Below are 238,163 nucleotides of genomic sequence, written 5' to 3'. Positions count from 1 at the left end.
GTCAGAATTTCCGTTTTTATTTTATCCTTTTTCCCTTCATGCTCCGAAAATGTCAAACTCAGTAGTTTTATCTCGAGAGCAACCAGCAGAAATAGTCACTAGTCGATATTTCCTTTGTTGTTACCCAGGTCAATTTTCCATTGAAAGCCAAGATTGCCCGACCAGCGATTTGGTAGCCCAAATCCCCAATTGGCTGTTCTGGTGAATAAGGTGAATTTTAAAAATTTGCTCCCGTGATAGCCTGAATTTCAATTTATATGGATTCCATGATTATAAAAACCATTTTGTCTGTCTGTTTGTTTGTTTACCTAGGTTAGTCCGTATTAAGAGACGCACGCTTGAGGTCCATGGGGAAATTCACGGTCCAAACCTAGCGTGTTATTATAGGGATTTTAATCTTCTGTCCCTCCTGGTGAATTTTGTATGACCCACCGCCTCCCCCGCGGGTTGGCATTTTCATTACACTTATTTCATTACACTTTAAAAATATGTCATTAGATTTATAAAATTTACTTCGAGGACTGTTATATATCAAAAATGTGAAAAATATCAAATTTTTTGAATTTGTCATAAAATTTGTATTATATCGTGAATTTCAACAAATGAAAATTATTGATATCAGAAAAACATTCTTTGTATTCGGAATGCAATTCGATATGTCTGATGTGCTCTCATGTCCCACAATTAATATTGTTGAAACGCTCATTCCAGATCCCTTAATAGGGGAATGCATGTGGAATATCCGCAATCTTGGGCTACCCTCCTCCTCCCCACCCCCAACAAATACAGAGGAATATATCAGTTGCACCACAACCCGCAAAGAACTACACGTAGTTCTACTTTTCCGTGCAAAACCAAGTAATTTTACCTGATGATCGCCACGTAATGTGTGCATGATAAGCTATGATACCACAATGGGGCAAAATTAATAAACTTTATATGGGAAATAATCTTTATTTATGCTTGTGTAAATTCAAATATAAGAATTTATAGGAACCACTTGATCCTTTTCTACGGTGTCTGATCTCCGCCAAACTCCCCCTTTTATAATTCATCTCCCCAAATGTTCAGTTTTCCCCCTTTTTGCGAAATGCTTTCCCCCTTTTTCAAATATTTCCCCCTTTTAACTTTCCCCCTTTTCAAATAGTCCCCCCTTTTCGACTTTCCCCCCTTTTCAAATAGTTCCCCCTTTTCGAATTTCCCCCTTTTCATATAGTTCCCCATTTTCGAATTTCCCCTTTTCATCATAGTTTCCCCTTTTCGAATTTCCCCCTTTCACATAGTTCCCCTTTTCGAATTTCCCCTTTTCATATAGTTTCCCCTTTTCGAATTTCCCCTTTCATATAGTATCCCCCTTTTCGAATTTCCCCTTTTCATATATAGTTCCCCCTTTTCATATAGTTTCCCCTTTTCGAATTTTCTTTTCACCTTTTACATAATACCATTTTACAGATTTTTCCCCCATTAAAATAGTTTCTCCATTATTTTTTTTTCCCTTTTTTTTTACTCCCTTTTTTTTGTATTCCCCTTTTCACGATGCGTAGGCTTTACCATAGGCACGGACCATCTATAGTACCGTGCATTCACGTCCCATGTACTTCGATATTGAAATAGGTCCGGCCTACACGTTGAAAGCACGTGATTGTCTGATACAAATTCTTGAGCTAAATAAAATGAATAAAATGATACTTATTATGTAATTTATGAATTCTATAGGATATATTTCTACATTTAAGAAAAATCATAATCTGAATTAGGCCTATATCATGCAACTAAATAAAGACCCAGGAAAAGGCCAGGAGATTGGAATTCGAATCAATTAGATTGGCTTATTAATCGTTATTATTTTGGACTTGTCTCGACTTTTAAAAAGACTAGAAGCTTAAGGGGTACTACACCCCTGTCCAATTTTGCGCCTATTTTTGCAATTTTCTCAAAATTATAGCACATTGGTGACAAGTAAGATATGTATATTATAGGGGCAAGGACTACAACTACTGTTTTGAAAATACAGCAACACAAAGCAAGTAGTTATTGATTTATTGATCAAATATTGGTTTTCCCTCATTTTTGACTGTAACTCCACAACTGTTGGCTGTGCTGAAATAAAATTTCCAGTGCAGTAGTTGTAGTCCTTGCCCCTATAATATACATATCTTACTTGTCCCCAATGCGCCATAATTTTTGAGAAAATGCAAAAATAGGCAAACAATTGGCAGGTGTAGTACCTCTTAATTGCTACTTAATTCTTCATCTAACATATAGGGCCTACTAATTCTTTTTGGATTTTTGAGGCGTGCACCACTGACCGAAGTCCCTGGTTCATTTGTCTGGTCAATGATACGCCATAGAGCCTTTGATTAGAAAGCACATTTTTATTGTTAACGGGATTGTTGACAAACAAAGAATAGAGAAAATTACTCGGAACTGGCTTAAAAATAAAGTTGCATAAAATCACACAGCCACACTTGTCATAAATATGCAATGCCCATTTTGTCCAGGCCCGTTTTATAAATGTATGCTTTTATTGTCATTTCACTGTTAAGACCGCTTGTTTTAAACTTTGGTGCTAACTTTAAAAAAACCCTTTTGAATAATTATATAGCACAAACAATTCTTATTATCTAGGCTTCTGTAACAATGGCATGGCAGCCAGTTGTTTGTTGTCTCTGACATATCCCTGTTTATAGACAAGTTCTTCACAGACTTTCAAACATTATTGCTATGAATTTGACCAGCATAAATATTTATGCATGCCATTTCACCCGTTTAACATTCTGAACATCATTTGGTTTATCAATCATATCGGATTTGCTCTTTGTACAGCCCCTCTAAAAACGTGCATAAAAGTTGACGGATCCCTAACCCATTGAATTTAGCGGCGCTTGGACAACAGGCTATAAATCTACCTACGTTGGTATCCAAATTCATGTAGAACGCCTTTCCAATAATGGATGTAGCGAAATGAGCTCTAGTGAGTGCACGGTACTCTCCAGGGTCCAGGCTTACTGGTAAAGCCTACGCACGGAAAACGGGGAGTACCCAAACAAAAAGGGAGTATTAAAAACAAAAAGGAGTATTATTTAAAAGGAGAAACTATTTAAAATGGGAACCTATTTGTGAAAAGCGGGAGGAAAGTTAAAGGGATTATTTGTAAAAAGGGGAACTATTAATTTTACAAAATGGGTGAAAATAAAAAGGGTATTATTTGTAAAGGGGGTAATTTGAAAACGGGGAAACTATTTGAAAAGGGAAATTAAAAAAGGGGGAAACTATTTGAAAAGGGGGATTCGAAAAGGGGAAACTATATGAAAAGGGGAAAGTCGAAAAGGGGAAACTATTTGAAAAGGGGTAAGTCGAAAAGGGGGAAACTATTTGAAAAGGGGAAAAGGGCAAGTCGAAAAGGGGAAAGTCGAAAAGGGGAAACTATTTGAAAAGGGGTAAGTCGAAAAGGGGAAAGTCGAAAAGGGGAAACTAGGCCTATTTGAAAACGGGGAAAGTTAAAAAGGGGAAATATTTGAAAAGGGGGAAAGCATTTCGCAAAAGGGGGAAAACTAAAATTTGGGGATATGAATTATAAAAGGGGGAGTTTGGCGGAGATCAGACACCGTACTTTTCTCCTCATTTAGCATTCATTTTTATTTCAGTTCAGCCTTTTTATTTTTTTTTTAACATTCATTGATCTGTCTAATCTCATTTGCTGCCCCTTTGTCTATGCTCCGTCAGAGAAAATTTAATGATGTAATTACATCTTCTCTTACATCGTCAGCCAGCCTGCTACGATAATTGCTTAAGTAAGTTTTGTATGTTTGTGTGATGTCTTTTCACCCTGCCTTTTTGAAAGCTCAAGCCAACCAAATTTGAATGTAAGAATTTAGGCCCAGGAGTATTGTTATTTCACTCCAGAAAATTGATTTCAATTCTATTCAAATTCAATTCTTTCTACACCTGGAGTCTTGCTATTCAATTCCAATTCAATCCACCTTGCGTTAGAATTAATTCAATTCGATTCCAATTCAATTTTTCAATTTCAAAATCATTTCATTTCAATTCCAATCCAATGCAGTGAAATTCACAGCTAATCAATTTCAATTCGATTCTGAGCATTCATTTCAATTCCAATTCAATTCCAATTCCAATACAGTTGCAGTTTGACCAAAGGCAAACTGCAAAAACTGTGTCTGGAAACATAATGTCAAACTTCAAAACATCAAGTGTTTAATATCTAAACACAAGGCATCAAATTACTAAACATGTTTAGCATTTAGACATGTTTACAAATCGAGGACAAGATGGTGTCTAGAATGGTGTTTAATATCTAGGCACTGTTTTTGCGGTGCATGTTTTAAATTTTACTACCAATTTTATAACACTTGAGTCAGTAACACAAAGTCAAAATCAAGTACACTACTTGTCACAAAAGCATAAAACTCACTTTTCACATTCAAACAATGTGAGTGATCCTTGACCTCTGGGTCCTATTTTATGAAACTTTGGAACTTCTTAGTTCTTTTTAGGTGAGTGACTTCCTAATTGTTGTCTTAACTTCTTGTCCACCATGCACATTATATTCTAAACTTAAGGTGTGTGGTACGATCGATAATGGGACCCTGTCCCCACACTGACCTCACATATGTCAAAAATCAAGATTTTGATACTATTAGATAGCCCCTACTTGTCTCCTGCTCCTCCTAAGATTTTACACCCAAAATCCTTGTACTTTTGAAAAAGTGTGAAAAAAGCTGTCAAAGATGTAAACATTTTCTTTAATGGTTTTCTCACAATTTGAGATCTGTGGCAAGTTGGGGGGGGGGGTCTCATACTCACATTATCGATCATATCAAGCAATTTAAAACATTGGAAATGCTAAGAATCAATTTGCATCATATTAGAAGATATTAGTGTCTTTATGAACGTAGAACCTATAATTTTTCCACATGACAAGAGAGACAGTAGATATTCTTCTAAAGAAAGATTAAGAAGACCTCCAAAAAGTCTCAACAAGTTTTAACTATACCTGTGTATGAGAAATGATATCATACGTCTAATTTTCTTCATTATATGTGTATTTTATACCATCAATTTTAAATGAAAGCTTTCCAGAATACTTAGTTGCAATAAGTTTTGTAACACTACAGGGTTAGAATTCTCGTAAAACAGATTTGTGTGAATCAAAGTTGATTATCGCAAACTTTTGTAGTTTACATTTAGTTGATTTGCGAGAATCAAATGATTACCGCAAATTTATTCTGCAAGAATCAAGATTGATTCTTGCACTGTGAAACGAAATTCTGACCCTGACATGATTGATGCTAAATATTTAATGTGTGTCTCTTGTGTGAATAGACCTGGAAGTGTATCAGAATTCAGAATGGGGGAAGGGCACTTTTTACAGGTGTAATGATCTGGAATCACAGACATCTGCTTGTGAATTGAAATGCTGAATTGAAATCAAAGCTGACTTTCATTTCAATTCCATTTCATCCTTCATCACTCAACATGATTTCAATTCCAATCCAATTCAATTCTTCATTGCTCACGATGATTTCAATTCCAATCCAATTCAATTCATCCCAAAGCCCACTCATTTCGATTCCAATTCAATTCCAATGCATTGAAATGAAAATCGCCCAAAATTCATTTCAATTCAATTCGATTTCAATGCATTGAATTAACATTACCCAGGAGTAACAAAACGTAGGTTTAATCCTTACAGTTTGTAAACTTTTTTTTCAAATGTAAAATCAAAGGAATGAAGTTAGAATAAACATAATATTAATCCTTATGCATGCTTTTATTTTTCAAATGTAAGAATTTCATTCTTGCAATACTCTTACACAGTGAAGGAAAAACAAGAATCGCTAAGAATTTCATTCTTACAATAACTCCCACAAGGGACAGGAGTAACAAGAAAAAAAACACCCCAAAACATCACAATTCTTACTTTTACTCTTCCAAAAAACAGAATAGTAATCGTAAAACGTAACAATTAAAACTACATGTATACGTTTTTGTTACTGTACTTTTGTAAGAGTAACTGTCAGAATGAAATTCTTACATTTGGTAAAATAAAAGCATGCATAAGGATTAATATTGTGTTTCTTCACTATTCCTTTAATTAGTAAGAATAACTGTAATAACAAAGAAATTTTATTTATTACGCTTACTTTTATTTTCTTAAGTGTAAAAATTTCATTCTTACATTTATTTTTACAAGGAAAAGCACAAACAAAGTTAGAATAAAAACTCGTAGTCATGTATACTTTTATATTTTCAAATGCAAGAATTTCATTCTAAAAGTTACTCTTGGAATGTAAAGGAATAACAAAACAAGAGCCCCAATGGTGCTGTAGTTCATTTGTTATGGTCAGGAATTGAAATTCATTGTGTTGGTGGTTGTGTGCAGGTTTTATTTGTTATGTTGTTTGTAAGTGCAGTTGTTAATTTTTATTAGTTTGTTGACAGGGCTGTGATAAAGAGTGTATATAAATGTCAAAATGCGGTGCAAAAGGGCAACCCGCCAAACAGGCACACAGGCCCACTAGATGGGGTCCCTTAAACACACACCAAATAAAAGAACTGAAATTACACAGTAAATAATTGTAAGTTTTACACATTTAAAAAAACCGTGTGCGGTGTCTATTGCATCGAGATCACTGGCTTGCACGATGCAATGTTGCGCAATTTGTATTGGAAGTGATTGGTGGCTTGAGTGACCGTTTACCAGAATATGATTGACGAAGAAACATTATTTACTACGAGGCGGTCAACCGTATTTGGCGGTTCTCGGCTGTCACAATTACCTGGCTAATGGTAACTTCACCCACCAAGCTTCATGCTGATGTATTTTTGCGGCTGACAAAAAAGAGAAGAAGAATTGTCAGCAGCAATTTCCTTTGACCAATAAATAAACAAATTTTATTTGGGCGCTTCGATGATACCCAATCATATTGGAACTATCCCCACTTTTATTATCCCCACAAGTTATTGAAAGCAACAATGTGTATATAATAGGCCTATGCAGCGCTGCTCTTTACTTCCGGAAGTTACTCCTAAGTATTCTATTACTTGCAAAGTTGCGAGGGTCATGTTAAATTTAGCTGCGAGGCCATGGCAAATTAGTCAGAGTAGGAGCTAGTAGGGGTGTGTGTGTGTGAAGTTGGGTATATTCTGGTGTAAATTTACGCCAACTAGTACCCACGTAAGCGTCTGAACATGCCTTTTTACATGTTTACCTAAAATACAATTATGTTCATCAACTGCAACCATTTCCAATTAAGGTGGTACAGGTGTTTAATAGAAACCCAGAAATCCATCATTATAGGCCTATCAAAATTTGTTTTTTTTATTAGTAGTACATACATGTACTTTAGATAATACATTTAAGAAATTACAAATTATGTTTATGCAAATTGGATTTTAAAAAAGCTCTGAAATCAATGTGTTTTTATTATTTTCTTTGTTTTTCTTTATTTTCAAACACATTTTTTAGACTATTTCCTAGAGCTTGGACCTACAGTCAAATTGAACTGGGACATTGATCATGTTTATAGAAATATTTAGTCAAATTAATTTACACAATTTGGTACATAATTACAAAAACACAAAACCCTGATGTAGCAGAGGTCCATGTATATCTTCGCAAGTTCTTTAATTTGACACCTCGTGTATCTTGATAGGACATTATAAAGTGGAGCTACATTCTTTTAGTTTGCAGAATTTTCCCTAATTAAATATGCAAATTAGCTAATTAATATGCTTAACATTTGAGTTAAAGTATTTTTTGTTTATATCAGTTACTTTGTATGTACCAAGTTTTGAATTTCTATGATCTTCACACAAAAACAAATTACACCTGTCTCACCTTAATATAAAGCAGGGCCAAATTTTTACGAGCTGCATAGTCAATAAGATAACAATAATGTTAATTGGACCATTAAGTACTTATCTTGGAGACAAACATCTGAGTGAGAAGGAAAACTAGAAACAATTATATTGAGGGTTTAGGACCATACACTGCAAACCCAAAGTGCCTATATTTCAGCAAAACGTCTAGAATTGGTTTGACAGTAACAATGAGTGATTAATTACTAAATATAGGCACCTCGGATAGGCACAAATTTAGACCACTATTTGGGGAGTATACTTCGAATCCAGAGAAGATCAGACCTCAAATGTAGTCTGATAAATACACTCAAAATTAGACACTATCAGCCCAAAACAGCATAGGGTGCATTTTACACATGGGTGGTTCTAGAATAAGAAGCAATTAATAAACATGGATTTCAATGGTGATGTTATTAAAAGTATTATTTGAACAGTAATTTTACATATAGTTGTACAACAATCAACATTGAATAATAGTTAGTGATCTTTAGAAAAAGTGTAAAACAAAACATTTGGGCTGGAGCTAGCAGACCATGAATGTGTCTATAATTGTTTCCATAGGTAATTTTGTCCAGTATCAGTTTAACAAAGGCTAATAGTCTATTCATAAATCTCCAATACTAGAAGTTTTGCTGAATTGACACGTTCTGGGTTTGCAGTGATAGCTGCTCCATAGACAGTTGGGTAATTTCTGCATTCTATATTGTACACACTTTACACCTATTGCAATTTGCAGATATGGTTTTCTTGCCCTAAACCCCTAATGTGTACTTTATCTCTTATACACAAAATTGTAAAAACACATATGGTTTATGCAATAGCTGTCAGGTGCTCTATTTTTAAGATTATGTACAATATAGAATGCAGAAATGGTCAAAATGTCTATAGGGTAGCTATTGCTGCCAGATAAGACCTTCTCCATATCATTAAAACTTTCCCAACATGTTTGCCTCGCCTAATTAAGTGTATTTAATTAGCTCTCAGTTTATTTACTCAGTATTTTATGACTGCTAAGCCTTTATAGTTGTTTACTGGTCCCTCCCAAATCCTCCCAATTGGAAATATTACACATATTAGCACATAGTAGAACCATTGAGTTATTAGTTGGCCTTGGTGCGATATCTATGGACTTGCGAATGTACGGCAAAGCAACCCTGAAAAGCAAACATTGAAGCAATTAAATGCAGCATCTCTTTTACAAAATGCAACAGCATCGCCAAATCAAGGAGTTTGTACAGTGTTTGTAATATGATCAGCACGACAAACATTCTGCAAAGGAGACTATTCTCTGAAATTTTATACAAATTTTCATCACAAAATGCTCCAAAAATCACACTTCCGGTCCGAATTTTTCTAGCTAAATAAGTAACAATCATGAACAATCATGCAAAGATCGCCCCCTCAAATTACCAGCTCCATTACTCAAACGATGTAGCAAGAGAAAGTAAAAAACATAGTGAAATCTAGACCATGACAATAGTCTCATTTGCGTTGCAAATGAACTAAAAAATCATAACAGTTTCAATCCTTACGTTTACTTTTTTAATGTAAGAATTCTATTTTTACAATCAAAGTAAAGGAATAACAAAGAAACATGAAAACTTATATCTAAAAACTTGATTCTTACAATGACTTTAACACAATAAGACAACAAGCAACACATAATATTAATTCTGATGCATGTTTTTATTTTGTCAAATGTAAGGATTTCATCAGATTACAATAAGTCTTTCAGAGTACATGTGTAACAAAATGCAGTGTTTTAATCCTTACACACACTTTTATGTTTTTTCAAATGTAAGAATTTTATTCTTACAAATTACTTTTACAAACAGATATAAGTTTGGGCCTCAGTTGCCTTACGACACCCCTCTGGAAAGGTCCTGACTATGCTACTGCTTACAAAAAGAATGACAAAATAGCACAGAAAGGAGACCCAGCATACACTGGGGTATGGAGATTGGTGGTTACGGAAGAGATTTGGCAAGAATGAAACTGCAAGTTTGTCCTAAATAATGCCACACATTTAGAGACCTATTCTAGTTAAATTCATACACCCTTTATGTAAGGCATGACCTTAATCTTCCACACAGCCATTGAATGGCTTTAGAGTGTGATACAAGAACATTTTTCAATTGAATGCAATATATTCTTAAATCTGTAAATAGATTCATTAGGTTTGCAGAAAATCAGATTACAATGTTCATTTTTCAAAACCAAAGTATACTGCACACAGAAAGTATCCAAACATTATTTTGTAAAAAAAAATCACAATTTCAGTGAATCAATTTTTTAAATCTCATCTTGTACCGAATCCAATGTGACCTCAAGAAGCAGAGTTACAAGCATTAGAATTGATGAAGGTCCCATTTTAAAAGTGACACTTTGGCCTACCAGGAGAAAAGATTCTAATCAAGATCATGCCATGACTTTGCACAGCTGTTGTAGACAATAACAGTGGTCACACAAAATATTGATGGAAGCAAAAGAACTGAAAGAAAACTAGCAAATAAAATAAAGCTGTGAACAGTACAGAGAAGAAAAAAAGTGAAAGAAAAACTAACTGCTTCAAATAAAACTTGATTGAAGAGAAAATGTGTTGTCTCTTTGTAGCACTTAAAAATACAAATTCTCCAATAAACTGGCTAGGATCACACTTGGTGCAGATATTTTAACACCCATTGATGACATGTTAAATGATCTAAACTGGTCTCAACTTAACAAAAGATGAGAAATTTCATTGCATTGTTCTATTTTCAAATGTCTCAACAATCTGGCACCAAGTTATCTCAATTCAAATTTCATTTATACATCATCCATTCACTCGTATCCTGCAAGACATCAATGTAGTGCAACTCTTGTTATTCCTAAATTTCAGTCATCTTCGGGTTTATGAACATTTCATTACCGTTCTGTTCAGCTGTGGAATAGACTCCCAGCCGATATTAGATTAAATGCAATGTCAATGTAGGTTACACACCTATTGTGCAATACTATTCCTACTGGAGATGCCTAGTTGAACGTTTTCCATAACGCGTCATGTACACATCATAAACACGAACGATAGAATGCTTCTGTAAAGTCTTATTTTGACATTCAATAAAGTTGTACATTTATTGTAACCTTTCCTTACAACATCTTGGTCTTCTTTCTGTGATCATTGATGATCTAAGTTATGTTCTAGATGAGTACAAATACGATATTTGACGGTAGAAAACCGTATCATCACTGCATCTCCGTTACGACTTAGCTTAGCTTACATGGGCGCAGCCATTTTGCTTTCTCCCAGAAACCATAGCGGCAGTGCAGATGCTGTGACAAACAAGTAGTCTATAAAAAAGGGAATTCTGACGGTAACAGTCAATGAGTGTTTTCAAACATAATATTAAGCTTATTGCCTAATATTTCACTTCCATGTATTAAGTTTGGTAGGTTTAAAATGTACATTTTAATTAATATAATTGCATTACACATGTTGTGTAGTAAAAGCATTAGATTCTTTGTAACTAGAACAGGGCCCTCAGGGAGAGCAGCACTAAGTGCTGATGAGGCTACCCTGTATAAACAAAATGACAAACAAACAAACAAACAAACAAACAAACAAATAAATAAATAAACAAATAAATAAATAAATAAATAAATAAATAAATAAATAAATATGGTTTAGTTTTTGGATACTCTCTGTACGAAGTATAATCAAATTTAACTAACCTGATAGTTTCAAACATCTTGGCCAACATTCTTCATGAGAAGGAAGAATGTTGGCCAATACATTCAAAACTGTCTGGTTAAGTAAGTTAAGCTACTTTGGTTTTGAAAAAATAAACATTGTAATCTGCAATATCATCAGCCTGCTACACTAATTGCCTAAGTCATTTTTTGTAATTTTGAGAATAAAGAACAAAATGTGGTTCAAGCATGCATCAGTTATGTAATCACCCTAATTATTTCTGATTATTCACTTTTATTTGTATCATTATCATTTGTTCTTGTGCAAAGATTGGTGAATAAATATGTTTAAATATATGCTGAAACCATGTTTTGTACTTTGTTCTCAAAATTACAAAAAATGACTTAGGCAAAAAGCGTAGCAGGCTGATGATATATTCTTGTATCACACAAAAGCAAGCCATTCAATATTATTATCATTATTTACATCCGTGTCTTGGATACTTCTAGAAAATGGGTTTGTCATTGCTGCTGAACTTCCAAAAAGCTTTCAGTTCTCTTCTGTGAAGTTTTCTCTTGTACTGTTACAACTGCATAACTGTTTCAACACTTTGAAACCTATTTGGCAGTGAACCGTGAGTGATAAATGTGACATGATCAAGAAGAATGAGTCGGATGTTGCTAATATTGTTTTTGAGATATTGACAAAAACAGTGTTCAAATTCTTTTGTTTTATATTGTTTTCAGCCATTGATAAATTGCTCATAACTTTGATGGGGGTTTGCATCAAAATGTAGCATTCACAAACTGCCAGAGATTGGTGTAAAAATCTTTTAATTGAAAATTGCCAACATGTGACTCATTCCCCTTGATCATGTCACAAATATGCATTTAGGTTTATCTGCCTTCAAATCACATGCCATTTGACCTGACCCATGATGCATGACACACCTCCGAACTCAACCACTTGCGATACATCTATGCTGCGAAGATGGCCAGCCACATTCGCTTATATCAAAAGATATTGCGTTATCGGGTTCACCAACGCACGGACGCCAAGCATTTCTATTGCCCTCTTCGCTAATTCTTCGCGTCACCCAATTCTTTAAGGGAACTAATAAAGGAAGTTCTGTCTTATTTTGCTCAGGATTTGCCTATACAACATAGATATGTCACCAAGTAAATAATCATAAGCATGGCAATAACTTCTTTGGCAATGGATGTGATGATGTATTTATTTGCTTGGAGGACTGGTCGTAGATTGTTGTAATGATGCCAGAGAAAAAGACAAGGCTGCCACTGCAAATATACAAAACAATCAAAACATTACATTAAACCAGTTGATTAGTAAACTATAGAGTGCTTTTAATATATGACACACCAAATTTCACAAACAATGAAACACCACAGAAGAATATAGAATATGTAGAAATGGAAATGATATGATTGAAATAATGAAGGTACCTGGATACTGAACATGACATATAGAGACAAAAAGGACCTACAACCATCTCAACCTTCAATAAACTAAACTGCATCTTCAACAATAAGAAACTCTCAGTAACAAAGAACTTTCAACACATACGGATCATCTCTTTATATAACAGTGAGTGAACTTTGGACACTGAATGGACACAACAGGTTTATCACTTATCTGATCAGAACTGAAATAATTTGGGGAAAACTGAGACATATCGCACACTGATTCATTCACTTCTTTCATATTCCATCAAACCACCCACTTAGGGATGACTTCAAAATCCAACCACCAGTTCACCGCCAGTGCCCTGGTAGAACCACATGCACCGGTGGTCAACTGGTGGTTAGGTTTTGAAGCCTTCCCTTGCCAAACGACTCATTCACCTTCCCTCCAACCACACCCATTCACTTGTTCATCCATACACACTCTTTCACTTGATCACAATCATTTGGTCATGATCGCTCAAGATCACTCGCCAACTAATTGAGCTAGAGATTTCACACCACCAAATAGAATTATATCGTTGTGCGCCCTTAATTTCACTTCTTAGAAAAACCCATGTATTCTCAATTTAAGCATTAAAATGAGCAGAAATTTGCATAATTTTAGCCAAATTTGGATTGGTCATGATTAGTAATATTATTTCCTGCAAGTGTACCACAGATGGGCGAGATCAAATAACTTTTAATGATTTTAAGCAGCCTTTTCTTTACAGAAACACTGGCATGGTTTTGCCTGTAAAATAGGCAATTCCCAGACATCGTGAGACTTCGAGGGCCAGTCGTAAAAAATAATGACGGTCAACCTATATTTTTTCCCAGCCAGAGGGATCAGGCAAGGGCTGATTTCAACCATCATAGCTGTCGCTTAAAACTGAGTCGCTCCTGTGAAGAAAAAATGATGTTTTCTTAAGGCAAATTTAGCACATATCTCTATGGGACTTTGATTTGGTGGTGTGAGATCTGAATGGAGCTGTGTGTGTGAGTCTCAACTTTTGATTGAGCAAGTTAGCCCTGTTCCAAATTTGCGTTTGCATCCACCGAAGAAGTGCATTGACTGAATTTATGTAATTAAAGGCTAAAATTGAAGAGAACTGCAACATTTGCTACAAATATACCAGTGCTAAGGTGAGTTTTGACCCGAAATGTGTGTTTGAGTGAAAGATTCCATTTCAGTAGAGTGACTTTGGCCCATGCAATGTTTACAATCATAATATTTGGTAAGCTTAAATCATCAATGGCATGTAATGACACAGTGGCAGATAGAGAAGACATCAGTATGGTGCTAGGGTACTGGTCGGAACTCATGAAATAGGCGCCTGGATCAGGTAAGCTTACGGTTTGTGTGTGTCTGTTGGGGGGTAGGCTAAGCTTATGATTCCACTACTGGTAACCCATGTAATGTTTACAATCATGATGGTATGCAGTGACTCAGTACCAGATGGAGAAGACATCAGTATATGGTGGCACGTGGGCTAGGGCACTGATTGGAGCTCATAAAATGTGCCCATGGATCAGGTAAGCTTATGGGGGGGGGGGTGTAGACTTAAGATTTCACTAATAGGTCATATAATTCAACACTTATAATTCAGGCATTGTGGACATGTTCTTCTTTGTTTCTGTGTGTCTGCCTGGCTTCTTGTCCCTCTTGACTGTAAATTTCTGAAAGCCTAAGTCTTGGTGAACTTTTAACTTGGTAATCACAATGCTATCTTCAGTAGATAGCACATGTCAGAGACACAATGATTCTGCTTGAAATTTTTTTTAACCAGCTTCTTGCTCAAATTATGCTAAAAATAAGTTAATTAGATTAAAATAGTCTGAAATTAAGGACAATCAGAAACATGTTGGATCATTCAGATTTCACACCACCAAATAGAATTATATCGTTGTGCGCCCTTAATTTAAGCATTAAAATGAGCAGAAATTTGCATAATTTTAGCCAAATTTGGATTGGTCATGATTAGTAATATTATTTCCTGCAAGTGTACCACAGATGGGCGAGATCAAATAACTTTTAATGATTTTAAGCAGCCTTTTCTTTACAGAAACACTGGCATGGTTTTGCCTGTAAAATAGGCAATTCCCAGACATCGTGAGACTTCGAGGGCCAGTCGTAAAAAATAATGACGGTCAACCTATATTTTTTCCCAGCCAGAGGGATCAGGCAAGGGCTGATTTCAACCATCATAGCTGTCGCTTAAAACTGAGTCGCTCCTGTGAAGAAAAAATGACGTTTTCTTAAGGCAAATTTAGCACATATCTCTATGGGACTCTGATTTGGTGGTGTGAGATCTAGAGTAAATTTCTCACCCATTCAAAGTCATTGGTTTTAATTGTGCAAGGGGCAGCCCACTAGGCAAAAAAAAGTTGTTTGTTTGTCCTCCACCGCCCGCTCCTCAGATTAAGGCCTGACCAATATTTTTTTTTTCATTTTTTTTAAAATAAAAATAAGTACAATTTTTTTTCAAATTTGGAGTATCTCTGGACCTAGCTAGAGCTAAATACTAAGATCTTTCATGGTTGAAAGTAAAAAAGCCCCCCCCCCCCAAAAAAAAAAATTTTGTTTCTTCAATATGCAAAGTTATAACTTGTATTCATGTCATAGTCTATTATTTTTAGTGACTTCAAAATACATTGGATTTGAAATCATTAAAAGACTATGACATGAACACAAATTATAACTTTAACTGCATATTAAAGAAACAAAATGTTGGTTTTTTTAAGTCACCATGAATGATTGTAGCATTTAGCTCTAGCTAGGTCCAGGAATACGCCAAAAAAAAAAAAAAAAAAAAATCCGCCTGCCCGCATGTCCTCTTTCAAAGCTGTGGAGGACAAACAAACAATTTTTATTTGTTGGCCCTATACCATGTAGTGAAGGGGCAGTCTACAAGTGGAATTCAAACCTAATAGTTTGTTTGATAGAACTGTAGAAGTCTGAACTAATCCCGAGGAGAGCTTGAGTCTTATACATTTGTACTTAATATTATTATAAAAGCATTTTATTCTGTGCTTTACTGCTGTTTACGGATGTCAGAATCAGTTCCTCTAGGACGACAACTTTACAGCGCATCAGTACTTAGATTGTACACAAGTATGGATCTTCTATACACGAGACTGACAGCTTAACATCCCCTTTAAAGGATGGAGTACTCTCATGGATCATTTACCCAATTCTAAATGTTACAAAGGGGGAGAGCAGAAATCTGTTTATGAAGCAAATACTACCAGGACCTCATGCTCCAAAAGGCCCGTACCCTAACCACTATGCCACATTCCTACAAAATACAGTCTGGAACTGGGACGTGTATGAGACAGATCAACTTACGATGTGGAAAAGCTCCTCTCTTTGTCATGTTGATAAGCATTGTGGACAGGAAGATGGAACAATTGTTGAATTCACTTTCCATTTTAGTGATACTGTCATCACTGAAACAATTAAAACGATACATAAAACAAGCAGATTAGTAATTATGTGATGCGTAGTAAGGCTGTGAGTAATACAAAAAACAGCTGCTCGATACCCACAGGGCGCAGGATATTATTTAATATATTTACTTGCCATGACCCAGATTGCGTGAAGAGTTTACATGCAAAGTTCAATGGCATCATGGTGAGTTCATAATCTTGGTCCCTGTGGTCCTAGTAGCCACAAAATGCAATTACAAGAGGTCAGAGTTTATTGTCAAACAAAGCTGTTGTTTAACTTGTTTACATTAAATATTTTGCTGGTATAGATGAGTTGACTTCTGACGTTATTGCCTGGCAGTATGTGCACGCATCATCATAATTTCCATTGTTTTTTGCCTGGCAGTATGTGTGTGCATTATATTTTATTCAGGGCCTGTGCTTTTAAACTCCCGCCACATCGCAATAAGTCTATTGAACAGTTTAGTGATTGTATACAGTTCGCTCAAGCATATCAATATACCAGTCCCTTGCCTATGTTGATAAACATTGAGGTCAACTCCTCTATATATTACAGCTAAGAAGCGCTTACTCCATACATACCACAATAAACCATAGCAGGCAGGACTGGCTCCCCAAGTTCATATACAGGTAACCAAGACATTCAGTAGTTAGTTCCTTGCTCAATAATTTCACGAGAGCAAACACGGGCTCAAACTCACAACATCAAACACCAATGCACCAAGCCTTACCGATTGAGCTACCATGACTGCTTGGTGTTTCATGTTTGTTTGGAAAACCAGGTTATAATCCCATCCCCGTATTGCCTCATAACATTGAATTCCATCTACAAGCATATGTGACCCGTTCCGACAAAACCAGGAACAAGTTACATTTTTGACATTTAATGATTTGAATAAAAATGTAAGCACGGGACAATAAGCTTCCAAATGAAACTAAAATTGTATACATAGCATCAATACATTTCAAGATATGGATAATTTTGTATATGTGACCATCCACCACAAAGTGGTAGTAAAGTCGGCTCTGGATCATTTTCTGTTTATTGCAGATTTTGAAAGAATGCACTTAAAGCCTTAAAATGACACCTCAACCAGCTTCATCGGACATCTAGAAGTGAAGTTATGGTTCATCAAAGGTCTAACTTCTAATATATTTTACATAGGAATCCAATACTGTTTTGATTGTATCTCAAAATGGAAAATGCCGACTTTACGACCAGTTTGTGGTGGATGGGCACATATGATACCTTGATATTTTTGCAAAATTGCTAGTGTGAGTAATGTGCTAATTAGTTTCCTGCCTTACACAGGACTGAATAGGGATTATCATAGTTCAACTGTCAATTATTGATTAAATAAACCTCTTTTTAATAAGTACAATCAAGGATTTGAAAGTCCAGTCAGTACCAAGGTCAAATACTATGAAATTAAGAATTCCAAATTTTGATTTTTTTTTATGGAATGTCATCTTTAAAAGGCCTATAACCCAAAAACATGCCTGGTGACTTGTTCCAGGTTTTGTTGGAGCTGGTCACATATGTCTCTAAATGAGTGGATTTTTTTAACGGAAGAAATAAAAGGCAGGCACCCTTCACAAAACATTATTTGGAGTTATAGAGCAACTATATAACTGATACATTCAGCTGTAGAAATGTACATATTATTGCAAGACCAATCTATTGCAATGTTTTTGTTGAGGGTGTCTGCCTTTTGTCGCTTACACAAAAAACCCAACACATTTAGAGGCATACATGTATATGCATGTAGTGGAACATCGACCAGCCATGACTCTGCCTGTATTCATCAAAGCACCACACATACCTGAATGTATGTATTCCTGCATCCCATTTTCTCTGGAACACCAGTGCGATGTTAAGCACCTTGACAACTGCTTCTCTGACCAAACTAACTTTGTCATGGAGCAAGCATCTTTGTAATACTTTGGTTAAGTAGTTCTCATGTGCTGAGAGGACTCCATCAAGATCTGTTGCTCTGTTGAAGTCATCTTGGAACTCTAGACTGGTGGTGTGAAGTATCTACACGCAACAAGACAACATTGGGCTATTTATTCCATTCAAAATTCACACTCCCCCTGTGGATGATTGAGCTAAAGTGTTCCACAGAGGCAGTATAGCTTTTAAAGTGAACAGACAATTGGGTAACTTCTGTTTGAAATATAAGATATTGGTAAAGCCATATCCAGGGGGATGATAGAGTTCAAATTAATTAATCCTAGCCATTCCATTTGAAAAAATACTCCCTCTGTGGAAGACTTTCCTTAAATTTTCCACAGAGGTAGGACATACATCAAATGGGATAGCCCATTTTCACTACTTATTCATCTCCATTGACAATAGATTTCTCTGATTATAGTCAAGCAGCAAACTAAATTCCGTGGCCTTTTTTTGAAGACAATGTACCACCTATCCTAACATGTTGTTTGGGTCCCAAGTAACATATTTATACATGTTTACAAAAATCCAGATGCAGCAGATGGCGGCCATCTTGTTTTTCAAAATAGCGGCCATTTTTTCAATAATTTTCCAATATATTTCAAACTGACCCTTCCCATTGTGAATTTATTAATACAATAGCAATTGTTTTAGGCCTAGGATATTATTTAAGACATGTATGCACTAATATTGACGATTTTGATATTCAAATTGGCCGCCAAAATTCAAAATGGCCGCCAAATTTAACTTATTTCCTCTATACATACAATGAGCATTATAAAATATAAGTTTAAGCAAGTAAGATGTTAATTAATATACAAACAGATACACAAACTCCATACTACACTGCAAATACACACCACACCACCCCACACACCCACCCCTACATTCCAATGCTTACCTATAATTCACTCTCTATGATAACATTTTATCTTAAAATAGTTCCTGAATTTAAAATCTGTAACTTCCACCTTAAATGTCTTCATGCCTCCTCATCTGGATATGATAATAATACTTATGTTCCCTCTAAGTTTGATGTACCGGGACCAGCCCATACTCATACCCGAACCCGTATCGTAATCCTAATCTTTACCCCGATCACCCCTAACTTGGTACGTAACTCATAACCCTGTATAGGCCTACCCTGCTAAACGTACATCGTACTCTGATATCTATACCCAATAACATGTATATATCCCGTACTAGTACCGAATGTCCTACCCTTATACCCTCCTCGGTTCACATAACCCTGTATTCTTGGTACCCATAACCCCATCCCTGGCCAGTAGCACTACCCATCCCTAGGGCCCCTAGACCCATCCAAGGGACCCCTTAACACAACACCGGAACCCATAATCCACTGCCCAGTGGCCATAACCTGATATGTTCTGGCTAAATTTGATGTACTTGGACCAGCCCATAACACACCCTTGGCACCCTAACCATATCCTTAGTACCATAAGTCTCTTACTCCAGTACCCTTACACAGTCCTCGGTACCCCTAACGCCATCCCTGGGACTCCTAACGCCATCCCTGGGACTCCTAACGCCAAACCTGGAAACCCGGAACTCCATCCCCAGTACCCCTAACCCTATTCCCGGGACACCTAACACCAACTATGGGACCTTTAACTCCATTCCTAGAACCTCTAGTCTAATCCCATCTTTGGTACCGGTAACCCCACACCCGGTACCCCTTACCTAATGCCCGGTACCCTTAACCCTTTCCTGGCCCCATTACCGCAACGCTGGGACCCCTAACTCCATCTCCATTACCCCTTACCTTATTCCCTGGGACCTCTAACACCAACTTTGGGACTTTTAAACTCCGTTCCTGGAACCTGGAACTCTCGCAAGACCCATACAGACCTGCCAACTGTCCCTCATTTTGAGGGACTGTCCCTCATTTGGGGTTTTCCAAAGTGAAAAAGAGGGACAGTCCTGCTTTTTGAAAATTTCAGTGATGGCAAATTTAAATGTAAGAACAGCAGAAAATGATGCAAATTTCACTTTAAAATTTTGCTATAGCATTCTCTTTAGTCTATTGTGATAAATTTAGACCTGCAAAACCTTCCCTGAATTCTGAAAGTATTGCACGCCTCAAGTCTTTGAATTTGTCGGTACCTGGTTTGTGTACATGTACAAAGTTTTGGCCTCAATGTCTCTCTTTCTTACTGCGCTAGGTTGGCAGGTCTGCCCATAACCCGTCCCTGGGATCCTAATCCCACCTTTTGGTACATGCAACCCAACAACCTGTTTACCCTTAACCACCAATGCCCGGCACCCCTAACTCTGTTCTTGGTACCCATTTAATGGGCTACCCCAACCCTGGGACCCCTGATTCTATCACTATTACCCCTTACCCTATTCAATGGAACCTCTAACACCAACTATGGGACTTTTAACTCTATTCCTGGAACCCGTAACTCCGTCCCCGAGACCCATCCCTGGGACCCTAATCCCATCTTTGGCTCCTGTAACCCCACATTTGGTTCCCCATGATATTCAATGCCTTACACCCCTTACCCTGTTCCCGGGGACCTCTGACACAAACTATGTGACCTTTAACTCAATTCATGGAACACCAAACTCCGTCCCTGAGACCCGGCCATGAAACATCCCTGGGACCCTAATACCATCTTCGGAACCTGTTAGCCCACATCTGGTTCACCATACCCAATGCCCAGTACCCTTACTCAGTTCCTGGTACCCATTTCTCCAACCCTGGTACCCCGAACTCAATCCCCAGTCACCCATATCCTATCCCTTGGACCTCAAACACGCGTCACGATCATGCGACCTCTATCCCCATTCCTGGACCCATGACCGGTCATTTCTGAAACCCCTAGCCTCTTCACCGGGACCCATAACCAGGGACAGGCGATTTTCGCGGTGCGAAATCGCGCGACGCGCCGCGAAATTTTCCTTTCTCCGCGCAATTTCATTTTCTCCGCGAAATTCATGTTTTTCCGTGCAATTCACTATGAAATGTGAACAAAATTGGTGTTTTGTTTGTCTGTATTGAAATATCAGCCTTGTTTGAAGAGTACGCGTCATGTAACGATAGATTAACAAAAACATGAATGTAACCATTTACTAATTTGTCTCGTACCAGTGTTGCTTACTTTTCGCGTATGGGGTACTTCTCTAATTCTGTGGGATGTACATTATATTAGTAGGGGTAAAAATAATGATTCCGTGACCAAATCACGGGAAATATGATTTGAAAGTGTGTTTTTTTTTCTTTCTGTTTTTTCTTTTTTACTTTGAAGCATGTAAAACATATGAAATGGTCAAATGGTGTGAAAAACTCCAGATAGAGGGCGCTTTTCAAAATGTTTTTATTTTGCTTAATTTGGTCAAAAATTGCTACAAATTTTGTGATTTAGATATCATAATGTTAAACATACATAATACTCTGCATGACACGGTATATAATTTCATATTTTGATATGTTTTTTTTTTCTTCCTGTGTTTTATATGTATGTTTTATGTATAAAAGTTCAGCGCAATCTCCGCGCTAATTAGCTGATTTTTTCCGCGCATTTCCGCGAAATTTGCTATATTTTTCCGCGCAATTTGCTATTTTTTTCCGCGCAAATCGCCTGTCCCTGCCCATAACCCCTTACCCTGTCCTCAGTACCCTTAGCCCTTCCTCAGTGCACCTAACGCTGACCCATTATCCAAACCCTGGGACCCTTTACTCCATCTCAGTACCCCTCACCCTATCCAATATTTTTCAAATTGACCCTTCCCATTGTGAATTTATTGGTACAGTAGGCATTGTTTTAGGTGCCCTAACACCGACCATGGGACTCTCCCCATTCCTGGAACCCCTAACCTCATCCCCCGAACCCCTAACCCTGCCCTTGGTACCCCAAACCCCATTGCTGACACCCCTAATGTCACCCCTGGAACCTAGCACCTTCACCTGGATCCATAAACTGTTGTCCCTGGGAACTTCGGTACCCTTTACTAGTACTCTTTTATACCCCATCGCTGTTATCCCTAACTCCATCCCTAGAAACCATTAAAAATTCCATCCCCCGGGACCCATAAACCATTTCTGGGACCACTCGGTACCTTTTACCCTGTTCTCAATACCCCTCAATACCTCTCAATGTCTGGCCAATGCCATGTCCTGGGGGTCTTCCTGTTTGAAGGTGTACAGGAAGGTGCCACGGTTTTGGGGTACCTTTTTCAGCGATTTTGGTATATCGATGGGTGGCTTTTCAGTGGAGAGCAGTGCAACCAACTGGGCACATTTGGGCAAAATTGTCCTTAAATGGTTCAATTTTTTTTTGACGAATCACGTACCCTCTGTTGCCATGTGCTTATGGATGTAGTAATACAGCCTGTAGCTTAAACTAGCACCACCAACTGTTCTTGTATAAAGGATACCCGTATGAGCCAAGAAATCGGTTTTGATACATTTTCTGTGGCACTTTAAAATAATATACGAAATATACGGGGGGGGGGGTAAGGGTGTGGGGTGTGCATTAAGTATGAGATTTGTGTGTGTTATTATTTTAATATTGATGTCACATGTCCAATCTCATATGTTACCAGATTGATGTAGGCTTATTGTATGTTTGAAGGAAATAAATTGATTTCGGTGGCCATTTTGAATTTTTGGCGGCCATTTTGAATTTGTAAATCATTAATATTGGTGCTACTGCATGCCAACATGACAAAACTACTATAACAAGCCTAAAACAATCACTACTGTGCCAATAAAATCACAATGGGAAGGGACAGTTTGACAAATATTGGAAATATTTTGCCAAAATGGGCCCTATTTTGAAAAACAAGATGGCCGCCTTCTGCTGCATCTGGATTTTTGTAAGCATGTATAAATATGTTATTTGGGACCCAAACAACATGCTAGGATAGGTGGCACATTGTCTTCATCAAAAGGCCACGGACCTTAAAAACTGGGTAGTTTGCTGCCCGACTATTATACATATATCTCTTGTCAATAAAAATTGAAAATGAAACTAGGGTTATAATGGCTAGGTATGATATATTTGTAGTTCAAGAGACAAAAATATCAATGCATGAGCCTTTTTATTTTTACTAGAATATACATGATCCTGAAGGGCAGTGCATAGCAATAAATTGATAGTTGTCAATTGAACTAACATTGGCTTTTTCTTAAGCTTTTCTAAGAAATATCCTAAACTCAACAACCAAAGTATTTAATGGTCAAAAACTGTCACTTGCAGTGAAAGTAATGTAAATATTATTGGGTTCTTTGCGTAAACCTGCAAGCAAAGAACCCAGCACATTAAATCTTACACTGAAGGATTATACAGCTTTATATCACTTCAATGAATTTTTACACTAGTCCAATGCATGAATATCTAACACCAAGAACACACCCATCAATATGTAGGTATTGACAAATACATGCCTGTAAAAGTTCAATAGAAGTGGTGTACTACGAAATGGAACAAAATTTGATAAAAGAATCATTAACAAAGATTTCAATTAGTGATATGAATCATAAAAAAATCACCTCCAACAATGCATTTGGTTTGCTTACACCTATGGGTTACCTGGATGGGTGACTCAAATTGTTATTTCAAATCAAACTACCTGTGTGGGAGATTAAGGTCATGTCTTTCATAGGGGGTGTATGGATTTGAACTGGAGTAGCCTAATGCTGACTTGTTAATGCATTAAGGCATTATACTGTTGGTTTATCAACTATGGGCCTGACCAGCTAAAATTGGCTGCCAAAGGGATAACTACCAATAATAAGCCAAATCGGCATTGAAATTTGCAATGCATTGTGGGACAGTTTTTACAGTTTTGAGACACTTTGCCTTGTAACCTATTGGGAAAATTGTTTTTTGTGTGAACAAAATCTTTTTTAAATGTTTTACTAGAATAAAAATTGTTTAAAAAATATAAATATTTCATAAATTAATTAAGGGATCTGGAATGAGCGTTTTGAGAGTATTTTTTTGTGGGACATGAGAGCACATCAGACATATCGAATTGCATTCTGAATCGAAGAATGTCTTTCTGATATCAAATAATTTTCATTTTTGAAATTCACGATATAATACAAATTTTATGACAAATGTTTAAAATTTGACATTTTTCACATTTTTGATATATAACAGTCCTTGAGGTAAATTTTATAAATCTAATGATATATTCTTAAAGTGTATGTAGCTGGGATGAAAAGCAGACGATCAATTGAAAATTTTGACCTTTCGTATTGAAGATATGGATTTTTTTCCCCAAAAGACCTAACTTTTTTTGGTGTTTTGGGAAAAAAATCCATATCTTCAATATGAAAGGTCAAAATTTTCAATTGATCGTCGGCTTTTCATCCCAACTACATACACTTTAAGTATAAATGATCAGATTTATAAAATTTACTTCGAGTACTGTTAAATATCAAAAATATCAATTTTTAATCATTTGCCATAAAATGTGTATTACATTGCGAATTTCAAATTATTTCAAAAATTATTTGATATCAGAAGGACATTCTTCGTATTCAGAATGCAATTCGATATGTCTGATGTGCTCTAATATTCCACAATAAATACTGTCCAAACGTTCATACCCCATCCCTTAATGATAACATTATTAGAATAATAAATGAATATACTAATTACAGCAGTTTCCCTGATATGTCAGAGGTCAAAGTGTCCCAAAACTGCTCTCAAAAACCGGAAGATACAATGCCGATTGGGCTTATTGGGCATGGTATTAAAATCCATCTATACTTACTCTAGTCATGAGGTAATTGTGAATACTGTTAACAAAGTGCATGAGTTTAAATCGTAGAAGATATAACTGATGCTTGATGACGGCATCATCTATTCTTGTGCCAACAACAGGTGGGGAGTGTGTCACAGGCTTTCCTTTTTCATCTTCATGGGTTTCCTTCTTCAAATCTGAGATGACAAAATAAAAATATAGGAGTGAAATTATTATAAAAGATTTCATTGGAACAAAATCAAAATGAACTCACTATTGATGGTTTCGCCTATCATGGTCGGTAGGCATCATCACAATGATGGTTGTAGATCTTTACTTCCGGTTGGATGTATCCCGACTGAAGAGGGTGTTTTATCACATGTTTTAGTCACATGTATGATTCTCTCCTGGCTGATAAAACACCCTCTTCAGTCGGGATAAGTCAAACCGGAAGTAAGGATCTACAACCATCATTCTGATGATGCCTACCGACCATGATAGACAAAACTGTCAATAGTGAGTTCAATTTTGGTTTCGTTCCAATGAAATCTTTTATGTTTATCAACAAACCTGATGAATTTATTTTGTGATATAGGAGTGAAAGTTAACTTTGCACAAAAAGTATTTTTTGCACTTGGGGATGGAAGAGCCCATAATTTTACTAAATAATTGTGTTAATGTGACACGATCTGCTCTACGGGGGCCAAAGGAGGCATTTTTGAAAACTGATTTACTATAATTATTACCTTATACAAACATCAGTCTATCATTACTGAAATCACCAAAGGTCTACTGTAGCATACTTGGTTCTTAAGTTCTGAAGTCTATTTTCTTATGTATTTTATTGCTTTTTTTACTCCACATTTCTGCCTTTTATCTAAATTTCAAATTTGCCACCGTTGGCCCCATGGACCAGATCATGTCACAAATGTTTGCAATAGGTCAATCCTGCACATTGTGACACCTTTTTGAATCTGCTGTGACCTCTCCTAGCAAGATTACAAGCATTTGAATGGGCAAAAGCTGCATTAAAAAAAATAACAAACTGGCCTACACAAAGAGAGCAGCCCAAAAACAGAAACAGAGACAACACATTTCTTTAATCAATATTTACTGAATCAGTATGCTAGTTTAAATTTGTCCTGTTGATCCAATACCGATATTGAAAATAGCGGGCAGATACGATATCTGATCCGATAATCGGTTGAGCCCTAATTATGATTCAGCACTGGTATAAATCTGCATCCTGAATGATGTCAAATGGTTTACACTGTGTGTCTTGGGCCACAGAGGTCAGCGAATATACCTGTTAAGTGTGTGGAGACTTGTGGGTTTATGCCTGCTCATAGTGCACTATAAATCACTGTGTTTTCCTTTCTTTAATTTGTACATCAGGCTATTCCAGTTGAAATCCACACACCTGCCTATGGAAGACATGATCTTAATCTTCAACACAGGGAGTGTGAACTTCAAATGGAGTCACTTATTCAGGTAACTCCATTTGAAAATCACACTCCCTGTGTGGAAGATTAAGGTCATGTCTTCCATAGGGTGTATGGACTCCTACTGGAATAGTCCATTTATATGACTGAACTCACCTGCCAAAACCTGATCCAAGGAATGCTTAGCTCTCTTCACTTGTAATAGAAACCTGAAGACTCGATTGTATACATCAAGGCTCTGTGAGTTGATGATGATGTTTAAGGGATGGTCCACCTGTTCAGTAGAAAACACTTGTAAGCAACATCTGACGTCATCACAACATCTTCAAACAGATGCCTGACGAAGTTCGATCCTTTCGGACGCAACGTAGCAAAGTGAGTTGCAAATTTTAGTTCCAGTATTTGATTTAATTCACAAAATAATACTTGTAAGCAATATATGTTGAGAAAATGCAAAACACACCTAGGGAATGCAATGAAAAATGTGAGTAACATCACAATAACATCCCAAATTGAATTCCATTCTCCATTTTTTTTAAATAGGTTCATCAGGTTAGTAATTATGAATTAAAAGAATTTTTAATTTGTCAAAACCAATGAAAGCAACTGCTATGAACAGAGACGAGGGGATCTACAATCAAAGTCATGTTTATGATTCACTGTTAGAGACTACTTGCAAGACTAACATCAGAAGTGACATAACTTGCCGCCATTTGTACATTGCAATGACCTTCTTCAATTGCTCTACACTGGGTTAAAAAGATGTAACAACTGGTCAAATTTGTAGCTTTTAGATGATCACCATAAAAGCCATCATTTGATGTGATTTTGAGTTACTGTACCACAAATTGGTCCAGGGATATGATATCTACCCACAGAATATCTAAATTATCAAAAAAATGTGATGATATATGAACATAGTGGTCATAGATAAACTACAAAAATATTGGTTTCTTGCAACCAATTATATTTAAGGACGTGAGTATGGAATATCCTGGAAGCACCTCTTCAGCCAACTTCAAAACCTGCCTGATTGCATGTGGGGTTGCAATTTGGAGTCAAATTTGCTTGGCAAGTGTTACCATGATTATAGGTTAATAACTGCGCATTAGTTATTTGGAGGGCATTGTGAAAAATCTAAACATTTTGTCTTTGGAACCGAGGAATATCCCGAAGGGCGCCCCGAGGGATATTCCGAGGTCCAATGCAAAATGTTTAGATTTTTCACAATGCCCGACATATAACTGATGCAAAGTTATTACCCGAATCATAACCGTCATTTTTAACTCATCACACAACCAAATCTCAAGACTTTATTCTCTGAAATTTGTTGTAATAAACAATTTTTATCACAACTTATATTTCGCCCTTCAAAAAGTCGAACAGGCTAAAACGGACTTACCAATTACAGCACTGGGCAATCACGTCATGTTCAAATATGGTAGTTGCGTGCGAGTGAGGTGCGCACACACGGAAGTCATTGTACCGCATAAGCACACACGGAGATCATTGATGGATATCAATATCCTCCGTGCTCGTGTGCGTATATCATCTAACGAGCAATTTGATTGGGACGCACATAATAGTGTGATACGCGTAGGTTATGAATTGACTGCAAAGTATATAGCTGGGCCTTGCTACTAGCCTGGCAGATATACACTCTACTAAAATGTTGAACTACAAACCTACCTGATGTAAGGCTATTCTAGTTGAAATCCACACATCCCCTATGGAAGACATGACCTTATAATCTCCCACACACAGGGTTAAGATATTAAATGGAGTCGCCCATTCAGGTAACTTCTATTGAAATTAACACTCCTTGTGTTGGTAGGTTGTGTGTTCCATAGGGGTGTATGGATATGGATTTCAACTGGAATAGCCCAATCATAGTCCATTCAATTGCAGGGCACATGCACATATACACACTCTGTAAGAGATGAACTACACGCTTACCTGATAGTGTAATGTGAGTCCATCTAATGCATGTATTGGCCTTGCTGCTAGCCTGGCAGATATACACTAGAGTTGAACTGCAAGCTTACCTGATAGTGTAATGTGAGTCCATCTAATGCATGTATTGGCCTTGCTGCTAGCCTGGCAGATATACACTAGAGTTGAACTGCAAGCTTACCTGATAGTGTAATGTGAGTCCATCTAATGCATGTATTGGCCTTGCTGCTAGCCTGGCAGATATACACTAGAGTTGAACTGCAAGCTTACCTGATAGTGTAATGTGAGTCCATCTAATGCATGTATTGGCCTTGCTGCTAGCCTGGCAGATATACACTAGAGTTGAACTGCAAGCTTACCTGATAGTGTAATGTGAGTCCATCTAATGCATGTATTGGCCTTGCTGCTAGCCTGGCAGATATACACTAGAGTTGAACTGCAAGCTTACCTGATAGTGTAATGCGAGTCCATCTAATGCATGTATTGGCCTTGCTGCTAGCCTGGCAGATAAACACTAGAGTTGAACTGCAAGCTTACCTGATAGTGTAATGTGAGTCCATCTAATGTATGTATTGGCCTTGCTGCTAGCCTGGCAGATATACACTAGAGTTGAACTGCAAGCTTACCTGATAGTGTAATGTGAGTCCATCTAATGCATGTATTGGCCTTGCTGCTAGCCTGGCAGATATACACTCGAGTTGAACTGCAAGCTTACCTGATAGTGTAATGTGAGTCCATCTAATGCATGTATTGGCCTTGCTGCTAGCCTGGCAGATATACACTCGAGTTGAACTGCAAGCTTACCTGATAGTGTAATGTGAGTCCATCTAATGCATGTATTGGCCTTGCTGCTAGCCTGGCAGATATACACTAGAGTTGAACTGCAAGCTTACCTGATAGTGTAATGTGAGTCCATCTAATGCATGTATTGGCCTTGCTGCTAGCCTGGCAGATATACACTAGAGTTGAACTGCAAGCTTACCTGATAGTGTAATGTGAGTCCATCCAATGCATGTATTGGCCTTGCTGCTAGCCTGGCAGATATACACTAGAGTTGAACTGCAAGCTTACCTGATAGTGTAATGTGAGTCCATCTAATGCATGTATTGGCCTTGCTGCTAGCCTGGCAGACATACACTCTACTAGAGTTGAACTGCAAGCTTACCTGATAGTGTAATGTGAGTCCATCCAATGCATGTATTGGCCTTGCTGCTAGCCTGGCAGATATACACTCGAGTTGAACTGCAAGCTTACCTGATAGTGTAATGTGAGTCCATCCAATGCATGTATTGGCCTTGCTGCTAGCCTGGCAGATATACACTCGAGTTGAACTGCAAGCTTACCTGATAGTGTAATGTGAGTCCATCCAATGCATGTATTGGCCTTGCTGCTAGCCTGGCAGATATACACTAGAGTTGAACTGCAAGCTTACCTGATAGTGTAATGTGAGTCCATCTAATGCATGTATTGGCCTTGCTGCTAGCCTGGCAGATATACACTAGAGTTGAACTGCAAGCTTACCTGATAGTGTAATGTGAGTCCATCCAATGCATGTATTGGCCTTGCTGCTAGCCTGGCAGATATACACTAGAGTTGAACTGTAAGCTTACCTGATAGTGTAATGTGAGTCCATCTAATGCATGTATTGGCCTTGCTGCTAGCCTGGCAGATATACACTAGAGTTGAACTGTAAGCTTACCTGATAGTGTAATGTGAGTCCATCTAATGCATGTATTGGCCTTGCTGCTAGCCTGGCAGATATACACTCGAGTTGAACTGCAAGCTTACCTGATAGTGTAATGTGAGTCCATCTAATGCATGTATTGGCCTTGCTGCTAGCCTGGCAGATATCTCGTCAGAGCTTACACTCACTGAAACTCTATTGGAATATTAAAACAACAGACATGGTGGGTCTTAAAAACAATACTTTTATTCTCTAATTACAAATCTTAATATCATTATTGCTCAGATTGAAAGCTAAACCTTTTCAAGTTCCAGGTTCCTTAAAGGTCATATATATTACTCGGACAACATCATATCATTGGCAAGCTAATATTATGGGGACAATGAAAATGAGACGTTTAATATTGATATTCCGCAAAACCAACTTAAGTGATGAGTTCCTTCGAACGAGACAGATTTGACCTAGAAAAAAGGGACTATAAACATTCTTAATGCACAGAACTTATACTGTTGTTGTTCACAGAAAAAAACTCTGAATTAAGTATTACAAATTTAATGGTTTATAAACATATGGATAAAATCAGCCGCTTCTTTTTTTTTATATATTAGTAAATTGTGATATTACAATTCATATGTATATCAATATCATGAGAAATATTTGGGCTAAAAAAAAAAAAAAATAATTTGAGCTTAGAATTTCAGTGTGATCAATCTGAGACTAGCATATAAACCGTGTTAAGTCCACAAACTCATCTATCTGATTTCCTTGTGCGATATTGCAATGCTATAGTTATTATAGTTTCAGTTAGATGAAATATTACAAAGCAAACCCATAGTAACAATACTGTGTGAGGCTTTGTTTCCCAAATGAGAACAACAGTCTGCATATTGTTATGGTAAATAATAGTACAGAAAATGCCGTACGGCGCAGGTCGGCAACCAATCATGGCACGCATTTGCCCTGATGTCAGACATGATTTAGTCTTTTTATCTTTGTCTTTCAATATATCATTTCCTTTCCAAAATGCATCAATGGTGAACAATAAACCTAAATATAGTGATCATATTGATCATAATTTCACCTAAGCTAATCTTTTCTGTGCACAAATGAATCGGACAGAATCGTCAATCTTCAAATCGATACACTGAGTTGGCTGGATGCACTCATCCGGACAAAAGAAATTGAGCGAGGTGAGCACACTGACATGCTCTGCACAGTATGAATGTCAAAACAACCAATACACTCTAAATACAAATCAGTTTTATTCAGTAATCCATCAGAGAATGACCCTTGGAGATATTCCAATGAACAAGAATCTCCTGTAGAATATCTGCCGCTACTCCATATTGGACAATTCTGAGTTGAAATCCATACATTGTGTACACTCCCGTGGAAGATATGACCTTATCTTCCACACAGGGAGTGTGAATTTGAAATGGGGGTTACCTGAATGAGTGATTCCATTTGAAATCTACACCCCTCTGTGGGAGATTAAGGTCATGTCTTTCATAGGGGGTATATGGATTTCTGGAATAGCCCCATGTAACATAAATAATCATGCAACTATATTATCTTAGAATACTTTTTTGTGCATTATAGGAGTGCATACCTTTCAATTTCCTCAGGGTATCTACGTCCAAATGCTTCTTGTAGATGGCCATGAAGGTACAGATAATCACTCCATGATTCCTGCCGCCGCAACTTCTCAAAAATGTCAACATAAAAATCACACATTACATCACCATCTTCCAAAAGGTAGAATTTCTGTTGGTAAGTAAAATGTTTGAGATTACATTTTTTTCAAAAAATCTTCTCTGTGCTAGGCATGATGGAAAATGCTGTATGATGCAAACATGCTGTAACAAAGGTTGTTAGTTTGATATTATTTTCGGCTGTCTTGTGGGTAAATAAATAAAATTACCTTCAAGTAATCATGTGATGAGTACACAGACCCATGACAATAAAGGGAAATCCAACTGTATTTGTTAACCAGCTTTACTCATAAGATGGCGAAAGGCTGATGACCTCTATTGGGAAAATTGTGATTTAAATGTGCACGAGGATGTACAGTTAGTGAGTTTGCATGCTTAACCCTTTCTCCTTGTAAAATGTCCCATAATTACATATTTGCTTAAATCAACATTCCGTCTTACCCTCAGAATAGCCAAATTGGCCATCAGATCAAACTTTGCTTTCAGTGTGTTCACAAGCTGCTGACAGATCACATTACAACGGGATAATATGGATGGGTAGAGAGAGCGTTTGATCACCAACGACAATGGCATGTTATTCACATCAGGTAGTATGCTAGCATCAGATTGGATGTATCTGAAAGAGATAGTTACAAGACTAAGAATTAAAATCCTATTACACTATTGGTAGATTTTTTGTTTTGCAGGCCCAATAATTGACTACTTTTTTGGAAGTTTCATCTTTCAATCATGATAACACACTGTGTTCTGGGCGTTTTGAATTTCAATCAGGAAATTGAAGCGGAAGGCCAACTTCATATATGAACCAGAAGTGGGGATGAAGATCACATTTTTGGGGCTATTTCTCATCTTATCATGGTTTTTACATTATTTGAAAACACTGGTGCATATTTTGCTAACATAAATTGCGCAAAAAGTCCAACACTTAAGTTTTACTTCATATTCAAAATTCAGTTTTTTTCTGGGTTGTGGTCACGATTCTACGGAATGGCCCTGAGCATACCTTTCTTCTGCTTTCTCATCAGAGTCCAGCAGTGTTCCCAACACTTCATCAAAGTTTTTAGCTAAGAGAGGATCAGTTGTCCCAGGCAATTGCAGCTGCTGCACAACTAGTGTCCTTGTGGTTGACTCATCTTGTTCCTCCTCTGTTGCCATGGCAATGGATGATGATGAACAAATATCATCCATATCTTTTGTTGATGTAATCAGGTTGCTGTACATTGAAGTAGACTCTGAAAACAACAATAAGTACAAACTTTAACATAGCTGCCACAGTGTTGTTGATAGAAAATAGTTGGAAAGATTATACAACAGAGAGATTGATCACAAGTGTCACCTACCGTATTGTTTGTAAAAAACACCCCGGGCCCCGGGGGCATTGCATTTTTCAAAAAGGGGGACGTTTATTGAAGGTGAATTGTCAGTGAAAAAACTTTAAAATCAGGTTAAATTTCCCGATTGTGCTCCTGTAGAAAGGAGGGATTTACGGCTATACTAATATAGTATTATGGCGCGCCCATGGAAAATGTCATTTTGTGGTAAATACATCAAAATTACACCCGTAAGTGCATCATCAAGCAAGAATCTGGTGAAATTCTACCATAATTAGGCAATGGAATGGGTAGAAGTGTGAGTCATAATAGGTTTTGTCCATGCGACTTAGCGATCGTCCCTGACAAGACTGACTAACTGATGTCAGTTAATGACATAATAAAATCCACGCAGAACCCACAACTGTGAACCATAAACAACCAAATGGAACTCTGACAAACTTGCACCTTAGTATCACTCTACCACAGTTGCATCAAAATCCAAATGTTGCATTCTGTGGAAATGTGAGCCAACACCACCTACTAGTTTGCACCCTACCCCGGACTCAAACAAACCAACTTGTTAGATTCCTTTATTTCCTTCTAAAGGTTATCCCAAAGTACATTAAAAATGTTCCCTAACTTAAAAAGTGGCCCTAGGTAGGGAAAGGTAAATACATGGTCAAATTTGAAAATTAAAAACCACCTACCTGGGTGAATTAGAACATATATTCATGAGAAAAAATACAAAAATATTTTCTGTCATAAATTTTTAACCAATTTGTTGTGTGAGTGCCAGAAAGTTGTATGCACAATGGCTGCTTCATTTGGTGGGGCGGTCTTAGAGGTGCCTGGCACCTGTTCGCTCCAGCCATTCACTGGACTTTTAAAACAAATTTTGTTCCTTTCATAATATTGTGTAATTTTTGATGTAACTTATGTGCAATATTATATATTTTTGTGTAATTCTGTGCCAGTGATAAAGTGTAATAAATAAAATAAAATAAAATAAATAAATAATTGTAAAATTACATTTGCAGAGGAACCCCCAAACTTGGCAAATGTTCATCTCATGAGGCATATAGTGTGTGGGGGTGTGTGGGGGAAGGGTGTTATGGGTGTGGAGGGGTGTGTACTGTAGATAAATGAGTGTTGTACATTTACCTAAGTTTGCTTCAGTTCTAATAGTTCCCAGTTGACCCACGCTACCAAGAACTTCCATACACTTTCCAGCCAGAATAATATGTCTAAGCACTGGTTGTAAAAATGGTGGCACAGCAATCTGCCCTCTATGTGTTGATTCATCTGTTTGGAAGCGATCGAGCGTGAAACCTTCTTGCCAGAAATGAGGAGATTTCACTTCCACTGCCGAATTTCTAGTAAATCGGATACAGTTATAGAGAAGTCAACATTGTAAATGATAGCAGGAACAATGAATTAAGTGAAGCCATATTGTAAACTTTCTATAGAAAAACAGATTTTTATTCTGTTTTAATTTCGAGCCAAACAAATTAAAACAAAGAAAATTGCTATTTCATTCCAGTACCTATATCATCAATGAACATCATCTTGTGATTTTATTCAAAATCTCAGATCCAGCACCTTTATTTTGCCAGGGTATGTTAGTTCATTAAAGTACATTACTGTCATGTACATATCAGAATTTTGAAGAAACCACATGTAAATGGTTGCAGTATTGAATCACATGCGCCAACTTAATCCCACTTGCAGACATACATGCACAAGGGTTTGTTGACACGCTTGCAGCAAACCGTATTAAAGCACTGGCGTCACTATCAAACTCAAGGTGAATCGAAGTGCACTGGACAGGCCATCATCAGTCTCAAGTGGCTCAATGGGCTATTCCAGTTAAAATTATACACCCCCTATGGAAGACATGACCTTAATCACCCATACAGGGAGTGTGAATTTCAAATGGGGTTACCTAAATGGATGACTCCAGTTGAAATATACACCCCCTGTGTGGAAGATTAAGGTCATGTCTTCCACAGAGGGTGCATGGATTTCAATTGGAAAAGCCTGATGTACCAGGACATTCCAAGGCAGAGCTTGCATGGTTTATTGTTTACTAGGCTCATTATACAACAAACTTTGACTTGTTTGGGTAACAAATAACATGTTTTATACTCATACTAATCTGCATTTCTGAAATATTCACTTTTTGATGAGTGATCATGCAGAACAACTTCACAATTTAGCATTGCTGACTTGTCTTCTTATAATCAGATATAAGAGACAGTGTGTATATCATATGGGCAGAGTGCAAGACCATCGTAAGTGCAGTAGAATGTAATAGCTGCCTTATGTAAAGCACCTATTGTTTGCAGCACAACCTCCTCATTGTGAATTGTTGATGTTCTGTATTGCTTTCTTGATGGCCACGTTGAGCTAACCCAAGATATCTCCTTAAAATAAAATTGGGGTTCTCCATGTGTTATTGATCAAAAGTCAGTTGTACATGGCAGCTATTACATTCTTCTGCACTTACGAGGGTCTTACACTCTACCATTATTTACCATCATACCTTTGTATAACAAATTCATGTGCAGGATCAAAGAGATGGCCCAGAGTAAGCCACCTATCTATGAAGTCTACATAGGGACGTATACTCTGTAGCCAGATACGTACTAATAGATTCACCTGAAATGGAACAAATCAAATGCAGATGGTTTATGTTACAAAGGTACACACATATGATATCCGTTGCTGGTACAATGCACTCATCAAGTTTCTGCTGGTAAAATGGACATTTACTCATTCATTCATTTCATTCGGCTGCGAAGCAGGCGACAACAAAGTTTCTCCATGTACTACGATTTGAAGCCAAAGTGGTAATGGCATCTGGCAGTAAAAAGTTGTTGAAATATCACCCAGGACTCACAGCTATAGAGCAATACTGTAATACAAGTGGTGTGAAAAAGCTTGACTTGCAACAGTAATTGTTGGACTTCCATACAGATGGAGCATCTGTGGAGCATCTGTGGAGCATCTGTAGACATTTATTATATATTTAATATTGACTGTGTTTCACCATTTTTCTAGTTTTACTCACAATTTCTTTGGAAGAATCACCCATGCTATAATGCTCCATGATAGAATTGTGCAGCATGTCCAGTAGGTACCACACCCTGTACACATGTTTCTGTTGAGGGCAATCAACTACAGCTTTGTTATGCACATAGGCTAATAGTTTCACTTTTGGCATCCAAGGACTCAGCTGATCCATAACATTTGCTAGTGTCATTTGTTGTTCTGAAAACACAATCATAAAATCTAAATGAAATAACAAAAAATCACCAGGCTGTGGGATCTAAGCATGAGTTAGTTGTATAGCTGTATGGAGACAGTTGGGGAAACCTAGATACAAACAGTAACAATAACCTCCTTAGTAGCTATAGAGAGGGGATAAAAACAGATCTGTACTCCCGATTCCAGAAAAATATGACACTAAATTTTTTGGGATAGCCCAATCCTTTATACTTGGAATTAACTGGCCATAAAAGTCAAATTTCAATATTTTGCCTATTTTATAAGGGCCTTTGTTTTCATACAATTAATCAAAAAATTCAAAGACTTGACATAAATCTAAGCAATCTGAATATTGAGTATAGGCTAAGATATTACTCTTAATCGTATAAAAGAGAAAATGTGTTTGATAAAAGCAGAGTGCATAGACCGAAGTTAGACTCTTTACAAGTCTTTTGGCTTTATTATAACAGCATACAAAAATGTCATAAAAATGCAGTTGGCCCTTTTTACCAAAATTGGCCAAATATGAAAATTACACTGTTATTGTTTTTTGTAACTTCCAACTAAAGGATTAGGATTACGCTTTGTTTTATTTGATAATAATAAAGTTAGTGCAGTATTTTTCTTGAATGTGTGTTTCACTAACATTTACGACATGCCACAAGTCTCAAAATCGATTGTTTATGATGTATCGTAGCATCCAGTTCACTAAAGAGATTGACGACTAATACACATCGTAAGTATTAGGGATTTGTGACAGGAACACATAGCAAAGTTACGACACGTAGAGCATCATCATATCGGGTGCATTACATAGTGACAGATCTACACTTTAAGGTAAAATCCATAGTTGCACAAGACATAGTGACAGATAACTTTGGCAATCTTTTACATGTGGGAGATGTACGATTTTACTACATTTTAAGGTTTTGAAAATATCTTTCAAGGGTCTACTTTTAATAGACACATGAATTGCTGAACATTAATGGCAAGTTTATAATCTATGCCCAATACAATTTACCTGCTCAACGTTTTCCCGAAGCCCATATTTTGATAAATTTGCAATCAACATCCGTCACTATGTAATGCACCCTGGGTTTGACATCCGTCACAATAATGCACCCGACGATATATAAACCATGTTCTTACGCTACGATGTGCTCAAGGTTTGGTGAAACACATCCCAGGAGTACATTGAACAAATTTTGTGGGAACCTGCTAATAACACTCACCTTGGACAAGGACAGTCTTTTCTATTTGCACCAAGGCATCCCTAAATGAATGCAAGAATCCGGCCAATGCTTCAGCATAGGCTTCATATGTTTGACACCTGGATGATTCCTGGCTTGAGAGGGCGCTGTCATCTCTATTACAATACGCAGAAGGGCAGCTACGCATTTTGTTGACAAAGCTTTGAAGTTGGAGAATGCAGGAGCCATCATTGGCAAGAGACTGCAGCATGGTGTTTAAAGATGACTGTAAAATAATAATAATAATCATTATTAATTGACTACAATTCACTGTATTTACAATCTTGGAAAAAAGTACTTCGAACACTTGGCAAACTTTATCAAAATGACATGGAAATGATATATATTGTGTTTTGGAACAAACATGGCATCTGCAACAATAATTTACTCTTTCCCTCTCCCAATCAATCAGTATTGGAACACATTGGAAAACTGCTTAAACCATTGGCATTTCTCAACATTGCAGGAAAGAGGTGAAGAGCATAGTTTCCATACTTTACACAATAGTGTTCCAAGACTTCTTTCCCAAGATTGTAGCTATAGGGTATGTATGATATCTGTTGCTTGGAGTATCATGGTGGAATTTCAAAAGCTTAACATTTTCGATGCATGACTTGTCCGACTGCCCTGCCGGCAACAGAATTTATACATGGACTGTTTTGCTATGTTGTGATGATTTAGGCTTCACAAGTTATAAGACAAACTGATTTGTTTTCCAGCTAGCTATATTTCTAATGTTGGACTGCAGAAAGGATCAGTATAAATACACTTACTGGAGTTAGATGATTTACTCTGATGTTTTCTCTCACTTCAAAATGGTTGCCATGGCGCTGAAACACAAAGGATTCTTCAGCTCCCATCAGTATCCTACATAAAAGAATAGAAGTATCACCATCAAAAAAGTTTTGCATTTGTCAACGTACATGATATGATAATAAAAGAGGAGCCGTTACTAACAGTCGAGGTCAAAAGTAGTTGGAACACTAAAACTTGGGACTAATTTTAAACCATACACAATGGTGAAATTTCAAAGTTCAATAGTCAAATCTGGTTAAAACCCATATCACTGCATTCCTCTCATCACAAGGATTCAGGCAAAAGGATTTTTTAGTAAAACTTTACTTTGCATAATTTATGCATCTATATAATTAGAAAACTACCACTGGACTTGTCAAAACTAAATAAAATAAAAAGAAAGTTGTTGCCAACTTCTTGGTTTCGTACCATTTTGACAGGCCATATCTTGAGAACTGAATGTCTGATTTAAACAAAACTTTCTGTTATGTAATCTACAGGGCATATAGAGCTTTCACATTTAAATCTAAAGACAATCAAATTTTTTGCCTTAACCAAAGGGCTACCGTATAACACAAGTGTCACATACACCCTTCTGAAGTGGTAGAGCAACATACATACAGTAGACAGCTTACACCTTGCAAGACATACAGATGGAATTGATGATTTTTATCCCATCATACGACCTAATAGAAAATCTGTAGTTTCAAACCATTACAAAGACTTACCACAATGTCTCTCTAATAATGTGTGTTTCTGTTAAGTCATGCATATAGTTCACGATTGGAAAAATACTTTGCTCCTTCTCATGAGACTCCCTGGAGAAAAATAAAATAAAATAATTGCTTCTTTAATATTGCATGATTTATCAAAATTTATCCTTCTAAAATTAAACCCATTTTACATTCCTCCATATGGCAGCGTACAAGCTACATTCATTAAATGCTTACACTACGTATGGTTGCATTTAGTCGTTTATAGTTGTGACTACTAGTACATTGTAGCATTAGCCGTGACTTTCGCCTATCACCTGGGTACCGGCAATTGTCAAATATTATATTGTAAACAAAAAAAAAAGCATAAAACACTTCAGAAGTGCCAGTTGGCCACTAACATAGAGTTTTGCTTTTAAAATCCAAATTAGCTCAAATCTTGGAATAAGATGTTTGGGCGTCAATGTGAAGTAGAAAACATAATGTGTTACAATCCGTTACGCACCTTGAACTTCAATCTGTGTAATAAAATGTGGGTTAGGAAACACAATGTGTTATAATCCGACCACAATCTGGTCACACACCTTTAACTGTGTAAGTGTAAACTTGGAATAAGAATGCTTGGGTGATGTGCCTCAATGTGAAGTAGAAAACACAGTGTGTTATAAATTTGGCCATGCACCTTTAAAACTAAGACCTCCATGCATGGTGAAGATTGAGACAAACCTGCAAATTTTTAGTTTCCCTATCAGAAATCAGTTTGACCAAAATTATCCTTGTCATTATATTATGTATCCTGGAACAACCCGTAGTGTACGTCGCACGGGAACACATACTGTACCCTCGCACGGGAACACATACTGTAACCTCTGCAGGTTGTGTGTGTGTGGTGCTTAAGGATGCGCTGTTAGCATATTATATTGTGGGAAGGAATTTTGGTCAAACTGCCTTCCGGTAGAGAAACCCAGTATCCACGTACACTGTAAGATAACATTATTGGACTAATGCACCTACCATTGTCTAGCTATCTGTGAATACTTGTGAGTGGCCTCCATTGTCATGTCCACTTCACCTTGCCAGTACTGCACTACCACATTCCTAGATAGCCATGACCTATCAGCATCTCCTCCACCTGTTACTGTACTACCAGTCACATGTGATAAAATGGCAAGCTGTGATTGGCTAGTATTGTCAGTAGCATGCCGTGATTGGTCTGTTATGACACCGGAGTCATTCAAAGGTTCTTCGGGGATGCTTACTTCTTCCTCATCTTCCCATTCCTGTAAATCGGTTTCAAAGCATTCAAAATAAAATCAATTCCGCAGCTCTAAAGATTCCAACCTCATTCTCAATCAAGGCAATTTTAATAAGCTAGTGCCCCATGTCATTACTCCTCCTATTTTCAGTCACCACCAAACAAGCAATCAGAAAAACGGGTACCTTAAAAGGAAAATGATCGCTGCGGATTTTCGCACTACGTATGCCAAAGCTCACTTTACCAAGGGCGAATTGTCAATTAAAAATGGTGACAGGAATTGCCACTCTTTTGACCGAACACACAGCTTATTTAGCCCAAGTAAAAGCATTAAAAATGAAAATGTGCAGTAATCGTTTACAAAGGATGGATAAGCTAGTAAAATCATCATTAAATATTTTTTTATATGTATTTTTCCCCAAAAAACAAAGAACACAACAGTGTTGATAAATATGGAGCTCCATTCAAATGCGTGACACTTTATACCCTTATTAGGTTGTTTTAAGTCTGATCACTTGCAGTTACTCTCTTTACAACAATGCAAAAAACATGATTTTGTGAATAACACGATAGTGCCATTTAATAATAACACTCCTACTTACATCTGATGATGGTTCATTAAAATCCTTGATTGGGGGTAAATCTTCAAGGAGGTATTTAGGCCAATCAAAATCGGGTTCCTCATCTGAAAACAAAATCAAGAAATAATTGTAAGTAAAGAACAAAACAGATTCCCCCCCAAAAATTGCAAATCTTAAGTGCTTTTTGACCCCTAGATCATGGTTATAATTAGACATGTACGATAAGATGCGAGTCTGTTTTTGCATTTCCAAGCTACGTATAATTATACAGTGTATATTAGCCTGAGTCCCTGGCCTCTCACTCGCAAAATGGCGGACAAACATGGCGGCGGCTCGTTCGAGGCCTGAGAACGATCCGTGCATTTTTTATGGAGGACTTTTTCATGCGCGACCCTGTATATACAGGGTCGCGCAAAATGCAACTCTAATTGGTACGTTGAAATCTCAGCGCGCCTATTATCCGCATGCATTCTTTTATGGGGGTCATAAAAAAATTTGCCCGCAATAGGGGGGTCATAAAAAATTTACATATTCATGACCCCCCTGCGAAGAAAATGACATCCCCTTATTATGTTTAGCTATCACTGCTATTAAGACAAACAGCAGGGCGTGTCTGGCATTTTGATAGGTTAAATTTAAATTTTGATAGGGCCCTATTAAATTTCCATAAATAGTTGACTTTCTTTCCATGAAAATAATGGGGAAAATGTCATGGATGCAGCTCATGCTAGCATACTAACGCTTCGGGGGGTGAATATGCTAGGACTTTTAGTATACTACAGTCATGACTTGCTAGCTAATTATAGTCCAAACCTCATACGGGAGAGGAGAGGACATCATGAATATAGCCAGAGATCACTCAAATCAGCGCCATTTCGTCGGAATTTTAAACACCGATGCCGAAATTCAACCACGGCGCCGTGTGGAAGACACATTTTCCCCACATTTTTGGACAGTATATACCGATTTGTGGAATAATAAACAAGGTATAATGAACGGCAAGTGTTCAAACATCGCTTGGACTAAACTGGAAGTGAAGAAAGAGTTGTACATAATCTGATTTGGAAGAATCTGTGTGGATAGTATTGCCGGGTGTGCTGCTGTGTCATGTGTGTGCTACCGCAATGTTCATGTGTGTACACTATGCTTATGCTATACTTTTACATGTTTTATTACATGTCATGGTGATGATGTTGTTTTTACGTACTGTCTGAGCCCAGCTGAGTGCGACAATTTTAATCAACTCTATTCTAGTATAAAACAAGTTCATTCTTGCGGCAGTGACTGTGTCTTTCTGTCTGCATCTCAAGTTGCCGTGCACAAGCGGACAATTCAATGCACCATGACCATGTGCATACATGCAAACCGTGTTACTTCTGACCAACTAGGCCATGAAGCCTATGTCATGGCATACATGGCATCACATTGAATGATTGATTGTACTTGTAGACAGGCCTAGCATCTGACTTGGTAAGAGAATAGAATACTGCTACTTGAAAATATCGTGTCACTGCAATCATGTAATGATCAAAACTCTAAGACTTCCATGCAAGACTCTCCATCATTCATGCAGAATGTTGTACCAACATAACATTTAGCGGATAGCCGTAGCACAGCGAGGCCTAGGCCCGAGGCTAACCTGGAGAAATCAGTTGATTTGCTTTTATAATTTATCTGTTAGACTGTGCCTAATGTCATGATTTTTGCCCGGGATTGTTGCATGCTGGTTCCAACTTCCAACATGTCCAAAATCATGAGGTATACTCATGGACATGGTACTGGAACTAACTGAAGTTTTACGCTGATGTTGACAGTGTTACCATGGCCATGTCATCATTATTATTGACTGTGACTGTGTATTCTGACTGTGACATGGACATGGACATGAGTACTATTTGCCGAGATCTGACTGAACAAGCACCAAATGCAGCCAATGGCATGTACCGCATGAGTATACAATGTGTCATCATGTCAGAAGCTGCAGGCCTACAAAAGAAAAACGGTAAGCAAAAACATGACAACAATTCAATTGTGGCCTATAGTTGAACATGATGTCCTCTCCTCTCCCGTATGAGGTTTGGACTATAATTAGGCCCTGTCCTACGTTAGCCCCTGTTGGCCTAAAATATACTAGCAAGTCATGACTGTAGTATACTAAAAGTCCTAGCATATTCACCCCCCCCGAGCGTTAGTATGCTAGCATGAGCTGCATCCATGACATTTTCCCCATTATTTTCATGGAAAGAAAGTCAACTATTTATGGAAATTTAATAGGGCCCTATCAAAATTTAAATTTAACCTATCAAAATGCCAGACATGCCCTGCTGTTTGTCTTAATAGCAGTGATAGCTAAACATAATAAGGGGGATGTAATTTTCTTCGGCAGGAGGGGGGTCATGAATATGTAAATTTTTATGACCCCCTATTGCGGGCACATTTTTTATGACCCCCATAAAAGAATGCATGCGGAATGAACGAACATTTTAGTCACCAACCTTCAATAATTCTATAACCCCCTATTTTGGGTGTTAACAAATTATAACCCCTATTTGGTCTAAAATTGTATGACCCCCCTTCCAGTATATTCATGACCCCCCTTAGGGGGCTGTCATTTTCTACGGAAGGTGGGTGGGTCATGACTCAAGAATTATGTCGGTGACCGGAGTAAATTTTTTCATGACCCCCCTATCGCGGGCTGAATTTTTACAACCCCCTATCTCAGGTCGAAAATATTTATGCCCGCCCCCCCTCCCCTTCCGCCTACACAGACTGACTACAAATTATTCATCACTGGAACTAAGGGGCTGTCATTTTCTTCAGAAGGGGGGTCATGAATATACTGGGGGGGGGGTCATAGAATTTTGAGACCAAAATAGTTTTAACAACCAAAATAGTGGGGTTATAGAATTATTAAGGGCTGGTGACTCAACATTTTTGCGCGCTGCGTGCGCATTCCTTAGCTTCAAAACCAAAATGTGTCTGCAATCTTTTGTTATACAATGCAAGATTTTTTGCGCGCTCCGCATTCCTTCTTTACACTTACGATCAAAATTGTTAACGTGTTTCGCGCACTCCGCTCTAAAATTTGGGTACTCTCCGCCTCCGCGCCTTACTTCCGCCATGAATAATTTGTCTTCAGTCTGTATAGGCGGAAGGGGGTCATAAAAATTTTGACCAGCGATAGGGGGTTGTAAAAATTTAGCTTCGCGATAGGGGAAGTCATAAAAAAAATTGACTCCGGTCACCGACATATTCATGACCCCACATCCTGCCGAAGAAAATGACATCCCCCCACAAGGCACGAAGCGCGCAAAAACTTAAATGTGAAGAAAGTGTGTGGAGCGTGTTAAAATTTTTATCGTAAGTGTAAAAGGTGCGCGGAGATTGTGCATACATTTTGATCGTAAGTTAAAAGATTGCCCGCGCATCGCGCGAAAATTTTGGGTCACCAGTCCTTAATAATTCTATAACCCGATTAACCCCCTAATTTTGGTGTAAAAAATTATAACCCCCTATTTTTGGTCAAAAATGCTATGACACCCTCCAGTATATTTATTCATGACCCACCCCCTTTCAAAGAAAATGACAGCCCCCTAAATAACCCGAATTACCCGATAAATAACGACCATGTACAAATGATGTACATGTACCTGGGAATACAAATATTTTTAATTTCTTTTCATTTAAAATAAAAACAAACTCAAATGATGTTTTTTTTCAAACTCTAAAATCTACTGTTAGAGAAGGCTAAGCATTTTTCTGATTTTGACATGGTCTTGACAGGTACCGGTATTAAATTTGTATACATGAATGAAATACAATAAAATATTAGATCAAGTCGCTTCATCACGCAACAAAAATTATGCGACCAGAGTTTAAAACATTTGATTTGACTTTCTATTTTACTGTGGGTGCACCGTAAAACTCGGCTGTACATTCTCGACGGCGCGGCATATATAAGTGTGGACTGCTGTGTTATAAATATTGTTCACTGTAACTGCAAATATAAGAAACAAGCCTACCATCCATTTTGAAGTAATTAAAAAACAACAAGTTCACAACAACAACAAAAACACAAAAAACAATGGAGCCTTCGGGCGACACACAAGCACTTTATTTGTTTGGGCCTAAGTTTAAAGAAAACAAAGCAAAAATATCCCCAATTAAAACCGGACCGACGCGACATAATGGCCGAGTGGAAATTGAAGAAGTCAGAGTATTAAACAGAATCAGAATGGTGAAAGGAAAATATAACAATAACTGAAGCAATAGGCTTATTTAAAACTAAACAGTATTTATACTATTATATAATACTGATAGGCCTAGGGAATATAAATCACAGGAAAGAAAGCAATGATCAGACAAAAAGAAAAAGGTTAAAATTCATTAAAATTCCTTTAAAAACAGTTGTTTTATTCACGGGTAGTCGGAAGATAATTTACCCGCTGGAATTTCCTTAAATGGCAATGCGCCATGCGACGCAAAGCGCGCGAAGTCGCACGCGTTTTATTAATGAGCTCAAAAGTCCTCCACGCTCAGAACACGTTTGGTGTTCAGTCCTCGTATACAGCACAGTGTAGCGGCCGTGTGTATATTCGAGACTGGAGGATTTAGTCTACAGTGTATATTACAACACTTCATAGGTCACTCTGTTGGGAGAATCTCTTTGGCAAACGATCAAGTCTGCAAGCAATGTTATATGTCCATACATTAAGTAGTCCAAGGTTTCTTTTGATGGTGCATAAATATCTTAAATTTTTGAAAGTAAGTGGGGGGGGGGGTGAGGTTGTGGATCACAAAATGCCCCTTGAAATAATATTTACCACATTCATTTACTCACATCAAATCATTCAAATACACTATAAATAGGTATTGGTAAATCGGTATGCTGCCTGACAAATATCTAAAACAAAAATCTAAATGAGGTTTGTTTTTTGAAGAAAGGCAGACAGCCTCCACAAAACATTACAATAGATTGGTCTTACAATAATACATGTTTGTACAGCCACCTCCATCAGTAATAGAGTTGCTGAAACTCCAAATAATGTTTTTGTGGAGGGTGTCTGCCTGTCGTCTCTCATTTAGAGGCATATATGTTTGTAAGCGGAATTCTACGGTATAAGATAACAAGTTATTAATGCCTTACTCTGTCTTTCATGCTCTGTTTTCTCCTCATAATCTTGAGATGTTGGTGTACCAGCAAGCAGTAACAACACAGAGAGCACCGAATAGTGTGCGTCAGACTGAAAGAAACATATACAATGCAGATTAAACGCACACTGGAAAACCATTTACAGTGTTATTCTGGGCATTTTTTAGTTTATTTTTCAGTGTGGACCCCAATGCTTGAAAAAAAAGTGGCTATTGTCTGCTCATAATGAACAATGGTCCAGGGGATTAATTTCCTGAACAATAACATGACCCAATACATTTCAGTCCATGATTAGCACTATTTCCCTGGGATTAGTGAATGGCCACTCATTTCAAGAAATGTTTCAGTTCATCTTTCAGTGTGGTTGGAAAAAGACCTGAGTAACAAAATAACTCTTTTCAGTGGTAGTATCAAGACTGTATACTTTTCAGCTTTAATCGGTAGTTTCAGTGTGATTTTCAGTCTCAATTAGTATGATATGGGAGTCTTGGATTTAATTAAGTGTAGGGCTCTGCTGACAATGCTCATGGGGTAAAAGATAATGACTACCGTAACCGTAAACTGGGCAGTACACTGTTACCAAAGAACCTAACTGGTACATGTACATAATACCTACACAGTGCACAGTACAAGCTATACATGTACAGGACCAACTGGCAGTTGTACTGCACTGGTGTTACCCAAGTACTGCACACTATTAGCCAAGTACATGTGCAGGTGACCACAATAGGAATATGTTATAGTATAATTACTTGACCTACATCAAAAATGATGGTACATTTCCACCCACCGATGGGCATTTTTTTTATTATAGCTAAACATGATGGTATGTTCTGATGGGATACGGTATACACGATCTCTTGTTCAAAATAATCAGCTTTTTATAAATGATTTTACCAAGTGATCCAATAGATTCAATATTTTTCCTTCATGAGCCAAATCTACAATGACACATGGATCTGAACATACCTTAGGATGAGATGCCTTTGGAGACACAAGAGGTCCCTCTAGGAATTTGTCCACTACGGCCTGCAATGCCTCAGCTTTGTCGGCTTTAGAATGCACTTGTAATTTCTCCAAAACTCTGTTGAAGCAAGAAAAAAAAGAATTTATACGGTTATACAATGTAGGTAGGGGTTGCAAAATCAAATTCAGTGGTGGTAAAGATTTTGAGAAAATATGCATCAGTTGGTCATTAAAGCACTGACTTCAGCCCTATTTGGCATAAAAAAACAAACCACGACGACCGATCTGGGAATCTTGTTCGCACTGCCCTCTATACACGTTATTGAATATTTTTTCACTATGGATCCATCATCAACTGTACCGTTAGTTATTGATTATTCCCCAATTATGACCCATCTATTGTTAACCAGACCATCCGTTATTTGTTTAACAATGAACTTTATTAAAAATCGATACAGCAAACAGTGCATAGGCATACACGCATCGTGGTATTTTAATATCGAGACATTATAGCGTGATCATTTCTTGCATGATTTCTATATTATATTAATTTTGTTCACTTTAAAAAGTATCAAATCACGGAATATAATTTTTGCTTCTTTTACTATATCAAACATACACGCAGTAGACCTTTATAGCGCTGAGACCCACTCATTTTTTAATGTTTTAAATTTTTTTTAAATGTTTTAATGCCAATTCTGTGCATAATACGGCCCACAAATATCGCTCAAATTCACTACTTTCATTTCATTTCCGACCAAATGTGTTTCTAGTTTTGATGAGCACGACAGTCAATGTTTATGGTATTGAATAGAGTTGGGCGAATAAGTCGCCAATAGAGTCGCGACTATTACTGATAGTCACGACTACGACTATTGAAAACCAAAAGTCGACTAATGCAAGTATATTTTTGTGTTAAAAAATTACTTTAAAAGTGCCAGTTATTCGCACCAAAACCAACCAAATACTAACATATAAACTGCGAAAAATGTGAAAAAATGTTAGTCATTGTCTTACCAATAGTAACACTAACCAACAAGTAAATCATAATGTCCATAAATCATCATTAAATTGGTGTTATTGACTTGTTGTTGAACTACTTTCCCACAAGATAAAAGCCGTTAAAAAACTCAAATTACTTAGAACTGTCGAACATCTCATTATGATTACAATTTATGCAGCGATAACAGGTGTAGCAGCGTCATAGCGTGCATGTACAGACCCAGGTTGGGTGTTTGTACCAACTACTGAAGGTATGAGATTATTTCAACTTTGGAAAGAAACAGCGAGAACTTCCGAGAAGTGTTTTCCAAAAAGGAAAATTTAGGAAAATATTATTAGATTAGAAGTACTTTTCACGTTATTTCAAAAAGCTATGCTTATTGTGGTAACAGAATATTTAGAAAGCAACAGGAAAATAAACAAATTAGCTGACAAACAGTCGTAATGTTGCAATGCCACCCCTGTAGCGACAAATGCAGTAGTCTAGATGAGGTCAGGTGACGTAGGTCGGAGGTGAAAGTTAATCGTACATGCACGATGCAACACGTTCATGAGCATACCATGGAAAATATGCACTGCCGCATCGGCATGTTTACATATTTTCATGCACAGCAAAACATGGAAACGAAGCGAAGATCGCTATTGGAATATTGAAGGTTTGAGAAATTATATGAAGTTTCTTGTGCTGTTGCTGGAAAGTGGCAAGTGAATTTAATTGAACAGAAAAGTTAGGCCTATATTACAGCATTTTACAGTCAAATATTTGCATCGCAAACGTGCGATACAGTGTAGCAATTTGTATCGCAAAAGTGCTGGTTTGTGTAGCAAACTCTGATGCGATGCCGGCAATCACAGGTCCTGTAATCATGCATTATAAATACTAATTGCCACCAATCTTTCACCCGATTTTTCAGTCCAATTTTAACCACAGATAGTCGCGACTATAGTCGTAGTCGCGACTATTTGCTGCCGACTAGTCGACTAGGAAAAAAGTGATAGTCGCCCAACTCTAGTATTGAAATAAAAAGTTTGGATTATTAATGGTATAAATCTAAATTTCTTGTTTCAAAACAGTCAAAATATCAATTTTTTTTGTAAAAAGAATATATAAAACATCGTATCTCGCTTATTTTTAGGTCGATTTTACTCGGGTTTTTTGCAATTAATTTATTTGACTGTAAAATAAAATTTAGAAACACAAACTGGCCTGGTAGTCTCATACCTAGACAGAACAACCTGTATTTTGTATCAATCCCAAGCGGGATGCGTCACCACGAGGAACTAAATGGACGCGACTATTCGGCGAACTAGCGTTGCATGATGGGTAATTTCTGGTTCGGTGAACAGGAACAAGACTGCACAGTGTCAACGGCGATCGGCCCTCGTGAAACAGAAACAAAGTACTAAGTAACTATGAATTAATATGAATATCAGTTAGTGCATTGGTATGCCTATGTAGGGGTGTAGGCCTAGATGCAATTTGCTTCAAATTCGTAGTTTGCATACATTGATTATGAGCTATCATCACATTGATTACAGTCATGTGCCCCAAATGAGACACATTTTAGGCTTTATATTAAACAGGCCTTATAGCCTTGCCAATTTTAAGCAAATTAGAAATGAGGAAGTCAAACTCGCTATTAATAATTGAGTATCAATTTGGCTATAACACTTTATGCGAGTCAAGAACACAGACTAGGGATTCATATGTGGTGGACTGGACTACAACGCTTATCAAATCTCATGCTATTGTATAGACTGATGAGTGCATGTTATATTACCAAGAGTTTATCCACTGAAAGTACATGTAGTAAATTCATCTGGGGGGATCACTCATGTATAAGTTGTAAGCATCTGCGTGAATTGACTTTCAAAAATAACCCTAAGCTAGGATGTCGAAAATTTGTCAAACTAACCCTAAACAAGGGTTTTACTCAAATAAGAACACCCTAAGCAAGGAATTGGTTTTGGAATTTACCCCTAATAGACATTGCGTGTGAGTAAGCTTAAAATTGGCGCTGTCAAAGTTGGCTCCGATTTTTAAAAAATCTGGTTGGTAGAATTACTCAGAAACCACTCTTTTGTGCCAAATAATTTGATGCCACCACTAATGTCTGTTAATTGGGTGATTTTAAAAACTACCCTAAGAGAGGATTGTCCTTAAAAAACACTTGTTCTTTTAGTCAAATGAGTGTTTTGAGACCCTAATCGCGGATCTGCACGGAATCTGCGGATCCTTGCGGAATCCGTGGATCCTCATTTTGCTTTTCAAAACCACCCTAAATCCACATTTTCTTTCACGCGGATGCTTACAAGTTTCATATGTGAGTGCCCCCCCTGGGTGAATTCATCATTAATCAATTTAATTCAATTTAATCACGACCTGATACAGTCACTCACTCGCTGATGAAAGATGGAGTACCATCTGAAAATTCCGAGGTAGGAATTAATTCCTTGTGTTTGGATCAAAAGTTTAAATCAAAATCACCAATTTAATTCTTGATTCAAATTAAACTGATATTTATATTATCCATGAAGGCTTACTTTCAATACAACCGATGCTTAATAAAAACATCCATTCACAATATATTTCACATCTTGGTATGGTATTGTGATTCTTTTGGCATGAATATAAGGTCCATCATTAATTGGTCTAGTGCTGATAGCCAATACTAATGTAGCAATATGCTAGCACATATTTTCTAAAAAACTTCCTTTTATTTCATCTAAGTTGTAAATGGAGGGGAGGGGAGGTGCACTAATTATTAGGTCATATTCATGGTGCTTTTAATTAGCTAATTACAAAACATGGCCATATGTATATATGTGACCAGCTCCAACAAACCCCGGAACAAGTTACCAGATATGTTTTTGAGTTATAGGCCTTTAAAGATGACATTCCCATAAAAATATCATTTTGGAATTCTTAATTTCATGGTATTTAACTGTGGGACTGAGTGGACTTTCAAATCCTTGAAAGAGGTAAATATTAAATCAATAAATAACAGTTGAACTATGATAACTTCCTATTCAATCTTGTGTAAAGGTCCGTTCATACTACCACCGCATTTGCGATGCGGTGCTTTGCGATGCGTTGCGTTGCCGCATTGCATCGTACTGCAAACTACCGCATTGCGATATCGCAATGAAGTTAAATACAGGGTGTCCCAAAAGTGCCTTAACATCGTGAATTTGCCATAACTTGCGTTGGGTTAATAGTGTTGTTACAAAAATTGCACAGTATGTAGATAATTCTTTTAGAAATGTTATGATACCAAACATGCCTATGTGGTCTTGACACTTTGGCATGAAATTAATGGATATCTACCGTACCGTAAAACCCACTTTTATAAACGCAAAATAAGTCTCGTCAATTGAGACGTGAACACGATATAACTTGTTATCATTTTAAAATCTGTTTTGTTTAATTTGGCTGTGTTTGTTTGATTGTTTGTTTGTTTGTTTTCAATGCGTAATCTTCATTTTCTGTTTTATCTGGGTTTTATATGGAAACTACTTAAGATCTTTTCTGAGGATTCGATGAACAGTTGTACGCAGTACGTTGTTCTCCATTGAAAGTCGACGTACTGATCGCCTTGGGCTTTTCGCCACCGCTCTTCGTATGACATCAATGTTTGTAGCCGATCTTCCTGTTCTTCCACGTCCTGCCCGAAGTAGATCATGAACAGATCCAGTTGATAGGAATTTCAGCACTAGTTGCTGGATTGTATTTCGCTGGGTAGTGCATAATTTACATTAAACTGTTCCTTAAACATTGCTTCAGTGAGTTTGTCCGACTTTGTCTCGCAAAGAACCATACGACCTGAATCCGTTGATCTATAGAAAATTCATCTTCACTTCATCAACTGTTTTAAAGTAAAGTTTAATATTGTCAATATATCCTAATTATAATCTAAAACAGCAGTCACGCTTACGCTAAGCCATGTAATCCATGAATGTTCATACCTAAATGCAGCGCATGCAGTGAGTGAACCAACTCTATTGTTCAGGGAAGCACATCATTCATGTGCTTGAACAAAGAACACATGAGCTTGCTTTTGTGGGTTTGATACACACATATGTACAGTCGCACAGTAAGGTCAAAGGGTCATCAATAATGCTGTTTTTTGGTATCAGACTAATTCTAAAAGATCAATCTATATGAATGTGTTCTCCATTTTGGTATGAAGTAGGAAATATTTGAGATATGGCCAATTCACAATGTTAAGTTACTTTTGGGACACGCTGTACATTTTAACTTGGAAATGCGTTGAGTTGCGGCAAAAAGTAATTGATATATCGGCATCGCAAAGCAACGCATCGCAAATGCGGTGGTAGTATGAACGGACCTTAAGGCAGGAAGCTAGTCGGCCCATTACTCAGAATAGCAATTTGGCAAAAATATCAAGTTATCATTTACAAAATTATCCATATCTTGAAAAGTATTGATGCTATAATTATATAAATGTGGTATCATTTTAAAGCTTATTGGCTAGTGCTTACATTTTTATTAAAATCATGAAATGTCAAAAATCCGACTTGTTCCTGGTTTTGTCAGAGCAGGTCACATATTTAACAACAGTACTGTTTTTTCCCCTGACAAGCTTGAAGGTATAAATTGCAACATAAGTTGAGCCTACCCTTTGATTTCCTTATTGACTGTGTGACTGTTAACATCTAGATAGCGGTGATATTTGATGTTAGACAGCACATACTGCATGGTACGCTTGAAATTCTCACCCCCATTCTGTAAGTGTAAATACATAACAATGTCAGTTTACAAAATGTGTCATGAAATGGGTTCTTTTCAAAATGTGATTTCAAAAAGTGCTGGACGCTAATCTACAACTTTAATTCCCATAGCCTAACAGAATAAATAGCATCTGTTGCAAAAAATGTCAACTCCAACTGACTAAAAAACGATAGTAAACATACTCTAGAATCAAATGCGTAACTATCGTGTGCAAATTCGAAGCTAGAGTTCTTGAGTAATGTTATATTATAATACATAGTTTGTCAACACTCAACACATGATCAATAGATACCGGTACACCACACTTAGAATTTCAATACAGTCTGACATAGCGTGACGATTTTTTGCATGTACTTGTACACTGTGACATGCACACCCTTGGTGTGCGACTGTGTCATGACTCATCAAGGTGTGTGCTATAAACGCAAAGAGAAGTGAATGAATTCAACCATCATGACCATGAATGATGTAATTGTGTGATTGGTAAAAATTTTAATTATGGTATTGTATTGTCACAAACCGCTCATGGAAGTATCCTGCGCCTTCTCGAACCACTTCCGGTCCTCAAACCCACGACCCTGGGATTAAAAGGCAAGCGCGCTAGGGTACAGACCAAAAGAGGACTTCCCCGTCAGGTCTATAACACTAACACACTTATACCTCCGTGAAAATGCTCACCCTCCTCGTGACATTCCAAGGCCAGTCATTTCATTTCATTGAGTCGGCAGCTTCAACTGTCCAGTTGTACCATCACTATTCGCTAACTTATCCTGAAACCTAGGATTGAGTGACTATTGAGAGCAGATATCAGAACCAGGGATGGCCCCCCTTCTCTTTTCAAATAGCTCTGATACTTTAACATGCATGGTGCACAGGAATGAATCCTCCTGAACACGGGATATCTGACCAATGCCAACGGCTTTATGCGACTTCCGAATCACGGACATCGCCCATACACTACCTATTTCTGCACGTGCTAAGCAGTGTATGGCGGCGAGAAGAAATTCTACAATTAAATTCTGTGATGTATAAACTGGACTTAATTGAAGGATTTGATTCCCGACTGTAAATACTTTAAAATAGGAAAACATTTTCAGTCGTGCGAACACATTGTAATTTGTAGCTTGAAATACGCGATAAATGATCGCGGTTGGATTGAGTACAACTGTTGAAAGCAACAGCTATGTTCATTCAGTCTAAATTTATAGTAGCTGTAAAGCTGAATTTGTACTCAATCGCCAAGCAATTGCGATTAAACGCTTTTGAAAAGCAATGGGCAATCACCGAATTTTGTGATGCATCGCTCATCGCTTTTGCATTTATAGTTATCACGGCGGTAGCGATTGCAGACAACAATTAAAATATTCTAAATGCCACAAAATACATTTTAAAAACATCAGTTGCTGTCAATAATTATTGCTTTGAATTAATTGAATTCATCACCAAAAATTAATAATCGAGAAAGGTAAATTAATTAGCAAAATAATAGATCCAGATGGTTGTATATGATTGGTTGATGCATTCACGTGTCAAGCAATATCGCAGGGAAGTTGAGATTTCTTCAACTTGCAAAAGCGACGTCGTTTTTGCCTCCGCGATTTGAATCGATTGATCGGCTTGACGCTCTGGAAATGTAAGTAAACATATTGGGCATGCGTGAAAATCGCTTTCCTGCAAAAGCGATTGAGTATAAATTCAGCTTATAATCAAATGCAGCAAAACTTTGACGAGCGTGACTACCGTGATGTTGTAAATTCGGAGCTAACAGCGCGTACGCGGCGCAGCCACAGTTCATTCATAAATTTCCACTCGGCAACAGCAGATTGCCTCAGCAGCCAATTAGAAGCAAGTGCGTCCAACTCAGTAAATACGTGATGTATACTTAAAATACGTGCTCGTCAAAGGTTTACTGAATTTGATTATAAGTCATTGTTTGTTTGTGTTTGTAATTTCCAAACGTACTCAATCCCCATGGATCACAAAGAAGATCCGTCGCTTGCATAAACGCAAGCAGAGGGCTTTTAATGCCCTGAAAAAGGAGAACACCCAACCAAATTTTGAAAGATTTACAAATGAGCGTAAAAATACGCACAAGGTCACAAGAAATGCATACAGGAGCTACATATCATCTGTTTGTTCTGATTTACCAAAAAAGTTTTGGTCATTTATCAAGAGTCTGAAAGTTGACTCAACAGGTATTCCAACCTTGAAAAGGGATGGCAAACTTGAATCGGAAAACAGATTCAAGGCCGAGATCTTAAATGATCAGTTTAAATCAGTTTTCACTGATGAAAACCCAAATCTTCCCCAGGAATCAAGTTCGCATGTTCCCAGCATGCCAGAGATCTTCATCTCTACTGAGGGTATTGCCAAGTTGCTTAACGATTTGGATCCAAGTAAAGCAACAGGTCCTGACGGGATATCCTCCCGGCTGCTCAAGCTGGCTGCTGCAGTGCTGATGAACTAGCACCGGCACTCAGTGTCATTTTTCAGAGATCCCTTGACACCAGTGAGCTCCCCGAGTCTTGGTTACAAGCAAATATTTCCCCAATTTTTAAGAAAGGGGACAGGACCCTGGCATCTAATTATCGCCCCGTGTCGTTAACCAGCATATGCTGCCAAGTCCTTGAGCATATAATTCATTCAAATATCATGCATCACTTTGATTTCCATTCAATTCTCAGAGACAAACAGCATGGTTTTAGAAGTAAACATTCCACAGAATCCCAACTCATTCTCACCATTCAAGACCTGGCCCTTTCACTCAACAACAAAACACAAATTGATATGGTAATAATGGACTTCTCAAAGGCATTTGATGTCGTCCCTCACAATCGCCTTTTACAGAAACTCAAACGCTACGGCATTCATAACAAAACACATGCCTGGATCACTAGCTTCCTCAGGCATCGTGTCCAGAGGTCGTCGTCGGTGGCGAGCATTCGACATGGACCGACGTTGTTTCGGGCGTCCCTCAGGGCATGGTGCTTGGGCCGCTACTGTTCCTGGCATACATCAATGATTTACCCAACAACATTAATTCCAGTGTTCGCTCTTTTCAAGAGACGACTCACGATCATGCTTGTATACAGAGAAATCCAAAATGAGTTTGATTCCAAATGCCTCCAGGAGGACTTAAACACACTTGTCTCTTGGGAAAAAGATTGGCAGATGCACTTTAATCCCCAAAAATGCTTTGTGATGAGACTCACACACGCAAGATCTGTTAAGCATTTTCAATATAATCTAGGGGAGTCAATCCTGCAGCAGACTGACAGTCACCCATACCTTGGAGTTTTGATAACCAGCAACCTCACTTGGAATAAGCATATTGACAACGTAACTGCAACAGCAAATAGGACCCTTGGCTTCATTTCAAGAAATCTGTACCAATGCCCTCAACATATTAAAGAGACAGCATTTAAAACCTTGGTTCGACCACTCACCGAATATTCGTCAAGTGTGTGGGATCCATACACCCAAGTTCTCACAAACAAGTTGGAGGGCGTACAAAGGAGAGGTGCTCAGTTCTGCCTAAAGGACTACAAAAGCAGGTCAAAAGGCTGTGTTACAGCAATGTTGGAGAAATTGAAATGGGAATCATTAGCGTCAAGAAGACAATCAAGGCGTCTCACCATTCTCCACAAGGCAATCAACGGTCACCTATCCTTACCAGTTGGAACCCTCCTTCAGCCTACCCAACGATCCTCACGGCACTTCAATTAGGGGTTCATTCATAGGATTGAGGGCATGATCGCTGTTTATGCCCGAAATCCTATGAATGAACCCCGTTCATACATACCCAACATTCTTAGCAATTCAATACAGATGAAAATAATAAGGGTTTACAAGTTTAAATAACATTTCCATACCGTTTTCCTTCATAAATTGGAAGAAAATGAGTAGGCCTACTTGCAGGAAGCAGCTCGGCTCATGAGGTCAACGGCCGGGAGTCAACGTGTGATACGCGTTATCTTTTGCGCTCCGCGTGAGATGGGCGCGGTGACATGCGCGTGTACGCAACACTAGCAAATCGTGGATTGTGTTAATTGGGTTCCAACGCTGCGTGACGCAGCTTATTTATGCCCTGCGTACTGGTCATAAACGGTATTTATGACCAGCAAAAAAAGGCGCAAATCCAATCAGAAACGTCGTTATATCGTGAGTATGTACGAACTCCAGATCATATACACCACTGTCAGCATCAAAGGACTGTTACAAGCATTCCTTCTTTCCCAGAACTATAAAAGACTGGAACTCATTACCTGAACTGAAGCACTTGTCGCAATAACAGACCCCAACCAATTTTAAAACGCAGTTGAACAATACCAAAGCAAAGCAACCAACCAGAACAACTAAATCACCATCTGCATGCGCAACACCCTGACCGCTTGATTCCGCAAAGGGATGTTGGCCAGTATCTAACAAGAAGAAGAAGAAGAAGCTTAAATGCCATGCAACGGGTGCAGAATTTTGACACTGGTGATTATTGGTGGTAAATTAAGTTAATTTACGCTAATCTATTGACTTAATGTTTTACGAAACCATCAACAACAATAAAGGAAATGGTCTTAAGATAATGATGAACATTTCAACATGGGAATTTAACCTTGAAACCTGTTAATTTTTCCACCAGTTCTTCCGCAACTCCTTCTGTTTTCGAAACATCCGCCATCTTTGGGAATGAAGTTTTGATGAGAGAAAAAAAAGCCAAATTAAAATCTGAATAATTCAGTTAAAAGGGTGTATTAAAGGAATATTCACTTTTTAAATTTCATTAAATATATTTACATCGCATTTTGTATTCAGACAGGAAAGTGTATTTCTTAATTTTCAAGTTAAATCAGTGAGTGATATCAAGTGAATTATAGAAACACTGCTCTAATTTGTAAACAACATCGAAGTGTGATTACGTAATCATCATAGGAAATGACAGATAGCATTGTGTCATGCATGGTCACTGATTGCAACACGAAATGAAAGATTGTTTGACTACCTCAGAATGTGTGTACAAAATAACTAATATACATCACATGTAAGTTGTATGGACAACACTGACTACACCTGATGATAGAAAATCTAATCACGATATTTCTGGATCTCATTCTCTTCAATCAAATTAAAATAGCAAAATAGGTAAGCTTTAATAGTATACAAATATTAACTGTCTATGAGTGTGATGGTCGAAATATAATCGCGAGGTGAAAGATGGATTGTTCCATTCCACGAGCCGGAACGGCGAGTGGAAAAAATATCATCTATTAACGTCATAAACGTCATAAATCTATTACGGATATCGTTATATAAGGAACATTTCATAATGAAATGAAATTCGTCCTCAATTTCATTGAGATTACAATATTTACAAATTCTCCGTTCTGGAGGCAATTTAGGTGAAACATATCTATCCATTTCAATCCTTAATTTATGACAACTAATAGAAATTTAAAAGAACAGTTAGGTCAAGGAAACCTAATGAGACTAAGATCTAGAAACACCCCCGAAATGCCGTTTTGGGGAATTTTGCCAGCAGAATCTTTTTGATGAAAGTCAATCTTTGATAAGCTGTAACTTTGCTACAGAAAGTGCTATGACAAAAAGGTTCTCAGTTTTGTCTTTCTTTACTCAAGGGCTTTAATTTGATATATAAAATGATGCAGTTTTATGGCAAATTTGAATTCACCTGACATACATGGACAATTGGACAAGCCTTACTTTTGTTGGAAATACATGTATGTCGATTTGAAACATAAAATTTCAGGATGGTAACTGAGAGAAACACGATATTACAATGATACCATCATACCAAAATCTCATCAAATTGGAAGACGACTCGAGACGAGGCTGTCAAATGGGTCAAGGACTTTTAAAAGTAATAGCTTGGCGCACAAGAAGTATTAATAATAATACATGTATTTTGTGTTTCCATTGGGCAAGTGCTGTGAGGTGGTATCATACAGGCTACTGCCACTACTCATGTGCAAAGTTATTTCCATTTTTGATATATTGGGAAGATATCCAAGCCTTAAAGCAGACTGGAATCAGGAACATATTGCTCCTGGTTCACTGGGATTTAACAGGAACCAGGAGCAATTTCTGAAGAAACAAGAGTAATTTTCACATACTGTAGTAAATCTTTTTCTGCATACAGTACCGCACACCAGCACTACTGAATCAAGTCCAAACTGAAACCAGGAGCAATTTGTTTTAGAAAATTGCTCTTGGTTTATGTGAAAGAACCAGGAGCAAATGATTGCTCTGCGAGGGTAAATTTGCTCCCAGTGCCCCTTTTATTTCAAGGCTTGAAAACATCTCACATTTCATCAATACCAATAGTCCACAATCTTTTGATTTCATGATTTACAGGACAATGTCATCTTCAGGTTCAATGCAACTCATATCCGTATCAGCTCTCACCATTTCCTTGACGGCAGCATTGTATTTGTATCAGAAAACATTCAGGAGAGCTGTCCCTGATAACAGGAAAAGAAAAGGATTGTGGGATGGCCACGCCATATGGAGACAAATGCGTCAGGTCTTAGTGGTGAGAAATGCTGAGGAATGTGTAAATGCTACAGCAAAATTGAGACAAGCTACTGAGAAAGTAAAAGTGAGTCAACCACAGTGAAAATTCTGAAAGTTTTATCATTAATTTTGACAATTTTATCATTAATTTTGTGATGTGATCAAACAAAATGAGTTGGATTTTGGGGATATTGATTTTGTGATATACATGTAGCCAATTCAACTACTTTTGCATTTTATTGTTCTGAGCAACACTGAAATGGCCATATCGAGGGCTTAGAGCAAGAACTAGCTACGTCCATTTGTTTTCTCAATTACATGTTACTCATTTCGGCAACAAATGTATAGTTAATTATGCCCTCAATAATAAATGCAAGTGACTTTGGGGTATATGCCTGGTCACCTGAAGTTCAGTGGTTCAGAAATTTGTATGTTTTGGGTCAGGAAGCCAGAATCAATCACATATTTTCGTGCCAGCACCCGGAAACAATTTTGTGTTGGGAGGTTCATCTACACAGGAAACAATTTTATGTCCAGCCTAAACAAGCATCCCCTCTGGGAAAGACACCCCTTAAGTATTTTGCTGTTTTTCTATAAAGAAAGTAGATCTGCACAATTTTTTTTAAATTGTCTTTTATCCCTTTTTTCCACCATCACTGTGCAATGTAGGTACTTGGATTGGACTGTGAGTGGTGCTCCAAGTCTGGTAAAGCCAACAGTGTGGCTCTCCTACAACTGGCTGCAGCAAATGGCTTATGTGTGCTAATACAGCTTTGTCACATGCAACAAATACCACAATGTCTTAAGGATCTTCTAGCAGACAAAAGGTAAAATGGGCTATTCCAGTTGAAAGGAAGACATAACCTTAATCTCCCACACAGGAGGTGTAAATGGAGTCAACCATTCTAGTAACCCCATTTGAAATTCACACTGACTGTCTGGAGGATGAAAGATATGTCTTTAAGAGGGACCCCACCTAACTATCATACATGGTTGGCCAAGGTCAAAATTTTTTTATGGTGTTGGTCGAAAGGGCTTTGGGTGTAGATTGTAAAAATCCACTTTGCTCGCTCATATGTTACCCGTTGCCATGGTAACGACCGAATGTATTTTAGGTGATTTTAGCTCATTTCAGGCTGAAAATGCTGAAATTTGCCTAATAAAGAACGGGCCATAGCTCCATTATTTGAGAAGATAGAAGAAATTTGATTCGATGCTTACAATGGACCATCTATCTACTTTCCAACTGTCCCCCCGCTTGCTACGTCCCTGGTACAAAGCATGTCAAGTACACTTTTATATATGGATAATTGTAAGAATTACAGAGAATTCTTTTTTCATTTTAAAATTACACCATTTTTATTCCATTTTTATTACTTCAAAGATACGCTACATTTAAGAAATGCATTAACCGCATAGCTTCTTCCATTCTCCGACTAATTAGGAGTATTAAGTGACTGATACAATTAATTTAAGGGGGTACTACACCCCTGTCCAATTTTGCGCCTATTTTTGCAATTTTCTCAAAAATTATAGCACATTGGTGACAAGTAAGATATGTATATTATAGGGGCAAGGACTACAACTACTGTACTGAAAATACAGCAACACAAAGCAAGTAGTTATTGATTTATTGATCAAATATTGGTTTTCCCTCATTTTTGACTGTAACTCCACAACTGTTGGCTGTGCTGAAATAAAATTTCCAGTGCAGTAGTTGTAGTCCTTGCCCCTATAATATACATATCTTCTTGTCCCTAATGCCATAATTTTGATAAAAATGCAAAAATAGGCACAAAATTGGGCAGGGGTGTAGTACCCCCTTAAGTCCCTGATTAATGTAAACGGTTGTGATTCTTTTGAAGAAATTAATATTCTTTTCCCCATATGCTCCCCCCAAATATGCTCCCCCCTCCCTCTGAACATATCCTGGTTACGCTACTGTATCGGCTGGACAAAGGTGGGATAGAGGGCAATGATACATTGATAATCGTGTTACTCTTATGTTTATGATATTCGCAATTTAATTCCATTTTTTTCTTCTTTGTTGCATGATTTTGCCAGTTTTTCAATAGGCCTATATTTCAAGGGTTCAATTTAGCATTAATTTTAGGCTGCAGTATCTTGCTTATTTTCTCTTCAATATTTTCTCAATATATTCGCATGCCAGCGCCATCTGCACTACGGTGTTTTGATGTTTTCAGATTATTGGTTTATTCCTTGTAATATATATGTTTTCCTAATGTTCATTTGAACTTGTTTTTATTCAAAGTTGGAATGTTTCTACTGTTCCTTATATCGTTTTTTATTCATTTAAAAGTAAAGAAGTGTTTAAAAGAAGTGTTTAAAATTTACTGGGAAATGTCTATATACTCATTATTTAGACATAAATATATAGAGAGCCAATAAAATACAACGTAAAGCCGAATGATGCAAATCCGCGATTGGGCAACTTTTGATGCTTTTCACCTTTGGACAATTCTTTGTTCAATAGAGGCATCAAAAATAAAACTATTATGCACCGACTAAAAAACGGGGTCAACATTTTGTTCTGTTTGTAGTAGCGTAGCTGGGATGGGGACAGGGAGAAGAGTGCCCCCCTGACAAAAATTAAAGAAAAAAAATTAAAGAGAAGTGAGAGAGCAAGAAAGAGAAGAAAAAGAAAAGAACAGAAAAGAAACGGCGCAAGGAGCATGTTTTCCCGGGTGTTTTCCACCAAAATTCACCCCGATCATGAGAATGTTAAATAACTCTTGTTAGGAGAAATAGGACAGACAAATTCATATTTTTTGTAATGTTTGCAATGCAGAAGTGTGTCTTTTTTCTGTTAACACAGGTCGTGTATATAGTACATTAAAACATAATACACTTTGTTTAGAATTGAATTCTCAAATTCCCAAAAATCAAGGCATAACAAAGTAGTCTGTAGAAAGAAAGTACTAAATTTGCTTATTTCATGGCAACACTGCAGTTGCCATAGCTTATTGTTGAATGAGTTGAAAGGCCTGCTACATCAATATTCAGAAGTATAATCCAAGTGATTATACTTTTATCATTTGGTTTTAGACTTTTAAATATGTGCCAATTGACTAAAATACCTTAAAATGCAGTTTATGAATACTGGCAACACTTTAAATATCAAAATAGAAATTGAGTTTGTTTAATATTTAATATCTAGATCAAAAACATTCAACTGTGAGATAACATGATGCACATGCATAAAAAATATGTTTAGTATTACGTAAATACAGGGGAAAAACACTCAATGTCAAATATAGCCTTTTTCAATAAATGTGTTATTTTCTGGCAACACTCCGCTTTACTAATATAATCCCCCAAGCCATTTATATCAATTTTGAATGGGGCATGGTCTGCTTTGTTCACAACCACAATTACAATATTCTGGGAGTCATGGCCAATAGTTTGTTTGCACCTCAAAAATAGGTCAAAATTGCCACTTTTTCAAAATGGCAAAACTATAAGTGTTGCCAGGTCAAAAAGAGATACAATTGAACACCTCATGAATAATTTTTATTTTTTGTTGGAAAGTAGATAGATGGTCCGTTATAAGCATCGAATCAAATTTCTTCTATCTTCTCAAATAATGGAGCTATGGCCCGTTCTTTATTAGGCAAATTTCAGCATTTTCAGCCTGAAATGAGCTAAAATCACCTAAAATACATTCCGGGTCGTTACCATGGCAACGGGTAACATATGAGCGAGCAAAGTGGATTTTTACAATCAACACCCAAAGCCCTTTCGACCAACACCATAAAAAAAATTTGACCTTGGCCAACCATGTATGATAGTTAGGTGGGGTCCCTCTTAATTCATTTGGCCTACTGCTGTTTCAAATAAAAAGAGAAGAAATAACAACATCAGCAGCTAATGGCTCATGATGAAACACTTGGCCTTTTCTGTGTGAAAAACATCATTGTGATTGATCCTTTGTTCTGGTTAGACAAAATTAGGCAAATTTACAACTATGTTTGAAATTATACTGAAATATACCACATTTCCCTAAATGTAAACAACAAATCTTTGTTTAAAGCACATGTTTAGATAGTTCTTTGGGGGTCTGTTTTATTTTTGGACACCCTGTAGAAAATTATTATAAAAGTGATTATCACACATCCATTAGTTTTACAAATGTATGGGGTGTAACATACAACATGGAAAAATGGATAGCACTTGGTGTTTTAAGGACAAAAGTTGCTGAGATAAACCTTTTTTTTGCTTTATAATAAAAAAAGATATTCTGTACTAATTTAGCTCAAGTGTTATAGTCCTGCCCTTGATAAATTGAAATATGATGACATAAATTCATCATTATCAATCACCTAAGGTAGTATCTTAATATTTGTCTCTAAGATTGCAACTTCCACTTAGCTTTGACATTTAGATTTTAGAATTTTTCCCAAAATAGGTGGGACTATAACAGGGCATGGAACTCATCCCAGATAAAATGTAATGTGTTATGCTCATAATTTATCTTTTCAGTATTTTGAAAGTTGGTGTTGCAACACTAGATGATGCAGTAAAGCTCCAAAGAGACTACAACATCACAACCTTTGGATGTGTTGACCTTCGCTACATGGTAGTACGTCACATCAGACGTGACCTCCGACCTCATTGCCATGGAGCTGGTCTAAGTAGACTAGCCCAAATCCTTCTGAATGTAACTCTAAATAAATCATATCGCATACGATGCAGTAACTGGGAAGCATTTCATTTGTCATGGCAACAAATGGAGTATGCTATCCATGATGCTTTTGTAGCTGTAGCTATCTTCTTTGAAGTTATCAATCAGAAAATCAAATATAATGGACATGAATTGGATTCAATTATCTGGTCCAGTGTCGTGCCACTCTGTCAAGGTATTGTGGATGTCAAATACAAGTTCAACCCAAAGAGTAAACCCAACAGTGAAACAAGTCCCATAATTCGTGGTGGTGGCAGTGGCAATCGAGGCAGTGCAACAAAAGCGTACAAAGCAAGGCAGTCAATCATGTATCACAACTGTAAACTCCTAGCCCCAGATGGAACTTTGCTATGCACATGTGACAGGAAGAAAGCTGAATGGTATATATACAAAGATATTGGTGTTGCGGAGTGCCAGGAACCGTTTACTGTTCGCCTAAAATTTGAACCTAAAGGCACGCCGGGACCTGATCGGGGATATTATCTATCGGAGAAAGAGAACAGATGTGTTGTTTGTGGAAGAGAAGACACTTACATCAGGAAAAATATAGTGCCACATGAATACAAGAAGTAAGAACATGATAATACAGGGGGTCTCTGAAAGAACTGTACCATCAGAAAATTTATTATATTGAGAATTTTATTGAGCAATGGAACAGAGTGTAATTTAAGTAATGAACTATGGTCCGTATGCCTTCCTCAAAAATCAAATTTTGTGATTTTCTCAAAAACTGCTCATTTTTGCAAGAATCTAATTTGTTGGATCCTTTGTGTCATTTCATTTCTGAATATGTATACTTTTATGATTATTATAAAGTTTAGAGATACGATGAAAAGCAACATATAAATTACTGCCTTGTTGTTGAATTCTAACAATTGACCTTTTCAGTAAATCCCATAATTTCTTGCTGTTAGACCCGAGTTGTCATCATTTGATGTCACGCCAGATGTGCATATAGTTAACATTGTTACTACGCATTACAAGTCAGCGTGGCGTCAAATGAAGACATCTTAGGTCTAACCGCAAAGAATTATGGGATTTAACAAAAAGGTCAGTTCGAAAATTGCCCTCATTTCCAATCCATTGCACAAGTCAAAAATAATGTGCATTGAATCATATATGGTAATACATAGTGTTTGATACTTCAGCTACAGAGCTCTGATTGCTGTATTAATGTGCTCTTCAATTTAAAATCCATACACCCTCTATATGGAAGACATGACCTTAGTGTCCCACACAGGAGGTGTTGATTTCAAATGGAGTCATCCATGCAGGTAACCCCATTTGAAATTCTCACCCCTGTGTGGGAGATTAAGGTAATGTCTTCCATATAGGGGGTGTATAGGTTTCAACTGGAACAGTCCAATCTGTGGAAAGGATTCAATGAAGAAACAGCATAAAAGTCTTGTATTTCAAGGACGAATTTTAAAAGCATTAAATTTTTAAAAAGTACATGAAAGCTGCCTTACTATAAAGTTGCTTAGGTTTTATATTTGTCAGAATTAAAATACTCAAAAGTACAATTTTTGATGGTACAGTTCTTTCAGAGACACAAGTCTGTCAAATTCAACCCTGGTCAATATAGTTAGGATTATTTGGGTGGAGGACCTGATATTACATGTAGAGAGTAAAAAAAGTGGACTTTGCTGAAAGAAAGGACTATTTAAACCTTTTTTTTTTCACCTCAACCCAAACTTTATGAACAATAGTGGTATCATGTTGAACCCAAAGATCAAAAATGGATAATTTTTTGGATTCTTTTAATGAATTATGGTTTGATGCCACCAATTCCACCCCAGCTATATGCCCATGTTTCAGGTCTGTTACTCTCAAAGATGCTGATTGAACAAACTTATGAAAAGCACCAGAGAAAGCAATGTTTGTAAACTTTTTTAAAAGAAATCTTATTTTGCTAAATTCAAGTGCTACAATACATGTATCCAAATGCTACATGTTCAATGAATAGTTAACACAATTGGATATATAGCTCAAAATATGTATTAATATAAACAGTAATGTAATACCTTATTTTCTTTGCAATTTCTCTCATTGCAGATTTTTCCCAGAGTACCTTAAGAACCACGCTTCCCACGATGTCCTACTGCTTTGTCTCCCATGCCATCAAAACAGCTGGCTGTATGACAGCACACTACGACAAACGCTAGTGCAAGAATACAATGCCCCCATCTCTTCCATCAACTCCCCCATGGTAGCAGATGAAGCAAAATCCAGAGTCCGTTCACACGCCAAAGGGTTGCTGCGCCATGTGAAGACCAAGTCTCTTCCAGAAGACAGGGTTAAAGAACTTGAGAAAACAATTAGAAGTTATTATCAGGTGGAAGAGGTTACCAAGGAGCTTCTGGAAGAAGCCGCTCAAATACAAACACGGAAACCAAACAAGGAATACACTGGTTCACATGGCGAGAAAGTGGTCACTGCAATAATGGAAAAAGAAGGGTGCACTGGGCTTGTCAAATTTGAGAGAAGATGGCGCCAACACTTTGTAGACTTAATGCAACCTCAATTTTTGCCAGAACTGTGGTCTATTGATCATGTTCATGAGAGGGTAGTAGGAAGACTGAAAGATGCACAGAAAGGGCTTGTGTTTGATAAGACACAGTCAAATTTTCACAGTTGACGAAAATGAACTGTGATAATATGATGATGAAGTCGACTCCTCAGTGCCAGAAGTGGGTAAGTGGAATAGCTGCCATGTGTAGATGAGTACAATATACTGTGTGTAAATTACTTCTGGCACTGAGCAGTCGATGTGTGAGATTTTCTTTGGTAGAAAGGTGGTTATGGAGATATGCAGAAGATTTTAGTGTATTGGGGTATTCTATGTGAAATCCATACACCCCCTATAGAAGACATGACTTCTTCTTTTCTCTTCTTTTTGAGCAACCGGCCCTCACACAGGGAGTGTGAATTTCAAATAGGGTTACCTGAATGGGTGACTCCTTCTGTTTGTGAGATTAAGGTCAAATCTTCCTAATCTTAGCCCTGTTTGGGAGATTAAGGTCAAATCTTCCATAGGGGGTGTATGGCTTTCAACTGGAATAGCCTATGTTTGGGAGATTAAGGTCAAATCTTCCATAGGGGGTGTATGGCTTTCAACTGGAATAGCCCAGTTTCAGACTTCTGGGTATACCTTTGGGTTGCAATGTTTAGATACCTGGTTAATAAATTATGTGATTTTTTTCACAATTTTCTCCACAAACCTGTAAAAAGTGAAGATTTGTCATTGCTTTTTACAAGATTTCAAAATTTAGTTCATTTTGAGGTCTCTTTTTTGTCAAATACTTTTTATTTGCGGGGTATGTTTTCCCAGTCATACATCCCCACTTAATCCAAAATCCATCTTGTACTAAACACATCATAAAAAGTAACTAACAGTAGCACAAAATGTGTCAATCAACTGTCCAAGGTGTGCATTTCTTAAAAGTATAAAAATTCGAGAGAGATCCACTGGTTTAAACCTTTTGCACTTTTCACAAATTCCAAGTTCCCCTATGATTTATAATAAATCAATATAAATGATAAAAAAAGTTATTGGTAATTGTGTTTATTTGTTGTAACACTTTGGGTTTGTAAACTGTTCTTTCTAATAATTATATTCAGTTTCCTCTTGTAGTATAGCAAGTATATCGCGCATCCCGCGTGCATGCCCCATTGTATTTATTTGTTCTTATGCAGGATGCATTGCCCCATTACCTACTGGTCATACGGTTGATCTTGGATGAGGTGTTCACAACAATATAATATTTATTCATTACAATGAATGGTTTGGTGCAACTTTAAATTCTGGTATGCCACCCTGTCATACGCCCTCTGATAATTATGAGAATGACACCTATACTTGCAGTATGATTAAGGTGCAGCTTGTAAATGGCATAGTACATAATGTGCAATTTACAAATGTCATTTTCAGTCCTTGTGGGATAGGCTTTTACAACAGGAGTTCATAACAATTGGTAAATTTTTAGCGGGTTCATTGTATAAAAATGCTCGCGAAACGCGCAAAAATAAATGTATGTACCCAAAAGCTAAAAAATACACTTATAGAGCTTCATGATGCGCCTTTGATCATTATGATCCATGTTGCAAGTTTTATTTAGCGTTATCCGCTATGAATGGAATTTGAAAAAAATAGATCCTCAGAAAACAGAAGATATATGTTTCTTTTAAAAAATTCATTTAAAAATCATTAAAATATAATTTTGAGGCCAAACGTGTTGCAGAGCCTTTTCCCAAAACGTTGTTCAACACTTTAATAACTTAAGGTCTATATTATAATGTCGACTTTAAGATTTAAGATTTTTAAATAATTATTATCAAAAATGCTATAAAAATGCTAAATAAAATTGTTAAATATTTTTGGCAAATGCTATTAAATAAATGTTTTGCCAACTTTATAACAACATGTATATAACAAAACCATATTGTAAAAATATAAGAAAACGTTTCATAACCTTTCCTATCGTCTAGAGTATATTTAAACATTGTTTGGTAACCTTTGAGTCCTTTGAAATGTTATGAAGAAAACCAAGAAGGGTTTCTGTATTTGCTTGGAATAACTAATGTTCCTACTTTTTGAATGATGTACGTATAATTTTCGTATATATGATTCAATTTGGGCAAATGCAAACAAATATAACGTGTTGCTTGATGAGATTTTAAGGGAGCTGTAAAAGTAAATATAATCTCGGATTCTGGAGATTGAGATAGAGTTGATAAAGAATTTATATGGTATTTTGTACAATTAATAATTGGGTGTAATTATAAATAATTGAGCAGAAATTGAGGTAAAGAATGAGAATGTTAATTGGAGATTTAGTTAATCTTTAATGATTCAATATATGAAAACTGCTTAAGCAGAATTAAGGACTGCCAAATGACCAGAATGGTGCTATTTTACTGGTCTCGAAGCCGGTCTCGGACTGAGACCTCGAGACCAGGAGGGCCGAGACCGAGACCAAGACCGAGACCAGCAGGTCCCGAGACCAAGATCGAGACCAAGACCAGGCTTAGCTGGTCTCGAGACCCGGTCTCGAGACCGAGGCCGGTCTCGAGACCTACAACACTGTACCTAGCCGCTCGGTCCCGTCACAAGTGGTGGCAGCGGTGGGATTTGTGTTGAGATTAGGAGGAGTTGTGAGTTTAGATGGACCCAGAAACTGCGGTGATGTGAACGGAGATTAACAAGTCGAGAAGTTGAGCAAGTAGTAAACCCGAAGTCGTGGAAGACTGTGAATTTAAAGAGAGTCGAAAGAGCAAGGTGAAGTAATAATAGAGGATCAGTGAGAGTATTGAGCAATGTCGGGGAGTGATATAGAAAAAGATGGAGGTAGCCCTGGATGGAAAGAGAAGTGGAAAAGGGCTCGGCCTGGTGATAATAGTGCATTGGAGTTAAAGCCAATAGAGGGAAATGTTGAAACAGAGCGAAAGGAAGAGGTAGGCAGTAGTGAAAGTGATTTTGAGAGTGAGTCCGGAAGTAGTTCAGACACTGGTAGTGAAACTGTTGGTAGAGGGCGGAAGGCTGCAGATTTCAAGTGTATGGCTCAGAAACTTGGGAAAAGTTTTTCCAATGAAGACAGACAGGCTAAGATTATAAAAGGGAAGGAACTGATGCAGAAAAAGAAGTTGACAACCTGTAATACATATAGTGACTCCGTGATGCGATACCCCTCATTGGTAGAGGCAGAGGAGAACAAACGTGATGAGGTGATCAGAATGTATGAGAAACAAGATATATTGCTTCAGGATTTGGAAGAAAAGCTTCAAGAGATGGCCAAGATAAGCGATGAGGAGGAACTTCCAGAGGTGATCAGCAACTTAAAGTACATTGAGGAGGAGAAATGTAAATTGCACAAACGCATGGAAGAAATGAAAGACGAGAAGAGAGAATTTTTACATAACAAACGCATTAGAGAAGTACAGATGCGAGAATGGAGAGAGAAACAATCAAAGAAAATTACAGCACGGAATGAAATTGGGACACAGACAGATGACAGATGGGAGTCAGATGACGAGATGGAAGGTTATAGAGTTGCACAGGTTAGCACGGAGCCAGCACGAGTTCACAGTAATTATAATACACCCAATACGGATCTAGTCTTGGGAGGGGGCGAGACAGGCGATGGTGATGAAAGATTTACACACAATGCAAGAGAGGATAGAAGAATGGGAGAAGTCATAATTGGACATGTAACTGAAGCAGTTGATAGATATAGTCATGAATTTAGAAAATACCCCAAATTTGCGAAATTCAACTCTGAGCTCAGCAGAGATGATTGCCATGGCTTAGACTCTCTTAGTCTAGACTCGGGTTTTGATGATGCAAACAGTGTAGTGTGTCAGGATGATGATGATAACGAGAGTATGTCAGAACGTTCCTATGATATGGTGATGATAGCGACTTTGACGACACTTATGATGTTCCAAGGCTGAGTGGGTCAATGCACGAGGAGGTGATATCATTTCATAATGTGAATGAGTGGAGTAAGGAATACGAGCGTGCAGGTACTAGAATCAAGGCAAATCAAGCCAACTGTAAGAATGAACAGTTGAACTTGGAGAAGTGGAGGCATTATGAACAGCTGCAAAGAGAGTCTTACAGACAAGAAGCTGCCCAGTTGGAGGAGCAGAAGCTAAGACAAAAGGAAGAAGCAACCAAGTTGAAGGATTGTTGTGGAAAGCTTGTTCGAGATATAAAAGATTGGGAAGAGAGAAACGCAGGGACATGAATATGCTAGACCGTCAGAGAGTAGATAATGAGCGTCAGAGTGAAGTATTAAAGATGATGAAGATAAAGCTAGATGATAGAGAAACGAAATTGTCACGCCGACGTGCAAAGTTTAAAGCTGAGCGTGAACTATGTGAGAATACTTTGAGGGACAGACTGGCTAAGTTGAACAAAGAAGAGCTGGAGTTGCACAAAAGAGAAGAAGAAATGACAAAAGCCCGTGATACAGAGTTGGGGACGCGAGAGGTGTTAAGTCCGATTCAGTTTGATGGAGTGGGGCCATGGAAGGACTTTCACATGCATTTCGAAGCATGTAGGAAGTTCAATGAATGGAAGGATGATGAAGCAATGTTGCGGTTGATAGGAAGCTGTACAGGAAAGGCTCTGTCAGCATTGAGTGTTCATGAAATTGATCTTGAGGAGATGACGTATAATGAGCTTGTTAGCTTGATGAGTCGAGAATTTAGACCGAAAGAGTGTAGGGAGTACTACCATGAACAATTAGTAAGAAGAGAACAGGTAGTAGGAGAAGACCTACGTGACCTGGGGCATGATATTAAGAATTTGGTAGCGTTGTCATTTCCAGAAATGAGTAGGCAAGAGCGGGATCATGTTGCAACCCAGTATTTCGCCGAAGCCGTTGCAGACTCGGAACTCCGGGAAGAATTGTTTAGAAGTATTTTAGAGTGGATCCAGAGACCTTGCAAGAGGCAATTGAGATAGTTGAGGCACTAGAGTCATTTAATCGTGCTCAAGAGTTGCGTGCCCGTGGTAGTATTAGTGAGACAGTAGCAGCGGACAATTGGTCTAGCTCAGAGCCTATCAGGTTAGAAGAGAGTCTAAGACATGTATGTCGGGAGTTGAACAGAGTAGACAAGAGATGAAGGTGGAGATACCCAATGAGAGTAGATGGGGTAAGGGAACTCCACAAAGTGAAATGTTGTTTGAGCGGTATGTAGAGAGGAGAATGCCAGAACAGAGGCATCTCAGTAAAGGTGAAGGTGAGAGTCAGCAGATGGAAGACTATTACCAAGATTGTGAGGGTAATGCGCATCCTGCTAGTGTCACAGACTTAACACAGAAGTTGATGGTGGAAGATGACTATTGTGAATGTGACTGTGTAGTAGATAAAGGACACTATAGGCATAGGTGAAGTAGGAGATAATGTCAAGAAGAAAAAGAGGATAGGAATTGACAGTGAATGTAATCCTCAAGTTGCCAGGAGATCACCTCAAGTGGAGAGTGATGGAGCACAGGAGTTTATGAGAGGATTGAAGATTCAATATGATAAAGAGGTACCAGAGATAAGGGCGGACAGTGATAGTGTGGTGGATATGCGAGTACAGGAAGTTGATAGGAAAGCATGTCAGAAAGGAGCGAGTACAGAGGATTTTGACAAGAGTCAGAGTCAGAAGAGTGAGAGGAAAGTAGGAAGCAAGCAAGCAGAGCAAAGAGGAAGAATTCTGACACTCGTGTAACAGATACCGTCTATAGGGCAGGTGATCTTGTATACATTCGCGATGATGCTAGACAAAAGAGTGGTACAGACCAAGAAATATGCTGGCAAGGGCCATATCAGGTGATAGTTCAGTTGCCTAATGGTGCTGTCTGTATTGAAACAGAAAAAGGAAGCAGCGTAATTCGTAGATCGAGAGTGAAGCCAAGTGTAACAAGAGAAGTGGGCCATCTGTATAAGAGAGTAATGCAGGCTGCAGAGGCACGGACAGAAGTGTGCAGTGCAGAGTGCCTGTAGTTCTATTAAGTCCCAGAGTAGTGAAATGCATCAGTTGCAGTTGTAAATACGTTTATGGGTTAATAGTTGTGTTACCAAAGTTGAGTTGTTGATCTTATGCTAAGGATGATGTTGAACATAGTCCTCATGTGTTGACTACACTGTTGTGTTTAGCCTGTGTTGTGGAAGGAATGGATTTCCAGAAATTTGAGACCCGATGTTAAAGTTGGACTATGGTCAGGAAGTTACAGCAAGTGAACGTGACGCTGGTTATGCAGGACTGATGCTGATTATGTGTTTCAGTGGTGCCCTGCAGAAGAAGAGAAATTGGATAATTTAACCATTATTCCCAGAAGTCGAGTGGACAGTTTTTGCGAGAGTTGCTATGCCATCAGAGCATGGTGTTTACAGTGCCTGTGTAAGTGGTAGTAATGGTCTTGCAATGACATACGATGTCAGGTTGTGTCGTAGAACCAATCGATCGTAGCACATGTTGGACGAATGGGAGATACTGGTTTCAAGACATTGGTAGATGCTTGTCATGTAGAGTTGCAGAAGGGTCATTGGCATGGCAACTATAGAGAAGCTCAAGGTGAGCTTAAGAGTATTGTAATGAGGAGTATAAGAGATTCAGAGTGTGACCGAAATTGATTTGACCCACTTAGGAGAGAGTGGAGGTGCAACAGATAGTGACAAGGTAGTGGAACTTGAGAAATTGAGCGTCAAGTAGAGGAAGAATGGATGAACAAGGAGGAAACAGAAAGAACAACTTTGGCCTCGGGCATGCCAGATGATCAAGCTGACTACCATTGCCAGGATATTTTTGGCCTCGGGCATGCCAGATGTGTGCAGATCTACCATTGCCATTCCATGACTGAGCCGGAAAGAGCATAGCTAGGACAATATACCTTTTTAAATGTTGTAGAGTAAGGTGTTATATAAAAAACTGTATATAGAGGTGTAGTGTAAGGCAATTTCGAACCCCGTTAGTGTTTCAAAGATCACATTTTGACGGAGCGTCAATAATGTTGGGAGGGGGCTGTGTGACGGGATTCGAAATATTGTTAAATAGTATCCTTTAATTTTACTATCCAAATCACGTAGTATAGTGCGCCTTTAAATTCGATTCTGCATTACGTCATTATCAATATCAATTAAGTGGTAATGGGCCGCCCTGATTGGCGCGCTTCCTAATTGCATGAGAAATTACGTAATCCGGAAAAAGCAGAGATTGGCGATTTCATGAAATTGTGTGTAAACACCCGGAAACGAGTGATATTTATCACTAAAACAGTGCTGGGGATTCAGCCTGCTGTTCTGGGGGTCTGTTAGCCTGTTTCATTCCCGTGTACTATTGCTGACGCAGTAGCTCGTGTTCACTTGTTGTACTGCTGCCTTCCTTGACAGATCTTAACAGCCTGTTGTTGATTAGCACGTGTGATGGCTATTGGTTTCTGAAGATAGTAGTAGACTGAGAACCAGTAGAATGTTATAGTATAGTAGTGCTAAGAATAAATAAGTACCAGTTGAAAGTGAAAAAGCTTGAAAACAAGGTATCACCGTAGATTTCTTTGTGGTCCATCACAGACTCCTCCAGTGCGTAGCCGGATTCCAGCTCCGGCAAACCCACCAATTAAACACTTGTTACCTAAGTACCTAGCCGCTCGGTCCCGTCACACAAGCATGAGTAAATTGGAAATGTAATTCAAGTCAATAAAACAAGCGACGAAGCACAGCCAACTTGAAATACTTTTGAGTTTTCTACTTCAAAGCATAGCAATCGCTTTGACTTGTTGCGTCAATCAAAATTTTGGGCCGGTATTATTCGCCGCCGTAGTGCATGTTAGTAACCACTGGTTACTGGTTCAAGCCTGGGCTCATTCACCTGTTCCAAATTATGATATACCATAGGCTTTGTGTAGTGATCATTTCGATCAGTGGTTCGTAACTAAGAAAGCGTGAGCCAGTTGACCTAGTAATGGTCATATTCTAACCTGCACTACACCAGCGAATTTGTGGCATTATTTCATCATAAGTACCTGTACCTCCTTCCCGGGGGGGGCACATCAAAAAATTTGGTGGGTAAGTTCCCCGGAGTTTTGAGGTGGAAGGTAAAAGGGGATCTTTTGGAGCTGCGAACAAGTAAAATGGGGGGCTTTTGGAGCTGCAAACAGTCAAAATCAAGGGTCTTTCTTGGCTTATTGGTTGAAAATCGCCTAAAAAAACCCAGAAATATGAGGAATGAGCAATTTTGGGGTCTTTTAGAGCTGAAATTATCAAAATCAAGGATCTTTCGGAGCTCTATTTTATCTACAGAAAACTTAAGCATTGTAATACTTCATCAATACACAGATCTACAGAAGATGTAAGCAATGTACTACTTCATCTACACACAGATCTACTGAAGGTACTACTTCATCAATACACAGATACACAGATCTGCCAAAGATGTTAGCAATGTACTACGCCGAAAAATAGACCCAAGTTAAGAGTGATATTAGTTGACCTGCCTGGTCTATATTTTGTGTGTAAAAAAAGTAGACAAAGTATAAGACTTGGACTAATAATTTGGGATGCTTCTGATGAGATGTCACAAGACAATTTTCAAAATAAAATATTTTTATATTAATCCGCGATGTTAAAAGCCCGCCGATTACGAGCTGATCAAAGTATAGTACGTATGTTGTGAACTTGACATTCACAGGGGTACATAGATTATGCCATGAAAAGAATATTTATATTTATCAACATTAACTTAGATTATTTTCAAAAATACATGTAACCTTTTTTGGGACACCCGGTAGATGTTATCTACTGCTGATATTGATGAAGTAGCCATCTGCTGCTGATAAGGGCATTGATGATTTATTACATGTATCTACTTCATGTAGCTATCTACTACTGATATTGTATTGATGAAGCAGCTATCTACTGCTGATAAGGGTATTGAAAAAGTACGTATCTATACTGCTGATAATGGTATTGATGAAGTAACTATCTACTGCTGATAAGGGTATTGATAAAGTAGTTATATCTACTGCTGATAAGTGTACTGATAAAGATGTTATCTACTGCTGTTATTGGTATTGATGAAATAGCTATCTACTGCTGATATTGGTATTGCTGAAATAGCTATCTACTGCTGATAAGGGCATTGATGAAGTATCTATATCTACTGCCGATATTGGTATTGATGAAGTAGCTATCTACTACTGATACGGGTATTGATGAAGTATGTTAGAAGTATAGGGCATTTCCTAGTTAAGTAGGTCGTTGCTAGGATTCTTTGCGTGTCAATGATAATAACAACTGAATGAATAATTAGTTCTGTTCATCAAACATATGAATAATTATTGTTGTGCTGATTTATGTGAATACTTGCTCAAAAAACAAGCATATACACTGTTTGTAGAGGTCACACGTCAATAATGAGAGCACTGTATATTATAGGCCTACATAGGAAAATGAACAGTAACTGCATTTGCTTCGTCCTCAGTGAAACCATAATTTCTAGGGTCTATGGTGAAACGATTTTGTAGGACAATGCTTAATATCTGTCTAAGTGATGGGTTTGCAGGCTAAAAAGTAGCCTCACTCCCCCATGACATAATTCTTTTAGCTATATTGACTTGACCATCCTTTATGTTCCCTCATAAAGCAGTGTTCAGTAGTTATTGTTTTCAATGCGGTTCACAGTATATAACATCTGAAACTTGCTTTTTACCAAATGCCAATAATTATTATATTATCTTTGGACATCGCATGACAGTATAAGTGAGTGTAATAGTGTAAGGCCGGGCTAGGCCTACTGCAAAAGTGAGTTCCTGTAGTGTACCGTAAAATGGGGTAACTTTGGGCACCGTCAGAGTTTTTAAACCACTACTTCCAAACAAAACCAGTTCTATTTCTAATTATATCTTTTTTATGACATTAGGGTTCCCTTCTACACCCTGAATTTGAAAATGATTTGAAAATAATTTTGTAAGGGTGTCCTAGGGGTTAAAAATAGCCTGATCAACGTTACCCCGCATTTGGGGAAACTTTGGTACGTGGTCAGAGTATTACATCCCATGAAGAAAAAAAATCAAAAAATTGATCTTCGCTGTATATGGGCAAGTTGTTATTTTTTGTGACATTTGACCCCTTGAAAAATTAATCAAGTACACATCCATGCTCATAAATATCGATTTTTATTTTTCTAAAAAAAATGTAAAAAAAATGTTGGTCAAAAATCCCGTCAAAAGTCAAAAAACAATATTGCTGTATGAAAATATGACAAGTTAAAAAATATATTTGACCGACCAAAGTTACCCGGCCCGCTGACCGAAGTTACCCCATTTTACGGTAGTATCTTCTTTGTACTTATTTTTTGATTTTTTTTTGATATTCAAAGCCCAGCTTTTCCTTTTAAAGGAAATTTTATTGTCCCATCACAGATAAAGTTTAATTTGTGGAGTCCAGTGACAAACAGGCCGTTTCATGCAGTTCAGTCTGGGTACACCTGTCTGGTAGTCAGTGGATAACCCCCTCTTTCGTTTGACGTACATTGAAAAGAAGTTACACATTTGTCGCCCAAATAGGTGCATGATGCTGATATCGTGACTCTTGCCGTATGCAAGCTACTCGAGTTGAGTCAGAACTTGGAATATTCTGTTTTAACAAATGAAATAGGCTAAAATCTTTATCTTTTATAGCTCAAACTGGCAATAAAAATCATATTTGAATTGTTGGTCAATTTCTTGGAAACCAGGGCTTAAAACCTGCGTATATAAGTTTTCAAAGGTTACGGTCTTTTGCTTTGACAACCAAGCCCAATCCCGGGAGCCCAATGTGACTTCACTCTAATTTCACACTATTCATTTTTCTGAGTGAAAATCCCTACTCATTTATTTTTGTTCCCTAACTATTAGTTTTGAGGATATATTGTTCATTTTGATGAGGTATGGTATATTTCCAGTTTAAACCGACAACCTCATCAAAAAGAATTGTTTCCGTAATTCCGTTGTATTTTAACAGGTAGGCCTAACTATTGAAAAGAGGCTCCATGAACGCATTATTCAAGATCATCAATTTGAATATAGGTTCTGTTAGGGACCGTTCACAATGATCCCGGTTCACAAACACTTGTAACAGAGGGGCCTGATGCATAAAGAAAAAATCACCTATTTTTTAGGACGAAAAGTTATTTTCAGGGCCCCCCTTTTTGGCCCGGGTTCGTGGCCATGGAAAATGAACGACAACCCCATAGAACTAGTGTAAACTTATATTCTATACGAGAAAAATTAAGGTGATTGAGCCCGGGGGGGCACTTCCATAACGGATATGCATCATGTGTCTCGGGATTGACCCCGTATTTGAAACCGGCTTATACCCAATGACCCCCTTTTTGTGTTCACAGTATTGTCATACCTAAATACCCAATGACCCCCTTTAAAAAAATCAGGTACTCAATGACCACCCCTTTTCTATTTCCTGCTACCCAATGACCCCCTTTTTATTCCCAAAGTTAGGTGGTATTTTGTGTTCTCCTCGAGAAATAATGGGATTTTTCAAATTCATCCAGTTGCTTCCGATTGTTAATTAATTCAAGTTCCCAAGGTGGCCAAGTTTCTTTTTCGCAGTTTTGACACTTATTTATGGAGCTCAATTTTGGCAATCTTGTACCCAATGACCCCCATTTTACAGTTTGTTACCCCAATGGCCCCTTTATTTAAAGTTTTATACCGAATGACCCTATTTTTATTCAGGTTGTGTACTGAATGACCCCATATTTGTGTAAATGTACATTTGACCTGCCGAGGCTCATCCCTGCCATTAGGGAGTGCCTCCCCCGGGGATTGAGCCCCCCCCCCCGGGATAAAAAATATCAACCCCCCCCCCCCTTTTTGCATCAGCCCCAGGCTTTACAAGCGTACGGTGAACGGTCCATTATCCCCTCGGAGATGACAACTCAATTCAAATTTCATTTTTTGGTCATTTTTCATATGAAAATGATAGGCAATCTAAAAACTTTTTGAAGAGAAATCTACTAATTTTGATGAAAAATCTGCTGAGCCCCCTGCGAATAGTCATACTTGTAAAATTTGAATATATTTTATGAGGAGTTAATTTTAGAGTGTTGTAGGCCTACTAGCAGGGGCTATTTTAACGTGTCTCACTGTCACGTACGTGCCGAGATAAAATATTCGTACAGTGACAATTAACAATCCGTGTAGATATGCTTTAAGGGGGTACTACACCCCTGGCCAATTTTGAGCCTATTTTTGCATTTTTCTCAAAAATTATAGTGCATTGGTGATCAATAAGATATGTATATTAATATTATAGGGGCAAGGACTACAACTACTGCACTGAAAATTCAGCAACTCAAGGCAAGTAGTTATTGATCAAATATTGGTTTTCCCCAGTTTTGACTGTAACTCCACAACTGTTGTCTGTGCTGAAATAAAATTTCCAGTGCAGTAGTTGTAGTCCTTGCCCCTATAATATACATATCTTACTTGTCACCAATGCCTATAATTTTTGAGAAAAATGCAAAAAATAGGCACAACTTGAAATGGGCAGGGGTGTAGTACCCCCTTAATAGTAGACAATGGTATAGAGCCTTTCTTACGGTCACATTCAGGTAAAAATGTCAATTTTTTTATTTTTGAAACGCACTCTATCCTTCATCAACACTTTTATCTCATTGCACGAACGTGACAGTAAGACACGTTAAAATAGCCCCTGCCTACTAGACTAATTTCAGATTATGCATTCATGCGCAAATTGCAAATTTTTCAAAAACTACATTTTCTAATATCTTTTATGTATATAACCAATAATTGTAAAAATTAACATAAAAAACTATAGGCCTACTCCATATTTAGAATGATCAAACTTGTGCTCGCAAGTTTCATCATCATCATCATCCTCATCATCATCATCATCATCATCATCATCATCATCATCATCATCATCATCATCATCATCATCATCATCTAGGCCTAAAGCCAATGTTTCAGGCTTTCCAATGAAAGAATTTGGCAAAACGTGTATAGAGCATAAACAACAAGAAAAAGGAAAGAAAGCACACATTGGACGACAGACCCCACTGGAAATTAGCTGTTACTGAGATGTTTTCTTTAAATCATCAGTATCATCCAGGCCCGTACGCAGGATTTTTTTTTTGGGGGGGTGCTGATTTTGAAAAAGTGGACTTTTTTCTAAAGGGGGGGGGGCGATTTTGTGAAAAGTGGACTTTTCCCCAAAAATGTTGACCTTTTTTGACCAAAAAACCGTTAAAAAACCTGATTTTTTGTGTATACTTTTGCAAATTTGGGGAGGTGCGGTCGCACCCCGCACCCCCCTGCGTACGGGCCTGGTATCATCATCTGTATCATCATCAATTATATCATCTGCAGCATGGACGAAAGAGATAACCTCATCTCTTTCTTCCATGTCTGCAGTTACCAGTTACTGTATCATCATGATTGCTGCGCCCAAAACCAATATTGGGTGCAGTATGTAGCAACGCTACATTATATACTAGTCTTTTCACACTCTTGAATTTACGTCACTTCATATCACGTGAAAATAAATGCTCTCCCAGAATGGGACAAAGATTATTGAATGATCCCAATAACACGCACCACGATAGCAGAGTTTAAGAAGAATGTCACCTATTTCTCATACTGTTTTTTCCTCTCTAAGCGAAAGATTTACGGAAATAAACAAACATAGTAAAGAAGATACATTAAGGAAAGTGTGTACGTCATAAGAAGTTGGAGTCGTCTTTGGTAAGTGATAATATCGAGCTCGGAAGTTCAGGGTTGAGAGTTGTTTACTACAAACGCCGTGAACCGTGAGCTGCTCTATCTGTGTGTGTAGAGATGTAAATTACTATCATTGCTGTATTGTCATGACTGTATTAAAAATAAAATGAACTTTGTAGTTTGTATCATGTGTATCTATATATCCGAGTGGGGGTGTGGAATTAGATATTTTAGCTTCTGTTTGTCTCCAGATGCATGTCATCAATCAAGAAGATCTTGATGCTTTAGTCAAGTGGGAGAGAGACTGGCAGATGTCTTTTAATTCTTCCAAGTGCTTCAGTATAAGCATGATGAGAGTCACTCACAAGAGGAATCCAGTTACCAAGAATTACAAGATGGGTCACCATATCCTCGAGGAGGTGAAACATCACCCGTACCTCGGCTTTGAATATTTAGTAATGATTTGAAATGGTCTACTCACATCAATCAAATACCAAGGGCAAGGCTAATAAAATGCTGGGCTTGCTGAAGAGAAATATATACTACTGCAACAACAGCACTAAGGCCAAGTAAAAATAAAAACATGTTTCTCGTCCGGGTTTTTAAAAATTAGGAGAATGAGGGGCTTTTTATTTTTTATTTCTTATTGAAAAACGACGCTAAATACCTGTATTTGGCAGCATGTTTCGGGTATTCGACATACAGATTGATATCTGAGAAAAAGGAGGAGGCCCTTTTTATTTTATTGTTTTGAGAGGTAGACCCCTCTAGTGAACACAAAACTCTTCTTAAATGATGTATTATGCATTTACAAAGCCGTAAAATAAGTTTCAACTTCTGAAACATCTTTTTCTACAAGTTATAACTGAAAGTTTACAAAATAAAAAGAAATTTGAAAAATCTTCAAAAAATGAGGAGGGCGCGGACGAGAAACATGTATTTTTTTTTACTCTGCCTAAGTCTATTGCCTACAAGTCCCTGATAAGACCCAAGCTTGAGTACTGCAGCTCGCAAGTGTTCCTCTCTTCCTTCTTCCCACGCACAAGTAGGGATTGGAATTCCTTAAAGGGACCATTGAAAGAAAATATGATTTGGTATCAAAATAAACCCCATAAAATATAGAATCAATATCTGAAACAATTGAAGAACTAACTATTTTAGAAATAAAAATACAATGAAAACAACGTACTCGATTTACCCCCTTCCGATGCTACATCGCGCGTCAATTATCAAAAGTAGAAAATTGGGCGCTTTCCTGATGATGTCATTGTGGTTATGCGTTTTGTGTTGCGTTGATATTTTTGCGGGATAATTTGACAACAGCGATCGCGATCTAAATATCAGATGCAATAATCATGGTAATACAACCACTTATAATTATTTAAAGGTCAAGTAAAAACAAAATTCCAGTTGATTGTCCACATGTTATCAAAAGAGGAAGTGGAGGGCCTTTTTATTTATCATTTATTAGTTATTTTTACAATGCAAATGGATCATTTAGGCCTATGTATTATTCCCGGACATTATTACTAGTTGTGTAATTTGTAGAGGAGGATGATAGGATCGAGGCTCTTGTTATTTGATGGTTCTCTGAGAACTATAAAGTACTTAATGTCTACGATACCTATGATCTTGAATTAAGTACTTTTATGTATAAACATTTTACAAATCAACTTCCAGAAGCATTTCAAAAGTATTTTGTAAGGCAGAGTACTCTGCACAAGTACCACACGAGAAATAATGAAGATTACCAGGTTCCTAAATCTAAAACGAATTTCGCTCATAAAACCTTAAAAACAGCGGGCCCAATTAAGTGGAATTCACTTGAGAAACATATAAAGAATATCAAGACGATCAAGCATTTCAAAACCAAAGTGAAAGATAATATTATTCTTAATTACATTTAGTATTTTATCTAATTTCCTTTGTACGGCTTAAAGTAATTTAATTGTGTATCGTATTATCTGTAATATAGTTAATGTAGTATTGAATTTATCACGGTAATTTTTTTTTGCATATTCTTGATCACAAAACAGGCTTTTTTTGTTGGTTTTTTGGTTAGGGTAAATGAGGGGGGTGGGTTGTGTATTGACATTTTGCGGTATATTTTGTTGCTGTTGTTATTTTGAAACTTTTTGTTGTTGTTAGGACAGGGGGTTCTTAATACAGGCCATCCGGCCTTCCGAGAACCTCCCCATTCAATGTATATGTTTAATTGTTGTGCTGTTATATTTTATATTTGAATGAAATAAAGATGAATGAATGAATGATGATTAAAACAAAGCCTCTAAATTGAAATGCTTATTGGACAGAAGCAAATCTAAACTATTGATAATATTATTAACTTTTGAAACATTTAAAAAAGAAAGTTTTCCTTATAATAAAGAAAATACCATTGAACATTTCAGACTCCCTCAATTACAATGCCATGCGAAAGGAAGCGGGCGGGGACGATCAATTGGTTTTTTTAAATCATCATGCAGCTTCCTATTTTACTTATTCATAAATTCAACCCCCCGGTCAACATGACCAAGATATGATTCCGATGACTTTATGTAGGCCCTACATGGCATATATAAAACCATAAAACTAATTTTGAGTATGCCTATTATTAAGCCTATGATAAAGTGATGATGTTGAGGGGAATATCGCCAAGATTTGTCGCAATACATAAATTGCCGATGATGTGCCGGCGCGAGCACCTCCCATGGGTATTATTATTATAGGCCTATGTATTTTTTTCCGTAGGATCTACCTTAAAAAATATTCAAGAGATGATTATTTTTTCCAAAACCTGACAATTGGTATAAAAAAGGCTTTTTCTTCCATAAGTTAACTTTCAAAAGTGCTTATTTTCATACCCCAAACAATGCAAAGTAGGCCTAGGCCCTTTTATTTTGCAAATTTATTCCCCTATAGGCCTACCATGTGTTATACGGGAGACTTGCCAATATTATTTGAGCCGTTGGCACTGGGGCAGTAGCTGAATGACAGATGAAGAAGTTGGTTCAGAAGAACATGACATGCAAGCTGTTCTTCTACATGGCATATATATAAAACCATAAAACTAATTTTGAGTATGCCTATTATTAAGCCTATGATAAAGTGACGATGTTGAGGGGAATATCGCCAAGATTTGTCGCAATACATAAATTGCCGATGATGTGCCGGCGCGAGCACCTCCCATGAGTATTATTATTATAGGCCTATGTATTTTTTTCCGTAGGACCTACCTTAAAAAATATTCAAGAGATGATTATTTTTTCCAAAACCTGACAATTGGTATAAAAAGGCTTTTTCTTCCATAAGTTAACTTTCAAAAGTGCTTATTTTCATACCCCAAACAATGCAAAGTAGGCCTAGGCCCTTTTATTTTGCAAATTTATTCCCCTATAGGCCTACCATGTGTTATACGGGAGACTTGCCAATATTATTTGAGCCGTTGGCACTGGGGCAGTAGCTGAACGACAGATGAAGAAGTTGGTTCAGAAGAACATGACATGCAAGCTGTTCTTCTACATGGCATATATAAAACCATAAAACTAATTTTGAGTATGCCTATTATTAAGCCTATGATAAAGTGACGATGTTGAGGGAATATCGCCAAGATTTGTCATAATACATAAATTGCCGATGATGTGCCGGCGCGAGCACCTCCCATGGGTATTATTATTATAGGCCTATGTATTTTTTTCCGTAGGACCTACCTTAAAAAATATTCAAGAGATGATTATTTTTTCCAAAACCTGACAATTGGTATAAAAAAGGCTTTTTCTTCCATAAGTTAACTTTCAAAAGTGCTTATTTTCATACCCCAAACAATGCAAAGTAGGCCTAGGCCCTTTTATTTTGCAAATTTATTCCCCTATAGGCCTACCATGTGTTATACGGAGACTTGCCAATATTATTTGAGCCGCTGGCACTGGGGCAGTAGCTGAACGACAGATGAAGAAGTTGGTTCAGAAGAACATGACATGCAAGCTGTTCTTAAAATAAATTACGAGGAGCGCCTACAAACATACATAGGTCTTCAAAAAGCCTATTATGCTACAAACATCAAATGGGAAATATTATAGGCCTACACTTATTTTAATCCATGGATGGTTAGGACCGGGTAGGCCTAGGCTATGCGAAATTGATGTCAGTCATTTCTAAAAACGAAATATTCAGCCAGCGCGCTGTATTTTACAAGATTTACCCAATCAACATAAACTTTGTAACTGTAGGCCTACCTTTGATAAAACGCTCGGACACTTTGCACTTTCAAGTATCAGTGGGAGTTGAGATTGGATTAGGCCTATAAGCATTTCCATAACGTAAACTAAAGGCTGACAGTAAATATTGTTCATATGATTGTTAGGAGTGGCCTTTATATGTTCCTCTCGTGGTTCTTTATCTTCAAATTTGTTTCTCATTTTCATATATGCTTTTTCGGCTTTTATATAATAACGCCTTTTCCCAGATCTCGGAGGGTTAAAAGCGCTGTAATTTCGCTGCCATGGTAGGCCTACAATCAGATCGCATCATCTAGGCTGGATGCTGCCGAACCTGTCGCAAATCTAGCCGCACTTCGATTGTAACATCCACCAATTATCTTTTCAGCTCCCCAAATTTCATTGGGTGAAGGAAGTTTTGATAACCAAACAACTAATCACCGATTTTTGAGAAGCAGGAGGAAACTGGAGATCCCGAAGAAAACCTGCGGGATCGAGATAAACCAAGTTCACATGAGTCTTTGGGCGCGCCAGGGGCTTGAAGTTGAACCGGGACCTCAGTAGTGGTGCAAGGCGAGTAAACAACCGCACCAACTCGCTCTCCAGAGCCTGACTTTTGTTTTGAACCTGGTCCCATAAGTGTGTCTCTACACGGAGCGATTTTTTTAAATAGATTTTTCAATTATTTTAGACTTTGGAATGATTGATGAATTTTTCATACATAGGCCTATAAATAAGTTTATTAGAGAACAAGGGCCACTTCCAAGTCTTTTTGTGGTAGGGCCTACTCTAGGGGGTTTATCCTCAGAATCTCACATTTGAAAAAAAAAGTGCGTCATCGTTTCCTCGAGCACTGTTGGAAAAGACCGAAAACTGCAGACAATGCTGATTTTACACTGAAAAAAACACCTCCCTCATTAATTCATGAAAATCCTCTGGACGAGAACCAAAATATTAATTTCATACGGCCTAACCTAGACTGCACGCCGGGAGGTAGGCTAATTAGGCCTAAAGAAATTAAACCGCATGTCATGGGCTAACCCGAAACATCATTGCCTTCTCTTTCCTATCCTCACCATCACCAGGTATTTCAGAGGAAATATAAGTAAAGAGTTGATATATCAGAATGTCTCAGTCAAAACAAATGATACTCTCTTGCAAACACCGAGCAGCTAGCACTGACAGCTTTGACTTTGTCAATATGAAGGCCTAGGCCTAACTTACTTATGTTTCCCCGTTGTTGGCCAATTTTGTAGGCCTAGCTAGAATTTATATATAGGCCTATCATAGAAGTCATTGTAGCTTTGTAATTTATATTATAATATCCTTTTTAATAAAAAATTATACTTGTATCGAGATAAACCAAGTTCACATGAGTCTTTGGGCCGCGCGCCAGGGGCTTGAAGTTGAACCCGGGACCTCAGTAGTGGTGCAAGGCGAGTAAACAACCGCACCAACTCGCTCTCCAGAGCCTGACTTTTGTTTTGAACCTGGTCCCATAAGTGTGTCTCTACACGGAGCGATTTTTTAAAATAGATTTTTCCAATTATTTTAGACTTTGGAATGATTGATGAATTTTTCATACATAGGCCTATAAATAAGTTTATTAGAGAACAAGGGCCACTTCCAAGTCTTTTTGTGGTAGGGCCTACTCTAGGGGGTTTATCCTCAGAATCTCACATTTGAAAAAAAAAGGCCATCGTTTCCTCGAGCACTGTTGGAAAAGACCGAAAACTGCAGACAATGCTGATTTTACACTGAAAAAAAACACCCTCCCTCATTAATTCATGAAAATCCTCTGGACGAGAACCAAAATATTAATTTCATACGGCCTAACCTAGACTGCACGCTCGGGAGGTAGGCTAATTAGGCCTAAAGAAATTAAACCGCATGTCATGGGCTAACCCGAAACATCATTGCCTTCTCTTTCCTATCCTCACCATCACCAGGTATTTCAGAGGAAATATAAGTAAAGAGTTGATATATCAGAATGTCTCAGTCAAAACAAATGATACTCTCTTGCAAACACCGAGCAGCTAGCACTGACAGCTTTGACTTTGTCAATATGAAGGCCTAGGCCTAACTACTTATGTTTCCCGTTGTTGGCCAATTTTGTAGGCCTAGCTAGAATTTATATATAGGCCTATCATAGAAGTCATTGTAGCTTTGTAATTTATATTATAATATCCTTTTTAATAAAAAATTATACTTGTTAGGCCTAAAAGGCACATAAAAGTTCATTGCTGTAAACACGTTAATGCGTTGGTTTGGACCAAGTCTGGACTATGCAGTGTTGCCATGCAGCGGAAAGGATAACCACTTTGACGTCACAGGGGTTGCCACGTGTCTCCGCACATATGAATTGGGCGGAACGGCACGACATTGGGCGCTTTGTCTTTATTTGCTGATTTGGGGGGTAAAATAAAGGAAAATTGCGTTTATCATTTTAGAAATGGATTCTATATGTTATTAGCTTTATTTTGATGCCAAATGTGTTTTTCTTTCAATGGTCCCTTTAAAGAAGGATCCAGCAGCCTTCCCAACACTCGATGCCTTCAAGACGGCATTGAGGGACGGCTCCATCTAGATAGCAGACAGCATCAAATTTTTAATCAGCACTTTACTGTACATATTTTGCACCTGTGATCTCTTGTCTGCGTCATATGTCTGCGCACCCACCACTCTGCAGTGAGTAATCTTCTTTTCAAGAAGCCTTCACTACAACTGGAAGAAGAAGAAGAAGAAGATCTCGGATCCACAGCACAAATCAGATGGGGATAAGTTAGAAAGAATCCAAAAAAGACCTGCCAGGTTTACTGTTGGCGATTACAGCAGATACAAATTCATACAGTCAACCCAGGACCAGGCAATCGGGGGCCTTATCTTACAACATAATCACCACAAACAAAGACTGTTATAGGCACTCGCTATATCCAAAGACTTTTCGCGAATGGAACCAACTCGACCAGAACCTACGCACCGCACCTGACGTCAAGACCTTCAACAAGACCAATCTAGAAACCATCAACATCAAGACGCTGACTTCAAAGGCCCACTTTAATATTTAACCGCGACTTGGCACATGACCCCCCAACGTATGCGACAACCAGAGATGGTGACCGCGACCGCGATTTCGCAGGCCGCGAAGTAATTTGAGCTGAAATTTTACGACTTGTTTATTGGAAGTGAATTGTCAATGAAAAAAAAAATTAATAAGGTTGTACGTCATGAATTGGGGTATTGGAAAAGGTGGAGGCGTTACATTTTTTCATTTTATTCAGGACGTTTTGTCCTAGATCTCAAGAATGGAGAGGGGTACTGAACTAGTTTTGGTCTCATTTTGTTGCTTATTTATCTAGCCCAAATTGTGGAAAGAAAGAACTTCACGCTTTATTTACTTCTTGAGATATTGCAATTCAAACGATGTGAAGTCAGGGGTGGAGGATCCTACGGTTGAGGATCCTACGGTTGAGGCATGTGTTAACCCTAACCCAACTAGGACTCACTAAACCTCACTATTAAAACTGCCCTGCGTGCACGGATTCCACGGGACTTGATGACGCAATCAGACAAAGTCATATATACCCAGGGAATCGTTGGCCGGGCCAACGTCACCTGTGTAGCTACATGCTGGGGATCTTCTGCGTGGCATGCGAGGGGTCCCAGGCTCGAATCCCGGGGTGCCAAGTGACTTTCTTCTTCATCTTCTCTCCTTTTTCGCTCCTTCTTTCCCTTCCGATAGCACAAAAACCACGGGTAGGGTTAGGGTTAAGCTATATGCATGTTTTTCCTATACCTTCTTAACCCTAACCCAACTAGGACTCACTAAAGCTCACTATTAAAACCGCCCTGCGTGCACGGATTCCACGGGACTTGATGACGCAATCAGACAAAGTCATATATACCCAGGGAATCGCTGGTCGGGCCAACGCCACCTGTGTAGCTACATGCTGGGGATCTTCTGCGTGGCATGCGAGGGGTCCCAGGCTCGAATCCCGGGTGCCAAGTGACTTTCTTCTTCATCTTCTCTCCTTTTTCGTTCCTTCTTTCCCTTCCGATAGCACAAAAACCACGCATAGGGTTAGGGTTAAAGTATAGGGAATGTTAATTTTTAGCGCCTCACAAATATATTTTTTACTGTAACTTCATAACCCAGCAAGGTATTGAGATGGATTATGTACCATTGTTTTGGTATTTATGTCTAGTTTGAAATGTGACCAGTTTTACTCCAAGCTAAGTTTAAATTAATTTGTTGCAAGTGTGTTGTATTCTGTGTCATGGATTCTAGGCTTTTCCTAGATACGTTACTGTGTTAAAAGTATTCATTTATGCTTCAAAATGTTCCAAATGTCATATTTCTTGAAGGAGTTACCCTACTGCTGTAAAAGTTTACATTTTTTGGATGGAAATTTGATGAGGAATTCAAATATGCCATTGGTTTTTGTGTAGGTCATGAAGGAAAAAAAGTTTTGATTGATTATGTAATAAAAATCATAAAAATTATGTACGACTTTTGAACACCCTGTATCTCAGTTGGGCAACATAACTCATCATTACAAGTTTGCTGTTTTTGGCAGCCTACAATGTTATTAGCACCTTTAAATTAATAGGGTTTTAGCAGAACAGGTATTTATGTTAGTAAATAAGAGAGGAACAAAATTTTATACTTTTTGAACCAAAATTTAACTTTTCCACCCTAATGACCCTATATGACATTTGTGGCACCCTGTATATTGACCAATTGTTTGCTGTGTATTCCTGGTACCCTAAGCTATCCAGTGATATAGTTTTATAGGGTTTTGAAGAACAGTTTATGAATTAGATGAGTCGAAGTACAAAAACATGAAAATTTTTCAATTTTCTAACTAGTATGTAACGCATTTGGTCCCCAATTCATGGCGCACGACCATAATCTAGTTCAATTGCTCCTGTAGAAAAGAGGGATTTATGACTATACTAACACTATTTCCATGGCGTCGCCCACAGAAATCGAGTGGAAAATAACATTTTCGTGGTACATGTAATGCTAGTTCCAGTAACTGTAACTCAGTACGGTAATCTTTATTTAACATTATGACATTATCTGATTACTGATTCAGGTCCGTACATGTCATTATGTTAAATTTTTAAGACTGAAGTCTTGCTGGCAGGACTACATGTAATGCAACAAAGATTACACCCGTTAAGTGCATCATTAATAATATGCTTTTGAGAAAACGCAGTATCTCGCATTTCTCGCTGTGAATCTCGCTTTTTAGTACTTTTCTCGCTTTTAAAAGATTCATTTCTACCACAAAAATCTATTTCTGTGGCACATGGTTGCAGAATTCGACAACCATTGTCCATTGCAACTAAAAATTTAAGTTTGACCTGATTTTCCAGTCTGAATTTACAAAAACAGTTCATTTTCCAGCACATCCCAAGCAACAACACAAGTTAAAATATTCTGTATTTACTACTCAAACCTTTTAAAAGCTGATTTATACAATATTTGTGTATTTTTGATGACAGTCCGGTCGCCTATTTGTTTAGGTTATGGAGTCAAAACAGGGAAGAAATACTGCCCTCAATTTTTTAGCGGGTCGGAAGTTTTTTTTGTTGCCAATTTTGGCATATTTTGGCGCTTAAATCACACTTTTTCTCGCATTTTGAAGCTGCCATCTCGCATTTTTGGTTTTTCTCTAAGCCTAATCATCAAGCAAGAATCTGGTGAAATTCTACCATAATTTACAATGAAATGGATGGAAGTTTGAGTCATAGGTTTTGTCCATGCAATTTAGCGATCCCCACTGCATGACTGATGGAAGTTTTTTAAAAGCCTACTCATCACACGATATGACATGGAAATGGAAATGTTTGCATTTTTTTGTCAATTTTTCACGGAAATATTGTAGGGGGAGGGCGTTTATTAGAGGGGGAGCGTTTATTACAAACAATACGGTATGTTGTCTATCTATACATTGTACTTCACTTGACCCAAATTTATTTTTGTGATGAGAGAATTGCACATGGAATTTTAGAGGGATTTTGAGCAGTTCCACATAGAAAAGCTGTTCTATCATGAGACAATGCTGTTTTGTTTTTTAATTGATGCATTAAATGTTGGCTGGATGTTTTTGATGAAAGTCAATCTTTGACAAGATGTAACTTTGCTACGGAAAGTGCTGCTGACAAAACAGCAGTCAGTTTTGGCTTTCTTTACTCAAGGGCTTTAAATTTGTATAAGATAATGCAGTTTGATGGCAAATTTGAATTCACCTTTTATACATATAAAGTGTAGACTATTTTGAGCTGCGTTTGGTAGGAGTCATGTTTTGAATATATATGAGTGAGCGTTTTCACGCACACACGTATTAGGCCTGATCTGCCCTGGATCAGCCCCATAGTAAGCTAATTGAGAATTTGAGATCAGACAACTTTGATGAGATATACTTGTAAGTTAGTGTTTGATATATTATCCACCAACTCCAGCAAATTGGACAATAAAGTATTTATTACTGGTCAGTGGCCCCCATTTAATCAGAATATCAAATGAAATTTAGTTGAGGGCAAAAATTAACAAAGTTAGGGGCAAATGCATGTCACCAGACTTTTCTCAAATTCTGCAGTGATTGAAAAAAAAAACCGACCCAAGATTTCCAATTTTTGGGTCGGTCGGTTAAGGACAACCAAACATATTTTTTTTTAGCCTAATGAATAATTTTTCACACAAAGATCCATTTGACTCAAAAGCAATTACGTACATGTACATCTGCATGATAACTTGTCAAGGACTAATTATTGCTTCAGAAGTCTACAACCATGGCCAAAATGTGTTGGGACACTTATGGAAAACGTACACTATAGTATGACCTTATTTCCGTTATTATTAACGTGATAAAGTGGAGGTTTCTTTGGTGTCAAGCCTAAACACTTTCCTAACACCCCAACCCTCCCCTTCCCCACCAATCAATGTTGGGTGCCACAAGGCTCGTGTGACCAAAAAAGTCGAATTCAACATTGATCGGGGGAGTGGGGGGCTTATTTACATTACCCTATCAAACCGTCCCAACACTTATGGCCAGCATTGTCTCTAAGGTACACAAAATCTAATTTTAAAATGTGTGTTTTGGCCCATATCTCCTCAACCATAGCTTGGATTTTCATCAAATTTTACATGAAAACGGAGAAACTATTTATCTTTTCACTTATATAAAAATTATTGCATTTTCCTCATGTGATTTAGGGATACGGTCACGCTTTTATACGCAATATCATGTATTTTACAGTGCGTTCTGAACATTATTAGCCTATGCCAACTACGTATTTTGCGTAAAATGACGTTTTATTTTGAAAGAGTAGTGATTTAATCACCAGAAATACATGATATTTGTTGACAGGAATTGATTGAAGTCTTTTAAAAGAGTGATTTTGGGAAAAAAATACTTAAAATTAAAAAAAAAAAGCTAATTTTTAGAAGAAAAAAACAAAACTTTAATCATTTTCATCGTTTGCATCAAAAACGTATGTGGTATTTGCAACGAGTATATCGTGTAAATATAATCATAGTCGGCAGGAGTAGGCTTAAATTACATTTTATGACTGAAATTTATTAAAGCGCTTCAAAGAAACTTATAGTAAGTATAGAAAGTAAAATATAGGTAGACATACAGAAAAAAAGAAGAATAGGACATTGGCAAAAATTAATAGAGCGACAAATATAATATGATGAAGGATAGTTTTTGTAAAATGATAACGGACAAAAAGAAAAGCCTTTAAAAGTAAAGAATCTAAATAATATTAGGGGCTTTTTCTTGTACCAACGTATGGCGCTCGCAGTATCCATTGTCCCAAAAGCTTTTAACTTCGCCCAAAACTGAAATATATGTGGATACAAATGTCATTCAACATGCATATATGATAAATATTCAGTCTAACGAATACAGTGCCAAAAAAGTACATTTTTTGACTGTTTATCGTTTCATTAAGCTGAATATTTATATACATGCATGTTTGAATAGCATTATATTACAGTTTAGCCTGTTAGTAATACAGCTCTGTGGATAAATGGATACGGGCATCTGCCATCAGGACAGTGGACACGGGTTCGAGCCCCTGAATTTATATAATATTACTTATATATTTTTTCGTTTTTTTTTTTTACAAATTATTTTACAATATCCTTCATCATATCATATTCGCTGCTCTATTAATTTTTGCCAATGTCCGCCCTTCTTTTTTTTTTCTGTATTTTGTTGCTTCATTTGTGGTAGACTGCGGTAAATTGGGAAAACAAGTGTGCATGGGTTCGATTCCTTTATTTGTTTTTTGATCACGAGATGTTGTGATAACTTTTATTTTCTTCTATAGCTGTAATGTAACATTTTAATTGGTGGAAACAATAATTTTCCATTTTAAAACCCAAGTTTTTGACAGTTAAAGTGACGAATAGTGAACTTAGACAGGGCCAAAATATCGTTTTAAGACATTTTAAGTGACCAGTCCCTAAATTTCAAATGTAGCCATCCAAAATTTTTTTGGTAAAGCCACATGATAAGATCTCTAACTGCTCCAAATTTGGTGTCAATATCATATTTACTTTTTGAGTTCTAAGCAAAAAACTGAAATTAGATGATTTTTTTCAACTTTTCAAATACAACCATGGCCAAAATGTGTTGGGACACTTATGGAAAACGTACACTATAGTATGACCTTATTTCCGTTATTATTAACGTGATAAAGTGGAGGTTTCTTTGGTGTCAAGCCTAAACACTTTCCTAACACCCCAACCCTCCCCTTCCCCACCAATCAATGTTGGGTGCCACAAGGCTCGTGTGACCAAAAAAGTCGAATTCAACATTGATCGGGGGAGTGGGGGGCTTATTTACATTACCCTATCAAACCGTCCCAACACTTATGGCCAGCATTGTAGATATTTGAATTGCTCATGAATAGTTTCACAGTCAAGGCTAGAGTCCCAAGCTACAATGTATTGTTTTCGGCAGATTACTGTTGATGTTTAAATTTGGATGAAAGTTATTTTGATCATGAGTCAAACATGTCAAATGTAAATTTGTATATTTTTAGAGCAAAGGTTAACTATTTTGCACCTGTAGTCAAAAATTTAATTCAATTTTAGCAACAAAAATTTAGAAGTTTAATTTTAGCAACCTCAACTCCCGCTCCAGCCATATTTTCTTTTCTCCCTTGTTCATTCTATCTTTAACCTTATTTACTGAATTTTTCGATTTCCTTTTTCGATATTGCAGGTACAACATGACACTGAAAGAAGACTTGACAGAAGCATTATTGTCACCACATTAATGCTGTTTGGCAGCTGATACATATATAGCGATTATCACCCGCTTCTTCAGTTCTGTCTCAAAATACCCAGGGTGCCGCAGCAATCTGCCAGATGAGGTGGCAGTTGTTGTGAAAGCCAAATAGTTACTCGGTCGACAGGAAATAAAGGCCAAGATATTTTCTGTCAATTCCAATGTCATTTGAAAAGGAGAACATCCCAAGCGGAGTTGGTGGAAATATGGCAGATGTCAAGAAATCTGGTTACCTAAAGAAACTAAAGGTAGGGAATATTTCAGCTATACCATTTCTGTGTCGCCTGAACAGTGTTGTCCAGGCGCTTATAGTACATTACAAACCACATGTGTGGCTGTAGGTTTTTCTTGTTTTGTTCTCATACATGCATCATGTTGGCTCAATTAGTGTGAAACTGATTGTTGGTTAGCAATTTGTAGGTCAAGGTCATGTGCCAAAGGTTAAATGAGGTCAAGATTACTGTAACTTAGTTTTTGGTTCAGCCCTTGGGTCATACAAACTGCTCTAGATCTATGCCTATGCAATCGTTTGGTTGTTGAGGTTGGCAAAAAGGGGCTTCCAAGAAATTTCATGTACATTTTAGGATTACTTCTCTCAATATCCAATTGGTTGATAAATAAATGGATGTCTCGGTACCAGTATTCATGACATTTCAAAAATGAAAACCTGTTGGTGAAATAAAGTAATTGAAGAAAACATTATGTCTTTATTTTGTTCTTCAACTCATCATGTGAAGAACACAAATCTTGCCACAATTCTACATTGTTGTAGTAAGAGCCATAACTACTACCCTATCCACAAGCCAACTGATCAATGAGGCCCTATTCAAAGCCTCGGCGCCTTCAAACAGTGTTAGAAATATGCCTCAAATTTGTTACGGGCCGGAACTGTAACTCTGAAAAGTTACAGTTAAAGTTACCATTATGTGAGCCCTTGAAAACTTTCCTGATCATTCACAATTTAATTGCAATAATATTTTATTTATATTATTTTGCTATGCTGCTTCCTTTACAGACAATGAGAAAGAAGTTCTTTGTGCTGCGTGGGGAAAGCAGCACCGGTCCTGCCCGTTTGGAATATTACGACAACGAGAAGAAGTTCCGTACTGGAAGTCTGACCAAACGTACAATCTACCTGCGCTCGTGCTTCAATATCAACCGTAAATCGGATGGTAAAAATAAGTGTGCATTAGCACTGTATACGCGGGATGATTGTTTTGCCATGGTAGCTGATGATGAAGAGACATTGAGTGAATGGCTGCAGGCTTTGCTGGAACAGCAGCAAGCTGGGCTAGATGGTGCACCAGTTCCTGCATTTGGTAAGTGTCTATCATCTCAATTGGTGTGTAAATAGGAATACCGTATTGTTTGTAATAAACGCCCCAGGGGGTTGCATTTTTCCAAAAGGGGGTGTTTATTGAAGGAAAAACTTTAAAATCTGGTTAAATTTCCTTATGGTGTTCCTGTAGAAAGGAGGAATTTACGGCTATTCGAATACTAGTATTATGGCGACGCCCATGGAAAATATCATTTTTGTGGTAAATACATCAAAATTATACCCGTAAGTGCATCATCAAGCAAGAATCTGATGAAATTCTACCATAATTAGGCAATGGAATCATGGAAGTGTGAGTCATAATAGGTTTTGTCTTGATGCAATTTAGCGATCGTCACTGACAAGATTGACATGACTGATGCAAGTTTTTAAGCTTACTCACACAATGTAGCATGGAAATGTTTGCATTTTTGTCAATTTTTCACAGAAAAATTGGAGGGGGGCGTTTTTATCAGAGGGGGGGGGGCGTTTATTACAAACAATACGGTAATACTCTGGGAAGATAAAAATTCATATTTCCAGAGAGGGAAAGACTTGGGAAAATTTGTGGAATTTTGTTTTTGTGAAATGCTGGGGAATCTGTAGGAAATACATCTACATGAACACACCCGAATAGATGTACGCCCTTACACTGTAGGAGTATTCATGTATGTGGGATTGCAGGTGTAGCATACATTCTGATATTTTTTAAAGCACCAATAAGATTCTTTCTGAAAAACTTCATTATAGCTTTGGGAGTTTGTCCGATTCTCTTAGGCCAGAGACATTATGTAGCAAAAGACTTTGTGCCAGCGGATCTGAATTGAAATCAGAAAGTGAATAGTTCACTTCCAACAAAAGGCATACATGTTCAGAGTATATCCTACATGTAGGTTTCAAAAAATGCCTCATGAAGGGAAGAGAGTGCCAAATGTAAAATTGAGTTACAAACATACCCACCGTGGCCAATAAATGTTCATGGCAGAGTTTATGCCTTGAAATTTGGTCAAAGTGTTTATAATGTTCTAATGTACGAAAGTGTTTCTAGAATGTAATGTACTTTGCCCCTATGTATGTATGCAATTAATCTGTTTTCACATGCTTGGAACATTTTCAATATGCCTCATAATCCACCTGAACTTGTGATCATGATGGTATGCATGAGATCATTTGTCTTTTTTAAAGACTATTATTGTTTGTTGTTATTGGTTTTTTTATGCAGAGCACGTATGGCAAGTTATGGTGGAAGCCCAAAGGTTTAGGATCCAGCAAAAATCTGAGTGGCAATTATCGTCTGTGTCTCACATCGACGACCATCAATCTTGTCAAAATGAACTGTGAGAATGAAGACTGGGAATTTTCTGTAAGTCAAATTACATCAAATGTTGGGATGTGTTGCATGTGCAATACATGTATATAAACTTCATAAAGCAGCATACCCGTGTAACTGTAAGCAAAGTGTAAATGACCAAGTTGATTATTGAATGAAAATCTTGCCCTTTTAGATCTCTCCGAGATCAGCCAGAGGATCTGAAATTTCTCCCATTTCATATCTTGACTAGAAATATCTTAGCATCACCAATTTATGCATCGCCAATATTAACACAACTTCACATCTAAGTTGCTTACATACATGTAGGCCTACACATTACTGATTATATTTCCATACACTGTAGATATCACAGTTATTTTGATAAGGCTTTAGTAACTGATTATAATTGATCAGCTTTTACCATCTTCAACTCAGAAATTGTCTGTGTCATAATGACAGATCGAAGTAAAACCCATATAGTTAAGGTTGGTCTGAACCCTGGAATTATGGAAACTTTCGGGCCTCATAACTGCTAAATTGTTGGTGTAAAGTATACAAAAGTATACATACTTAGAATGGCAAAGACTTGATAAATTCATCTGTGAGGTCAAATTTGGGCCAAAATGCCAATTTTGGCCCAAAATCCCAAAAATAACCGTTTTTGGCCCACTTCTTTTTCGTGCAACGTAACAAATTTTTAAAAACTAGATTAAAATATCTAGGATCCGTTTTTTTAATTTTTTTGAATTTTGACCAACTTCCCCAAAAATATTTGAAATTTGGGCGAAAAAAAAAAAAAGGCATTTTGGCCCAAATTGGACCTCACAGATGAACTTATCAAGTCTTTGCCATTCTAAATATGTATACTTTTATATACTTTAGACCAACAATTTAGCAGTTATGAAGCCCGAAAGTTTCCATAATTCCAGGGTTCAGACCAACCTTAAGTAATGAGAGATGAATTGTGCATGTCCTATGTTGTAAACATGTCAATCTACATACATGTGTTGAAGCAGTTTGAAAAATGTTTCCATTAATGTTAAATTTGCATTCAATGCATTACATACAAATGATTGTAAGCGAAAAAAAAATGTCAAAAGCTTGCGAAGGTGTTGATATCCGATCCAAATAGCTTGGCATTTCTGAAATACTTAGAACACATTTTGAACACTTACATGTATAGTAAAATCTTTATAAAATGCCAGATACTGACAAATCAAATAGTCAGGCCTAGATTAGGGCAGCTAACCATGAATCAGCAGGGTCAGGACCAAAATACTTGTTTTTTTAACCCTTTTTAATGTATATTTCTTTTACTTGCCACTTTCCCATTTTCTAAACACTGAATCCCCCATCCCCGGAAGGTATATCACATTATTAGGAGTTTCTGACCAAAATTGTACCCTTACATGTATACCGCCAACGGCGCCAACCAATTACCAGTCTTGTATACTACAATGGGCTGCATAATACTAAACCCTAACCCTGAACCTTAACCCTAACCCATAACCTTAACTCTATCCCTGTAACCCATAACAAACCTAACCCTAACAGGTTTGCAGGTTGCTGCCCATTGCAAAAAAAAGAAAGAAGCATCCTGGCCATATATATCATGGAATTTACCCAAGTCCTGTAGAAGTACCTGACAAGATCCCGGTTAATGTTCCCGGCCCAAATTGCCATTGTCGGGTCACCGCCGTAACCCAGTACAAGTTTCCGGCAGTGCCCAGTACAGACTTTTTTATACTTGGCAAGTCTCACAGTATGCCCTGGGCGGGGTTGCATTGACAGGCATGTTATGTATCAAATCACAGTACTACCCATCATCATCCTGTAAACCTATATAGTGTGTACCCACAAACCACTTTCTCCTTCAGAACTACTCTAGTTATCAATACAAGGGTACATGTAGTGTCATCCTAAACATCTACCAAAAAGTAATTACCCCCCCCCCTTTATTATATATGTGATAATAACTCAAAATCTATGCACCAACATTTAAAATTGAAATAGCAAAAGGAAACCCAGTTTTGTTCTGCAAATTTTGATGCCTCATTTGTCTTAATAGCCCAAAGTTTGTTGCCATGGTGACCCATTGAATAAAAAAGACCCCATTCAAAAGTTGCACCTAAACATATTGAAAATGTTGCTTTGTTACTAGAGTGTCTGGTTTTCACTGGTCGCCGCGGGTCATCCTTGACCAGTCATGTAGGGAATCGTCACTGGTCACCGCGGGTCATCCTTGACCAGTCATGTAGAGAATGTAATGGTTCACTGACTGGAGTAGCTTTTAAGGGTAGACGAGGTATTGTTGGTCGAAGCAACCTAAAAATCGATTTTCATTATCTAGATCAATATATTATTGAAAATTAACACCTTGATGTTTTGCAAAAGTTCATTCTACAAATCGTATACTTTGCAAACTTGCTTAATTTATTGTTTCAAAGTTTAGGGGCCTGAGCTTTCGATCCTAGCAGGATCTTTATCAAAGGCAAAGTGACAAGACAACACACAAACATGCATATATATAGTGACATGGACATAAAGGAAAAGGAAATTAGCAAGACAATAGAAGACATAAGTGGTTCCTGGGAAGTATAAATTGGGGCAGGAAGTGGGATGTCATGAATGGAGATGAGAGGGATAAGGAAATGAATGAAGACAATGGGCTGAATAGAAAAATGAAAATGTGTGGTAAAAATAAAAACTACAAAAACATAATACATGATGATGGAAGTAAAAGGGAAATAAAAACTAAAATAATAAAGTGGATGGAAAATATAAATAACAAAATAGGAAGAAAAAAAATTGGGGGTTGGGGGGGGTTGGGTGGGGTGGTTGGAATAATATGATAATGAAAACCAAGTTAATCGTTTCCCTCTTGGATGTTGAGACCATGTGGCTGGATGGTACGTAGGCGCTTCATCCAGAATTTCTCCCTGCTGGCACGGACGGTGTCAGGACGGTTACCTAAAGACTCAATCCCCTGATTTTTTAACGTTAATTTATTGTTGTTAATGAGTTATGTACGTTTTACAAAAGTGTTGTTGTTTCAGTCCTCTTTACAACGTAACTCAAGAACCGCAGCACCTATAAAAGTATATCTGTGATATTTTAATTCTTCTACACGCTCACTATGAATTGAGCAATGCAGTTTTTGCCAAAGCTCACTACCATTCGTAAGATGCTGTGAACTACCAAATCACAACAGTTTAAAATAATTAATAACCTTGAGTGTGCAACTTTTGAAAATGCATCTTTTTCATTCAAGCATCTTTTTCATTCAAGCAGTCACCGTGCTTTAATGAGGTATCAAAATTTGCAGAATTAACCTGGCTTTGTTTTTGCAATTTCAGTTTTTAAATTTGAATCATAGATTTTAGAGTTTTATATCGTAATAAGGGGGGGGGGAGGTAATTACTTTTTGGCAGGCATTTATATGGCTTTAAACACCAGTCAAATAATGTATTAAAATACATTTATTTATCTGACACTTGAATTTTCTCTCTTGTCATCTGCCTTTTTCAAAACAATATTATTTATTAGGTGATTAAATTATATCTCATGAGAAATGATAGTTGTACTTGAGTACACTGCACTTAGCATATTATCAAAACAAGGTCCAAGTCTTTTTTTTTTTTTTACAAAGCAGTGAATAATTCACTCTGTTTTCATTATGTGAAGATTCATATGCTTTATATAAACAACCTTGATTATGAAACAAAAAAAATTGTGAGAGAGTGGAATGAAGGATACAGCTGAGCAAATTTTGTAGGAAAAGAATTTTCACTTGATAAAGCTTATGCTTATGAGAATGATGAAGCTAAGAGAACACATTTGTTTCCGGTAGGTTGACCAAAAAAACTAAAAAGATATATTCAAGATCTCTCTCATTTTATTTCATTTAATTTAGAATTCAAGCCAAGGAGTAAAAAACACATCACACTTATTTCCACTGTGGTACTGATGTGCCCAAGACATAATAGAGTGCAGCGGCGGCGGAACGATTTTGAAAGTGGGGGTGGGGGGGCAGTCAGGGTGATGTAAAAATTCTTCATTAACTTGTGAAATACATAAAAAAAGATGTATTCCATAAGTTATATGATAATGCGGCTGGAAATTTGATTAATTATGGGTTTATTGCTCAGAAAATCAAAATTGCAAATGAGAAACATGTAAAAATGACTTGGGCATTTAGCGTAGCAGGCATTAAAATGATGGCCCATATGATAGAGCCCTAACTGATAGATAGACCAAGCTGAATGCTGATGATGTAATTGTTTCAAACTTTTCTTAGGAATCATTTCTCATGTACCAAATCCCCTGTCTTGCTATTGCAGTTGTCCACCATCAGACGATGTGGCCATTCAGACTGTTTCTTCTTCATGGAAGTTGGCAGACAGGCAGCTACTGGAGCAGGAGAGCTCTGGATGCAGGTGGAAGATACAGTCATAGCACAGAATATACACGAAGCAGCACTCAAGTAAGTTTCTCTTTAGAATAATATGTGAAACACAATCTGGTCCATGGAGGCCAAAGGAGGCATTTTTGAAAATTGAGTTACTATAATTATTTCCTTATAGAAACAATTTCGCTATCATACTGAAAACACTGTGGGCCAGTTTCTTTTTAAGTATGGCTAGTGGTCACTGGTCAGGCTTAAGCCCAAGTCCTATTTACCAGTGCTCACAATTTCACATCGTACATCACCTAGAAAGATAAATCAATAAAATTGATCTACATTGGCTTAGGAAGCCTGACCACTAGCCAAGCTTCGAGAGATTGGACCCAAAGGTCTAGCATACTTGGTTCTTATGTATTTCGTTGTTTTTTACTCCATATTTTGCCTTTATCTCAATTTCAAATTTGCCGCTATTGGCCTCCATGGACTGGATCGCACCATATATTGTTCATTTAAATGTTTATTTTGGCCATAATGTACGACCTTATAATGTGAAATTGATTCATTTCCTTTCAGACCTGATTTTTTGGCATTGTAATGTTTACAGATTTCCAATTATGCCAAAATGGAATCAGCCTTGCATCAATAGGGCAATTTTGACACATCACATTGTGTTTGTGCTGTTTGCCATTGCTGCTTGTTATCCATAGGTGCCAGACCTGAGCTTTGTTAGTTAGGGACAGTCTGTGTGGCTTGGTGGTTGGAGTGTTCGCCGTGGAGTTTTTTGTCTGGTTTGTCTGCCTACATGTATGCATGTTTTGTTTCCATTGTGGTTTCATGTTAACTTAGGCTAATTGTGTGATACATAGGTTTTTCTTTTCCCTGTGTGTTGATATAGAATTACGGTTTAGCATCATTGGTTTGATCTTGTGATCTGATTTGTGGTGCTTAAGTGTTTCTGTGTTCCAGTGTGCGATGCGTCACGGGCATCTTCCCTTGTTCATATTATTTAAGCATTTTGAGTAAAGATTAACAGCATTAAAATTTGGTAGAAATCGTACATCACGGCTTCAAGAGAGGTGTTCAGATCAGGTGTTAGTTGTAAAATAATAGCGATTTTTTTCTTCAGTCGGTAGCAATATCCTATTTCATAACATGTAAAAGCAGACAAATTATTTCATACTTGCATGTAGGTTACAATGAACATAGGCTCACTAGCAAAGCGAGAACTATGTGCTCAACATGATAAATATGTAATCATTTTCAGTATTACCGTACTGACGCGAGTATAGTCCCACCCCGTTTTTGGGTGAACATTTTTCAAAATTGGGGGTGGGACTATACAATTTAAAAAAATAAAAATTTTCAAGATGTTTTGTATTTTAATATGAAAATTGATAATTTGTATTCATGTCATACTCTATTAATGATTTCAAAATGCATTGAATTTGAATGCATTTTGAAATCATTAATAGAGTATGACATGAATACAAATTATCAATTTTCATATTAAAATACAAAACATCTTGAATTTTTTTATATTTTTTAGGTCAACCATGAGTGATCCTAGCATTTAGGTCTAGGTCCTGGGACACTCCAAAGCCGAAAAAATAAATAACTTTAACTTTTTTTTTTTTTTTTTTTAAATTTGGGGGTGGGACTTTACTCGAAGGTGGGACTATACTCGCGTCAGTACGGTACTTTCAATTACTTTCAATATTACTTTCAATAATACTATAGTTATTCCACAAAAGAACATGAGGAAGTCTTGATTGATCTGATTCACATATTTTCATACATACCGTACTGTATTTTCAAAACCAGAACCAAAAAGCCAGTATCTTCGGGTAAAGATATTTAAATTTGATTTGAAGCAAAAGCAACATCTATCAATTTGTTTCATTTTGCAGTTGGTCAATCCTGCCCCACATATGTGACCGGTTCTGACGAAACCAGGAACAAGTCACATTTTTGACATTTCATAATTTGAATAAAAATTTTATAAATAGCATCAATACTTTACAAGATATGGATCATTTTGTAAATGGTACCTTGACATTTTTGACAAATTGATATTTTGAGTAATGGGCCATTTAGTTTCCTGCCTTACACAGGATTGAATAGGGATTATCATTGTTCAACTGTTAATTATTGATTAAATAAACCTCATTTTAATAAGTACTTTCAAGGGTTTGAAAGTCCACTTCTAGTACCACAGTCAAATACCATGAAATTAAGAATTCCAAAATTTTTTTAATGGGAATTTTATCTAAGGCTATATGATAACTCTAAAACATGTCTGGCGACTTGTTCCTTGTTTTGTTGGAGCTGGTCACATATATATACCTATCCCCTGTTTTCAATGCAAAACACGAAAAAAACATCGGTAAAACAATGGCATGTCAATCAATTACGAACGACTTCCGGTTCATTTCCAGTTTCTGGAAAAAATAAAAAAATAAAGATGGCGACCATCACAAATCGTCGATCGAAATGTCGAAAGCAAGGGCAAATTTCCCACACATTATGCTTGGTTTAATGATCGTTATTTGTATTTTGATGTACATAAGTGAAGTTAGAACCAATATTGCGTGAATTTTCTTGTAAATGCTGCCGATTTGGGGCATAAAATCGTAAGTTTTAACTTTAAGCTTATCGATGGGTCAAAATCGTGAACATTCTCGATGGAACCCAAAATGCGCTTTGGACACCCAAATGCGCGAAAATGTGCGCTTTTGCGCGAACCGCGCGAAACTCCGGTGCCTACGTAATGCATTGTTGAACATTTTGTGTGTCTTTAATTTTGTGGTGGCTGATTTTTTGAAAACAGAACCTCACGAAAAATAAATCTATTCTGACAGTTTGAAAAATCTTTCACAGTTGTAACATCATGATTGTGTGATAAGCCATAATGTACAATGTACATGTAGGATCTTATAATATGAAATTGATTAATTTTTTTCAAACCTGTGTTTCTCAGGTCAACAGAACATTTTTGTCATGTCATAATTATGGCATGAAGTCCCCCATACATGTAAAACTCCATCAGGGGTAGTGCTAGAACAAAACACTCCAGAGTCTGCAGGGACCCCCAAACTTGCAGAAAATAAGAAAGTAGTGGGTCCGTAGTAGAGTTTGGTGAGTCCAAGTTACACAAATGCAGCATAAATAGTATGTCTGCGGTGGCGCTTGATTGAAAAACTGGGCACCCCTGAACTTGCAGAAAATTTAAAAATAGGGGGTCTGAACTGAAGTGTATTTTGGTGAGTCCAGGACCCCCAAATGCAGCCTACCACTTACTCCATGTTAAAAACGACCAAAATAGCCAGTGGTGTTTTTTTTCGCTTTATCTTATTATTTGCTGCTTAGAATGGACAGAAACCCTACAGGACAGTTATTATTATCACTCATACAAAGTTTCTTGTCATTTGATTGGCCAATTACTATTAAGTATTTCTGCTATTTTTAGCGGTCAGCTGCAAAAGGACAAATGCACTCTGCGCTAGTGCAATAGTCATTTTTCTATTGTGTTTCCTTGTCTCCGTATGGGGTTAATCATACATTAATGGCTTCAGTCTATAGTTCTGAAGCCATTCATTTAATGAGTCTAGTGTCTGAATCACATGTTGAAAATGGATAGGAATGAAGCTATTCAATCATGCCTGAGTTTAAGCAACTAATTTCAGACCTGCCAACTGCTCTGCATTTCGCTGGACAGGCTCGCATTCTGAAGTTAAAAACCCCGACAATGCGGGATGTCCCGCATTCCCGCCCATTCCCGCTGGTTAATGTGTTAACCGGCACACAAAACTTCTGCAGCTTTTTTCAGAAAGAGGGTCACAAAGTCATAACTGCTGAAGTGATTAGCACATAATAAATCATGATACTAATAATTTTAATGCATGTATGTCACTGAGCACATGAGTACATTGCCCACTTTTTAGAAATTGAATGAATTTCAGCATTATATAATCCTTGGTTTTGAAGGCTCAGATACCATTTCTTAACACATCTACAAGTGCCAAAACCCATCAGCTCCTAGACCCCACCTGTTCACCTTTGCGTGCTACAGTGTCCCTCATTCTGACTTTCAGGGGTTGGCAGGTCTGTAATTTAGTCCTACTAACATGCCTATACTCCAAACTGAACATTGCTATCTTCAGTAGATAGCAGGGCAAATACATATGTAGTATTTCAGGGCATTATCGGCATATTTGACTCAATCTGACCCAGCCAAGTGGCCCATGTCAAAGGTGGCAATTGAGAAATCAAGATACAGGCTGCAGCAAAAATAATAAAATGCATCTATTGGATAATTGGCATTGTAAAAGCTTGTAACTTTGAAAGGAGTATATGCATTGTGCATGGATACATACTGAATAACCATCCAGTGGGCAGTCCACGGTCGGATGCGCTGCTAAATAGGTGCTGAACAACATAAAAATGCATTAAGGATAAAGTCCATCGTGTTTATTAGAGTGTTATTATCCTGTGTCAATCGTGTGTCAAATGTCAATGGTGTGGTGATCTAGTTTCAATTCAAATGTTTCCTTAGTTATGCAATGTCAAATCAAGCGGGTGTAGGGGTGGGGCACTACGAACTTACACACTATACTGCTGTATCTAAATACTCGACAGTATTCATCGAGAAAATCCAAGAAATGTTTCAGAATTGTCAACTTGCCTAAAAATTCCGATGATCAAAAACATGTGCGCTGAAAATGTCATTATTTTCTTTATCTCTTCACCGATTTTCAAGGTTTAACAAACTTCGTGTAGATTGCCATTTTGTCTAAATGCGAGTAGAAAGTTGTCAGATTCAAAACATCATTCCACCCTCAAAGACCTTTCTAAAATCCCTGTGCCGAACACACAAAGATTAAAAGTTCAGCTGGTCATTCGGCAAACATCGGCAGGATCTTGCTGAGTCGACTGTGATTGGTCCAGCGGCTGGAGCATGCGCGTGTAATTTAACAAGCATTTGGATACAGTAATATTTGTAGTGTGGGGGTGTGTCTGTGTTTGGGTGTGTGGGTGTTTTATTTGACTGTTTTGATCATTTTAATATTAGTAATATTTGAATCAAATTATATGACCCTTGATTAGGATCAACCTTGTGCACACTTTTTTTACTGTCCCTACATTGTATTAACTTAAAAACATAGTGGTTTTAACTTTTACCTGTTCTCAATTGGACAAGGGCAGGAATGTGGGAGCGCAGTTCTAAAAAAAATATGAGGTGTGGCAGAAATAAATGACTCAGGGGGAAAAAGTTCATTTTGGCATTTGCAAGGGCAGCCAGGCAATCACATGCTAAAGAATGCATCCAAAGTTACACATTTTGAGGGGCACCGAGGCAAAGGCAGACACCCAAGGCAAAATTGCCTTTGGTGCCTCCGGTTATTTTTCCCTGGATGACTTGTAAAACTTGTCAGCAAATAATAATTTGTATAAAACATCCATGTGATTGTTTTATCTGCTTCAATTTGTTTTTGTGGAAACATTGTATGGGGTACCTATATTAGGTCAAAAAGAAATTTAGTTTGATATTTAAAAAAAAAACAAGCCCTCTATTTAAAGTGATTACATGATTGGCAAATAATCCTGTGAATGGAGATGCATCATATAAAAGATACAAATAAAGTACTTGACAGCACAAGATTGCATTATCATCAGTCATACGACAGAAAGATGTTTCTGCGGTAAAAACACTATGGTTGCCTTGCATGCATGCGGCTCTGGTTTGATGAGAAACATGTGTGCTTCTGAACACTAGCCTGCTGATTACCCACCCACCATGGTAATGTCTTAATATTTGAAGCCATATAATTGACGATCTTTGAAAATGAAATTTGTTAATTTTTTTTTTCAAACCTGATTTTTTGGTGTTTTGGTAATTGTCCACCATAGAGATGCACTTTAAATGACCAAATTGCAAGTGGCTTTTCATTATTATTTTTATTTCATTATTTTGGCTGAAAATGAACAGCTAAAACCTTATTTCATAAGTTTTTGGTAAAGAATGATAAAATTAAGATTCGAAAATGGAAATCGTACATTATGGCTTTTAATTAAGAGGCCAGTGAGGTCATATCCCTATGGATCCAGCATTTTGTCTTTCTGCATCAGTAATTTCAACCACACACTAAAAAATTAAATCGCATGATATGTATTTATGACGTAATTAGGTTGAGTTCTAATCCCGGTCCTAATAATATGCACACCATGGCTACTAATTAGTGTGAAAATGTAGATATTAAAATAGCTTGAGCAAGATTTTGACAATCCAACCAAATTCAACATTTTAGATTCCATCCAACAATTTTCATAAAAAAACAAAAAACAGACAAAACAAACACACACAAAAACCACACAAAAACAAAACAAAGCAAACAAAAACAGTGTGGAAGATTTTGAGATTTCCAAAATAAAATTGCAAATTAGGAGCTAAATTGTGTCAAATCTAACTAGATTTCAACATTTACAAATTTTTCTGCTGGATTTTAAAATGAAAATGCAAATGAGTCGGCAATCAAAATCTTACACAGGTCAGGCATTGAAACTGACCACCGAATTGGCAGTTTCCCCGCCATGTTTGGAGGCCAAAATATGACCTCTCCGAGTTCAGTGTGAATCTGCATTAAAGGGGGGTGGGGGTAGAGGCGGTTTAGGTTGATGCATTTTTGAGGGATATTGGTGTATTTCTTCCCATGTTAATGCAATTTTAATCGTGGTAAAAGATGCAAGTGCCTTGTGTGGATTTTAAATGGAATAACCCATTGTCTGCCAGAAACATCAAAAATATCTGCTGAGGGAATGGTATCTAGAGACACATGATCTTAAAATGCAACAAACTATGCATGCACTTGTAAGCCTGTCCGGAGTTCCTGCTTGCTTTTAAAACAACATTTAAAAGTTGTACTAAAGTGGAATGAGTTTGTTCAATATTTGTTGTCGGAAATTAAAGAAAAACAAAGTGGGCACAGCCATGTTTAGGGATGTGAAAGAAGCTACCCAAGGCGTGGGCATATTAAATTTGCTTTCACGATTGAAAATGAATATTACATGCAGTGATGTACGTTGGGACCATTTTAGTTGCATTGGCGACTAGATTTGCGACTAGATTTTTTCTGATGCAACTAGACCTTCAATCCCTGGTGTCAATGGCGACCAACTGTTGTTGCACAAAAACAAAATTTATTTCTACAGTTCATGGGCGCATTATTCTGCGATGAAAAAACTAAGGCAAAACAAGAGGGAGGGGTAGCAAAAACATTGGGTAGCTTCCATAAAGAGCTTCACAAATGTTGTTCCATAAAAGATTTAAATTAAATCTTAGTAATTTAAAATCATTTTTTAAGGATTTAAAATTTAGGTCTTTCAAATGTAAATTGTAATCTATAATGGGATTACTCACTACCACAGTCCTTTGGGTTTTATTTTAAATTCTGTGAAATAAAAATATATACTTCTATCTAGCTTAACCCATAAATGTGTATATCTCATGTTGGAAATTTTTTGATGCCCTCCTTTCCACACACATACCCAAGACAAATGTGTGCACTTGATGGAAAGAAGACATGGAGAGTGCAAACTAACAAAAGCCTGTGCATCACACAAAAATTTTGATTGTAATAAAAAGATTGTGTACACATTGTGATGGAAAGTGTAAAGAATGCACACAGAGCGAGCCCAAATTTTTTAATAGTCACAAGCTCTTAGTAAATTTATAGCCCCCATATTTTGGTGTAAAAGATTATGACTCCCTCTATTTTTTTTGTACAAAAATGTTAATTCCGAAGAAAATATAATATATACAGTGATTTTTATAGTACGATAACAAAAAAGTTACTTAAGTTTGTTCGGTTTATATAAGGTGGAAAAAATAAGACTCATAACACTCTGTATTAATTAATATAGAATGGCATGCATGCAGTTAGGCACAATGCTTACGCTAGTTGTGCATTGCATAATACATAATTGACACATGCTGATGTGAATTTGCGCGAGCGTTAGTTGGGACTTTATTGACACGAGCAGCAACAAAATCCGAATAATTTCCGCCTTATATAAGCCAAACAAACTTTAGTAAGTTGTCTGATATCTTGAGCAACAGATTACTCTCACTCCACACAATTATTCACATCATATCAGCTTTGTAAAGATGTCATGTTGCTGTACGTGCTGTACATGAAATTTGCTGTGATCAAGCAAAATCAGTCGGAAGTCAGATCAAAATCAAATTCCACATTTTTAAAGTAGGAATTTATTAGCCTGATTTCATGGAAAATCATCTGTTTTTAGAAAGTGATTTCAAAGTTTAGTCATCACAAAAAGAGGAATTACATAAGAAATGCTGACATTTCCCCCCATATCTGCGAACTAGAATTTTTGTCTTCCAACTGATTGCTTTAGTCATATATCATAGATACTAAAATTCATGATGATATTTGTGCAACTTGTAATATTGATGACATTAGTACATGCTTCAAATATTTAGTGATATGTTCTAGTAGTAGTACAACTCAAGTTAGCAAAATTGGCCATAATTCAAAAGTCAAGATACAGCAATTAAAGGACTCTAATATCAGATTGCATGAAGCTGTTTAGACATAATTGTCTGCATCACTATACTGTCATATCACAAAAGGCTGCTTTGTGTGATTTCTTATTATTGTCACCTAGTTTTGATGAGGTGCACTGTAAAATTAGCTTAGCACAATTTTATTACAATCCTATGTTCATGAATAAAAAAATGCATACTGATGTAATTTATAAAATATCAATATGAAATACAACAATGATAATAAAACTCACACAAGGCAGCCTTTTGAGATACGAGTGTATGATGCAGATGATCATATGTGGTTATTAGAGGCTGCAATAATTATGAGGGGGGGGGGGTAACAGCCTGCCCAAAATTGTTTACCTTCCAACTCTTGGCCTACCAAAAATTGCTTTGCCCCCATCTTGGCTGGCCAAAAATTCTTTGCCCCCCTGCACATGCCAAATTTTTAGGATCAAATTTGCAAACCTAAGGGACTGTTCACAAACACTTGTTAGGGGGGCCTGATGCAAAATAACGTCATCACAATTTTTTCCGCCCTCCCCCTTTTGGGCCCCTTTTGACATGAAAATTATGGGTCAACCCCATAGAAAAGCATATAAACTCAATTTTCCCAGGAAAATTTGTGGTCATTTTGTTCAGGCCCCCCCTTAGGGCCCCCCTTTTTAAAGTGTTATATTTATATGGATGTATGCCAAAAATTGCTTGCTCCCCCTTTTACCCTCCCCCATGGCTCATAAAATACTGCACAGCCCTTCTGCTACAGAAAGGAAGAAGTTGACTGGAATTTGTGCATCATTAATTACTACATATTTCAATGCTCCAATTTGCCAACTATCGCGTGGACTTGATTTATTGCCCGTATTGCTAATTATAAAAAACTCTTGATTTATTTCAGGGAAAAAGTATTGCCTTGTTTGTGTAATTGATGAATTCATTGAATCAGAAGGAAATAATGGCTTTTTCCTGCATTCAGAACTACTGGGCTACATACATTGTATGCCCGCCCAAAATACATGATTTTAGAGGCTAAAATATGCACCTTGATTTTCCGATACATGATTTTAGAGGCTAAAATATGCACCTTGATTTTCCGTAAAAATATGTGATTTTCCCATCAAAGAAGCAAAATCAAAATTCTTCATAAAATTCTTCTATATATAAAGTGACTATGCCAGTCTCTTAAGGAAAACATGCTTTCTTAGCATGAAAGTTCATCTATGGTAATCCATAAAAAGATTTTAACTCTTGATCTCAAGAGGTAAATATTTTTATGTGGTAAATATTTTTGTATTGAGATCAAGAGCCATGTTCAGACGTGGGTACTAGTCGGTGTAAATTTACACCGGCATTCCAAAGAATTTACTTAATTTCACACGCACGCGTTCACCCCTGCTTACTCCGACTATTTTACCACGGGCTCGAAGACAAATTTAACACAACCTTCGCAGGGGATCATTGAATACTCGGAGTAACTTCTGGAAATAAAGTGGCAGTGCTGCATACATATCGTTGATTTCAACAAGTGGCACAAGTTCTGATTGGGTATCATCGAAACGCCCAAACGAAATTTGTTTATTTATTGGTCAAAACAAAATGATGCTGGCAGTGTTTTACTTTTTTTGTCAGCCGCAATTTGTTCTTCTGCTTTTATATACTTTTTTTCAACATTTTACTAACTAATTTCTCCACGCCTATATCCATTGCATCACTACTGTTTGCCCATCAACATGATCAACAGCGAGGAGCTCAGTGGCAAATAGAATGATGAAAAAGTATGAAATGGTGCATTGATGAACATCGCATCGAGCACTATTTGCATCTTTAATGGTGATCTTTCCCAAAAAGCAAACAAAAAGTCACCAGCTCATTGTGAAAGTTCACCTTACTCCGACTGGTAGTGTTATACTTGTTCACACATGCAGCTACTCCGACCCACCAGGTCGTGTTTACGTGTTACTCCTAACAAAAGTCAGGAGTAAATCGGTCGTGGGAAGGTCGGAGGAGCTTATCACGACTAGCGTTCACACTGGCACTACTCTGACATTTCCCATGACCTTCCGCCGACTAGTGCTTACCATGACTATCCTCCGACCTTCCGCCGGGGGTAAACCCATGCGTCTGAACACCTCTTATGTTTGTAGAAGTGATACCTTGGGGTTTACATCAAGGCTGTTAAAATAAGTGAGACCTAAAGGAGTTCATAGCCAATCAGAAAAGAAGAAAATAATGAGGAAATCCATTTGCAATTAAGAGCAGCATATTATCATAGATTGCAGTATATTATTGACTGTGTACATGATATTATTAAATTTCTTGGAATACTTTCTTGTTGTTATTGTCATTATCAAATTTCTTGGAAACAAATACTTTCTTGTTGTTATTGTCATTATCAAATTTCTTGGAAACAAGTACTTCCTTGTTGTTATTGTCATTATCAAAAAATAAATACTTTCTTGTTGTTATTGTCATTATCAAATTTCTTGGAAACAAGTACTTCCTTGTTGTTATTGTCATTATCAAAAAATAAATACTTTCTTGTTGTTATTGTCATTATCAAATTTCTTGGAAACAAATACTTTCTTGTCGTCATTGTTTGCTGTTTACTTACATCCTATGTGTACATGCAGGTGATGACATTCATGTAGAGATCTTGTTGAGGCCATATCATCCGAGGTGTATGCTAAACCATCCAAGATCAGTTGCAGTAGCAGCACTACGGTCCCAACTGATGCCAAACACACAATCCCCCAGATCCTAGATGGCTTGTAAGATCCCATGACATTTCGGTGATTTCTATCACAATCAAGTTATTTATTTTTTCAGTTTTGTAGTGTCTCTGGACCTAGACCTACATGCTAGGATTATTCATGGTTGACCTAATAAAAAAATTTGCACGATGTTTTGTGTTTTTAATATGAAAATTGATACTTTGTTTTCTTGTCATACTCTATTAATGATATCAAAATTCATTGAATTTGAATGCATTTTGATAAATAGAGTATGACATGAAAACAAAGTATCAATTTTCATATTAAAAACACAAAACATTGTGCAAAATTTAAAAAAAAATGTTTTTAGGGCAACCATGAATGATCCTAGCATTTAGGTCTAGGTCCAGGGACACTACAAAACCGGAAAAAAAACCTTTTTTTTTAAATTTCGGGCACCCACGAGCCTGCCCGAAAATGCCAGCCTTACTGCCTGTGCATAGCCTCATGCCATTGCCAGCTTCATTAAGGAGGTTAATTCTCTGGACGCAGGTTTGTCAGCAGTTTATTGTAGAATTGTGAGATTTCAGTACATTTCTTCTGTGCTTGAATTTATGTTGATTTTTGGACATGTTAGATGTGCACTTTTGAGGTTAGCAGGTACGGATATTATCAGTTTATAATATTAAGTTGTATTTTGAATTTTTGTTGAAGTTTTCCGCATAATTAAACATGTTTTGATGAATCCAAGTGTGTGAAAACATCGGATCCAAACATAACACTTAATATTTATTGGTCTTGCAATGAGTTTTAAAATATTGGACTCGACTACTATATTTTAAAACTCATAGCTCGACCAATAAATATGGGCTCAATCTATCTAAATTCATATACATAAGATAAAAAGTATGCACCAAATGGCTTCAATTGGGGCTTTGAAAAATTTCCCACTTCTAAAGGAGGCACAATCCCTCTTAGACACCCCTACATCGTGCATGCGATATGTGTAGCTTAAGTATTGATCAACAAATAATCAGGATAAGTGTGTTCCACTTTCCAAAATGCATCTCAACACACAATATTCACTTGAATTCACTTCCAAGAGTCGGAGTACAAGTATTTACTCACTAGTAGAATGCAAATTTGAGTTGATATTTTTGGAAAGGGTTGATATTAACATTTCCATCCGAGCAATTTTGAAATTCTACCGCCACTTATACCTAATAGAGCTTGAAATTTCGAAGTTGTTGAATTGAAAATTTAAATTTCAACTGTTAAAAAGCAAGTTTTGAATCTGTAGGCCTATATAGTAATTTCAACTAAACAATAGAGGTTGTGCATATATCGTATCATACCGTAAATATGGCGGACTACTCATACATTCAACAAAAGCATGATTGCAATCTACCACGACAGTTCTCACACCCATAACAAATGCACTACGATCAAATAGGTTGACGACAACATTTGATTGAATGGACTGCACTGCGCAATGATTACGGGGAAGGACACCAGTTCAAATCCTTTGTTTGGAGCTAATTGATAAAAGCATGCAGGGCCTCTATAAATTTCCAACATAATCCATTGCTCTAATATTTCGTAATAATTTGTTTATTTTGTGACTAGAAACGCAGCCCGGGAAATACAGCCGTGCCAGTCACTGCATGGCACGACTTTGGCTAATGATGTTCGTCTCCAGAAACGGTTAATTACCTAATTGAGAGATGACGGTTAACTATTACAATTAAAATGCTAGGTTCATGCTGTTAAAGGAAGACTTCGGCAATCACAACATTATGTCTTATATGTTAGAAAAATAATCATCAAGCACGAATCACATGGTTTTACTTAAAACAAACTTATATTTACCATAAAAACAAATAAAAGCAGCTGTCTCTCAACACTTGATATTTTACTAAGTCCTGGGCACCAAAACTGTCTCAGGCAATGACGTCCTTGTAATGCATTGAAGACTGACATCATTTGAGCACAAATAAAAAAAACAAAACAAAAAAAAGCGCAGTGATTTATAGTGCACTACGCAAAGGCACAACGCCTTAACGTTGATCCACAAGCCTCAGCACACTTTACAGGTTGTCACTGACCACTACGGCCCCACATCATTCCATAAACCATTAAACAACAATTCAAGGACTTTGCTGTTTCAAGAGCGCACACCCTAGACATATCCACAAATAACCTTCGCAACCACGATCAGCTCCCCGAGTTTCGTACAGGTTACAACATGACAAATTAGCAGTAAGTTCCTTGTCCAGGGGAATTTCAAGCTAACTCAATTTTTCCACGAGAGTGTCATAACCATAGACGTCATTGTCCTAGACTATTTTGGCGCAGGAATTTTGAATATCGGCTGTTTTTATTCGTTTATATAGTCAATATGAGTTTGTTTTAAATAAAATCATGTGATTTGTGCTTGATAATTATTTTTCTAACATACAACCAATTATGTTGTGATTGCCAGAGACTTCTTTTGATTCCAAGATATGCCAAAAAATGATGAAGTCATGGAAACCATGAGAAACAGATAACAGGCTTCAAAACAAAAGATCTCCTTGTTTTGCTAAAACGTTTTTAAACAAAGGCAGGTATAAGTGGTTCATTTTCATTTGATGTTGAAGCTCTATATAGCTATGCCGGTGACCCCATTTACAAGAGAAAAATTCAATTTGATTTTGTCCACAAATGCAATTGTGAGGATTACTTCAATTGATTCAAGTCGGTGGATGTTTACACTATCAGTAAATTGAAGTTGTCTTCATGAAAATTGGCTATTCCAGTTGAACTCCATACACCGAAGACATGACCTTAATCTCCCATGCAGGGGGTGTAGATTTCAAATAGAATCACATTCAGGTGACCCCTTTTGAAATTTACACTCCCTGTGTGGAAGATTAATGCACATGTCTTCCACACAGGGCATATGGATTTCAACTAGAATAGCCCAATTTGAAGTCAACTTCAATGTTTATTTAGCGAACACACATGAAAAACACAAATTCAATTCAACTGACTGTTTATACTACTACATCCAAATATATCTAGACCAATACTAGAAAGTAAGAAATTTAGACAAATATTATTATTTCTCCTATTTAGAAGCAATTTAAAAAAATGAACACTGGTATTAAAAATGTTGTTGTAGTATTTTTGCATAAAATATATACAATGTTGTTAAAAAAAAAAAAAGGAAATGGCCTGTAAGTGCATCCGGAAACAAAACATTTCAAGGGACCTTATGTTGGCCCCTGGACCCCATGCCATTTGATGCTTCAATCGTTACGCTCGCTGGGCTCGAATTGGATCGTATATTGCGAGCACCTGTGGTTTTAAATTCCTGGCGCCGGGCCTGTTGACAAAACATATATCACCAAACATGACCAAATTTTGCTGAAAAATCAATTTAACTATAATGTATACTAATGGGTGTCCCAAAAAAAGGTTACATGTAGATTTTTGAAAATAATGTATGTTATTGTTAACAAATATAAATATCATTTTCATGACATAATCTGTGTACCTTGTACTAGTACCACTGTACTGTGAATGTCAAGTTCACAAACTACGTACTTTGTCCGCATTCCACGCACTCCTGAGCAAGCTCTTTATGTGACATAATGTAACACGAGGTTCATTATACCACCGTCACAGCCACCGTGCATTTTGCGGGGCACTTGAGTAGGCCGGCCATATCATGGTAGATGCAGTGTTTCACTCTGATAAACAAATAATCAGTTAAGTTTTATTTTAAGAGTTTGGTCAAAAATGTAAAAACAAACAGCAGCGATTTCAAGTCAACAAAATCCAAACAAGGCCTAAATGCAAAAGATTGTTATTCATTTCACTATGTTTAATGACAAGAGATCCAGCGTGCAGAACTGCTTTCACCAAAAACATGTTCTTCTTTAATGACCATCTTCCTTCACTTGTTATTTTGAGTGTACAACAATTAATATTTTAATATTTTTCTTTTGTGCAATAAGTTAAACAATGACAAATAAGAGAAACATAAAAAATCTGAAAACTTTCGTTGCGCAATATTTTGATGGTTAGTCACTCTTGACACCACTGTCATCTTGCGCTCACAAGTTAAGTTGCTTTTAAGATATGGAATTGAAACTTAGCAAACAGTAACAAGAAGGATGAATAAATGATATCTGAAAAAATGACATTGTTTTGTTGTACAATCACAAAATGCGGTCCATTTTCTACATGGAACCTTTTTAGGAGACACCTTGTATATAAAGAGACTGTTGATGACCGCTTTCATCTGATACAAACAGGCCATGTTAGTACTTGGTCTCAAAGTTGTAAGCATGCCTATTCCATTTGTTTTATCCTCCATTATGCAAAAAAAAAAAAATTCAAATGCACATATAGATCGATCATAAAGAAATCCATCCATGTTTTATTCATCTAAGTATAAAGTTTGGCTATGTGCCCGATAACTTTCTGTGACTCAAACTTTAATGAAGTATTAGTGATATGATAACGGTTAACACATCATAATATCAAATAACACATAATCTCCCAATTAATTCATTTATCAAAATTGAACACAAATTGGTAACACAATTTCTCAATCATCCAATATTCTGTGTATAGAATATAGTTGGTATGATTATGTTGAAATTAGAAATTAACAAAATTTGCAATATAGATCCGTAATATTATGCCACTATTTTTCCTCAATCCATACAATGTCAGAAATCCATAGACTCAGTACACCGGTCGATCTTACCGTTTCCGATGTTGATTAAGATACTTCTTGCATCGATCCCGAGATGCGGAAAAACCAATAGTCATTTTGTCCCACATAAATGAATAAATAACAAAACCCCGATCCCCGGTGGACTCACCCAAAAGGTGACGTCACACCATATGATAAATCCCTTATCCTCCTTGGTCTCCGACTGACACACAGACGTGCCTATCGATTGTTCATAGCACTGTGTATCAATTTCTCGACCAAAGGCGAGATATCGGTTGTAGTTTCACACCTTAGGTAAAACCAAACCGGTATTGTTCGGCTGAGGATAGTTTTGACGGCATTTTCTGGCGAAAAAGTGACAAAAACGATCCAAAACTTAGCTACATATCGTGCCTCCGTTTGTATCACGGGACACACGAGCAATTCAAAATGGCCGCTCGTTGGCGCCATTCATTTTGTTTCCCACGTAAAACAACCATTGCAGCCTGTAAGTTACAATAGATGTTTGTACATACACATTGTATTTCATGTACGGTAGGTTATTGTTGCTATGTTAGGGTGATTACTCTATCGTTATGTCTTCATTACCGTCCAATAAAGACGAGTTAATCAGATATTCATACGGTGGGGATTGGTAGGGACCCGTCTGACATTTTAGTAATAAAGTTAGCCAGTCCTTACTTTACCACTAACGTTAGCGACCAGCCTCCGTGCTCAGGTTTGCTTACTGGGCTTGAGTCGCGTGTTGGGGGGGGGGGCCCCCCCCCCCCCTTCTCCTCGCTCGCCTCGGCCCTGTCGGGCTTGCCCTTCCCTGGTGACGGAGCGGGACCCTCACCCGCTCTGTTTCACCCACAGGGAGTGCTCACGATCTTCTAGATGTCTTTCTTTGGCTTAGGACTCTCCGAGTTCCAGCTTGACGATTGGGATAGGCTCCGTCATCGCCATAAGACGAAGAAGAAATCTACCAAGGGCACTGGTAAGGTCGTCACGGTGGATTCTGCTGTGACAGCCCCTATGGGTCATGGCAGGTCTGCTTAAGGGGCTCCGGTCCCGGACAAGCAGGCGGTTCCTTCGGGACTGCTAAGCTGGCGTCCAAAGGCTCAGCAGCCAGCGAAAGCACTGACTATACGTCGGAGCAAAGTAGCAGGCAGCAGAGCGGTAACCACCAGCGAAAACCCTAGCGGGTTTTGTAGCAGGAGGATACCAGTCCTCTAGCGAAAATCCTCACGGGTTTTTAGCAGGAGGACACCTGTCTGTTGCAGGCATATCTACGGGCTCAAACAGCCACAGTAGTAGCCAGCGACGGGCAGCATGCAAGGGTACCCCGGGCTTGCCTGGGTTGAACCCTAGCATGCATGGGTTCAGCAGAGACGATACCGCGGCTAACAGCAGAGCGGTAACCACCAGCGAAAACCCTAGCGGGTTTTGCAGCAGGAGGATACCAGTCGACACGGTAGATTCTGCTGTGACAGCCCCTATGGGTCATGGCAGGTCTGCTTAAGGGGCTCCGGTCCCCGGACAAGCAGGCGGTTCCTTCGGGGACGGCTAGAAGCGTCCAAAGGCTCAGCAGCCAGCGAAAGCACTGACTATACGTCGGAGCAAAGTAGCAGGCAGCAGAGCGGTAACCACCAGCGAAAACCCTAGCGGGTTTTGTAGCAGGAGGATACCAGTCCTCTAGCGAAAATCCTCACGGGTTTTTAGCAGGAGGACACCCGTCTGTTGCAGGCATATCTACGGGCTCAAACAGCCACAGTAGTAGCCAGCGAATGGCAGCATGCAAGGGTACCCCGGGCTTGCCTGGGTTGAACCCTAGCATGCATGGGTTCAGCAGAGACGATACCGCGGCTAACGCTGGGGGGGTAGTCTTAGCAGAACCAACTGGGGTTGTCACACGGCAGCGTTCCATGGCGGGACCGCCGAGTGATACCCTGGGCCCTAGAATAGCTGCTGGCTGTCCACAGGGACTGGCTGGCGATTATTCAGGGGTTGGGCTCGCAGTCTCTCACGGGACAGCGACCCAGGTGCATTCGTGGCAGCTACAAAGGCGAGCTACGGCTTGACTTCAGTGGTAGCCGCTATGCACCCGCCCATAGCTGCCGTGAGTGGTCCGCCACACACAGCGACCTTGGGCGAAGCTCTAGAGGGTACAGTAAGTAGCTTGAACAGCCTAGCTGATCAATAACCCACTTATGTCCTCGAGAGCCAGCGGAGCGTGGGTGATCCATTACCGTCAATGGGTCAATTACCCTCTCTTGATCGATCACTGTCAAATCAACAGGGCATAGCTCCATTAATTGACGCTGCCTATTCAGGTGGCGAGGTGATTGATCGGGGGTATGCACGCTCAGCTACCCGTGGTACTAGGCAAGCTCCCTCTAGCCAAGGGACAGCCGGTATAGCGGGTACCCATACACACGGCTTGATCCCTTGCGGGGAACGCAGTGAGACATGGGTACAGTGGTACACAGCCGGGAGCCCTCACGGGCACCTACGCTGGAACCACGCATACAGCGGTACACAACCGGGAACCCTCACGGGTACCCATGCTAGTACCAGCGCCGGTACCACGCCAGCACACAGCTTGATCCCCAAACAGGGAGCGCAGTGTGGCGAGGGTACAGCGGTCCACAGTTGGGAACCCTCACGGGTACCCACGCTGATACCGCACCGGTACCGCAGCACCGCCTTAGTCGCCACAGTCTCTGTGGCAACAAGGGGAGGCGGTGCTGGTACTGCAGTACCATGGGGTTACCCTGGTGGCGGATCCTTTCAGGGTCAGCTGCCGGCTGGGTATGCCCGTGGTACCCGCCGCAGGGTGTTTCTTCCACGGCCTAGCACGCGTGGCAAGTGTCGCCAGCGATGGCCACGCAGTACCAACATCAGCTGTTGACCAGGCCAGCCGGCATGGGGCTAACCCAGATCTTGATCAGGGTAGGCCCCGTGCTGCTAGCGCTAGGACGACTGCTGCGAGAGCATGCGGACCCAGTGGTGCCATGGCGGATACCTCAGGGTCTTGCGGAGTACTCCCTCTTCTGCTGGCAGGTAGTCGGCGAGCCACACAGTGGTTATGCCTTCTTACCCGCTTTCAGATGCCCGTCCTCAGTTACCGTCATCATCGGAGCATGATCACGGATACTGTGGGCGAGGGAAAGGAGTCGGAAGCTGAGTCCGTAGTGACATCACTACAATCTCCTTCCCCGCTGCCCCGCGAGGGAGCAACAGCACTGATCTTCCTCCGGACACCCCTAAGGGGAGTCCATGGAGGAGGACCAGGGATCCTTTCAGTAGGATGCTCAGCTGCTGCTTCCTCACAGGGGACGCCTGCACTCTCATTCCGGCAAACCTCACGGGTAGATATCGTGGGGCTGTCGAGCTCAGTAGAGCTATGACGCCGGCGTGCTTGCACGCTTCTCTGCGATGTAACGCGGGAGGACCACGGGACCTACCTGAGGGGATCCGAGAGGGACCCAGATGTCGTCAAGCGTATCACGCTCAGACAACATCTGAGCTCTTCCATGAGGTGAGCCTATTAGCGGTGCTAACAGCTAGCCTCAACGAGAGCTCCATGGGCCTAGCCCATAGGGTGTCCACTCAGCGCCGGGGAGGGGCCTGCCACTCCAATCGCTCAACGCGATGGAAAGGCAGGGTCCGTTTTCTCTTTGGATGCTTCTGCGCTACGGTGGAGGACCGTGCAAAGAAGCTACCAACGGGAGCACTCTGAAGAGGTCGGAAACTGCCCTTACCATGGGTAGGAGCTCCGACTTCAGCAGGCCGTGCACCACCAACAGTACCCGAGCCCACTACCTCTGCAGCACCCATTTCTGGGAGGCGCAAGGGTAGCACAGGAACAGCTGGCAAGCCCCAGGAGAAGAGCAAGCGCTCTTCCAAGGGAAGCTAGGCAGAGCATTCCTGGGGGCTCAGCGGTTTTTCCACAGGGGATCTCCTAGTGGACGACCGCTTATGGCTTTCACCCAGAGGTGGGAAACCATCTCTTTGAGCGCCTGGGTATGGTCAGTGGTGAGTGGGGGTTACAGACTGGCAACCCAGTCTCCCCACATTCGTCTGCACATTTCAGAGGTCCACAGTAGTGCCGTCAGACGGCCCCAGCGTCGGGCACTACTGACAGGGATCACACAGCTTCTCACGAAGCGGGCGATTGTCCCGGTCTACCCCCCGTTCTACGGGTGATCTTGGAGCCATTGGCTCCAAGGAAGACTGGCGACGGGAGCCCCATCCGGAACCGCAGGCTGTTGAACACGTTCTTCAGGCCCAAGAGGTTCAGAATGGGGACTCTCGCCTCGGTGCTAGCCTGCCCCATCAGGGGCATGGGAACAACATCGCTAGATCTCTCGGACGCCTATCTGCATATGCCAATCGCTCTCAAGATCGGAGGCATCTGCGCTTCTAGGTACAGGATCAAAATTACCAGTTTTGATACCGCCATCCGCCTGTCCATCTCTCCCAGGGTGTTTAACACTCTTGGTCAGGGCGGTGGCAGCGTACCTGAAGCACAGGGGTGTCAACATCAGTTGCTACCTGGACGTTTGGCTCATATCTGGACGCACTCCACTGAAGACTACGGGTCTCATGGGGTTGATAGTCCGTAGGGTGCGGGACCCTGGATTTTTGATCAGCTCAAAAAGTCCAGCGTGGTCCCGACGCAGACACCACTATTTGTAGGGGCCCAGATCACCCTCACGGAGGGGTTCGGCGGTGCTCTCACCCGAGCGGTGACGAACATGGTGCGGTGTGCCTGACTCTTGGCGAGTCTCGGGCAAAACCCGCTGTGGCATGGATGAAGGTGGTAGGCCTAATGGCCAGTATGGTAGACCTCGTACTGTACTGCCGTTTCTACGTTAGGCTTACCCAACTACACCTTCTAGCCTGCTTGCAGGCCCAGTCGTCACCAATATCCCTCGCGGTTCCGTTGTCGGAGATCGCGCGAGAGAACTCTGGTGGTGGACCCATCAGCCCAATTTGACCCAGGGTGTCAGGTTTCCTGCACCCCGGTATGTCACGTAGTGAGCGACCATAGCGTCAAAACGGGGCTGGGGGTCCACATCCACGGAGACTCCGTCTCGGGCCTATGGGGCCATAGAGACAGAGTTTCACATCAACCTCCTCGCTTACGAGGAGGTGATCGTGGAATCACATACCGTTGTCCTGACGGATAACACAACCGTGGTAGCCTACCCCAACAGACAAGGGGACTCCGGGCCACCACGATTGAGCCTGCATGCACGACACCTGATAGGGTGGTGCAAGTTCAGGCAGATTACGATGAGAGCGATACACATCGCGGGCGTCACCAGCATCCTCGCGCACAATCTGTCACGAGGAAGGGTGTCGGGACCAGCAGAATGGTCCTTGCTCCGAGGTCGCTCAGGCGATCTTCAAGGGATGTACCACCCTCGAAAGATCTGTTCGCATCTCATCGCAATCATCTACTTGCCGGTGTACTGCTCAAGGGCCGCGGACCACCCAGCATTCCCCGTGGGCGCTCTGTCCATAGACTGGGGAGGGATGACAGCTTATGCAGTCCCTCCGATCTCACTACTCATGAGGGTGGTGGCCAAGATCGGGTGGGAAGACTGCATTGTTATTCTGCTAGCGGCAAGGCCGCTGGCACTCCCCGAGGTACCAGATCTACTCCGGATGCCCGGAGCGGAGGTACCTGGTCTATCACTAGAGCACCTGCAGTTAGCTGCATGGCCCTTACCAGGGAACACGCAGCGGAGGGATACTTTTCATCAGAAGCTGTTTTTCTCATCGCCGGGGCTAGACGGAAGTCTACCCTCCGTCACGTATAGCCAGAGTCTGGCTCCATACTACGCTTGGTGCAATGAGACAAATAGCTCTCCCGCTAGAACCTCTGTACTGCTAGTTCGGAGTTTCTGACAGAAAAGTTCCAAGCAAGACTTCAGCGGGCCACTGGGGCCAGCTATAAGTCAGCTGTCCTCTCCATTCACCGAGGTTTGAGGCGGTCGACTATCATAGCCGATGGTTACCTTATTAGTCTACGCCTCGACGGTATGTTCAGCAGTGTCTACCAAAAGGAAAGTGATCCTCCTAAGGGATCCCAACACAGTCTTAGATTACTTTAGGGTCACCCTTTTGACCTTCCGTCCAAAAGCGACGCTTAAATACGTAACTCTCAAGATGGCTTTCCGGTTTGGCGTTGGCTTCGGGACGGCGGTGCTGAGTTGCACACGGTCTCGAGGTTAGCTTCCGTGTTCACAAACACTGGAGCGACACTGTTTCGGGCGCTCTGTTCTCGTGACTCTGAACGGGCGGTGCATACCGACATTCGCCCCTCTCCAATCCCCAGGGTTGGGCAAGGTTGGCTGAAGCCAAAGATAGGCTGGGGTGTCCGATAAGGCGCTGCAGCACTATTTCTTCGAACACAAGCCTTGCGAGGGACTCACGACCGCATTCATCACCCTTACAGAGCCTTTCGGTCCAGCCGCTGTCGCAATGGCTGGTCCAGGTGTTGGTGGGGTCCGGGATCGCGAAGGTTTCGCGTCCCACGACCCACTCGACACGAGCTATCTCATCATCTTGGGTATACCGTTCGGTTGTCCCTTGAGGAGATCTAGCAGGCGGTGTCCCGGAAGCCACCTTCGCCCTTCTCTACGATACTTCCGTTTACGTTAGTAATCAGAGACGGGGCGGGAGGTTTACCGGGACATTGTTCGGGCGATCATAATACGGTGGTGTACGGGTACCAGGTTTTCAGACTATACAGAATACTCAGCATGGTAAGAACCAGTGTCGCTATTCTTAACCACCAAACTTATTAAGTAAGGAGGTTTATGTCTGTGATCGCGTGGTCTTTTTGTTTCCCGACCGTTGGGGAAAATATTTTCTGACCTCGCGAAAACCATCGTTACCGCTCCCGATCCCTGATCAGATGCTGACCACTCTTGTACCTCCATCCGTCGGTTACTTGCTAGATCGATCTTTCAGATGTTGATGCAAGAAGTATCTTAATCAACATCGGAAGCGGTAAGATCGACCGGTGTACTGAGTCTAGTCCCAAACAGAAATGTTTGGTAGACTCATAACCGTGCGATCTTACCTTTCGATGTTGATTATCCCGGACCCGCCACCCCTACAAGTTTGGTCCGAGTAGGGGATCCCAAGTCGGATAAGGGGCGATCATATGGTGTGACGTCACCTTTTGGGTGAGTCCACCGGGGATCGGGGTTTTTGTTATTTATTCATTTATGTGGGACAAAATGACTATTGGTTTTCCGCATCTCGGGATCGATGCAAGAAGTATCTTAATCAACATCGGAAAGGTAAGATCGCACCGGTTATGAGTCTACCAAACATTTCTGTTTGGGACTATTTTTAATCGAATGCCTAGAAGACGACATGCTGCAAAGAGGAAATTTATAGAAATACAAGCTAATACTTTTATCATAATGCATGAAAAGGAGAGAGTAAGCTGTGAAAACCCATTATATAATTGCACGATTAAAAGCTAACAGAAATACTCAGGTGCATTAGTGTTTATCAAACTTTTTGTAACCCGAGAACTTGTATGTTTGAGGCTGAATGGAAATTGCAAATATACAAAAGCAAGTTTTTTTTTATTTTAAAAGGGAAGGGAAGAGCACATTTGAATTTGACACTGTTATCGCTTACAATGCATACACATCGCATTCACGGTTCTGTTGGGTGTACGGAAATAAATGCTTCTTCGCAATATGCCAAGATTCTACCTGGGTAAAGTTTGATCCCCGGGATTTAATCAGCATTTGAGGCATCTGAACAAACATAACAATGCAAGAAAGAAAATAGGAAAGCGGGGATTTTTTTGGGTGAGAAACTGTTGCGTATATTGCTTAGCTTGGCTTAATTTGACAAGTTGAGTCTTGTAGTAAAAACAGTATTTAGTCATGTTATAGTTGAACATATTGGACCATATATTCCTTTTTCCATGTGTGTGTTCTGCAATATACATGTAATGAATAACAATTACACAAAAGTGTCAACAAACATGTACTTCAAACCAGTTTCAAAATAAAACAAAAAGGAAAAGTGAACTCTAGCGTCATTGTCTCCTACAAGAATAACAACAAGCTATATGTACCATTGATGGCCGTATTTCTTCCAAAACCAGGAAATTTTCCCCCCAAAAAGCTCGAAATGTAGGGGGAAAAAGATTTTTCTTTACATTTCTAAAATTGGATGATGACATTTCATCCTAAAAAGAGCAAAAGCATTTCATTTAGGGAGAGGGTGATACTCCCTGACCTATTCCTCGGACTAGCTCCCATAAATGTTCAATACCATGCTCGCAGGCTGGGAAATAAGAAGCGCCTGACTTGGGGCTGCTTTGTAAATAAATAGCCCCTGATCCACTGGGTTTTACAGGGAACAGGGAACCAGGGGCTATTTTCAATGAACCAGGGGCTATTCAATGGATGGGAAAATTTGTTGTGTACATTTTGATACCTCACTCAATCAGGCTGGGAAATAAGAAGCGCCTGACCTGGGGCTACTTAATAAAAAAATAGCCCCTGGTTCATGGGATTTTACAGGGAACCAGGGGTTATTTTCAATGAACCAGGGGTAAATGGCCCCTGGCCCCCACTTATTTTCCAGCTTGCACGCTCGGCGGTCTGGCCAAGGGCCAGTTCAATTTTTAGGACATTTAGAAATGGCCCACTTTCACTGCTTGAATTCAAAGCACTTGAAAAGGTGACATAAACTCTGGTCAGACGAGCAGGGCTCAGTGTCCGGGTTTGAGCCTGAGTCCGTAATGTAAGCTGTATGCTGGCTTATAGGCTATATGGAAAGAAAAGACACAAGAATTGAAGATAAAGAACAAGGAAAACAAGACCAGTCCGCAGTCCCAACAAATCATGTGCAACAATTTACTGTTTGCCGTTATTTAGGTCAAGAGAGATGAAATTCTTAATCCAATTTCAACTGCCGCATAGGCTTGTATATAATAGAACCATACATATCATCTAGTATGAACGTCATATCTGTTAAACCATTCTCTCTATGAACACCTCTTTTCTATCTATAGTTTTATAATCAGATTCCTTTCCGTCTTTTTGTGGCGCCCTCTACGGAGGCGCGCCACAATATAGGCATGACTTTGTGAAAAGCTTCTAATTTCACTCTTGCTAGATTGACTTCGCAATTGTTTTGCTAAAATTATGCCCAGCTCAGAAATAAAACCACAATTTGCTTGGATTTTATTTTATTATTGTTTTCTGATATGCACGGGATAAAATGGTGGCGTATATTCTTTGTTTAAAATACAAAATTAGGATTTATAAAAACACCAAATAAATCCTGACCTTTGTATGCGTTCAACCAGTTTACCGTGTGCCTTAGAACCCGATAGACGGTGACATTTGACCATACACTAGGATCCACAACATGCTCATCTATCATGGGAACAGTTCTTAAACCCTAATACATTTGTACATTCATCCTTTGAAAATTTGGATACACAAACTCATGCTCTGCAACTTGAGGTCAAATTTTGCACTATGATTATGTAATTGAGGTTATTGGACTGTGCCATTGGGATGAGACTCTTGTGGTCCATAGTGATAAGATCAATTAACGAGGCCTCTTAAACTGATGGCTTTTGTTTGCTAATTATACCATAAAATCTATATAGCGGTTATTGCCAAAGTTGCAATATGGTGGCACAATTGGGCTGCAAACTGTATGCAAACAACACGGCATATTAATTATACATGTTCTACATTGTTGTATTTTAAAACACTGAAGACCAAAATTGACTAGCTACTACCTCCATGATTGGATTAAGTAAATAACTAAATCCTGTTATCTACCCAGCAATGTTTGCTTATCTTAATAATTGTAACAAACTGTAGTGTACTATATGGTATAAGACAGAAAAGGCAAACAGACAGAAATGTAGAGGTTTAAATTAGAGAGTTGACAGGAAGTTGTAAGAGTTAAATTGTTATGGATATGATTGGTGTAAGCGCGAAAATGTTGAATGTCAGATCAAAGTCATCCGAGGTGAATTAAGTAATGTCAATGTTAATTGTTACAGGTCATTTGAGGTGGACTAAGTTTATATTTGGATTGTCAGAACACCTTCCCCAATCAAACACATTTCTCTTGCATTTGATCATCTTCTACTCTTCCCTAGAAAAATCATTATAATACCAAATCTACACACCATGGAATTCACCATATCACGTCCAAGTTCACATTGGGCGCCACATTCCTTTTTTAAAGGAATTTTTATCTAGTTTAATCCATATCAGCCTTCAAAATAATTGAACACACCAAGACCCATTAGTTGTATGATGCCTTTGTGCCATTACTTTTCCCATATTTAAATGTTTGATTTTCTCTGAAAAAGCAACAAGTCCTCAGGCATGACCTAAATCTTTTAAACCTCATTTTGTTATAGTGCACATTTGTCATGGTCTAGTCATTCTGGGAACTGTTGAGCAGGACAACTTTGCCATTTTACCCCTGTTTGATTTTCTCTGAAAAAGCTATAAGTCCTTTTAACTTTATTTTTTTTTTTTCCATTTTGGTGCGCATTCATCATGGTCAAATCATTCTGGGAGTCTGTGAGGGGGAAGGCTTTGCAATTTTGCCCCCTAGGAAATTTTAGCTGGTATACTGCACCGATCAGTGAGTGCACATTTTGAAGCAATTATCTACACATGTGGCCCAGTTAGATCCAAGCCTCCCCTCAGCACCATTGCCCGGTCCACACAATTATGGATCAATTGGTATAATGATAGTATCATGAAGGTAATCGTTATTGTTCAAAGATTGTGTTATTGAGCTTTGATTTACAAAATATTGTCATACTGTGTAGATTGGTAGAAAATTAGATTAATTTATTGACTTTGAGTGTTCCAATGATCATGATGAATGTACTTTGTGTGCTATCTAATCAAATGAGGTCATAAGTAGCAAGTTGAAATTTAATCTAGATACATGTAGAAACTGGTAAACATATAATTACAATGCATTAATGGGTGATATTTTAATATATAGATCAGCATAAATCCCAGGTCTTTAAAAAACCTGTGATTTATAGAGTGGGTGATAAGTAAAGGTACTTGGTAGGCCTGCCAGAAATACGGAGCATAAATATGTGCATGTTTTGGAGGCTAAAACATGCACATCGATTTTCAAAAAATGTGCGATTTCGCGCCTAAAACACTATTTTTTTAATTACCAAAATGTTACAATTATTTTTGTATCCAATATGGCCAGATTTGTAACTTTTGTGTTCACTTCCTTATTTGTTAAAGATATTAAAATGTATTGGTTTTGTACACATTTCTATATCTTGAATATATTGTGATTTAAACATTTTTTTCATAGATTTTTTCTCAAATGTCAAAAAATGCATTTGGATCTAAAATATGAAAATTGCACCGCAAATAATGCAGTTGCAAATTTATAGCAACCCTGAGCAAAGGTGATTGAAAAAATCCCTCCTTTATTTTGGTTCATCTCAAGTTCGGTAGGACATACGTGTATATTTCGCTCGCCGCAGTATCAAATCGTGTGCGTAAAGTTAAATGTCCTGAGTGTACACGCATACAGGGTCGGTTTGTTGGCACGCTTGCAGCGAAACTGTGAAAGAGCATTGATGTCACTACCGCACTTGAGGTGAACCAAATTATAGGGGGAATCTATGCATTTCTGTACATTTTAAAAATTATACCCAGCTCCAAAATTGTGGTTCAGTAGATAGGTTGTGCATTACTATTAAAATAACTTTCAAATGGTTGATTTTATTCTCCCTTTTATAGTGCCATGAGGTCAATTAGCGCACAAGAAGAAATGCGCCCTCGTAGCCAGAGTGGAAGCAGTACCGATGGTAAACCAATCACATCCAGTCGCCGACAACCAACCACCTTGTGTCCATCATGCGCGTGCACGATGTGATAGCATGCCAGTAACAACCAGGCCAGCCAGGACCTCATTATCAAGGCTAGGTAGTCATGAAAGTGATGAAGGAACAATACCAAAAGAAGAAACAAGTCCTTCCAGGTATACCATACTTGTTTATAATCAAAATTTGCTCTACCCTGTTAAATTTTTAATTCATCGCAATTATGTGTAATGATGGTCCAAGAGCGGATTTTACATGGACTTGCCACATTGCATCTGTAAAGTGTGCTGAGGCTTGTGGATCAACGTCTAGGTATTGTGCCTGTGCATAGTGCATAGCGCACTAAATCACTTCGCTTTTTTTGCATCTATACTATTTTTCGTCTTGGCGAGTCGGGGGGAATCAACACGTTGAGGCAGCTGTTTCGTGCACGTATCTCAGAATATTGAAACACGTGCGTGTGGACCCAACTGATTTGAGGGAATGCTAGTGATTCAAAGCTGGGCCCAATGAAATTCACACTGACTGGCCAAGGTGAAAAATGGTATAACTGCTCCTGTATTATTGATTAGGCTACGTAAAATTTAAATTTTGTTTCACATCCCCACCATTTTAGAAAAGTTAGGAGGGACTGAGGTGTTTTTTATATATATTTTTTGTTGCTAAATTGACAAAATACAGCTGTATGGAAAACCTGTGAGTTTTTCTTGGAATTTGACCTAGATCCAAGTTTTCTCCTTGAAGCATCGCCAGACAATTTATCAACGCACACCGATATTTGATTGACAAGGCAGTGAAAAAAAGAAACTTGTTGATTGAGTGTCGGCTTGCTGATAGTGACTCCTCACCATCTCCTGTAGCAGCTCTCATGTTGGAATACTTGAATAAATTGGAATGCAATCCATCCTTATGGTTTATGCATTCCTATATTATACTTGATAATAATTGTTTTCTAATGATAAACTAGATATCTGGCTATGCATACGCTATTACCCACTCTGCACCATTTCTACTTCTGGTGATGAGGGAACATTTTTGTGCAGAAAAAAACAACCCCATTCAGAGCAAACATGCCTTTCTTGAGGTAGTTTTTGCCATGATGGTATGTACATATCAGTACTGTTGAGCTTGATTTGTAATCTGCACAATGTCTTTTGGTTGCGTTGTCTGAGGAGTTATATTTAGAGTTGTTTGTCAAAAGTCATCTTGTAGATTCCCTGGTGTGCCTGCCGCATTGCGTTATCAGCATATCTAATCAAGCAATATGTATACATTAGCTTTGCAGTGGAAATAGAGAGGCAAAACAGTTGAGAGATGTGTTGATAGCTTCCCTTTCAAGTTGTTTCAGTAATCAAAAAAATTTAGTATGTGTTAACTTCGCTGAATTGAGAAGGAACAGAAGTGAGAGATTTGTCGATAAAAGCTTCTTTTTGTAGTTAATTCAGTTATCATAATTTCAGTATGTATTATTGAACTTTGCAGTAGAGATAGAATCGACCTGAAACATGTGCCGATAGCTTCTCATTGAAGTTGTTTCAGTGATCAAAATTTAAGTATGTATACCTTCGCTGCACACATACAGAGAAAGAGAGAACATAAATGAGAGATGTATCGATAGGTTCTCTTGCTAGTTAACTCAGTTATCAAAGTTTCAGTATGTATTGCATCCATAGCTTTATAGAGGAGATAGAGAGGATAGAACTGAGAGATGTGTCGATAGCTTCTCTTTCTAGTTAATTCAGTAATCAAAATTTAAGTATGTATTTATGGAATTTTCAGCAGAGATAGAGAGAATGTAAGTGACAGATTTTTCTATCAAAGCTTCACTTTCTAGTTAATTCAATTACTAAAGTTTCAGTGTGTGTGCATTTGACTTGTCTTTCAAGTTAATTTAGTAATCAAAATGTAAGTATGTATTAATGAAATTTGCAGCAAAGATTTATAGACGAATCCCTTTTCATGCTTTCCTGCACCTCAATGGCAGCCATAGCTGGGTCCCCGTAGTGTACATATCCCACCCAAAATTAATAGCTCCTACAAGATGTTAGTTTCTTGCTGGTTAAATGCCTTGACATAAAACAAACCTTATGGGTAGACCTTTATTTTTGCCGCCTCAAGCTAAATGTCATAAATGTTTTATTTTTTGTTACTGGATCATGAAAATTGAAATCTTTTCAATTCACCTATGTTACTTGCTTTTGCTTTTATCAATTCAATTGCTTGTGTGGTGTCGCTGCATTAGAAAGGTGTGTGGTTTGGAGCCATGGAGAGGCTCTGGTTGGCTATGGTTCCTTGATGATCCCATCCATCCATCTTTTTGTGGGTTGCCTTCTTGCTCTTGAATCTGACAGTTGACTGTTTTAGTATTGCAGAGCCAATTGGTGGCATTTCCATCAGGTTGCCAAAGTATCGCATTCTCTGTTCATTGATGAAATCTACTGTGGATTGGATACTACTGTCCTTCGTAGTTGTAATTTTGTCTTCCTAGTTGCTTGCCAAGGTATTTGAATTTCTTGGTCTGCTGAAGTGTTTTACCATTTATTGAGATGTCTGTTGTGCTTGTTGTGCAGCTCATGACCACCATTGTCTGGAACACTTTTTTCATTCCATATTTTTCACTTGGAGCTTTTACTTTCAGTGTGAGTAAGACTTTGGGTCATCAGCCAATAAAAGTTCACTGATATTGTATGGAACTTTGTTGACTTTCCATATAAACAAGAAATAGGGTGGGAGATAAGATACACCCTTGCCTCACTCCTGATGTCACTTGGAATGACTGTCCTTGTAAAGTACCGTCACATTTTTACATAACTGCTCTTTGATGCCTTACTCTGAAGCATTCATTTGTCAAATGCGACAAAAGTTAATACTTTTCTGGCAATGTTGTATGTTTCTAAACATAATTTGTCTTGAAGAAGAAATCCCCTAATCTTTTGACCATTTGAAATGTTAGATTTTAGAGATATATATCGAAAAGAAATTGAAGAAAAAAGTGATAAAGACTATTACCTTGGGATCTCAACTGATGAGCAGCAATTTTCACAACACTTGTCATATTGGCTGATATTAAATCATGGTAATTGGCGGATCGGGTTACATTGCTTACCCTGACTCTGTGTGGGTGGGTTTTTGTAAACACTGGCAACGACTCTTATGTGGGTGGCAGCAATTAAGGACATACACATCTGTGTTCCATCCATTCACATTCAAGTATTGTAGGTGTTGTTATCAATTGAAGGGGCTATTTGATGCCACTCAATGCATTACATGTAGTTCTTCTGCGCAGTCATGAAGATATCAATAAAACATCTGTTATGTTATTTGGGCAATGGTTGAGGTCTAAAAGTCTACAAAATTTTCCCCCAAAGCTCCAAGATGATCTATAGCATCAATTATAATTGAAGACGGGGCAGGAACTGTAGATGTCTGCTGTGGATGGTCCTTCCAGATCCACAAAGGCATAAGAATGCATTGTAGCCATTGACTGCATTATTTGGGCATCGTAGCGTTTGGTCAAGAGTTTCTCAGTTATATTTGCTCTCGGGCTACGGAGGACCAAATCAATTTCAAAGTCCACGGTTGGCGGTGTTTACATTGGTGTATGTGTGGAAGTCCATTATGGTCCGTTTTGTGTTTTGAATTATAATGACTAGGCGGTTACCCGTATTTGGCGGTTCTCGGCTGTCGCGATTACCTGGCTGATGGTGACTGTACTAACCAAGTTTTATGCCCATAGGACAGTTTTTACTAATTTGACCTCAGATGACCCCTTGTGACCTCGAAATGACCTTACAAAATTTGGCTCTAAATGTTGACTGTACCCACCACGTTTCATGCCCATATGACAGTTTGTAGTAATTTGACCTTGGATGACCCCAAAATGACCTTCCAAAAATTTGACTCTAAAAGTTGACTGTACCCACCTAGTTTCATGCGCATACGACATTTTTTACTAATTTGACCTCAGATGACCCCTGGGTGACCCCGGATGACCCCAAAATGACCTTCCAAAAATTTGACTATAAAAGCTGACTGTACCCACCAAGTTTCATGCCCATACGATAGTTTTTACTAATTTGACCTCAGATGACCCCTGGATGACCTCGGGTGATCTTGGCCCACTAACCAAAACAAACTTGTTCTGTCTGAGGTCCAGATGCACCCACCCACCAAGTTTGAGGAACGTGCGACCCCCAGTCTCCGAGAAAAAAAGCGGAAAACAGTTTTTACTAATTTGACCTCAGATGACCCCTGGGTGACCTTGACCCACTAATCAATACAAACTTGTTCTGTCTTAGGTCAAGATGCACCTACCCACCAAGTTTCATGCCCATATGACAGTTTTTACTAATTTGACCCCTAGATGACCTCTGGTGACCTTGACCCACTAACCAATACAAACTCGGGTCAAGACGTACCCACCCATCGAGTTTGAGCAACGTGCGACCCCCAGTCTCCGAGAAAAACAGTTTTTACTAATTTGACCCCTGGATGACCTTGGGTGACCTTGACCCACTAACCAATATAAACTCGTTCTTCCTCATACCAAGCTGCACCCACCCACCAAGTTTGAGGAACGATGCGACCACGGTCTCCGAGAAAAGAGGCGGACAGACAGACAGACAGACAGATGGACAGATTCTGGTGAATTATAGTAAGATTTCAAATCAGTCCATAAAGCACAAAAAAAGTGCTTTTTAAAAAACAATTTAAGTTTTGGTGTGCTCAAATCATAATAAGGGCCTAGATTCCAGGACTATTTGAGTTGAAATTATCTTCTTTGTGTTGTTTTCGGAAAAAAAAATTGGCATTGTGGGATATAAATTTGGTCAAAAATATTTTATAGTAATATGAATTAAGGTCTGGGTGCTTACAAAAGATTGATCCCATTCAACAAGTTGTATCTCAAAATTTTATCCTCCCATACAATATTTATACCTTTTTTAATCTTTTTTCATGAATACCTACATTTTCATCTTAAAAGGAAATGTACATTTGAAGCCACCAGTCACTTTAAAGCTGAGAAAATTCCATTTCATTAGTTGTCATTTTACACAGTTAAGTCTACAGGAGACTGTATTTAGTGGTGTGATCAATTACTTATGGCAGCTATTGGTTATTAACTTGCTGTAATGCATTGACCTACTTTTTTCTCTGTCCAAATTTTTCAAGATGAAAAGACCACGGTGCAATAAAATCATAGGGGAAAAAGTCAGCGTTCTGTTTCCATATCCTACCATCACGAGTACAAAGCACAAAGTCAAATATTACATTTAGTGAAAACATGCCGGTGCAAATAATCTCGCTCGTGAGAGAAGAAGATCCGGGAGAGCGAGACGAGACAAGAAATTCTAGAAACGTGTTTGTTGATCTACCTCTTACGAGTTTGGTTTGAGTTGGTGCTCGAGTGAGATCTTATTGAAAACAAAATCCTCCAACATGTGATACAATAGAACTTGGCTGCTACCGGTAAAGCCAAACAAAATCTGTGAGCAGAGATGTCAAACCACCCACTTATTAACCTGATTTTCTTTGTGAATGAGGAGAAATTGGACAGAATTGTATAACACACAAGTATGATAATTGGTTTTTTTATGAAATAATGATGTTGTGATCACACTTCATCATATTTATAGATCTTTTCAAATGAAAGTGTTCCGAAGATGGCTGCCGTTTGTTTTTTGGTGACCCAGTTTATAATAATATTTACTCTCCATTCCAGAAAAATACAGCACTAATTTTTTTGGGATTAAAAAATATTATCAAGTTCTGCCAAATGAACCATAGCTCAATCATAATCACTTATTAAGTACTAACTGGAGATATAAGAAAAGGTTCACTATTTTACAAATTTCTTGGAAAAAGAGCTCAAAACATACATTTTCGGCATGTTTTCTGACAATTGAGTCACAAAAATCAAAGACTTGGAACAAGTGTAAGCATTCAAAATCTTGAGTATATGCCGAAATTTTGCTCTAATTTTCACTTTTTTGTGTTACTTTAAAAAGTAAATGGTTGGTTATAAGAATGAAACATGTCTTTTCCAAAAATTTGAATGCATCAACTGAAATTAGTCTTAGTACAAGTCTTTGGGCTTGATTGTCACAGCATACAAAAAACAATTTCTAAAAATTGGCCAAATATTAAAATTTGACTTCTATTGTTAGTTAGGACTAAAGGATTAGAATTTAGCTATGTTTCATTTGGCAAAACAGGATAATTGTTTTAATCCCCAAAAAATAGTGCTGTATTTTTCTGGAATAGGGAGTAGGGTCATCACGCACCTGTAGGGCACAGCACATACGCTAGTTGCATTTTACATACAGGTGTCACTGGTGAGCGCTTATGTTTGCAGGTGTTTGTCATCATTTACTCCATGCTTTTAATATCCATGTTCACTATAATGTTGGCACACTGTATCAATTACAATTCAGTGTTTATCAGCTCAATTTTGCAATCAGTGCATGGGATAGAAGGGATAGGATTACAACATTAATTTCATTAATGTCATAATAGGATGTGTCCTTGTCATTCAATCTGTCGACCTAATCAAGTATGATTATCCTGTATTGTATCTTAATAATTGATGTGATATATTAGTATCTGATGAATATAATAATTTCATTAATTTAGTATGAAGCTTGAAAGGTGGGATAAGAAATGTTTAGCTGACACAATATATTTAATTTATCAATTGGTAACATCAGTCAGTGTCTATTCAAGTAATTAATTAACCTGTATTGTGTCTGAATAATTGTCATTGTTGTGACATCTGTCATACTTAATACTCTGCTTGAAAGGAGGGATAAGAAACATATAGCCGACTTGAATGACAATGCAATATTTTCATGCCTCCACCGGAGGTATTATGTTTCCTGGTTGACCGTCCTGCATTCTGTCTGTCAGTCCAACTGTCATTCTGTCCGTCCGTCCCTCCGTCCGAGGTTGCGAGGGGAATTTCTCGGAACTGGTAAGATGTATAGGGATGTGATTTAGTGGAGGGTAAGTGGTCGTCAAATTCCAGTAGGTTTTTGTCTTAAAATATGGTAATTAATTAGCTAATTTGCATAATTTATGTATATCAAGCAAAATAAGCTAGTGCACAGATTATCTGGAGATTCATATGGGTTACAGTGATGAGACTTGGTGGGGAGTAGCACAGCCAGAGGTTCTTGATCTGATGGTTTTCAGCGTAAAATATGTTAAATCCCAAGGTCATTGTGGGGTCATTTGGGTTAATCCGCGGTCAAAGTGCCATGTATTGTTGCAGGTTCATGAAATTTGGTGGGACTGACCACCGAAACAAGACAAAAATGTCAAGGTCATTTTGGGGTAATTTGGGAACGACCACCTTAGCGAGGCAAATAATGTGAAGGTCCTTTTGGGGTCAAGTGTTGGGTATTTCCACAACATCAGAAACAAAATTCAAGGATTCAACATTGATAGGGGGAAAGGGGGATCAATTACAAAAAGCACATGCTAAAAGTGATCCCAACAATTTTGTCCCGGATTGTTGGCAGGAACTCTAAAAAGTTTACCTTCACATTGTGGGTGATGGCCCTCCTGTACTTTTTAATTAAAAAGCAGTGAGTGTACAAATAGATTTAGAGCCAAATTTGTCATTTTTTATTATTTGTGATTCGCAATTTGGATTGGGCGACTTCCTGCGGCATTTGGTAGTTTCCAGACCTATAGAAACCAATGGTAAAGAGAATAAAACAGACAACTTTTCAATTATTTGACCCACGAATCGGGGTACTTCTAGTTCATGATTCAGCACATAGTGATGAGTTGGGCTGTGTTTTATTGAACAGTGCGGAAACGATATTTGGAATATTCCAGTCTCAAAGCTAGCCAAAGCAGACGATGGTGGACGACATTATTCATGTGGCAACAGCCAATATCGTAAACAAAACAGACAATATGACGGCAACACTGCCTGGACATTGGACGCCCCGTGCCGAGTTGTGTTTTTAGCTCTATTGGCCCTGTTACAGAAAAAAAATGCACAAAATATATTTCTCAGTGAATGTATACATTTTCACATAAAAATAAATATTTTTGGATTCAAAATGAATGTGAAGAAAAAACATTTTTGTAGCCGGGAGTGAGTGGGACTCGATCTTGGGACCCTGTGCGTGGCAGGCGAGAACTTTACCATTACACCACGCTAACCGTGGTACACAATGGAGGAAATGTCAAGTATATATCATAAACATACCGTGCGTTATTCATACAAAACATTCAAAAAACAGTACTTACAATGAGGTTCACTGTCGAACCTCAACGGATTTAGACTGATAAAGTAGTACTTAATAACATGCGTACAGTTTTGGAATAATTTGAGACATTTTTGTGTTTACGTGTAAAACAAATCACGACGTCAAAATTCAGTCAATCTTGGCGGCCCCCCAGAGCCAAAGCTCATTATCCCTGAACATATTGTATGACATTTAACCTGACATATTTTTTGTTTGTTTTGTTTTTGCAAGAACTGTACCGTAACTGTCTGTACTGATGATAGAAGAACATAATTATGATTAATTTGTCTTTAAATTGTAATCTTGGTGTTTCAATCATCATAATCATAATGTTACGAATCGCGAAAGACAGATGACAACTAACCACAATTTTATACAGTGCTATTGTAGGCCCTATGTCAGAGAAATTAAATTTTCTATTTTGCCAACCTAAAAAAATAACATTATGTTAGGATGCTTTGCAGCAAGTTTTCAAAAATGTTTTAAAAATGTTACCAAAAGCTTTTATTCTATTTTATTAACTATATAACCCGGCATTTAAACAATTTCAATAAAACGTTTTGGGTTTGCTGGTATAGTCCTGCATTATGTATAAAGTGTTGAGAATTCAGGGCATGATGACATTACATACTTCTTAAAAGTCAATCTGGTCCTCAAGCTTCAGCATTTAAAGGTCTTGGATTTAGATTGGATACGGTATATAACTTGTGATATATTTCGCTAGCTGTTTTTTGTTATATTTTGTGGTTTTAAAATGGTAACAAAAGTGATTACATCAGGTACAGGGTGTCCCAAAAAAAGAGGCCCTCATTGCGCCTCTTTTCTCCTATTTCTGAAAAGGTGATCAAATATATTTTGCTATGAAAAGAATCCCTTAATGGTTAGCTTTAATAAACCAAATAAATTATTTCAATCGGCTCACCAACTTTTGAAGATATGCTCTTTTAAAGAAATGTATCCGTTTTTCATCCTGTCCATGGAGGAGGTTTGGCTACTTCAAGATTGCAAGGGAGTACACGTACCATGCATGAATATCAAACATTCCTCAATGATAACTTCATAAAATAACTTTATTTAGGGGCTTCATAGGTGGGTTTATGGGCTATGGATTTTGCTATCCGTGGACAGAGTGAAAAACTGGTACTTTTCTTTGAAAGAAGGCGAGAACTTTACCATTACACCACGCTAACCGTGGTACACAATGGAGGAAATGTCAAGTATATATCATAAACATACCGTGCGTTATTTATACAAAACATTCAAAAAACAGTACTTACAATGAGGTTCACTGTCGAACCTCAACGGATTTAGACTGATAAAGTAGTACTTAATAACATGCGTACAGTTTTGGAATAATTTGAGACATTTTTGTGTTTACGTGTAAAACAAATGACGACGTCAAAATTCAGTCAATCTTGGCCGGCCCCCCCAGAGCCAAAGCTCATTATCCCTGAACATATTGTATGACATTTAACCTGACATATTTTTTGTTTGTTTTGTTTTTGCAAGAACTGTACCGTAACTGTCTGTACATGATAGAAGAACATAATTATGATTAATTTGTCTTTAAATTGTAATCTTGGTGTTTCAATCATCGCAATCATAATGTTACGAATCGCGAAAGACAGATGACAACTAACCACAATTTTATACAGTGCTATTGTAGGCCCTATGTCAGAGAAATTAAATTTTCTATTTTGCCAACCTAAAAAATAACATTATGTTAGGATGCTTTGCAGCAAGTTTTCAAAATGTTTTAAAAATGTTACCAAAAGCTTTTATTCTATTTTATTAACTATATAACCCGGCATTTAAACAATTTCAATAAAAGCGTTTTGGGTTTGCTGGTATAGTCCTGCATTATGTATAAAGTGTTGAGAATTCAGGGCATGATGACATTACATACTTCTTAAAAGTCAATCTGGTCCTCAAGCTTCAGCATTTAAAGGTCTTGGATTTAGATTGGATACGGTATATAACTTGTGATATATTTCGCTAGCTGTTTTTTTTTATATTTTGTGGTTTTAAAATGGTAACAAAAGTGATTACATCAGGTACAGGGTGTCCCAAAAAAAAGAGGCCCCTCATTGCGCCTCTTTTTCTCCTATTTCTGAAAAGGTGATCAAATATATTTTGCTATGAAAAGAATCCCTTAATGGTTAGCTTTAATAAACCAAATAAATTATTTCAATCGGCTCACCAACTTTTGAAGATATGCTCTTTTAAAGAAATGTATCCGTTTTTCATCCTGTCCATGGAGGAGGTTTGGCTACTTCAAGATTGAAAGGGAGTACACGTACCATGCATGAATATCAAACATTCCTCAATGATAACTTCATAAAATAACTTTATTTAGGGGCTTCATAGGTGGGTTTATGGGCTATGGATTTTGCTATCCGTGGACAGAGTGAAAAACTGGTACTTTTCTTTGAAAGAACATATCTTCAAAAGTTGTGAGCCGATTGAAATAATTCTTTTGGCTTATCAAAGCTAACGATTAAGGGTTTCTTGTCATGCCAAAATATATTTGATCAACTTTTCAGAAATAGGAGAAAAAGAGGGCACAATGAGGGGCCTCTTTTTTTTGGGACACCCTGTAGTAGCATTCCTTTTCACTTATTTGTAGATATATATTTATTTATAGCATATACTGTGTAGATCTATACAGTATTCGGAAGTGTTGTCATGATTGGCAAATTGTATCACATCATTTTTGGTGCCTCAGTTAACACCTCATTCTCTGAACAACCTGTGATGCATCATGTAACTTACTCCTTATTCCAGAAAAATACAGCACTTAATTTTTTTTGGATTAAAAATTAAAGATATCATTGCCAAATGAAACATGGCTAAATCTTAATCCTTTTAATTAGTTCTAACTGGGCAATGAAAGTCAAATTTTAACGTTTGGTCAAGTTTTGGAAATAAATACCAAAAACATGCCTTTTTATGGTGTTTTTCATAATAATATGCTCTGACAATCTAGCCCACAGACAGAGAGTAATTTCATGTTATGCTTTCTGATTTTGGAAAACATGTTTTCTAAACATTTTCATAACCAATTATCAAAAAAAAAGCATAAAATAAATATCATTATGAGCGAACTCTTATCCTATACTTGGATTATTTTCCCTCAAATTGCGAAAATATTAAAATTTTATTTTTGTTGCCAGTTAGAACTAAACTAAAGGATTAGGAATGAGCTATGTTTCATTTGACAAAACAAGATAACATTATTCCAAAATATTAGTGCTGTATTTGTCTAGAATCAGGAATAGTTCTTTGCATGTGATCAAGGGAGGCCTGATTTCAACATCATATGTTATTTTATCATTGCATGGATACAAATTTGTTGTGGCAAGTGCATATCTTCACGTTTTCAACAAAAATATGTATAATTGTGTCTTTTGTTTTCTTTATTTCTTTATTCATATGGGTAATCAAGGTGATTGAATGTAAACTATTTCAATATTCAAGTATTCAGGCACAAAATGCAATGTATGACAAGCAGGAAATTAATGCTTGTTGAATTGTATTTAATATGATGTATTGACAGTGCTAGCCTACATATTTTGGCGATATTATTGAAATTTGATATATTTCAATTTAATATATTTTAAACTCCCCAGGGGTAATACCGGCTGAACTAAGAATTATTTTGATTGGTTTCTGAGAGAGGTATATTGTGTATTGAGCCAATTAGAGATATGGTAAGAATGGGCTGAAGGGGGTTAATCTTAAAAGTGCTAAGAGATCTAAAAGCTCTATTTTGATTGGTTATTCATCATCTTCCGATACTCATGTAAGGAACCAATCATGAGTTTCGTATGAAAGGCAGTTGTGCCAATGGGGTAAACTTTGCATGCTTACCCAGAGCTCTTTTATAGTTCTTCCAATAGGCGGTTCATTGAGGTATTTTGTTGATTGGCATATATTGCATTTTGTGTCTAGATACATGTATGTGTTCTCAACCAATCAATTCATTTGCTGTATACATTTCATGCCTACCTTTTCAACAGCAGCAGCAGTGTGATCAGGCCACGAACCTGCAGCGAGGGGGAATCCAGCAAGTTCAGAAGTCATCGCAGCATGAGCGGGGGTTCAAGGTATAAGATACAATATCTGTTCATTTCATTTGTTTGTTACCTTTTAGCGATGTAGCCTGTAGACAGCATATCTAGATCTCTATTGAACTTTTTCATCCTAACTTTGCAAGTTTGTTGCAGTGTGTCGTTGCTGTGTTTGTGTGGTACTGCTTCATAAGTTCATGTAACTCTGCTTTGATAGATACATTGTACACATTGGTTTGCTTCAAATTCGGTTGTGATATGACATCATTGTTTTTTGCAATTGCAAACTGCCCGTGTATGTGTACACTCTGCGGGGTTACACACATGATTGGATACTATGGCAAGCTGAATATGCACATACTTTATTACCAAACTTGAGGTGAACCAAATTATAGCTTTAAGGCACGTTGTCCTAACTGAAGATAGGGATTTAATCGCAGAAAATCGGTGAGCATGCGAGTGCCAATACACTGTAAAAATCTCAGAAACAACGGCAAATTCCCTTAAAAATCACATTGTATTCCATTGAATTGTACCAAACACGCCGGTTTGCAATGGTTTATGACCGATTTTTCAGGAGAAAAAGAATTCTGAGATTAAAGCTTTTGTTTTTATCGGCCCGCTCAGATAGGACAAGGTGCCTAATAGCTCACATTCACAAGTATCACATACAGCATAATGCATGATGGGATATTGATGGTAGCATATGACATTTCAATTGAGAATTACTGATTATATATAGTGACAAAATACAATTTTGTAACTGCTCCTTATCAACTCTTGACATTTTCATGTTTGTGTGATATTTTCCGACTCCATATGTGGGTATCACCTGTATTATTCATGAACATCACTTAAACAAAAAAAAGTTTGTTTGGTTGTGCTTCACCGACCGACCCAATGTTTACAAAAATTGAAGAAAAAAAAAGTAGTTATAGCATAGGCCATATTAAATTACATTTTATTCAAGCTTTGAAACCGGAGAAATACTGCTACTGAAAAAAATGCTATATCTTTTTCTTAGTTGGATGAAGTTTTTTGATTACTTTTACTTCTATTGAACAGCCATTGAATTAGTATGTTTAAACAGCCAATTTTTTACTGTTTAACCATGAACGGAAATTGACTTAATTCATACATGCATTCATGTTGCTGTACAACTGCATAAGTGTTTAATAAACCTAAACACCATGTAACAACCTTAAACATTAAATGTTATCTATCTTGCTTTGCCTCTTTTGCTTCCACAAGGCCATATAAACAAAAATTTAAAAAGAAAAAAAAATCTGACCGACTGACCTTACCTTTTTGGACCAGTTGTATAGTACAACCAAACAATTTTTTTGGCCTTTTTTTTCGCTGTAATCTCTGAAATATGTGCAGTGTGAGATCCATATTCTAGAACTACCAATAGATTTGCACTTCAAAACATTTGTCAAAGATAAGTACATGTAGGGAAAACAAAATATAAAACTGATATTTATGCCCATGTCTACCATCTTAACAATAGGCTATTCCATGTAAAACCCACACTACCCTCCAATGGAATTAGCACACATTTACACAACTCTATTTAAAACTTGCCCTCCCTCTGTGGAAGTTTCAAGTTGAATCTTTCACAGAGGGGGTATGCAATTCAAATGGAGCTACCTAAACTGTTCATTCCATTTGAAATTCATAGTTCCCCTGTGGAAGATATTGTCACACATGTCACATGACAGAGGTCAGGCAGGAGTCAGAGTAAGGGCACTTGAACATATACATTAAGAGTAACCTGTGTCTCTGGGATGTTCACACATTGGGTGTGAACAAATCGTGAAGGTCTTTCATCTGATAGTAATACCTTCAAACTGCCTCTTGTGCCACAAATAACAGCACAGTAAAGCCAATTGCATGTAGTTTTAGGCAGTATTTTGGGGATGTTCCAACTTTGGAGTTTTGGAGTCCAAGGTCATTTACCTTAACACGCTAGATACCACAAAATACCACAAGGATAACCACTGCTGCATATGCATGAATCTCATGTGATGCCATGATGCAATCACGCTAAGTGCTATATGCTCACAGAATCGCTGGCTGCAGCAGCGAAACCCCTGTGGCTACCGGTCGTGATAGTGTTGTTGGCACGCAAGGGGTCCAAGGTTCGAATCCCGAGGGTACCAAGTGACTTCTTTGTTCATCTTCTCTCCTTTTTCATTTCTTCTTTAAGTTTCGATAGTAAAAAGCAGTGTTCAGTGTTAGGGTGAAAGGTTCTTTTCTAGTCTGAGATTAAATATCTTCAAACTGCTTTTTCTGCTGCATATATCTGGTTTGCATTATTAGCTTGCATGTAAAATATGCTTTGACTTTGTCTGTGTCTATTTGGTGATTTGTATCAATGGTCACATAAATGGAATGGCTGTTACCACAGCATTATATAGTTTTTTTTCATTCTGAAAAGCTTTAATCTGAATTTTGATTTTTCTCACAGTTGCAAATCATGCAAGACACTTTCCACTGCACTAAGACTTTGATAAGAAGGTGCATAAATCTAGCGTGATTATTATTGTCAATTTGTCATGTACGCTTGTCATAAGTGTCTGTTTGTACGTAACAAGCACTCCCATATATCGTTCTTGGATCAAGAAACCTAGTTTTATTCCCGTCATGGAAAAACAAAACTCGCAACAACATTCAGAGTACTTTTGATGGAGTTCAAGATTTAGTTGTATCACGCATGTAATAGCATGTGTGAATGAGGTGTGAATGAGATGGTGTTGATTCTCCATTTAGTTCTCACCTCAAGTTTGGTGATGACATCGCTGAATCGTTTAACCTCTGTAACATGTAACAAGATTGATTAGTATGCATCACAAATCGTAAACAACTAAACACTCTCACTTGCACAACAGGCCAGGTTGGTGATTAACTTGCTAGATGTTATGCTGTAAATACACTAGGATCCACAGCATGCTCATCTATCAGGACAAAGTTCTTTAACCGCAATACATTTGTACATTCATTGAATGACCTTTGAAAATTTGGGTACTAAAACTCATATTCTGCAACTTGAGGTCAAATTTTGCACTATGAGTGTTTAATTGAGGTTGTTGAACTATGCCATTGGTATGATATATGAGGCTATTGTGGTCCATAGTGATACCAAATTCCGAAGGGAGAAGTCATTTTATTTGGAAATTGGGTTGTTGGTTGTGAATATATAGGGGGTGGTCATAGTTTTTTACACCAAAAATGGGGGTATCATGATTTTCATGAAGTGTATGCAGAGACCATACAATTCTTGTGCTACTCATCGGTCCATAGAATTTCTTTTATTTTCTCACATGAGGCAAATGGGTCCAAGCAGCAAACTAGGCCTGATTTTGCCACTATATATGTGTCAACAATATTTGAAGGTCATTTCAAGGTCATCAGGGGTCATCTGAAATCAATTAATTTTATTGTCATGAATTGTCATAATTATTGGTCAGGTCAATTTAGTATGAAATAGATAACTAACTTTTTCACTCAACTTGGTGGAAATGATCAGCATTATTTCCCCAAATTTACAAGGTTATTTCTGGAATATCAGCGTTGCCGTTGATACAACAAAAATGTAGTAAGAACGTAAGATTATCAGAGAATTACAAAGGATTTTAGTGTAGTACTTGTGACGGACTGTAGGAGTGGAGCAATGCAACATGTTGTAATAAATTATGCATATCAAAAACATGAAAAAGTGGGAAGTTGATAAATTTTTAATATTTTATTTTCATCATTTCTTACAAAAATGATACCTTATAATTCTCTCTCGCATGACCCAATAGGTAGAACTATTCAATTAAATTTCTGTTTGTATACATCACTACTTTCATTTCATAAATTTATTGCGGATTTATTTAGGAATAGGAAGTAGCGATATTATCAGTCGGATGCAATCTATCTAGCTACATGTAGGCAGGCTGACAAGCATCCCAGGGTAGTGAGTGGGCTATTGCTGTTGAAATCCATACACCCCCTATAGAAGGCACAACCTTTATCGCTCTCACACAGGGGGTGTAGACTTCAAAATGGAGTCACCCATTCAGGTAGCTCCATTTAAAATCCCATCCCTGTGTGGGATATTAAGGTCGTGTCTTCCATAGGGGGTGTATGGATTTCAACTGGAACAGCCATTGTATAATACATGATCCATAAATCTATAATGGGTTGATGAGATGAGGTCTTGATCGAGATGATGATACGAGGGAAAGTTATCAATGGAAACGGAAAACAAAATGGCTCTATTATACAGTTGTATGAAAACTATAATTTCCTGCTGAGTGAGTTTATTGACTTTAGGGTCATGGGAGACCTTTTGTAAGGCTGAAAGAAAAACAAGTTTGTTTGTTTCCTGTATTCCACAGGCATTTCATTTTTGTAAGCAATTTAAAAAAATGTTGTTTGAGAAATCAAGAAAAAAAGAAATTTTGAAGCAAAACATGATGACAAACTTTTTGGAGTTTTTTTCTCTTACATATTGTTTACAAACAATATGAAATCACTACCCTATAAAAAATCAATCTATTCTTTTTCCTACAGCTCTCAATTTTCACATCTAACCTATATTCTGTACTGATTTGACAAATAAATGTACGTAATATGAGGCATATGTTATCATACATCCCGACTCTATTTTTTTTGCCCAGGCTATTTGCAGTTAAGTCTAAATAAAACATTTTCTATTTGGCGGTATTATTTACACAATTGTGTGTACTTTAGACAAATTGTTTATTAGTTTGGAATAGAAGTTAATGGTGTATGTGGTTGGTTTTCAGCATGGTTTGTGTCCTATCAATAAGATGGATATTCAGACAACATGTCTCAAGTAGTATTTTGTTCTTGAATATAGAATCTGTTGGAATGCACTTTCAAATTTGATAGGTTACATTTCGAAAAACATGACGGTGAACTCAACAATTCAGGTAACAGAGTGGCTTTAGATGAAACGGTAGATTCTGTAGAGCGACTCTCAAGGGATGTGCGGGATTGCAGATATTTTGTAAGATATTGGAGTTGAAGTTGTTGGTTTGTTAAATACGATTTTATCTCGCACCTTGTTTTGCGATAGAATATGTGAAAATATCATTAGCTGTAGGAAAACCAAGTTGAATTCAAACAACTTGCTCTTGAATTATTTACTTCTGCATTTGATTTGTTTGTTCTCAGGAACACATGCATAATCTTTGAGTAACTGATAATACAAATCAGTACACGCACAAACACTTTCTTGTAAAGACATACAAATGAGGACCTACATCTTTTTCCTATCCTAACTGAGGACCTTGAACACCAGAAGCTAAGCTCCAAACTGTGGACTATTGACCTTTAACTACCGACCTGACTTTACTCCGGCAAACAAGACTTGGTCTTCATGCATTTTTACGTTGTTTGTAATATGCAGTTAGGGAATGGACATCATTGACAGTGTTTATAGTGAGTCAGATTATCTGTTATTTAGCATATAAGTACTGCGAAAACAATGTATATTGCCGTATAATCTTTCCAAATGCAGCCATGCACTATAACCACGCTCCTTGGTTGCTGGGTGTCCTTGGTCGTTTACTGCTTTGCATCCTACTTTGTAGCTCAAATGCACTCTCAATGCATGTGTATAACAGGTATGTTGTGTCCCCAAAATATGAATGGTTTCAATGGTCAAAAACTGTTTATCGCAACTTTACATAATATTTCCTCTTTGCCTATAAACTTGGCATTAGCTGGCACCGAGCAATGTTGATTCTTATTGTTTTAATTTTTAGCAAATATGCAAACATCTGTGTATGTATTCATGCACTTTAGGATCAGGGGACTGTGTATTATTAAAACTCTTGTTTTTGGATTTGTATGCATTGTAAATAATAGGGATAGAAAATAACAGGAACCTATCAAAGTTATGATATCCAAAGAGTGCTTGTAATTTTATGATGAGTTACTGAAGATACAATGGGTGAAGAAATGTTAGTGAAATTTATTGGTCCCTGACGCACATATACTGCACCAAATAGGTTCTCTGCATCTGTCCTTGTATAAAAACTGTTGAATTTTTCTGTTCTCTCAACACATATCTGATAATAATGCTGCGTTACAAGCTGTCCCAATAAAAGTAGACTCAGCAGAATGTGTCAATTTCTAAAAGATCAAAACAATATTATTGCTTAATATGTTAAATTTTGTTCAAAAAGTAATCACAAGAAAAAAGACTCAAAGCATGTGCTGCATGCACCACCTATGCCAGATGTACTTACAATGTATTGCTAGATGTGGCCTGCAAATCAGTTGTGGTTGACCATTGAACAGCTCTGAACTTACAGTAATTAAACATAGCAAAACAGGTTTTCGGCCTCAAACACAGATCTCTGGTCCTCTGTGGCCTGCGAGTAAATAATGCAGAATTCCATCTGCAAGCACAAATGCCTGTAAATGAGTTCTGTTTTATTATTAAAGAGATGAAAGACAGACACCCTCCTCAAAAATGTACAATATATTGTTCTTACAATAATACTTCTTTGTACTGCTGCCTGTATCACTAATATATTTACTGAAACTCCAAATAATGTGTTTGTTGAAAGTGTCTGCCTTTCGTTAAAAAAAGAAAGAAAAGAAGAGAAACAAAAAAACCTTCATTTAGAGACTAATGCTTGCAGGTAGAATTCTACGGTATAATTGAGAACCGTTGCAGTAACAGCTATCAGATGGAGCATTGCTTATCAGAGATTGAGTTGACGAAATAAACACATTTGTGAGGTGTATTATATTCACCTAGAATTAGAATGTAAACTATATGTTGTGACTTAACTGTCAGTGTGCGTAGTTTAGAATGCTTCATGTTTTGCATGGCTTTTTGTCTGCCTCTAAACATGGATCCATGTTTAGTTCATTTTCCCACAATATAGTTCATCATATTTTGAATGTCAATGATATGTTTCCATTTCACACTGCTTAGAGCACTCTTAAACATAGATAACTTTTATAACATATTCTTGAGATATTGTTGTGTTGTCATATGTAGAACTTAATTATTCATTGTATGTGTTATTTCAGAAGCCCACATCACACATTCGTATCTGTTATGTCATCTACCTGTTTTACATGTTAAAGGCAAAACGAGGTGCAATTGTGTGCACACACACCACCTGAGATACATGATATTGTGTCAAAAACATCTGGATTAGATTTATGTGTGTTGTTGATATATTGCGAATAATTTGATATGATTGTTGTGATATCAAACGGTATCTCTTGGTCGATCACCTCGTGTTGTGACAATTTTAAAAAAAAAATCATTCGTCTTCAAATGTTGTGTGTTACAAAAGATTTGAAAGATGAAATTCAGCAAGGATTTTGATCCAATCGTAAGTCAGATTGAAGACTGGATACAATTACAGCAAAGTACTGAACGGTTTGCTTTTATTTGTTTATTCAACAAACTGCTTGTAGCGTATCAATTTTCTTGTTTGTTTAAAATCATAAACAGAATACGCTGTATAGTTCACCGTTTTCTTTGACTGCACTTATGGAGGTGACTTATAGATGAACCATACTTTTGTATGCATTTGAGATTGAATTTAGGAATAAGCTTTCTTTTAAACTATTTAGGCTGATTTGATTTGCTTGGAGTGACTGCTTTTATATAATTTATATCTTTGACACTTGATATTTTTAACATGTTGTTTTTCCTGAGGTTTAGGGTTCAAATCTTGCCGAGTCCTGATTTTTTTCTGCTCTCTCTTAAAGTCACTTTTCACTTTCTACGGTATACATTGGGCTTTTTCAGTTAAAATACACACCACCCCTGTATTTCAGCTTTTTTGTTGTTGAGCATTTTCCATTTTTGAGCCTTTATCACTCAAGGTCAGTTTGAGGTATGAATGATGCATACGCCATTAGGTGAAGTTGTGCAGCATAGTAGCATAAATAGAATTAATGTGACAAAGCCTGAATCAATCATCATTAGAAGAGGTTACAACTTTTTCTCTCCTCCTTTCTCTTCCTTTTTACTTTTTCTTACTCCTTCCATCTAAGTCTTAACTAATGTGTGGCTCTTAATAAACACAGTGTTCTTTCTTAACAGGTATCTTTAATACAAGGATATACATGACATTTACATAATAATCTGGCATAGAGATATTATCAAACCCAGGCTCCAATTTTGATCTGTTATTAACTTGTCATGCTAGTGACTGAACTAAATCTTTTATTTCCATAATCAACACATAAACTAATACAAGGACAACCATGGAGGAGACAGTTGGAAGGCCAATAAGGCCAGCCAGCAGTGACCATCTTATAGAATAAATTCTATGTAGATTATTATATCTCACCTTCTGTAGTCTACTACAAAGCAAGTGTACAAAATACTACAGTTTGAGAGGAACTAGGGTAAATTATATATTACCTGCTGGCTTTTGGCTCTGGGTGCCAGGCCCTTAGCCAGTACAGAGGTAAAAAATAGTTGCTCTCAGTAGCGTAGCATCATAGGGGCATGGTGTGCATGTGCCCCCCCCAATTGATCTGAAATTTTGAAAAATCCCATAGGAAAATTGCCGAAAAATGGCTTGTGCCCTCCCCCCCATCAGACACAGTGACCCCCCAATTATGGTTGGTGCCCCCCATGTGATGACCCACGCTATGCCACTGGTTGCTCTTAGATATAAACCATGTAGTATTTGTTTTATTACACCTCACTGTGACTCCTGGAATGAGATTGTAAAGAAATAGATCTTGTAATTGACCAGTGAATTGGCATGATAGTTCATGAATATCTATGAGGTGTAATAACTGATGTTCTTGTACCCATTGACTTAAGGTATGTGTCAAAGTATGACATACAATTATTTGGAACTTCTAAACAGTTTCTATACTTTATTTATAACATACAAAATTGACTCCTAGGCCCAATTCATTCTTTTTATTAGACATGGACATACAATGCAACAAGCATTTGTTATCTAATCCCAGACAGTTTATCTTCTAACGAATGTGTTTTGACTTAAAAATGATCACATATTTGCAACAGACATTTGACGTCAAATGTAATTTGATTTTTCTTCAAGGATTTTTGTAAGAGTAGAAGATAAAAATGAACTGAAACAGATTGAATAAAGAATACTTGTTGCATCTAATATTCAATATCAAATACAAAGTATGAATCAGGCTTAACACTCTATCAAAGATCATTGCTTATGGTTCAATCAAATCATGTATTGAACAAAGTATAAAATATTCAGATAAAGCCCACAAAAATTGCTTGCTTGACATGTTGTATTGTCTGTGAAATATGCTAAGTAATTACATTTTTTTACAGTTTAAAATAGCACACGATGTTGTTTTGCACTTTAATTCTGCTGTTTGGGATTCATGCCATGCACTACATGTATAGTTTGTGGTTCCTAGCATCCCAAATGGAAACCAATTTAAATCAGTACTGTTGAAGTCACTGTTTTGATTGATTTTAGTATGTACATGTATGGGAATGCATTTCATATTTCACATGTTTTTTTTAAATATTTTTTTAATGTTGGCAAGCACTCCGTTTCTCACTGTATCAGAGATTTATGTTTTGTTGTAATGTGTAATTGCATATTTGCAGTGAAAACAACAATAACAAAAGTAATAACAGGCACTGCATGTCACGTTTGTATCAATGCATATCACTTTTAAAAGGACTAAAAAACGTAATTGATAGGCTGTATAAATCAAACTTTTTGGTTCTTGTCCTTGTCCACATCATTTTCTGGAGTTGTCCATTTATTTTTGTTCTCATTTTCAATTTTAAAAGTATAACTTTTGATTTTAAAGCTCCAGCAATTATGGCAATGAAATAGGTTAATTAAGAAACAAGAATTACTGTAAAAAGAAATTTTTGTAGTATTCAACCTTTTTGAACTTTCAAATTAAAAATTCCTCATTGTTTTCCATGAATGCCAGCAATGTCAATTTTACATTGTGGAAAAATAACACACCTCCCACTCTCGGATGCGTCAATTTATGAAAATCCTCGGGACAAGAACCAAAAAATAATTTTATGCGGCCATCTGAGCACTTGTTTGCAAGCAGCAATCCCGTCCATGTTTTGTATCTATATATCTTGTCTTTGTTATTCCTTGTGCAGCCTGCTTAAATATGGTAGCAAACTACGACCTAGGACAGCTAGCGGCGAGTCACATTTTATACGGGTAGAACTCCAGAAAGGTTGGTGGTGGCATTTACTAATTCAGTAGTTAGCTAACTCGTAACAGGCATGACAGAATTTTTCCCCAAAAAATTGTTACAGAAATTACTTGCTAAATTGAAAGTTTTGTTATCTAATTGCAGTAACACCAGTTTATATTTCTGTATTGTTATCCAAATTGTGAGCTCATTAATTTCTGTATAATTATTCAGCCTCCCTCAAGCTGTGTGTCCTAACTATGTTAATACTACATTATGTCAGCTGTGTTATTCTTAAAACAATAACATCAACAGTACCCACCCACATACACACAAACGCTCTGCTAATCAAACCCATACTCATGTGTGTGAAAAAATCCCCAGTTAACAGACAAAATTTTGTGAAGTCAACATAGTAGAGTACCCCTATATGTATACAATTTCGAAATGTTTTACTGCACTTTTAGGTTATTTGTAGTCCATTGCATTTGCCAGGGAATCAGGGATGATACCTAGTTCAACAAATGTCGCAGGTTAGAATGTAAAGGTTCATAAAAATGTCTGTATTTAAGGGTGATTATATGTATGTAGACACACCCACATAAAAATTACAATAACAACAAGAAGAACTGATCTTTTGATTTTAAATGCATGCTTGTTTATAGCGATCTGCATGTAAATTGTGTTATATATATATGTCTATTACACAAGCCAAGTGATGTTTGCACATCTCTTAATGCTCATGCTTTAAGAAATCAATAACTATTATTTCAGTATATAGATGCATTTTTAGGATTGTAGCTCAAATAATGCAAACATTTTTGCTTAACAAAGTACTCATGACTTAAGCTTTCGCTCTCTGTGCTGATGGCTTGATTGATCACAAGTAGCTTCAACAACTGCGTTTCCAGCAAAATGAAAACAAAAACATCATCGCTTCTGGGAAATGTCAACTTGTAAGAAGCTTTGCAGGAACAGCAGTGACCAATCATGCAGTCAGCACAGATGGTGAAAGCTAAAGTTTTGAGTACTTTTCAATGGATTTGTTGCGCAAAAATATTCAAATTAATAACTATTATTATGATTTGATTTTTTGGTCTTTGAGATACACTTTGTTGCTCTTAATGAGTGCCAGTCAATCCAATGTGGTGAATTTTGCAAAAGTGTTACACAAAGGACTGATGGCTGCATGGAGTCTGAATTCTCATGTCTAATTTTGTTGATTTTGACACATTGGGCTATTCCAGTTGAAATGCACATACCCCCCTATGGAAGACATGATTGTAAGTTCCCACGCAGGGAGTGTGTGAGATTAAGGTCACATCTTCCATAGGGGGTATTTGGATTTCAACTGGAATAGCACATTTCCAGTGAATTACCATTTGAGTTTAAAATGTTAAGACATTGTCTGCTCTAGCTATCACAATCACATACAGTGTATGGACGTTATTGGCACACTGATGATTAGAATATAAGGTCTATTCAACAAATAAAAAAGCAAAAGTGAAGTATTAAGATCAAAGAAACAAGAGCCATTCTGACAAATAAGGGGTCAGGTGGAAGGAAATTCTCATCAAATTTCAGATGTTACAGAGGTGTCTATATTATTATTAGCCAAATGTGCTGAAAGGTATGTGGTAGCTTTATAGTTTTCAGCATGGTTCTTCAGCGGTCTGCCAATTTGGCGCAATTTATGGTATATACGGAAGTGGGGTTCTGATTGGCTAAGTTATTGAATCACATCATCGCATCGGCACCTCAAGCTGCGTTGCATCTCGTGACCTAGTTCTTTTTACGTGACAATGAGACGGAGCAGATTGACACCGCTGAAGGAATTTGCTGAATAGTATAGTAGCCAAGAATTCTTAAATATGTGATACAAAGCAACATGTCAGTAGAAAGCTTCTCATATAAGGCATTTCATTACTCAACAATACTTTGACACTTATTAAGTGACATGTACAAAACGGATATGAGTCCGATGAGGATGCTTTGTTCACACCTGTAAGGTGCAATAAATAAAACAAATTGGTATGAACCAGGGGTACTCAATACTAATGACTGTACAAGGATGTGCTGCAAACATGGGTCACATTTGCAGCCATTTGGTATATCAATGACCCCTTTTTCTCAGCTAATTTTTATATATCATTATATGATTGTCCCCAAAATAGCCCAATTTTGCCTCATTGTAGCCACAATTCTTTTAATTTGCCAACAATTTTAGGAAAAGTTGTAAAAACTTTGGCAATTTATATTAAATTTGGTTGGAAATTTTGACTTTTGGAATAGCGATGGGTTCAAATTTCTTGGAAAATTCTCAGCAGCACATCCCTCCTTGAACCAAACTTGAGTATGTATACCCCCGGGCCCGTAAGGTGTAAGAAGACGATTTTGTATAAACACAGCAAAGTGAAATTGAAAACCATTTTGATTTTAACAGATCAGATTAATGCCTGATATTGACAGTTAAAAAGGTCAATTCTTGAGAACTGGCAACTTGCTGAATTAATTATAATCTGCCACTTTCATGATGAACAGAAAAGTACAAACACAATTACAGTCCAACTCCCTTATCCGTCCAACCTCTTTTATATGGCCCAATATCTTGCTCTGTTATCCGGCTGTGAGATTTTCAGAAGAAAGCATGTTTTGGTTGCAGGCCATCAATGTAAGTCATGAAAACTGAACTACATTAAAGTTTTTCTTGATGTGTTTTAGAATATTTTGGTGCATTGTCTTCATGCCTGGAAGCATTTTAAAAGGCAATTCCATGTATGCATACCACTGTGGCACCAACAGCCATTGACAAAATTGTTGCAATGTATTTAAATGCATATATACTGAATGGTCCCTGAAGGAGTCCAGCATTAACAGTTTTGTGGATAAATTGGCCCATCACAGTTCTCATATTACCTAGTAATCAAATTTTATAGCTGCTTTGTGGTGCAATGTGCTATTCATGGGTATAATTTGGATGCAATTTGTGTGATTAATTTCTGTGAATCCTGAGCTGTTGTACAAAAGTGACCTTTGACATGCAGGGTTGAGAAAAAGTGTACAGCCAGCTGCAGATGTTTGTGTTTTTCTGTAAAATATGAACTTTAGAGTATGTGTAGTAGCTCCGGCAATGGAGGTGTATAGGTTGATTGCCATGGAGATATGAGGCTTTTTTGTGGCAATGTAAATGAGGCTACAATTAGGCTATTCTGAATCCCCTGTTAAAATGATACAATCAGTACTGAAGACACATATGATGGGATAACTTGTGTGATGCTGAAGGAAAATGATGAAATTCATAGTGCAAATTGAGAATCGATACTTGTGGCCATATCTCATAATTACAGCCTGCCCCCCCCCCAAAAAAAAACCCCAAAATTTGTACTTAAGTTAGTAGGTTGGCACAATTGTTATTTACACTGACCGGAATGAACCTTTAATGACCTTTGACCCCAAATCTGTGAACACCCTATAGACACTCGGCTAATGTCAATGCACAAGCTTGTGGTGTCACCCTGCTATGTTGTTTGTGGCAGAAGACACATTTTGAAGGTATTTTGGACCAGAAGTGACGTGACGTCTTAATGACCTTTGACCCTTGACCCCCAAATTTGTGAACACCCTAAAGGCACCAACTTACGTCAATGCATGTGTGCAAGTGGTGTCACCTTCCTGCATTGTTTATGGCAGAAAAAGCATTTTGAAGGTATTTTGTCTTGGGCTGAAAGTAATCCCTTAATGACCTTTGACCTCAAATCTGCCAACACCTTATAGACGTTGGCTAGTGTCAATGCATGTGAGCAAGTGGCATCATCCTGCTATGTTGTTTGTGGCAGAAGAAGCATTTTGAAGGTATTTTGATTTGGACTGGAAGTGATCCCTAAATGACCTTTGACCCCACATTTGTGAACATCCTAAAGGCATGTGGTAATAACAATGCATGTGTACAAGTGGCATCACCTTGCTATGTTGTTTATGGCAGAAGAAGATTGACAGAAAGAAAGAAAAAAGAAGTAAGAAATTGGAAAGAAACAATAGATAGTCATGACTCTGTCAATGACTGTCTAATAATATACAATACAGGGATACGCCCTTAGATTATTAATACACAGATTGGAATTTTCCATGCCTGTGCTCTCTAAGCGTACTCGAATTCAGGTGATGCCGGTACAGCGTACAGACCTGGCGACATCGCTTATATTACGCGCGAAGCTTCTTTTGTGTACGCTCGCGCTGTTTGCGCTATTTTTGAGTGTGCTCACGCGATACCTGACTTAGCGTCGATCCCCTGAGGCAACATGCCATGTTTCCGCGGTATGGATACGCCAATGCAACGTTTATCAGTATTGTGACATCTCATCTCCGTAACAATCCATATTCCTTGTGCAATTTGGTCAAACCCTTAATTTGCTGACAACTAGCTCATATTGTTTCCCCATTATCTATACAGAACATTAAAGAATTCAGGACAAAAAACCCACACAGCAAGTTGAGGGAAATATAGACTGAAATCTTATTTGCTAACTATATACGGTCACCTGACATCACTGATGTGTAACGTAGTTGATCAATTATTAACATGTTGAACTAATTTCTATTGATTGTATTAAGATCCTTGTGACGAGAAAATGACATGCATTCAATCAAGTGGGTTGAATACACTGATGTTCAAGTGATCTGTTTTTCATTCATTGTGCTGATGTATTATTTATACTAACCGGGTAATGGCCATGAACAGGTGCATGATGTTATTGTAAGTGTGCTATTGATGGAAACTGGATTTCATTTGCGACAAATTTGGAGTACAGGTGATAATATAGTTTAATTTGAAAGGGGCTTCGAGAGATTTTGCAAACTGGCCCCTCCACCAAAAAATAGAAAGAAAAAAAGAAGAGGACAAAACATTGCCTTATTTTGATAGATTGAATAGACCAGAGCCTATCCAGCAGTAATTTAGAGACAAAAATCTGTATTGATGAAAAAGAGACACTGTGAGCGTGCTGCATTAAAAGCGCCCCATATTTTGTATTTTCTGGGGGATCAGATGTGTTTTAAAATCTAGTGCTACCCCTGCTATTCAATGAGACAAAGTACCTCAAATGGACTCTCTAAAGGGCATAAAGAATTAAGCTAAAATCCAGAAGCTTTGGGGCTCACTGCCCCCTCAATCCCGACAGGTCCCTGGACCCCTGCAGGCCCCTGGACCCCACCCGATTTTGGATCGGTCACTTTGCTCCCTCGCCAAAAACCTCCCTATTTCCAATTCTCAAATATTGGCTTCTCTGCAGCATGTTGCTTACGAACTACTAAAGCGAAACCTTGTAATAGATCAAAGCTCAACTGGAAGAAAATACAAGATGCTTCTACCTCAGAGCATGCAGTTTCAAATTAAATTGTCAGATTCAAAACCCTGCAGTGCAACAATACATCTTGGTGTAGATGTATTGTGGCATAGACACAATCAGTTACAAAATGCTGTAGGACAAACCTATTACCTATCTTGACCTACATGTATATCCATATTAGTTTGCAAACTTGGCTACCAAAAATGTCTGTTGGGACAAATTCAGGCCTTTGAAAAGGAAATATGACCCAATTTCTTGCTCAATTTCAAAACTAGGATTGGGCCCATAACCAGGATTTATTTCAAGGGGATGCAGGAGCTAGAAAGTGGACTTTTTGGGAAAACATTGTTTAAAAAAGGACTGATTACAGAAAAGAAGCAGACCTTTTAATTTTGTAATATTTCCTTCCAAAAATGCTGATTTTCATTTTTACAGACAAAAACAAGAATTTTTTGTAATTGGCTTTCTCTTGGGTTGGTGGTGGTGGTTGGGGGAGGAGGGGCACATGCCACCCTCACATCCTTGGTTGGCCAGCATTATTATGGTTTTATCTGACATTTCTGGGAAAAAAATGAAAATTAATGTTAGCAACAACTGCATTAATTAAGTTTTCAAGTGCACTTGAAAACAGTTTCCACATTACTCAACATAGAAAACAGACTTATGTCTATACTTTGTTCTGCTCATACTAGGCGAGACTTAAAAAATTGTAGATTGATATAGGGCCACATTAGATTAAAAATTTGTTTCACATCCCCACCTTTTTGGAAAAGTGAGCAGGGAGAGAGGTGGTTTTTTTTGTAGTTGCTAAATTTACAAAATACAGCAGTTTTCACATAAAATTGACATTGCTAGCAGTTTGTAGTATCTGCCAGGAAAATGATGAGGCCCTATTTTGTTTAAGATTATGAGGGGTAGACCTCTTAGAGTTCCACAAAAGACACTTGCAAGTGAATATGTTGACTATATAAACTTGGTAATATCGGCATTAACATTTTACTAAAGTATTAAAAACTTTAAATTCAATATGAACATTGAAAAATAAAACAAATCCCAGAAAGTGAGGAGGGAGGTGGACACGAAACAAATTAATATTTTTTTATTTGGCCTAGAATGTCAATACACGTTTGGGCGTTATAGTCTTGGCAAACATTTTTGTGAATTTATGCATATTTTTGTGAATTTAGGCTAGCGTAATTTTAGACTTTATTGAAGTGTGAATAACAAAAAACAAATATTGTCCCCCTACATGTATTACAAGTTTTATTAGTTCGTGGGAGGGGGGATGTGAATTCAAAGACTCCTCTGAATTCACAGACCATCTGTGAATTCAGATCCTCTTGCTAACTTTCGTACTGTATTTTTTAGCTAGTTTTGTTTCAAGGTGCTTACATGCTGTTGTTTATATTGTTGTGGTTTAAACATTTCCTATGTGCTACAACAACATAATATCTTTAAAAAACAGTGAACAAAGTTATACTGCAAGTTGTTTGGATATTTCTGCTTTATTGCATAATTTTGCTCTGCTTAAAAAAATTGCACCGATAGAATTTTAGTTTGCACAGTTGAATGTGAAGCAAAAAAATTGAAACAAGTATGTGAAATCACAGACCTGGGTTTGTGATTTCACAGACTAGGTCTCTGAATTCAGAGGAGTCTATGAATTCACAGTGCCCCGTAGTGATATTAGCTATTGATATAGTGAACAGCTTGGAACAAAGTAATACATAACATCCACAAAGAAAGAGGAAAACATAAATCCCTGCAGCCAGTTAGCGAGTCAATGACCACGGAAGATTGTTATCAATGTGAATCATTCGAATGGAAAACAACATGTCAGATTGCATTTCAAATACACTGTTTGGATGACAGCAGATGAACTTATTTGACTAAAAATGGTTTGAAAAAAGTTACACAAATAAGATGAAATAATTCGAAGGAAGGTCAGGATGGAAGAAACATTTTTAGCTCAATAATTATTGTGAAGCAATCAAGCTATTGCTGTGACGTCAATTTTTAGGTTGTGTGTCTCTCTGTTTTCATTCATTCATATTTTATTTTATTAATCATCAAGTTACATGTGATACATATCGTTCAATAACATAATAGGAAATATATGAAACCATAATAGTAAATACAATAAAGAATAATTGGTATGTGTAACAATAAAGAATAATTGGTATGTGTAAGAGTCTGTCCATACATCCGGCCTTCAACAATTATGTAAGACTATTGGTTAAAATTTGTTCACATATGTATAGTTTCAATCCAATTGTATAATCAATTAGCATTTATGCGAATTAGCTCATTGATTATTCAAATATGCAAATTATAAGAAAATATGAATTGGTGTGTTATGAAAACTGACGGGTGGACAAAAGCTATAGCTTGCATGGTGATCCGTTGCTGCTATGACATCAAAGTATCATCACTATTCAATATTCAGTCCCAAATTCAAGAAGTGTACTTGTACTCAAGTTGAATGTGGATGGGTTTCAGTAACCAAAATAGATACAAGTGTAGTCTCCAAGGATTAATGCACATGATCTCTTGAACAGTAAAGGTTGTATGTTGATTGCATGCTTACTTCGTGGAAGACAGAACTAATTATATTATTCAAATAGTTTCACTTTTTATATTCATATGTTTTAATTATCAAACACAAGGACAAACAAGTCATTATTAAGGCCAATTATACTATATAGCTAAGATCTACCTGCATATTCTACTTTCTTGCAAAGATAAGAAGCCAGATCCATCTTCATTCTCAAATGTACAAACTTTGTCCTAAAATAATATTCCTAAAATATAAAGAAGACACACAAGTAAAGAAAGGGAATAAGTAAGTAACTTGAATAAATACATTTAAAAATAAATTGCTCAACATTTAAATAAAATATTGAAGAAATAAAGACCAGAAAGAAAGAAATATGTGAGTTGGTTAAGATTGGTGTTGATCTTTTAGAGTCAGTGCCTAATGAGGTATCCAAATATGTAGAACAAAACTCTCCATCTATTGACTACTTTATTTGGTAATTTAGGTTTAGTGTCGTTAAGATATTGCTTTTGTTTTAAGTGCTCGGATACTTTTTGTGCACAGTATATAAAAATATATTGTCACATTTTTCTTCAAACTCTATCTTCATGATAAAATGTTAAAAGGATGACATGCATGAAGATAAATAGAAGATGCATTAATTCTTCCTCTCATGTGTATGCTAATGGGTTTGTTTTAATAGTGATCTCCTTGTTGATATATGGACAAAATGAAGTACAGCAAAAGTATAAAGTACTCTCTAAATGCGCACATTCATGTTGTCATAGCCTTTGCAATTGATTTCATGGCGCCACATCCTAGATCGGAAATGCGTACGTAGAAACTACATCAATTCATGAATAAATCCATGACTTTTTCATATTGCCTATATCATGTGAGAGTTTGCTAACACTTATAAGCCTTGCCAAGAGAAATACATTATGGCGATCACAAAGAGCCAGCCAAATGAATAAATCAGCAAACAATTTACAGGAATTTGCTCAGGTTGGTTTGTAGATGTATAGCAAGGATTAAAAATCACACTTTTCCCAGCTCATTGCTTTGGGGTTGATTGGGGTGGATGGATATGTTTGTAGACCCATAGGTCTCAGGTTCAAATCCCAGCTGTGCCTCATTTTGATTTTTTCCTGGTGCGCAATCTGAGTTTATACTTTTGTAAATGCTGTTTCTAGTATCAACAATGCCTCTCTGGAATAAAAAATCTTTAAATTAGTGTTTTGGGGAAAAATCTATATCTTCAATACAAAAGGTCAAAATTTTCATATGATGGATGGCTTTTCATCCCAGCTACATACACTTAAGTACACATCATTAGATTTATTACAATTTGAGGACTGTTAAATTTAAATATTAATTTTTAATCATTTGCCATAAAATGTGTATTATATCACAAATATATAAATAATTATTTGATATCAGAAGGACATTCCTCGCATTCAAAATGAAATTTGATATAAAGTCTGACGTGCTCTCAGGTCCCACCAAAAATATGTGAAAACGTTGCTATCCGAGCTCTTAAGAGTTAATGTGAATTAAAATTGAGTGTTCAAAGTGAAATAAAATCTCTAACTATATAATACAGCAAAAGCTCATCTTTCGTTGTTGGACGAATGAAAAGTTAATTTTAGCCGTAAGTGTGATTCCCAATTGGTCATCAATATAAAGTGATATATTGCATTATTAAGCAGACCCTATAGACACAAGTGGGTGTTGAACAAGCCAATTATTTCCTGTTGTTGGCAAGATGGAGATCGGAAGATTGATTTGCTACTCTTATTTTTCATTCTTTACTTTATAGTGTCTATTTTCGCACTGGCAAATTGATTTGAGGACAGCCTTAATAGCGATAGAGTTTCAGATTTCTTTTTTGTTATTTTAGAATACCGTAAATTGACCCCTTTTAATGTTCTTTAATATATACAAATATAGATTATATCTCATTTTTGCATCAACACCAATTTTTATAGTAATTGTCGTACATGAAAGTTATGTTTAATTTATATTTTGAGCATATATATTCCATAAGAGAAATGGACAGTTTAACCACCCAATGTGATACAAGAATATTTGAGGCACAAAAAAGTAGCAAGTATGTGTTGGTGCAAACTCCAGATAACACATTTAATGGGTCCATTTAAAATCCACACTACCTCTGCGTAAGATTTTGAAAATATCTTCCATGGGGAGTATGTTTTTTAAATGTAATTGGTCAGGGTTAATCATTTTGAAACCCATACTCCCCGTATATGGCTTTACCCAAATCTTCTATAGCTGGAGTGTGTATTTCAAATGGAAGTTACCCAATTATCTATTCTAATCAAAATTCATACTCCCTCTGTGGAAGACATAATCTAAATCAGGGGTAGTGTGGATTTTAAATGTAATAGACCAATGCACAGAAACATACAGGAATCAAACCCACACTTCCAAATAGATATCTAAAGAGATGAGCCAGGTTTTTTTAAGTTTGTGTTCTTATGTTAACAGAACTGAAACAACATAATTTCAACATGTTTTTATAACTGTTTGCATTCTTTTCACCTCTTTGATATCATTACAGTCCAACCAAAGGCAGAGGGCGCTTTTCCAACATACGTAACAGCACCAGCAGTCTACGACCAACCAGCGTGCACAGGATAGTGGCACAACCCATGTCCAACTCACCTCCTATACCTAATAGCCCACTAAGGTAGGTTGGCTGCTATACCCATTGCACGGTTCCACCATATGTGAGGAGAGCCTCAATCTGGCAGCATGCCCGAATGGGAATTGACCAGTCATATAACATTGCGTAAGTTACGTAATACTTCCTTTCATGTCTAATGCCAGTTCGATGCTCTACCCGTATATGGCGAAACCGTGTAATAAGTGAATAATGCCCTGTTTTATGTATGAAGTCAAATTTAAGGCAGCTGTGTACTCTAGACATTTTGCAAAATTGAGGTTTTTTTGATATGTTTGTACTTTGTTATGTTTTTATAAATACAAGGAATGAAAATCCAGATTTGTAAACTCCAACTGCAATATTTTAAGGATTTTATTTCACTATTCCACTCGTGTTTGAAATTGAAAAGGAAAGAAAATCTTTGTTGAACCAGCAAGGGTACACGCGTGCAACAACGCATCGCTAATCAATAAAGCAATAACTACTTCCCTTGAGTTGCTGAACTTTCAGTGCAGTAGTTGTAGTCCTTGCCCCTATAATATACACATCTTTCTTGTCACCAATGTGCTATAATTGTTGAGAAAAATGCAAAAATAGGCACAAAATTGGCCAGGGGTGTAGTACCCCCTTAAGCATAACTGCATTCAATTTGATTACAAATCATACAGGGACTCGAGTTAGGTTTTGGTAGGATGTACCACTGAGAATTTGAATGTCGACCCATCCATATACCAATTGATTTCCAACAAATTTTGACCCATCACTATTTCAAAAGTCAAAATATTGTACAATTTTCCCAAAAAGTTTTGGTACATTTGACAAAATTGGGAAAATGTGTAAGAAATGAGCCATCCATGTACCAAAATGGGCTTGGAGATAATAAAGGGGTCATTGCCAAAATGTGACCCATATTTCCGGCACGTCCTCACTGGTATTTCTTGCACATATTTGCATTGTCATTTGTGCCCGAGTCCCCCCCCCCCCCCCCGGCCAAACATGAGTATGCATGGTACTACAGAGATGACTATGGTTAACATCTTGCCATTGTTAACAAGTTTTTTAGCATTCATCCATAATCTAACTTCAGTGGGTGCCTACTGTCAACCATAGTGAACCATGTTGAACATGTATCTTTCAACAATGGTTATCAATGATCAGTGCTGACCATGGTCAAATACTAAAGCAGACATGCCAACTAGTACGGTGAACCGTATTTTGTACGGTAAAACGTGCAAAATACGGTAGTACGGTCACCCCCCAAAAAATACGGAATTCCAGAATTGACCAACATATTAAAATGTTGTGTCTTAAAAAGATAAACAGCTGCAAGATTAGACTACCGACTGAATTACTGGTATCATTTGACCACTTTCTTGGTCTGTTAAAGTGGTTGCCTACATCGTTTTTCTCTCGACTTTCGATGATGCATGCACATTAAAAAAAAATATTATTTAATAGGCCTACAAGATGCTTTCCGAAATAATTTTCTTCTGACTTGCAGATTTTTCATGCACATTAATTTTTTTTATTAACCACCTAATGATATGTCTTCTAAGGGTATTTAGTTAACTATTTAGCTCTATTGGTGCAAAAGAATAAGCCTACAAGAAGGTTTCTGACCTCCTTTTACTTCCGACTTTCGCACCATGCATGCACATTAAAGAAATATTTAATAGGCCTACAAGATGGTTTCCGAAATAATTTTCTTCTGACTTGCACATTTTTCATGCACATTAATATTTTTTATTAACCACTTAATGCTATGTCTTCTGAGGGTATTTAGTTAACTATTTAGCTCTATTGGTGCAAAAGAATAAGCCTACAAGAAGGTTTCCAACCTCCTTTTACTTCCGACTTTCGCACCATGCATGCACATTAAAGAAATATTTAATAAGCCTACAAGATGGTTTCCGAAATAATTTTCTTCTGACTTGCACATTTTTATGCACATTAATATTTTTTATTAACCACCTAATGCTATGTCTTCTGAGGGTATTTAGTTAACTATTTAGCTATATTGGTGCAAAAGAATAAGCCTACAAGAAGGTTTCCGACCTCCTTTTACTTCCAACTTTCGCACGATGCATGCACATTAAAGAAATATTTATAGGCCTACAAGATGGTTTCCGAAATAATTTTCTCCTGACTTGCGGATGCGGATTTTTCATGCACATTAATATTTTTATTAAGCATCTTCATCTAACTGCTACACATGCTATGTCTTCTGGAGGTATTTAGTTAACTAGTTAGGTCTGCAAAAGAATAAGCCTGCAAGATGCTTTCCGACTTTGTTTTCTCAATGGTGCAGCAGTGCACATTAATATTTTTAATACTTTCCTTTAACCATACATAGACAACTGCTATACCCAGTACAGTCTTCTAATTGACATTGGCATAAACTGTTTAATTTTTTTTTGAAACATGAACAAAACCTGATGTTAGACTGATACTATAATGATGATGATGATGATGATTCAGATGATGATGATGATCAATGATTTTCTGAACTTTCTGAAAAGTTTTAAAAAAGCATGCTTCTAACAACATTAGAAGTAACAAAACCCAGTGTTTCCAGAAATATATCAATTTGTTTGGTCTACATACTTTATCCAATTTTGTGAGGTCAAAGGTCACATACAAGGTCAAAGGTCGACTGAGGTCACTAAATCTTTTAATAATTAATTTTTAACTGTGCATCACATATCCGAAAATCAGCTGGATCGGTCATGTAATTAAGGAAATATGACGACTTTAAGATGGCCGCTTTCCATGTAAAGTATAGCCAAGTAGCACTTTCAATGAGTGATAACTCGTAAAGGAAGCATCTTTCTGTATTGATTTATTACTTTGATGGAATGGTTCTTTGGTATTGCCAAATTTGATTGCAAATTAAGTAAGGTGGGCCCCTGAACCCGGCTGTTATGTGCTCCCTCACAATTATGTGTTCTACTTTTGGGGTTTCTGGGGTTGGCATGTATGCAAAAGGTACATATTTAAAAAATACGGTTTTAGGGTGCAAAATACGGATTTTTGTTCTTCTGAGTACGGAAATCTGGATTTCAAAGTTGGCATGTCTGCTAAAGGCATGTTTGTCCATGGCAAACTGAATAATTGGCCATTGTCAACCATGGTTTTGTCAATTCAGCAACCATGGTCAACACCAAAATTACACCAAGTGCTGTCATCTACAAATGTATGGTTGATGAGCATTGTCAGCCATGGTTAACCGGGTGAACATTTCATTGGGGTAGGAGTGGAATGCTTGTTTACAGATGATATATTACGGATTAGATTTGGACATACATGATATATATGAAGCACTCACATGCATGACAACAATTAGGCAGCATTTACTTAGATACATCTACCAGTTGACACATTTAATGTCACACATATCCATACACAAAGGCAAATCTAATCAAGTGTACATTAAAGAAGTGAAAAATACTAAGGATGGTTGACATCTCATGCAAGGATATAAGTAGGGCATATCCGTGTTGAAAACAGATTCCATGATACACCACACTTTGAGTGCAATTATCATACTAAGCACAATCGCCAAGCCAGAGTATTTTCATGGCATCGTCATTCTTTCTTGTAATTAGGTCACAGTCGGGAGTGATTTGGGAGATGGTGGTCATTTGCATTGAACCACATTCTCATCTTTATGGACTCTGCATTAGGGAACAAACCAGAAGTTTAATGATGCCCTATAAACAAAAGTCCTTTCATTGGGGAAGGGACTTACTGATTATGTTAATAAAAATAGTTAAAACATCGGTCAGAGTTTATCTTTTGGGATTGAAAGTTTCAGTATTTCACACTTATATGTTACAGGGAGGGATCAGCCTCCTATGAAAGTACTTTCTTTTGTAGGACATCAAACTTTTGGGTGTTCCCTTAATTATTAATCATTTTTAATGATACTATGATATTATAATAGTAGTATTTGGTGACAATTCCAACCGACGGGTCCAACCGACCCTGATTTTGCATTTTGAGAGGATATATTTTTTTTAATTTGGCTAAAATCATTCAATATTAAAAATGGTTTTTTTACAAAATTATATTATTTGGCATAAAAAATCAGAATATTTTCAACAAATGTTTGCAAAATATCATCAGATTTTTTCTAGATTTTTCAAGCTTTGGGTTGATATTTTAGCCTTCAGGAACAAAAATAAAATAACAAACTTGAAGTCTGTCTGCCCATAAAATAGGGGTTTTCCCGTCGCAGTTGAAAGTTAAAATTTGATATCTTGAAATGATTCCATATGCAAAGTCAAATTTCCCTGATGACAGGTTTTGCATAGACGGTGATATAATCCCCTTATCCCTTCAGTGATTATTGTAATGGATATTCAATATCAATCAAGCCTGTAGCAAAAATGTCTGTAAAGATAATTCCTATCAGCACTATAATAATTGTGTTTGTCACATGCGATGATCATAAAGGTGCAAGTATGAAATCAGTTGACAACAACTTGCAAAGAATTACAATGGAGAAGTCTGACAACTTAAACTTGTTCTTCAAAGAGGGCAGAATACAGTAAACGTTCGCCTAATGGCGCTATGGGCTTCCTTGGCACAAGTGGAATTTTAGGCACAACCTAAATGTGCCCTCCCGTAAAATTCCAACCAGCAAATAAGGATATGGAACCTTAATTCTTGTTTGGATTTCAGAGGAGGGCAGCTCTCAGTTTGCATATGAAATTTACCCCAAGGGAAATGAGCCCAGGTGCCCCATTATTAGGCGAACATTTACGGCAGTGTCACTTTTTAAGGGGGTGGTTATCTGGATTTGACCACAATCCACTTGACAAACTTGGGATTGTTGGCAAGCATTCCATGTGGCCTATATATTGAGGGTTCTGCCGCTTTCACTATGATTTTGTCCATTTTGGAAAAATTGTGTTAAATGAATTCTGCCCTGATAAGCCTCTGTATATTGTATATAAGGCTATATGTGCTGCTGTACTGTGGCATTATTGGGACTGGAAATGGACATTCATCTTTGTTGTTACTGGAAAGCCAATAATTTCCTGAAAATGTTGGTACCAAAATCTAACATTCACCCAAAATGGACATATGGCAATGTTGCCCTGAGCCCTTGATTTAAGGTGGTATTGGATGCATTTTCTAAAGCATTTGAGCATGTTTTAAACCGATTAATTGAGTAGGGTAAAGTACGCTGATCAATACGCCTTTTGTTTGGAGCAAATCGGACATACGGTTTTCAAAATACATCAATTTATATGTTCTTTGTATCCTATTGTTTTTGTCAATAATCAATATAGTTAATGAGCTAAAAAGACTGGAAAGGCTCATTAATATGTAATTTTTGCCAATATTTTGCTAAAAATCAATGCATAAATGTTCAGGGTACTTTTGTTTTGCATACTTTTGCCCTGAAACTTGGTCAAAGTGTTTCTATTATGTTCTAATGTATTATATAGTGAAGCCGCCCTCTAATTTGCATATTTGCATAATTAATGAGCTAATTTGCATAAATGCTAAGTTTTAAGTTATTTGACCTCAGATGACCCCTGGGTGACCCTGGATGTCCCCAAAATTACCTTCAAAAAATTTGGCCCTAAATGTTTACTGTACCCACCAAGTTTCATGCCCATATGACAGTTTTTGCTAATTTGACCTCAGATGACCCCTAGATGACCTTGGGTGACCTTGACCCACTAACAAATACAAACTTGTTCTGTATGGGGTCAAGCTGCACCCACCCACCAAGTTTGAGGAACATGCGACCCCTAGCCTCCGAGAAAATAGGCGGACAGACAGAGTCACAGACAGACAGACAGAGTCACAGACTACCAGTATTATTATATAGATAGGTGCTGCGGTTCTTGAGTTACGTTGTAAAGAGAGCTGAAACAACAACACTTTTGTAAAACGTACATAACTCATTAATAACAATAAATTAAGCAAGTTTGCAAAGTATACGATTTGTAGAATGGATCAAGGTGTTAATTTTCAATAATATATTGAACTACATAATGAAAATCGATTTTTAGGTTGCTTCGACCAACAATACCTCGTCTACCCTTAAGCCCTCCCCTTCTCATAAAACGGCTGAGATGCTCTATTGTGGTCACTGTACTGTGACCATTTAAAAGAGTAATTTCAAGAGCATTGGCCACAGAACTTAATGGCGCATATTTTACTATCAGTCAAGAGTTTCTGTACATATTTTTTTTGCAAATTTAATGACCTGGGGTCCATTTCACTCAATTTTTAACCCTTCGTAACTCAAGTAACAGTTCGCAAAGTTACGAACACCCAATACTAGACATAACTTTACGAAGAGTCTGTATAATCCCTATTACTTATGAAGGGTACCGTTTGTAAGTAAGTTTAGAGAAATGGAACTTATGACTCGTTGTAAGTTACGAACGATTTTGAGACTTATGAAGCTTGTTTAAGTTTAGTGAAATGGACCTTTGGTTCTTCCAATGCAGCAATACACAGGCAGGGTCATAGTAAGAGCCTCAGGGCCCCATGGATATGGAGCTGTGCAGGCCCTTTTAACATTCTCTTTATCAGCCCTATCCCTATCGCACCCTTTTGCAATCAGAATATACCAAGTTATTTTCATCAGTAGCCTAATGGAAGTTGCACATGATTAGTTATATAATATAATAATCCATCATTCTGTGTATTTTGTTGTTATCAGTGAAAGCCCATCGCAGCAAGGTATAGCTGAGGAACGTTATGTGACGTATGGCCCTGGTGATACTCCTGGCCCAGATGAGTACGGCTATGGCAACAGTCCAGCAGGAGAACCACATTACTCAAGGTACATGTCTAGCATATCAACAATTCAAAAAGAAATAACATGTTGAATTATTGCAACTAGGTGGTTACCCGTATTTCCCGGTTCTCGGCTGTCATGGTTATTGGCTTTTGCAGATCTCAAAATCAGGGTGTGTCCTTTGGCTGGGATCACTGTCCTCACAGATGAGGTCAATTGCAGCTTTTTGCAATTTGACCTGACTTTCGCTCTTTCTGACCTATGACCTCTTGACCGTAGGTCTGACAAAAAGGTCACCGTGGAAACTGTTGTTTGTTAGTCCAAGGTCCACCCACCCACCAAGTTTGAGCTCTATAGGGGCAATTTGAAGTTTTACCTTTCTTGACCTATGACCTCTTAACCGTGGGTCTGACGAAAAGGTCACCATGTAAACTTTTATTAGTCAGACCAAGGTCCACCCACCCACCAAGTTTGAGCCTCATAGGGCAATTTGAAATTGTTACCTTTTTGACCTATGACCTCTTAACCGTGGGTCTGACTTAAAAGGTCACAGTGGAAACTTTATTTGTTTGTCCAAGGTCCACCCACCCACCATGTTTGAGCTCTATAGGGGCAATTTGAAATTTTTACCTTACTTGACCTTTGACCTCTTAACCGTAGGTCTGATTCTTTTGCATTATATTTACCAATGCTATCCATGAGTGTGTAAACATGGGTGCATATTATCAGAAACGTGTCATGAGTTTTCAGCATCTTTCATATTTGAACCCATATGTGCCTTATGTTCCACTACCAAAAGCAAATGACAACCTGAAAGAGTGTGTCTGTACTAGTTTGATCTTGCATGCCAGCAAGAATCATCATAAACAGAGTGAAGTTGAAACTAGAAGAAGAAATTTCCATCAAACCAGCCGGCACAGACTGCTATAATAATAATAATAATAATAAGCATCATTTATTAAGCGCCTTTTCATGTACAAAGCGCTTTACAATACAATATATTATAAAAACAACAAAAATATCATTACATATGGCAAGAATACAAAAACCCAATAATTTAGCAAGAAATACGATAAAAAGTTTAAAAATACTTAGCGAGACCAGCTCATTATTTAAAAGAGCAGGAAAACATGCAATTTTAAAACAGCTCGCTATGTGGCTGGAGGGCCTATAACATGTAGACTATTCACAAGCAGCTCCATTTAAAACTCACCATCCTCTGTGGAAGATTTAGGTTGAAATTGTCCTTAGAGGGTGCATGAAATTCAAATGGAGCATGAAATTCAAATGGAGCTGCCTAATGGGCTCAGTCCATTTGAAATTCATACTCCCCTGTGTGGGAGATATTCCCAATATCTTCCACAGGGGTAGTGTGGATTTTAAATGGAATAGCCCACTGTGCTTCTCTCATCAGTGGAACCCCACCAGCTCAATAGCGCAATTATTCACTTGTCAGCCATGTACATTTTTTTGTTACATGTAGCATACATGTACCCTTGTCAGGGAACATTATGCATTATGTATTTTCAAATCATTCTCAAAACTCATCTGTACCCAGATGTTTAGATTGTTGTTGCTTTATTTTCTTTTATTGGGCTATTCCATTTAAGATCCACACTACCCCTGTGGAAGATTTGGCTAAAGTCTTCTACAGAGGGAGTGTGAGTTTCAAATAGAATAGACAGTTGATAACTTCCATTTGAAAAGTATTGGTTTCAAAATAATTAACCCTGACCAATTACATTTGAAATTCATACTTCCCCTGTGGAAGATATTTTCAAAATCTTCCACAGGGGTAGTGTGGATTTTAAATGGAATATTCCATTGCTTTGTTTTTTGTTTTTTATTACATTTGATTCTTGTAAAGAGCTGTGTTCATTTTTGTAAAAGCCCTGTATAAAAAGCTTATGTATGTATATACAATATGATCATTCCATTAGCTCCTGAGCTAAACGAAGGAAATCAGAAGACAATTCCTTATTGAGATCAATATTTTAAGCTTGTCTTTTCCTGTATGAACATACTGTCCTGTGCTTACTGTAGAGATTCAATCATAAATACACCACCAAGGTGGTACAGCATCTTTGCAACAGCAAGTGTATACTGAAATAGAGGGGGCTATGTAAAAACTAGCACTGTGAAGGAGATATACTGTGTTTATGCATCCAGTAAGACACCCATAGACATAGTTGATAAATAGCTGCATACGTTGTTGAGTAAATTGTACTTCTGCCCTCTATGTTCAGAGATATTTGCTGTTGTGGGTATAAATATTATAACTCACTTAGATACAGGAATGGCAACATCACAGCATACCCAGACAGGACTTGGGAGTTCTCAAATTATATGTGTTGTAAACTGTCCCATTATTTAATCAAATAATCATTACTTATCTATTGGCTAATAAGCAATATGATGAAATGAAGATTTACTTGTTGCTGGGTTGTTTGTTTAAACGGTCGCTCCGTGGGGAGACACACTTGGGTTCTGATGGGACCAGGCTCAAACAAAATGCTCAAGCCAGGCTAAAAAGCCTGTATAAGTGTGATGCAAATGACCTTGAGAATTGGTAGTAACATCATTCTAGGTTGATTGCCACCTTTACCGGAAGTTACCGGTATTCAATCTCAAGGTCATTTACATCACAACCTAGCTGAAGATTGAAGGTGTCAGTATTATGTTGGTTCGTCTTTCAGAAATAGGTATGTCTGCAGATTGACCAGATTAAAATTAAAATCTGAATTTCATCATACCCAGATAAATGATATTCTACACAGTTTGAAGCAGTATGGCAATTTCCCACTGTAGAGTGCATGCAATAAACCAACCAGAACGGTATAACAGTTGAAATAGCTGCCATGCTGGAGGACAGTTCTTAGATAGTTTAAGATGACAGAGGGACAGGTCTCTAGTAGTCAAGTTAGCTCAATCGATATGGTACGAGAGGTTGCGGGTTCGAACCCTGGCGGTGCCTAGTACGCTCTCGTGGAAAAATTGAGTTTGCTTGAAATTCCCCTGGACAAGGAACTCACTGCTAATTTGTCTCGTTGTAACCCATTTAGTGCATGGTCCCGGCTTCAATTCCCGGCGATGGAGCTTTGCTGCGATATTGACTTGGGCAAAAAAATGTCTGAAATTAATTTGCAATTTCTGTAGATTAAATTCAGACTTCTGCTCTCCCTATGGTTTATTTAGAATTGGGTAAATAGATCATGAAAGTACTCCGTCCTTCGGAGGGGGACGTTAAGCCGTCAGTCCCGTGTACAGAAAGCTGTTACTGTGCATATATCTCGCAGCCAGTTTTGAAAAGAGTAGGGTGTTAACCCCTGACTGCTTCCAACACATCCTGGAGTTCAAATGAACCCCAATGGAAATTAGCTTCAATAGAGGCTTTCTTGGGTTATCCAGGGTTATCAAAACCCGAACAAATCAAATCAAAAATCAATTCCCCCATGTTACCACATCCATCAGTACTGAGATATTGGGTCCTGAAGAAAGCTCACAATTTTTTCTCATAACCCTAGTAACATTTATAACCCAAGATAGTGTTATTTCGGAATTTTCAATGCTAGGGGCATTCTAAAAAGTGGGGGAAGGTATAGAATTCAAGGTGGAGGGTATTAAATTCATTATCACAAGAGGATAAAATTGAGTAGGGTGTTAACCCCTGACTGCTTCCAACACATCCTGGAGTTCAAATGAACCCCAATGGAAATTAGCTTCAATAGAGGCTTTCTTGGGTTATCCAGGGTTATCAAAACCCGAACAAATCAAAAAAAAATCAATTCCCCCATGTTACCACATCCATCAGTACTGAGATATTGGGTCCTGAAGAAAGCTCACAATTTTTTCTCATAACCCTAGTAACATTTATAACCCAAGATAGTGTTATTTCGGAATTTTCAATGCTAGGGGCATTCTAAAAAGTGGGGGAAGGTATAGAATTCAAGGTGGAGGGTATTAAATTCATTATCACAAGAGGATAAAATTGTTGCCCCCTTCTGTTTGTTCTCACAAAATATTATTAGTTACTCTCTGTATGTTGCTCACAAAATATGGGGGGGAGGGGAGTAAAGATTTTATCCTTTAGTGAACATGAATTCTATTATCTTCTAACTTGTTCTTAAACTTTGCTGAAGGAATTTAGTTTGAGAATCTTACTGAAAAGTAGGCCAGTTTCTTCCTTGCTTTTAAACAGTGCAGGTATGCCTGTGGTGAAGTATGCATTTTAGGATATCGCACAAGTCTGGTGTTGTATTTCAAGAACAAGCAGGGAATAATCTCTCCTGTCGTATGTTGCTTACAATAGTTATAAGCGTCATAAATGATAGTGTGACTTTTTGGACACCATGTAGAAATATTTTGTACAAAACCTTTACAAAGATCAACCAGTGATGGGTCTTATGCTGACTAAAACAACTGCTTGTCAATAACTAATAAATTTGCCCCTGCACAAAGTTGTGTTAAAATGTTATTTGTTGTAAAACTGAGTGAGTCACATAACACACATTATATAATACCTGTTTCAAATCTTTATGTCGTTTCAGGCCGCACCATGGTAGTCTACGATGCAGGACACCTGAGTCGCCTACTCACACGCCGATCCGCGAGGAGAGCCTCGAAATCGCTGATGAGTACATGAACATGTCACCTTCTGCATCATCCAAAGGTAAACATTAGCCGGGTAGATAACGGGAGGGTATGAATTATTTGTCGCATGTTTACGTGACTAGAGTAGAATGCTTTTGTGAGTTATCATTTTAGGTTGTTTAGCTACTCCTAGTTGAATAGGTTTGCTTGTCTGAACACAGTCATGAGGCAGAGGTGGGAACAAGTGCAAGCTCAAAATTTGTCAGTTATCCGACTAGGATCCTATATACATCAGACTCGTAATTTACTTTTGGGAAATGTTGCATATAGAGGCATTTGTATTCTGCTTTTGCCATTAATGGTCTTGCTCACTGAGTACATGTAGCAAAGATATATAAATCTTGCGGAAATTTCAGGAATTCAAGAAATGAGGCCATTAAAAATAAAGACCATTGTGTTGGATTCAGAATGTTCTCTGATTTATTAAAAAATGAATTTGTTTTTGTGCCATCTCATCAAGAAGCTCATTTATTCACATTTGGGTGACATTTTCAAGCTCTTTAAAGAAAGCAATTTGAAAGTTCTGAACCCGATTCACTTTCTGCCGTAGTTTAATTAACTAAAACTGAAAAACAAATGCACAATTAGCACATAGATGTTTGGAGGCAGCCCACTTTGCACTATAATAATATGACCCAGATGTGTGCACAAGGAAAAATGACGGTTTAATTATATCTCATTTGACTTGTGTTAAGAAAGGCCTCATCATGATCAACAGTGTCATAAATGCAATTGAAACTTTCCCCATGGTATTGTCAGGTGTGAGGAACACGTTTACTCATCCACTAATACCCCATTAGCTTCATTGATGTGACTATTAGAGTCGGTCACCAGCCATCTCCAAGCGGCTATTCTAGTTGAAATCCATACACCCCCTGTGGAAGACATGACCTGAATCTTCCACACAAGGTGTGTGAATTTCAAATGGAGTTATCCATTCAGGTAACCCCATTTGAAATTCTCACTCCATAGGTGGAATATTAAGGTCATGTCTTTCACAGGGGTGTATGGATTTCAATTGGAGCAGCCTGTGGTAGGTGTGTGTGCAGGTGGCTGAACGAAAGGCTTCTTTTATTGTATGTACATAATTAACGTAACAAGACTATAATGTGCTGTATATATATATATAGTATACATGCATGTCTCATTATTGTCTAATGCATGTACAATTTAATTTTCTTAAGTTATAATGAGAAATACATTGCCAGTAGGGCTTTGTTAGTTTCACACTTCCAGGAATCAGTAATTACAGTGCCATATGTGGGTCCAATTGCTGATAGCCACTGACAAGTCATGGCTGGCTTACATATATGGGTTAATAACTGTGTACTAATGACAGTGACTTCACACCATAATAAGTTCCATAAGCAAAGTACTGTAAAGCATGATATTTTTGCAGCATTTAAAGTTTCTGCATCATGAAATTTTCACGAATTTGTACATTTCCTTATGGGGTGGGGTATGAACGTTTGGATAGTATTTTTTGTAGGACATGAGAGCACATCATACATATCGAATTGCATTATGAATACGAAGAATGTCCTTTTGATTTTGATTTTTATTAATTCACGATATAATACACATTTTACAGTAAATGATTAAAAATTGATGTTGTTGATATTTAAAAGTCCTTGAAGTAAACTTAATAAATCTAATGATATGTACTTAATTAAAGTGTATGTAGCTGGGATGAAAAGCCGACAATCAATTGAAATTTTTTTTCTCAGATTGAAGATATGGATTGTTTTCCCCAAAACACACACACAAAAATAGGTCTTTTTGGGAAAATGCTATTCGCATCAGCCCATGGTAGACCAGAAAGTAATTGTTATATTTTGCCAGTGGATGGTTAAGCTTTCTGAGTTTTTTTATTAAAAAATTGCCTGAAATAAACACCATCCCCCCTTTGGAAAAAGCAATGCCCCCAGGATGTTATTAGAGCAAATATGATGCAGTGATTTAAAGGAGTATTTTGTGATCCTGTGAGCATTCTCTTTTTATGACATTTTTCAGTAGATATCCATGAAAAAAGCCCAAACATTATTCCCAAAAATTCAGTTGATTCCGATTTTGCCATTGGGAGTTATGCATGATTATAATTACTTGTATTACACTGCTCTATAGGCCAGTGTTGTAATTTTGTTCTGGTACACCAGAACGTAATTCAAATTTGGCGATATTTTTGCTAAAGAAATTAATTTGCAAGAATTTTTTTGTACATAACATTATGTAGCCAGAACTCCAGTTTCCAGTTGTATAAAAAATTGGAGGAATGAGGCTGTGGATCACGAAATGCCTTTTTAAGGGCTCATATTGAAATTCCCTTACACAGGAAGGTGTGCGCCATCCTGCAGCTTTCCTGTGCTAGCCTTCTTTTGTTAAAATCCTGGGCAGGGTGTATCACTGATGCATATAATCCATCTGTTTTATGACCGCGCTTTCCTGAGGCGTGCGCTTAGCGAGGGGAATGCTGCCTTCTTTCTGTGTGAAAACGTGGTAGGGTATTTCAATATGAGCCCTAAGTGAAGCATCCTGTGCATTCTATTTTAATTCTTAGCAGGGGTGTGAGAGTTCCTCTTTTCAGCTTATTTTCCTCTTTTTTGTTGCTAAAGTTTATGTGTTTTCTTTTATTTTCAGTCCATATTTGGCATTTTTACCCCAATTTTACGCTGTTTTTCAGATTTTTTAGTATTCTTCCTTGTTTTGGGTCTATGGCCTCTCACATCCCTGTCTTAGTAAATCAGGATTAATTGAAAAGAAAAAATACAACATATTATTCTTTCTTTTGTTTGTGCATGTGATTTTTTGTTCACTCTTGCATGGTTTTTGTTTCCCTTCCCTCTTTTTAAATTTTTGTTATTTCTAGCACTTCCCGTTCCACAAGGTCGATGTTTTTCAGTTGGCAGTAGTGGCATCAGCTCTGTGAATCGCTTTGGCACCTTCCCATTCCGTCACCATGGTCACCATCATCACCATCACATACACGCTGCTGGCAGTGCCGAGAGTGAGCCCTCTCTTGGTCACAGCTCCTCACCATGTTAGTCAATAGAGTATTTTGATTTTTGTTTGTTTTGTCGGTTTCTTTTAAAGTATTGCATGTCTTTTGTAGATTAGTATCGTATATAATGTGTAGTTTGCATGTTTTTTTTAAAAAGTCAGATACATTTATTGTAAGCAATTTGACCAGAAAGTAAAATCATGAGTTGTATTTGATATGGATATTTGAAATGAATGGAGACTTATTTTGATTGGGAGTTATTCCATTTTTAACAATATGTGGTATGGAAAGGAAAAGTTTGAAATCTCCATCAAATAATCACTGGTTACACATAACATACAAATTGACTTTTTTCACAAGGTAAGTTGGATAGCAAGTTCTCTTCAATACAAAGACCCATACATTTATCGGTTTCAACACATCTTTTACATAATCATAGCCAGTCGTGGTGCCGTGGTGGGCATGAGGGGAAAATGGCCCCAGTCAGAACTCTTGCCCTTCCTGTTTCCCCCAATAAAAACAAAAAATTACGACTTTTTGCAGCAATTTCGGTAAAATTTGTTGATTTTGGCTCCCCTGAAATTCACTATGCCTTCCCATGCACCCCCGAAAAAAAAATTCCTGGCGCTGCCACTGCTCATAACTTTAAAGAAGTTAGCAAATTGTGCAAAGTAACACTGCTTACTTATCAAAGTACATCACAAACAAATAATATTTTTGGTTTACAAAAAGATGACCCATTTATTGTTATTATGAGTTTTGTCAGATTGCTGAATCTGGATATGTCATTTGTTAAATTCATGTTACGCATGAATTCTCTTTAATTAGCGAGCAGGAGGTGCAGTGCTTATATCCAGATATCCAGAACGCAGCATATAATTTTTTTAGTAGTGATCAGCATGATAAGTGAGGGAAGGAGAGCAGCTTACAGGTTAGGTAACAGTTCAGCGGTCGTTCCCCTTTCGCTAATTCAAGATCGTTGATGCGTAACATGAGTTTAACAGAGATACAAATCCAGATTAGGCAGTCTGTCAAACTCATAACAATAAATATGCAATCATGCAAGGTGATTTGCTTGTTGCTTAATTAATTTTCTCTCTTACAGTGCATATGATTATAATCAACTGAGAAACCAATCAAAATAGATTTTTGTAGATCACTCAGTAATTTTCAGCTTAATCCCTTTCAGTTCTACTGACTATAACTTACCATATCTCTGATTGGCTCAATACATGGTATAGCCCTCTTGTATTCAACAAAAATTGTTCTTAGAGGCTGATTATTCAGCCAGCGGTGCCTGTGGGGTTAATTAGGGCCAGTGATTTTCAATAACGTTACCGGGAATATGTTACCATACATTATAAATATGACCATTAATATATATCATAAACAAGTTGTTGTGCTTGATGCATGATGCTGTGGTCTGCACCCACCCCACACACTCACATACTTGATTTCTATGCCTGATGCATGGTACCAGGGTTGTGCATCCACCCCTACTGGTATGACCTGACAATCAGTGACCAAAAACCCCAACAGCCCGGTGAAAACGAGGAAAGAAATTTAATATCAAAGCATGGACCCAATAGGTTTACACCCAGTCAACTGTTGATATACCCCTATACCTACCAATAGAGGACTCGCAGTTAAACACTTTTTTAGACTTAAAACACCTGTCCCGCTAAAAACCCAGTAATTACCTGTCCCAAAGTTAGTCCTGTAGAGGACTTTATAAATATTGTGTAGTAATAATAATAATAAATAATTATATGGTGAAGTGGCAGACTGTGGACGTCCACCATTGGTTTTGTGTCCACAGTCCATGGGGTGTCAGAGCGTAACAGGAAACTGTTTGGCAGGTCGTATCCACTCTCACCCCACACACCCATACTGTAGATTCCTATGTGTGATGCATGGTATTGGCACAGAGTGCATACACACACACCCCTACTCGTAAGAGCCGTCATTTGAACCTGTAGTGTACTATTCAATTGTGGACACATAATACTTAAGTCAATCTTCATACCGAGGACATACACATTACACACATGAATCATATTGAGACATGTTCTTTACTCCCAAAGGAGGTCAGCTCTGAATAGCATTTTACACTGTTTGCAACCTCTTGCAACTAGCAGTGAATTGTTGATGTCCATGGTTCTGTGTGTGTCCCTAGTTGAGATATATACAAAAATGTCCTAATTAGGAGGCGTTTGCAAATGCACACATACTTGATTTCAGTGTTTGCCCACACACACCCCTACTCGTAAGAGCCATCATTTGAACCTGTAGTGTACTATTCAATTGTGGACACATAATACCTAAGTCAATCTTCATACCGAGGACATACACATTACACACATGAATCATATTGAGACATGTTCTTTACTCCCAAAGGAGGTCAGCTCTGAATAGCATTTTTACACTGTTTGCAACCTCTTGCAACTAGCAGTGAATTGTTGATGTCCATGGTTCTGTGTGTGTCCCTAGTTGAGATATATACAAAAATGTCCTAATTAGGAGGTGTTTGCAAACGCACACATACTTGATTTCAGTGTTTGCCCACAAAAATTAACTACAAATCATGGATGTAGGTCAATTGGATCACCATTGTAGAACTGGGTAGCTTAGATGGTAGAGCACTGGACTCTTAATCCAGAGGTCATTGGTTCGAATCCCTTTTCAGTTTGAAGTGCATATGCCTATCATTTGACTTTACTACCAGTTTGTGGTTCAGATCAAAGTTTATTGCATTAGAAAGTTGCTAAATAATGAAAAGACAATTCAAAATCAATGATTTTTACCTTTAAAAATCTTAATAAGTGTTAAAAAATAGTACTGAATAAAAGCAATGTGGAATCATTTTCTAAAAACTGTAAGTGTATGGTTTCAGCAGATGTGTAGCTTGCAGTCATGCATCAAGACATTGCTTTGGCAATTTCATACATATGTTCTACAATACGGTACGGTCGGCCTTCAGGGCTTCATTATTACATGCTGATATTTGATCGGGACCTTACTATTGAACCGTGCAAAAACACAGTAGCAATTTTACGCGGTGATTGCTGTAGTAAATGATTGAATTTGTATATATGTGTTTAACCTAAAATACCGATGCGATGACGTTAAATTTGTAAACTAAATACACACAGGTGACAGACCCGGTGACGGGCAAATCTAGATTGATTAATTAAGATTTTTCTATTATTTGTGACATTTTATTGCAGTAACTCCCTCCCACTTTGTGCTTACGGCCGTTTGTGGTATTGATTTGGCTGATAGCATTAGAATTCCATTTGATAAATGTCAATATGACACCAAGTTTAATAGCTTGATTTGTTTGAATTAAAATCAGTATGTTATATTTGGCATCTGAAAATAGCAGATCTCTTGATATATCCAACAAAAATCTTACATTCCTTGTGTATAATGGAAGCATACTGAACTTGCAAACTGCTTAACCAAAGAAGAAAGAGGCTACACCACCTGATATTATAATGACATAATAGTATCAGTCTTATAGCTTGCCCCATCTCAGTCATGAGAAGTATAGCGCAGAAATGAGCAAACTTCTTACAAAGTTGTTCTAACATTTATTTTTGAAAGTGAAAAAATAGTTTCAAATTTAATTACTGGGATCCAAGATTCATTGTACTGATGAAAGTGTAAAAAGTCTCTAAGGTAGGCAGAAACATATCCCTGTATTTTTATCTGTTTAAATTTATTCTAAGAGAGTAAGTTAAAAAGGAAATACATAATATTTTACATGTTTAACTTTGAGAACCATATGAAAAATACACATTTCTGTCAAATAATGTCTCCTCAGGTTTTTTTTTTCAGTTTTGAAATGTTGATGGTGCAAAGATCACATCATTTTTTGTACTTACGACTAATCCCTGAAAATGGCAGCACTAATATTACAATAATAGATCCATCAACACACTCAACATCATGTGTAGAAATATAGCTAAATGTATTTCACATCATTGTGTCTTACACCTCAAGTACTAGTACTACTCCAAATTGAATTAATTTCCTACATTGATCTGCCATGCTCTGCAGCTGAGAGCTTGTAAGATTATCGCTTGTTTGATTGCCAGAATGATATAACTTATCGCTCAAAATTTGTGAATGAGTGTGGGTGTTTGATGGCTCACAGTATTCATTTCATCAACGCAAAGTTTATTAGCTTCTTTTCAAGAATCGGATGTTGATTGCTTGATAATAGGGCTGTCTGGTAAAGTGTAATTTCTTCACAAATATATGTGCCAATTATTTCCGCAGGTGCAACAAAAAATGTTGAACTTTGGTAATTGTTGTCTGCACAGTGGCAGCACTTGGAATTTTTCATGGGGTGGGCGACAAAGTGAAATTGAGGAATATCAGAAAATGTCCCTAAAATTGGGCATTTTTACCTAAAATTTGATATTTCAGTGATTTTCTGTTCTTACTGGGTGGGGCATCAAGGAGAAAGGCCCAAGTTTTTTGTCTCTTCCTTTTGGGGGTACAGCAACATAATATATTCATATCTCAAGATCAAAACTTGGCTCATTTTGATGGAATTGTCAGTGCATTGGTGTAATATAGGGAAGCATGTTAATTAACTAAATGCTGATATCAAGTGTGACACATGTGCAAGAAGTGGGCACTTGAGGCCCAATATGCACAGCTATTGTATTGCCTATTATAAATTCTTTTGTAGCAGTAGCGGTGCTCCTAGGCCATCAGACTAGCCATCTGTCTGAGGTGTCTGGTAGACACCTTAGTAAATATTAGCGTGGAGGTATTACTTTGCCTTCTAGCACACTCACTCTATTTAGACTTTCACTCTGAGCATATTATCCTTTTATCAATGCTTGCCCAAACTTGATATATGGAAAAAAGATACTGTTTAAATTCTATCCACTTTCTCATGTCACCTATTTCTGACAATCCAAAGCAACATTTTGGTTTCAGTGTTGCATATTTATATGAATGTGAACTTAGCAGAGAGCTTTAAGATAGAATACACAGTGTATAGGTCTTTTCATGACCCTTTATGTGAACTTTATTTCATGGCGCAGACAATTTATTGCCTTTGATGTCATCAAGTTTACAAACATATAAAGTTCTCTAATGTTACACATATAATAAGAACAACTTACGTAAGAGTGCAACTTGTCACACACTTTCCCAGCAATATGCTACAAAATTTTACCTTAATTGTGTTTGAGCATAGAAGATCTCATCAACAGCATTTTTATTTCAATGAAAAGCATAGAGTAAAGAAGCAGAATTGACATCAAAGGTTCAATACTTCCCTATCAAAAGGAGATTTGGGTGGATGAAGCATTATAAATGGTTTATTGAAAAGACTTTCTTCCCGACAAGTGTTGTCATATGTCATATCACCCATGGAGTTAATCATACTTTACATGTGAATTTGCCGTGCAAACTCCCTCTCCTGGTAGCAACCATACTATATAAATACATCGGTGCTGATAGGATTTTTAAAGAAAAAATCATTTGGAGAGGTGATGAAGATCGGTTTATGATTTTGTGAATTTTGTAATTTCAAAAATGTTAAAAATAATGTATTAAAATGAAGCAGATTATAGTCTATGTATATCTACCTCGACTCACCGGCACTAGCTATGAAGTTCAGCGTGTTCTGCGTTAGCTTAGCGTCACTTAGTGCATGTACATACTTTAACACACGCGATCAACATGCTGCATATATACATGCAAGAAACCACACTAAGCCAACACAGCATACCCTGCACTTCAAAGCTAGTGCCGGTGACTCGAGGTAGATGTATAGACTATAATAGCACCCAAATACTCCTCTTTTTTTGTTTTAAATTAAACTTACAAAAAACAAAGGAAAAACAAAACATGAAGCTGTTGTATATTTACAGGCACTAAGGAGTCAATGAACTCGCCATTCAATAAAGCATGGAGAACTTTCAATTAATGAACCCATGTTCACTTAACGAAGGACTCGCACATAATGTTTATAAACTTTTCCAAAAACAATTTCTTTTTCACCGTATTAGAAGTCAGCTACAGACTTGGTAATTTCAGACAAGTAGAACAAGGATACTCTTTCCTGTCTTAAATTTAAATTTTAAAACTGCTATTTTTTTAAACTTTATTGTTATACATGAATGATGATAAATGCAATCCTCATTATTTTATGAGATAGGGTATATTATTTAAACCCATTGTATGTCACTGGAAAAGTCGTACTTCTTTATTCATAAGCCTCATTTAAATGCATGATAATGTTTATGTTCAAATGTTCTCAAGAATTAAGAAACTAAAAGGAACCTTTCTGTTGTTTAAATCTCTTAAAGGTCAGTTATTTAATTTCGACACTCAAAACCCAAGACAAACTTACTGCGGTTTTGATAGAATATGTAATCTGTTATCACACACACTTGACCCTGTTCCAGAACCAACTGAAAACAAAAAGCATGTATGCTGTTTAATTCATTGTACATTTAGTCATCATGTGTCCTGCTGCCATGAAATGAGCGTAAAGGCACCAAGCTGTAAGTTTTGAGACGTCCCTGCTGTTGAGTTGATGTACTTTGTTTGCCGTACAAGCCAGTAGCAGGTCCTTTGTGAATGGCCCATGGTGCCCCATTCTCTAAGGACAAACTGTTGGCTTGATAAGGTGCATGTGAAACAAAGAACACCAACACAGCAGCCAGGATGTCTCGAAACTACTAACTTGCGATTTTACACCCCTTGTGGTAGCAGGGCACATAATGTGGCAATTCTGTTTTGAATACTTTTCACCTTTCTCCTTAAATTGAACTTGTAAAACTCTTGAATTGCTTTGGCAAACTCTCAGGTTATTTGGTTTTCATACAAGCATGCCAACATTGAAATTACTTGCAAGTGACTGTATATCCCTTTATTTCATTTGTGATTAGTTGTGATAAAGTGTTCCCCCTTTTACAAAAAAGTTCAACCCCATTTGCCGTAAAAGTGATGTAATCATTGGATTAACTACCATAGATGAATAGATGAATACAATTTTCTATGCAAAACATTCTATTTTGTAGGTTCTACAAAATCTATGCATTGAATCACAGATTTCAAAGAACAGGGATAACCTGGATCTAATAGAAGGATTAGTATCTTAGAAAAGGGCGATATTGTATTCAATCAACAATTGCAGACATACACAGATGATGAGTGCAACCTGCTTGTACTAGTTGTAATGCAGGGCAATATATTCAAAAATTGTATTCATCTATTGCCATGGTAATTAATCTTGTTACATCATCATTTCTACGGCAAATTCTGACATACTTATCACTTTTCATTCAATATCAAATAATAAGCACAACTGAAGCATAGTGATTCAACATCAACATTAGTAGAACGATGTTTGACAAGATAAAAGCCAGTTAGGTGCTTATGATCCAACAGTTTTTCTGCTTGATTTGTAACCGGGTTTGGTGCTCTATTCTTAAAAGGTCTTATGTGCTGCCTTTTCTTCATTTCTATGTTGAGGGTGATGTTACCACGACACTCTCCTCTTATCCATACATCACAGTAATCTCTTGGTTTCCGTTTATAAATATTTCCATTTAATAAAAATGTGAGCAACTGTGATGGAGATAAAAGTATGTTCATGTGTTGCCTGTAGATATTTGCATTGATGGGGGTCTTGATAGAGTAACAGTGCAACATGTCTTCAAAGGCATGCTCTCTTCTTTTCATTTCATTACTCGGTAGACAATTTTAAAAGTATGTTCATATGATCAAACTTATCAGCTTATCAAAGATGTGATGTTGGCAAGTAAAGCAAAAGGACGTGTTTCCATGCAATCCAAAAAGTAAATACAAAGCAAACAATTATACACAGTGGAAGCAAACACACATAAATAAATCAACTGAGACACAAACTAATAGATCTTATAGATCTGGCTTCAAACTTGTTAATTTGTCCTATATTAGCTCATTGCGAAACTAATATGTACTTATTGTATCATTAAATTTGATTCCCCTACAATTTATTTGTTATGGTTCATGATGCAAAACTCTATCATCATTACAGAGTCACAGTTGCAGATCATTACCTGCAACATCTTACAGTAAACATACTAAACATCTCAAAAAAAGTAACTAACCCCCCTTAAATAATGCCCATCATTCAAAAAGGGGCTATTGTATTTCAAATCTGTAAAATGCGTTGGAAGCAGAATTTCTTTCTGCGCATTTTGACACCTCATTTGATACGATAGCCCAGAAAACAATAAAACACCGGTTAGTTTAATGTAGTGAGGTCCATATTTGAAAGTTGCACTTACATACAATTTTTTACAATAAAAAAACACTCAGATATCATTACACAGATTTCCTTCCATTACACTGATTACAAAATCAATACAATTTACTGCAACTTTCAAATCTTGGGCTACATTGATTTAAATGTACGCTGTGACGTCAATATTTAGTCAATTGCTACAAACGAAGTGTCAAAATGTGCAGAAATAAATTCTGTTTCCAACGCATTTTACAGATTTGTGATACAATCACCCGTTTTTGAATAATGGTCATTATTTAAGGGGGGTTAGTTACTTTTTTTGAGATGTTTATGTCATTATACATTAAGCGGATTCCAGTTAAAATTCATACAGCCCATGTGGAAGACATGGCCTTAATCTTCCACGCAGGAGGTGCAGATTTCAAATGGCTGAATTGGTGACTCCATTTGAAATTCACACTTGTTGCACTAATTTTTACTTAATTTAGCACATTGCAAAATTATTCTGTTCTTACTGTACCATTAAATTTGATCACCCAACAATATGTATGTTACATATTATAAAAATTTTATCCCCCTCAACAATGTTTTTGTTACATGGTTCATGATGCAAAACTCTACCCTCGTTACAAAGTCACAGTTTGTTGCGGATCATTACCTTCATAATCTTACAGTCAACATACAACGTCACACTTGAAATCCATTCACCCCTTATGGAAGATATGACCTAAATCTCCCACACAGGGAGTGTGTGTCATTTTCAAATGGGGTTACCTGAATTGGTGACTCCATTTGAAATTCACACTCCCTGTGTGGGAGATTAAAATCATGTCTTCCATAGGGGTCGTGTGGATTACAACTGGTATTAGCCTATTTATCAAACTTGTAAGTTGTCCTGACATTACACCTACATGTATTGCACTTGATTATTTGTTTTGATTTATTTTGTTGATTTGCGTTAATAAGTTATTTTTGTTTTATAGTTTTGTTTATGTTTAATTTATTTTTTGTTTATTTGTAACTAACTAACAGATGAGCCAGACTCTTACATGGCTATGAATCCAGGTCACCAGAAACGCTCCAACTCAGCTGGCTTTCTTTGTACAACCCCTACCACTACTAGCACCAACAATAATTCATCTACAACAACCAATCACAGATCAGGTAGTTTAGGATCTAAAGAAATACCAGCCAATGGCAATGAGGGTTATATGATGATGGCACCAAGTACTAAAGGTTAGTCTGGTTGTCTTGTGTGTTGGATTTTTGTTTTTGTGGTGGTGTTGTTGTTGGTATAGCTGTAGTCATAGATGTAGTCATATAGATGTGGATATGTATCTGTTGTAATATTACATGTTGTTTTAAAATGTGTTGTCTTGTTTAAATGTGACTCACAACTGGGTGCTGAAAATGTGATCTGGTATGTAAATTAGCTATGATGTGGCTATGTTCCATAGATAGCTCAAAAATATTACTTGACAACGGTTCAAAATTGGAAGCCATTCCTCAGTTGTCTCATTTCATGGTACGATTCAGAGTCAAATAAATAGATGTTGGGACCTTGCTGTAGCACTACTTTTGGGCACTGTTGCTTTAATATACTATTCAGAGAGGTTGATCGGTGGCGAAAGAAGTCACAAAGCAGAATGGGACTATCATGACTTCAAGTCAACGTCATCTCTCTACTTCATTCTTTCCCGTTTCGTGATTTTTTTTTGTCTTCTAGTTTATTTGTAAAATCAAATACTATGCCTATGGCTAAACAAAATTATTTGTTTATCTCTAGAGCTCCTACATGCATTGTTGAAACAGCCTGCATTAAATATTCTGAACTCCAGATATTTTTGGTGACGAAAAGGACTTTTTCAGGAAAAAAACTAAGGATATTAGCATTCACAAGAAGTCGTTATGACGAGCATTTATTGCATATTTTTCCTCAGGAGCATGAACATTCCTCACTTTAAAATCCTGTACAATTTAAAAGGATTTCTACAATACTTGCTACAATATTTCACAGGGTTGATGCACCCTGTCTTGTCTTGAGCAGTAGTAAACATATACACCTTTAAATCTGTACTTTAGCATTTATATTTGTGTCAAAGTACCGACCATTGGAATAACCGCATACTGCATTAACTCTCTCCATGCGGGTGTCAACTGCAGACGACAAGTTTTTTTAATTCAAAAATTGCAGAATTTTCATGACCATATTTGGAATCGGCATGAAAAATGCATTAAAATGAGTACAAATAAGCCTAGTATTGTTGGTTCAGTGGTTCTTAAGATAGCTCTGGATATTTTGAGAAAACATCTCAAAACTTAGCCTAATCTTGATCCTCCTATCTAAATCTTATCCTTGCCCCCAAAGCGTAAGAAATACAGTGGACTAAATGATAAAGGGATAATCCAAAAGATGTGGATGTACCAAAGGATGCACTTATTAGAGTTTCAATGGTGCATTCCTCATAATGAAGTTTTCAATAACATTTATTGAAAAAACTGCACTTAATAGATTTCTTAAGCAAGAAGTTATCAACCTGTTAAAAATATCCAACATTAAACAAGTTCAACTTGCAGCTGTTGCATAGGTGCATGTTTTGAAAGGGCACAGTATCTCATCTCAATATGTATGCTCAAAAAGTGGAAAAACATACATGAATGTTAAAAGGTGAGAAATGCCCTTAACCACTGAGAACACATTCACTACCTAACTTACTTTCAGTGACTGCCTATTGAGCTAGAAGTGTTTACTGATAATTCTATATCAGTCGAGTAGAGTGAAATTAAAGGTGTATGCACAGATTTTGTGTGATTGGTCTATTGAAATTTGTTAGAGTGCTCGTATTTTGATTTCCATCACTTCATTATGATGTGGTACATCGGGTTATTACATTTAATGTTTATTCTACCCCTGTGGAAGATATTGAAAATAACTTGCCCAGGGGGAGTATAAATTTTGAATGGAATGAACACATAAGGCAGCTCAATTGGAATGTCATACACCCTCTGAGACACCCTCTGAGACACCCTCTCATACACCCTCTGATTTGACATGAATCTTCCACAGAGGGAGCCTAAGTTTCAAGTAAGAGTTGATTAATACGATAATTCCATTTGAAATTCATACTCCCCCTGTGGAAGATATTTTCAAGATCTTCCACGGGGGAGTATGGACTTTAAATGGATTAAACCATTCAATATTTAACATGAAAACCCAAATGAAACTTGCAGCAACATGCTGTCTAATTTGAAAACATCCCATTTGTGAAAAATATTGGATTTGATAATTTTCAGCTCTTTAACCTGTAAGTATGCTGGTCTGTAATAGATTTTAGGCTGTTGTGATTTTGCAAACTTTGTGCGATGCGAGATAAAATGAATATACTACAAAATATTAAGCAACTCAAATAAAAGGTGTAATAATAGCTAATTGTAATTATTACAATTAGCTATTAGTATAACTTCAGGACCCATTAATATTATTCAAAATTGCGCATTGTGATTTGTTGAAAGGTGTCACATGATTTTTATAGGGCTTGAAAAAATGTAAATTTCCTGGGAAGCAAGCTAAATTTCCCACAATTTACAGCATGTTTTTATGTGCAAAAAAGACACAACTTCCCTCCAAATACCATAATTTCCCCCCAAACACCAACATTTCCTGGGAAGGAACCTCCCAAATTCCCCAAATTTTAGAGCCATGCATGTGACAGATCTTAAATTACAATAAAGTGGCCAGGGCAATGAACTTTATGTTCTTGGTTATGCATACAATATTTCAGCAATACTTGGAGCAATGCTCGGAGTGCGTACACTTATCCAAAGCGATGACTTATGCTTTGGATAAGTGTATGTACTCCACCTTGAAGTAAACAACTTACAATATTAGGGGGGGAAGTAAACAACTTACAATATTAGGGGGGAAAAGTAATATTTTCTCTTTAAAGTCACACTATTTTGTGGCAATAGCATTATCCTTAACACCCAAATGTTAAATGTGTCTGAGGCAGTAAAAATGTTTTAAACAATTTATGTTACGTTTTTACTGCCTCGGACACATTTGGGTGTAAAGGATAATGCATTACCCTTTATTTCTTAAATATATCCCACAGGGGGTCTGCATGCAATAAATAACATTATGATCCATGATATGCCAAAATTATTGTTCATCCTGTTCAATATTTGACACATATCCATAGAGTCTGTATAAAACAAACATTGATAAAAGTACACATAAGCCTCAAAACTTGTGATTGTGCCTTTAAAGTAGAGTACAAGCTTTGACCTCAGTAGTAAACTTACCCTGAATGAAGGGTTTGTACCTCCCATGGATTTGTTATTATAACAGTGTATCCTGCGTCATTTTCTGTTCCTCAGTAACCGATTATCTTTCAAGTCTTAAATAGTCAACTGTAGTCTCACCCTTTCCTGGTTGTTCAACTTAACTTTTTTTGTCGTAGTACTGACATAAGTCGGTTTTGAGGTCAAGATAGCGGAATTCTCCTTAAAAATTGTAAAAAAATCTTCAATGCATCATTGATGCAACTACAAGTTGGAAAGAAAACACTCAGAATTTGAGATTCATATAAGATTTCTCAAAATGTTAAATTCCCTGTGTTCTCATGAAGTGTGTATTGTAATGATATTTGGTGATACATAGGTACATATATAGCCGTAGACTCTTGTTCTCAATACAGACAAGAAATTTATCTTCATAATTGTCAGCTGTTGTTTGTACAGCGTTCCTCAATGAGTTTTAACAAGGTCAACAATCCTAAAAATATGCTGTATTGAATCCAAATAATGACATTAATGTGAAGTCTAAGCAATGATTGTATGTTACCCATTATAAAGGAATTGCAGACATTCTCCAATGAAATGTCAACAAGCATGGGTGGGCTTCAAACCTATAACAAGTTGGTAACATCAATTAATAGTTGCGTGTAAAGACTAAACTGAGAAGGAGCTTGTTACTGGTGTAGTGTATAACTGTACATGATTCCGACATTGACCAGAAATCTGCGATAGTATTGATAAAGAATTCCATCTGTTACGTCTTGTCAACCTTGTTTCCTTAAAAGAGTACAATGTACTCAATAAATTATTGAATGTTCCTGGTAGAGTCACAAGTGTAGCAGGAAGCAATGCCTACGCTTAATGTTAAATGACAGTGATGACTACATTTCACATTATGTATTAAGCTATTACAAAAATGTTTTACATATGTGACACGATCAAGGGAAATGAGTCAGGTGTCGCTAATACGGATTTTGAGATATTGACAAAGAAAGTGTTAAAATTCTTTTGTTTTCTATTGTTTTCAGCGTTTGATAAATTGATGTCACTTAGCAAAGAAAAGTCATATCAACATGGGGTTTTCAGTTTCTGAAAGCTCTAAATGTCCTCTTTAGAAACATGTGTAAAATTCATTTTCGACCAAGGTCAACATGTGACTCATTCCTCTTCATCATGTCACATGATATACAGGGTGATTTAAAATGAACTGTACCCAACTTCAAAAATTAAAATTAAATACTTACCGACATTTAAATAATTTGTGTTTATAAGCTGTAACAGGATAGTATATGTCCTATTATTGGTGAAAAAATCATGTCTTTACCTCTAATGGTGTTTTAGAAAAATACATTCTCAGGAAACACACCAAAAACGATGTTGCACACGGATGAGTATTTTATTCAAACAATCTGCTCTACAGCATTTTGCTCACTCAACTGCCCTCAGACACTTTCAGTTCAACATAGATTGCGCATGTTTATTTAAAAATGAAAATAAGATGAATAAAATATATACAAATAATGTAAATAATTTTATATTGCAAGCTGTAATAGGGTAGTAGGCTATGTTTCAAATTATTGGTGAAAAATCAGGTCTCAATTACGAGTGTATGGATATTGCCCCAGCACCATTTCTATTTTGAATTCAAATTTCCCTCTACAAGTTCAAGTCAACGGGTCCTTTGTTCTACATGTATTATTTAACATGTAATCTTTGTAAACCTGACATTGTAATTGAATATTAATAGTATTGATTTAATAATGCGAAATAACATTTGTCTTGGTTTTGCTGTACATGTACGTAGTCATGGTAGTTGCATTGTACTACGGTAGAGAACACGGATAAACTTAGTTTCGTGTGTTGGTCTAAAAATGGAAGGATAACTTGAAAATGCGATATCTTGTGACTAAAACCACTTATTGTCCAAATTCAAAATTTCTACTACAGAACTCTAATCACTGCTTTCTATGATGTTTTTTTGATATGTACAATCTCTGCAAATATATATTAAAAAATGAGTGAAGTTGAGTACAGTTCATTTTAAATCACCCTGTATGTCATAAAAATATATTTGACATGTTTGGGGCTCGTTTACTTATACCAATCAATGTGACATCCAGCATATGATTCAAGAACATTCTGGGGTTTGAAATTGATAGTGCATGTGTACCTGTGCTCAAAGTCAGTCAGTTGATCAGGGCTGTACACAGAAAGGATGGGGTTGTGTTGGGGCAGAGAGCACCACTGTGCAAACTTTTTTATGCAAAATTGAAACCAAAGGGGTGAGAAATATGGGTAAATGACGTACATGGACCCTTTAAACATTATTGGGCTGGCTACGCAACTTTAACTGTGATTTCATCTCATAAATTAGTCGGTGGAGTATCAACTTAGTAATGTCAGAAATTGGTTTGTAATGTGCGTAGATAAATTTATCAGGTTTGCAGAAAATCAGAATACAAAGTTCATTTTTCAAAACCAATAAAAAAATTTTTTTCACTGACGTGACACGTTTCGAATGTCATGGACAACATTCTTCAGAGTGAGCTATGTCCACACACCTCCGAAATTTTGGCCTGTAAAGGGTGCACTACTGACATGGTTTTGTTGGACAGAATGATCGGCTATCGCCAAATGATAGTCCACCCCAAGGACAAGAGGGATTCGGACTCCACAACCGACTGTGTATGAAATCCCTTGTTCAAACTTTGATCATTCATATGTGGGTGAAACAGGACGACGATTTTTTAAGTGAACACATAAAGAAACGGACAAAGTTACAGGTTTAAAAAAGAACTACACCCGTCGGACTAGAAAACAACCTGAAAGCGAACTTAGAAAATCTTGAATAGCCGATCATTCTGTCCAACAAAACCATGTCATCGATTGGAAAGGGTCCAGAATTCTTTGTAAGGAATGTGACACTAGATCGAGAAGAAATATGGAATCCATCTGGATAAGGAAATAATCCCAGCAAGTCATGAACAGAGACGAGGGAGGGAACCCATTTTCTAAGTCACATCTTATGACCCCATCATCTCCGTGAGTATTGCACCCTCTACAAGCCGAAATTTGTTGGGGAAGGCGTGTGGACATAGCTCACTCTGAAGATGAATGTCGCCCATGACATTCGAAACTGTTGGGTCAGTGAAAAAAATATCTAATTGGTTTTGAAAAATGAACTTTGTATTCTCATATTGGTTTGTAATGTTTTACTAAATTTTAAAGTAAAGACATTTATATAATTTCAATTTACAAATGGTCAAATATGATGGCAGTCTAACTCGTTTGTTGGCTTTTGCAGGAAAGAATAAATCATTGAAAACAGAGAAGTTAAAACAAATGTGTGCCTGTCAATGCAGCATGAAAATGGACAGGTTAAAATTCTTGTTGTTACAAGTATTATCTGTTAGCATGCAAATTGAATTGTCACTTGACTAGCGCCATGACATTTTTCCTATGGTGACATTTTTTTGTGTACTTCATTAATCCATCAAATGTTGTCTGTATAGGATCGACTCACTTGGTTGTGAACAAAATATTAAATTGGAATTTCACCAGAACATTATTAAAGGTGTTTTCTGAACCAGTTTAATAAAAAGGTGAACCACCTGTTCATTTGCGGGCAAAGATCAGTGTTTCGAAAATGGTCTCTGCCATTAGACCAAAAAAATTTGTTGTGTTGCCCTCAGCGACTGACCCTAAATGCTGAAAAATCAGGGTTTTTGAGAACTTTTACAGATATGTTCCAAAAATCAATGTTTTTCACTTGAAATTAATATTTTATTGAAACACTAGTCTTAAATTGATTATCTAACAAGTATCCAGTAGTTAAAATTGACAAATGTCCCTAATGTAAGAATCAATTTTTGTGGGGATGCAGAGTGTGATGTTGTGGCACCCTTTACATATGTGACCATCCACCACAACTGAGCCCGGATGTCTCCAGTGCCACTATTGAGATATGCTCCATTGAACTTAACAATAAACAATAGGAATCAAAGGATTTATTAACTGTTTTATTGATTTTTCACTACTTAAATGTCAAGTACTATAGACATGATATACATCATTTTAAAGCTAATTTCAAGCAGAATATTTTGGTTGAATATCTCAAAAATGATGATTGGCGACTTCAGGGCTCAGTTGTGCTGGATGTTCACATATTGTTTTTATGCCTCCACCGCGAGGCAAACTGTTTTTTGCACTGGCCGTCCTTCCGTCCATCAAATTATAAAAACTGTCATATGGGCATGAAACTTGGTTGGTACAGTCAACATTTAGAGCCAAATTTTTGGAAGGTCATTTCAGGGTCACCAAGGGGTCATCTGAGGTCAAATTACTAAAAATTGTCATATGGGCTGGTGGGTATAGTCAACATTTAGAGCCAAATTTTTGGAAGGTTTTTTTTCAGGTCATCCGGGGTCACCAAGGGGTCATCTGAGGTCAAATTAATAAAATTGGTCGTATGTGCTTGAAACTTGGTGGGTACAGTCAACATTTAGAGCCAAATTTTTGGAAGGTCATTTCGGGGTCACCAAGGGGTCATCTGAGGTCTAATTAATAAAATTGGTCGTATGGGCAGGAAACTTAGTGGGTACAGTCAACATTTAAAGTCAAATTTTTGGAAGATCATTTCAGGGTCATCCAAGGTCACCCAGGGGTCATCTGGGTTCTAATTACTAAAATCTGTTGTATGGGCATGATACTTGGTGGGTACAGTCAACATTTAAATTTTTGCTTACAAATTTCCCTTATGCCTCCACCGTGAGGCATACTGTTTTTGCAATGTCTGTGCTTCCACCCTTCCGTTCGGATGATAGACCACAGAGTTGTACACATTTAAATCGCCCCATGGTGGAGGCATCCCATTCGTTTCTAGTTTAATATAAAATACAACAAATTAAACTAAAAAGTCATGTGTAATTTAATACATTGAGGAAAAAACATGCCTTTTACAAGATTTATAAATGTGAGATTCAGTAAAAGTATATACAGGTGCATAACCAGTAGATATATCTAAAATAATAAGTCATTCAACATTTTCCACAATATTACATGTTGTTGCACAATAAACTCCACAAATTAAATCTTGACTCATATTTATTCTAATAAATGCTTGCTATTTGAATGTTTAGCAACAATTAGCAGGCAGTGTCATTTTTTCAAAGATTTTGGTAAACATGTAGGCCTAATTTCCAAAGGTTTTCTCAGATCAGGAAAAACTCGGCTATTTCAGGACTTTGATCTCAAAGCTCAGTCAATGCAGTTGTAGTAAAAACTATACATGTAAAGAACGAACGACCTTCACTAAACAAACATAATTGGGGAGGGGCCTAGAAATCTGTACTCAAAAACATTCCTAAGAAGTTTGACTCAAATCAGGAACTTCTGGCAACACCACCTTGTCGCAGGTCAATGACCAATATTACTGCCCGATCAACAGATGTCCTGAAGATACACTGAGGACAACGTGCGATAAGGTAGCCTCTCAAAAAATGTGAGTCCAGTTGATTAGATAAATGATTCCAATTTAGTATTTCATTATACCTGGATGAATGACAACTTTCACAAACGGACTTGGAGATTAATAACTGCATATTGCTTGTTGAGAGAAAATTGTCAGGCTTGTGGGTTAGACAATTAACATTCAACGCAAGTATAATACTGATTCATCTAATTCCTAGACTCTTTTACTAACAATATATATAATAGAAGCAATATAAATGCATCCACCAAGGAAAATTCGTCTATCCTATGTGACGAGAACACATCCAAAAGTACTGCGCCATACATTTTCAATACACTTCTTGTATTTTTTAACAGCTTTGATGACTGGCTACATGGTTCTAAGAGTGTATGAAAAGTCAATAAATAGATAATGAATAAATTATGAAGGAATAAATGATGATGAATTTGGTCCCTTGGGAAGGATTTTCGTTATACCTTTATCAGCTACAAGCCTTTTCAAGGCATTCCATATTTAACACCAATCTTGAAGTCTGTATTAAAAAAGACACTAATTCACCATGTTGAAAGCTGTGCTCAGGTGCAGCAATACCAAGAATGCACACCACCATCAGCTTACGAATATGGTTACGGTTCGCTATCTCAAAGGTTCGCTATCTCTAAGGTTCGCTATCTCTAAGGTTCGTTATCACTAATTACGAAAAAGGTCCGCTATACCTAAGGTTCGATATCACTAATTTTGAAAAAGGTTCGGTATTTCTAAGGTTCGATATCACTAATTTTAAATAAGGTTCGCTATCTCTATTTAAAAAAAGGTCCGCTATCACTAATTTATTGAAGGTTCGCTATCTCTAAGGTTCGCTATCACTAATTTAAAATAAGGTCCGCTATCTCTAATTTTAACAATCCCGGTATACCTAAGGTTCGCTATATCTAATTTTAAATAAGGTCCGCTATCTCTAAGGTTCGCTATCTCTAAGGTTCGCTATCTCTAAGGTTCGCTGTCACTAATTTAACATAAGATTCGCTATCTCTAATTTGAAATAAGGTTCGCTATCTCTAATTTCAAATGAGGTTCGCTATCTCTAATTTCAAATGGGGTTCGCTATAGCGGTCCTTATTTAAAATTAGAGATAGCGGACCTTATTTGAAATTAGAGATAGCGGACCTTATCTAAAATTAGAGATAGCGGACCTTATTTAAGATTAGTGATAACGAACCTTAGGTATAGCGAACCTTAATCGAAATTAGTGATAGCGAACCTTAGAGATAGCGCACGGACCTGATTAATTAGTGATAGCGAACCTTAAACAAAATTAGTGATAGCGAACCTTAGGTATAGCGGACCTTTATTGCAATTAGTGATAGCGAACCTTAGAGATAGCGAACCTTCAATAAATTAGTGATAGCGGACCTTATTCAAAATTAGTGATAGCTAACCTTATTTTAAATTAGTGATAGCGAACCTTATTTTAAATTAGTGATATCGAACCTTAGAACTAGCGAACCTTATTCTAAATTAGTGATATCGAACCTTAGAAGTAGCGGACCTTTTTTTAGGTATAGCTAACCTTTTTCTCTATTAGAGATAGGGATTCTGATCTCCATAGACTTTACGCGTTAGTGATAGCGAACCTTAGAGATAGCGAACCTTAGAGATAGCGGACCTTAGAGATAGCGGGATGTCACCACGAATATGTCCCAAACTTGATGCCTGCTGGAGGTGGGTAAACAAAGTTTGGAAAGGGGACTGTTGGCTTTTATGTCTCTGCAGAAAATGTTAACCTTTTGCAAACAAATGTTAACCCTTGGTAATAAGTCTTGATGTTTGGAGTTATTTTAGTTCTTAGCTTGAGCTTGAAGTTGATGTGTCCGTTTGAACAATGCATATCCATATACCAGGTGCCCCGAAACAAGGTTACATGTAGATTTTTGAAAATAATCTAAGTTAATGTTAACAAACGTAAAATGCCCTTTTTCATGACATAATATTTGTACCCTCTACCAGTACCCATGTGAATGTCAAGTTAACAACATGCATACTTAGCCCGCATTCCACACATTCCTGAGCAAGCTGTTTACTTGACATAATACAACACAAGGTTCATTACCACCGTGCATTAGGTGGGGCATTTGAGTAGGCCCAGCCATAGCATTGCAGATGCAGTATTTTATTCTAATGATCAGAGTATAAAACTTGTTCAATTTTATTTCACGAGTTCAGTCAAAGATGGACAATATTCTTACAGTATATAACACAGCAGCGATTTGAAATCAACAAAACCAAACAAAGTAAATGCAAAAGATTGTTATGAATTTCTTTAACTTTAAGATGACAGGAAATACAGCGTGCAGAAATGCTTTCACCAAAAACGTGTTCCTCTCTAATAACCATCTTCCTTAAAGGAAATCTGTACCATAAACTAATCAATGGCTAATATAGTTATATACCCCTAAATTAAACATACCAGACGGTCTATATGAATTTCGGAATGTTCCTAACAAAGAAAAAGCACTTTTAATCCTTCGTTTCTGCGATTCATGGAAGCCGCCATGATAGCTGCTTGCGAATCCTTTCTGCCACAAGCGGTAGTGTAACCTTTCACACAGACCCATGGCGAAAGCGTAGGTTGCTATGGCATTCGCGACCCCCACAGCGAATTTTGGTTTTTAGTGCTGTTTTTACTTTTCGTTCTCAAAAGACATTGTTGATCATAAATATTACTTAAAATACATTTTTTTATGTTCTTCTGTAGTTTTATGGGTAAAAATTGTCGCGTTTTCTTTTGAACGAATGTTGAATCTGAACTTTGGTAGTATTCGCTTCGTGTCACCAAAGTTCACGAGGGACGAGGCTGGTGGCACGGATTTCGCTGGTTTCAAAATCGGGGTACCATTACAGCGTAATAAAATACATCGGGTATCAATATGGCCGCCACCATGGATTACAAACTGATCACTGATTGTCGTAAGGAATTAAGAATTTCTCCTTTATTTGGACGTATATAAGCTTGGGACTTTTACTGTTTGTCGTTTTTATTATTACTGCAACTATATAGCCATTGATTAGTTTATGGTACAGATTTCCTTTAATTTATTTGTTAAGAATCAAGAAACTAGAACTGATTTATTTTCAGATGTACAATATTTAATTTGTCTACGTTTCTTTTGTGCAATAAATTCAACCATCATAAAAACAGAAAAATAGAAAATAATAAAGAAAAAATATGAAAACATATAGGTGTGTTATTATGGTTAGTCACTCTTGACGCCCATGTCATCTTGAGCTCATAAGTATATATAGTTACTTTCTAGATACAGAGTTGAAACTACAAGAACCAAGGTGGCAGCCATCTTAGATGTGCAGCAAGGAAGGTGAATTTCAAAATTGCATTTGAGGAATGATCATTTTAAATGTTTATGAAGTCATTTGATGTTTTCCCTTACCGGCGTATCCAAGATGGCTGCCATCTTCTTATGTGCAACTTACAATATTGGGACTTGCACTGGGAGTGTGATTTTGTGCAATATCATTGCAATATTGCAAGTTTCACGTCGTAGGATGCGGAAACTACTACTTGACCTATTTGCTGAATTCTTCGTAAGCCTTTATTAGTGCATGAACTTGAGCATAACGTAATGTAATGATATACAAATCTTATTAAACCAGCAATTAAGTTAGTGTTTGATTTGGTAGAGATGAAATTAATGTGGTGTAGTGAACGATCTTGACAGATGTTGGTTCGTAAGTACTGGTCAGTTTGTTTATAAACGGGGTATTTAGGTGTTTGGTCATGCATGTTAATTGTATCCATTGCAATTTTTGAAGTGGAGCAAAATAGAAATATTTGATCTTGTACAGAAATTCCAGTAAAGCAATAGTGCTCATTTTGTTTTGCTGATAATGGTGATAATTTTCATGCAAATATTTTTTTCTGCAAAGAAGTAAATTGGGTTTTGATCCACATTTTTGAGGCATACATTGATAAGCTATCAAAGGGTACTTTTTTGCAAGAAATCCTTTGACAGTGGTTTTTGTTTTGAAGAAAATGGGCGCACTAAGAAAAACACATGCCTGCAGGCGCTTTGAGACAGCTTTTTTTAGCCTAAACATAACCCTAGCAAACCGTATTGTATAGTGGACATAGCAAAACTTGACATGGCAAACCTTATTTTTGACATAGCAAATCTTCAACACCAGAAAAAGTATACATTCAGATATGTGCTAAATATGTGCATGATACATTTTGGTGATCGAACGAGCAGAAACGAGTAAGCATATGATTGAATACCTAACATAGAATGAAACAAGATAAAATGTGAGATTTCTTGACAAATAAGGTCCATATGATATTATTAACTTTAATCATTGCATATGCTTAGTAACTTAATTTTTTGTTAATCTATTTTTATATTATCATAAGGGCATGTTTTTCACCATTTGTAGAGCTCCCTGCTTCCCAAGTGAATTAAAAAGCAGCAAATCCACATGTCTTTTGCTCTCCCAAGTTGGTCAGTGACTCAACGGTTACATGTTGTTTGAATGTTGCATTGAAAGGTAAAAGTAACTAATTTGATTGAGAAAAAATATGGTGAAAATGTGTAATTTCCAATCAAATTAAATTTGATTTTCATAAAAATGAAATTAAATTAAGGGAAAAATATGTCCTTCAATCATAATGATGCAGCAAGGTAATTTTGAAAATATAATGAAAATTGTGTAAAAAATATATTTTACAATGTGTAACTGTTAATTCCTTGTGTGTGCTTCCTATATATGATTATAATTGTAGCTGGCTGTGAAGGAATTATCATTCAAAAAGACAACTTATTTCAAGAATCACAAAAGCCGTCTTGGCAACTGATAAACTTAACACATCACAGAAAAAAAAAGCATCCTCTTTTAAACCAGTCTCATTGTATAATATTAATGAGCATTCTCTGAAATCCTGTGCATCAAAAAGTAAATGATCACATGAAAACCTGTGAGCACATCAGTGGTGATATTCACTTCCGCATTCTGATTTATATTCACTGACAGGGAAATTCTGCCATAAAAATATCATAATTCACTTTTAAAGGTCCGTAACCCAATCAACAATCTCACCCACTGATTTAAAAAAAATTATTAATGAGTTTTTGGTATCATAAAATAGATCATTTTTTTCTCATTACTGTCCTGAAATTTGATGCTCCAAATCGATGTATTTCCGAAGAAATTATGGAAAAAAAACCAGTCGATTTGTGGTTACCAATTTACGAAATTTCACATGCCCCTAGGAATTATGGGTAGCGGCAGAAATTTCATTTAAATGAAATCAGGACATGCACAAACATCCGTAAGCTTTCTATCAGCTAGAGTGGTTCCAAAACTGTGCAATGGGCAGTTGCTTGCTTGGGAAAAGTGGGACTACGAGTAACTTGTGACTAGAATTCTTTCGGGCACAGCCTTCAAGGGAAAAGTGTTACATAAATTTTTAAGTAACTTGAAACGCTGGAAATATGATAGCTGCTAGATTTGTTGGTTTGTTTACTTACAAAATCACTTTGGCCTGCATGGTCAAAAAGCATGCCTTAATTAATACACTGAAAAAATCTTATTTTCTTTGTGGAGCTTTATTATACCTGTCCTTATTTTGTTCATTGTTACTTATATTTTTTGCAGAAAGACTTATTGATTTCCATACCTTATTTTCAAGAGGTTTCTTTTCCATGACCTTTCATATTGGTAACAGGCTTTTTCTTCAATAATTAAAAAAAAGCCTTTTTTTCATTCCCACTTTGTAGGGTATTTTCAAGTTTACATACCCCCGTTTAAATGTTTTGTGTTGGTAAACATTCAAATTATTGAGATAGGGTACCGGTAGTGTGCACAACCTGGACACATATTAGCTTTTAGACATCCCCTCTGCCAGTGCGAATGGCATAACTTCAAGATTTGACTTACATCTGGGGAAATGATTCTCACAGATCAGACATCTAAATATTTACAGAATCTGAAATGGTTTCATTTCACAGGTGAAATCACAATGACTTAACGTTTTCTTCGTATGGAAACTTGGCCACGCTGGCCTAGTTAGTAAATCCAATGTAGAAATAATCCATCAATTTGTGTGTTCAGAAAGGTCATATCATCAGTATCCTCCTGAAGGAAGGAGTCGTGCCAATGAAATGTACTATTGACTTGCTGTCTAGTAAAAGATTGCCTATTGATGCTGGGGTGAAGGATAGCTAGATAAAGTGTCAAATACTTTCTTAGCAAATGCTTGCTCTTCTCTATCTGCTACTCTGTCTGTCTGTCTCTCCTTTCTCTCTTTCTGACTTTTCTTGTGTTCTTTCTGTCTTTCTCTTTCTTGCTCTTTGAGGTTTAATACCATTATTTATCTATTACACGGTTTGCAATGGGAAAATGGCTAATTTTGGGCTGAATTTTCTCATATTCAGAACTCTCACAGTTAAACACCACAAATATTAGATGAAACTAGATGATTTAGATGCCAAATGATCAATAACTCGGCATAGGTTGACCTGAGACTTTCTTGTTTTAACGACCTGAACTGTAAACACCTTAAAATGACAGTGCCCTCTCTAAGCTGAAAGTTACAATTAGGTAGGGCGAATATTTACTAAAAACTGATGCCGTGTGGATGGATTTTGGTAATATTACAACAAAAATGTCATATAACAAGAGAAAATATACCATTTCGAAGCATCAAATCTCAAAATGTACTTTTTTGGCTATATAACATTGGTCAATATATCAGTGATTTTAAAGCAGTCTTTTCTGATGCTTTCCATATTTCCATGCATCGGCCAGGCCTATTAGTGGTATATAACCTATAGTCTTTCGCTCGCTCGTGTTTGTTTTCTCTTTGTTGCTCTGTTTTGCCTTTTCTTTCCCTAGATGGTCTAAATAAGCACTTGTTGAATCATGTCGGACACCCATGATGAGCCATGCACTTGTTCAATAACAACCACTGTGTTTTACCTCCACAATCACAATTTAGGATAAGTAAATAAATAAACAATAAAACTTGATGTGGTGTGTCAATGTAATTTTTGTATCTCCGCAGTATTCTCTAGTGTGCTGTGCTCCTTGTTCAGCATGTTTAGCTCTGAATATTTTTCATTAATTTACCACTTCACTCATTTCACTGAGTTAACCAATGATGCCACTATAGTGGACATTGTAATAGCGGCTTAGCATTATTCAATCAATTTGGGGATGTACATTAAGACTGATTGAGGGGACACTGGATCTGATTTAGAGGGCACCGGTTATATTTTGGTATTTCTTGAATTTTTTTCCATTTTGACCCAGATTGGAGGCACATGATTCTATGATGCTACACTACTGGTTTGTTATGCATTTTTGTGCTATTTGTGGTCAATTTACATGGTTCCTGTGTGTCCACTATTCCAGGGTCTATGCTATTACACAGCATTTGATAATGTGCATGTCCCCAGGTCCTATCGCTAATTCCATGTGGAGCCAATTGCGGGTTTTGGAACAACCTTAAGGGCTGGGGTATGAGCGTTTGGACAGTATTTATTGTGGGACATTAGAGCACATCAGACATATCGAATTGCATTCTGAATACGAAGAATGTCATTCTGATATCAAATTTTTTTTTTTTGAAATTCGCAATTTAATACACATTTTATGGCAAATCATTAAAAATTGATATTTTTGATATTTAACAGTACTTGAACTAAACTTTATAAATCTGATGATTTATACTTAAAGTGTATGTAGGTGAGATGAAAAGCCGACGATCAATTGAAAATTTTGACCTTTCGTATTGAAGATATGGATTTTTTTCCCCAAAACACCAAAAAAAATAGGTCTTTTTGGGAAAAAATCCATATCTTCAATATGAAAGGTCAAAATTTTCAATTGACCGTCGGCTTTTTCCTCCCTGCTACATACACTTTAAGAATATATCATTAGATTTATATAATTTACTTCAAGGACTGTTATATATCAAAAATTTGAAAAATATCAAAGTTTTATAATTTGTCATAAAATTTGTATTATATTGTGATTTTCAAAAAATGAAAATTATTTGATATCAGAAAGACATGCTTCATATTCAGAATGCAATTCGATAGGTCTGAGGTGCTCTCATGTCCCACAAAAACTACTGTCGAAACGCAATAAACGCTCATTTTAGATCCCTTAATGAGATCATTTTTCATTTGGAAACACAAAACAATGTTCCATAAGGACAAATGTTCCACAGGCCATAAGAAATTTCTGTAAATTGATTGTCCTGTTAAAGTAAGGGTTTCCAGGGTTATACCCTGTGTAGTTGTGGTTTGTGGTTTTTATAATGTGTGGTCCCATTGGATATGTCATGTGGAGGCAATTATGGGTTAAGGCCCAACCTTATGGAGATAATATTATTCCATAAGGAAAAAAACTCTGAAAATTATCACAAGTGTATGATCTCCATAGGGAGTTTGTGTATGTGTGGTTGGCGGTGTTTGCAAAAGAAGCGCACATACACCCACACACATACATATAACATCTAAAATTCACCTCAATGTCTTGATTCTATCAAATTAAGTCTGCTTTAACTTTTGTGACCTCCTTTTAAAATATCATATGACATGGTATTCATTCATAGAAGCAATACATTATAAAGTGCAGGGTGATCATTGCCTGTTCAGCATCAGTAGATACTAGGATCTTCAACATCATCATATAGGGATATTGGCCTTTGATATCTCTACCTGTGAGCTCACATAAAAAGTGACTTGAAAGTTTCTTAGATTAAAATTTTGTATCTTAAATCATGGGGTCAAACACACTATCGCATAACTAAATAGAGGTTACTGGATCCGTGGCATAGATGGTGATGATATTTATAAGCTACATTGTTGTGAAGATGGAATCAAACCAGGTCGGAGGAGAGAGAAGTGACAGAGTTACTGATGCAGAAGGTTGTGGGTACTGAGCATGAAGGCAATATCAAAATGAATAGCCTTGGGGTACCATGACGATTATTGTAGCTCTTTTCAAGCCGTTTGACTGAAGTAATTCTCATTTGTCTCGGTGATAAATGGAGTTGGTTTCTGAGCTACAAAGCTGTGGGATAAAGATATTAATTCATATTTGCCAAAGTTTTGTCTTTAAAGATGTAATAACTGAAACTTGGAGGTAGCTGATGAAATGTAATTGGTATTTGGTAATGATTCAAAAACAGGTACTTGGATTCCAGAAAAAAAAAGATTTGAAACAAGTTGTTTTATATTAATACCTGGTGGAACCACAAAAATTGAGGTAAAATAGAGATATTAGGATTTTCTCAAAATTCATGAAATAATCGCAGGTAAATATTAATCTTATTGTGCCAAAGCTATTTCAAGGTCACGACAAGCCATCTGATGTTGTACCAACATTTTCAAGGTCATTTCAAAGTTATGGATCTCAGAGCTCAGATTTGTAAGGAAATTTAATGGAAAGTGTTCTCTTTTCATTCTGGTCAACTAATTGCTTTCCCTAAGGTAATCATGAAAGCAGCCAAAACTATATAACAATAATAATGAAAAACAATAAAAATAATAGATTTCTAAATTGCGAATTTAAAATAACCTTATCTATCTATGCCTGAAAAATAACCTATTTTCAAATATTTGTCATAAAGGAGGAAGCTTGTTCATATGAACTCCATCTATTGGTTTGAAGTATCTGTTGATTGAATTTATGACCACAAGCCCTACAATATCAAGCTTATTAATAATTCATCCTAGTTTATTATCGGTCAGTTGATTACCCTTGGGAGAAAAAGCTACCTTCACTAGGATCCACAACATGCTCATCTATCAGGGCACAGTTCTTAAACCCTAATACATTTGTACATTCGTTGAATGACCTTTGACAATTTGGGTACAAAAACTCATACTCTGCAACTTGAAGTCAAATTTTACACTATGATTTTGTTATTGAGGTTATTGGACTATGCCATTGGGATGAGGCTATTGTGGTCCAAAGTGCTTGCTGTGGTACACCTATATATGGAGTAGCTCTGCTCATCAACAACCATGTTATAAATCAATCTTGAATGATGAAATAACCTGTGGGATAAATGGGTTTGACATGTGTGAACAGGTGTATGTGGATGGGGTAACCCTGCCATGACTAGGATATGTTAATCCGGGTTGGACATATTTAGTGTTAGTAAAGAAGACACAATCTTCAAAGGCTATTCTTTCTTGCTTCAACTCAAACTGTATTATGTTATACTGGTCTACATTTTGTGACACTTTGTTAGGACTTTATTTTTGCAAATCAACAACTGGTAATACCATATTTAAGTCGGCATTGAGTCCATCTTGCAGGCCTGGTTATATAGCACATATGTGGCCTGCTACAAGAAATGAGCCTAAAGTTGCAAGTTGCTAGTTTCGAGATATCCTGGCTTCTGATGTTATTTGTTTGATTTGCCACACACATTTCAGGCATGAAAATATTCAGCGTTTTAGCTGGGTTTTTTTCCAGTGTTTTTCAGCCTATTTCTGAATCAAATTCACAGAAAATTGTAATAAAACACGGTTTTCAGTGTTTTTTTCCAAGACCAATGTTCATACCTGACCTTTATAAGCCAGTAATATGTCCTTCATGAATGGCCCATTGTTCCCCCATTCACAAAGGACATACAGACATACTATTGGCTTGAACAGGTGCGTGTGAGACAAAGAGCAATACAGCAGTCAGAATGTCATGAAACTACCAACTTGTGACTTTACACTCATTTCCTGGTAGCAGGTCACATGCAGTCCTTCATTCAGTGATTTTCACAGGCTTTTGATGAGGACCCGTCATACTTTGTTAATTTTAATGTTAATTTGCCTACATAATTTTGTTACCATGAACTGCCATAATGGGTAAAGAAAAGTATGTAGGGGATATCAGAGCTGGAAAAATGTAAATTTCCTATGAGACAAAGTCTGACCAATTTGGATTTCCTTGGAGCGAAATTGATTATCTTACCACTGAAGCATGTGTATTAAAGGCTACTGAAGGTACAGTAACATCATCTTATGGTTATCAACTCTTAAGCAACGAAGGAAAGTGATAATTAATATGCAATTCTGATATCACAAGTTCCGAGAATGTGTCGGCATCATAAACAAAGCAGCTATGAGTTGGAAGCTACAAAAATTTAAATTGCAAGCTTACCATCATCCAGTCTATTGAACGATTACAAAATATAAAGTACAAAAAAGACAAAAAAATCAAATGCTGAAATTTGAGTACAAAAAAAAAAAATGGGTAAACTAAACAAATTTATAATCAAATTATCAGAAAAAGATGCACATTCTATACTTTGCACTATATACCTATAGTACTATGTCATAAAAGTAAAAATATCAAAAGGGCAGAGTTCCTTTTCAGATGGCCAGGGATCCTTTGATCACAATTTGTGTTGGGTTTAGAAAGGCCACTAACATAATTACACAGCAATGTATGCTGACTGACACATTCTATACTGTGTAATCATTTGTGATGTAGAAACCAAGGAACACATAGTGAATGGAGTGGGGGCCCGGGGGGGTGGTGGGGCTCAAATATAATGCTGTAAGCATGAGTGACCAAAAAAACGCGTGAAAAGGGGTGTTTTTCTTGGCGGGGCACGTGACGCGTTAAGGGGGCAAAAAACGGTGATTTTCATGAAAAGGGTAGTTTTAAAATCGTTTGCAACGCATTTAGGGTACCATTTTAATCCGCTTTTCAAATTTGCTGAAACTCCGATTCCGAAAAAAAGTTTATTCCAGTGCCGGAATTCCCCGATACAAATGTTTACAGCATACTCCAAACCTAGAGTGTCACTATGTTATGCAAATATATTTCATGACGTGTTACATGTGATTTAAACATAGCCATGTACTTCTGTGTAAAATACCGTTTAGATTAAAAATATGCATATTAATTAATGACGTCATATAAATGTTGCTTGAATTATGATGGGTATGTTCAGTGGACAAACGGGGAGACGAAAATCCAGGACGAAAATATCCCTCATGTATTTCAAAACGATTTTCAGGTCCTTTATAGATTACTCACATTATTTACTACTCCTACTGGTAGATTTGAGAGTTTCCCCTTCTCTGGATTACTTTAGGAAATTATATTTGCAGTAGAAAGCATGGAAAGGGCACACGATATCGGGACACGATAATCAACTTTAGGTGCCGAATTCGGAACCAAATACGATGTGAATACTGCATAACGGTGCCTCTGGATAAATTATGCTGTATATTGGTATTTTATATTCTCTCAAAACTACTTTACGAGAATCCAATCAGATTCATGTAACAAGCTACGAATCTGAAGGCCTCGTGGTACACTCTGAATTCATCGTGTCATTAGGCCTATTTATATTTTAAAGTGGTATTCGGAGGGGGGGGGGTATAGTCCGGGAAGACTTTAGTGTTCAATGACAAGTTAGTAGGCCTACAAAAATTGTTCAATTTGTCAAAATCCATCAAAACTTGTAAAGTGGGTCAAATTTAGACAAAACTTGTTTAGGGGGTCAAAATTAGACAAAAACTTGTTTAGGGGTCAAATTTTTTGGGAAAGCGCTAAAAACTTGCTTAGGGGGTCATTTTGCTCAAAGAGGAAAACTGGTTTAGGGGGTGTTCGAAAAAAATTTGGTCACGCATGCGTACACTCTCATATGTGACTGGACGCGGCGAATCAGCCGTGAAGTCGGCTCGGTCAATTTTGTTTTATTTCGTGTTTAGAAAATATACACCATAAGCTTTAAAATGGTATATCATTTGACTTCAAACGATATCCAAAAGCGGGGTTATGATTTGTTGAATTCTGTTCCTTCAACAAAATTGTATTTTTTATCGGTTCTACATGCGTCTCTTTTTCTACATTTCTGGTAATAAATATCCAACAGTCATAATTGGCGGTCATTTCAAATAATACCCAAGTCAACGAGGTTCAGATATATCCTCTCATTGTTCATTGTTGATTATACATACCTAGACAAAATACAATGCTTTGTTATCTACCACTTGAACAGGATTAAAGCAGTATACAGACTTTTTATTATGCGTACAATATTGTATGTACAATATATACGTTATTTAATCTATTGCCATTCTATTTCAGTAATGTTTAAGTTCTAACGAATGTTTGATGACGTAAAATCGATAATATATTTCTGCTAGATATTGTATGTAACATATTACCGATTTTTTTTCATCAAACATTCGTTAGAACTTAAACATTACTGGTAATAGTATGGCAATAGATTAAATAACGTACATATTGTACATACAATATTGTACATACAATACTCGGAGTCTGAAGCCCGCTTTAGCCAAAGCAAACAAAGACAAGAACTATTCTATAGAAATAGGTAGAAGCTTATTATCCTCTTCAGCAGTAGTATTATTGATTGATTTAAACAGCGTTTGATAAGATACTTGTCGCAACGAATTGATACACCTATGAATACGACCTTCACATACATTTGACACTTTAACTCAAAATACAATTTGCCGAGTTTATGGCTAATTCGCCGCGTCCACTCACATATGTGACGTGTCATGTCAAAAGGAGACACTTTTGGGCAGGATCGTAAATGGAGAAATAGCCAAAAATCTGTCCGGAGGTGATTTTTTCACAAACTGGTTTTATTGCGAATTTGTGATGTTATTATTGTTAAAAATATTGTCTGATAGTTTCAGACCAGAATATAACTGGCATCTTGTACTTTTTGAGACATTTTTCAAGGTAATTCCTACCCTCTACATTGTCAATAATATTTTTAAAGGCCGATATCTCAACTTACAATTTTATAATACCATAACTTACTTAACATAATATCTTCGCTTAGGAATGTCCGATTTCATTGGGGAAAGCGGCGTTGTAGGAGCAAAATATCTCTATATTTAAGATATGTAAAAACTTCAAAATTGATAACCTGCCCAAAAGTGTCTCCTTTTGACATGACACGTCACATATTTGAGTGGCCCCCGCGGGAGTGGGGGTGACAAGATCATGCAAAATGAGTGGTGTTCTAATTGTCATCCCTAAGTTTAGCCATAAGGGGATATACTAATTTGTATTCATTGTGTGTATGTACTAGTAGAAGACCGTCCTGTAGAGTTTGTGACCAACTCATAGAACAATGATTTGAAAGTTATTTTGGGATCTTTGATTGATTCTGAATCAATTTAGCTTGGGCTCACCTCCTGAAACTTCTTGAGGGGTCAATCAAGGTTACATGAGGGTCAAATTTTCAGAATGCTCCAATTATGTCAAGTAATATATTAAATTACTTGTGAGGTCATGAGGATTCCAAAAATGTATAGTTTGTTATGTGTCAGACCTTTCAAGAGGGCGCTATGACGAAAAATGTTGGTCACGAACTCTAATACAGGACGGTCTTCTACTATACAGGGGGTGTATCTATGTGTCTTCCAATTCTCGCATTTCGCAATCTATGCGCCCCATTTGGTTTAAAATTGGAATTGTGGGAAATTGGACAAGAAGCCAAACCAGGAAGTAGATATCACCAAGCACACTCGCACATAATTTCTCATTCAGTTGTCACAAATACAACACAGGAGCATACGCCATTGTCGGTTTATTTTATTTACTATCTATTGATGACACAGCATCCTTTGTGGAGCTGTTTTTAACATCTTTATTATCACACATCCAATGGCAGCTACAACGGCGATGTCAACTCTGGAGGTCAAAAATTGGACTGCCAAGAGCAACCGCTGGTGGCACATCGTATTGTGAAACGCGAGAATTTGGTTAGGGTTTTTTTCCCTTGATATTTTCTTGCACATTTATCCTATAAAGATGAAACTTGGTGTAATATGTGTCACACAATTTAAAGGTCGTGAGGTCAAATTAGCCAAGATGGTTGGATTTTCATTTTCCTGATATTGTCTCGCATAGATATAATGATGAAACTTGGTGAAAGTTATCACACAATTTTAAGGTCATTTGAGGTCAAATTAGGGCACAACCCTGCACCCAAGGCTCAAAAGTGTTCTACCAATGAATAACTTTTCCTCTTGACATGTTTTCTGGCATCTTTCTTAACCTAAATTACTGACTTTAGCTGACACGAATTATAAAGATTATAATAACATACAGTCATGACATTTGCAGCCCTTTCTTTACTATGAATAAAACAATGGGCTTTTTTTAACACTCATTTGGATAAAGATTTGAAAAACAGTTGTGAAACATAACAAGCCGGCTGCGTTTAATGTAGGACTTATGGGTTGACTTTAATGTGCAGCTTTTGTCATAAGTATGTCATTTTGTATAGATTGTAGTTGGGGTAAAAGTATTCATGTCATATTGTAGAGTGTCAAATAATGGCATATGTAGGTGTGGATTATTCTAGGAAAAATACCAGCACCTCGGAGATGTCAGGTGGCATTCAGGTTTTGTGTTATTTAGCAAGTCATTGCAAAGTAAAACCTGCATTTTTTCCTCTAAAGAAGGGAGCATTTTTTAAAAGAAAAATTTTATTTGTGACGTTTATGTGGCATTTGACTGACATTATTTAATACAAATTTTATTCATAGAGATTATAATAACATGCAGTCCTTATTTACTATAAATAAAACAGCAGGTTCTTTCTTGACACTCATTTGGATAAAGATTTGTAAAACAGTTGTGAAGCATGACAAGCTGGCTGCGTATAAATGTAGGACTTTAGGTTGACTTTAACGTGTCGCTTTTGTCACATGTGTCATTTTAATAATGGCACATGTAGGCATGGTAGGTGTAGATTATTCTGGAAAAAACACTAGCACCTCAAAGATGTCAGGTGGAAGTCTTCAAGTTTTGTGTTATTTAGCACAAGTCATTCCATATTAAAATCTGCCTTTTTTTTCTTCTAAAAAAGACCATTTTCAACAAGAAAAATTAAACTTTTTACGACCGTAAAGCCATGTACATTTTCCATCAAATTTGATTTAATTGTTATTCTGTTCCAAAACGATGAAATAATATTAGTAATAACGGTCAGGAAAACCTTTAAGCTGAAATAATGTTACATGAAAGAAACCACTAACTTTGCCGTTGATTGTGGAGTTCTATTATGGGTGATTTATTATCTTAATTGACAGTAATTTACTTGCTCTTGCAAAATTGCTCTGTTTTTCCTCAAGCACAATGGACTTAGCTATTCCCATTAGTTGCAAGTTGGGACGTGTGTACACGTTACAAATATGCCAAAATATTAGGCTTTAAAATATAAACCAAATTAATCATTTTAAAAGATTGTACATTATGGCTTTAAAATGGAGAAAATGAACCCTTACATTTAAAAGTAAGATTCTTTTGTTACTTAAATATGTGGCACACTGTATTATACATTCCATGGAAAAATCATTTGTATTCCAAGCACCTGAGGGACTAAAGCATTAGTTAAATTTGTTCACTTAAGCAAGCTTACAATATGCATCAAACAGGCTTGGGTGTCTGCAAAGATTGAAGCTGATAATGATTAACGACACACTTTTAAACATTTTACAGAATCCTTATCAATTTTACTGATGCTATAATAGGTACAGGCTGAAATTTAGCAGGTGATGTTCATTGTTCCATTGTGCCTGATGAGTACTGGCATTTGGGCCCATTGAGGACAAAAATCATGGAATCTGATGACGATTTCTGTCCCAAAGTATCGCCTGTCATGCTGATAAATTGAAAACAATTATTTGGTATCTGCAAAAAAGCAATCTCATTTCACTGAAAATATTGGCCATTTCCAGCAGTGTCAACTTTTATCTTATACCTTATATTTGACCAACTTTTCTTGTTAGTTGTTCAGAGGTCATACTTTGGGAATATTTTACCCTGTGTACTGGTGTACATTGTTCGCGCTGGTGACCACCATCCACACATCTTAAATTGTAGTTTTGGCATTTCGAGATATATTTTTTCTCAATATTTGTAATTTTCCTAAAATCATGAAAAAAAAAGGGAGTTGTAACCCTGACAAACCCTATACACTCAATCTCAATACAATGATAGATTTCACACATATTCAATGATGCCTTGTTACATAACCAATAGTTATTTGACCAGCATACAAACTGACAAAAATGTACTATTTTAAAACGTATGTATAATTCCTGTTTCAGTGAGAGAAAGTATTTGTTTTTTGATGTCTATTTCATTTTCATATGAATTTCTGAATAGGAACTACCCAAAAAACGGATGTTGCACCAGTACTTCATAAAAGGATAATAATTATTAGCCATTGTTATAATTTCATTTTGAAAGACATTGACCAGTGTTTATATTATCTTTGCTTCTTTTCAGGTTCAAGACCAGGCTCACGACGAGGTTCAGGAAACGTTGAAACCCCCGTGATTCGGCACTCAAGCGTGGATGAGCCAGAGAGTTACATGATGATGACTCCGTCATCGCGTAGTAGCAGCATCTCAGGTGGTCGGCCAGAGCACCTGTTAGGTGGACGGCCAGAGCACCCGTCGCCTCGCAGTGCCTCACTGGACATACCCTCCTCCTATCGCCCTGTGTCACCTTCACAACAGCTAAGTAGTGATAGTTACATGAATATGGAATTCCAGGCTAGAAGAGCCAATTCTTTAGACAAAGATGCTGGGGTGAGGATGAGAGTTCATAGACAGGTCACACGGACAAGTTCAAATACATCCAGCGAAGAACCAGCCTCCTATATGAACGTCTCTTTTGGTGCCTCCTCCTCTCCTAAAAGTGCTAGCAGTAATGAAGGTTATGCATATATGGAACCCTCTTCAAAGAAAAAAGAAAGTGGTCAGAGCCTTTCAAATGTGCCTCAAAGTGCTGCTGATGGGACATCAGCAGAAAAGGAAGGAGAATATGTAAATGTGAATTTTGACCAAAGAAAAAAGTCTAATAGTTGTCAGGAAAAGCGCAATATTCCACCGGCCCTGGTATTGAAAAACTCCCCCAGTGATACATCGGAGTATATGAACGCGTTGAGCCGGGTCGTTGAGGCGCTCCAGTCCAAGCCCGTGCTCACCAACTTCACCCGCAGCTCAGGCGTTACGCATTAAAACTCTTGAGAAATCTTTGGAAGAGGTTAAGCTACATCAAGGAAGTCCTGGTAAGTCTAGCATAGGAAGCCCAAAGGGCAGTAGCAGTCCTCGCAGCTCAACAAGCTCTGCGGGTAGTCCGCACTCAGGGAGTCCTCGATTGAGTTCTCACAATGGAGTAAGAAACTTGATTCTAGGGGGGTCAGGTCAAAGCAGTTGCGAGCCTAGCCCGAGATTGTCGTCCCGCCATAGTGCCAGACGTTCAAGCGACTCATCATCGCCAGTTGATGAGAAAGAACTGAATTACATCGATGTGGACATTGGAGCACCGGATGGTAAAGGACAGTCAAATATCGAAAGGCGTGCTCGTTCGCCATTCCATCGCCGTACACCGGATGACGAGAAACAGCAGGCGGAGCCAACAAATTACGCTACAATAGACTTTACTAAATCTGAAGGCCTTAGAGTGATGACAAACAAACGGCAGCACGAGAGCAGGCATTAACGGCAGCTACTATAGGCTGATACTGAACAAGTTAAATGAAGCCATGAGCAGTAACTACCATATTGTGTACTTGCCTTTTATTTCTAAGTGTTCAAAATGTATTTGAAATGGTTCAGCATCAGAGTCTGATTCTTCAATTGTGACAGGTCTATTTGTTTCTCTGCATATTTTTATCATTGTGTTTTGATCAAATTGTTTTAACCAGACATATACCACTTTCCATGTTTGTATTAAAATTTTGGAAAATCCACACGGAAGTATAAAGAAAATGTATCTCTATTTGTTAAATTAAAAGTTTTAGTTGGTTTTTGAAATATATGTACACATAATTATATATATAAATATATATATACATATCCGTTTAAGAAACTTGGAACTGTACAAAATAGTTTTGAGGAAAGAACTTGCCACTATACCTGATTGGCAGTTTTTTATTTAATTTTATTTATTGTTTCATAATTTGCAGTATTACACAGCCGTGACGTTTAGTCACGGCTGTGTCTTTTTTCTTACAGGTTCTTTCTGCCGACCACTACATTTGCTCTAGCACTCACATGCTTACACCGATTTGGACCTAACTTGGTCACAATCATCATTGACCATGCCCCTACATGTCACATGAAACTCGTGGGGTCAAAGGTCACGCTGGGGTCATAGGGGTCAAAAACGTGATTTCAACTAAAATGCTTCTTCTCCTACAGATTACGTGATGACGGTGAACCCACTTGCACACATGCATTACTATTATCCAGTGTCTATGGGGTCCTCACAGATTTGGGGTCAAAGGTCATTAAGGGGTCACTTCCGGTATAAAACGAAAAACCTTCAAAAAATTTTATTTGCTAAGAAAAACATAGGACAGTAACGGTATGTTCACACATAAATTGTAATTACCCTGTGTATATGTGGTATTTTTTTATTTAGGGTCAAAGGTCATTAAGGGGCCACTTCCGGGACAAAACGAAATACCTTTTAAATGCTTCTTCTCCCACAAATTACGCCGGACAGTAACACCACTTGCATACATGCATTGTTATTATCCAGTGTCTATGGGGTCCTCACAGATTTGGGGTCAAAGGTCATTAAGGGGTCACTTCCGGTATAAAACGAAAAACCGTCAAAAATTTGTATTTGCTAAGAAAAACATAGGACAGTATCGTAGTATGTTCACACATGAATTGTGGGTACCCAATTCATATGTGGTATTTTTTTATTTGGGGTCAAATGTCATTAAGGGGTCACTTCCGGTCTGAGACGAAAAACCTTCAAAATGCCCCTTCTGTCACAAGTAACATAGCAAAGTGGTGCCACATGCACCCATGCATTGACATTAGCCAATGTCTATGGCCGCTTTCATATATTTTGGGGTCAAAGGTCATTAGGGGTAACAACACGGCTGTGTTCGTGGGTTAGACCACAGCTTAGTCTAGTTGTACTTTTTTCCAAAAACATCCCAAAATAAAGGCTAATTATTGAGTAGCAGACTGAAGTCTAAAAGTAGAGTTGTTATCGTGGTAGTTCACAATGTCTCAAATGGGCTATTCCATTTAAAATTCACACTACCCCTGTGGAAGATTTTGGAAATATCTACCACAGAGGGAGTATGTTTTTTAAATGTAATTGGTTAGTGTTAATCATTTTGAAACCCATACTCCCCCTGTGTTATGGCTTTACTTATATCTTCCACAACTGGAGTGAGTATTTCAAATGGAAGTTACCCAATTATCTATTCTTATCAAAACTCATACTCCCTCTGTGGAAGACTTCAACTAAATCTTCCACAGGGGTAATGTGGATTTTAAACAGAATAGCCCAATGCAGGAAATCTTGACAAGGGATGTTGTGTCACTGTGCATCAAAATAATTTACAATTAATGTATTGTGTTGTTGAAGGATATATGTGGAAAATTTTCAGTTAATATTGTTTGGTATAAATTCTAGGTTTAAAACAATTCTGCATACATTTTCAGTAAATTGAGATTGTGCTTTTTTTTAATTTTTCCCACTTGTTTTCCTACATTGATTAATATCAAATTACAGCAGCTAATGACGTACATAGCATGAAGTGGTCTGTAGTCTCTATTGCAAGTGTCTGGTTTATCTTGTCTAAATTCAGTGATGGTTGATCTGCATATGGGCTATTCTGCTTGAATTGCATACACCCCCTGTGGAAGACATGACCATAATCTGCCACACAGGGAGTGTGGATTTTAAATGGGGTTGCCTGAATGGGTGACTCCATTTGAAATCTAAAAACCAACTTTGTGGAAGATTAAGGTAATTTTTTCCATATGGGGGAGTCTGGATTTTAAATGGAATAGCCCGGTGCTTGCAATTTTGTTCAGAAACTTGTAGTCTTCGATGTTGAATACAAAGTTGGTAGATAATGATTATGTGCTTTATGTTGATAAGTAGATTTATTATATATTATTATTGAATCGGTACATGAACAGCAGTGTAGAATGTTTAGAACATGTATAATATTTTTGTCCAGAAATATACGCTATTTTTAAAATTGGGAATTTGAAATGCAATTTAGTTTACTATATTTACAGTTGACAACCTTGTTTAAAATATCAAGAGCATTATTATTATATAAGAAATGTTTGAAATATATAGAGTGTCTCCAAGGAATGCGAAAGGGAGGAGGCTCCAAGGAATTTGAAAGGGGAGGAGGTTTTCATTAGTCAAGTTCATATGTTATGGGAAATCAAACAAAATGTTGTGTCCAAGAGCAAAATGGGCATTGCAAAAGCTTTGTAAATCTAGCATAGTATGATCATGAAATGGCACTGCCTGCATGCCAATTGGAGTGCAACATATTTGATGGACAGAATTCACCTGGGAGAGAATGGATGTTAACTAATCATGACTAGCAGTATTATAATGGTCTCCCGCATTCAGTGGCAAATACTTAAAGCTGCTTTTTAATTGCTAATTAATGAATCGTCCCTTGCGAAGTCAGGACACCTAGCATTTTAAGAGCCAAGTTTAGAATGTATTTTTCCAAATTTTCGCACCTTTAAATAGTTAATTGACTTATGAACTTTCATGTATGCTACCTGACAAATGTTTGTGTGTGTGCATATTTTTGTATCTTTGATCAAATAAATAAAAGAAAGGAAACACTTGCATTGAACAAGGGCATATCCAGAATTTGAAAATACAGTCATATGGGGGAAGGCGGAGAGATTAAAATTGGCTCAAAGAGGCTGATGCCAACGGTGGAAATTCAGAATGATTGCCCTGACTTAATTATTTGAGATATGATTGACTGTGGTCTCTCTTTCTTCCATGGCTAAAGCACTGTAGAAATTTAACATTAGGTTTCTCAGGTATTTGGAAGCATGGGGTATCCAATAAAACACTTCATTGAGTGTAATGTGTGACATTTCTCTATTTTGACAACAAAAAACTCTGCTACCTTTGGAGTGTGCTATATTTTGCAGTTGATGTATCTTTGGTTTTCATTTTGTCATTATGTATGGGTGATTAATGGTACAGTCATTTTGGTTGTATTAGATAGGATTCATTGGATGAATGTCCAATTCAGAATGGGCTATTCCAGTTGAAATCCATACACCCCATATGGAAGACATGACCTTAATCTCCCACACAGGGAGTGTAGATTTCAAATGGAGTCACACATTCAGGTAACCCTATTTGAAATTCACACTCCCTGTGTGGTAATTAAGGTCATGTCTTCCATAGGGATGTATGGATATTAAATGGAATAGTATAAAACTATGTTTATTAGATTTTTTTTGTAAGTGAAGTTTGTGAATTCTTTTTTAAGGTGGATGCAGCATGATTTTGTCTCCACTGGGTCGTGTAATTTTGTGGGGTAAGAGCAGGGGTGAAAGACATAGCTGCACAGCCCCTTCATAACCAATAACAGTAGTAATGGTAGTAATATTTGGAAATATATAGTTGGAATTGATTTTGCTCAAAACTTGGATCCATAACAGCACTGTTATTTCAGATTTGTAATCAACATGTACATGTATGGGATAAAAAACATATATTAGGTTATTAAATTCTAGGATTTCTAATATGCTGCATCCACCTTAATTAATATAATGTATTGGGCTGTTCCAGAAATCAACTGCATCCCTTAAAAAAAACAAAAAACAAACAAACAAAAACATGTAATTTTTTACTTAATTCCCAGACCAGAATTTCATTGGGAAAAATGGGAATTCCATTGGAAAATTGGGTTTCTCAGATAAAAGGCAACATTTCTTAAAGATTTTTTTGCATTTGAATGAACATGATACATTTTGGGAAATCCCCACTGCTTATTGGTGATTTTTCTTGGGAATTCCCATGGAGAACACAGGCTAAAATTGTTTAGAATCTTTAAGGGGATGCAATTAATTTCTGGAAAAGCCCATTCATCAACATGTGTGGAAGGTTCTGATCCAACCAGGTCAAAGGTGGCAATTTTGACAAATCTTCATCAAGTTGTTCAGTTAAATCATACCAATTTTCCTGTATACAGTGTATTTCTAATTCAAATTGTCTGTGCTTCCCTGCCTTTTTGCTTAAATCTCAATGCTCAGGTTACATCCATAGGTTGTCAGCTTTGGTCAGACCAATTTCCCTGTATATTACTAATTCAAAATGTCTGTGCTTCCCATTTTGCCTGAATCTCATGTAACATTGCCATCTTTGATCTGGTTAGGTCACTTAGGTGACATCACATCAAATATTCTAATCATTATATTTGGTATTGTACCTCTTGACCATTTACAGTATTGAACCATCACATAATTAATTGTGATAGAACACTATCATGTGCTTTAGTGTTTTAGAGGACCAGACAGGCCAATTCATATATCTCTCAGCTCTGTAACAATGTAATTCATCATATAAGCATGTGGTTAGAACAAGACAGGGGGGTGGTGTACTCATTGCAAATTGCCACAGGGATGTATCGCACATGGGTCTCATTTTTGAGCCTGTGGTATAAAAGTGGCCCCTTTGCTAGGTCAATTTTAGTATAAAAATGGGTCATTTTGTTCTCACTTAAAGAAAAACCAAAAAAACTGGAGTCCAAATTTCAAACAAAGTTATGATTGGGTATAAAAAAATGTCAAATTTTCTTTGAAACTTGGTATAAACATGGGTTAACATACAGATTCTCAAAGGCACATCCCTACCCAAACCAAACTTGAGTATCCCCAGGTAAATGAACAACAAATGTTCAGATTTACAAAGTTTATTCACATTTGTGTGATATGTTTAAGTATGTCATCTCTCATTTGAAAGATGGATTGCTCAATTTCATGATGCGATAAGCAACATTTTTCATTTTTGAGATGGTATATTGTTGCCATTATACCCATAAGCAATGGATATGTGTATGGTATATACCACATATTTGATTAACCCTACTGTTACTGATATGGTTTATTTGGTGGTTATAATATTGCTTCTCAGCCAATTTGTTTGATAAGACCAACTGATCTTTAATGGGACACCTGTCTATTTCCTATTATCTGGAGCAAGTACATGCTGGCAAAATTAACTTTTATAATTTATATGGATGCAAGTAAAGTAATGTTGTAGCTTCTATAGTTTAACTGACTGAGTTAGTCTTAAATGTAATCCCTGTCCATGTATTTCAGCTTATGAAAAACTGTTTGAAATTTCTGATATACTGTATTGGACCTAATTAGCATTCCTGCCCTAATCAGTGCCCCATGGAATTTTGTAAGTGACAAGTTCTAAGTACCCTCTTTTCAATTCACCTGTACAACAAAATTATGTTAAATATCTAAATAAAATTACTTTCTGAATGTTCCAGCTTAATATTATGATGATTTTGACTTCCAATACACTGTACTCTATTTTAATGTCTATGTGACTATGTAAATTCCAAATTTTTTACTTTTGTTGCATTTGTATCGTTTTCGTAAGTTTTAGATCAAAATCTCAATGAACACAAATTGAACCTTTCAGAAAGATTGCTTTCACCAAAAGTAATCATGTGCTACCTGAAATTTGTTGAACAAGTCCATGCATAAGTTTAACCACTAGATTGTATGGTGCGTCAGGTGCTGCCAATTTACTGGGAGTTATGTCACATTTTTTTGTCCCAATTATATTGTTATTCTCACCTTAATTGTTTTTGAGGTGATATTAAATAGTAAATATGCATTTGAGAATGTTGAGAATTTGATAGCTTTAGCCCTTCAAGACATTACTTAGACTTTAAAAGTGGTTATTATCTAGGGATGAGAGAGCCAAGTATAGCTAAGTATAAGTCCGCATTATTTATGTGATCAATACCAACTTCTCAGTTGGGAAAACATTATGGTCGTCATATCCAGAAAATGCTATTGGCATCTGAAAATCCTACAATTTATTAATTCTTTTGGTTAAGACTGCCTTCTGTACTTGCTAACAATACAAGAAATTGAAATGCTTTAACAAAACATGCTATGTTATCGCTTCAAATTTATTTTTTTTGCTGAATGTGGGTAAAACCTTGGGTGAAATGCCTAGCGTATTCATTGCAGGGTTGGTCACATGTGCAGAACACCTGAGTGAAGGTAGTAATCATACAGCTATGAATTATTTACCTCCTGGTTTCTGGCAATCTTGTGACTATACATAATGTAACAGAGTTTTGAATTGCAGCTGGTCCAGAATGTAGTAATCATCAACGTTTCCTTATACTTGGGGGGGGAGGGGAGTGTCGCTGTATCAGACAGAAGGATCAGATCCAGTATACCAGATTAAATATTTCGTAAGTTGTGAGCCAAATCAATCCAAAACCACTGGCGTGTCCAGGATCTATTCCTGCGAGGGGCTCAGATGGGCTTTCAGAGTTATGTGGGGGCTTAATGGCTAAAATCGCCCAAAAACCGGCTGATTTTACATGATTTTTAACAAAGTACGGGGGGCTTCAGCCCCCAAAGCTCCCCCCTGGACACGCCACTGAAAACCACCTTCCTGTACTAATATGAGTGATGCCAACAAATAACCTTGTTAAGTGGTCATGATAATCCTACTTACGTGCAAGAGTCCTCACAATAAAATCATAATTGGTGAGCACCTGTTGAAATAACACAATTGGTGAGCAAAATTTGCATCGGCTCATAGAAGTTTCAGTTGAATGAACTCAGCCTGACATTGCATGACAATTTTTTGAGTACACTGTGATGTATGCCAGTGTGTGTGACTGTGGGTGCATAACGCAGAAGTGAATCCAACCATGCTAACGCACTTGTGATTGCTTAGTATTTTAATTATTGTATCCAAGGTCATGCGTTCATGTTGTCATTTGAAATATGCGATATACAATCGCGGTTTGATCTTGTACAGCTGTTGAAAGCTGTGTTCATTCAATTGAAATTTCTACTTTAGTACTGCATTGGATCTACCATACTTAGCCACCTTCTGGTTTGTCAGTTATGAGAATACTTTCAAATATGACTCAAAAATTATGCCTTTACAGCACCGCATATGAACTGACTGAATTATTTTTGAGGTTTAAAGTCTAAGGGTATTGTGATCCCTTTGTTCTCTCTTCATACTTTTTGATCTGAGAGGAGGTGACTGTGTCATTATTTATTCATTTTCATTAATTGCACATTTCAATGGAGGAAGTCGGCTCTAGATTTGTGAATAAAACATGTTAAGACACATGGGAAGTGTTTGGCAGTAACATACATCATGTTTGGTAACTTTTTTTAGAATTTTGTTAGAAAGATGAGTCTTGTGGCGAGACGATGCTTAAAATGTAATTCCTTAGTAAAAAAATTAATTGGATATACAAAAATGTCCATGCTTAACATTGGCATCAGTGCTGGATGCGGACAAAACCTATCTAACTTAAACTTCTTTCTCGGTCATTGCAAAATTATGTTAGTATTTCTCTAAATATGATAACTTACATATATGTAATGTTGAGTATTTACCACGATAATATGCTATACGTGGGCGCCACCATATCGGATTTGAACCCAGAAATAAATTAAAAGTGAATGATGCTTGGCTATTTTGTAACTTTTTTTAACTGAAAATTTGCTTCTAATAAACATTCCCCTTTGGAAAAATTTCATGCCCTGGGTCATTTACTACAGACAGTACAGTATGTTAAATTTTCTTGTAGGAATAATGAAAACGTTGGCTAAAATGAAAAATTAGTACAAAAGGGAACAGCAACTTTTGTTAGCCTAAGCAAAATCTGATTAAAACTTGCATGGTTATGCTACCATACCTTGAATAACCTTGGGGTTTTTTTAACACCAGTAGGTGTCAACAGTAATAGAGAAGGATTGACACCTTCGCCACAATTTATAGCTAGACGAAATATGAGCTAAGCTAAATTAAAAAAACCTAGAGCAAGTTATGTTGGTGTCATATATATAGAGAAACTGGCCTCTATGTAAGGTAAGGCAGTTTGAATATGATGTCATGTTAAGTTGTCATTGTTCCATATAGCCTATATATAAATAATGTACAGTTATACCTACTGCTAAAAGCCAAGTATGACCAAATGCTGAAAATTAGTACCAGGTATACACAGTTCTTTTTGAGAGTTCTTCTTGGTCACAAACTGCATATTTCTGCATTTGCATATTTAAGCTGAATTGTAAGAACTTATACAATAGTGTTAAATATAATGTTGATCACATATGGAGGTCGCTGTACAAGAGCCTGTGTAACCAAATGAGTTCCAGGAGTTATGAGGGTGGCTCCATATGAGACAAGAAATGTGTACAATTGTACCTTATCTGAGATACCCTCTATGAGACTTTACAGTGTTGCCCATGTACTCGACCTAATAACACATGGACAGGGTTCATAAAAGACACCTATATTCAAAACGGGAATTGTAAATTTGATACTAGTGCCTTTGCGTAATAATGGGTTGGTGACATCATTTGGTATTGCCCATAAATAATGAGATTCTTACTTTCAAAACAAATTATAATAAGATAAAAACTTGTATTAATAATCTCTACCAGATATGTATTTCTAAATGAAGTTAAAGAATCAAAGATTACAGACTCCACCATGTTTTCGTGACACTTATACATGTATCTATAGGCAAAATAATGTAATTTTGGATTATCAAACTTCGGATGTACATTATCATTCTGCTCTCCTTGAGGGACAAACCAAGTGTTAAGTATGAAGCAATTTTTAGTGGGTAATCTTGGGGCACAATATCTGTGGTATTTCTTTGCTTATGATTTGAGGATTGAATTTAGTTACATACATTTTATGCTTATATTGTGTATTTCGTAGGTAACAGATGTCCTACATAATATACAAATATTGACTGCTATGAGGGGAATGTTTATATTTATAGGTCCGAGGTGATCTCGAAACCTTGACTATGCGTCGAGGCGGAGCCGAGGGGCATAGTCATGGTTTTGAGATCACCGGGCCTATAATTTTAACCATGCCCTAATAAAAAGCAGTCAATATTTGTTTTATATACCAAATCTTAAGATTCTTGTCATCTGTTTGGTTAAAAGCATCGATTTTGGGAAGAGAAATTGATAGTTTCGGTGCGAACGGGTAACGGCATACAGATTGCAATCTGCGATTCCTGCGAAATTATAACGCGTGAACACATTAACGCGTGCGGAATATCATTTTACGCTGGGAAAAACGCGCGCAGTTTGATCGTGGACGACGTGACCGGTCCATAGTTCATTTCCATGGACCGGTCCATAGTTCATTTTGCGAGCATAGTTAATTCAATGACTGCACTTTCAACCAATCAGATGACAGGAATCTATATATGAGGTATATAATGCAAACTATTCTCTATTTGGATAAATGTTACAAGAAAACAATTTGAGACAATTTTCAGCAAAATCTGAGGCAATTTTCAGTCTTGATCCATGTGGAGCCCATGTGAATGCTTATGACCAGAGGAATCATAAAATTTGAGCAAGTTTAAACTTTGACCCCTGTATAAGCTTTGACCTTGGAATTCTAGGATTCATTAAATTCATTGCTATGAAAGAGATCTGGAAAAAGGCAAGCTCACAACCAGTAAACATTCTCAATGCGACAATCTGTAAATGATTTCCTTGGTTTAAAAACAGCACATGAGCTGCACATAAACTTATGAGTAACCCAATATGCGGTTTGATGCCATTATGATTCTGCAAGTTAGCCCGTTTATATACATAATTTGATTCGAGAGGTATGAAGATTCAAAATGGTAAAGTAACTTTTGGGACATACATACATGTGCTATCAAGTAATGTTAACATTTTATGAAAATGTCTACTGTTATGACCTTCGTATTGTTGTGACTTTTGCATAGAAAGAAATGATCCCAATTACGATGTGATATTGACTCTCTCTGGATATTGTATGCACCAGTGAAGCATTTTCCCCAAAAAATTGGCTCAGTAATTCCTCAAATTGACTTATTGCAATGCAACATTGCAAATTTGTGTGCGTCAAATATAGTTTCCACTGGGCTGAAATTGTGACATACAGCTTCTGAGTAAACACTGCAGTTTTGACTGAAAATATACTTTATGACCATAAATAGCAAGTTATATAGAAAAATTCTGTGTATGACTTTGTATGTATTGGCCTAATCAAGTTTGAAAAGAGAGATGCACAAAGAAGCTTGTCTCCATCAGGATTCAAACCCCAGACCCCCTGGGGGTACTAAGTACTTTAGCAGTGACTGGTAGCCACAGGTGTTTTGCTGACCCCACCAATGAAACTGTGTGTTATACTAAAATGCAGAAAACCTTTGACGAGCGCGACTACCGTGATGTTGCAAATTCGGCGCTAACAACGCGTACGGCGCACAGTTCATTCATAAATTTCCACTCTGATCGCCTCAGCAGCCAATCAGAGACAAGGGCGTGCAACGCAGAAAAGACGCGATGTATCCTTACAATACGCGCTCGTCAAAGGTTTTCTGCATTTTAGTATAATATGACTTAGGGTGACTACCTCATCGGCGCATCGCTTCACATCAGATGCAGGCATGCACAGTGGCTTTGTAAGATTTTATAGCATTGGAAGAAACAAACAGTTACAGGTGTGGGCTATCAGTCAATAACCTCTGCGTATGAGTTGTGACATAATATGGGTCAAGGGGTTATGTGCGGCAAAATGTTCTATGCAACAGAACAATTTACAGACATGTAATACAGTTTTTGTGCATAGCTTGATCTTGGGCTGCTGTAATTGGTCGCTGGTGGTAAGTCCGATTTTTGCATATTCAATTTTTGTGTAAAAGAAATTGAAAGTTGAGTTTTAAAATGTTTGTTTTGCAAGTTTAATCTTGTTATTTCATAAAATGAGGGACTTGAAAGTGGTGGTAATGAATATTAGCCAGTATTATATGTTGGGTATTGTGAATAATTTAAACATTTTGTGTTTTGTACTTTGGCATATCTCTCAGGGCTGCACCCCATGGGATTTCCCTCTGTTCCAAAAGCAAAATATTCATGTACTTTCTACATAATGTAATTAAAGCCATAATATACATGATTTTGAGCAAATTTTAATTTGTTATTTTTTGTTGCCAAATATTATAAATTAATGAATAATACTAAAACTATCTGGAAGGTATTAAGCCAAAATAGTGATGTAGATGAAAGAAAAACTTACTATCTTGGCTGCTTAACTGTGATGTTCTTCGTGAATTTGATGTCTTTTTAAAAACATTAATTCAAAAATTGCTCTGTTTTTCCAGAAACAATAACAATTTGGCAGTAAGTGTAAGTTGGGAGTTGGGACATGTATAAAGATTACAAATATGCCAAAAACTCAGGTTTGAAAACTGAATTCATTTAAAAGATAGCACATTGTATGCTATAATGGTATGTTGCATGGTGGTACAACACCCTTGAGTATGGTCACCAACACTTTAGTATAAATGCAAAAATGATGAGTAATCAATCATATAAAATGTGCTCGTCCATCGCCTTTGAAAAGTGACCATCATAATTGCAAAACGAGCAAGTAGAAATTCAGCTTAAAGTAGGGTGGCCACAATGCTAGCTATTGTGTGTACCCCTGCCTACATACACAAATGTATGGTGAAAATGTAACAGATTCTGCAGCAGTTGGAAAACTTTTGGGCATTTTGAATTCCATATAATTTGTCTCCTAGTAACTTCTGTGCAAACCCTAATTAGATAGAAAATATTCTGCTCGTAATGAAGGTGAATATAGCATTTTTGTACGGTCACACATAAAAAAGTTACGCACAAAATAATTTTTTGTCATCAAATAAAACTATTTTCCCAAAGATGTACAACTATGCTATATTCAGTTTTACAATCTAGACCCTCAGAGCAAAATCCTGTGCAAAAATCAGATAATTTGGTTGTGTAGTTTAGGAAATACAGGCTTTTGAAGGTCAAAATTGGCACATAATAGCGCCCTCAATGGTGAAAATCACATATATTTACCTTAAAAGTCCTGGCAAAAGAGTTATTTTTGTGATTTCAGCCATTTTAAAAATGTTGTAAAGAAGCAAATATAGCAATTATGACCCTGGATTTTTAACATTTGCATAAATGAACATTAAATAAACAAAAACAATACATCTTGTGCCTTCTTTGGCTTTATTCCCACAATTATCGCTCCGTGAATATGCAAATTTATGACAAAATCAGGATTTTCCTAAAAATGGGGTAAAAATGGCCAATTTTGTGAATCTTTAAAAGGATGTATCTTCGCAACGGATTGTCTGATTGAGTTGATTCAAGAGGTTTTTAAAATCATTTTGCAGCAGGAACAATCCTGACAGAAAAAGTAATTCCAGGGGTGGGTTTGAAATTTTCATGTGACCACCCTACTTAAAGACAAAATGGATGATCTGTTTTAATGAATTTTGTTCAAACCTGATTTTTTGTGTGCATATTTGCAATGGTTTGTTGGTTGACTTGAAATTCTCACCTTTTAGTGTGTTTTAGGACAACAGTGCAATTTAGAATAATGTCTTAATTCAGATATAAGGGGCTGCACTTTCAGAAAATGCATTAATTAAAAGTGCTATAACTTCTTTATTTTTCATGCAATATACATAGAAGTATACATTTTTGGAAAGAAAATTAATCACAGAATAAAGTAAAGTGGCCAAGATGGTGGTTTTCTTTCATTTTACCTCTTATTTTTCAGCTTAAAATTATCAGAATACCTTTCTAAATTCTGACAGTTGTTACTAGTATTATATCATAATTTGCGGCAAAGAATGGCATTTAGAATTTGACAGATATAGTATATTATGGCTTTAATGATGGAGGTGCTTGTCTGGATACTGTTGAAATCAAGAGCATAGAATTATGCATACCAAAAAACTGGGTCTGTTCTTGTGTTCTTTGTTTAACAATTTTTACTAATATCTACTAAATAAGATGAAAAATGTGCGTTTTGGGGTGTGGAAGGCTTGTGGCAGCTTTCATTGTTCGATATGATATATACAAACTACTTGTTTGATACAGGTAAAAAATGAGCATTGATATGGTGTAAAGTTGTCATTTTGTCACATTTATATCCTGTGTGGTGATTTGAACTAGAACACCAATGCCTAGCAGGGCTTTGAAATCGTGTTTATATGTAACATTCTTGCTGGAGTAGTATTCATGTTAGAAAAATGTTGATAAATATTTTTACATAGTTCTACTCTGAACTCTAGTTTTTGCCTTGAGATGTTATGTACAGCCAATATGCAGTATACTTTATAAAAACATTGTATTATTTTCAATGTGTGATAAAATATGTGTGCTTTTTCAGAGAAGAAAACTATCTTAATAGATTATGTCAAAGTGAATTGCCATTAAATATATTATTATTGTTAATAATAGTACCTCTAGTTGTAATAAAATCTTGCCTTATATGGACATTATATGCAACTTGTGAAGTATTCTTTACTTTGAATTGTAGATTTCTGTTCTGTGGTGTTTGTGATATAATAATATTTCTGTGCCAGTATTAGTTTGTCAAAGAATGTGCAGATTATGTTATCAATTGCCAAAGGATTTAAGACGTGATTTTAGGAACCATGATGTGCAAAGTTGTAAAACGTGCCGCCAATCATAAACGTAGGCATTCCATTAGCCTTTTTGAAATATGGCGGGCACAAAAGGAGAGGGCAAGCGCGTACTTTGATATGGGTAATCTTTTATCAGCTGACAAAAGATTACCCAAGCCAAAGTACACCCTCTCCTTTTGTGCCTGCCACACTTCAAAAAGGCTGATGGACTTGTATTTATTTTGTTGGGGGGGGGGGGGTCATGACTTTAGAAGTGTTTGCACTTAAATGTTGAAACAAAATAAAGCTAACCCACAAGGTTCTATAAGGCGCGTGAAAGTTGATTCCGAGTTTATCGTCCCCCGCCCGCGTCACTTTTTGGAAACCAAAAACACCCGCGTCAAATTTTCAAAAATGCCAAAATAATTCATTATTTTCAAAGTATCAGTGTTTTTACCAGTTTTAGCAATTGGAAACATATTTTTGTTTGTAAAACATATAAATTCATAACTTGGAAGCAAAACCAGGCTTTTTTCTAACTTTTCTAGTCCCTACCCATATAAAAACATGTTTATAAATAACATGTATGAGTGTGGCTTTAAATCAACACGCATTTAAAGTCAATAATGAAATCTGATGAAATAATGAAAAATGAAAAAGTCACCTCGCCAACCTGGGAAAAAAAGGGACGATAAACTCGGAATTGACTTTCATGGGCCTAAAGGAGATCCCAAAGCTTGATATAAGGAGTGTTATTTCCCTTCTGCATGATTTTTCTCACAAGGGGAAAATACACGCTGCTTATTTAGTTGTTCGTTCGATTTACTAACCCCTCCCCTATAAATAGCAAACTATATAATTAGGCCAAGTAAAAATGCGGATGAATTTTGACAATAACATCATACAATGACAGAAAGCATACTGTTTCAAAGAATCAAAACCCAAAATATAATTTGTTTGCTATAATTATAACTTGAATTTTTTTCAGTGATTTTAAACCAGGATTTTCAAATGGTCTACAAACAAAAAATATAGCTCGTATCGCCCTGGCCTTATTCCACCCGGAAGAGCCTCGACATTAAAGAGTGAATTGTCCATTTTACACACATATATTAAAGCTTTTCAAGATCCACAACACTTGTTGTGTTTGAGTCCAACTGAATCTACAAGAGCCACGTTTCATCTTTTATACTCTGGATTTGACAAATAAAAATTAAAACCTTCAAAATCAATTCTGAACATACCCTGATTTACATTGAGAGAGAGAGAGTTGGAGTCGGGCGCACTGTGTGAAATTCAAAACCCTCTGTACTTAGCAAGTCATCCCGAAGAGACTGTTTGGTGTAGGAAGTACGTCTTTGTAAGTAAAGGTTGGATACAATTTAATTAATTAACCAAATGGCCGATGAATCTTACATATTACAAAACAGACAAAATTGATACGAGTGAAGAACGAGACCTTAAATACGATTTGTCCATAGCTACTACATTTCTTGCGTATAGGAAACCCCTTTATTTGCTTAATTTCTCATACTAAAAGTTTCCAGCAATCTATGGCATTAGAACAGAAAATTAATGACGTCATCGCTGGGTGGGTGCTTATAGGGCATGGGCGGCCCGGGATGGGCGGTTATAAATGGAATTAAACGAATACAGTAATTAAGAGTTTAAAAGATGTGCTCAAGAAACAATGAAAGTTGGTACAGATAGTTGCGTGAAGGCGACGCTTTATATTGGCAGACTTTTTGAGAGCCGCTTGATATTATGATGTCTTTTTAAAAAACCGACCTTGTGTATCTTAACTCTCCCACGCGAATGTCATTTTTGTTATTTAGAAATGTCAGAGTTATACATTTCCATGACCATATTTGAAATCAGCATGAATAATGCATTAAAATGAGTACAAACAAGCCTAGTATTGGTTCAGTGGTTCTTAAGATAGCTCTTGATATTTTGAGAAAATATCTCAATTTTATGTTGAATCTTATTGCTAGCAGGCAGAGCATTAAAGCGTATCTCAAGAGGGATTTAAACATTGAAAGCGTGTGATTTGAATTCCTTAGAGCCTCTAAAATAAGAACTATGTTACTTTTGACAGTGCTACTAAACTTTCAAAAAAGCGTTTTAAGGTTGAGCATCACATTCAATTCATGTTGAGTTGTGTGCTAACATATGCCTTACAATATTTGACTTACATACTTAGTCTAAACCTGTTTTTAAAAAAGCGACAAAAAGAGCACATCTGTGTTTCTTAGGGCCATACAAGAAATTTGATGGCGAGTGGGGCACTCCCACTTTGGAGACGGCGCGTTCGGTAATACCCCTTTTCTGCATCTACGTAACAAAATCCCGGTACGTATCAATTTGATACGTATTGGGCTCAACCTCTTCTACCTAGAACAAAAAGTGGCAAAAAATAAATCATCCCGCCCAATACGTAACAACACTAAAATTTAATTAAAATTACTTTATTCATACTCCCTCCCTCTGTAGTGGTTTTTGTTACGTATTGGGCTCTATACATTTTTTTTGTTACGTATTGGGCTCCGGTTGTTTTTCAAGCAAATTATGGATATTATGTGCATGTGTTTTTATAGAAGTACTTTATATTGACCCAGTAACTCATTTTGAGTCTTTCTAGAACAAAATATTTGACAGTCCCTCATTTCAAATATATAGTTTTGGTTTCTCTATTGTTCAGAAACCAAAAATCAAGGGATTAAAATGTGGAGATGAACTGGTATGCAATCATAACACTATTGTGCTGGGAGGACACAAGAGGGTATATATAATCAAAAGTATAATGGCCTATAACCATACGTATATAATAGCCTATTGTGCTAACATTTTCATTATCGATATCTATCAACGCGGACGACTTTTGATGCTCTCTGCCGTATGTGGCACACTTCCATGACACCATAAAATTACACCCGAGTTCCGAGATTCGTTTGATAAGTTATGCATAGACATCATGTGCATATATTGAGGGGTGGGGGTGGGGGTGTTTTGTTTATTTGTCTGAAATATAAACGATGCATGATGATGTAGATGATTTGATTATGAATTAGATTATTCCCCGGAAAGCACAACCCATACCTCTTACCTATGTTCCCTCCGCCACCTATATATAACCTCCTCCTCCCCCTCCCCACACTCGATATCGACTCTTCCCTATTATTCCACTCCACTCTTGAGCCCCCCTCTCCCCTCCTTCCCTTCCCACTTCCAATGCTCTCTCCCTCTGTTTCTCTTTCTCCCTTACCCTTACCCCCTCCCCCTCACACACACATACCCTCTTTCCCTGGCGATCTCTTCTATCTCTCTCTCTCTCTCTAATAAATAAATTGAATAAAAGTTAGTTTAAACCAGCTTTCTATGATATTGATCTTCCGTCATGCGACATGCACATAAATAGAGTTGTGTATAATAGTGTTTATAACACTGAAGTCATAATCTGTCAAGTGCCTATTGTAATGTCTGTGGAAATATTTCGATGGTCTATATATTTTCACAGTGAAATCAGCTTAGGCTAATTCGTAGTCTCAAGTCAATGCTTTCAAACTAAATCAATGCTTTCAAATGTAGACTGCTTTGTTCGACTTCTCTGCTCGTGAATATTGCACTGCGAAATTTAAACATTTCTTTTGTATACTTAGAGTAGGTAACTTCAAATCAAATAATTTTACGATCCACACCACTTATAAGAAACTGAAACCAAAACCGAAACTGACTGACACAAATGTTCGGTTTAAAACAAAAGGTAGAAACAATGAGTTCGATATCTTATGATTCAAGTGGTTAGGCAGGACAATAGGAAACCACGTGACCAAAACCAAAACCAAAACTAAAACTATATATTTGAAATGAGGCAGTTTGACAGTGTTTTATCTTTAGACTTGGAATTTAATTGTTACGTATTGGCCTCTGGTAATTTTAAAAGGAAATTATCATGATTATTATCAGAATTACTTTATATCAGGAGGGTGAAAGTGCATATAGGAACAATGCCAAAAACTACGTCACGCCGGTCACGCTATTGTTCGACTTAAACTACATCATTCGCCATTTTGTAAATATTAACGCATGATCGTTGCTTTGAAGTTTCCACCGGATAGTCTGTGGATAGCGCAAGAGCATGCTTTGACCATGCGCAAAAAAATGAATATCATGAAGATGTTTAAGATTGATTCTTAGATGTTTCAAAATTACCGTCATATTGCATAGATTCATCAAAGAATGGTTTGAAGTACTAACCTTATTTAGTAATTTTAAAAATCGGGAGAATTTTACAAAATCAATGTTTTTACCTGTCGGTATTACAACTCGTGAAACACATTAGTGATGTGCCTGGGTGACCTAATCTACTAACCTTTAACGTTTCCTCTATGAACTCTAACCCTCCTGCAATATGGCGCCTATTGTCTAGAGTTAAACTACATCATTCGGTGTGTTACGTAATAGCTACGATGCCTATCCCTTTATATCCCTGTTTATATTGACTCAGTAACTCATTGTGAATCATTTTGAGTCTTTCTAGAAAACATTTTTCGACAGTGTTTTTTCTCTAGACATAGAATTTTTTGTTACGTATTGGGCTCTAGTTTATTTTTAAAGCAAATTATGGGTTTAGGTGGATGTTTTTGTCATAGAATTACTTGATATTGACCCAGTAAATCCTTTTTTCATTATAGAAAAAAAATTCGAGTGGTTCTAATTTTTTGTTACGTATGGGCTGTAGGCCTATACATTTTAATGCGTTTTAGAGGTTACACTGTCGGAAAAGCTCTTTTATCCGGATTTTTTCGCATATATGGACATGACTTGACCTCCAGTTAATATTTATCGAAGAAAGAAAAAAAAAATCGAGTGGGTCTAATTTTTTTGTTACGTATTGGGCTCTGTATATTTTGTATGCGTTTTTGAGGTAACACTGTCGGAAAAACTCTTTTATCCGGATTTTTTCGCGTATAAGGACATGACATGACCTCCAGTTAATATTTATCGAAGAAAGAAAAAAAATCGAGCGGGTCTAATTTTTTGTTACGTTATACGTTTTGGAGGTTACACTGTCGGAAAAGCTCTTTTATCCGGATTTGTTCGCATATATGGACATGACTTGACCTCCAGTTAATATTTATCGAAGAAAGAAAAAAATTCGAGTGGGTCAAATTTTTTGTTACGTATTGGGCTCTATACATTCTTTTATGCGTTTTGGAGGTTACACTGTCGGAAAAGCTCTTTTATCCGGATTTTTTCTCATATATGGACAGGACCTGACCTGCAGTTAATATTTATCGAAGAAAGAAAAAAATTCGAGTGGGTCTAATTTTTTGTTACGTTATGCGTTTTGGAGTTTACACTGTCGGAAAAGCTCTTTTATCCGGATTTTTTCTCATATATGGACATGACTTTTGTTACGTATTGGGCTCTGTATATTTTTATGCGTTTTTGAGGTAACACTGTCGGAAAAGCTCTTTTATCCGGATTTTTTCTCATATATGGACATGACTTGACCTCCAGTTAATATTTATCAAAGAAAGAAAACAATTCGAGTAGGTCTAATTTTTTTGTTACGTTATGCGTTTTGGAGGTTACACTGTCGGAAAAGCTCTTTTATCCGGATTTTTCTCATATATGGACATGACTTGACGTCAGGTTAATATTTATCAAAGAAAGAAAAAAATTCGAGTGGGTCTAATTTTTTGTTACGTATTGGGCTCTATATATTCTTTTATGCGTTTTGGAGGTTACACTGTCGGAAAAGCTCTTTTATCCGGATTTTTTCTCATATATGGACAGGACCTGACCTGCAGTTAATATTTATCGAAGAAAGAAACAAATTCGAGTGGGTCTAATTTTTTGTTACGTTTGCTCTATACATTTTTAGGTTACACTGTCGGAAAAGCTCTTTTATTCGGATTTTTTCGCATTTATGGACATGACCTGACCTCCAGTTAATATTTATCGAAGAAAGAAAAAAATTCGAGTGGGTCTAATTTTTTGTTACGTATTGGGCTCTGTATATTTTTATGCGTTTTTGAGGTAACACTGTCGGAAAAGCTCTTTTATCCGGATTTTTTCTCATATATGGACATGACTTGACCTCCAGTTGATATTTATCGAAGAAAGAAAAAAATTCGAGTAGGTCTAATTTTTTGTTACGTTATGCGTTTTGGAGGTTACACTGTCGGAAAAGCTCTTTTATCCGGATTTTTCTCATATATGGACATGACTTGACATCCGGTTAATATTTATCGAAGAAAGAAAAAAAATCGAGTGGGTCTAATTTTTTGTTACGTTATGCGTTTTGGAGGTTACACTGTCGGAGAAGCTCTTTTATCCGGATTTTTTCTCATAGGCCTATATGGACAGGAACCTGACCTGCAGTTAATATTTATCGAAGAAAGAAACAAATTCGAGTGGGTCTAATTTTTTGTTACGTTATGCGTTTTGGAGGTTACACTGTCGGAAAAGATTTGTTGGTAATCTACTGCACAGCAAACACAAATGTTTTACAGAAAACATTTAAATGTCGGGTTATATAAAGGGTATAAAACGTTTTAATCACATTCCAAAAACATTTTTGAAAACTTGGTACAAATCATTCTAAACAGAATGTTATTTTGGGGTTGAAAAAATATTTTGCAAAAAATGTTTGCCCAAAATATTTACAATAACGTTTTTAAAATGTTTTCACGACCTTTATATAACCCGACATTTAAATGTTATTAAAACGTTTTGTAAAAAACATTTTAAGAACATATCTGTGTTTGCTGGGTGCAAATATTTTAACATAAGTGTTGACAAAATATTTGGATAAAAATGTTTGCAAAAATAGTTTACAATGACATTTCGAAAACATTTAAAAAATATTGTTGTACTATGTTTTCATACAAAACTTTTTAAAACGATTTGATGACCTTTATATAACCCGGCATTTTAATGTTATTAAAACGTTTTTACCTAAACCAAAACCCAAAATATAACTTATTTAAAACGTTTTAAAAACGTTTTTGTGTTTGCTGGGATGTAACAAAAAATTCTATATAAGTATAGAGAAAAACACTGTGAATTTGTTTTTCTAGAAAGACTCAAAATGACTCACAATGAGTTGCTGAGTCAATATAAAGTAATTCTATAACAAAAACATGCACCTTATAACCATAATTTGCTTTAAAAATAACCTAAGCCCAATACGTAACAAAATAATTTTAAGTCTCTAGAGAAAAAACGCTGTCAAAATCTTTTTCCAGAAAGACTCAAAATCACTCAAAACGAGTTGCTGAATCAATATAAAGTAATTCTATAACAAAAACACGCACGTAGTAATCACAATTGCTTTGAAAATAACCAGAGCCCAATACGTAACAAAAAATGTATAGAACCTAATACGTAACAAAAAATTAGAACCACTCGATTTTTTTTCTTTCTTCGATAAATATTAACCAGAGGTCAAGTCATGTCCATATATGCGAAAAAAATCCGGATAAAAGAGCTCTTCCGACAGGGTAAGCTCCAAAACGCATAAAATATGTAAAGAGGCCAGTACGTTACAAAAAATTAGACCCACTCAATTTTTTTTCTTTCTTCGATAATTTTTAACTGCAGGTCAAGTCATGTCCATATATGCGAAAAAATCCGGATAAAAGAGCTTTTCCGACAGTGTAACCTCCAAAACGCATAAAAATGTATAGAACCCAATACGTAACAAAAATTAGAACCATTCGATTTTTTTCTTTCTTCGTTAAATATTAACCGGAGGTCAAGTCATGACCATATATGAAAAAAATCTGGATAAAAGAACTTTTCCGACAGTGTAACCTCCAAAAACGCATAACGTAACAAAAAATTGGACCCACTCGAATTTTTTTCTTTCTTCGATAAATATTAACTGGAGGTCAAGTCATGTCCATATATGAGAAAAAATCCGGATAAAAGAGCTTTTCCGACAGTGTAACCTCCAAAACGCATAAAAAATGTATAGAGCCCAATACGTAACAAAAAATTAGACCCACTCGAATTTTTTTCTTTCTTCGATAAATATTAACTGGAGGTCAGGTCCTGTCCATATATGCGAAAAAATCCGGATAAAAGAGCTTTTCCGACAGTGTTACCTCAAAATCGCATAAAAAATATACACAGCCCAATACGTAACAAAAAATTAGACCCACTCGCATTTTTTTCTTTCTTCGATAAATAATAACTGGTGGTCAGGTCATGTCCATATATGCGAAAAAAATCCGGATAAGAGTTTTTCCGACAGTGTAACCTCCAAAACGCATTAAAATGTAAAGAGCCCAATACGTAACAAAAAATTAGACCCACTCGAATTTTATTCTTTCTTCGATAAATATTAACCGGAGGTCAAGTCATGTCCATATATGCGAAAAAAATCCGGATAAAAGAGCTTTTCCGACAGTGTAACCTCCAAAACGCATTAAAATGTAAAGAGCCCAATACGTAACAAAAAATTAGACCCACTCGAATTTTATTCTTTCTTCGATAAATATTAACCGGAGGTCAAGTCATGTCCATATATGCGAAAAAATCCGGATAAAAGAGCTTTTCCGACAGTGTAACCTCTAAAACGCATTAAAATGTATACAGCCCGTACGTAACAAAAAATTAGAACCACTCGAATTTTTTTTTTATAATGAAAAAAAGATTTACTGGGTCAATATCAAGTAATTCTATGACAAAAACATCCACCTAAACCCATAATTTGCTTTAAAAATAACTAGAGCCCAATACGTAACAAAAAATTCTATGTCTAGAGAAAAAACACTGTCGAAAAATGTTTTCTAGAAAGACTCAAAATGATTCACAATGAGTTACTGAGTCAATATAAAGTAATTCTGATAATAATCATGATAATTTCCTTTTAAAATAACCAGAGGCCAATACGTAACAATTAAATTCCAAGTCTAAAGATAAAACACTGTCAAATATTTTGTTCTAGAAAGACTCAAAATGAGTTACTGGGTCAATATAAAGTACTTCTATAAAAACACATGCACATAATATCCATAATTTGCTTGAAAAACAACCAGAGCCCAATACGTAACAAAAAATGTATAGAGCCCAATACGTAACAAAAACCACTACAGAAAGATGGAGTATGAATAAAGTAATTTTAATTAAATTTTAGTGTTGTTACGTATTGGGCGGGATGATTTATTTTTTGCCACTTTTTGTTCTAGGTAGAAGAGGTTGAGCCCAATACGTATCAAATTGATACGTACCGGGATTTTGTTACGTATTGGGCTCTTACAAACGTCGAATTAATGTCATCAGTGGTCCGTGGACAGAATGGAGGAAGTATGGTGGACCCAAACTTTCCTATCTTCCATCAGCATGATCAGTTGTTGAATCTCTGATGGTTGCAGGCCAATATCACCCTTGATGGTATCAGGATATCGGCCTTCTGCCTCTATTTGGGATCCCAACCTTAATATTCAACAGTACACAAATGGTAATTTGACCTCAAGGATAAAAAGAGCACCATTGAAGATCACCAAAAATCTGAGACCTCAACAACGTCGTGATGTAATGAACCAAACAAGAAAGATGATATATAAAATCTCTAATGAAAGTGTTTTCAATATACGTACATTGACATTGGGTATTCCAGATGTCTTTCAGACGGGGTCCTGGTCACCTATACACCTAGAAATAGGTCCAAGACAAGTTTAATGTATGATTGGCTTAACTGATAAAACATAGCATAATCATTCACGATTAATTGCGACCCGTGTCAAGCTTATCTTGATGATCCTACGCGTACCCTCTTACACAAACCAACTATGGCTCAAAACTGTCTTTTTCAAGACCGCAAAATAATATGACTATTGTTGCACATCAGTTGCTCAAAAATGTGAGAAATCCTAAGACCATCAGGAAACAAACCAAACCAAGGATATACACCAGGCACAAAAGAAACTCGTCAGTTATATTCATCCTTGCTGTTCAATAACTTGATAATTTTGGATTATTCTGAAATATACATTTTGTTAATTGGACTTTTCTTTCTCATTTGACACCCTGTTCGTGAACATTGAGCAAGAATTGACCAAGATATGCGCCTCTAAACTCTCAAACCCCAAAATGAAAAGTTGTAATTTTAACGATTCAATTGTGCCTGTTATTGATTGGCCCGTGGTGCTTGTGTGCAATACAACGATGCGTTCCCATTGAAAACCGTTGAAAATGCAACTTTTCTTTTTGGGGTTTGAGGCTTTGGAGGCGCATATATTGGTCAATTCTTGTTCGTTTTTCACGAACAGGGTGTCAAATGAGAAAGCAAAGTTAAATTAACAAAATGTATATTTCAGAATAATTCAAAATTATCAAATTATTGAACAGCAATGATGAATATAACTGACGAGTTTCTTTTTGTGGCGTAGATCGCACAAGTACTCTTGTGATCCTGGATTCACAAAGGCATTTAACGAGTTGAAATCTGCAATCAGAACACTTAAATCTGGGGAGGCAACACGGCTTGATAATTTATCCACCGATCAAATAATTCGGATCAAAGATACGAAAATGGCTTCTGTAATTGTTCAACTCATGCTCCTCCACATTGAGGATACCTTATAAGATCTGGCGTCAAATGCGCATAATTGCCTGACTCGAGCCTGGGAAGGACCCTTCAGAGCCAAAGAGACCAATTTCACTGTTCACAGCCATATGAGAGAATTGTCCTCAACAGGCTCACCCATTGTAGATGAAGTTCACAGCCATATGAGAGAATTGTCCTCAACAGACTCACCCATTGTAGATGAAATTCACAGCCATATGAGAGAATTGCCCTCAACAGACTCACCCATTGTAAATGAAGTTCACAGCCATATGAGAGAATTGTCCTCAACAGACTCACCCATTGTAGATGAAATTCTTACACCAGAGCGAGCAGGATTTTGACCAGACAAGTCCACAACTGGCATGACTGGTCAGTTCCTCAACCTCACTCAACATAATTGTTTATGACTTTGAGAGAGGGCAGATCACGGGAGCAGTGTTTGTCAATCTATCCGCAGCTTATGTCGTCAACCACGGGTGCCTAATCATTACATCCCTGAACACAGAGTTCCACCAAGTTCAGACTAAGAAGAAGTACTCACCGACCTGTCTGTGTAATTTGGGGATATCCATTCACCTCAAAGTGAACCCAAGCAAGACACAGGTGTGTGTCTTCCACCCGAAGAACCAGCAAGCTTACCATCAGTTGAATGTCACATGGTATGGCAC

At 37.2% G+C, this 238,163-nt stretch overlaps 5 protein-coding genes, 1 long non-coding RNA gene and 1 other non-coding gene across 9 annotated transcripts; 6 read left to right on the top strand and 1 right to left on the bottom strand.

Annotated features, from left to right (window-relative positions):
• Positions 1 to 11,157: 11,157 nt before the first annotated feature.
• Positions 11,158 to 57,662, bottom strand: LOC140150555 (gamma-tubulin complex component 5-like). Its single transcript, XM_072172590.1, has 21 exons — positions 57,589 to 57,662; positions 52,867 to 52,973; positions 47,228 to 47,342; positions 46,253 to 46,349; positions 41,128 to 41,210; positions 40,285 to 40,550; positions 39,286 to 39,375; positions 38,536 to 38,629; positions 37,745 to 37,988; positions 36,316 to 36,515; positions 35,788 to 35,903; positions 34,407 to 34,618; positions 32,936 to 33,164; positions 32,374 to 32,548; positions 31,830 to 31,984; positions 30,325 to 30,415; positions 26,740 to 26,857; positions 25,172 to 25,338; positions 18,291 to 18,505; positions 16,367 to 16,467; positions 11,158 to 12,855 (listed from the first exon to the last, which is right to left on the bottom strand). The coding sequence occupies exons 1-21, from the start codon at positions 57,652 to 57,654 to the stop codon at positions 12,791 to 12,793; spliced, it is 3,006 nt and encodes a 1,001-aa protein (XP_072028691.1). The 5' UTR covers positions 57,655 to 57,662; the 3' UTR covers positions 11,158 to 12,790.
• Positions 57,663 to 57,888: 226 nt separating this feature from the next.
• Positions 57,889 to 66,949, top strand: LOC140150554 (exonuclease 3'-5' domain-containing protein 2-like). 3 transcript variants are annotated; one of them, XM_072172589.1, is made up of 5 exons: positions 57,889 to 58,014; positions 59,346 to 59,523; positions 60,174 to 60,331; positions 64,005 to 64,775; positions 66,262 to 66,949. In XM_072172589.1, exons 1-5 carry the CDS (start codon positions 57,956 to 57,958, stop codon positions 66,842 to 66,844), a joined length of 1,749 nt encoding a protein of 582 aa, XP_072028690.1. In that variant the 5' UTR covers positions 57,889 to 57,955; the 3' UTR covers positions 66,845 to 66,949. The 3 variants fall into 3 exon arrangements, with proteins under 3 accessions (XP_072028690.1, XP_072028688.1, XP_072028689.1); XM_072172587.1 differs by having other exon boundaries at positions 59,346 to 59,589; XM_072172588.1 differs by having other exon boundaries at positions 57,909 to 58,115; positions 59,346 to 59,589.
• A 10-nt stretch (positions 66,950 to 66,959) lies between these two features.
• Positions 66,960 to 70,656, top strand: LOC140149975 (uncharacterized). Its single transcript, XM_072171976.1, has 2 exons — positions 66,960 to 67,186; positions 67,227 to 70,656. Exon 2 carries the CDS (start codon positions 69,523 to 69,525, stop codon positions 70,654 to 70,656), a length of 1,134 nt encoding a protein of 377 aa, XP_072028077.1. The 5' UTR covers positions 66,960 to 67,186; positions 67,227 to 69,522.
• A 9,646-nt stretch (positions 70,657 to 80,302) lies between these two features.
• Positions 80,303 to 212,442, top strand: LOC140149972 (uncharacterized). Its single transcript, XM_072171974.1, has 13 exons — positions 80,303 to 80,461; positions 93,900 to 94,213; positions 94,981 to 95,284; positions 96,503 to 96,643; positions 100,933 to 101,075; positions 128,790 to 129,030; positions 141,153 to 141,239; positions 161,836 to 161,964; positions 168,629 to 168,751; positions 173,254 to 173,375; positions 176,223 to 176,393; positions 185,650 to 185,853; positions 211,706 to 212,442. The coding sequence occupies exons 6-13, from the start codon at positions 128,855 to 128,857 to the stop codon at positions 212,440 to 212,442; spliced, it is 1,749 nt and encodes a 582-aa protein (XP_072028075.1). The 5' UTR covers positions 80,303 to 80,461; positions 93,900 to 94,213; positions 94,981 to 95,284; positions 96,503 to 96,643; positions 100,933 to 101,075; positions 128,790 to 128,854.
• LOC140149973 (insulin receptor substrate 1-B-like) lies at positions 94,127 to 96,700 on the top strand. Its single transcript, XM_072171975.1, has 3 exons — positions 94,127 to 94,213; positions 94,981 to 95,307; positions 96,503 to 96,700. The coding sequence occupies exons 1-3, from the start codon at positions 94,127 to 94,129 to the stop codon at positions 96,698 to 96,700; spliced, it is 612 nt and encodes a 203-aa protein (XP_072028076.1).
• On the top strand, positions 178,971 to 179,043 carry Trnak-cuu (transfer RNA lysine (anticodon CUU)). Its single transcript has one exon. It is a non-coding gene; the product is annotated as a tRNA-Lys (tRNA).
• Positions 212,443 to 222,704: 10,262 nt separating the features above from the next.
• Positions 222,705 to 226,786, top strand: LOC140150553 (uncharacterized). The gene is made up of 2 exons (XR_011858811.1): positions 222,705 to 223,646; positions 223,853 to 226,786. It is a non-coding gene; the product is annotated as an uncharacterized lncRNA (long non-coding RNA).
• Positions 226,787 to 238,163: the final 11,377 nt, after the last annotated feature.

The sequence above is a fragment of the Amphiura filiformis genome, chromosome 4, assembly GCF_039555335.1.
Source record: "Amphiura filiformis chromosome 4, Afil_fr2py, whole genome shotgun sequence".
In the NCBI taxonomy this organism is placed as follows: Eukaryota; Metazoa; Echinodermata; class Ophiuroidea; order Amphilepidida; family Amphiuridae; genus Amphiura; species Amphiura filiformis.
This window is presented reverse-complemented; position numbering and strand designations above follow the sequence as displayed.

Bases quoted from the DNA above. Each gene is read 5' to 3' on its own strand.
- LOC140149973 (XM_072171975.1), top strand. From the start codon at position 94,127: ATGTCATTTGAAAAGGAGAACATCCCAAGCGGAGTTGGTGGAAATATG. The intron at 94,214-94,980 runs GTAGGGAATATT...CTTCCTTTACAG, and splicing joins GTTACCTAAAGAAACTAAAG to ACAATGAGAAAGAAGTTCTT. The intron at 95,308-96,502 runs GTGTGTAAATAG...TTTTTTATGCAG, and splicing joins AGTGTCTATCATCTCAATTG to AGCACGTATGGCAAGTTATG.
- LOC140149972 (XM_072171974.1), top strand. From the start codon at position 128,855: ATGGTAAACCAATCACATCCAGTCGCCGACAACCAACCACCTTGTGTC. The intron at 141,240-161,835 runs GTATAAGATACA...ATATCATTACAG, and splicing joins AGCATGAGCGGGGGTTCAAG to TCCAACCAAAGGCAGAGGGC. The intron at 176,394-185,649 runs GTTAGTCAATAG...ACTAACTAACAG, and splicing joins TGGTCACAGCTCCTCACCAT to ATGAGCCAGACTCTTACATG.
- LOC140149975 (XM_072171976.1), top strand. From the start codon at position 69,523: ATGTCGGGGAGTGATATAGAAAAAGATGGAGGTAGCCCTGGATGGAAA.
- LOC140150554 (XM_072172587.1), top strand. From the start codon at position 57,956: ATGAAAGATTGTTTGACTACCTCAGAATGTGTGTACAAAATAACTAAT. The intron at 58,015-59,345 runs GTAAGTTGTATG...CATGATTTACAG, and splicing joins ATAACTAATATACATCACAT to GACAATGTCATCTTCAGGTT. The intron at 59,590-60,173 runs GTGAGTCAACCA...TGTGCAATGTAG, and splicing joins AAGCTACTGAGAAAGTAAAA to GTACTTGGATTGGACTGTGA.
- LOC140150555 (XM_072172590.1), bottom strand. From the start codon at position 57,654: ATGGCGGATGTTTCGAAAACAGAAGGAGTTGCGGAAGAACTGGTGGAA. The intron at 26,858-30,324 runs GTAAGCTTGCAG...TCTACTGAACAG, and splicing joins GACTCACATTACACTATCAG to GTGGACCATCCCTTAAACAT. The intron at 18,506-25,171 runs GTAAGTATAGAT...TGTTGCGTGTAG, and splicing joins ACAATTACCTCATGACTAGA to ATACTTCACACCACCAGTCT.